The 287,583-nt window shown below is 45.2% G+C and overlaps 5 protein-coding genes across 5 annotated transcripts; 2 read left to right on the top strand and 3 right to left on the bottom strand.

Annotated features, from left to right (window-relative positions):
* Positions 1–20,230: 20,230 nt before the first annotated feature.
* Positions 20,231–21,136, bottom strand: LOC142570822 (uncharacterized). The gene has a single exon (XM_075679139.1). The coding sequence runs from the start codon at positions 21,134–21,136 to the stop codon at positions 20,231–20,233; it is 906 nt and encodes a 301-aa protein (XP_075535254.1).
* A 25,324-nt stretch (positions 21,137–46,460) lies between these two features.
* Impbeta11 (importin beta11) lies at positions 46,461–166,155 on the bottom strand. Its single transcript, XM_075680137.1, has 26 exons — positions 165,926–166,155; positions 164,539–164,639; positions 162,638–162,710; positions 151,536–151,739; positions 141,230–141,359; positions 138,282–138,389; positions 135,759–135,832; positions 135,536–135,635; positions 127,180–127,272; positions 125,834–125,989; positions 118,363–118,403; positions 116,853–116,991; positions 109,869–109,974; positions 105,610–105,773; positions 99,403–99,443; positions 98,805–98,870; positions 91,198–91,353; positions 90,405–90,606; positions 88,744–88,823; positions 86,622–86,702; positions 81,584–81,679; positions 70,715–70,828; positions 70,188–70,309; positions 56,025–56,117; positions 53,593–53,668; positions 46,461–48,336 (listed from the first exon to the last, which is right to left on the bottom strand). Exons 1-26 carry the CDS (start codon positions 166,058–166,060, stop codon positions 48,073–48,075), a joined length of 3,015 nt encoding a protein of 1,004 aa, XP_075536252.1. The 5' UTR covers positions 166,061–166,155; the 3' UTR covers positions 46,461–48,072.
* Positions 73,135–74,730, bottom strand: LOC142571630 (uncharacterized). The gene has a single exon (XM_075680139.1). The coding sequence runs from the start codon at positions 74,706–74,708 to the stop codon at positions 73,746–73,748; it is 963 nt and encodes a 320-aa protein (XP_075536254.1). The 5' UTR covers positions 74,709–74,730; the 3' UTR covers positions 73,135–73,745.
* Positions 166,156–166,212: 57 nt separating the features above from the next.
* LOC142571629 (proton-coupled zinc antiporter SLC30A5-like) lies at positions 166,213–210,708 on the top strand. The gene is made up of 16 exons (XM_075680138.1): positions 166,213–166,349; positions 166,713–166,813; positions 166,889–167,011; positions 169,705–169,771; positions 171,030–171,200; positions 179,655–179,742; positions 181,360–181,436; positions 184,095–184,268; positions 189,399–189,678; positions 191,073–191,284; positions 191,617–191,774; positions 195,552–195,681; positions 199,247–199,394; positions 203,246–203,475; positions 206,468–206,596; positions 210,405–210,708. Exons 2-16 carry the CDS (start codon positions 166,743–166,745, stop codon positions 210,588–210,590), a joined length of 2,244 nt encoding a protein of 747 aa, XP_075536253.1. The 5' UTR covers positions 166,213–166,349; positions 166,713–166,742; the 3' UTR covers positions 210,591–210,708.
* A 3,868-nt stretch (positions 210,709–214,576) lies between these two features.
* On the top strand, positions 214,577–267,658 carry LOC142570293 (uncharacterized). The gene is made up of 7 exons (XM_075678687.1): positions 214,577–214,717; positions 233,236–233,510; positions 241,692–242,031; positions 249,615–249,938; positions 262,037–262,286; positions 264,972–265,118; positions 266,782–267,658. The coding sequence occupies exons 1-7, from the start codon at positions 214,577–214,579 to the stop codon at positions 267,579–267,581; spliced, it is 2,277 nt and encodes a 758-aa protein (XP_075534802.1). The 3' UTR covers positions 267,582–267,658.
* Positions 267,659–287,583: the final 19,925 nt, after the last annotated feature.

Raw genomic sequence — 287,583 nt, 5'->3', positions numbered from 1 at the left:
GTCAGCAACGACAAATTTACACGCGCTGCTTTGAGTGTAGCCCCGAACGCGCACTCGTTCTCTCACCTGCGCATGTGCGTGGCACGGCCATCAAATTTTCGCAAGAAATAAGAAAGAACGCGCAGTTCGGTCATCATCTATCGATAGCGCGCCGCGATCGCCATCATGCCACCGCGGGCCCGCGCGAGCGGTCATTAGCTTTCATTAGGCATTCCGCCTGGCGCTGGGTGGCTTCGAGGTGCAAGGGCGTTGCTGCACGTAGTCGGGCGCCGGCGCTCGCGGAATAGAAAAGCGGCTGCGCATATAGACAAAGCGCTGGGAGCGACTCCCTACCGGAGTTACGGGAGGACACTGACTGACGTGTGCAAGAACGGGGTGGTCAGAAAAAGGGTGAGGAGAGCGCAAGGCAAAAAGCCTCAGCCAAGAAGCGCCGTTTACCAAAAAATAAAAAAAACAATGAAAAAAGTCTGCCGCGGGTTGAATTCCTAATATGTAGCGACGAGCTAGCGACATAAAAGCTCGATTAGTATGCGCCGTGGCAGTGACTGCGCTTGCAGTGCCTGAATAGAGCGACCTGCGCGAAGCCGGCGACCAGACCGGTCCATTGCATAGCTGCTGACGGCGACGGTTACAGTTCGCGCTCGCGTCCAGTCCGCCACCGTCATCGTAATGCGTCGTTCGAACAGGGTGCGCTAGCCAGCGTGGTTATGCGCACCAGCATTTGTACTCCGTCGCTGCGCCGCTGCTAAGTAGTACCGAACTTTGTGCAAGATTCAGTTACACACCCAGAAACAAAATCAACCAAATCCTGCGCATGCGAACCTGCAGCAGCCACGCCTGACGTATTGGAGGCACGTAGCGAAGCGGCTACAGGACGGGTTCTGCTCTATGCAAAAGGAAACTTACTCAACCCGGGATTGCATTTGGTGGCAACGTGGAGGTACAGATTTGTCAATAAAAATACGGATTGAATTGCCTTATGTTGCTTTCTGTTAAGTTTGGCTAGCATTCTTTGCCTACTTCAGGCATATTGAATCTATCTATCTATCTATCTATCTATCTATCTATCTATCTATCTATCTATCTATCTATCTATCTATCTATCTATCTATCTATCTAACTATCTATCTATCCATCCATCCATCCATCCATCCATCCATCCATCCATCCATCCTCTTACGCCTACCAAATTGCCTACTTTGTCTAGCAGCTTAGATCACTGAGTATGTGCTCCTGGTCGTAATGCCATTGTGGTCGTTCCGTCGTCGTCATTTTAGCTTCATCATCCGACTCTCGTCATGCCTTCGTCGCGATACACTCCTCGTCGTCCTATTGCCGCCGTGCCGTCGTTATCACGCTGTTGTCATACTACCGCTATCATTCCCGAAACGTCATCCGATTGTCGTCCTTCTGTCGTTGTCACGCCATTGTCGCCATGCAGTTGTCATACAATCATCGTCACGCCATCGTCGTCATACACTCGCCGTCAATATATTGTCCTCATGACGCTGCCTTCGTTATACCATGGCCATCATTGGTGAATCGCCATCCCACTGTCGTCATACCACCTTCGTCGTTCCACCGGCGTCATTCTTTTTGACTCAATCCGTCGTCGTCGCATCAACGTCTTTGTACAGCCGTCGTCATGCCGTCACGGTTATGACAAAACCTGGTGGGCAAGTGTCATGGCAATGTAAGCCGATTCCGGAGACAATGTATGTCGCATATAGCAGAAGCATTGACGCTTTTAGCTTGGCCACTACAGATTCTAAATATGGGTGTCTTCAGTAATATAATGTGTCGCTGCATTGCTTGATGCTTATCGCATTAACGTCGACAGTCATCATGAAATGGGCTCTGACAGAGATTTTTTTTTTCATTTGAGATTTTGATCTTAACTTTGGTACCACTTTCAGCTACTGAGTGTCTATTCCGCCCTGCAGCAATACGTGCACACATATAAAGAGCGCAAAAAAAAACAAAATCCACGGTTTAGTGCCTGTGACACCCGAACACGCGTGCGTGCCTTTGATGGCAAACTTCTGTGTAAGCTGAGATGAACTGTTACGCACTAGCTTCCACCTGCTTCCATGAGATAATTCGTTTTTATCGCTGTACTATACAATATACACTGTTGCATGTAAGTAAACAAGTTCAGATTGAAAATAGGAGAATGGATAGAAAAGAACGGAAGTTCAAACGTGACATAACTTTTTCATTTAGAATTGCTAAATTAGCCAATTCGGGCCTGCACGCTTGTGGCATCTTTTCAACGCATAATGTTCTAACGCTGCAGCATACAAACAACAAGCGAAGTTGGATGCTATAGCCACAAAACTTTAAACCGAACACCCACGGATGCTTGTTTTTTCACCTATAAGCATGCGCCTGGTAAGAAAAAATAATGAGCTACTAATATATTAAACCACAATTCATGATTAGTTCTCATCGAACAAGACTTCGGCTAGCGACACATTTGCCTATCTAGGTTAAAAACCCGAAGGACCTAGATACCGTCGTTGCGCTTTTCAGGATTGTTAGACTGTAGCCTCGCGTCTGCACTACAAAAGTTATTCGGGCCACGATGGTGGATTAGCACGAAAGAAATTGAAGTACGACAGGAAAAGCTGGCGGCAATGTCTCTGTTCGCGCCACACATCCGGATGAGAATTCAACGCACACAAACTCCTCACAAGTTCTCTGCCAAGATGCCTGCGCGTGTCACACACAGGACCAAGCGCGACCAGACCGCATGGGCATTTTTTTTTTGTTGCCCTTACCCAACCCGTTTCCAGCTATAGCCGGCTGGCTGTATCTACCGCGGCTCCTCCAATCCTTCTCGGGCTCCCCCGGACACCGAGCTTAATAATGCAGCGTGAACATAGAGTGCGACATGAGAGGGGGAGGCAGCTGCAGAACCCGCAAAGTGATTAATAAATAATCAATTGCGAACGCTGCCGTTGCCACACCTTCTCCCTATCCTCTCACCTTCCCAGACACGATTCCATCGCCTCTCGCCTTCTTGTAGACATAGCCGCAATGTGGTGGCAGTGAAGACCAATGGAAGGAAAGGCTGTGACGGGGTCGCATCGCGACGACCTCTACCGAGACTCCCGCGAGATGTGTCGCGGTAACGACCGAAGGGAAAGGCTGCTGCCCGCTGGCGCTAAGTGACTTCACTCCCATCCGCGAGCCTCGGCTGCACCGGAGACAATGACGATGCCCTTGTTACCGCGTCGTCGCGCATGCTGTGGACCTGGTCCGGTGCCTCCGCGTTCAGCAAACGAACGGGGCCGGACTACCACAACCTTGTTAGGACAAGTGTTCCCGAGTGAAGTACTGTTTTTGGGAGATGATGCCCCAGGCGGGCGTCACACCTTACATAGGCCCAACCTTTTCCGAATAGATAGCTCCGATTGTCTGCAAGTCTGAGAGATGAAGTTTTCAAACTGAGAGCCGAGCAAGAAGCAAGCGAAGATTGAGCTGACTGATTTCACTTTGCAGGATACCAAGACGAGACATGCGAATGAGTCTCTTGTATTAGGCCATATTGGGCGGATCACTCGAGCGAGATATCACCTCGTGTATAGATAAAGTATGTTTCGCTAAATTTCCAGGGTTGGCGCAGAATCCAGCTTTGCGATGTCGTTGATTTTGAGAGGGCGTAATCGTAAACTTTACTACGTTCGTGTGGATGGCTACAAAGGCGTAGTTTACGTTTTTTCACGTTACATATCCAAACTCATATAAAGGAAACTTCAGCATTTCGTCTCCACTGTGCTAACTTTTTTATATTTATCCGTACAGCACCTAACACGTTAGGCGTCGTCACTTCCTACATTGAGTAAAGTTCTCCTCGGAGAGCACAGACAGTAAAGCTGTCGCTGCGGTACTTGTGTGCATTCATTCACAAACTTTACTCGAACAAGCAAGAGTGGTTTCCAGCAGCGCTATGCAAGAGAGACACTCTGTGAGCCCGTCTAAGCTATCTGTAAACGTAGCACATCTGCTCCGTCAACGATGAAGAGCAAACTTTATCGGAGTTCATAGCTATGATCTGGCCGCAAAAAGCAGAACTCAAAGAGTTGAGAAAGCGGATGAACCTAGCTGACACGCGTATGTGATTGTCACTGTTTGCAGCACAAAATAGGCGCTCGAATCGTATTCCCTTCAAGTGCGCGGAATGTCGCAGTTTAAGGAACACGAAGAAAAGTAATATTTTATATTCAACTGAAGTTAAACTTCAGGTAACAGTCATAAAATGTAAGAAAGAAAGTACACGGTAGCACAAAAAAATACTATTCGCATTTTTAAACATTTCCGCGTTAGTCTCGACACAGCTCATCTAGTCATTCTGTTCGTCGGTTTGCGTTAGACAGCTGCAGGTTTCAGAATTACCGCGCGTAGTCCACAGGCAACGTACAAAGTGTGAAAACCTTCACGCAGATCAAGACTAAAAACTTCTTCTGTTGTCCTGTACAGTCCAATTTTCTCATCCGTCAGTCGAGAAAAAAAAACGAGTATATAGTTAGGCGAGAGCAGCGAACTTGGAAAAAAGCAACAAAAGTCGTTCCGAACAAGGCAAACGCTGTAGACGGTGAGGCAAGTTAGGAGCACAAGACGAGGTGGTCTCGGTAATAAAAAACGAAAAAAAAAACAAAATATAGAACAGCAACGAAAGTTTCGCATTCGCAACGAAGGACACGGAAAGCTCACCCGTAACCATAAATATTAAATCCGCAATCTATGACGGGCCGGAGGGATAAAGATCACAACACAACCGCAATTCTCAGAGAAAATCGTGGAACACCGCGCGGGAAAGGAAAATGCGGTGTCTCGTCTCTCTTCGCGCTCGGTGAGACGCCCAGTCGCATTATCCTACGCGGCAGGAAACAGACGCATTCGACCGGTGTCTTTCACATGCGGCAGTGGGCGGACTCTCGTGCATAAAACAGGTGCTTGCGCAAGATACAGTGTCGCGAATCTGGTGTATATCTTGATAACAATGGAAAGGTCATTCCATATAGCCACACATGTACACAGAGATGAGTTGGGTCATGCTTTAATTGAGAGCTCGAAAAAGTACATTCATTCATTCATTCATTCATTCATTCATTCATTCATTCATTCATTCATTCATTCATTCATGTCCTGATGCCCATTCATTAGAAAAGAATTTTCACAAAATTGATCGGTAACCGCAGTGGAGATATTGTAACATCCATATTTTCGTATCCGAAAAGATGGTATTGAGACCGCTGCACTACTCCCACTCTTTAGTCGACAACAGCTACTCAGTTACCGCTATCAATAGCAGTGTTCCAAACGTTGCCATAGACGGCAAAGTAGACGGCTAAGCGGACAGCAGCCATCTCGTTCCAATTCTAACGAAGACGCCAAAGTTGACAGCTTCGGGAAGACAGCACGAAGTCAAAAACGATACAGGCTACTTTCCTGTCCAAACAAGATGGCGGCTAAGCAGAACGTTTGGAAACTCGACGGGAAGGTCGCCTGCGCAAAAGAAAACGCAGACCCGCTTTCATGTGCCCTTAGTGTAAGTCACATCATGTTTTTCTAAGGTTCGCATGCGCAAAGACCTAAAATACAGAAACAATGTTTGCTTTTCTCAACTTTTTCTCGTCACCGCGAGGCGGCGTCACGTCGCAGAAGCGTCTTCTATACGTTTTCCAGACGGTTCGACACGCGTTCCTTTACTTGGCCTAGAAGCCGTCTCGGCTGTCTCCTTAGCTGTCTACGTAGACTGTCTCCGACGCTAGCCAGAATTGTAACACACCCAATGACTTTCAAGTCAACGTGTGCCCGACCTATGAGACAGACAAGTAGAGCTACAATGATATTCGGAATCGCCTATTGCAAAAGAGTGGTCACAGGAGCGGGACGCTCCTCATCGGCACGTTCGTGACCTGCGGCTCCACGTGTTATGCTATATAGCTGCTATAGCGGTCGGACGTAAGTCCTTGGCCGCAGTACTGTAACGAATATATCGCAGTTCTATTCGTGTAGCTCCTCGACAGCAGCCCTAACGTCTTCCCACCTTTGTTGTCACAAGAAGCAACCTTTCCTGAGTGGCGCATTATAAAAATAGACAAGAGAAGGAAGGATGGTAAAATTCAATTCAATTTTGGGGTATTACGCGCCAAAACCTCGACCTGATTGTGAGGCACGCTGTAGTGGGGAACTCATCAATAATTTTGACCACATGAGTTTTCTTTTTTCTCGTAATTTTTTATGCGCATCCAATGTAAACAATACACGGGCGTTTTTGCATTTCGCCCCGATCGAAATGCGGCCGCTGCGGCCACGATTTGATACCGCAATTTCGTGTTCAGCAGCGCAACGCCATAGCCACTAAGTGACCATGGTGGGTGAGGGTGATAGGGAAATGTAATCCAACAAATTTAATTGTGCTAGGAGTCGCGCAGCCATTCTCACAACAGATCTCGCTGCAGGCAGTAAGAGAAAGCAGCCTACAACTGTGATACCACTTCAAACGATTGCGGAAGTGACTGGGCAATGAAAGACTGCTACTACAACCTGGTTTCTTGTTTTAAAAAAATGTGTCGGTTTGCACGAAGGTCGAGACATTCACAGCAATAGCAAGGTTTAGCATTGCGCTTGGACTTCTTGTTTTGGGGCCTCTGGGATTGAGCCACACATCATGGCTGCCCTGCATTTCAGGAATTTCTTATGGAATTCACCAGAATGCCCTGTTAAATTTGTATATTTGATTTTTATTTCTGTGTGCTTTTTAAATAATCATTACTGGTTCTTCCTACTACTGCTGCTTTCATTTTAATTTTTAATTTCACCTTTGCCCAGTACATACTCTAGAACAGCCCTGAAATTTTATTGGTGCTTATAGAGTGGAATAATCCGCCCATTTTAGGGACGATCCCCCGTAGTGGATATGAGCCATGAGTTGGACAACAACAACGACGACTCCTCGAACGGTGTCCTAACCAAACGCGGGTGCGACATATTAGTGCGACGCGGCACGCAAGCCAACTGCTGCTGGGCCAATGGATAGGCACCACCAAGTGCCTCACAGCGCTGGCGTCATGTGGAGTTGCTGGCGTCGCACTTCGATGGTGCACAAGATGAAACTGACGGGAAACCGTCGGAGATAACCAGTGCCCAGTGTAATGTATGGGCACTGTCACCCTTCGATCGATACTTCATTTATTTTTTGCTTTAATATTGGTGTGGCTTACAATCAAGTTAGCGGGAAGTTAGGCATCGTAAGTTGCCCCCGGTAACCTTGGTCGATGCCTCCTGATAGGTACGTGCCCAAATTTAAATGGCAACAACTTTCGTATTTCTTGTGTGTATGTGTCGTCACATTTCCAACATTTCTTCTAAGATAAACCACTATACACTGTTGCGTTTCGCCTGCGACACGTGGTTTTGCCGGCGCGACTGCGGCGGGGCGGCAGACATTTTGGCCCGATCGTCGTCGCCGCAACGCTCCCCGCCAGGTGTTTCCAGGCGCGACTGCGGCGATGCGACCGCAAAGGATCACCCTCTCATTACAGTCATTGTGCCCGACCGGCAGCGCTACGACAGTGTGCTACGACATTGTGCTACGACATTGTGCTACGACAGCGCTACGACAGTGTGCTACGACATTGTGCTACGACATTGTGCTACGACAGCGCTACGACATTGTACGTTCACGTGCTCGTCTATTGAGGGGTTCCTTCTTGCCCTCAACTGCGAGAGTATAAAGACAGCTGCCCCCGGACGCCAAAAGGAGGGCTCCGATTTCTTCTGTTGAGTAAAGTGCTCTCCCGTCTCTCTTCTTCGGTCAACCTGACCGCCAACTCTTTGCGATGTTAAAATAAACAAGTTGTTTTGTTGTTACCAGTCGACTCATGCTTTGCCGGGACCTTCGGATGCTTCCAGTTGTACCCCAGGCCGCCAGGCCAACGCTACCCTTGGGGCTTGCGACCCAGGTACAACCACGGGCGTCAGCGCCGAGTTCCCAACAGATCGTACCAGCGGTGCGATCAAAACATCTGGTGGCAGCGGTGGGATCGCCTCCGACTTCAAACAACTGTCTGCCAGCGGTGAGATCGCGACAACGGAGGCCAGCAGCAAAGAGATGCAGTTGACTGTATGCTGAGCAGCTCATCGACGATCCGGGAGCAGTGCAACGAGCCCTGTGTGATGACTGGTTGCCTGCAGCGGAACGACTGCGCTGAACTCTTGGCTGCGAGGTTTGGTGAGTGCGGGACTTTCTTCTTCTGAGCTTTGCCAGGCTTTTGTTAGTGTTAGAAACAGAGCTGGTAATTGTGGTTGTCGTTGCTGCCGGGTTAGTTTGCGGCAAGACAATAGTAAGCAGTAGAGAAAGCAGCATTCAGAGCAGCCATGGATTTGAAGTCGTTGCGCAAACCGAAATTGTTGGAGCTTGCAAGAGAGTTGGGTCTGGATGTCTCGGACAAACTCAGAAAACCAGAACTGATAAAGGCTATTCTTGAGTTAGAGGCTGAGGATGACGAGCTGTCGGAATGCCTTGAGACCATTGAAGAAAGGGAGACTGCAAAAAGACAGGAGCGCGAACTTAAAGAACAAAAAGAGAAAGAAAAAGAAGAGCGCGACCGTCAACACGCTTTGGAAATGAAGCGTCTTGAGGTAGAGATGGAACGCGCTCGTAATGGAAGTCAGGCACACGGTCCAGGAGAACGCGTATTGTTCAAAATGACTGACCTGATGCGGCCGTTTAAGCTTGGAGAGGACATTGGTTTGTTCCTGGTTAACTTCGAGCGAACGTGCGAGAAGCAGGGGTTCTCTCGGGAAACGTGGCCACAGCGCTTGCTCACTTTGTTACCCGGCGAGGCGGCCGACGTAGTCGCTCGCTTGGATAGAGAGGAGGCAGAGGATTTCGACAAAGTAAAATCAAGTCTGCTAAAAAAGTACCGGCTGTCTGCGGAGGCGTTCCGTCGGAAGTTTCGGGAAAATGAGAAAGGCAAAAGTGAGTCATATACAGAGTTTGCGTATAGGCTTATGTCAAACATGCAGGAGTGGCTCAAAGAAGAGAAAGCGTTTGGTGACCACGATAAAGTTCTGCAGTGCTTCGGGCTAGAACAGTTTTATAGTCGGTTACCGGAGAACGTGCGATACTGGGTCTTGGATAGGCCAGACGTTTGTACGGTGGCTAAAGCCGCTGAGCTAGCCGAGGAGTTTGTGACGCGTCGGGCTCGCGGAGCTAAGGACGGTCAAAAGGGTGAATTTGGCTCGAAGTTTGAGAGGCCGAAATTCACGCCCATGAGATTAAAGGGGGACACGCGTAGTGAGGATGCGAGTGAAAGCAGTCCGACCAAACGTAAAGAGACGGCGGCAGCCAAACGCAGAAAGCGGTTCGAGATGAGGCGAGCGCGCGTTTGTTATACGTGCCAGAAGCCGGGTCACTTTTCGGCGCAGTGTCTGGAAACAACACCAAAAGTTGTGTTTTTTTCAATAGGCAGCACTGACGAGAACATGAAGCTTCTCGAGCCTTACATGCGAGACCTCCTCGTGAACGGGAAAGAGTGCCGAGTGCTTCGCGATTCCGCAGCTACGATGGATGTAGTTCACCCGTCTTACGTAGAACCCCATATGTTCACGGGCGAGTGCGCATGGATCAAGCAAGCCGTGGAAGCTCATAGCGTGTGTCTGCCAGTAGCAAAAGTGCTTATCGAAGGACCTTTCGGAGCACTTGAGACGGAGGCGGCAGTGTCATCTATGCTGCCACCCCAGTACCCGTACCTATTTTCAAACAGGTCCGATCACCTCCTGCGCGAGAAGGGGCTTTTGTTTGGTGAAGCTAGTGTTCAGGCCTTAACCAGATCGAAGGTTCGGGAGCTCGCTGCAAAGGCGGTAGTTGCGGGGCCGACGTTATCAAACAACGAAAAAGGGTCAGAGGCGCAGCAAGCTGATATTCAGAGCACGCCCGAACTGAATAAACTTGAGTCTGTAACGTTAAAGGCGCCAGATACTGGAGAGGAAACGCCCGACACGGGAAAGTTAGAAGAGCTATCTACTGATTTGCTCATCGCGCCTACGTCAGACGGACTTGATAGGTTGCTAAAAGTCAGCCGGTCGGCTTTGATAGCCGAGCAAAAAAAGGATGGCAGCCTGGAAAACGTGCGCTGCAATGTCAAAGAAGGTATCGCCAGGAAAACTGCGCGGTTTGTGGAAAGAGGTGGAGTCCTGTACCGGAAGTATCTAGACCGCCGAGGAGTGGAGTTCGATCAGCTGATCGTGCCTCAATGCTATCGTCAGGATCTGTTGCGCTTGTCACACGGGGGTTCGTGGTCCGGACACCTAGGAGTTAAGAAAACTAAGGACCGTCTCTTGCAAGAGTACTATTGGCCAGGGTGTTTTCGGGACGCAGACCATTTCGTGAGGACATGTGACACCTGTCAGCGGGTGGGCAAACCAGGGGACAAATCAAGGGCGCCGTTGAAATTGGTACCTATCATTACGGAGCCTTTTAGACGGCTCGTTATTGATACAGTGGGACCTCTGCCGGTAACAGCCACGGGGTACAGACACATTTTGACTGTGATCTGCCCAGCGACAAAGTTCCCTGAAGCAGTGCCGCTTAAAGAACTCAGCTCAGTTGAGATAGTTAATGCACTACTGTCCATATTTGCGCGAGTTGGTTTTCCTGCAGAAATTCAATCAGATCAGGGCACAGTGTTTACTAGCGCTTTGACGACAACTTTTCTCGAAAGGTGTGGGGTAAAGCTGTTACACAGCTCAGTGTACCACCCACAGTCGAATTCCGTTGAGAAGCTCCACTCCGTCATGAAGCGCGTGTTGAGAGCCTTGTGTTTTGAACATCGAACTGACTGGGAGCTGTGTCTGCCTGGGGTGATGTTTGCTTTAAGGACCGCGCCGCATGCGGCTACGGGGTTTTCGCCAGCTGAACTGGTGTACGGTCGCTCGCTTCGGTCTCCGCTTCGCATGCTTCGAGAATCATGGGAAGGCAGGGGCGACGACCCAGTCGTGGTGGAGTACGTACTTAAGCTCCTCGAACGCTTAAGAAGGGCACAGGAGTTGTCAGGTGAAGCAATGACAAAGGCCCAGCAGAGGGCCAAGGTTTATTATGATCGGACAGCCAGGGCTCGTCGTTTTGAGGTGGGCGATGAGGTCATGATATTGCGCCCATCGCTAAACAACAAACTAGACGTGCAGTGGGAGGGCCCAGCACGAATTGTTCAGAAACTGTCGGACGTTAACTACGTGGTAAGTCTGCCAGGAAAGCGGAAAGCACAGCAAGTTTACCACTGTAATCTGCTCAAACCTTATAGACAAAGGGAAGCAGTGGTGTGCATGATGGTAAACGTTCCTGAAGAGCTTCCGGTCGCGCTTCCGGGACTAGGCTCAGTGACGAACAGGGAAGACACCGGTCAAGTCATTAGTGACCTTATCAGTAAAGCACCGCTGTCGCCCGAGCGGAAAACCGAACTACACCAGCTCTTACAAGAGTTTCAAGGTCTGTTCTCTGAGAGGCCTGGTAGGACTTCTGTACTTACTCATGATATAGAACTTACCTCCCCAGAGCCAGTACGATCCAAGGCGTATCGGGTGTCACCCCGCCAGAGCGATATTATGGAGGCTGAGGTAAAGAAAATGCTACAGCTCGGTGTTATTGAGGCAGGTGAGAGTGATTATACCTCCCCTTTGATTTTAGTTGAGGTACCGGGCAAGGAACCTCGTCCTTGCGTCGACTACCGCAGGCTTAATTCCATCACTAAGGATCAAATTTATCCGATCCCTAACATCGAGGAGCGCCTTGAGAAAGTTAGTAGCGCTCAGTTTATTTCCACCCTAGATCTTGTCAGGGGTTATTGGCAGGTTCCACTTACAGAAGAGGCTAGTAGGTATGCGGCGTTCATTTCACCAATGGGAACATTCCGTCCTAAAGTGTTGAGTTTTGGTTTGAAGAACGCGCCATACTGTTTTTCAAGCCTCATGGATAAAGTGTTGCGGGGACAGCAAGAATTCGCTTTACCGTATCTAGACGACGTAGCGATATTCTCCGCATCCTGGTCTGAGCATATGACACACTTGCGGGCAGTGCTAACCCGCCTGCGCGAAGCGGGCTTGACAGTAAAGGCTCCTAAGTGCCAGTTAGCACAGGCCGAGGTTGTCTACCTCGGTCACGTGATTGGTCAGGGTCGTCGCCGCCCCTCTGAGATAAAAGTGGCCGCTGTGCGAGACTTTCCGCAACCGCGCACAAAGACCGATATTCGGTCGTTCTTGGGTGTCGCCGGCTACTATCAGAGGTACATCCCTAGGTACTCTGATATCGCGGCTCCCCTGACGGATGCTCTAAGAAAGACAGAGCCTCAAACAGTCGTCTGGGACGAGACAAAGGAAAGAGCTTTTTGCGCCCTAAAGAGTGCCCTAACAAGCCAGCCTGTGCTACGATCGCCAGACTATACAACAGGGTTCATTGTTCAGTGCGATGCTAGTGAGCGAGGCATGGGCGTTGTACTGTGCCAACGGGAAAATGGAGAAGTAGAACACCCCGTCCTGTATGCTAGTCGTAAGCTGACCAGTCGTGAGCAGGCGTATAGCGCCACCGAGAAAGAGTGTGCGTGTCTCGTGTGGGCCGTTCAGAAATTGTCATGCTATCTAGCCGGCTCGAGGTTTATCATTGAGACGGATCACTGCCCTCTCCAATGGCTGCAGACCATCTCTCCCAAAAATGGCCGCCTCCTGCGCTGGAGCCTCGCTTTACAACAATATTCCTTTGAGGTGCGTTACAAAAAGGGGAGTCTCAACGGTAACGCCGATGGCTTAAGTCGAAGCCCCTAACGTGGGAATCAGCCTCAAAATTGTTGGTTACTGATGTTTTTCTTCTTGAGGCAGGATTTTTTTTAACATATTGCTTTTGTTTAGTGTTTCAAAGTGATGATATGCTTTCTAGTGCAATTTTCCAATTTGTGGACGCGTTCTGAGTGATGCTAGACTACTGTAAGGAACTAGGCAGTGGTATAAAAAGGGGAAAGAGCCTGGCAGGGCTTAGTGAGGGTTGTGCCGTGCTTGCTGACTGAGCGGTTGAGTTTCAGTGTAGTTCTAACGCTTGCCGGGAACGAGAGCAAAAATGTGAACTCTCCCGAAGTCACTTTGCAGTGTCCCGTGCGAACCTGAACGAGAGAACGAGGCCTTCTCTGTGCGCTGCGCTCAAGAAACGTCGAGGGACGCCCGACTTCGGTTATGAGCATCATCGAGCGACATCCCTCCGGACAGCGGATGCAGTCCCCTGTCCATCGGGATCTCCTTTCCCCGGCGGGGCGGTCTGTTGCGTTTCGCCTGCGACACGTGGTTTTGCCGGCGCGACTGCGGCGGGGCGGCAGACATTTTGGCCCGATCGTCGTCGCCGCAACGCTCCCCGCCAGGTGTTTCCAGGCGCGACTGCGGCGATGCGACCGCAAAGGATCACCCTCTCATTACAGTCATTGTGCCCGACCGGCAGCGCTACGACAGTGTGCTACGACATTGTGCTACGACATTGTGCTGCGACAGCGCTACGACAGTGTGCTACGACATTGTGCTACGACATTGTGCTACGACAGCGCTACGACATTGTACGTTCACGTGCTCGTCTATTGAGGGGTTCCTTCTTGCCCTCAACTGCGAGAGTATAAAGACAGCTGCCCCCGGACGCCAAAAGGAGGGCTCCGATTTCTTCTGTTGAGTAAAGTGCTCTCCCGTCTCTCTTCTTCGGTCAACCTGACCGCCAACTCTTTGCGATGTTAAAATAAACAAGTTGTTTTGTTGTTACCAGTCGACTCATGCTTTGCCGGGACCTTCGGATGCTTCCAGTTGTACCCCAGGCCGCCAGACCAACGCTACCCTTGGGGCTTGCGACCCAGGTACAACCACGGGCGTCAGCGCCGAGTTCCCAACAGATCGTACCAGCGGTGCGATCAAAACAACACCAACAAGGCCAACATCAAGACCTGTCCAAGCATATTTGTCTTGCTCAATTAACTACCTCGTACTCCCTATAGCAGTGTTTTCTCAACCTGCGTGCAATGGCAGAAGTGCATTAAATGATATTCCTTCGGGGGGGGGTCTTCCTCGTTTGAGAAATTGACTTCCCACGCACGTTCCTGAAGCTACTTTATTGCCACAAAGCGTTCGCTTCAGATTGTTTTGTCATTGTTTAATCATGTCTGTTATTTGTGGAGGCGGCAAGGACACAATGGTGTCAAAATTTTCCAATTTGATCCATATCAATCAATCAATCAGACACATTTTTGTAAGAAAGCTTCAGCTTTCTAGGTTTGAAAGGGATAAAACAAGCCGTTCATCTCGCATTCCTATTGCCGTGGGCGTTATCGCAGAGATAGAACACGTTGGAAAGCACAGGAAAAAGGAGGACGACGGCTTGTTCTTGCAGTCGCTCTACTCTCGATCACAGCACTTCTCGGCAGCCGTGCAACAGTCACTACAACTTAAATCACTCTCTGAGGCACCTATCACTCCCTGCGCGCGAACGCTAGAGACTGCCTATTTTATGTGTCAGATTTCTTTCAGCCCAAGTGGTTAAGGTCACAATGTTTCGTAAATAAAAAATAAAAAAGAGAGAGATAGAAAAGCTCTAACGCCAAGGTAATATGTCAGCTTGCACGACTACAATATCCTCTTAGAGGACAGCAATGTTTCACGCTAAATCAAAATTGCCGGCGCATCCATCCTTTGTAGACTATTGGAGACGTCAAATCGATTAGCTATCTATCTTATGATGGGTGGGTATTTGGTGTAATGGTGCACTGGCTACGTATGCCATTAGCACAGGCACATAGTCAGTGGTGTATTCTCAGTGGTACATTCCCAGTGAACCAAGTTGTCGCCAGATAGATTCATTGCAGAACGGCACATAACCAGTGGCGCATACCCAGTGTCATATGCCCAAAAATCTAAGTCTGATGTTTTACATGCCAAAGCCCACGATATCATTATGAAGCACGGGTTAATTTTAACCACCTGGGGATCTTTACCGCACCCCCAGTGCACGGGACACGGGAGGTCTTGCATTTCGAACCCACCGAAATGCGGCTGCCGCGGCCGGGATTCGATCCTGCAACCTCGGCTCAGCCGCGCAACGCCATAGCGACCAAGCCACCACGGCAGGTGTCACATACCCAGTGAACCAAGTTGGCCTAATGGTTGGTTTCGATCCCGGTTTCCTTGGCACAGCAGCTTGATTAGACCATAGACTACCCAGAGACCCAAGTAGGCTTGAAAGCGCTTAACGGAGGACAAACAAACATAACGCAAACTGGGTAAGTACCCAAAGAATGCTAATCAAATTAACATATGTTTTGTCAGCCATGGCGGCAACAAGAAATCAAATTCATGTTGTTGTTGTTTTTTAATTTTTGTGCGCAAACAAACAGGGACGAAGAAGAGGAGCAACACAAGGACGAGCGCTTTCTAACAACTGGTTTTATTTTCGAAGAACCAACTTTTCTTTAGCGAATACAAATGTAGGATTCTGTGGTGAAACGTATCTACAGGCAAGAGAGAGAGAGAGATAAAACTTTATTATGTCCTTCATGGGGTTCAGGGGTGGCGGGGGTCGGGAGACTGACCCCCAATCCCCCCCTTCCTCAGACGGTGGCCAGTCCTTGCTTTCTGGCGGCGTCTTCGGCCAACCGGACGGCCCAGAACTGCTCATCTGGGTCCAAGCTGAGCAGCAATGTCTCCCACTGCTCGGCCGTAGTTATGATGCGTGTGTTAGTGCGGGAGGGTGTTGGTGGGTGAGGCTTTGGGGCATTGCCAGATAATATGATCGAGGTCAGCGCGGGCCTCGCACGCTTTGCAGAGTGGGGAGTATGCATCGGGGTACATGCGGTTGTAAAGCACGGGGTTTGGAAAAGTTCGTGTCTGAAGGAGTCGCCAAATGGTGGATTGAGACTTATTCAGTGTTTTGTGTGTTGTGGGGTAGCGTAACCGCTCTCTGCGGTAGTGCAGAATTTCTCTGAACGTGACCATTCGGTCCCACGCGTGACCGCGATGCAGAACAGAGGGCTGGTCGGGATCGGAAAACGCAGGAGAAGGATGATGAGCCCGGTATGCGAGAGCTCCGGCGTCATCGTGGGGCGGCTTCGTTTCCAGCCAGACCCTAGTGACCAGGGGCCCAGATGATCTGCACGCGGCGTTGCCTTGAGGGAGGAGTGCCAGAGAGAATCTTCTGCGCTTGGGGTGCTATCAGTCCTCTCGTGTAGTTACGAATGGCCGTTTTTGAATCGCTGGTGATGCAGTGTGCATTGATAGCCGCGTAGGCCAAAGCGATGGCCGTTTCTTCTCCTACTTCGGGTTGCGTGGTGAATATTGATGCAGCCGCGGCGAGGCAGTACTGCGAACCCGCGACTGCGACGACCACCATGGCGTTTTGTTTGGGGTATTCTGTTGTGTCCACGTAGGTTACGTCAGCGACTTGGTTGTAGCGCTTTTGTAGTTGTTTAGCTCTTTCTGCACGTCGCTCCGGATTGTGTTCAGGGTGCATATTGCGAGGTATGGGCGGGATAACTAGCTGAGCACGAATATTTGGAGGGATGGGTATTTTTGTTCCGAATTGGGTGGTGTAGGTTAAGTCTAGGGTGCCTAGAATGTGCCTGCCCGTGGTGGAATTGGCGAGTCATTCGTATTGGCTAATACGCTGCACTTCAATAAGCTCGTCTATGGTGTTATGAATGCCGAGGGCGTCCAGTTTCTCGTTAGAGATGGTGATGGGAAGATGTAGGGCTTGTTTATAGGCTCTCTTGATCATGGTATTGAGTTTGAGCTTGTCAGTTGCATTGAGGCTAATGTACGGGGCGACATAGGTGATCCTGCTCAGGGCGTAGGCGGTTACCAGGAGTATAAGGTTGCTTTCTTTCATGCCGTGATGTCGATTTCCGAAGCGTGCAATGAGGCGAGTGGTTTGGTGTACATGATTATTTAATTGCTTGAGTATCTCCGTGTTTCTGCCATTTTGTTGGATGCGTAAGCCAATGATACGAATGCTAGGTACAGTAGGTATGCGTTGCTGGTGCACATGGAGTTCTATCTCGAGTAGGTGAGGATCTGGACGTCGACCTCCCCAATTAGGCTTGTACAGAAGGAGCTCCGATTTCTGTGGGGAGCACGCCAGGCCGCGTGTTTCTACGTATGCAACGACCTTGTAGATGGCTTGCTGCAGCGTGTCTTGGATGCCCCCATCGCTGCCTCCGGTGACCCACAGGGTGATATCGTCTGCGTAGAGGCTATGCTTGAGATTGGGGATGCTAGCTAATGCAGGCGGTGTCCGAGCAAGGCTACGTTAAACAGAAAAGGGGAAAGGGAGAAAAGGCGTGCCTTTGCTGCCGAAGTGAATAATTGGCGACTGCAACCCTCCGATGGTAATGGTGGCCGTGCGACCTGTAGGAAAATTCTTCACATAGTTTTATGTTCGATGTCCAACCTGGAGTTGTGCCAGTTGGTTCAGTATGGCCTCATGCGTGATGTTATCGAAGGCCTTGGTTAGCTCTAGCCCCAAGATGGCTCTTCTGTCCAGCCTGGAGCTTTTGTCACCATCGATAATTTGGTGCTTGAGCTGAATCATGATATCTTGAGCAGAAAATTTCGGCCGGAAGCCAACCATGGTATTGGGGAAGAGGTCGTTGTCGTTCATATGTCTGTGTAAGCGTGTGGGGATTACGTGTTCAAGGACCTTTCCGACACATGAAGTGAGGGAGATAGGGCGGAGGTTTTCGAGTAGGAGGCGCTTCCCGGGTTCGGGAATCATAATAATTTTGGCTTCTTTCCATTGTGAGGGGAGGTTTCCAGTTTCCCAGTATGCGTTAAACTAAGCTTTGAGGTCTAGTATAGAATCCTCATCTAGGTTGCGAAGCGTTTTATTAGTAATGCCATCAGGTCCCGGGGCCGAGTTAGGGCGGAGTGCGAGGATGGCTTCTCGTACTTCTGCTGTTGGTATGGGCGCGTCCAGGTGGTCTATAGCGGTGCCTGTGTATGCTGGAGCGGGTGTAGTAGGTTGAGGTCCTATGTATCGGTCTATCAGCTCTTGAAGAACTTGTGCGTCCGTGCCCGGATGGGTGTGAATAATTGTTTGCAAGTTGTGCTGTTGTGTGTTCTTGCTGTTGGCCGGATCGAGGAGGCAACGGAGGATATTCCACGTTTTGGGCAGGTTTGGTTGCCGCTCCATGCTGTCGCATGTGCTGTGCCAATTTTGATGAGTAAGTTGTTGTGCATAGTCTTCTATGTGAAGGGTGAGAGTACTAATATGTTTCCTGAGCGTTCGGTCGAGCTTGTTGTGTTTGTATCCGCGTTGCAGACTGGCGAGAGCTTCCCACATGTGCAGTAACTTGCTATCTGCCTCCTGCAGATTGGCTTCCTCAGGCACCAATTTAGTGGCTTCGCTCGCGTCTTGCAGCAAGGATGGGACCCAATCTTCGAAAGGGGGTTGGGTACCCGAGAAAGAGGTGAGGGCTCTGGCCTGCCGGAAAGCGTCCCAGCTCGTTGTGCGGAGTTGACGGCCCTTAGTCTTTCGCGGGCCCACTCGAACTGTTGTTTGGATTAAATAGTGGTCATGCCCAAGTTGTCTTGTGTGTTGATCCAGTCTGCTTGTGGAATTAGTTTTGCGAATGTCAAGTCCGGAGTAGTGTCTCTGCTAACGCTGTTTCCCATACGAGTGGGACAAGTTGGATCCGTGACAAGAGTAAGACCTAGATTCTGTCCGTCAAGCCATAGTTGTCTTCCCTTTCGGTGGTCCATTGGGTATCCGCATGCCACCGCAGGGGCGTTTAGGTCCCCTGCGATGAGCAGAGGGGCTCCCCTAGCTACTTGATCTCCTTTGGTGAAAAGTCGTAGAAACCTATGTTGTTGTTTGGGGCTGCTGTACACATTGAGGATGAAGAGGCTCTGTTGTTTGCGCCTTGCAGACGAGATGATCTCCAGGAAAATGTGGGCTGCGCTATCAATGCCTGTGTGATGCTGTATAACCGGAATGTTTCGCTTAACTAGCGTGGTTACTTGGGGCCTGCGGTTGTCATCGCAAACTGCGGTGTATGCCACGTATCCCGACAGCTTAGCTGCTTCTACGGTCTCTTGTAATGCGATAACATCGGGGGAAGTATGTGGTGCGAGAGAGGTAATGTATTGCACTAAGTGTGCTCGTTCTCGCCGGAAGCCCCGGCAGTTCCACTGCCAAATGCAGTAGGTAACACGTTCTGGATTACTCGCAGCCAGCTTTGTCGGGACGCGAGTACGGCTTCTTTAGGGGACCTGCTCTGGGACGGAGTAGGGTGTTTTCCAATTCTGTCAAACGGGCGTTGTGATTTTGAGCCAGAGTCGCGACCATGTCTTGAAGCACTTTGCGTGTGTCGTCCGTGTTTTCCTGTCGCTGTTGTTCTCTTGCCACAAAGGCTTGCTCAATTCTGGGCAGTAGTAGCGTTTCTAGTTTCGCAGTAAGGAGGTTGTCCATTGCGTGTTCGAGAGCCTTTGCAATGGAGGCGTCGAGCAATGTGGCAAGCTTACAGTCTAATGCTTCGTTGAGGTTGCGTTCTATCCGCTGTTGCAGCTCAGTGAGGGCCTCACAGTTGACATTTCGTTCTGAAGTGTATGCTGGTGTTGCCGCTTTTGAGATTGGTTCGAGAGCTTTGCGTTTGTGCGGGGCTGGTTGTTGGGTGGTTTGCGGGCAATCTATTGCAGGGACAGGAAGGATGTCTGGATTTGATGGTAAGTGTTTGGTTTGTGTGTCTGCAAGTTGTGATTTGAGCTTAGCGTTTTCTGTCTTGAGGTCTTGTATCTCCGCACGTAAGGATCGGAGCTCCTGCATGAAGCTGTGCACGGTAGCGTCACTAACTGTGTTCACTGGGGTTGCTATAGGTTGTGTGGTGTTTCATGTGTGGGAGGCAATGCTGGCCCAGCTTACCTTGGGGGGTGCGTCTTGCACTTTAACTGTGGTCGTTCTAAGGCTTGCGTTTCCTTGCTGCTGCGGCGGTGTTGAATCCGGTCCACTCTTGGAGTGACTGCGTCCTTGTGACTGACTGCGACCTCGGGAGCGGCTGCGTCCACGAGACTAACTGCGTCCTCGTGAGTTGCTGCGTTCGGGAGCCTTTGGTTGTGGTGTCGACTTCGGTGTTGGAAGAGCTGAGTCTCCATTTGCAGAAGTCGATGGCCCCGTCTCCTGGTCCGCTCCTTGCTGTCCCAGTCGTAGGTGTTCCCATCATCGTTGGGGTAGGAGGTGTGGTGTCTGGAAGCGGCGATGGCAGGACTTATCACCAGTCGGGTGGTCTCTGCCGCAGAGCGCGCAGCAAGGGTGACAGGGGTGATCAGCCGGCGAATTTACTGTGTCACAGCTCTTGCATTTCTTCTGGGTTGGAGTGGGGCATACATCGGCCCTGTGGCCGACGTTCCCGCTGACGTCGCAGACCTCGATGCGCTTCTTATGTAGATAGCATTTGTATTCTGCTCCGCAGTAGTAGACATGGTACGGTACTTGCTTTCCGTCGAATACGATGAGCACTGAATTAGTATTGCCCATGCGTCGCGCCTGCAGGATCGTAGGGTTCTTCTTGTAAACGAGACTGTTGCTAATGTCTTCTTCCGTGTCATATGAAGGGATGTTATGTATGACTCCTTTGGCTGGGTTCTCCGGTGGTGTGACGTATGCTGTGGTAGCGTAGCAGTATGCTCCGATGGGGAGACTGCGGTTGCGGCAGTATTTTTCGGCGTTATACATGATTGGCGTGCTAACTACAATGACGTTATTATCCGTGCATGAGCGGTAAATGTCGTCCTCTGCTTCTTTGGTTGTAATGCCCGTAATCTGCAGTATTAAGTCGCGTATCTGTGCGTCTCCTAGTTTGAACACGTTGAAACCATCTCTTGGGCGTATGACGATCTTGATATCGTTCTTCGGAAGTCGTGGTTGCCGTGGTGCGCGTGGGCGTACTGCGGACTGCTGGGTACTCTCGGTGCGTGCGCTTGCTGTTGCACGGAGGGATCCGTGTATGAGTAGGGATGATGCCTGCGTAGTCTGTCGTTGCTTACGGTGGCTGACAAGCCACCCTGCTTCAACGGTAACTTCTTCGGGGGCTATTTCCGTGCCTTCAACCTCCACTACCTCCATAATGAGGGGAGCGGCTGCGCTTACTTGATCTCACGGGGATGCGAGTCGTTGGACGAAGTCCCCGGGAGCCGGGACTGCGACAGCGACGCCGTGCGCCTTCGTAGCTGCGGCGTACCTGTTTCTCGGCCAGATGGAGCAGCTGAAGATCTTGTTAGGGTTAGCAATCTTGTGGTCGTAGAAACCCTTGTCCTGGGTCCTTGGCGTCAGGACTGGTCTTGATCGGTAGCTGACCACTTCCGGAAACTGGTTCCGACGTTAGTTTGGGCCCAGCGGTGATTGTGATTTTACCCGATGCACACACCCCTACAGGCAAGGGGTGTGTGCATCGGGTAAAAGGTAGCTCCCATCCTTAGTAGCATTTTGGGGGGAAGCATAGACAGAGAGCTGGCAAAAGATTTAGAAGGTGCAATATATACGGTATACAGATATGTCGATGACTACTTGTTTTTAGGCTGTCATGTAGACAAGGGTGCTTTCAGGAATAGGATAGTAGAAGCCTTTAAATCTGGGGGCAAGGGCTTGGCATTTACTTCGGAAGTACCGGTAGATAATAAGCTAGTTTCTTGATGTCAAGCTAGAATTTCTACCGGAAAATGTATGTTGGTCATTCTCGCCCCGGGCTGGAAAACCGCTAATGAACTATACCTCAAACCATTCCAGGCTTGTGAAGAATGGGATAGTCATTTCGTGTTTCCTGTCAGCGTTGATGAAATCATGTCCCCCCAATGTAAACATTGCATTTCTTGAGCAAGTCGATCGGTTGAGAAAGGCTTGGAACCCACTCGCTGTGATGCTGGCGTCATGCGCTGGACTAATAAAAAAACTTAAACAGGATAAAGAACAATGCAAAAGAAATCAAAGGCAGAAGGATTTAGCTTCCAAGGTTCAGTAATTCCTTATGTTCACGGCCTTTCACACAGACTTAAAAGGGTGGCTGGGAGTTACGAAGTAAAAGTGGTGTTTTCCGCAAAAAACAAAATAGGTAGTGTGTATTCTAGGGTTAAAAATAAATTCGAAAGAAAGGATGATGCAAAGAAAGAATGTAGCGTTAAACATTCACGTAACAACCAATTTGTTGATTGCGCGAAGAACGTTGTTTATCAGATTCCTATGACGTGTGGTCATGTGTACGTAGGGCAGACTTCAATCTGCATTAACACGAGGCTAAGGGAACACTTATCTAGTCTGACTGATCGCCCTGGTACGCATTTGGCAATGCATTGTCAAGAACATGATTGCTCACCTTGTCTTGGTAGCACCGACATTTTGTATAGGCATAAGAATCAAAGCGCGAGAGAAATTGTAAAAAGCACTGGATTGAAAAACAAAAGGAAGAATGCATCAGCCATCCTTCTGTTTCATTGCTGGATAACGAAAATTCGCTCCTGTCATCATATCTTTAGCGCATTTTCATCGTAAGTGCTTGTTTCATGCGCCTTAATTGCTGTTTTTATGTTGACTGGGTGGCTTTGGTCCATGGCATTTTATCACAAGTGTTGTTATATGCACTATAGGCGTGCTCTGTAGACTAGATCGAGCAGATCTGTGGGTATTTAAGCAGGTGGTTCTTCGAAAATAAAACCAGTTGTTAGAAAGCGCTCGTCCCTGTGTTGCTCCTCTTCTTCGTCCCTGTTTGTTTGCGCACAAAAAGTTTTCTAAAAAATGAATCTGTTCTAACTAGACCGACTGGCAGTTATGTTTAAGAAAGCAAATGTGCTCCCGAAAAACAAACGGAACGCGTTTTCCAAATCCCAAGTGTGATGAACGTGTCACCGCGCTTGTCCTTGTCACTTGGCTACGTTTAACCTTCCCGCTGTACACTTAAGATTATAAATCACTAACTTGCCAAATCAGCCGCCCACTAAGTTACGTTCTCCAACCTACCAAACTAACACGAAAAGTGAACGGTCCCATATGCATAAAGATTATTTGATCACTAAAAAAAAAAGAACTGTTGCAGTAGTCACAACATACGTTTTCTGCTCTTAGTTTTCCTTATAATATTTTCTCACCCTGTACTCACTGACATGGGCAACCTAACCGGCCGCTCAGAAGAGGTGCTCATACACAGGTTCTTCCTTGTGAAAAGTTCCAGAGCGCTGAGAAAAACAAGGTTAAACAGCAATTATTTGTATTTCCTTTCTTTATGTTTGAGCTCTTTTATCCCACGAAGAAAAAAATGCTGATTAGCCCGTGATACGACGTTCCGCTAAGCAGCTCTCCGTCATCTCTCTTTGACCTCCCTTAGGCACCACAAGAGAAAAGCATAAAAAAAACACGTAAAACTGAATAATAAAGACGAATTCTCTTATAATCTACGTACAAATAGAAACACAGCCGACCGCGGGCAAACATGGAGATCTCTGTGGATTGCGGTTTATGAATATTAACCGGCTTGTTAGCTGCAAACATAGAAGCGAGGGAGGACAGGGCTCTGTTTTTTCTCTTTTTTTCTCATTAATTGAGTTATCCTTTAACCGGTCTAATGGCGGACGATCGAAGATGATCTGCATCGTGAAAGAGGGAGGGAAAAAGCAACGTTTAAAAAGAAAAAGCCATGAGGACATGCAAGGAATAAAAAACACAAAAAGTGAACCTAAATAATCTGCACATTTCTGAAAATAAATCGCGATTTCCCAGGCAGCCGCGCCTCATGTACTCGCTTAAACCGAATATTTAAAGCGTCGGCACGAGCTTGAAGCGATTGTCAGGGCATAGGATCGCGGTTGTTTACGCCTCCATTAGCAGCGACCCGTGATTTTCACTACAAATATGCGTTATGGGAGACACGAACGTATCGGCGGAGTCGTGGAGAGTCAATACATTTTCGCAGCGCCTGAGAAATGTCAGATAAGGCTGCGAAAATTACAGTTGGTTTATTCTTCTCGCAGAGCACGTTGGATGTTCCTGGACTGTCGGCAAATGCTGTGCTGCAGCTCAGCAGGTTGTTCTTTCACGACCTTCGTTCATCGACTTCCTATTCGCAAAAGGCAGGTCATCGTGTCGTTCCCAGGCCCCACAAAAGCTTTTGCAAAATCCTTTTCAGCCATCAACGGGCTCAACTCATGTCTGTAGTGATCCTCCTCTTTTTGTGCGCGAAGGGATGTGTGGTGATGTGTTTATTCCTCTCTCTCCCCTGGTTGTTGTTGTTGTGGTGGTGGTTGTGGTGACGACGACGACGACAATGATGATGATGATGATGATGACTTCTTAGCTCCGACGTGGATTTCCCCTTTCAAAGGTTTTAGCAAATGTAGTGAGAAAAACTACAGCTGTTACATGATGGGAAACAGCTTTCATGCACTCAACAATGTTAACACGAACACTGACACGCGACAGCTCTAAATGCACAGGGTTTCCCAACTATCATGCACCAATAGTTAAAAATGTGTAAATGCCACCTGGCTGGACAGAAGCAAGGCAATATTGTTTGCCGTCGCTTGAAGGTACGCAGAGTACTTTCTTTCTGCATCCCGCCTAACGACGTAATCAGTCTTAATTAATTAATCAACTTGTCAAATATAATCATTCGATGAAAATTGTCAGTGAAAAAATTGTACAGCAACATGAAAATTTCTTATATAGCTTTCTGTAGCTCAACACCTGTTACATAAAAGTGTTTTTCCGAGCGTGATCCTGGCCGATGAATAGAGGGGCTGCGGAGGAAGCACGTATTCTGCGAAGTTAATTGACTGGTGGACATAATTGTTATTTCTCTCTTCCTCTCTCTCTTTCTCTTCCGAGCGTAAAAGCATCCCGCGAATGCACTCAAGGTGCCTCGAGTGGCCACTCGCACGGCAATTTCGGCACTGGCATAGTGGTATTTGATTTCTTTGAAGCAATGACCCTCTCGTGTGTACCATTAAAGCTGTTTTTATTCAGGAGCATACATACACGTTGTCTTGCTCAATAGTGCAACGCAAATTAAACAGTAACTACACTGAAGACCATTTGCAAGATATATTGACAAAAGCGATTGCGGCGCTGGCCAGTGTGACTGACAAATTGAGCGAGAAGGCGAATTCATCGTCTTTTTTGTTGGAGTGACTCGGCTCATCTTTGAAAAGAATCACTAGAAGGCACGTTTACTCACGTACAATATTTAGTTGCAATGAATTGAAAGCTACAGGGGCGGAGCTCCTGCCCATGTGTCACTGGGCCAAATAGTTCGGCAGAGTTTGACAGGGCTTCCTGTTCCATTGCTTCTCAAGGAACTCTGAATCAAGGCATACAATACGTGGAATAGTGACAAATACAGGACAGTAAAGGGCACTTTCTTTCTTTCTTTCTTTCCTCATTCTCTGATTTATTTAAGACAATATTCATATTGTCTTACTTTGGTTTCTTTATTCTCTAAAAGCAGATACTCAATCAACACAGCTTGTTATTTGCGACGGTTTCAGATTTACCAAAACGCGGACGAGTATAATGTAAAAAAAGGAATGTAACACTGGGATACTGTATTGTCGGTCTTATTTTATTATAAATGCTGCAGTGAGTAAGAAGCAGTGGCGTAGCTATAGAGGATGGTACACCGGACACGTGCTCCTCCCGCCCTCCCGCCCTGTCCCCTTTAAACATCTGTGTTAGAATGCGGCCTTCTCAGCACCCTTACCCTCTTCCTCGCTGTTCCCGTCCCGGTACCCGTCAAGTGGTTTCCCCCCTCTAAACGACTCCTCCACCCCACCCACCTCGCCGAAGAAAAAAATTTCTGGCTAAGCCAGTGATAATATGTTTATGTTCTTTGTTATCCAACTTAAATAAATGCAACCGAAACTGCAGTCCTATATTCAGGAGCGCTCTCACATGTTTGCTGTGCTGCCATAGCTTTCCCTTCATTGCTACAGAAAGTTGTCCGTGAGTGTAGCAATATCATCTTTTTAGCTGTTGCTCAGCTGAAGTTCCTACGGATAGCAACAAGACTGTCAAACCACTAATATACACCGGCGCCTCTAAACTTCACGACTATGTACGCATCGGTTGGTGTAGAAGAACCGGGCACTAGCGACTGTCATCGCGCTTGCGTCTAGCAGTCGTTTCTCACCGTGTTTTCCGAGATTAAAAAAATGAACAAAACAATTGAAAGATGTCGAGCTTGATGGGCGAAATAAGGTACGTAAGGAGAAACATCCGTGGCGTCCATAATTTTCTGGCTGACCCAGTTCTTGTTCGGTTAAGTCCGGTAAAGCTACAGCCAAAGCAAACCCGCGAGAAAGCAGGTATAGTGTAGGCAAGGATGCGCCAGTGCGCATTGCAGTTATCGTAACTATATGCTGTATAACACTGCCTTGCGGCCGATCACGCGTCTTGGCGGAGACGAACTCCCCGGTCAGCCGGCCTGCCAACGCAGAGACGAATGCTCGCTCTCCATATTGTGCTGCAGGCGCTGCTCGAATCCGCCTGTTGGGTTGGCGGATGAACGTACTTCCAAATGCTGCTACGCGACCAGATCGCACGCACTCGTTCAAACGCCAACACCAGCGCTCGGAACGCCGTGAAAGAAGGGAGCAGGCCGCGGCGTCTGCGGCAGGGCCGAGCCGCTCGCTGGCTGGCTGCCGCCGCGCCAGCGGTGCCAGAGGGGAGTCGGGGGCCACTTGGGAAATAAGGCAAGCTCTCGACAGCCGCCCTGCCTCTCCCACGTCCTCCTTCTCTGCCTCGCCTCTCGGAAGCCAGGCGAAGGCGTTGAATACAGACTAAGTTTCCTTGACTCAGTTTTCCATCCTGCTCGGGCGGCGGCGTGTGGCCGGGAACAGCAATTGCGGAGGCAGCACAGCAGCAGGCCGTCGGCAGATCATAATACGCCGCCCGGTCTCGGCCACCGCCACCACTTCTTCGGACGAAGGCTCGCCGCGCGGCGAACAAAAGCGGTGGCGGAGGCGGCGGCAAAAATACAATCATCCGAATAACCCTCTTACTTTGACCCGCCCGCCGCGCAGTTCCCTTCGGCAGACGGAAAAAGAAAGAACAACGGAGCTATCGGCACTCTGTCTCGAGCGATGTTCGTCTGTGTACTTGCTCGCACGGGTCCACTCGGCGTTGCGGAAGATTGCGATATTTCTGCAAATGACTGCAAATTTCATTTCGCCGCGTACAAGAGAAGGATCAGAGGGCGCCTGTGCCGCGCTTGCAAGGGGCGCAGCAGGCCCGAGCAGCGCAGCTTCAGCACAGATCTTTTGCATCCCCCCCCAACCCATCTTCTCAGGGCAATTTTTTATCTTGCAGGCAAGTTGCATGAGGTGGTGCTGCTTCCTTAGTCATCACTCGCTCTAGGCAGACAAATACGCAGAGACGAATCAGGCAGGAATATGTGGAATTAGTAAAGAGCCACGCGGCACGCTAGAATGGGTTAACATATGTGGGCCTCTTCGATTTGTCGTCCCGGACCGTCCAGGAGATAGCCGAGACGGTGCATACACAACGCTCATCGGCTGAAAGTGTCCCCCTCACCGGGCAATCCGGCACTGTCAGGAACAAGCGATCGAACAGGCCCACCTGACACTGCCGACATCGCCAAAACAACGTATGTAACGGCGCCCTGCTGGAGTCGAGAGTATACTTATCCGGCATGGAAGTAAAGGAAACAATGACTTGCAACTTATGTCATTGACATGCGTTCGCAACCACACCCCCAACACATTTCTTTCATATAGATGCCAGCAGCTGCTTTACCTTTTCTGCATGGGTGATGATTACTGCTTGAGAGCCCCTTCACGACAGTCGTCGCTGCGCTCATTCCTGTATCAGCGTAGAAAGCGCACGCGACTTCGCTTCCTCTCGACAAAAAGTAACGTTGGAAGTGAAAAGGCGGTGTTTAAGAGCAGTTTCTGACCGGACGCACGGGCTGCATACATCTGCCGTTTTAACAGACCAGGCCGAAAGCGACTGCTAGAGACGGCTACCTCGTGTCCATTTGGCAGTAAAACACTGCGACGAAAAGTAAAGGTTAAGTTGCACGCTTTAATATCTCGAAACTGCGAAGTGGGTTATCAGCGTTCTGAGTTTTCTGAATAATGCGATATAATCCTAGAAATACATACCGACAAAAAAGAATATAGAAACGACTAACAAAACTGATGATTTAGATTTATCCGAAAGCTCAGAATTTCTTGGTATTAAGCCTTAATCCCGTTAACTCGCCCCAACTACATTCGAGGAAGAAAGTGTGAGAAGCTGAAGGCGATCGCCGTGGCAACAAGTTCCTCATTTAATTTGCTCATCAAGCTGGTCTTCCCAATTTGAGAAAAATTCAAATGATCCAATCTTAATAATTAAGGAACTATAGAATATGAGTGTATATTTTCAGCAAGATGCGGATAGCATATACGTCATGCGACTGCAGTTGCCGCTAAGTCGATGGAATGACGCATCCGCGACATCCTTTGAGCTGACTTCGACAGCATGCTTACTGCGAATTCCACTGCACCGTAGAAGAAAGTTCCGAAAAACTTATCGCGGAAAGTAATAATTGAGATGTACACACTCCGATTTCGCCCCAAAATAAACTCGTGAAAACCTTCATGGTGAAGCAGTGCTAGAAAAACACGGACGAGAGAAGAATACAAGGACGAGAGCTGAAGTCAACGTCAGCGCAAAGGTTGTCGCGTATGCCTCATTCTATCGAGCTGGCGTCTTTAGGCGCATGGCATAGAGGCTACGCACATCATTCTGAAGATATATACGCTCAGCTTCTATAGTTGCTTAATTATCGAGAGTGGTTCGTTTGAATGTTCTGCTCTACAGTCCGTGTTATTTTCGCGTTGTTTCCCCATGAAGGTATAGTACCATATATAGCTCGCGCTCAGTCCCTATTGAGTTCCCGAAAACACAAAAACCCATAGCTATGAGGAACACCGTAGTGGAGCACTCAGGATTAATTTTCATCACCCGCAGTGTATTTATTTAGTAGGCCTGCCCCCTCTTTGTAATACCCCGAATCAGAGGGCCTTTAGTTGTAACTTGAATAAATATATAAATAAATAAATAACAAAAACAAACAAATAAATAAACAAACACGCGATCGTTTTTGCGTTTCACCTCAACGGAAACGCTGCCGCGGCGGCAGGAAATCAAGCGCGCAACAAATTACGAAAAAGCCACTCAATATTGAATTTCGACTTCTGCTTCAACCTAATAAAATAATAAATCAAAGCATAAATGCTGTATTCTACATACGGTGTTAGCTAATGAATACCTGTGAAGTACACATGAACCTTTAAATGAAATAGCGCATGATATTCAACGCCACCATTGATCTTCTTAAGATACCTATACTTGGGCTGCCCATTCTTGACCCATTGGGTATGTGCCATCGTGTGTGTACGTGCCACTGTGACACAGATGGTAAGAGAAGAAAAAGAAAATTTATTAAGATGGTAAGAGAATGCTCAAAAGTATTTTGATATGTGTTTACATAGTACTTATCTGTACGTACATCTCTTGTCCCTACTCTTCTCTTGACAAACATCATACATCGCATTTGTCCTTCCCAGTTACCGAAGCTATACCCAGCTAACTTTAGCCAGAGTTCAAAATTATGCGAATGACACGAGCTGGACAGAACCACTGTAGTGTTTGCCGTCGCTTTTACATACTGAAATTATTTTTTCCATCCCGTCTAATTAGATAATTAGTCTTATTTATTAATCAACTTCTAAAATATCATAATTAATCTTGTCAATTAGAAAGTTGTAGAGCGACATGAAAAACTCGCGATACAGTTTTATGTTGCTCAATACGTGCTACTTAAAGTGTTTTTTCCGAGCGTGAAAGAAGCCAACAAATACACGCAAAGTGCCTCGAGCGACCAGACGCGCGCCTGGTTGCTCCGCTGATTTCATTGCCCACTGATTTCATGGCATCTGCAGAGAAACCTTCTCCTCTCAAGGCTTTCTGCATCTGAGCTGGAACACCATTTGCGCGTGTGCGCATTTTAGTGTCTCTTCACGTTGAACTTTTCACGTTGAACCTTTCACGTTGCATATTTAATGCTCCAAGATAGGTATTTTGGTTTGCTACTCTCGATAAGTAATGCAGACAAGCATACAATGTTTCCTTTGTGCTTTTGCATGTACTAATATTAAATACTGCCACTTGTGAGCAGATGCATGTCAATACGGGTAACACAGTGAAGTGGGCTCAGAAAGTAATACGCATGCATATAATCCGCTAATTTCGAAACATAACGCGCTTCCGGCACATAGCGAAGTGCCGAACTGTCGCCGCTCAGCTTTCCCTTAACTGACAACCGGGGTTAACCAAACGAAAGGTAGCCACATAAGTTTAGATTAACGTTTTCAGGTCAGCTTAGAAACAGTTGTGTTTAAACATTACTTAAAATACGAAGGGAGCATAAGGTAAATTTTGACATCCTGTTAGTCTCAAAATATGTCACGAAAACAACAACAAACCTTTGCACTTCTGCATTGTGGTACAGGCTTAAGAGGAAGCTTTAGCTCGGGCCCAACTCCGACGCGGCCTATTCAAATACATGTAAAACGCAAAAACGTTTTTATGAGATAACTCCTGGACAGATTTTGATGAAATTTGTTGCATTTGAAAGAGAAAGGTAAATTCTAGTGACTGTTGGAAGCGGAATTTTGATTTAGGGCTTGAATTCTGATAAAACTATTTTCAAATATTTGAGCGCTTGAAAAAAATAGAAGCACGAAGTTTACAAATTCATAGCTCTGCATCAAGAACTGATATCGCGGTTCTGTAAACGGCATCCATTAGATCATTCAAAGCGGACAAATTTAATATGTCATTCTACATCTTACGTGAATTTGTTACGTTGGTTACAACGGTTTTGCAAAAGTTGTATTTCCTTATGATTAAATTTTTTTATATTCATGTGTCACATATCAATTTTGTCCGCTTTAGATGTACTATTAGATGCAATTCACAGAATTGTATTATCATTTTTAATGGTTGAGTTACAGAGTTGTAAACTTGATAGTTTCGTTTTTTGAAAATTTTCGATTTTTGCCAATTTTTTATAAAAAAATGACAATCTAACTCGAAAATTCGAAACCAACAGTCACTAGATTTTAAGTTTGTCTTTTAAATGCAACAAACCTCATCAAATTTGGTGCAGTGGTTGCCGAGAAAAACGAATTCTCTTTTTACATGTACTTAGATAGGAGCACCCGAGCTAAAGCTTCCTCTTAATACGGCAGGTCAGTTCTGTAGAAGCCGATTAGTTGGAGGAAGGTTCATGAAAGGCAAAACTGTAATCCACCCTAATACAGCAGGAGACTGCCTCTGGAGCTAGACATGTGCATAGGAGTGGCGTAGCTAGAGGGTGGCACGCTGTGCACGTGCCTCCCTGCCCCGAAAAAACTTTCTGGCTACGCTACTGATGCACAGACCCGAACGCTTAAATTCGGCCCAAGGGCAGGGTTTGTCTAGGCACCATTTTTCGGGCATGAAGCATTACTAGCTAGCATTTTATGAGTGAAGCTTATATGTGAGCTACTATCAGGGCACTTGATCGATCAGACAGCGTGCCGTTTCCTCCCAGCCGTCCGCGCCTTCGAGCTTGCTTCATCTAGCTGTAAAGTACGAATATAGCAAGTAGCATAAATAACACAAGTCACAAGAGTGTTGATCAATTTTGTTACCACTGGGGGAACGCTAAGGGCTCCTCGTTTGCGCGCAAAGCATGAACTGATCATCCCTGCTCAAAAGCGCCGATCAAGCTGCACTGCCAGCGCCCGAAATGCGAGGGCGGAAATTAAAAATTGTATTCTGGAGTATCACGCATCGAAACCACAATATGATTGTGAGGCAAGCGGTAGTGGAGGGCTCCGGATTAATTTTGACCACCTGAGATTCTTTACCATGCAAGTAAATTTACGCACGCGAGCGTTCTTGCATTTCGCCCTCATCGAAATGCCGCCGCCGTGGCTGGAATTTGAACCTACGAACTCGTGTCTATAGCAACGCAACGCCACAACCACTAGGTACCCTTTCTGCTACGTATTACTACCAGAACTCCCAGGGTTAGTTCTAGCAGTAACACATAAATACCCCAAAAAGTGGATGGCAAAACGGCGCCGCGGTAGCTCAATTGGCAGAGCATCGCATGCGTAATGCGAAGACGTGCGTTTGTTCCCCAACTGCGGCAAGTTGTTTTAACGCGATAGCATTAAGGAGCTCGTGTCGCAGAAAAGCCGGTGTCGGCGGCGGCGTTGGCCGCGAGCGAAAAATGGCACAAGGCAATTCATAAATAAAAACAACTTGCAAGATGGGCTGGGTGGGAATTGAACCAGGGTCTCTGGAGTGTGAAACGGAGACGCTAACACTTAGCCATGAGTTCAACGCTTCAAAGTGGGACAAAATCGCCTCTGGTGAATGCGGTGTTACCTTAGAAACTGGCCGTAGGAAGTTATACTGCGGTGTATATCATTACATTATCATATTACAGAAGTCGCAGTTAAACGCGTAGCGAATTACTTTTCAACTACATTTTTTCTGCGCTTGGCGCGCACGCAGAGCCATCTTGCGGCAAACACAGAAGACCCCCTCGTCGCTATGTACGGCGCTGCCCCGGCAGTTGGCGCGCCACTCGCCCGCGTGACGCGGCTCCTCTTTCCGCTCACAGCGCGATTGCTAAGTGCAGCGTCCAATGCGGGACGCCTCTGACGTGATCGCTGCGCCGTAGCGCGTCTGGTGGGAAAGCGTCCCCTGCAATGTGTGCCGGGCTGCTGGCGAGGAGTCATGCGTCTGCGGGGTGCTGCCAAGCGAGATAGAGGACCATCCCATCGAGGCGTCAGCCCCATGATCGCATCTGCCTTCATGGCGCGTCGCGGCCCGTCTGTCCGTGCTGATCACGACGTTTGGCTCGTGTAGATCGTTTCTCCTTCCGAGACACCGGGTTCTTTGGTTCGTTCCGCTTGCTCAGGCGCACGTTTCGTCATTGTGTTACTCAAGAGCATGCCGAGCGAATGAGTGGGCGGTGCGAACGGGGTGCGATAACGCTATCGCGTTCCACTCTTGAAGGCGAAGCTTAAGCGTCCTCCAATTTTTTTCATCCACTTTCATTTCCACGAATCAATAATTTCTTTAATTCGATTATTAAGTCCTATCAGATTAGAATAAATTACCAAGTCTGACAAACAATATAAAAACTTCTAAAAAATCGCGCGAGCTGGCTAATCAAAATTACACTGATTCAGTTCAGTTCAGTTTTATTCCTTAAAGGCCCCCATTTCCGGGGGTGTTACATAAGGGGTGGGATTACATTTGTAGTGAGGAAAACAAAACAGCGATAGTGATTTAACATTGAAGGTGATCTGTTACGCGTTCTTGAAAAGCAGGTGTTGAAGCGATGGCGACGATGTCATGGGGTAGGCCGTTCCAGTCCGTGGCTGCTCGAAGAAATAACGAAACTGAAAACGTAGTAGTACGTGATAGTGGGCGGGCAACTTGAAGGGGATGACTGGTGCGGTGAGATATGCGTGATGCGGCGGTGATATACGGTGCTTGATTGAGAGGAGAATAAAAGAATTTGTGATAAAGGGTGAGGCTAGCAATGCGACGACGAAAAGAGAGGGGTGACAGTCCGGATGTAGCTTTCAAGGATGAAACACTGACGTCATATGAGTATGAGGAATGAATGAATCGGGCAGCACGATTCTGCACAGCTTCCAATGCGGTGATTAGATATGCTTGATGTGGGCTGCAGATGGGGGATGCATATTCTAATTTGGGTCTTATAAGTGATTTATACGCGAGCAATTTAACACGTGGTGGGGCAAGACGAAGGTGACGTTTTAGAAAACCGAGTGTTTTGTTTGATGCTGAAATGATGTTACCGATATGAACCTGCCATGATAGATTAGAAGAGAGGGTGACTCCTAGATATTTATATGATTGTACTTGCTCAATCTGTGTGTTAGAAATTAAATAATGAAAGAGGTATGGATTGTGACGACGAGTGAAGGACATGAGTTTACATTTACTAGGATTGAGGGACATTAGCCAGTTATTACACCAATTTAGTACGTTGTTAAGCTCTGTCTGAAGAGTGTATTGATCGTGACAGTTATTAATGGTGCGGTAAATAACACAATCATCTGCGAAAATTCGAATACTACAGGAAACATGCAGGGGCAAGTCGTTAATATATATTAAGAATAGGAGGGGACCGAGGACAGAACCTTGTGGGACGCCTGAAGTAACCGGGAGAGATGTAGACAGATGGCCGTTAAGATAGACTGACTGAGAACGGTTAGTTAGGAATTCTTCAATCCATTTGAGAATATTAGGGGGTAAGTTCAGCTTTGAGAGTTTTAGTAATAGCCGGCGGTGGGGAACCTTGTCAAAAGCTTTAGCGAAATCAAGAAAGATGGCGTCGGTCTGCATATTACGGTCTAGATTAGTGTGCAAGTCGTGAAGGAAAAGCGCTAGTTGGGTTTCGCAAGAGAGGTCCTTACGAAACCCATGTTGTGAAGGGTGAAAAAAATGGTTTTGGTCCAAGAAGTTTACGATTTGTGAGTAGATGACATGTTCCATGATTTTACAAGGCACACTAGTCAATGAAATGGGGCGGTAATTCAAGGGCGAGTCTCTGTTACCTGATTTGTAGACTGGAACGACCTTCCCCGTTTTCCAATCAAGAGGCAAAATTCCTGAGGAGAGTGACTGTGAGAAAATGAGACATAAATATGATGCACAAATTGATTCCACATTTTTCAATAGCTTTGAATTAATCAGGTCCATACCAGCTGATGATGAAAGTTTCATATTATGAATTATGGATGAAATGCCTTCTTCGACGAACGTGACTGCCGGCATGGGGGTTTCTAAGTTAAAGGGCGGCAATTGTGAAGGTGCGTCGAGTTCGGTAGTGAACACAGATGTGAATGCATGGTTAAATATTTCTGCGCATTCATGGTCAGTCATCGCTTCATTTGAATAATTCGTCAGTTTAATATCGGGAGGATGTGTTGGGTTTAAAACTTGCCAGAATTGCTTGGGGCTTCTTATAAGTAAGTTTGGTAAGTCATTGTGATAAAATGAGTATTCGGCGTTACGAACAGAAAGTAGGTATGATTTTTCGGCCTCGAAGTATTTTCCCCATGCGGCAGGCGTGTCGTTTCGTTTGGCGGTACGAAACAATCGTTTCTTTTTGTTTTTGAGTCGTTTTAAGTGCTGGGTAAACCATGGTTTATTGCGATTAGTATGAAAGGTAATCCTTGGTACGAACATATTAGTGAGATGATTTAATTTGTTCTTGAATATCAGCCAGTTTTCATGAATTGAGCGAGTGTGAAATGCGGATACGTATCCAGGAAAAAAGGTGTTAAGTTCTTCAGTTATTGCATTATAGTTACCCTTATCGTAGAGTTGTATCGTTTTATCGGATGTCTGTTTTTGAGTCGAGGTAAATGAGAATAAAGCATGCATGACTTTGTGATCGCTGATTTCAGGAAGGTAATTGATGGATGATGCATTCTCGGGGCTGCTGGTTAGTATCAGGTCGAGCGTGTTTGCTGATTCTCGTGAGACACGGGTTGGTTGGGAAATTAATTGAGTGAGGTTAAAATTTAAACAGACATCGATGAAGTTCTTCGCCTCTGCATGACACGTTATCGTGGAACTAGCTATGTTCTGCCAATCAATATCCGGGTAATTAAAATCACCAAAAAGAAGAATACGGGCATTTGGATATGTGAAAACAAGTTTATGAAGAATGTTGTTGAGATGACGTGGGAAGTCTGGATTAGTCTGGGGGGGCCTGTAGCAAACGCCAAGCAGAACTGTTACGGGGGGAGCGCGACAGATGAGCCATATGGCTTCAATGTCGGATGCGACGTCAACAACAGGCATGATATGCCTCGATGAATGGCAACGAGAACACCGCCCCCCCCCCCCCCCCCGTTTGCCTTTTCGATCGTTTCGATACACTTCGAAGTTGGGTAAATCGGCCAAAATTTCCGTATCCGTTACGTCACTATTTAGCCAAGTTTCTGTTAGTATTAGTATGTTGCTCCCGGATGACGACATGATGTTTGATATGAGTTCGCGCTTTGGAAGAAGACTACGGATGTTAGTGAATATTATCGAAAACGAGAGAACATTGTGCGGTGGAGCGGGTCGACGATTTGTTAAAGTTTTGTGACGGGGCAATTGCTATGCTATTTCCTTAACGACTTGGGATGATGCGTCAAATACATAGCGTTTTGAGCCGATGTGCAGGGTTTTGAAGCGCAAGGAGTACTTGTTGGAATTGGCTTTGGCAAACACTAGTAACTGTTTACGCGCGTGCCGAACGGTGCGGGAGAAGTCCTCTCCAATACTGTAGTTTGTGTCTTTCAATTTACGGCCATTTGATAACAGTGCGTTTTTGGTTTTATGAGATAGGATATTTTTATCTTCAGCATACATTTCTGTGTAATTGAAGAAAACGAAAACACTGACACTTTATTTTCTCGAGCGTACCGCTGTCGCGTTTTCATGAGCGTAAACATTAAACTAACTCAACAATATCTACCATCCCACAATAACAAGGGACCAGCGATGCCCTCTGTCTGACAAAAGCTCCTAAACCTTAAACGTTCAAAAAAATTAATATCGTGGAAGAAATGAAAGCTCATGAACGCAATCTACAAAACATGCTTCCAAAAAACTACTCCTGCCAAGTAAAAGACGACTCGTTATGAACTTCCGGAAAAGCATAACCAAAGATTCTGGCATAACTTATCCATTTCCGCAACTTGTGCGTGACCTTCCAAATTGTATGCAACACTGACCCTGTTTGTTTTACAATACACGTGTCGTCACGTGAACTTTCAACTTGAAATTAGGGATCTAAGCTGAGCCAAAAATGCTAATAACCTAACAAAATTTTGTGCTATTCCTAACGCCTCTCAAGCGTTCAATGTGCAACTAAGCTGAGTACAGAATGAATACAAAGCTATTTGTAACCAGTCTTTCTGACAACTTTTTTCTCGGGCTCCAAATGTACCCTTTCAGATGAGCTCGAGAGAGTCACGCATTCCAGGGTTTTTTCGAGGTGCCTTGAAGAAGACAAAAACCGCTAATCTATGTGACGCACCTCGTAACGGAAACTTTATGACAGCAGCCTCCAACTACTGGGAGAGGGCTACATTCACAGACCCGCGCGCGCACTGTCTCCTTATGTGCTCGGCAGTTGCCTTTCTTTGACCCCGCGAATGACCGGCTCTTGCAGCAGCCTACAGGACCTGTTGTCCTTTGTTTTCCTTTGTCCCTCTGCTTACAATGAGATGCACGCAATGCAGTTAGGCGACGGTTACTACGCCTGAATCTTCGCGAAACTCTTCTTTTCGCGAAACGCGTCACCCGGATCCCCGATCTCCGCAAATGCCTAAGCTTTCGATTTACCCTCCTTCGCTTTTTCAGTCTCCGGCTGGACCCCACCTTCATGCATTTTCACAGTTCCCTTGGCGCTTCGCACATTTGATTGTAGACGCTTCGACCACGTCTGGTTTTCTCGTTTTGGGCGTACACCTTTTCTTCACCTCTGGTCTGACCTATTCGAACAGCCATAGGTGACTAATGGCCGGCTGGTCGAACTTGCCGCCTCCGTACACAATTGGCCTAACAGACCCTGCATTTCTTGTGCTTTTTCTGGCAGGCTGGCCGAATTTACCCCGTCTGTACACACTTGGCCTAACGGGCCCTCCGCTTCTAGTGCTTTTTCCGGCAGGCTGGCCGAACTTGCCACCTCAGTACAAACTTGGCCTAACTGCCCCTCCGTTTCTCGTGCTTTTCTGGCAAGCTGCCACCTCCGTACACCCTTGGCCTAACGGGCCCTTCGTTTCTTGTGCTTTCTTTTTCTGGCAGGCTGGCCGAATTTGCCACCCCCTTACACACTTGGCCTTGTGAGCATTGGGGTATCAATTCCATCGCTCGTAACCCGTTGTCAAGATTGGAGTCGGGCATGAATTAGATGGTAGCTGGCCCATGCCGTCGTCCAACTTATCCACGCTGAGTACGTTGTTGAAGGGAAGGACTGCTTCTCATCGAGAACGAGGAATATGGGTTTATTTACAGTATCTACATAAGGACGTTGCAGTTCATCAGTCTAGCATGACTGCGAGAGAAAGTACATCAGTCTAGCATGGCTGCGAGAGAAAGTACACTGAGCAGCCGCACAACAGCGGTTTATAAACACACGGTCCCCCCTCGATCCCAAGGTGAGGAAAACGGTTGACCAGGCACCGTTGACGAGCCACCTCTCTGCGTGAGGAATTACACACACACACTTCCGCACAGGTTCACGGTCCTCAACCGAGGTCACACGGTCTTCGCAGAACTCGGGGCTGACGTCAGGAACGGTGCGTGGGAAGGGGCCTCGAACTACGTTCCCTCGGGGACTCCCTTGTTCACAGCAGACCAGATCGGCGGTGGCGGGTTCCGTCACAAAGCCTGGTTCGTCGAACTCAGCTTGGCTCCTGCGACGGAGAGTCGAGGACGCGCGTATTGTTCTCCGCACACAGTCAACTTAGTGACGCCGTGGCTAGAGGTTTGCGGTGGCGTGCCAGGAAAAGCTGACGCTGCTGTCGCAACTGGCTGGCAAAACTTGCACCTAAGCGGGCCGTTCTTAACAGCTCGAACTCATCTTGGCTCCTGCCACGGAGAGTCGAGGACGCGCGTTGTTCTCCGCACACAGTCGACTTAGTGATGCCGTGGCTAGAGGTTTGCGGTGGCGTTCCAGGAGAAGTTGACGCCGCTTTCGCAACTGGCTGGCAAAACTTGCACCCCAGCGGGCCGTTCTTAACAGCCTAACGGGTCCTCCGTTTCTTGTGCTTTCTCGGCAGGCTGGCCCAATTTGCCACCTCCGTACACACTTGGCCTAACGGGCCCTCCATTTCTTGCGCTTTTTCTGGCAGGCTGGCCCAACTTGCAACCGCAGTCCACACTTGGCCTAATGGGCCATCCGTTTCTTGTGCTTTTTCTGGCAGGCTTGCCGAACTTGCCACCGCAGTGCACACTTGGCCTAATGGGCCATCCGTTTCTTGCGCTTTTTCTGGCAGGCTTGCCGAACTTGCCACCGCAGTGCACACTTGGCCTAATGGGCCATCCGTTTCTTGTGCTTTTTCTGGCAGGCTGGCCGAACTTGCCACCTCCATGCACACTTGGCCTAACGGGCCCTCCGTTTCTTGTGCTTTTTCTGGCTAGATGGCCGAAATCGCCACCTCCGCACACACTTGGCCTAACAGGCCCTCCGTTTCTTGTGCTTTTTCTGGCAGACTGGCCGAACTTGCCCCCTCCATACACACTTGGCCTAACGGGCCCTCCGTTTCTTGTGCTTTTTCTGGTTGGATGGCCGAAATTGCCACCTCAGTACACACTTGGCCTAACGGGCCCTCCGTTTCTTGTGCTTTTTCTGGTAGGCTGGCCGAACTTGCCACCGCAGTGCACACTTGGCCTAACAGGCCCTCCGTTTCTTGTGCTTATTCTGGCAGGCTGGCCGAACTTGCCACCGCAGTGCACACTTGGCCTAACAGGCCCTCCGTTTCTCGTGCTTTTTCTGGCAGGCTGGCCGAACTTGCCACCTCCATACACACTTGGCCTAACGGGCCCTCCGTTTCTAGTGCTTTTTCTGGCAGGCTGGCCGTACTTGCCACCTCAGTACACAATTGACCTAACGAACCCTCCGTTTCTTGCGCTTTTTCTGGCAGGCTGGCCGAAGTTGCCACCGCAGTGCACACTTGGCCTAACAGGCCCTCCGTTTCTTGTGCTTTTTCTGGTTGGATGGCCGAAATTGCCACCTCAGTACACACTTGGCCTAACGGGCCCTCCGTTTCTTGTGCTTTTTCTGGTAGGCTGGCCGAACTTGCCACCGCAGTGCACACTTGGCCTAACAGGCCCTCCGTTTCTTGTGCTTATTCTGGCAGGCTGGCCGAACTTGCCACCGCAGTGCACACTTGGCCTAACAGGCCCTCCGTTTCTCGTGCTTTTTCTGGCAGGCTGGCCGAACTTGCCACCTCCATACACACTTGGCCTAACGGGCCCTCCGTTTCTTGTGCTTTTTCTGGTAGGCTGGCCGAACTTGCCACCTCAGTGCACACTTGGCCTAACAGGCCCTCCGTTTCTTGTGCTTATTCTGGCAGGCTGGCCGAACTTGCCACCGCAGTGCACACTTGGCCTAACAGGCCCTCCGTTTCTCGTGCTTTTTCTGGTTGGATGGCCGAACTTGCCACCTCCATACACACTTGGCCTAACGGGCCCTCCGTTTCTTGTGCTTTTTCTGGTAGGCTGGCCGAACTTGCCACCGCAGTGCACACTTGGCCTAACAGGCCCTCCGTTTCTCGTGCTTTTTCTGGCAGGCTGGCCGAACTTGCCACCTCCATACACACTTGGCCTAACGGGCCCTCCGTTTCTAGTGCTTTTTCTGGCAGGCTGGCCGTACTTGCCACCTCAGTACACAATTGACCTAACGAACCCTCCGTTTCTTGCGCTTTTTCTGGCAGGCTGGCCGAAGTTGCCACCGCAGTGCACACTTGGCCTAACAGGCCCTCCGTTTCTTGTGCTTTTTCTGGCAGGCTGGCCGAACTTTCCACCTCAGTACACACTTGGCCTGACGGGCCCTCCGTTTCCTGTGCTATTATTGCACAGGAATGCTATTAATTATATATTATATTAATGTATATTAAATATAATATATATAATTGTATATTATATTATTATATTAATTAATAATGCTATTACTAAATTATTTATTGTGTATATATGAATCCCTCGGTGTGTCTCGCGCTTCATGAAGCAATACGCAACGCTTGAATCGAAGAACGCATTAACGAAAATTTTCATGTCTCCACCACTTTAATCCACGTTAGCGACTCTCCCTTCAAAACAAATTTTGCTCTGCGCTTCTCTGACTTCAGAAGAGGCCGGTCCAACGCATATATTACCATGAACTGCCTAACTTATTTGCGGCTTTAGCGTGGACCCCCGATGCTACTCGGCCCACCAACCTTTGCTTTACTTCCAAACCCGATAAGATCTCTGATTTTAAGCACGAAATGGCATTTGCGAACGTTAGCGAGGGCATCATTACTCCTTTCCAAATTTCTCGCACCACCTCACGCGAACTTGTATAAAACGCTTCTACAAAGAATCTCGACTCGTGAACGTACGCTGAAGAATCAAAGGCGACAGCTGTGTGTGGCAGCTCCTTGCGGAAATAAATGAAACGAACATTTTGTGCGGGAACTTAAATGGCTCATGAGAACTTTTTATCTTAACCTACCACTACTTGCTCGCGAACGCCAGCACTTCGAGCACAGTAGGTCGTGACTTCGAGACTATTGAAGCGCCTAGAAACGCGCGAACGCGTCAGAAACCACTTGATTCTCACCAAATGCTATTCTCCGCTCGTGGCATCTAGCGCTTTGAGACGATTGAAACGTTCATTTGCGCTAAAGCAACAAAAGATTTAGCGTGAATGTGAACAATGCTTCGCTTGCATCAATTTCCACAGGGCGCGCGACCTGCGTCATTTTCCCTGCCACTTTTGCTGGAAAGGTTTGTGCCGCGATAAGACGTGTGCAGATAATTTAATGGCAAGACATTGTCTTTCCCTCGTCACAAAGGCTCCAGGTGCATGCGGTGTATATGCGGTGTATATGCGGTGCATGTGAGCGCAAATAGAACCAGAGGGGCAAAACTGTTTCGCTAAATTGTGGGGATATACCTTGTGTACAAGTAAACTGAGATCAGGAAATGAGAGATGTTCATTTTATCGCGGATTTCCCTAAATCGGCGTTTCAGGTACCAGGTTTCTCGAGTACATGCGGAAACACAACTTTCAGCTGTTTGCTGTGCACATTTCATGTCACTATTTTTTCATACCTGCAAGTGGCCCTCTCACCACCGTCCAAGTAAAATTCTTCCAATGTCATTAATGTGATAGCATTCGAGTCTTAGCGCGTAATAAAACGTTATAATCTTACGCGCAAGCGTTCATGCCCCAACTGCGAAATCGGCGAAGCAAGCGCCGGAGGAAGAGGGCGCCTGAAGGTGAGAGCAGGAGCGCACGGCGGAGGGAGGGAGAAAGGAGGTGGAGCATCGTCTGGCACTTGCTACTGTTTCTGTCTGCGCCATGGATGTAGCCAGTTCGTCTGGCGATCAAGAGGCCGAGCGCCAAGCGAGGAGGAGGGAGCAGCAACGCAAGCGGCGGCAGGCCGAGCGCGAGTCGACCGACCGCGCTCGGCCTGCCGATCGGCACAAGGCGCGGGCTAGGCATGCCCAGAGACTCCCGAACAACGTGCTAGGCGGCTTGCGACAATGCGGGTGTCAGGCAGGACGGCATAGCTAATAAACCCAGGAACAGCACCCACATGCTTGCACATAACCCGCGTTCACGAAGTGAAACATCACTAATTTTTGTTACACGATTATTGTTGTGAGCGCGGCTGACTAGATTTTCCAATGTCTTGTTGCAGAAGTCTGGCGCTCCGATGCTTTCGAGTCCATGACAATGAGTAGATGTTCTAAATTTTTAATTTTGTGCACCTCTTTTCGAATATGCGATCAATTATGCATCTCCGCTCTAGTGGTTGGTATTACGTCCGAGTCGACCATACCCCAAGGACTCTCGTGAAATGAGGGAAGCAGTAGGTTGCAGGAATTTTATTAGTGTTGAAGTCCTAGTCGCTATCATGGGAATGAAGTCATATCTCGAGCTATCATAGTACTGAAGCACTGCATTCAGAGTGCAAGTCACGGAGCTTACAGAAATGAACCCTTACATTTGATTTCAATACGTGCCACCCGGGCTTGGGCACACTGCCTTGAGCATTGTGCACTCCATTATGCTTAATGACAGTCACCATGATGGCAGTGTAACAACAGCGTCCAGGAAGTGGCTCGTTTTTTTTCACCCTGCAATCAGTTCTGCCATGGGAGCCTGCTTCCTTTTTGGAGCCACCACCCCACACATTTGCATGGGGCTGAGTATAGAGGTGAATTCTAATGGGTCCATTTTGAAGGTTATGTTAGTATAGCTCCTAGGCCGGAGGAGCATATTCAGGAGGGTCAGCAAGGATACACAAAGAAACTATTGCATTTGAAGGGACATAAAGAAATGCTAAAACAATGTGAACAGCCAAAGTATTCTTTCAAAACTGTTTTCATACATGTCATGAACGTACGTTGATTATTAGAAGAGAAAATGAAGGACAAAGTTTCAGTTCTTGAATTTCGTACCGAAATCCCAGCGCCAGTGAGCCGTATAATGCGATGGATTTCAAAGTGTTATTTCATACTTGAGCCACGTTGGCTAAGTAAACATTCCCATTACTTACCGTGTTAAACCTTTGGCTCCTTAATGACACAATGTAGTCAATTTTTACCGATAAGCAATTAGGTAGGCCCAACTCAACACCGCCAAAATCAATGACGTCATGGCAAGCAGGTGCAGGAATTTCAAGGCATCGTTGCCACCAGTATTTCTTTTTTTTTTTTTTTGTGCCTTCTTTGGCCTACCAAGCCTCTTGTGGTAAAAGCGACATTTTTTGTATTGTACAAGGGTAAATAGCTAATACAGAAGAAATAATTTTTCCATTTATTGTCCCTTTAAAAGTTGATGTGGCCTCCCACTTGCGGGCCACTGCAGTGCTGCTCTGTCAAGCTGTGAATGAACATGCTCTTTGCCTAATCCTGTGGTTGTAGATACTGATGTGCCATCTAATTCTCATGTGGCTACTAAATTGCTGCAAGGGCAAATCTTGTCCGGGTTGAGTTTATGCGATGGTGATAAACACTCTGTGATGGGTAAGTTACCAGGAACTCAGTTTTCTGCGTCAGGCAAACGCAAACAGCTGCAGTATTGTAGCAGCCATATTGAGAAATGCAACGCATCAGAATTATAGGGCCAATCAGGCACATTATATGGGAATAGCTAGTTTGTATGCAGTGGGCTTTCAAACAGGGCACTCCACCAAGCTAAAATGTATAAAATGTGAAATTTAAAGGGCATGTGTGCGGATGCATGTCTATAGAAATGCACACATGTGGACGTGTTTAAGCATGCAGTTTTGCCATGTCTACAAAAGTACCTTATTTGCATGAATATAACGCATTCTTAAAATGAATTTCAGGCCTCAGAAAGTTCCTCATATATACTGGTTTGCGAAACGAATATAATGCGGTATGTCTTTTCTTGTAATTTCACCTGCTCGCTGTCCTCTCCTTGTCCACTGCCACAATGTGTCCTGCAAGAACGTTCGAGCTGGGAGTTCCCACTGAGCATTACGCGCAGGCTTTCTCCTTCTGATTTGGAAGTTTGTTAGTGCCGCATTAATGTGGTTACAGTGTGCTAATCACAACCTTAAGATCGGCGCTGCTGTGCAGGTGCATCAAGCGAACGATCTGGGATGTCAGGCAGTGCATCACCACATAATCCATTAAAGGTTTTGCCATGTTCCATTATGTCTTAGGCATTTCTGAAAGGCTGTTTGTCCGATAACCTTAGTTAGCTTCCCAGAGGACAATGTCGTACTCGCCGACAGTGAAAAAGGCGTCGGCAATCATCCTTTCACTTTTTTTTTCGATGGCACTAACAGTGAATAAAGCCCTGCAGGCCATCCACTTTTATGCTTCGTTTCCCAGTTTTTCTGAGGCATCACTCCTCATTATAATCATAATACAGTCAAACTTTGATCATGAATTTCAGCAATCAATAGCAAAATCAGCAATTTGCTTCATTATATTGAAATTTCGTTGTACTGAAATTCGACCTTCTAAGCAAATAAGTAGAGCCGCCGATGGATTATTTTTTACACAGAAAGGGGCCGCAGAATTTTCTGAATTATCGGGCAATATAAAAAAACAAATTTGAATGAGAAAACAATTCATTTTGATAAACTTGGCAGTCATTGACGAATGATACGGTTTCGTGCCACATAAGTCGACCATACCTTCTTGGCGGTACGAATTAAGCGATGCCAGTCATGCTTTCGCGTGGATTCCGCCCCCGTGGCTGACAGCGTCAGGAAAAGTGCCGGTAGCGGGGAGCGAATGCTTTGTCTGCTTCTAGCTCCAATGGGTCACTGAAACTCGAGATTACGCAACCTCCAATACTAAATGCGCCATAAGACGGCTTACGTGGTGCCACACCGTCTTGGCACGTCCACTCGTTGCACATGCGGCAGAGTACCTCTAAAGCAGGGTGCGTGGCTGTGTGTGAGCTCAGCTGCGTTTACAGCCATGCGCTGCCACGACCGAAACTCTCACCAACTTACCCCCCAATCCGTCCTCCTCGCGCATGCTTAATCGCACTACTGTGAGCTCGCTCCCCTCCCCATCTTTCCCTTTGCTGGCACGGGAAGGTGGTACTCGCGAAGCCATCATCTTTCTTGTCTCACCCTCGCGCACTTTCAGTCGCACCTAAACACACAGTGCGCGGGTGCAATAGGATCTTGTCACACCTGTACTTTATACGGAACATTAAGCGGCTCCACTTCGGCGATCTTTTTTTTGTCGAGCAGCGTGCTATTTGAGAGGTGTGTTTGCAAGCAACAGCTTGTAATTGAATCATCTGACCGTCCGCGGAAGCTTCCATTTATTTTCTCGGCATTCCTTCGAGGCGGCAGTGAAATTTTGTTATACTGAAATCGTGCACTAACACAATTCATTATTGTTGCAACTTCATGTGCATTTTCGAAGTGCGCGCACCTTTTATCGCATCATCTGGCGATCCTTCAGAGTTCAGACTATCACTGCTAACATGTGTTCCTTCCTATCTTCCTGCCACTCGGCTACTTATAAATATGCTCTACAACTTTGAATAAACGTTCATTTTGTTCTGACTATGCTGATGCTTCACTGGTCTGGCGTTACTGCGAACACGCCATGGCTATGCTGCAGTTACATTGAGGTTCTAAATACATGTTCTATGGACAAAAGGTATTAAATGTTAAATACTTCGTTATATTGAGAATTTCATTATGTTGAAGCTCATTATATCAAGCTCTAGCTGTATATATATTGTTTTCTTTTTATGAGAGACCGAAAGTCCTCCCCCCTTTCGTGTTATAGTAATGGTCGCATTATTTATGAGAAAATACAGTATGTTACGAGCTGTCGCAAGTGAGACGTCAGATCTGGTATAATGCAACGTAAAGATTGCTTTCGCTTCCTTCTATTCCTTTTTTTATCATCCACCACTCCAACTGGATGATCCAGGTGATAAAGTAGGTGGTGTGCTACTCGGACCACTGGCAAAGTGCAAGAATATCATTGGCCTTTAATGCTGCTCTTGCAATGTAAATATGAACTTGTGCAATGCATTCATCATGTGCTATTGTCATGCAGATATATACAACGAGTGTTGGCATGGGAAACATTTATTAACAACCTCTGCTTTTATGTAACAAAAACAAGCATTTCTGTCATTGGCAATATAAACAAGAGTGCAAATAAAAAAATGCGTAGCTTTTACTCAGATGTACTGAGAACAGACAGTGTAAATCAGGATGTGGTTGCACCAACGTCAGTACAGGTCATTCCTCCAAACAAGCAAATTCATCATACAATGACTACCTTCCCAAAAAAAGAAAATATGAGCCAAATGAGGCATCAGGAGTCATTTGCCAGTGCAGTGTTGCTGCAAGAATTTTAAGTATATAGCTCCTCACACTGCATGGTACAATGCCTGTATTTTCTTTTATTCCAGCTTTGTCGTAGAATGTTGTCATGCCCTCCATGCTCCAGCTAATAGATGCTCACTCGTGTGCGAGACTTTGTCGATATTAAAGCAAAGAACTTGCAATTTATGCTATAGAAGCGCTGCACGTATTGATCATCATTTCAAACAGAAGACTATATATAAAAAAAAGTAATCACATCAATAAGCAGCACGAAGTTAAAGCAACAGAAAAATGCACATGACTTTAAGCCATATGTTCTTAAACATCTGAAGATAGTGTCTGTTTGACACAAGTTTCAATGTTTGTGCCTCTTTGAGCAGGCAGTGTAAAAGTACTATAGAAACTTCTGAAACAAGAAAGGCTATACAACTGTGATAAATTGTTTGAACAAGCAGATTAGTCATACTACTTTGGATGAATTTGGACCTAGCAAAAATAGAAAAGCACTACCTTTACTGTCTACACTATTCAAGCTAAAAGAAAGGGGAAAAGGAAACTAACTAGACAACAGACAACTTAAAATATTTTTAAACAGTGATGCATTTGTGTGCATTTCTTGTTCCCCAATGAAATAACTGCTCAAAGAGCAAAAAACATGCAAATGCAATAGCATATGTTCATTTCATTACTAGCGCAAAAAAAAAAAGTTGCCTTTGTTCAATTGATCTTACAGTGAAGAAAGAAAAGCTTAAAGAACATAAAAACCTTGCTAGTTTCTTTCACACAGCACACATTAAAGCAGCTTGAAAGCATTTCATTATCAAAAAAGTAACAACGTCTCTCAACACACATCCAATCACTTACATTTAGGTAGCATCCAGGTAATTCGCAGTGCGATAGCCTCAAACATTTGCAAGTTTACCACAAAGTAACCATGAAGCATGCCACTCAAGTGTCAACCTTGAAGGTAAGAGATGCTCTAAATTAGCCACAGAGCAAAATATAAAGCAATAAAAACGTGGGCTGAACGGCTTAAATGGACAATTAACCAAAGTCAGTAATTTTGTTAATGTCCTGCCCACACCAATCCCAACAGGAACATGTTTCTCCTCGTTCTTCCTCAGCTACAGATTGTTAAAAAAAAATGCTGCGACTTTCTTTTTCATAGCACTAACAGTGTACACAATGTCATAAACTCTAGCCAGCATTTGTCCTTCTCCACAGCGCACCACCATGCAACCAAGCACATCTTTTTACACACAACCATTCTTTCATTTCTTCTTTCATTATTAGGGGAAAGAAAAGGTTGTGGAGCAACAGTGGAAGTGGGGGCAACAGAGTGATGGCAGTCCATCAGGTCGGGTGAGTGTTAGGAGTGTGGAGGGTGGCCATGATGTTCTGGTTGCCAGAGCTAAAGAGAGCAGTGTACGCTGCGCTACCCGCGTTTGTCTGGCTGCCTCCTTCCAGGTAGGTCTTGAGCTGCTGCATGGTCTCCACATCAACCTGGCCCATGAGCTCCTCGAAGTTGCGTTCACCAAGGGACTCACGCAGGCTGCGCATCTGCGAGCATAGGTAGTCCCGCAGCGCTACTGTGTGCACTGGGTCCTGTCTGGAAAGCTGCAGAAGTGCACCAGAGAGCGTTACTAAAATAGAAACTAGTTTAGTTTTTCAGATGATTATTTCTATGCACCGCCCACACTTATTTGGGGCAACATGGTCGACTATAGACCCTTTTTGCAGAGTAGCTTCCTCTAGAGGAATGCAATGACACTTAACGGTGCCGCTGAAATGAATGACATAGTGGTTTCTATAATCTAGCAAGAGACATTCACTCTTGTGTTACACTGTCAATATTAAGCAAAGAACTTCCAACTTATGGTACGCAAGCACTGCATGAATTCATCAATCATTTCAAACTGAAGACCTTAAATTAAATTTCCACTACTTCACTGCCTTTCTGACCTTCCCATTCAATTTGTACTCGGCTGTCCCTTTATATCTCCCTCAGCAGCTCCATGATATTGTCATCTATGCCTTCATGCTTGAGAATGTCCCATAAAAATTCCCTGTCTACATTGTCGTAGGCCCTACCTTAATATCTAAAAAATACTATCCGTAAAGGTCTTTTCTGAGCTATTGAAATTTTTATGCATTGAGGTAGTACAAATATATTATCCTCTAAGTGTCTGCCTGGTCTGGACACATTCTGTAGTTCCTCCAGGATATTATTTTTCTCCACCTACTTCAATAGTTTAAATTTTATGGCCTGCATTGCCATTCTGTATATCACTGGTGTTACTTTAACTGGCCTGTAAAAGCTCATCTTACCCTTACCACCATTGCCTTTGTAGATGATGTTCATATTGCTCTCCTGTCACCTAAAAAGAATCTTGATTTTAATCACTTACTCTATGGCTTTAGTCAGCAGTGCCTCGCTCTTTGGACCCAGCTGTTTGATTAGCTGTATTTGGATTTCATTGGGTACTGTGGCTGTGTTACTAGGAAAATTTCCTTCAGTCTTTTTCCAGTAAAGGTTTTTTATGCTAAATTTTGATCTGATGCCAATAAATCATCATCTCATCATTGCACATTACCTCAAATGAAAGCGCTCGAATGTGAAACCATTACCATTTCTAGAGTGCTACTGTGCGATCAGCTGTTGGAAATACAACTGGGGGTGATCGCTAACACACTGTTTTCTATTCATACTGCAAAATAAGGAACGGCAGAGAGAAGACCTGTGCAGTAAATGACTACAATAATAGTCGCTGGCATATTAAGGAACGAAATGAATCTGTGGGACCAAGTTCAGGGGATTGCTTGTGTTGCAGGCCCTTTGTAATGCATGGCTTTCCTCGAGGATAAAAAAAATTCAATCATCCAACGGCACTGTATCCCTAACCTCCAAAGAAAGGACTTCAACCGTGTAACATCAACAAGTGTGAGTACTGCTCATTACACAGTGACAAAGGGAGTAGTGCCGCTTCCTGGCATAGCAGGTTTCTCCCACATTATCTACACACATCCACCAAAAACTCACGTGTGAATTTACACCCACTTTATTGCCCACGTATCCCAAGTAAGTGAATGGGCCCACACTTGAATCAATGTGCAAAAACATGCGTGACAGCGACTACATCGACAGCAAATGAATGATCGAAGCTGAAGGTTGTATGATGGTTCACAGAGTGAGTGAGTGACCAGCGATAATACATTATTGCTACAAGCTATTAAAAAGTACAGAACATCAACGTTCCAAGCCCTGTGTTCACCATAAGAACAAATCTATTGCAACTGAGAACACCCGCGAGCGATTAGGCAGAAAATAAACAACAGATAGCGATGACACCAAGGAACTTTACTGAGTATGGCAAGCCATTACCTTACAGTGTTTGCCAGATAAAGAACGAAGATCAAAACACACTGATATTGATTTAATTCACAAGCAGAAAGCTTGGCCAGCTCGGAATATATATGCAGCCATGCTTTTAGTACAAGCACCGTATACGCTGTTTGCACCATTTGGACAAGGTGTAACAAGCTCCAAATGGATATAGTATATGTCCTTTGAAGCTGTGGCAAAAACTTTGTGTCCTCCACCCAGTCACCGTCTATGATATCCACCGATACAGAGGTTTGCTGAGCCACACCAGCATCATGGACATTCATTGTAAATATGGGAGCAACAGAAGCAGCAGAGGCCACAGCAATGGACGCATCATCACGTGATCAAATATGGTGGCGACCACAGAAGCACCATGAAAAGGGTCTATGTTGGCTATAATTACGGCCATACTGTTAATTTTACTTACTCTGCAACTGATTCCGGCTTCTTGTCCTGCTGAGACCTACATTTGATATTGTTTGAGATTCGCTACGACCCTATAGGTGTGAAAGTGCTGTTCTTTATACCAAGATTCCACTTGCGCCGAAGTCGCGTGAAGACATCAAAGGAGACCTTGTCTTCCAACATTGCACAATTGCAGTTTTTTTTGCATGACAATAAGGAAAAATGGCGAAATAATTTTGAACTGCAGAAAGAACCATTGCAAAATGCAGCAAAGCAGCCTTGTAAAGCCAGTATGTTTCCTGACCAGAAAACATTTTGACCAAAAATATTTCTAAAAATTAGTGGGAGAGGAGGTATTAAAATTTTGTCGCCTGTGGTGGCAGCTGCATTGAAGCTACTGCAAATGATAACAGGCCACACGTGCGACGCAAGTTTTGTAGGTGTCAGACCGATGGGTAAATTCATGGACACCAACCGCATGAGCAGCACTGGATCATGCTGAATACTCAAAGCTGTGCAGTATGCAAATTTTTCATGTTTTCAATGCAAGGAAATCAGGAGATCTTGCTGCAGCTGATAAAGTTCATTTCTTGTAATAGGAGGGATAGGTGGGCTAGACGGTGCAGCATTTTCGTAAAAAACCAGTGATCGTGTTATGTGTCACCTTCTATGTGTCTCGTCTATCTGTGCTCTAGGCTCTAGGTCTTTGACAAGAAATATTTATTTTTCCCCAATATTTACAAATTTTGTGACGAGGGCGACAGACAAACATGACATTGCCAAAGTTCTTGAAATTGTGGTCAGAAAAGACATACTATGAGCTCGATGACCCAGTTTGGCACCTTTGAGTGAAGACCCACTTGTCCACATGATGTTGTGTGTTGTTCAGCTTTGATCCACATGGTGTACAAACATTAATTTAACTTGTGATAATGAGGATGGAATAAACTTAATTAAAAAGTTAGAGCCGGCGATCTTGTGTAAATTGCCCTCAGTTAGGTGGAACTTGTAGTTTGAAATTCAATACTAACGCTATACATGTCACAGCGAGTGTGCACACAAGCAGTGGCGTTATGCCGTCTGCTCCGGGACTGATAATGATGATGGTGTTTATTAGCATCTCTTTTGAAATGGCGCGATTAGGCTGCAGGCTGTGGTGGCAAGCGCATTAACCAGGTGGAATGAATGGCGCACTTTGTTCCCATCACCATTTAGCGGACAAGAAAGAATAAAGGAGGCTATGCATGTACATATAACAGGAATGAATCACATGTTTTATGCCACAGAGCAAACATTCTAATCAAAAAAAAAAAAGATAGAAAGAATGAATGGCATATGCATTACTGCAAGAAACATTGAGTGACAGACAAGCAAAAATCACAGTTCATTATGCAGGCCTCCATTACTCATTTTGTTTTTGCATTGTTTCAAAAACTTTAGTGGTTCTTTCACTTCTCATAATTTACAATAATTTCTTTACTAGGTGAAGACCAGTAATCCGACATTTAAAAGTTGCTTGTTGAGACATTTGGTTATTTGAATATTCAAAAATATCAAACAGCTCAATTTCGAATGCAAATATTCACTCCCACTTACTAAAAAAAACGCTCTTGGTACATGCTGACTGTTACCACTGCAAATGCACATTTTTATCACTCTCTATACAATTATTTTATTGCAATTGCATCACTTTGCACCTTTTTATTTATTGCACCCTTTTGACAATTGCTTTATGGTTGCTATTGTACATAAGGATGACTTCCACCTTAAACAAATGCACAATGCTTTTCGTGGGCCTTCAATTTATACATGAGAAGTGCTACATCATGGGCTCAACAGGGTTGGCGTGGCTCTACGCTTTCCATCTTCATTATTTTCTTGCCCCAATCAGAATGTGCATGTTAAAACTTCTAGCTGCTTTTGACCAAATATAATTTCAAGACTTTTCTTGCTGTAAGAACTACTTACAAGAGCCATTTTATTGCGATAAAAAGTAGGTCATTAAGGCACGTTTGTGCTGCTATAACCATGGCACTGTCATGCTGTTACAGTGTTGATGTGCTTGGGCGGCCTATGCATAGTGGGTTAGAAGGGGTATATAGAGATGTGGAGTGTGTTTAGTTGCAAAAGCATCGAAGCCAAGTCATGCCAAGTTACTCTCCCGCAGTGTATGAAACTGGGATAGCTGTTGCTCCATCTTATTCCATGCTGCGTAACAAGATAGATTATCCTGATGCTCTGCCCAATAGGCAGCGGAGCCAGAGCAGAGTTATGGCTTCCACTACTGGCATGAGCGTCATTCGCACACGCATTAGCATTTCTGTTGAGCAACTGTGTAATTACTACACTGTGGTGTGCACACTAGTCTGATTGGAAAGGGCAGTTCAGGTCAAGTTAAATCTAGCACTTACAAACTCTGATAGCTTTCTCAGTTTTCCGTCGGTCTCATCTCATGCACCGCCAAGGTGCAACAGCAGTAACATTGTTGTCAACATTCTTCATCGTGTCAGCCTTATGACACACCTCGTACATGCTAGCACGTTATACCTGCGGTGCAGCAGCAGTTGTCTCACGTGCCATGTTACACCAGGTCGACTCTGCGTAGTGTTACAACTATGCGAGAGACGCTTGAGCACAACACTAAACCTTGTTATTGCTGTCAATACTTTGCCTTCGCGGAACTGATACTTTTTTTAGAATGCATAATTTATTGTCAACATAAAGTGTATACAAAAGTTTTAAACAAGGTGCCTTGCCAGTTTAACTTAGCCTTTACTTCTGCTTTTGTTAGCTGTACGCTTACTATGTCAGAAAAAGTACTTTTGCAATGTTTTATTGTCACTGCTGTCAACTAAGCAATGATATTTTCAAGGCACGTACATAAAGGTCTATGGTGGGCAAGGGTCGAGCACGGACTTCGAAATGAGGCCCGTGCACTGCTTCGATCCTCCTGCCAAGGAAACCTGCCACTGGCAATAAGACTAGCCAGCTAAAAAGACCATGAAAGTTAACTGTTGAAAAAACAAAAGTGATGTCCATAATTTCCACAGAACTTGCGCTTTAAATGTCCAAATTATTGTTACCTCTATCTTACGGCGATCATGTTCACTTTCTTCTTCATTCGGTGGAATGGGTTCATTGTCCATAATAACCAGTGAACTGCACACATGAAAAAGATGGCAATGAAGAACACACTTGTGAGCTATATCTTTGACAAATATACAACAGAGATGTGAAATTTGCATCCACTAAAAACATTTAAAAATTGGCAAATTAAAAGGTATGTGTGTGTGGGGGGGGAGGGGAGGGGGGGAGATACATTTCAGACTTTCTTAATACTAAGACCTTTATCTCATGATGAAATATTGGTAAGAAATATGCAGCATAACTTGAGAAATTGCATTTTATTAGTGTGTTGCCTCTGAAATCACAAAGAAAATCAGGCTTCGGGAAGTGTTACATTGACATATCGCCAGCTATCTAAGTATCTCCATAACAGTGATTGGAGATTCATATAGCAGCAGCTCTATATGCCTCTATGCAGAAATAAATGAAACAAGAACGAGTGCGGCAAGGGAAAACTAGTGCTGCAATTTGTTAGTACAGTCACGTGGCACATAGGGAGCACTCCTATTGGCTGACATAAATTTGAATTTTAACCAGCGGCATGCTTGTTTTGTGAACATTTTGGCTGCAGTGAGCTGCATACCTAACAAGTTCCGATACAATTTCAAGATGTGGGGACCTATTCTTGGACAGTCACTTTCAGCTATATAGCCTTCAGTGTGCACTTATTGGCTGGTTGAGCAAAACCAGATGAACTGAATGGCTGGTTGAGCCCTATGTCACGCAAAAGCAATAGTACTGCCCGAGAATACGTCTGCAGCCTGGTTATTTAAAATTTCTTTTGTTGCTGCGTCCAAGCTGCTGCCTTATGGGGATGAGGTCATGATTTGTGCAAGATAAAGGAATCTGTCGTGTTTCTTTGCAGTGGTGAAGCTACACTCAGAAAGTTTGCAACCCTTTGGGGCTTGTATTGTCCCACAACTATAATCCTCACTTATATTACACCTTTCCTTTCTTTAACATTGTGTGCCAATACTTCTAGGTCCCAACAGCATGCGCGTTAACAATGTGAGATTGCATTCTTGACAGAAAGGTAGCGAGTGCAGAGTTTTCTAGAAAGGAAATGCAAGCATGGGAGATGACAGTTACTGTTGTGGAACAAGATAAGTCGTAAACATGATTTAAGTGTACTTCATATCACTCAATCTGATGGGCATAAAGCTAGAAAACCTTTGAATTGTCATGGGGCATCAAAGACAACAGAAGATGTGGAATACAGAGATAAGGATAACCATTGAAGCGAATACTGCCAATCTTGTGATGCGGCAAAACTGGGTCGAGTGCAATTGCTGGCTCTTGATAAGCAAGGTGTTTGAAAATGGCTGAAAAGTTGCCCGATACTGCACAAAGCAAATGCTTTGCTTTGAGTGGGGGGCAAACAGATTGGCAACATTTAAAATTTAGGATGTTGTAAGCTAATTGACTAGGTCCGGGACTCCCGAAAAATTTGTATCATCCAGAAATTCATATAGGCATGATAGTATTACTGAGATTCTACTGCACACACTGTACACTGAGATTCTACTGTACTATTGTCAGTAAGCACTTGTGTTATCGTATATTCTTTGGGTCTCTCTTCCGTCACATTCCATTTTTATTACAAAAGCAATAGGGATGTGTGAACAGTGATTTTTGATAACAAATCAAACACGAATCAAATAGTGCTAGAAGTAAATTGAATTGAATATTGATTAGCTTTTGAATAATGAACAGACATTATCACAATTAATACAGAATGATGTTCACATCCTAGTATTTTTAAAGTTAGCAAGTTTCTGTAACTACAGAGTACATCATGAAGCACTGTTTATTAAAAGCACAAATGGAGCATTAGGAGGAAACAAGTAGTTCCTCTGCATGCACAAGACTTTTCAGAGAGTGCGAATGATTGCTGTATAGCCTGTAAAGTATGGTTACATTAGCGACGGAGCTTGCTCCACTACATAAGTTCTCATGTTTTATGTCTATACTACGCTCATGGGGTGAAAATTTACCCAACTTTTGCTCTAATTTCAGGTTTCATTGGGCGCAGTTGACGTTTTGAAATGGTCTAAAAGTATTTGAAAAATATTCACACTTACGAATGACTACTTGATTTGAAGACTGAATAGGACACTATTTGATTTGTTATTCTAAAGTTTCGAATATTCACACACCCCTAAAAAGCATTGAACAGCCTTAAAAAAAAAAAAATTACTGTGACCAGGAGATGCACTAGGCTTTCATAAGAACACTGAATGATGAAATACTAGATTTACATTATTTATTCTTTTATTCTTGCATTACAATCACTCTCTCCTTGCCTACTAAGTAGCCCACATGCAGCCCTATCACAGCATCTTGCACATAGCTGTGATCATGTAAAGCATTAATGTAAGTGCATACTCACTCTACTTGGGCTCCCAGATTGTCACACTTTGTGACATCATTCAACACTTCCACAACGGCCAGAAGAATTCCACATATTCGTTCATACACAGCACTGGAGAAAGAAAAAGCACAAGGAAGAAAGCACACCGGTAAAAAGAGGTATAACAGACTCATAGACTCATAGACTGCACCCCATGAAGCATGAGTGGCACAGAAGCATGAGTAGGAGCACATAATTTGTCCTCAAGCAACAATGTCCCATAACATGTGGCTATGAACATCTTATGTCAGTACGTAACAGCCAGCTTTATGTCTGAACATCTCATATTGTGGAATAGTTGTACGTTCAGTGGTACCTACTACATATAGGTATTGAGCCAATACGAACAGGCCTACTGAACGGAAATTTGGCTGTTCCCTATAAATCACTTATAACGGTACATACAACTGTACAATCGCAATAACTAGGTGCGCCTCTGGAGACCTTCTAAAACTCCGTGTGTGAGCCACACACGTGTCTTTAGATACCAACGGTAGCAATTTCTTTGCTTACTGCCTGGAATACTATTGAAAAGCTTTCTCCACTGTAGGTGCCAAGTGAACTGAGGCTGTCACATAGAATTTCGTGGATGGGTATACTAAGCACAGTGCAGATGAATGGGTAACAGCAAGAGTTAGGGTTCATCACATACAATGACTTATGATTAGAAGTTTATAAAAAAAAAAAATGAGATCCATTAGTCACAGTAAAATCTCATCACAACATTTTGAAAAAAAAAAAATGCAAGAAAAACATACTAACTGGGAAAACATATGATCCGAAGTCACAGAAAATTTAACACACTCAATTGCAGGTGACATCTACACAATGTGAAGTGTTGCACGAATTGTTGCAGCATGGGACGACAATATGTGCCAAGCAGGGTGGGGCCCGAGAGACTCGAGATGTGCACTGTTGCCTTTGCCGCATCCACAATCAGCTTCTTCGGGTGGAGCATTCTGGCAGGAAGTTTTGATGAGCACACTCGAAGAGAATCGCTGTGGCATGAGATGCCAATGCCTATTGAGCTGATAGGGCCCCAGTGGCCCAAGATGCGTTTTGTTGTTTTTGATTGCATAATGTATTAAGACAGCGATGGTAAACCGAAAAAAAATTGAGCTGTTGTGCAATACTGGAACATGGTGCCGCCGGCACGAAACATGACACTTCCATCGTGCTGCCTGTAGCAGAGAAAGGCGGCATATTTGAATTATCACCCATTAAAAGCATGCAGTACGCTTCTAATGGCACTATGCCACATGCGCTGTGAAACAGATAGGTGAAGATGCTTATGAATATGGCTGGCAGTGATAGCTGTGAATGCAAAGTGGGATGACCCATGAGGAGATGTACTGGTACCGAAAGATGAAACTTAGTCCATGCCGACATTTTCATGCAACACGAGCAGGCGAGTACTACAAGGAAGCTGCAGTAGCAGGCACCCACTACTCTTGATTGGGCATGTCTCATACCTTCTCTTGTTCACATGGCATCTAACGACCAGAAAACATATGATATAATTGCCATCTGGTGATGCAATGAAGGTTAGTGCCGAAAGATAGCATTTTCAGGGAATATAATGGTAAAAAAGAAGCATAAATGTATTAGGTTACTTTTTGTGTTCTTGACTGTGAAAGTTCGCACCGGGAAATCATATGAAATGGGACTTCAATACTGAGGCTTGTGGGAATCTTTGGGTGACGGGTCTCATGTCTGTCGCATGCACGACGAACGTCGCATCAGGTGCCAGCAGGTTGGGGAAAGGGGAAACCTTCTGTTCATGAGCAGTGCACGGGAATAGCAAGCATTTTCAATTCCCTGGTGCGCGAGATCCCTCTGGCATCGCTCGAGCCTCTTTGGTCACCAGTAAGTGGCAAGTGTGAAGGTCTTTACCGCTGCTCCCATTTTCCTGCACGTGGTTAATCAACCATGCATTTGCTGTGGCAATCACCGTAGCCTCCTGTATCTCCAGCTGGTAATTCCGAAGCCCTTCTTTATCCAACGTATTATTCTTTTCGAGGGAACCCTCAGTGTTGTCAACTATAGCTAGCTGGGCTGCTCAAGATGTTAGTTGCAACTGAATATAAATGCGTTCCGAGTGTACACGTGGTTGTCATCTATGGTTTCCTCGAGCTTATATCAAACCACTGTTGATGGGCAGGCGTGTGCCAACGACGTGGCTCAGTGTGCCGAGTCATTGACATCTGCCCCTTTACACAGACATCTGGCACCCAACTTGGGGCAAGCTCTTGGAAAACAGGATGACAATCTCTTCGGGGCAAGGAAAGGTTCATCCAGAGCAGCTTTAGGCCTCACCCAAAGGCATGATTGCTAGCTATGTTGGGCATGTACTTTCTTGAGTGCGAGTTAACGCTGCACCAATGTCACCGAGCACGTGTAGAGTGAGTGTCAATGCTTCACGCACCAGCTTGCTCTGATGTCACCAATTTTGACAGCATTTGCTCAGGCCTAGTTAACTTCTACAGTAGAATCCCGGCAATTCAACTTTGGTTAATTGGGTTTTCCCATTAATTTCTCAATCCTGACCGCAGGTCCTGGCTGGCACCCCTGCATTTCTATGGGCCAGAACTTGTTATTTATATGCTAAAATTAGCCTTCGCAGAATCATTCGAACTTGACCAGTCAGGATGCATGCACCTGACCCCTATCGTGACCCTAATAGTGACTCTCTTACTGACATCTGTCTTGACAGCTTAGGCACAGTGAATCTGGACACGTCATCTCCAGTCGACAACGCCTATCTCCTGCCGGCCCTAGAATTATTTTAAAGCAATAACGGTATATCACAATATCTGATTACGGTTTTTACCAGATTTTCACGCATGGCTCCTTTTTCTTTCTAAGAAAATTAACCAAAAAATGCGTTCACGGCGTTTGTATGCTTTGCCGCACAACGAGGCTGCATTGCAGCGAAGCTGATTTTAAGAAACCAGCCGTCGCTGCACATTTTTCTTGCTAAAAATCAGGTGCACATTAAATTTCGACTTTTTTTGGGGAGGAGCCTTAATGTTACCAATACATTAGTTTTATGTTTTGGACACATAGAAAGCAGGTGCGCATTTGGTTCGGGGACATGTTAGAATTGGGCAAATACTACCTAATGAATGAGCAGTTCGTTTTGACTTTTTTTTCAGCATCTTCTTTAATTCGATCTGCCGGATAATTCCATCAGTTTTCCATCAGATCCATAATTCCATCAGGTCCTGTCAGGGTCGAACTAATGGACGTCGACTGTATCAGTTAAAACTGACTGCAGTAAAGCCTCTCTGACAAATTTTCAATAGAAATGTGAGGAAAAAACTATTAGTGCAATACCAGGAAAACATATTATGCGAACATGCTGAAAAATCATGCCAGCATGCTGTTAAATATTATTACAATATCATCGAGCGATGCTCAAGAAACGAGCCGCCGCGAGAACGACGATGAAGTTGGTCGGTGCGCTTGGCGCGAGCGAGTGTTGGTCTGGCTGCCTGGCTCCAGTGTAAATAGCCTGTAAATAGCCTCTTCTGTCTGCGTCTTTCCACACACAACATTCTTCTCATCTCAAAACTGCTGGCTTTTCCCCGTTTTACCTCTTGTATGGCCGCGAACCAATGCTACCACTGGACACTGTGCTTCCGTCTGCCACAGCTTCAACTAGCGATTATGCCCTTGATGCAATCGCCCATGCTGACCACGCTCGCCAACTTGCGTGCGCTCGTCTACAAGTGTCTCAAGACAAGCAGAAGCAACGCTACGACCTCCGTCACCGTGATGTCCATTTTGTGCCCGGTACCCATATGTTGCTTTGGTCACCTTCGCATAAAGTTGGCCTATGTGAAAAACTCCTTTTTTGTTACACAGGTCCATATCACGTGCTCCGCAAAGTGACCGATGTCACCTATGAAATCGTTCTAGCCACGCCCACTACATCCTCCGCTGTGACAACCAGTGACATTGTCCATGTTGCCCGACTCAATCTCTACAACTTTCCACGCGCCTTCGATATTTAACAGCACTGTGACGGTGCTTTTGCTGCCGGGGGGGGGGGGGGGGGGGGTAGTATTACGACATCATTGAGCGATGCTCAAGAAACGAGTCGCCGCGAGAACGACGATGAAGTTGGTCGGTGCACTTGGCGCGAGCAAGTGTCAGTCTGGCTGCCTGGCTCCAGTGTAAATAGCCTGTGAATAGCCTCTTCTGTCTGTGTCTTTCCACACGCGACAATATTAAGATAAAGACACTAAAGCACGGATGAGCCTCCAAAGGATTTTCAGTCACCGATAGCTAACTCTGCTCTGATGAGGACTACCTAAAAGTTCAAAAATTCAGGAGTGTAAAGTATCCGATTCAACAGAGAATGAGTGACTTATTCCACAAGTGGCCAAAAAAGGTGTATCACAATTTTGGATGACCACTTTCGGGCCAGATGCATTGGTGCCTATGAGCAATGCCATTCTTGGCACATTGCCAAACATGCTGTCTTATCCCAGTGCCAGGATTGCTGTCCCCTCGTCAACGTGTCTACGAAACTGAAAGTATGCATCTTGGAAAGTGATTGAGTATACGGCCCAAGTTTGTTAATGCAGAGCTGTACACACATACACTTGCCTGAGACCTGGTCAATCCGTATGTTGAAAATTGTCATGCTGTCACTACAGATGGACTAAAATACAGCCAATGAATGCACTGAAACTTCAACCCCTGGCAACATAACTGAAGTCGACCGAGCTGCAATAGCTGAATTATCGCAGGTTTCTTCGCAACAATCATTTTCCGGTGCTTCTGTCATTTAATTATCGCCCTCCTTTGTCTAGACATTGAGGGTTGAGTTGGCGCCATTTGAAACTGCTTGAAGAAGTTACCCGGGATTATGCTGCTATTTAACATGTAAATGAAAAACGTTGGACGTGCTGCAAACGTTGACCACTTAAGGAGGAACCACATGGTGCGATTTCAGGCGCGACTGGCACTCGGATGGTGGGATGTGCGCATCATTTTGACACTTGCCCAGCATAATCCGTCACGAAATCGCGCCCCCACGTGCTGCTGCTCAGAGTAGAAAAAAACGCCTCGCGCGGCACGTCCACCAATCAGAGTTGAAGTAAGTCACGTGGCATTTGGTCACATGATATTTTGGTTCTTTTGGTTTTGCCACCAGATAGCCCTGCTCTCTGCGCATCTCGACAGAACCTCCTTGGCGAAATTTTTTTTTCCGGCAGAACTGGCGCGTGCGTCAAAGAAAACACGTGCTACCGTGATTTCGTTCGCGCATCGTGTTGGTTCGTGCATCGTGTTCACCTAAAATGGGCAAAGCAACCTTCAACAAGGCCCTAATAACTGAAGTGGAGAAGTGTCGTGTCCTGTGGGACGTACACAACCGCATTTGTTCTTGCTTCAGTATCAGCAACCCCCTTAATAGTAGCAATCGCCTCTTCTGCTCGGTAGTAAGTGGCCGACACTCCATTTTCTATGTGAACTAGTAAACAGCGGCCTCTCAGCATGCGGAAGGTACATAGTCGCAGTTTCGCACACAATCTTACTGCTTGAAATGAAGCTTGATAAATAAACTTCGGAAAAAAATGTCGCTGTCTAATTACACTGTAGTGTTCTGTACGTTTAAAGGCATATTATATATGCAGTAACAGAGACAATTCATGTTGTTGGGAGTTATGTTGTCTGGCAACCCGGAAAACACGACACGAAAGCGGCGCTCCCTTTTATCGTGCGGGTGCTTGCACGATGATGGTAACGCGGGCATTCGCCGTGCGTCACGTTTTTCGCTCGCGGAAAACGTGCCATGCGGTTCCAGCTTTAGCGGTTTGGCTTGTCCTGCCATTTGAGCATGGTCAGCGCCTACTGGATCCGCTAGGCTTTGGTAGTTTCGGTGTTGAGGAGGAGCCACAGACATGATCAATGAACCTGCCAGGTGACATAATATCGCTATTTTGCTTGATTCTGTGGCCAAAGTGACATGCAGTTGTGAATGTGGAGTTTGAATTTCGAATGGCACCCTATAAGGTGTCCAAAATTTTGGAAAGTTCTGCAGACACAACTTTGATGTAGCACAGACACAACGCTTTTGATGTAGCACATCAAAAATAAATGTTGGTGGTGGTCACAAGTACAGAGCTAAGGTGTCTACTGCAGTTGATACTTTTCTTTTAGGTTTTTTACCTTATAGATGGTAAACTTGATATCCTTATTGTAATTATAAACCAAAGTCAAAACGAAATGTGCAGGAACGATGACTTATCAAAAGGAATTCCAATTCACAGGTGTCTATGAGCCCTTTGCTGAACACGGGCATTAGCGACATTAAACCAAGGAAGATGCATGAACGAAGAACGTATGAACAGGGTTTATTACAAAGGAGTCAAACATTAAACTTAGCAAGTTTCGAGAACTTCTAGCATGTTACAGTGGATCAAATACAATAAGGTAGTTTGAAATCTGTGACATCACAATTACCGTTTGGCATCCATTTCCTCTTCTATTAGCCAACCACTAACCACAATATAAAGAAAAAGAGTTTGGTGGAATCAGTTTATTTGCTTATCAGTTTAAAACAGTTTAGTGCTTCTCTTAAAGTGTCTCATTACCATGTGCAGTCAAATGCACTTATAACAATAGTCAAGTGCCGAGGAAATTTCACTGTTACCGGATTGCATGAAAAAAAAAAAACAAGGATGTGCCAGACAAAAAAACATGTTAAAGCGACCCTGAAACAATTTTGACGATTTTGTACAAATGTACTGAGTTGTTAGAGTAGGTCTTTCTCATCATTAATTGACGCAGCTAAGGGCTTTACTATAAGTGCTTAGTACTTATAAGTACTTTACTTACAAGTACTTATAGTACTTTACTTAGTACTTATAAGTACTTTACATCTAGGTACTTTACTATAAGGTTTTAAAAATGTACATCGCTGCAGATCGCAGCACACTGCTCGGCAGAATATTCAGCCGCCCCTACCCGTATGACGTAAATCACCCAATTGACGTCAGTAGGGCGAGCTATCTGATTGGCTGCCCAGGGTGTGTCATCGATAATTTTGCTACCATTATGGTGAACAAATGATGTTCTTAATACAGTCGCCGACCGTTTATTCGGACCTCACGGGGACTGCGAAAAATGTCCGAATAACCAGGTGTCCAAAAAAGCAGATTAAGGGGGAAAAAAATGAAATCCTTTATTTCCACGCACTTATTCCGGCTCGGCAGTAAGCTTGACGAAATTGTGAATGCGCCGCTGCACGCTGTTCCGTTTACGTGCAATCTGATAAGCCTGAATCTCGGAGAGGGTCGTGCGGTCACTATAGGCGGCTGAAAGCACAGTCACTGCTTGTACACGCTCCGCATGCGACAGCAGCGTAGCACATGGTGCGTCATCTTCCGGCTTGGTCATCGTCCAGCGGTGCAGCAGAAACCTGACGAATGATCTCGCCATCGTCGAGTGCTGTGCATGTCAGTACAGCAGTGTCAGCACCTGTGAAACTGTCAAATCAGACGGTGTCCGGAATCGCAATGCAACCATTGCGCAAGTCTCAGCAGAACATTTTCCGCGTCGGTAGGGAGCACATCGGAAGGCATCAAATCTTAGGCCTCCCGGCACCGCTTGCCGGAATTCCCCAGCGCAGTCTGCGCGGGCACTGTCGACGCCATTGAACACTTGACGCGATGTTTCCGTATCCCGCGTTGGATCACCGGAACCTCGACACAGCACACAAAGAAAACACCACCAGTCTCACAAACGAAAAATGCGGCTTACTCGCAGCGTCGTGCACGAAGAAAGAAATCAGCCGCTGGATTGTCTTGACATGGCTTACTAAGCTGAAACCAGAACTGCTGTAGAACCACTCTATCGAACCAGGCAGAAACAATTATGATGAGCGGGGATTTGCAGTAGCGCCACTTCGTGGGGCAGCAAGGAGGCTCCGTTCAAAACAAAAATGGCGTTCAGCAAGTCGAACCATATACCGGTCAGAGTCGGTGCATGGTGCTCTCGATCGAGTTGGCTCGAGGAGTGTCCGAAAAATCAGACGAGAGGTTGCAAGGCGTCCGAACTTTCGGCAGTTGTTATACATTATGGTCTATGGGGAGAATGGCGGTGCCGTGAAGCAGACCGAATAATCGAGCATGTCCAAATTTTTGGAGTCTGGAAAATCAGTCGGCGACTGTAGTTGGAATGTTAGTTCATTTGTTTATATAAAAAGAAAGTAACAGAAAGAGAATGCACAAGAACAATTTCTCATTACACTTATTAAGCACTTTCGGCACACAACAAGCGTCGTCTGCTTGTGTTCCAACGTGCTCCATTTTGATGAGAGCTCCGCACTCAGAGTCTGTCTCAGTCTTTTTGCGAGCACTATGATTGGACTTTCTTGCATTGTGTACTGCAAATTTAGTGACTGGCATTATGTCAAGCTGCGACATCGTGTCCCTCTGTAAGGCAGCAGATGAGCAGACTGGCTGCAGCGCATCAGACTGTCGCTATCCGATCGGCACCAGGATTTGCGCGTTTGCGGCCATCACTGTGCACCGAAAGATTACTAATGCAATAGCGTTTCGCGAGTCCGGTATAAACGCAAGCACAAGGGGACAGGGCCTGGCCGTTTGACCGAGTCGTTTCACGGGATGAGCAGAAGTGCAAATGTGAATGGTTGGCACGGTGCAGCCACCTGGTGGTACAAAGCTCAACCGCACACAGTAGCAGTAACGAAATGTATTGTTCTTTGATGCTGGCGCAAATTTTTCGCAGGAGTGTAATCGGTAACATGTTGTTTTTGTAAATGTGTAAAATGTCTTACACTTGGTTACAGCAACTTTAGCGCTTTGTTTGGCTGGTTAAGCTCTGCGCCAGCAGGTGGCTGGACCGTAGAGACTAATCAGGCCGCTCATGTACGTCTACGCTAAGTTCCTTCATCAGCTTGAGTTTATGCCTGCAGCCATCCGTCAAAATGCCTAGCTCGCCTGTGGTTACAGGAATACCAGACACATTCGGCGCTGTGACAGAATGCTCGCAACGCACGCTGCTTCGATAGCTCTCGCTTGGGTTCGAATGCCAAGCAGCTGGCGGAGAGTTTGCAGAGGCTTCGCTTTCTCCTAGAGAACTGGGAGTCGATGACACGACATGCCATCATGACGCAGAGCAACATGACGCAACTCGTTCGCCGATCACTCGGCGAACGAGTTGAGAAAATGCATGACTATGGAGGAGGGTAACTTGCAATCGTCCATAGCTCTCTTAATATGAGACGTTTCACACAAATTATGGTGCGAATCATTAACTTTAGCTGCACCCTACGCGTCTAGAAAATTTGTCCGAACCATGTCAGGGTCTTTTTAAGGGGGGGAATCGGGTCTTTGGGAACGAAAATCTACCCAAAATTTGAATTTTCCATTTTTATTTTCCACATTCCTAACGCGTTTCAGCACCTACCTCCAAAATTTGGTTACAGAATACCGAATAGTTCTTCTGTTCTAGTGATCTAAGAATGCGAATCTGTAAGCGTTGCCCTTTAAATTGGGGACAAATCACACCTGATTTTTGTAGCACATAACTCTATAACTACGCGTTCTGCCTGCCAGTGTCATTTTAGTATCATTTAAAAGCTCACGTCTCTGGCTTTCTTTATTCGTTGGTCGGCAACATTGCTGGTGCTGCAGTCACGAAAAAATAAACAGGAAATGAAATTTGCAGCGCACGCTATTATTGGCCAGCTTGAGGATGTGGCCAAGATGGCGAGTCATGACTGGCTCCAAGGACCACGAGCGCTCAAACGACGAAAACAGCTGCCATTTTGTTTTAGTCTCGAGACTACGACGCTGGATATGCTGCAGGTCCGACAAAGTTTCGTTCTGTGAATCGTTACGGGCAGAAATGTACGAGATGCAATAAACTTCCGAAAGCAATTTCGTAATCGCAGTCAGCACGGGATACCCGGCAGCTCGCCATTGAAGTCGTACTGCTGCCGAACGTCGACACCTCAGCTGCTTTGCTGGACCATACATATCCACACGCTGGTTACACTCGCACAAGAATTGAACACGGCTGTCGTAAGTGAAGAGGAAGTGGATAAGATGAGAGCACATGAGGAAGCTAAGCTTGACAAGAGTGCATCTACGACGGCCACGGAGCGAAAGATTCAGCTTTTTGTTGAACATCCGACCGCCGATAGTGCAACAGCTTCAGTTGCGAAGCCCACTACTCCGTACGTTGTCATCAGACATGCAACAGTGAACAATGTTCTTGCGGTTTGTCGTGTAATACTTGCGGTGGTTCTGCGTAGCTGGTGCGGAGCGATCAGGATTACGGTCTCGCTACTAAACTGACTGTTGTTTGCGAGATCTGCAGTGAAGTTGTGTTTGGATAGAGCTCGCGGGGAATGGAGGGCCCGAAAATGTCCAATCCTTTTGGAGTGAACATACTCTCAGTATATGTTATGTCGTCGACTGGCAATGGCCAAACAGCCATGAATTATACCTAGAGCCTACAGATGGCCTTTGGTGTCGTTTTTTTAAACTTTCTTTCAATATACAGTCAACGACTGAATTTTTGGACGGCCAAATTTTCGGACATGTCTGATATTTAGGACGTCTTCACGGCACTGCCACGAGCCCCATAGAATCAATGTATAAGGACATCTGAAGTTTCGGACGCTCGAACCCCCCACCGTCCAATTTTCTGGACTTTCTGACGCGACGGAAGGTCCTTTGGCTCCTCGCGCAGCACCCTTGCGAAGGAAATCGACTTGCAGCCGAAGCATATCACCACTTTGAACCACAACTAGTCGAATCCAGCTGTCACACACCGATTTGGTCTGGCCACGCTGGCTATGTTCATCGCCACACTTCCACCCCCGGCGGCGTTTCTGGAGCGGCGCCATTTCGTTTGTTTGCGCAGGCCACGTTTTGGCTAGTGTGGTGTGTGGTTGTGCTGTTGTGCTCTGCGACGCTAAGCCTAGGTGCTTCGACGCTCGTCAGCGAACTCCACTGTTTGCAACTTGAGGATTTTGCTTGACTTCGATGGCCCCTACTCCGTCTTCGTCGTCCTCGCCGATGGCATCGAAGCGCGGAAAGCAGTACCGTTGGTCAACGATGAAGAAGAAAGCCGCCATTATTAAGCAAGTTGTGAGCAGCCGATCACAGGCTGACGTGAGCAAGGAGTTCGGCATTTCTAAGGAAACCGTTTCGGATTTCCTCAAGAACAAGGGCAAGATCTTGGAAGCGGCCGAAAAACCATCTGGTGCCCAAAAGAAAGAATGCAAGCCAAGGTGTTCATCCAATGCTTGAGGAAGCTCTTGTCGTGTGGCTTAATTCGATGATACCAAAGCGGTTGCCAGTCTCGGGCTGCATCTTGAAAGAAAAAGCGGAAACTCTCGCGGTTCAAATGGACATTGAGGATTTTAAATTTAGTGATGGATGGTTGAGGAACTTCAAACATCAGAATGACCTCAAGTTCAAGAAGATGTGCGGTGAGAGTGGCGTCATCGACAGTGCAGTTATTGAGCAGTACCGCAACGGAAAACTTCAGTCTTTGTTGCAGCAGTTCTCTACTGACAACGTTTTCAACTGCGACGAAACTAGTTTGTTTTATAAGATGTTGCCAGAAAGAACGCTCACTTTTGCTGGTGACCCATGCCATGGTGGCAAGCACAGTAAAGAATGGCCGACCGTTCTCGTCGGCAGCAACATGTCTGGCAGCGAGAAGCTTCCCTTGTTAGTAATCGGGAAGTCAAAGAACCTGAGATGCTTTAAAGGGGCAACACTACCAGTGTTGTACGAAGCCAACAAAAAGGCATGGGTGACTCAGCAGTTGTTCGAAAGTTACGTTTGCAGGTTGGACAGGAAGTTTGAGCTTCAGAACAGACGTGTCGTGCTCTTCATTGACAACTGCACCGCTCATGGTCACATCAAGAATTTGAAGGCTGTCCAGCTGGAATTCATGCCACCCAACACGACTGCAGTCCTCCAACCAATGGACCAAGGCGTAATCCACAATCTGAAACTTTTGTACCGTTCGCGGGTACTAAACCGCATGGTGCTGTGTGCGGAAAACGGCAAAGGCTACAACGTTGATCTTCGGTCTGCTGTTGGAATGCTTGCGGACGCATGAAAGGCAGTGAGGCAAGACACGATTTGCAACTGTTTTTGCCATGCGGACTTCGTACTCGCCACAGAGGAACCGGACTTGCCTGAAAGCAGCAACACGATTGACGTGTGCTCGCCCATGGACGACGTGATCAACGACCTCCGCTCTGCTGGGGTTTCCATACCCACGGAAATAACTTTTGAACAGTTTGTTGACGCTGAAAACGAGCTCAACTTCTGCACAGAACTGACTGACGAGAAAATAGTCCGTCAGGTTGTGGGGGATTCGGAAGACTCCGATGTTGAAAATGAGGAGCCAATGCTTGTGCCGCCTTAGCGCCGAGTTGGCGAGAGCACTGTTGACTCTTTCATCGGTGTACAGTGCTGATTGACCCTTTCATCGGTGTACAGTGCTGACATGACCCTTGCTCAGATCGAGGTGAATATGATCGCATGCAACTGGAACGCCGTCCAAACAACAATTGGCAAGTTCTTCAAACCACTGCAGCAATAACACAGGCTGCCCGACGATGCATATGTATATAATAAACCGGCAGTCGGCTGCATACAGAGTTCTTGAACGCCTCTTTTTATAGCCACTTCACTGATGCTTTGGCAGGGTTTCGGAAGCCTGGTACTTCGCCCTTTACCTCTAGATCCGAGAAAAAAAGAAAAAAGGTGCGTTTTTTTGCATGCATTCATTTTTTCGGACTGCCTGAATTTTCGGATGTTTTTACGTTCCCTAGAGGGTCCGAAAAATCGCCTGTTGACTGTATCAGTTGTGAAATCTTTTTTGCTTTCTCAAAACCACAATTTTAACGATGATGCCATATTGCAGGTGCATTACCTCTGCTTCTGCTTGTGCTATCACTAATTCTTTCTTTTTCCAGAAAAGCAAAGCTGTGTAGAGTGCAAATAACGAAATAATGTTGCATTTTTAGAAAATTTTTTTAAAATGTTTCTTTCTTTAGCAGTTAGATGAATTTCCCTCACTGAAGTTTGCAATGTTCTCATTTGATATAAAATTGGGTTAGAACACCATACTTGCTTATCTGCACTCTTTGTTAGTTCTACATGATTTTTGTATGTTGATATTTATTATGCCATGTATAGTTTGGAGGATAGCTCACCTCCAAGCAAATTACGCAATAAAGCTGAATTTCTTCAATTTCTGGAAAGTTATTTACTCTGCAAGAATACTGAATATATATATTTAAAGCTAGCCACATTGAAATACATAACCTCAGTAAGCTTCATCTAAATCGACCAAGAATTAAAAAAAAAGTTTTCAGGCGCAGGGTCCCCCCTTAATTAGACAGAAAAAAGTACAGTCAGGCCCACTTATAACAATTTGGTTTTAACGGTACTCAGATGTAACAATGAGCAGATACGGCTTACTGCTGCTTACTAAATGTTCGCATGCTGCATTATTGGTTATAACAACTAAACCTAGCATGCTGCGCAATTAAACCTAGCTAGTGTCTGCGTTGAAAGCAAAAGGTGTAGGAAATCCTGGAAAAGAAAAGAAAAGCAAGCTGACACGCCCAACGACGTTGGCGTGCCCCTTCGTCGCATTGCTAGCCTTGCAATCCTCTCTCCCGTCTCCCTTTGATCCCTTCAAAACATGAGCAGACTCTGCTGACAGGTGTTAGCATAGTTGACTGGTGTTTAAGAGGGCTGGAAGGAAGACTGGAGACAGGCACATGAAGCTGGTGATGCGGTGAAGGTGCACAGCTGGCGCAACATGCAGGCAGATGCAGTGGCTTGCAATATTTTTTCAAGAATCTTGTGTTCCTTTTTCTTTTGGCGTAGACACCCAGTACCCAGATTTAATTGTTATAACCAATAACGCAGCATGGGAACATTACAATAAGTGGTTTATTTCACAAGAGTTCACAGTGCTGCGGCTGCTGATTGTTATTTTCAACATATTGTTAAAACAGGTATTGTTCTAAGTGGGTTTGATTGTATTGTGGTAAATAGCACAGGCAGGTGACTGCTATCCTTCAAGCAAAAAAAATAAATAAAAAGAGGACCAGTCACTTACTTAGAATTAGACGTCAGTATAGAAGTGAGGGTAAGGGCCAGAAGCTTCTCCCTCTCAACTGGGTTAACAAGAGGCATCTTTTCAATCCACTTGTCCAGCAGGTTCCCAAAGACTTCCTCTGCCTGCATGTATGGCATGGGCTTTTATTGCAAGCAAACACTGTGAGTTCTAGAATAACTACATTTTCGCCACACAACTGTGTCACATAAGAGTGTGCACCAATTAGACAAATCAGTGAAGAAGCACATGTTGAAACAAACTTTTGAGTGTTTCCCATCGGTGTTTATATTGATGCTGAGCCATTGTTAATGCATCAAATGGACAAACAGCAGAAGAACCTCCTTTGCTGCAGTGAACTATAGAACTGCATGTTACCTCAGTGAGTAGTTGATAAAAATGTTAGTGAGCAAGGGACGCCAATGCCTAAGAAGCAGTGAAAATTATAGTGACGCTTTAAGACTATGGCTTAAAAAGCAGATCTATATTATCAGCAAAAAAAAGTAAAGAATACTGCTGCAAGAACTCACATCACAACCCTTGCCTTGTGCTTCTTCTTGAAGAAGTTTTGTAAAGCAGGACTTGCAATGTAAGATGACTCGAGAAATGATGGACAGGCAGACTGACGTCAGCATGGAAGCTTTCTAAAAAAGAAAATCAGGGCATCCACACGAGTTAGCGTAAACAGAGCAAGCAGCAAACAAAAAGAAACACTACAAACAAAAACAAAAAAGAAAGAACAGTAGCGATTTAATGGTAAATGGGAGAGGAATGTGTTGGCATTACATCGCACCTCTTTGAGCTCTCGGATCCATGATTTAACCAACCATGTTCACCACATTGCAAAGTATTGTTCAGGAGCTCACTCAACACACCTGCTGCCTCTTCTAGCAAAGTGCAACTGATGGTGGTTTGGAGCACTATATATATATATATATATATATATATATATATATATATATATATATATATATATATACAGTAAAACCTCGTTAAACCGTACCCGCTTAAACAGTAGTTTCGCTTCAAAAGTAGTAAAGTCAAATCCCCGACTCAGCGGCCATTGAACATAATGTGTTTCGTATCCGCATAAACCGTACCAGCTTACTGCGTACGCATCGGTTAAAACGTAGCGTTTAAACTTTTCGTCGCGCAAACACGGCGCTGCGCCGTCTCCATCGGGCGGCCCGGCAGAACAACACGCCTCTGAGATCGGAACAACGGCCTCCAAGCGCCCTGTGCGTTTGCGCGTGAAGCCACATCAACATCAACATCATTTCGACGCGGTGCCAGAGAGCGTTATGGCGTTGTGCAAGCGAGGACTCGCGCCGTTCCGAAGCTTGGATAAAAAAGACGCCGGGTGCTCAGCATAGAAGAAAAATTAGACATCGTCCGTAGTATCGAACGTGACACGAAGACGTCGGCGCTGACACGCAACAGGGATCTGCTGTTGACTACAGTGTGTGGCATTTGGAATGCGAAGAAGTTGCTCGGCAGCGCTGCTGCGACCGCGAAGATATGTCGGCTACGAGGTTCGACTTTTCGCCATCGTTGCCTCTGTTGTTGCTGAAGTGTCGACTAGCGACAGTGACGAGGACGACACGGAAAGCGATAGCACGGGCGATTCAGGCCCGACAGTGGCATAAGCTGCGCGTTGCGTCAGCCTCATGAATGCAATCGTAGCGACGACAATAGGGACGCGATAACGTAACTCTATTCCAAATGAAAATTATTCCAAACTCCGGCACCCGTAATGAAAAAGGCGCCCCCAGGACTTCTGCAGCACTACTGCGCACGTGCACGGTGAATACGTAACGCCAACGAGGAATCTGCCATGCGAGTGTTTGCCGAGAAGAGGGGGCTGGCTGAAAAGCTGGCACGCAGCTTCAGTAAGTTTGAGGCCGCTGTCGTCGGCGTGCTAGGCCGCCGCGGCATCAAACGAAAATAACGCTTTTGTCGCGCGAAGTGAATAAATACTGCATGTTTTTTCCCCTTTCATCGCACTCTCTCTCAGTTCCGTTTTCGACAGGTAAGTGGGCGATCTCATTCTATTCGGTTAAACAGTACTACCGTTTAGTACGTACCTTTCCCGAGCTCCGGCCAACTACGGTTTAACGAGGTTTCACTGTATATATATATATATATATATATATATATATATATATATATATATATATATATATATATATATATATATATATATATATATATGTATGTATATATATATACACATATGGGCATGTTCAGATAAGAACGGTAATCGAGGTCCCATGACCATTTTTTGTTTTCAATGAAATTTTTATATCTGATGGGCAAATGTGTCCACACAAAGGAATGAACGTTAGTTTTGCAAGAAACTTCGTAGTTTTCTCGGAAAAAAATCGTATGTCACAAGAGGTGGAGAACGTCGTTTTTGCCACTTCGCAAAGTTGCAAGTTTGGAGCCTCACTGCATGCACAATAAATTTTTTCCGCACATAAGTATTTTTTCGTGACCTCTTTGCAACATGTACTATACGAACAAATCAAAAAACATTTTCTCGCTGCGTCAATCTTCTAAATAAAAAAGCCCAAACTTCGCTTCCGGAGCTATTCGGTGCAAAAAAGGCACTTTTCAGGGCAGCCTCAGGGCAAGATGTGTAAAGATCTCTACACTGAATCTCTTTCTCAGTATTTTCCAGCTACTTTTACTCACTTTAGGCAAGTTTTGTAGTTTTACACTTGATAGATATTTTTCAATATGGCCTCAAATTCGGCCGAAGATCAAAAACGTCAAAAAAGTGACAACTTTGACTTCGATTAAAAAAAAGACATCTTCGTCGAATTTCATTAAAATTTGCCTGAATAATCCGCAATACTCGATAATATTAGGGTACCAAAAAAGTGTTGCATTATATTGTTTTAAAGTATGAAAATGAATACAAAACTGAGTTCATGATTCTGTTATCTAGAGTTGCTTATTACTGCCTCTTAGAAATAGTAACTCTCCGAAATTTGTTCTAGCACTCACTGAACTTGGTTACATTTTATTTACCACAATATCCGAACCATCCTCAATGTTTGTAGAGCTTCTACTCGCTTGTTAGCGGCGTTCTTGATGCGTCAAAATGGGAATAAATTCGCTATTTCACCTGATGTCTCAAGAACTGGCTGGCGGCGGTCAAACGTTTTTTGTATTGCCTAATTTATCATCGTAAGTTACATTGGTATGTAATCGATTCTTTAAAAATATTAGATCATTTATCGGCGCTTAGAAAAGTTTTTATATATAAAAATGAATATTAATGTGTTTCTGAAGCCGACGTGTCCGCACCTGCATCTGTTTACCTCTGTGTTCAATGGTTCGACAGGGCACTGTCAGGAGACAAAACGTCGTCTTCTGAGGGGGACAATTGATATGCAAGGTTTTTAATCAGCAGGAGTTTTAATAGGGACACAATTTACAAATGGAATGCTGCTTTATGTGCAGATTGCAATTCAGAAAATCGTAACAAGAAATAAACGGCAGCAGTTGACTTCGGTATGCGCACATTATATTGTCGTGCCCGAAGCACAAACCAGATCACAGTCTCTTCCATTCCGAAGCAGCGGTGGATGCCACGTAGGATGCACTGCCTTCATTTGATTGAACGTACTTCCACATGTGGAGTGTCTGAACTCCAGGCACTTTCTTTGCCGTTTTCCATTCTTCCTTCTTCATTTCGCGAAAGTCTGCAAGCTCCCTCTGTGGGAGCTCCAGAATGGTGATATTCTTTAGCGTTCCTTGAATTGCGTCCACGAAGCCGCTGGCTGTTTGTATGGCCTCACTTGCAGGCTTCCGCAAGTTGTGGTGTGATGCTCGATGTTTCACAAGGCCACCAACGCCGTCGCAAGCATTTTTGCCGTGTCCAGTGGCCGAAAACATCCATTTCATCTCTTGACATTCACTGCGTTGTAGCTCATGAAACTGATATTTATTCTTGAAGTGAGCGGGAGCCCCGTCGCTCACATGTGTTATCTTGGTGTAGATTGGCACGTTGTCTTCGAGGTGTGCTTTGATTTTTGACAGAGCCAAACATGCATGAGCTGAATCATGGGACATATCGTCGGAAATAACGGCGTAGTTCTGAGTCGATTTTCTTGACGTGACAACGCAGGTAAACACGGTGACCTGCTTTTTCTGCCAATGGTACGCTTGTACTGCGTCTGGAAGCACAACTGTCCAGTTTTCGGCGAAATCAAAATGCAAAACAATTGCACCTCTCTCGCAGCTCTGTTTTTCTTCATGTATTGCTTTTGCTTGCACAGATCTGATATAGTTGTGGGGAATCCATTTCATGGTCATTCTTAGAAATTCTCTCATAAATGATGAAGCGGTCAGAGTTTTTTTAACTAGCTCACCGTATTCCCATGAAGCAATCAACACCTCGTCCTCGCTGCTCATGTCAAAATTTTCCAAAGTGAAAATGCCATCTTGTGGACAGTGCTCACAATTCCTGAGGAAACATGACGCAGTAGGTTCCTGGCATACGCAGAGACTCTGCATATCGTCGGGAGAAAGCGACCTTCCAGAGGCGTTCTGCAGTGCCACGAGGCACAACTGAAAGTTTGCACAGCACACGCAGACACACACTTGCCACTGTGGCGAGCATTTCACCCACTCAGGACGCAAGGATATGAATTTTGTGAGGCCAACCTGGGAGGCAGGGTGAGCTTGCTTGTAGAGGCGGAATGCTTCTCGCAAGGACCGTGTCATGAATTGTTTAGGTACCCATTCCTTCTCTCCCTCCTTTTCGATTCTCACAACATCCTTTTTGTTCGGTGTCTGTCTAGAGCAATCGAGTTCATCCATGGTGTAATATTCTAAAACGGTGGTAATGTCTTCGTGTTGTAGCTTACATCTTGTATATCGCTCCTGTGTTGACCATACGCCGTCTTCATCCACCATCTTCTTCGATTTTTGAATAACGTACCTCGTTGCCTCTGGAATAACTTCCTGCACATATTTCACAGTTAGGTTGCGTGGTAGCAGTGTCAGCAGCTGGCAACGCTCTTGAAAGGACTTACACCTATTGTAGGCAGAATGTAGGTTGTCTTCCCAGCTGCTGCATTGCGCACACTTTTCTTGCGACGCACGCGAAGTCTCTGGGATATTATATGCTGCCTGTATCCCTGATTGTATTTTCGTCACCATAGCTCTGGCCACCTCTTCCTGCTTTCGCTTTGCATAGGAAAGTCTGAGGCGTTTTTTTAGAGCGCTCGGTGGCTTTAGGGGCGAGATTTCGGAGGTAAGGCTGACACTGGAGTTTAAATTTTCTACGATTTCTTCTCCAGGGCGGAATTCTTCGAATGTTTCGGTCGACTCTGCCTGCATATTATCTATGTCTTCTTTGAACCGACGGTAACAATTCTGACAGATGAAGTCACTTTCTCGTACTCGGAGAGCTTCTTCGGGAAGTAGGACTTTTTTGAGAGCAGCGACATTGAGTGTCTTTACACTGCGAAAATTACGTCCTTTTTCAATTCTCTGTTTGTGCCTTTTTGAGTAGTCGGCACAAAACGTTCGCCGCGGAAATCTCTTCATGAATGCAAAAGCTCACCGCTTCCGAAGATTATTGTGGGAGAGAAGAGCAGGCGACGGATGCAGGGCCCAGGGCTGCTTTTCCAAAAAAAGGAGATGGACAGATGGATGGATTTTTAACACAGGCTGCCCGCCATCGACACTGACGCTGGTTCGGTCTGGCGTACGAGCTGAGACTGAGATACCAAGAATGCTTGTCGTGGGAGCCCTCGAGCGCAGAGAAACCATGTGAGTACAGAAAACGACCCCACCCTCTACCAGAGAACACCACGCGCGCTCGTCGAGGTCAGACGTGCCTAAACACTGCTCCACAGCACGTACGTCGGCCCGAACCGCCGCCCCCAGCCGGGGGTCCCCGAGGCACCGCGAGCGGGACGGCTCGCCCCGAGACCCCGACGACCCCGGCTCCCCAGCTCCGGAGAGACGCTCAGCCGTCGAGCTATGCGTCACTCGGACTCCGCCACTCCGCCGGCGACGTCAGCCGTTAACATGAAAGTAACGGTTGAAGGACACACCGTAACCGCACTCTACCAGGCCTGCAAAACGACACGCGAAACTCGAGATTCGAACAACGTCCGCTCATCGGGCCTGTCTCGGTCGAAGGTCCAAGGCTGAGGTATAACTGCCAGGCGTTCGGTGCGTTGCGGTGGAAAGATGATAGCGGCGGCTAAAGCCTTGGTTCGGTGGCGGCACACATGGTACTATGAAATTCAGGGCCGCGCCGGGCGTTATATAGCTATAGGAGCGGCTGCCAAGCGCGGTTCATCCATGGAGCGGCGGCAGCTCGTTAAAGGCATCTTGAGAGTAGCGACGGGTGCATTAAATGTTTGCATAAACGACCACTAACCACACGTCACTCCAAGATAACGTTCTCAACTATGCTTACAGTAAGTTAAGTCCCACTGTTAGAAGAGTACGAAAGCGAATAGGAGCTTTAGACCTTTGATTGTAAGAAAAAAAAAACACTTAAAAATTACACTTATGAACTCGGCAACTGTAGCGTTTAAAAGTTACCCACAAAAAGACAATACTAAATCCAGCTTCTCACGATAGCGCATCCTAAGAGAAAATACTGAGCAATCGTAGGGATTGAAATCATGAACTCAGTTTTGTATTCATTTTCATACTTTAAAACAATATAATGCAACACTTTTTTGGTACCCTAATATTATAGAGTATTGCGGATTATTCAGGCAAATTTTAATGAAATTCGACGAAGATGTCCTTTTTTTAATCGAAGTCAAAGTTGTCACTTTTTTGACGTTTTTGATCTTCGGCCGAATTTGAGGCCATATTGAAAAATATCTATCAAGTGTAAAACTACAAAACTTGCCTAAAGTGAGTAAAAGTAGCTGGAAAATACTGAGAAAGAGATTCAGTGTGGAGATATTTACTCATCTTGCCCTGAGGCTGCCCTGAAAAGTGCCTTTTTTGCACCGAATAGCTCCGGAAGCGAAGTTTGGGCTTTTTTATTTAGAAGATTGACGCAGCGAGAAAATGTTTTTTTATTTGTTCGTATAGTACATGTTGCAAAGAGGTCACGAAAAAATACTTATGTGCGGAAAAAATTTATTGTGCATGCAGTGAGGCTCCAAACTTGCAACTTTGCGAAGTGGCAAAAACGATGTTCTCCACCTCTTGTGACATACAATTTTTTTCCGAGAAAACTAAAAAATTTCTTGCAAAACTAACGTTCATTCCTTTGTGTGGACACATTTGCCCATCAGATATAAAAATTTCATTGAAAACAAAAAATGGTCATGGGACCTCGATTACCGTTCTTATCTGAACATGCCCATATATATATATATATATATAGGGGTTTCTTAAAAGTTCAGCACACAGGACCCGATGTAACATGTGCAGGGAAGAGACGACAAACTTTTTGGAAGACTTATTTACGTAACGTTTTTGGCTCGTGGAGGCTGATGAAGGCTGGTCCACCAGCCGAAAACGTTAAGTAAATAAGTCTTTCAAAATGTTTGTCGTCTCTTTCCTGCGTATATACATATATACTGTCAACTATCGATTTTCCAGCCACCATTACAGCATTGCCATATACAGAAAAACCTCGTTAAACCATACCCGCTTAAACAGTAGTTTCATTTTAAAAGTAGTAAAGTCAAATCCCCGACTCAGCGGCCATTGAACATAATGTGTTTTGTATCCGCATAAACCGTACCAGCTTATTGCGTATGCATCGTTTAAAACGTAGCGTTTCAACTTTTCGTTGTGCAAACACGGCGGTGCATCATCTCCATCGGGCGGCCCGGCAGAACAACAAGCCTCAGAGATCGGCACAACGGCCTCCAAGCGCCCCGTGCGTTTGCGCGTGAAGCCACATGAACATCAGCATCATTTCGACGCCGTGCCAGAGAGCGTTATGGCGTCGTGCAAGCGAGGACTCGCGTCATTCGGGAGCTCGGATAAAAAAGACGCTGGGTGCTCAGCATAGAAGAAAAATTAGACATCGTCCGTGCTATCGAACGTGACACGAAAAAGTCGGCACTGGCATGCGACAAGGATCTGCTGTTGACTACGGTGTATCACATTTGGAATGCGAAGAAGTTGCTCGGCAGCGCTGCTGCGATCATGAAGACATGTCGGCTACGAGGTTCGACTTTTCGCCATCGTTGCCTCTGTTGTTACCGAAGTGTCGCCTAGCGACAGTGATAAGGACGACACGGAAAGCGACAGCACGGGTGATTCAGGCCCGACAGTGGCAGAAGCTACGCGTTACGACAGCCTAATGAATGCAATCGTCACGACGAGAACAGGGGCGCGATAACATAACTCTATTCCAAACAAAAAGTATTCCAAACTCCGGCACCCAGCAATGAAAATGCGCCCATGGGACTTCTGCAGCAATACTGTGCGCGTGCACGGAGAATACGTAACGCCAATGAGGAATCTGACATGCGAATGTTCGCCGAGAAGAGGGGACTGGCTCAAAAGCTGGCACGCAGCTTCAGTAAGTTTGAAGCCGCTGTCGTTGTGCTAGGCCGCTGCGGCATCAAACGAAAACAACACTTTTGTTGTGCGAAGTGCATAAATACTGCATGTTTTTTTCCCCTTTCATTGCACTCTCACTGAGTTCCGTTTTCGACAGGTAAGTGGGCGATCTCATGCAATTTCAGTTAAACAGTACTACCGTTTAGTACATAGTTATTCCGAGCTCCGGCCAACTACGGTTTAACGAGGTTTCACTGTACTCCATAAAGTCAATGTATAAGAACGCCTGAAAGTTTGGACGCAAGGACCCTTTGCCGTCCAATTTTCCAGACTTGTTGCTGTGACTACAGGTCCGAAACGGCATTATTTGAAGCAACCACCACCGCCATGTTGATTATCTTGTCGCCTTGTACCGGCTCTCTCGCACGCAGATCCACAGGCAGCCATAGCCACCACCACGGCAACGCTAGGCCTAGGTACTTTGACATTCACTACCAAGCTTCTTGCTGTTAGGTGCCGTGTTTTTTCATTGAAACAATTTGCTGCTGTCAGCAATGGCATCGACTAAGCCTCTCTAATCTTCTCCAATGGCTGCGAAGCTCGAAAAGCACACCGCGTTGCATAACGCTGGTTTCTGAAAGTCCGCTTCACCTTAATACAGAAATGCTACGCAGGGAAGCGTACCAAAAGTGGGAACGGCAATTGTCACTGGGCATGGTATGTATTTTTTAATTATACATGCGTGCACCCGCAGTCTCCTGTCACAGCACTTGCTCCGATACACTCAATAAGTGCCAGGCAGGCCTGTAGAGCTATTTCGGACGTGTCTGACGATTTGAGCCTTTGAGGCAGTAAAAGGCATGCATTCATTTTTTTAGGACTGCCTGACTTTTCGGATGTTTTCGCGGCCCCTTGGGAGTAAAAAAAATCGGGCGTTGACTGTATGTGTATACAGTCACCAAGCGATAACATAATCCAGACTCGATGGAGACTACCAAAACGTCCAAATTATTGGAAGTCTGAAATACCAAATTCGCCCCAAAATAAGTTACTTTATTCCAAAAGTGGGCAAAAGAAAAGTGTGCCACATTCTCGTATTGTCACTTTTGGAGGAACGACAGGATCTTTTGTGTGACTAGTGTAAGATGCGTCGGCATCTACAAGCGACGTCATTCTTGGCACAGCAACAAGCGTGCTATCCAAGTGCGGAAATGCTGCTGCCTGTCCGTATGTCCAGCATTAGTCACACGAAATATAGCGAAAATGAAAATATCCTTTGAAATTGATCATCTATGATAAGGGCCAAGTTCACCAATGTGTGTTGCTACGCGAACAAACGCTTGCCCTTGGCCTAGACATTCCATGGCCACAATTTTTATGCTACTTTTCACGCTTGGACGGTGGCCAGAGCTATGCTCTGCATTGGTTATGGAGGCCATCAGTCGGTCATGAACAGTACATAACAAGCATGGCCTACAATTTAGCGGAAATCATCACTACAACATCGTGGCCTGTATGTGGTTCGATATCGTGGCTTTGAGGCCTCGATATCTCAACACGAAGAACAGATAGAACAGATAGATTTTTTTTTTTTTTTGCAGAACAAAATTTTGTTCTATCTGTTCGTGTTGAGATACAACATAGTGGCTTGCGCTTCGCTTTTCATGGACGTGTTCGATTTCAAACTTTTTTTTTAAGAGGGTTGATTCGCCGCTTACGTTCGCAATACGATGAACAAAGAAACGGCGGGCTAGCGCTTGTCGAAGCTACCCACTGCCAGGCCTAGCAGACGAGCTCGTCTGATTTTTTGGCTGGCCGGCCAGCTGGCCAAAAACAAGCCCTGGAGAGACCGAAGCCTAAAACGAAGCCCTGGAGGGACCGAATCATCTGCCGGGCCTCCTGTGAGGACAATGTTGAGGCAGCCTGCCCTACCGCGTATATTACACAATACACAATAGCTGTATTCACAGCTATTGCCACCATACCTATTGCGACAAGCATCTTCACATATTTGTTTTGCAGTGCGTGGTGCATAGTGCCATTGGTAGCGTACTGCATGCTTTTAGTAGGCGATAATCCAAATGCACCGCCGTTCCCTGCTGCAGGAGGAGCGATGTAGGATAGTATTTGAGAAGTTGATTATTTAATTCAGACTAATTAGTTTTTCTTTACTAGTATATTAATTAATTATTATTTATTTAATAATTAATTAATTATGAAAAAATAAAGGGGATCATGTTTTGCTTCGGCAGCGTCCAGCGTCGCCCACTAGCTCGATACTATTTCATTAGGAAATAGGAAATAGGAAAAATAGGCAATAGGAAAACAACAAAACATGTCTCTGGCTGCCGGAGCAAGCCAGCTTGACACACGTCGGTGTCTCGTGCCGCAACAATCCACGCGACGCTTCACATTACGTTGATGTCAACAATAATTGAGTCTGTCAAATTTTTTAAACTACTTCAGATCGTACATTTTCCTGGTTAGTAAGTCTTTTCTTGCATTTTTTTCCAAAATGTATGAATGAGGTTCTAATGTACTTGGCACTACATTACTATTAACTTCAAATTTGCTTCAAACCAAAAAATTTATGTTTGCACAAGTGCATGCATTCTTTTGTGACATTTAAACAACTTCATCAAAAGGTGAGCTGAATTTACTGATGCTGAATTACCAGAAGGTCACCATACTATCACATAATGGTAGCACTTATGTTTTCCCCAAAACAGATGTTTTATAAAATAGGAAGAGGTTTAAGATATCTCTCACAACACCTTCATACAACACCTTTACTGTTGTTTTATCACATATCTCAACTACTATCACAGCATCTGAACTCGTTTGCTCAATGGTACCTGATAACATTCATAATAAACACAAATGCTCACCTCCCCTTCCAGGCACTCCTCCAATGCATGAACCAGAAGTGGGTAGAAAAGCTGTGGGCCCTGTTCTGGAAATACCCGAATTACGAGTTCCACCATCTAGAAAAAAAAAAAATAATATTAGAGCCCATTATGCAGCGTTTTGACCATTACAGAGATTACGTGTGATGAAAGGAGCTCTGCATCCAGCACAGTGTATTTGGCAAAAAGTGTCTCAATGAAATCACTTCAGAAACACTCCAAGCATATTATGTAGTACTTTAGCAAACAAGTTTGCAGTGTTTTGCTAGATGTCGTATACTAAACAAACCACGGGCATCTGATACATAGTGCTCATTTTTTGCTTCTTTGTAGAAGCATTTTCATTACCCAGCATTATCAGTAATAAGCAAGCCTTCACACTTTCTTTGTCAATTCCCACTACCTCTGGTGAAAATTGCAGTCAATCATTCACTTGAGGCCTGAGGCACATGAGAGAAGGCAAGTGTGGAGGCAAACGTCATTGAAAATCTTGACTCCTTCCCTTCAGGCAATCAACTGCCCCTTCCAACTTTACCAGTGGCCTTCTTACTACACAAAATTCCAACTGGAACTTCATGGCAGAAGTCCCAACTGGAATTCAGGATGCCATGGTGATGTGTCAAGACACAAACAGTGAGGCAATATGTGCATCCATGTGCTATGTATGAGATCTGGCAGCAGAAACAACATTTATAAGAACTTGGGTGAACAGCCTTTACATGGTAATGTTATTGCAAAACACTTGCTCAGCCATCAAATTAACACTAAAGAGTCTCACTAGTAGCTTCAAGGGTCATGGTCAGTGTTCAAAGGAAGGCCAATAAATATGCATAGTACTAACATGTGTATATGCAACATCATGTTCTGATTTCTTATTTGTGCGGTGGTGAGGCAGCATGAGAGTGAAATTGACAGAAACTGGTGCCCATACCTTCAGCAATGTACAACCAGATAGATTATTTCCATTCATGCTCAGTGGAGCTAGGAAATGTGCCAATCATATATGTTATTGCATTCAATCATTCACTAATTCATTCATTAATTCATTTATCAGACTGGTTGACACATGGAATGTGACCTAACAATGTATCTGACTGAGATCAAACCAAGTCATACATTTACAAGCTGAGCATTCTAACCACTACGCCATGGCCACTGTGCGCAAGCAGCCACAAGTTTCTATTAACAACAAGTTTCCAGCTGTGCCCAGCCAGGCACTGTACATTTACTGAGATGAAGTGATCCAATTTCTCCTCTAAGACCTGCACACACCACTACAGTAAACCCTTGTTAGCTCAAACAATGATATCTCGAAAAATCTCTTACCATATTACCATTACTGGTTACCTGCACAAAAAAATTATAAAATTATAAAACTAAAGTAAGGGTGCAGGTTTTACACGAATTTGACTTTAAGGTTTCACAGCAGCACATGCTGCACTGTTGTGAAACCACATCTTAAGGCAAGGTTTCCCGGTCTTAAATGTTTCGTTATCTCCTAGGGAACCCCAACCTCTCCTCACCCCTGCTTGTTGAAGCTCCATTCTCCCCTCCATGGTTACCCATTCTCCTCCTCTCTACAGGTCGCCATCTTGCATTTAGTAGCTAGTGAACAGTGCACAAGGTGCCAGCAGAACTTGGATCACAATGAGCTGTGCTCAACAGCCGTTCTTTAAAGGGGTCCTCACCAGGTTTGGCCATTTTGTGCCAACAAGCACCGTGCATACAATGCACACTAATGATTGTGCCTGCTAAGTATTACATCGCTACGTGCTGGCAGTGCTGTACAGTGATTTACAGTGCCATGTACATCGCTATGTACATGGCAGTGCTGTGACGTCGCTCATTGTGGCATGTAATTTCAAAAATTATTCAAGGCAGAATCTGTTATTTATGTAATTTATTGCTTCAATAGATGAATTAATGTTTAGAAAAATAATAAAACACATAAACCAAATGTCTGCACATTTTTGTTTTACTCTGCACCACAGCAAGTAAGATGTACATTGGACTCTCTTTAAACGGAACCCCAAGGGACCAGGGAAGTTGTTTCCATTTATCAGGAGTTCCATTTACTGAGAGACAAAGCTGAATACAAATGCATGAATACAAAACCAACCAACCGACAATACAACATATCAGTGTGGCAAGTTCGGGGTGCAATCATTACACAGGAAAAGAAAAAAATCAAATTTTGATGACAAAATTCAAGGGGGCAATTATTACGCGAGTGCGACTATTATGCAAGTAAATATGGTATTATAAAGTTGAACCTCGCAATAACAAAATCAGCGGGGAACGCAAAAAAATTCGCTTTCGTGAGAATTTCGTTGTTGCAAAAAGAGACAACATAGATAGGTAATGCATCGCAGAACAAAATTTTATAGTGAGAATTCCGTTAGCCTACTTTGCAAGCTTTGCTCGAGGGTATAGAACCACACTGCCGACAGTAGAAAATGCACCGCATGAGTCGACCAGCAGTGCCATCGCGCAGTATTCTTGGTCAATTGCTTTCGGAGATGCGATCACTTTTGCGAGATTTCGCGTAACCCAGCACCGGACATAGAGCAACAAATGGCACATGCAGAAGCATTTCTCCAGCGCACGCTGTTGCGCGTAGATGCCAACGCGTCCGGTGCCGAGCACAAAAGTGATCGTATCTCGTGTACCCGAACGCAAACAATCGAGATAACAGCCTTTTCGCGCAGATCTACGGCCGGCGCCGAATCCACACGCGATGCCTGTCGGGTGGCACCAAAACCAGCGTTCTTGAAGCAAGGGATGCGTATTCCCGGACGGTCGCTAAATCATGGCATGATGCGTGACATTCCATATGCTGCGACCACCATCTCAAGCGCCATAAACAATTTCATGTCGGCGGATGTCGATTTCCTTGTTTTTGCTACATTTTTCTCACTGAGGCGCACATTATGCAGTGCACTGCCGTGATCGGCGATTGTTTTTCGAAACGCGCATTCATTTTGAGCTCAGTTTCGCCTCACGAGATTGACCTAGGCCTCATCGAATCGTCAGCAATGGGGAACGCAAATTGAACGTGCGTTTCGAACAACGATCTACGATCTCGCCTAGTAGGCATGCAAAAACAGTCATCACATGTTGGTAGCAACATGCGTGCAGCTTCAAACGGCTGATCAAGAAACAAGATGGCGGCCATGACATGTTTTCAGCACACTGACTGCTTCTGGCGCTTGGTTGTTTTTGTCAACAAAAATGGCGGTGCCTACACAAGTGTAATGTGGTGGTATTTTACGCAATTTTAGTGCAAAACAATCGCATTTGGGCACATTTTAGAGCCTGCTAGCCTAGGCGAGTAGGTAATATGCAGAGTTACATTCCGGCAAATTTCATTGATGCGGGATTGCAGTGCAGCAACATTTCGTTGCCGAGAGGTACAAAATGCATTGAATCCTATGGCTGTTCGCTGGGGATACGAGAATGTTTCATTGTCGCGAGAATTCCGTTATTGCGGGATTTTGTTATCGCAGGTTTCGACTGTACTGTTCTCGATCGCACGCGCCTCACGCATTTCCTTATTTACATGAGATTTAGAGGCCAGAAAACATATTACCATATTTACTCGCATAATGATCGCACTTTCCTGTAAAAAAAAATTTACGCAAATTCAGAAGTGTAATCATTACGCGGGTTAAATTGCCCGCCACAAGAACAACATTTTTTTTTCATCTCGCGTTTGCTGCGGGATGACAACAGGTCAACAAATAGGCGGCTGCCGTTGTGTGTAGTGCCGGACACCAAAACAAAAATGGCGGCCGGCAAAGCAAGCCAAACGCATCAAACAAGATTTTTTTTTTTCTCGTGAGTACATTACGTGCATTGAAATAGTTTCTTCCGTATCAGCAATGAATGATATCATTAATATCGGCAAGTTTGCAGCAATAATGTAGCCATGTGGACAGAAACAGATGGGTGCGCTTAGCTGCCAGTGGCATAGAAACACATGGCTGGCATGCTGCGGAAATTGCGGCATCTGTCTTCACTACTATCTTAATACGGCACGTTTCCGCTAAGGGTGGGCGAATATCTTAGGTGTGTTACAAGCGTCGGCGTGTGAATAGGGTACACTTCTAACATATCAATGTAAACGTGGCTACTATCATTGTTGCTCGCGATTTGTTGCGTGCCCACGAGTGCAGATAAGAAGAATCGAAAGGCGCCTTTTTTGTTGTTGTTGACTGCAACCATTATAAAGTCTACACATAATAAACGCAATTTTGGTTGTACTTCTTTTTGTCATGGAAGTGCGGAAAGTGATGAAAGTAATGAAATGGGGCATCTACTTAAGAATGTTTGGTGCGTGCAGACCGTTGGGTTGTCTTGAAGAGTTGTTCACGTAGCATTCGACAGATGGTAAGTGCGATCATTATTAGCTAGACTTGGCACACAACATATCACTGCGGCAAGTTCGAGGTGCAATCATTACACGGGAAATAAAAAAAAATCGAATTTTGACGCCAAAACTCAGGGGTGCGACCATTATGCGAGTAAATACGGTATATGATCGAAGTTTGTCGATGTACTGAACATTGGTGCCGGAAAATCATGTTTCCCAGGAATGCATGAACCGGTAAAAAAGCAGCACAATTCTATTAAGTCATTTTTTTTGTTGTCAATTGCGAACGTTGGAGCCAGGAGAACATACGTAATGGGAACTTATCAACGAGGCTCTACTGTACTGAGCAGAGGTGACCTCATGGAGGGCTCACTACTGGGTGCGTCTTACATGTCCTACTTGCACTGTGATGGCATTGCCAACAGTATGCCTCTGCTGCTACAAACGTCTTCCACGTGCAGGGAGCCTTTTAAGTACTACTGTACAGAAGTTATTTTTTTGTGGGTGCTCAATATATTCCAGGAATATGAAGATTGGGCCTTGTAACTGCTGTTCACAGTAATTGAGTTAAGCAAATGAAGGAGTTGCTGGAGTCTGGCAATCATTTACTTCCGGTATTAAAAATAAAGTTAAAATAGTCATGCTCACCCTCATGACAAACAGCATGCCTTCACGGTTCAGATCATTCACGAGATCTGTGGTTGCCTTCAGCAGCCGGTCACCATATGTCTAAAGATAAGCAGAAGTGAAAAGGTGATGAGAATACACAAATTCACTTAAGATAACATGTTAAGTTCCCAAATCAGTGTAATGCAAGCAACATACATAATAAAAGACTAAATACAGACATCATTATACTTATCCTGAACACACCTTAAGCAACCTTCTGCTTCTCCTGTGGAGGGTGCTGTAAATTCCTAGTTGGGGTGCCTTGAATGTGCTAGCTTAATACCGCATTTATTCGAATCTAGGCCAATAGTCTTTTTCAAATAATCACATACCAAACTCTAGGGTCGGCTTAGATTCAAGGATATTAATAAACGTGCCAGTTTGTAATTGAAGATTATAAACATGGTCCATAGCTAGCGCCATGTAGAAAAGTCAATATCGCAGCCACTATTAGTCGCGCCAGTACCCAAATGAAGTACATGAGCAACGTCACTATTTTGACCTGTGTCGTATTGCCGTGGGGCGTAGCGCATAGCGTGGCGTTATCGCAATGGCACCAAACAGGCGATGCCACTATAGTGCCACCATAGACAAGGGATTGCGCTGCTTTCAAACGAAGAGTTGTGCTATCCGCAGAGGCATCGTCAAATGTTTAAGCCGGACGGGACTTCAGCATCTATGAGAAAAATGTCCGTTATTGGAGGGAGCAAAGAGGACGCTTTTTGCATGTGCTGCAAAGAGGAGATGACGGCGATAAGGAAAATAAGTGCGCGATAACAGAGAGGAGCTGTTCACCGAGATTGCGCCGCATTTCGATGTGTGCAAGCTGTGCTGCACTGTCTGCGCATGCACGGGCATGCGGAGGCGAGATTGCGCACACCTGCAATCGTGCATGTGGTCTGGGCTATAGCGACGAGGTAGCAGCGGTGATAATGTAAAGTGAGCTCAGCATGTTCATATTAAATAAATGGCATTTTCATTTTGTGAAAGGTGTCCTCACTTTTTTGTTCGGCCTACATTTGAGATAGGTTGTTTTATTTTTTCTGGCTTCGGACATTAGGGGGTTGGCTTAGAAACAGGGCCGGCCTAGACTTGAGTAAACACAGTTCTTCCTCCTTCCACAGCATTTGATGTTTGCTTTTCGCAGCTCATCTTTGTTAAAATTAAGTCGCTATAGGTGCATTTTCATTGTTCGGGTTCAGTCTAACGGCGGCTCTACCTCACTACTACCAGGAATTCTTTGGCAAGGAAATTCAGCGACAGTCCTTCATTGTAATTATGTTTGACGTGTCAGCACATATAATTATTTTATATGCTAAGCTAACAGCGACAGAGTTGCATTAAATGTTTTCGGTGTTCAGGAGAATTACATGCTTTGCAGGATGAACTGGCAAAATGATTCAGACTAGACGTGGCTCACCATCATGCTTGTGGTTGCAGTGAAGTGGCTCGAAAAATGATGAAGACTATCAAGTGAAATAAACTACAATGAGGGCCACATGTCATCCGCGGACAACAATAAAAAGCTGAGATTAACGACAATGAGCATAAGTGTTAACAGATTTCTATTCTGTGAGGTAAACTTTAAAGTTCTGATTTTATTTGCAACAGCCAGAGTCAGAGGCATGCCAACATACAATATTTGGGCTATAGAGTCATTTAACTGTTAGATTTGGGTGCTTATTGTTGTATACATGAATTTATATAAACTTGCTGTGTTCGGCGGTGAAATAGAATTGAGTAAGTACTACCAAGTGAAGGCAGCAGTGTGTTCAGACATTTTCTTTTGCCTCTTTTAATTCTATCTGTTGGATACATAGAGCCATTCTGTTGGTCCCACGAAGGTCGAATTAACAGAAGTTGACTGTATAACAGTTTCTCAAAGATCATGCTGCTTCCTGCACACTTTGGACTTGGATCCACAAGCATGTTGGTGTCATATTATATACACATACAGAGTTTGATCTCAACCCAGTGCAACACAGCACTAAATCTTTTTTTAAATGCACCACATTTGAAGGTCATAGTGGTTTGACACAAAGGCACAATTCAGCAAGAGATTGACCCTGTATGGGTAACGGCTATTGTTGACATAACTTACTTGTAGGAACTCTTTAGGAAAAAGAAGGATGTAGGCTTGTACCACTTGCAGGCACATCTTCATGTTTTCAGAGCCAAGCTCTGTGAACAAACATCAGAAGTTTTAGCTGTTACCATTTGAAGAGGGGCACAGTGAAGCAGCACAGTGCTAGCATGGTACAATAGTGGCTTGTTCACTGCTTTCAAGTGCTCCCTGGCACCAATCAAAAGAAGACAGCTTTACTGAATTTGCTTAGCAAATCCTTTTCCTGAGCAGATGAAGTGAGCGCACAATGATGCGCGAGCCCCATTACACAAAGCACGCACTGTCGTTACCTGGACATGCAGAGAGCAAACAAGTCAGCCTGTTTGCATATCTGAAATGGTGCCATGCCATATTTCCCTCGCATTTGTCTGTTCAACTTTTTGCACACAACCAATACAATATACAAAGCAATCGCATTTCCTTATATGCAATGAGACTGGATGGAAGTAGTGTTTCAGTGCAGTGACACCCCAAAGGTGACACCACAAAGTCTATGTGCTGTTGTTTTCTTTTTGAACACCACTGTGGTAACACGACCACTGATGGTGAAGGTTTCTGGCACATTAACGAAACACTATAGCACAGGTCTAAACAAAAGTTCATCAGTTACATGTGATGAACAGTAAGTGAACAAACGAATAATCAGCCCAGATCCTTTGCTGCCAGGGACTAGTCTTTATCAAGGCTGTTGACATAGAGAAATAAAAATTCCCCCTTCGAAACAGTTCTGGGGTGATGCTTCGTTTGTTCACCCCTTAGAGATCAGTTTACCGTATTTGTTCAAATCTAGACTGATAGTTTTCTTTAAATAATCATATACCAAACTCTAGGGTCGGCTTAGATTCGAGAATTTTAAAAAACGACCTAGTTTGTAATTGAACATGATAAATATGGTGCATAGCTAGCACCATCTACAAAAGTCAGTATCGCAGCCGCTACTAGCTGGGCCAGTAACCAACCGAAGTACACAAGCGACGTCGCCATTTTGGCCTGCGTCGTATCGGTATAGTGGCTAAGTATTGGCGTGCGGCGTGGCGTTATCGTAATGGCACCAAACAGGCGATTCCACAAACGAAAAGTTTTGCTAGCCACAGAGGCATCGTGAAACGTTCAAGCCAGACGGGACTTCAGCATCGATGAGGAAAACGTCTGTCATTGGAGGGGGCAAAGGGATGCGCCTTTTGCTTGTGCCTCAACGAGAAGATGATAGGGATAAGAAAGATAAGCGCGCGATAACAAGAGAGGAGCTGTTCACCGAGATCGTTCCGCGTTTCGATGCGTATGAGCCGTGCCACACTGTCTGCACATTCGTGGGCGCATGGACGCGAGCTTGCACACATTCATAACCGTACGAGGCTAGCAGGGATGATGCCATAAAGTGAACTAGGCATGTTCATATTAAATAAATACTGTTTTCATTTTGTGAGCACTGTCCTCACTTTTTTGTTCGATTTACAGTTGAGGTAAGTTTTTAAAATTTTTTCTGGCTTTGAACATGCGGGAGTCGGCTTAGAATCGGGGCTGGCCTAGATTCGAGTAAATACGGTAGTTTCCATCTTTCACTGATTCCTCTGTTTTGTTTCAGCCAATGAGAAGTGTCATTCTGTTAGGTGAACGAGGCACAATGAAGAACTTACCAAAGAGAGGAAAGAGATACTGGGCCAGTTGCAGCAGCTCAACTGAAGTGGAGCGTGTATTTGCCAAAAGTGCCCACCACAAGTCGAGACAATCCTCGTGCAGGTAGACGTGTGGGGACTGGCGCACATCTACCCCGAACGCCACCACTGGCAGCAGGAATGGATGCAATCGCTCAGACTGTGCGCCGAGGCCATTCACCACCTGTCAGGAATGTGCTTCTTGTGAATACCTACATTTTGGGAAAAAAAACTCTACAGTTCACATGCAACACTTGACTTTTCCCGCCACTTAAGAGATTTCTTACAAGCGACATCTATCTGGCCCTTCACCTCAAACTGTCTATGGCATGTTATGGTAGGGCACAGCATCACTGCGCACAAGCAAATGAATTCTACAGAGATCTTTCAGGCAGCGGAAGTTTCATAAATGGGTAGGCATTCATTCACCTGAACATAGCTAAAAGCTAGAAGGGAAAACCGTGCAAGTTCCTCAGAAAGAAGGTGTCATAGTTGAAAAAATTTAGTCTTGCAGGATTGCACCCTGCATCAAATGGCTTTCAGAAGCATTTGTTTTACCAGGTGAGCTAACCAGGGGTCTAGTAGGTGGTAGAAAAAGAGCAAACTGACTGACAACTCAAAGTGCAAGAATAGTGATTAAAGGTGAGTTAGTTCTGCACTAATCTGCAAGGTGGAGTAAGTACCAAGACAAGGATAGTTAGCACCATTTGGCCAATTTTTTGCAAGAAGAGCCGACACTCATGCAGACGGTACATTGCAAGGAGAGCAACCAAACCTGGACAAGCGTAGTGACAATGGCACAACGTAGCATGTGATGCTCGCCACACGTTTCCCAGAGGAGGGGCAGGTACTGAACCAGGTCGCCCGCAAACGGCATTATCTGGCTTCCCACTCGTTCTATGATGAACGATGTCACGTGCAGAATACTAATCTGCACCACACACAGAGAAACGCAAAACGTAAGCGAAATGAGCAAAGCACAACACTGAAGCAACAAAATCCTTATAGTAACAAGCTAAAAATAAAGTATTCCAGTTACGGTTATAGTGTAGGCAAACGAAGATAGTACTTCCATTTGCTCTAAAGACGACAGCTTAAAACAGTGCACTGTCACGCATTATTTAAGTTGTAGACAAACTACAAAACACTTCTTATATGTAAATGAATGACGCTTAGCAACCGTATTTGGGAAACACCAATATCAACTTTAATTTGATACGAAGGCTGGTCTTGAAATGGTGGACATGGTGTCATCAACATCATTGAGACGTTATGACACAGAGCAAAATTTGCCGATTTCATGCAGCAAAAAGGCTAGGCATAATATTTCTCATAAATAAATAAACAAGAGCACTGCACGGATTTCTTCTGGCTGCACTTGCACATGGGAGCTACAGCATTGGCAGGAACAAAGGGAGCCAATGCCGTATCACAATGTCATGATGTAAACACCTCCTGGCTACTGAATCCGAAACTGGTTCATAGAAACAAGTACTGAAATAAATTATTAAGGAGCTGCATTTACATGAATGCGACAGAAGTCTATTGTATCAACTTTCAAGTGTATTGCATCTCGTGTAATCAAGGTAATTTACTAGGAAGGCATACCCACATGAGCTATTGTTGTGAAATATGGGGCCTAACATATAAAACTTACTTAAAACCTATACTGCAGTTGCAAAAACGCACCTTAAGAATAATAAAATTTTTTTCAGTTCATCACCCTAGTAGCATTCTGTTTATTGACCTTCGTATTCTTTCTTTCACGGCGTTAAGAAATTATAAGATCACTTGTTTAGTTTACAAAATACTCAACACCAACTTTCCCTTACCCAACACCATATTTAACTTCCCGCGTGCAAACATCAGGCAAGCAACTAACTTGTAACTTAAACCTTCCTTATTGCAGCAATGTCTACTGTGAGCGATTGTTAGAGTTCTTTGGCACTATAACTTGGAACACTGTGCCTGTGGAAATAAACGTAACCAGTAATTTTGATGTTGAATAAAGGGAAAATGAGACATCCACCCGTTCGTAGCAATTGCTACAAAGGAAACCCATACGGGTTCCTCGAAAGAAAAGCCTCATAGTTGAAGAAAAATTCGTCCTGGTCCGGGACCAGGACGAATTGACGTAGTAGTTCTGCAGAAACCCTTGCGGGTTTCCGCAGAACTACTACGTCAATTTTGATCTTGTATGTAAACACTTCTTCTTGTCTAGCCAAACGTAATAACTCTTTCTTAAAAAAAAAAGTACTTGTTCATGTAAATAATGTTCTTACTCCTTGAGCAGATATGTACTTGGTTGACCTGTATACATATATTTGTGTATTGGACCAGCTGCTAGCCACATAGGATATTAGTCCAACTATTTTTGTACGTCCCCATTCCTTGAATTGTTTAAATAAAGCTCACGTTTTGAAAAAAAAAAAAAGCACTATACAGGACTAGACTGAGATGGAAAATGCAAAGTTTGATACAATCCGCCTTTTGTGATGCCGAACTGTGCATGTGCAGCACCCTTGCGGCTGAGGATCAAAGTGATTTGGCAGGCGCATGGCCAAACTTGACTTTCTCTTCCGAGTGAGTCGAGTCCGGTCATGGCAGGTGCTGCACTTGTCAGTTGAATAGGACGCAAGATGGTTCTCTTAGACTCTTACAGACAGGCACATATCCATGTCTGGCCGTTCTACATGAAGTTTACCCTAACATATATCGCAACAATGCCTGCCCGTACTGCGGCAGACCTCCACTGTAGCAAACATGTTCTGGCAGTGCGGGTCGAGACACCCCAAGTTCAGCAAGGAGGAGTGGGACTCGCTTCTGCGTAGCCCCGCTCTAGACAAGCAAATCCTGGCTGTCCAGCGTGCCCCCGACTGGACTGGGCCGGTGGGCTAGACCTGCCAGTCCCGAGTAACCGGGTGCACCGGGGACTAGCCGGGTGCGCGATGAGTTCACGTCCTCGCCGGACCTCCAATAAAGTTCTTTCACTAACTTGTCAGCCTCGCCATTCTCGCTGCCATGTGCACGAAAAGCCTTTCGAACATTATTGCCATCGAAACTTGGCACGACGCCAATGTCGTATGTCGCTTACGGCTGAACCTCCCCTGACTATCCTAGCAGGACAGTGCGGTCTTTCCGATTTCCGTCAGTAAAACGCGATCGACAGTGCCATGAAGCTTGAATTAAGGCTGTGAAGTGGCAAGATGAGCAGCAGGGTGTCTACCAAATTGACATTTCCAAATTCCCTGAGTTTTCCAGGTTTTCCCTGAGTGCCTTTGCAAAATTTCCTGGGTGGTGCAGAATTTTGTTTTTTGTCAAGACGAGCTGAAACCATATCGCCCGATGCTGTCTCTCTAGAAAGCATATGAAAAAAATTTTTAAAACCCGGCTTAATACAATTTGAATACTAAGGAGTAGTGTTCATGTTACTCAAGAAAGAGAATAGAAGGGAGGGGGCTAGTAAAAATGCACAGCAAATAAAATGTCATCGAAAAAAATTGCAAATCGAGTTGGACATTCTCAAATATGAATAAAAAAGGAGTGCATACAAAAGCAAATATTTTCGAATATGAGCTATTTCTATCAACTGATGGCAAGCTCAGTGGTATGAGGCCCGAACTTTGTCACAATTGAGATTTTCTCTCAACAGCTCGTAAGTCAACCTCAACTGTCCTGACTTACTCTCAGCCCGTGCATGACGCCTCAGTGTTGTGTTTCACTGCTTTAAAGAGTTTATTTTGGTTTGGATGAGGGACACTTGCATCCCAGCACCAGCCAACACTTTGTTTTTTGAGCTCAACCTCCTTCGAAATGGCGGCAGCACGCTTCCTTTCCCATTCATTCCTCAATGCATTGGTCCTTTCTGTTCTTGTACTCCTTCCGCCTCTCGTTTGCACCACGGACCATTTGAAGCATTGTCTTGGTCAGCTGCACAGTCCACGTCCGAGTTTTTGAACTTCTTAGGGGCCGCGAAAAGTCCGAAAAATTGGCCACTTGGAAAAAAAGAAATGCATGTCATTTACTGCCCTTAAGGGCTCAAACCGCCAAAGGCACATTCAAAAACACTTTGAAGGCCTGTCGGTACACGTATTAGGCATATCGGTGCTCGTACTGTGACAGGAAATACCGGGTGCACGCGTCTATAATTAAAGGGACACTGAAGTGAAAAATGATTTCTTCGGCATCAGTAAATTACCATTCTACAACACCAAAAACACCACTCTTACAACGATAAGATGTTTGGTAAGCCAGAAAAAGCGCAAGAACGAAATACGGGTGGCGACGCCTACTTAAGTTCCTGCACCTGGGGGCTGTGATGTCTTGGATTTTGATGGCATCTTCTAGGGCCTACTAATTATATATAGTGGTACAGATTGACTACATTGTGTTCTAAAGGAACCAAATATTAAACCTGGCAAGTTTCGGGAACTTTTATTCAGCCAACGTGGCCCAAATGCAAAAGCATACTTTGGAATTCCTGACGTCATGCTGATCTACTGGTGCTGGGGTTTCGGTGCGAAATTCAAATACTAATACTTGGACCTTCATTTTCTCATCTAATAATCAATTTTTTTAAATGACTGCCTGCAGGGTTCTCAAACAATGCTTCATTAGTCTAAACTGATTTATTGTTTCGCTTTAGTGTCCTTTTAAGGAATACATACTGTGTCCCGTGGCAATAGCCCCTTCCTATGCTTGTTATGCTTCACTGCAATACTTTTGCGTATGCTTCACAAAATAACATATCTGTATGGAGGCGAAGCTGACTTTCGGGAACTGGCATCATGCAACGCACCGTGCTTTCCAAGCTTCTAAGCCAATCGCGAGGACGGCAAAGGCGGAGTCCGTGCCATTGCTGGCAGCAGAACACGGCACCCAACGGCAAGAAGCTTCATAGCGAACGCCGAAGCAGCTAGGCCTAACGTTGCCGCAATAGTGGCTACGGCTTCCAGCGGATCTGCGTGCGAGAGCGCCGATTTGAGGTGGCGAGGTGATAAAAATGGCAGCAGTGGTGGCGTTAATTCCGTTTCAGACCTGGGGTCACGGCAAAACATCTGAAAAATCGGACGGCGAAGAGTTCTTGCATCCGAAATTTCAGACGTTCTGATACATTGACTCTATGGGGCCCGTGGTGGTGTCGCGAAGCCGTCCAAATTATCGGGAATCCGGAAAGTCGGACATCGACTGTACACTGGCAATTTCTCCAGCCGACGACAGGACGTCAAAGACGATTCATTACGATTCCTGTTTGTTACTCGAGCCAGAATTACCGCGACTTTCAACCCTTTCAATAAATTTACAGCTAATTTTCCCTGATAGAGGCACAAATTTTCTGAGTTTCCCCTGAGTTTTTCCAGACTACTCAATATCCCTGAGAATTCCCGGTTTTCCCGGTTGGTAGACACCCTGAATTCACGCTACTGCTATCGTAGCTACTGCTATCGTATCAAGAGAAGGGAAGTGAAGTAGAGCACGGCAGAAGACTAGATGGAGTGACGAAATTAGGAAATTTGCGGGTGCTATTTGGAATCGGTTGGCGCAGAACAGGGGTATTGGAGAAAGCAGGGAGAGGCCTTCGTCCTGCAGTGGACATGAATAGGCTGATGATGATGATGATGAGAGAGAGAGAGAGGGGAGAGAGAGAGGTCAGACCATCTGCGGTTTCCCCCCCCCCTCCACACACACACACACTAGAATTAATTGGTACGCCACTGCATGTCTTTTACTGCCGCAGCACATCAGAAAAAGCTCTGAAAGGCCTGCCAGTACACTTATTAGGCACATCGGTGCTCATCGGTGACAGGAGGCAGCAGGTGCACGCGCATTTAATTAAGGAATACATACTGTGTCCCGTGACAATTGCCCCTTCCTACGCTTGTTGAGCTTCACCGCAATTATATGCGCACGCTTCACCGCGTTATATTGCTGTAGTGAGGCGAAGCTGACTTTCGGCAACCGGCATTATGCAACGCGTCGAGCTTTCCGAGCTTCGAAGCCAATCGCGAGGACCACAAAGGCGGAGTCGGTGCCAATGCTGACAGCGGCGAATTCTTTCAATGAAAAACACGGCACAGAACGGCAAGAAGCTTAATAGCGAACGCAGAAGCAGCTAGGCCTAACGTTGCTGCGGTGATGGCCACGGCTGCCAGCGGATCTGCGTGCGACAGCGCCGGTTCGAGGGAGCGACGAGGTAATCAAAACGGCGGCGGTGGTGGTGGTTTTATTAATGCCGTTTCGGACCTGCCATGACGGCAAAAAGTCCGGAAAATAAATCGGATGGCGAAAGGTTCTTGCATCCGAAATTTCAGACGTTATTATACATAGGCTCTATGGGGTACGTGGTGGTGGTGCCGCGAAGCCGTCCGAATTATCGGGCGTCCGGAAAGTCGGTCGCTGACTAAACACTGGCAACTCTTCCTACTCGAGCCAGCTTTACCGCGACTTTCTTTCCCTTTCAATGAAATTACAGCTAATTTTCCCTGATAGAAGCGCAAATTCCCTGAGTTTTTTCAGACTATTGAAAATCCCCGAGAATTCCCGGTTTTCCCAGTTGGTAGACACCCTGCACCTATAAGAGGGGCTTAGGGCTGAATTCATGACAGATCACTTCAGGCAACATATCACGTTTAGTGTAAACTGACTGGCTATACCATTGACAGCAGGCCAGTCGTCCCAGTGAGACACTGCACTGGGCATGATGTGACACAAAAGGGAAGGTATTCACAAAAGTGAACAGCCAAAAATATGGACCATGATCAGCATAAGTGAATTTGGGCTTTGGTTGCTTTGTTGTATACTCCTAAAGGTTTTTTTTTAATTAGTGATACCCATGCCAGTTTGTTTCAAAAACAGGTCATTTGATGTACATTATCGTATTTATGAGCCATCTTACACAGCCAAATTTTGACATAGTCCAAACTAGTACAATCACTGACTCATAATTCGGACATGCTTGATTATTCGGACAGCTTCGTGGCACCCCCACTGGCGCCATAATGTGTAAGGACAACCAAAATTCCAGAAACCTTACAGCGCATCATGCGATCATTCAGACTGACTGCATGACCAAGTGCTAATTCGACCACCAAGTCGAGCAGAAATGGAAATAATTTCGTTTTGACACAATGGCACACATGGTCATCAGCCATGTCACTGATACCTCCTTAACACTGAAACCCGCGAAGCCTAGTCAATCTAGTAGTCGCTGACTGTGTTGAGACCACAGGACAAGTCAAGACACAAAGCTGTAAAAACTGCATTTGCTATTTGTAATGTGACTTCTATTATGCTCTTATCATCCACTGTTCATGGCCAGCTGATCTCGATAATGCAAGTGCAGCATCACTCTGACCACTGACAAAGTATGAAAAGCATGAAAAGGAATATCATAAAAGTAGCTGCCAGAAAATTGCAGCCACAGACTGTGTAAGTCAAAGGCAATCCTGCTTGTGCACACACAGCAACGCACTGACAATTGATATTCTCAGGCACATCTCACATGGCTAGTGCCGGACGTGTCAATGGAGGCAGTGTTACCACACTGTGCTAAGATAGTGTACTTGGCACTGTGCCAAGAATTCCATCGCTCGTAGATGACATGCGCCTTGCACTAGTGATGGGAAATTGAAGGAATTTCCAAAAGTGACAATCCGAAAATATGGCAAACCTTTTTTTGGCCACTTGCAGAATAAGGTCACTTATTTTTCTGGTGAATCAGGTATTTCAGACTCCCACTTATTCAGACATTTTGGTGGTACTCGTTGAGTCCTAATTATTGGTCAATGACTGTATTTAGTTAAATGTGCAACAAATACCAGTAATAAGAAAAGCAACCTAAAGGCCTTAAACATCCATTGCCAAATGCAACATGACAGCCACCATAGTGGCACTGTAATTAATCATTGAAGCAAGCCAAGGCAATAAATGATAGCGAAAAGTTCCTGTTTTTTCATTACGTTTTTACCTTAAACAAACATGGAAATATATGGATGATGTTGCCATTTATTTCAGATGAGCCACACTTTAATAGTCTTCCATTGACTGAACTACCTAATCCATTTGCCTTGCACAAGGTTGGATAAGGGGCGCAGCTTGTTCCCAAAAGGGAACAAGCTGCGCCCCTTATTTGGGCTTGTTTGAGGGGGTCATTCACTCTACAGCCTGCATTCACGTGATTACAGCAGTTACGATATTGTCATGCAAAACAATATTTCCAGTGAGAAACCCTCCATTTGTGCACACTAAAAAAACCATATTGTAAATAACAGGCTCTACACTACTCAAAATGGACATCCCCTTAGGACTCAATGTCACTTATGTTATCGAAGGGTACAATGAAATTAGATGCCACTTACTACATGCTTCTGACAGTTGCCTTACCTTTGTATCGCACTCTGTCACTTGCTGCAACAACTTGTATAGGAGTGACACATAGGATTCTAGGTACTGAAAAAGCAAGGAAGCAGTACTGTTACGCCACTTGAAATAAACAAAGGAGCCAAAAATTAATTTTGGAAAATTAGCACTTTCAGCGACCATTAGTGTGCTAGAAGAAACAGGATCTGTACTCATAAAGCTTCTATTCTGTAAGTGCCTTATGCTATGGGCAACTGCCAGGGTGATAGTATGGGTATCGCACTGATTGATACCATAAGGGATGGGTACCAAAACAGTGGCTCTATGCAAGCGAAGTTTTATGTATACAGGTCCCGAGGGTTCCATTTCAGCTAAGAATTTCTCTAATTTCAGTGGTTTGATTGATCTTTATGCCTAAATGCTGCAGGTCTCAAAGGTGCACTTCAGTTATGACAGAAAAAAAGCAGAGGGCATTCAACCAATTTGAGTCACACTCTTGAATGCACACTGGCAGCATATGAGAATTTTTTAGCTGCTATTAGTATTGTTGTTACAGGCAAAACTGTGACCAGAATGAAATGAGTAAATTTAAAGTAATAACTAAACAGCAAACAATACTTACAGGAAGAAACTGTTCTGTGTTGAACTCAAAATCATCAACAGGTGGATGTTGAAGTCAAGGACGAGTCAACAAAGACGTCAGTAAATTTCCAGCTATCAGGTGTGCATGGCCATGGGTAATTTCAACAATGAATATGAGCTCTAACATAAAATAACAATGACACTATCGTGTGTTATTTTGCCTGCGCTACACAAATAAAAATTTCAGATAGTAAAGTGGGAATCACAAGAGCTGCACATTGTCGATTAAGCTCAGGAATAGAAGTGCAAGTGCTGCAACGGTGAAAATTTTCAAGGAATAGCTGAGCAAAGGTAAAATACCAACATTACATTTTGAAAACAGCACAATACAAAGGCAATGACATATAACAGAGAAAATAAATGCTCCTTTGTTTGCACGTAATTTTCCCACAATTTTCTTGGGTATGAGATGATAACTAGGCCATGCCATTATTTTTGTCGTATTTCCGCTGATCACTAAGCAGGAGAAACAGGTTGCACTTTGTTGCAAGCAGCTATATTAAGAGTTTTGAGTAAATTTAATTTCTCAGTAAATTGCCAAAGAAGAATGTTAAATCTTTAAAACCTTACTCCTAAGGTAGGAGCATCAACTCAAGAAGGACAAATCTCATACTGTGTTGAGAACTGCTGGGATTGCATCCTTATACAAAAAAGAAAAGAAAGAAAGAATGAAAAGCAATGCTTCCAGAAAAACTACACTTTATTGAGCTTTTGTTCTGCTAAATGCTGCAGTAGCTTGGATTTGAAAACATGTCATTTCAGGCACAGAAAGCACAAGAGCTTTTTGCTTGGCCGTCCAAAACAAGGGCAGTTTATAAACGATTGCCAACATTTTTAGATGTATTAGTGAGAACACAAGTCCGTCCTTTCCTGAACATACTGGCTGATTGCAAAGTGGCAGGGCAGATGTCGCCCATAATAAGTCATCAATTTCCAAGGCCAAAGAGGAGACTTTTCTGGTATTACTAACTGTTTGTTAAAAATGACACCATGCTCTAATGTCATCGTCACTGGCAACCGTATGATCCCCACAGTAAGACAAAGGCAAATTCGAACTTTCAGCAACCAACCTCTCCCTTCTTGTCCTTTCATAGTGTAGTCAACTTCCATTAACTCAACCTTAACGGGACTGACAAAATTCATCAAATTATCCAGTGGGTCAAATTAAACAAGGTGCAGAAAAAAATACAAAACTCACCACTGATTCATTTGGCAGTATTTGCCTAATCCTAACAAATCCCCAAATCAAATGCATGCCTGCTTCATAAGTGTCCAAAGCAGAAAATTAATGTAGACCTGAATGACCAGAAGGTTTGCATTTGCAAACAAATATGTAGCCTTAGAACAGAGGGATGAAGATGACATAGAGGCAATTAATGAAACTGCAACTAGGCTGGCTTCAGAAGCAGCAATTAAAGTGGGAGGTAAGGCACCAAGGCAACCAGTAGGTAAGCTCCCCCATGTAACAAAGTACCTAATAAAGAAATGACAAAGAATGAAAGTGTCCAACTCAAGAGATCAGATGGAATTCGCGGAACTGTCAAAACTAATCAACAAGAAAATGAGGGATATTCGAAATTATAGCGTGAGAAAGACTGAGGAAGCAGTAAAAAATGGACACAGATTGAAATCAGTGAGAAGGAAACTTGGCATAGGAAAAACCAAGATGTATTGACTGAAAGATAAGCAAGGCAATATCATCAGCAATCTCAAAGATATAGTAAAAGCAGAGGAAGAATTCTACACTGACCTGTACAGTACCCAAAGCAGCCACGAAACCTCAATTCAAAGTAGCAATGAACAGGTTACAGAGGTTCCTTCTATAACTAGCGATGAAGTTAGAAGGGTCTTGCAAGACATGAAACGGGAAAAGCGGCAGGAGTAGATGGACTACCAGTCAATTCAATCAAAGATGGAGACACAATGCTTGAAAAACTAGCGGCCCTTTATAGAAACTGCCTATTGACTTCAAGGGTCCCAGAGAACTGGAAGAATACCAACATTACACTAATCTACGAAAAGGGAGACGTTGCAGAATTGACCAGGTAATCAAGAAATCTGCAGAGTACAATCAGCTTCTCTATATGGCTTTCATAGATTATGAAAAAGATTTGATTCAGTAGAGATACCATCAGTCATAGAGGCATTACGTAATCAAGAAGTACAGGATGCTTACTTAAATATTTTGGAAAGTATCTACAAAGATTCCACAGCTACCTTAATTCTCCACAAGAAATGTGGGAAGATGCCTATAAAGAAAAGGGTCAGACAAGGAGACACAACCTCTTTAATGCTATTCACTGCGTGCTTGGAAGAAGTATTCAAGCTATTAAACTGGGAAGGCTTAGGAGTAAGGATCAATGGCAAATATCTCAGCAAACTTTGACTTGCAGATGGTGTCCTGTTCAGCAACACTGGAGACGAGTTACAAGAAATGATTACAACAAACAGAGAGAGTGTAAGAGTGGGGTTGAAAATTATTATGCAGAAGACCAAGATAATGATCAATAGCCGGGCAAGGGAACAAGTGTTCAGCATTGCCAGTCAGCCTCTAGAGTCTGCGAAAGAGTACATTTACCTTGGTTAATTACTCACAGGGGACCCTAATCATGAGAAGGAAATTTACAGAAGAATAAAAATGGGTTGGAGCGCATTCTGGAGACATTGTCAGATCCTGACTGGAAGCTTATTATTATGATTAAAACTAAAGGTCTACAATCAATTTATTTTACCGGGGTTGATATATGGGGCAGAAACTTTGAGACTGACAAAGAAGCACCAAAAGAAGTCAAGGACCACGCAAAGAGCGATGGAACGAAGGATGTTAGGCATAAAGTTAAGAGTCAAGAAGAAAGCGATGTGGATCAGAGAGCAAACAGGGATAGCCAATATTTTAATTGACATTTAGAGGAAGAAATGGAGCTTTGCAGGTCATGTAATGTGTATGTTAGATAACCGGTGGACCATTAGAGTTATACAGTAAAAGCTCATTAATGCGACTCTCGCTAATTCAGAAATTTGGATAATTCGGACGGCTTTATTGGTCCCGGCCAAATGCATGTTAGTCTATGGGACCAAACCTTCGTTAATTCGTCAGAATTTGGCCCCGCACCACTTAATTTGGACAAATGCTGACGGCTGCCGCTGCACGAAAGTGTGGTAAAGCAGCGCAGGCACCACAGGAGTGAAACCGAAACCTGAGAGGCATCGTCATCATCATCAATTAGTGGGGGCGATCGCAGCATCACCGAATGCCGGTGTCTTCTTTCTTCGCTCCACTGTGCCTACGATGCCATTTTCCTGTGTGTTGTTGAGTCGGTATCATCTCTTCTTGCGCAGTTTTTTTTTGTTTGTTTGGACCGTGTTTTGCATGCCACCACCATCGTGCGCTACAGTGATGGCAAAGCCGGCAAAGCGGCAGAAGTACTAAGCCACGAACTTGGCGACTAAGGTGGAAATTTTGCAGGCTTTGAAGAACGGCGAATTGCGACAGCATGTTATGACCAAGTACAACGTGAAGCAGAGCACGTTTGGAATGTACGCAAAAATGAACAGATTCTTCAAGCCTTCGAAAGCGAGGAGTTTCATGCATCAAGCAAGCAGTTGTGAACCACAGCTCACCCAGATCAAAGAAGCTTTGCTCCAGTGGGTTACTGACTGTCGCAATGCGCATCTGCCTTTGAGCGGACTTCTTATCATGGCACAACGTGAGAAGTATGCTGCAATGATGAACATTGACTCGTTTAGAGCTTCAGAAGAGTGTGTGGTGAAAAGGCCAGCGTTGATGAAAGCGTGACCTCCCAGTGGAAAAATGCGAAGCTGCTTGAGCACATCGCTGCATATGGACCATGTGACGTGTTCAATGCAGACGAAACTGTTCTATCATCGCCCACGTGTGGAAAAATACACCTCCGCAAGTCATCACTAACTGTTTTTGGCACAGCAGTTTTGTGAGGCCCGAGCATGCGGCAGTAGCCGACGAGGTGTCAGTAGAGTCTACTTATCATGACTCCCCGAACTTCGATGCTGTCCTTCCCACAGATGTGACCCTTCAGGATTACATCGCGATTGATGATTGCGTCGCCACGACTGGTCTCCTATCCAATGAAGAAATGATTAATGATGCCACGGGCGCACGGGAAGACCGTGATTCAGACGAAGAGTCATGTGACGAGGTGCAGCCACGACCTCATCGCACCTTACGAGAAGTCACGGAGGCACTTTTGATATTGGAGGACATTTGCCAGAGCACTTCAGACAGTTCACGGGCTGTTGGCCACTTGATAGAGTTAAGAAAAAGTTTGATGTCAGCCGGAATCTGCACGGAGAAGCAGACAACTATTGCAAAATACTTCAGTAAATAAAGTTATGCTTCTCCAACTTGATTTCAATGTTGTTTTTCCTGTTCATTTGTCAATTCGGCATTTGGATAATTCGGCCATTTTTTCCGGTCCCGTGAGATCCGAATTACCAAGTTTTTACTGTAGTATGGGTTCCAAGAGGACAAAAGCACATTGAGGACCACAAAAGACTCCGTGGGGTGATGAAATTAAGAAATTCGCAGGCGCTAGTTGGAATCTGTTGGCGCAGGACAGGGGTAATTGGACATCGCAGTGAGAGGCCTTCGTCCTGCAGTGGGCATAAAGTAAGCTGATGATGATGATTATGCCATTAGAGCTCTTAAGGTATAAAATCTAACACACATCTGATTTTTCAGCAATAAAGGTGGGCAAGGGTCCAAGGGCGGTCGATTTCCTAAAGTCAGCCATGTTCTGCGGTAAAGCATACGAATGCCCCGAACGCAGTTTGGTTTCACATCCGACTGCACAGTGCAGGCAATTTTCGGTTGTTTATTTAAAAAAAAAAAAAGCAAGTGCACATTAGAATCGAGTAAATACCACAATCACATTGTGAGCTACTATTAATGTTTAAATATCTTCTAGAGCAGGCCGAAATGAGGCGTTTTCGATGGGTAGTGATGTGCTCAATGCACTCACTGTCCCCTGAACTCAGCCAAGACATGCTGCTATTATAAAGGGGTTGCTATTTGGGTCACCATAGGGTCATGCTCATGTATGCTGTCTGGTCACGTTCTAATTATCCAGCAAAGGCCAATATTAAGATCAAAGTAACGAAAGTTCGGGCCTATAGAAATGCTTAAGTCCTAGCCAGGACCTTCGTTTGGGATCGAATTAAACAAAAAATCTAATTGCCCAAGTCGAAGTAAAGGAAGTTTACTGTATTCACTCCATGAGTGATTTCATGCACCCTTTGTCAGTTCTGCAAGTCGACAGCCCGAATTTTGCTCGGACGTTAGAAAAAAGCACGAAGTAGCAGGGACAAGGAAGGTCATAGGGCCGTTATTTTGTTATTCACCCAGGTTATCTTCATGCTCATTTCTGGCCGCAATACACAGGGCGTCCCACGTAACATTACCGATAGTTGAAAATATGAAAATGTCACTTAGCTTGACAGAACTAAGGTAATGTTGTTTGCCGTCACTTGGAGATACACATATTTTTTTTTCATTCTGCTTAACTACATAATTAATCTTAACTAATTAATCAACTTATCAAATATTATATATAGAAGAGAAGTGTCAATGAGAAAATCGAGCAACATGAAAACTCCCGATATAGCTTTCTATTGCTGAATACATGCTACATAAAATGTTTTTCCAAGCATAAAAGAAGCCCGCAAATGCATGCAAAGTGCCTCGAGCGGCTAGTCGCACAGCAAGTCGTGCAGGCTTCTTTCGCGCTCGAAAAAACACTTTTATATAGCACGTAATGAGCTACAGAAAACTGTACCAAGAGTTTTTCATTGAATTGTCACAATTTTCTCATTGACACTTTTCATATTGTTATATTATTTGAGAAGTTGATTAATTAATTAAGACCAATTAGGTAATTAGGCAGAATGAAAAAAATTATAATCTGAGCTTCTCCAAGCGACTGCAAACAACACTACCATGGTTCTGTCCAGCTAAATGGCATTTGCATATTTTTAAAGTTTGGCTAAATTTACGTGAGACACCCTATATATACAATATGCCTTAACAACACACTTTGCTAAGATACATCTTTTTCTTCTTGAGTTGAGCTACAGAACCCTCAAGAGAAACCTACTCGTTTATGAAATCTACTTATATGTGTTTCAGAATAGGGAACGCAAATGCAAAGGATATCAGCTTTGACAGCTCCGGCTGCTGTGAGACGAACAACAAGATCTTCAGATGGTTCAAGGGACTCAATCAGAGTCTTGTACAGGACAGGCCTCAGCTCAGGTGACATTTTTACACCAACCCACTGGCCAATTAGCCAGGCTACACGACGACGCACAATGCGGTACCTGCAAGCAAATGCATGAGAAAATGACTACTGCACCTTTTCAACACTACCACCGTACAATAAAAATTACGGATGACTGACTCATTCACTTTCCACATTCTCAACCAATTTTAACTGACAAGATGAAACAGACAACACATATAAAACACTCAACTTCTGCTAATTCAACCCGCTGCGCTAGAGAAACTTAAGTAATACCTTCAAAATTTCTGTCAAACTGCACCTTTAAGTTAATTCACTAACGATGCGTCTGCGTCCTGCGTCTGCACTTGCATCAGTGCACTGTTGCTTCTTGGAAGATTAAGTAACCACAGGCGAGACGACTTACTCATTTAAGTGGTGTGGATCAGTCAACTGCTGTGATACTGCACAACTAAAAAATTTGCCTTCTATGCTAAGGGATGGGATGTTACTGTGCTTTTTTCACTTAGGAGGTTCCAAATGAGGCTCAGTGCTAGTGCACTTGGGGGAGCCAGTGTGTTTAAAGAAGTAGCCACCAGATTCTTATTTGGAAGAATTAATATTTTGCAGTTGCAGCCAATATCAATGGCTGATTCAGTGCAGTTCTGAAGCATTAGTTTTTCCTCTTCTTGGAAAGCAGCAAAGAGGGCAGGAACACGGGGACTACACAGCAAGAATTCTTCAGGAAGAGACAGTGCTCCCTCCAACGTCCCAATAAAGTCACAGCGGAGGGGACAGTGCTGACATGCCCTCTGTCGCTTAAAGGGACACTAAAGGGAAACAATAAATAAGTTTAGACTAATGAAGCATTGTTTGAGAACCCTGCAGGCAGTCATTTAAAAAAAATTGTTTGATTATTAGATGAGAAAATGAAGGTCCAAGTATCAGTATTTGAATTTCGCGCCGAAACCCCAGCGCCAGTACATCAGCGTGAGGTCAGGGATCCCAAAGTATGTTTTTGCATTTGGGCCACGTTGGCTGAATAAAAGTTCCCGAAACTTGCCAGGTTTAATATTTGGTTCCTTTAGAACACAATGTAGTCAATCTGTACCGTTATATATAATTAGTAGGCCCTAGAAGATGCCATCAAAATCCAAGACGTCACAGCTCCCAGGTGCGGGAACTTAAGTAGGTGTCGCCACCCGTATTTCGTTCTTGCGCTTTTTCTGGCATACCAAATGTCTTATCGTTGTAAGAGTGGTGTTTTTGGTATTGTAGAATGGTAATTTACTGATGCAGAAGAAATCATCTTTCTCTTTAGTGTCGATTTAAGTCTGCAAGTGGAGAATGGCAGGACGCATGCAGCGCACTTGCCGCAGAAGCTCATTAGTTCAAGGCCACCAAAGACCATCCACCGCTAGCTGCTTCTATGTGTAAATGGATGCGCTTGTTTCTAATACGTACTTCCCCAAATTTTGAAAGAGTGGCAGAAATTTTAGGCTTGTCTGCAGGCGCAGTCTCTGGACTCATGGCAAATATGGGAGGAAGCAAGATGTCCTATCTCATCTTGCTCACCATCGCAAGCCCTGTGCATCCTTGTACCTGGACCCACCAGTCTCCGTCTTAGCATGCTTCATATAATTAATGTCACAGTTGGCTGTCTTTATTTTGCAAACGAATGACAAGCAGACGGGATAGTCCGGAATTACTGTTGGCATGGCTCCCGGCAACAAAATAGGCTGTTTTCACTTGTCTAGAAAGACTTCACCCCCTGGTTTGCCATAACAAGACCTCCTCTTTATGTCATTTACTGAACAGTGCTTCTCGCACGCATAGTCACAAGACATCAGCTCTAAATCTTTCCTTGGGATTGCACGAACCCACGTTTGCAACCATACCAAGTTACTCAGAACCTTGAAGGTAATTACCTTTTCCTTGCAGGACGCGTAGCCACTGCTGCAGTTCAGTATAACACATTTCCGCACCATTCTCAAATGGCCCGAATGGAAATCTTTGCAGCAATGTCAAAAGCGTACACGCATGCCTGAGTAACCCGCGCCGCTGGCGCAATGCGGAAGTCCGCGAGAACAAGAGAGACACAAAGCCTGCAAACCGCAAAGAAGACCACTACAGTTTACTTGTCGGAGCACATCGCACCCTCACTAATTCAAGCTTTGTCTGCCAAGGTCACCTGCACACACATGCATGCAGGGTGGCAGATGTCATCTGCTCAGGAATATTGTTGGGTAGCTTGTTTCAGGGGCAGCGTAGTATGTAAACTGAGCAATTACTGTTGCTAAAATGACTGTCGCTTCTGTTTCTTGGCATTATTGATTGAAATTCGCGAACATTTACAAAATATGGGATGATGTCGCAATTCTTGTGAGTCACGCCCACAGCAGAGCAGGTAAACGACGGGAATGCGCCTGCAGCATCATCTGTCATGCTGCGAAGGAAGCTGCATTTAATCCTTGCCAAACTGTGATGCTATGGCACCACACAGCAGAGTCCCTTCCTAAAGTATGTACTTCTTCCTCCATGACCGGGACATTGAACAACTGTACAAGGATGGCAAATCGTGTAGGTTGGAATGGCACGCTGTTGCCCTGAATGACTTTGTAGGGGTAGGCGAATATTCGAAATTTTTGAATAATGAATCGAATAGTGCCCTATTCAATTTGGTTTTTGAGTTGAATTGTCAGAATTCGTAAATGCGAATATTTTTTTGAATACCATATTTACTTCCATAATGATCGCACTTTTTTGTCAAAAAGATTGACACAAATTCAGAGGTGCGATCATTACGCGGGTTAAATTTCCCGCGAGAAGAAAAAAATTTTTTTTCATCCCGCGTTTGCTGCAGCAGGATGACAACAGGTCAACAAATAGGCGGCTGCCGCTGTGTGTAGTGAGGGACACCAAAACAAAAATGGCGGCCAGCGGAGCTAGCCGAACGCGCTGAACGCAATTTTTTTTCTTCTCGTGAGTACATTACTTGCATTGAAACAGTTTCTTCCGTATCAGTAATGAATAATATCGTTAATATCGGCAAGTTTGTGGCAATAATGTAGCCATGCCCTCTTTGAAGGGACAGAAACAGATGGGTGCGCTTAGCTACCAGTGACATAGAAACACATGGCCGGCATGCTGCGGAAACTGCGGCATCTGTCTTTACTACTATCCTAATACGGCATGTTTCCGCTAAGTGTGTGCGAATATCTTAGGTGTATTACAAGCGTCGGCGTATGACTAGGGTACACTTCTAACGTATCATTGTAAACGTGGCTACTATCGTTGCCGCTCGCGATTTGTTGCGTGCCCACGAGTGCAGATAAGAAGAATCGAAAGGCACCTTTTTTGTTGGTGTTTGCTCCTAATGCTCCATATGGGCTTCTAATTAACAGCTCTTCATAACATACTATGCAATGAAAGAAACTTGCTAACTTTAACAATATTGGGATGTGAATATTGATTCATATTAATTGTGATAATGGCTGTTCATTATTCAAAATCTACTAGAAAAGTATTCAATATTCGATTCGTATTCAAATCAGTCTCAGAAATCACTATTTGCACGCCCCTATAACTTTGACAGTGGATTAGCATATGCATTACTCAACTCCTTGCTTTGGCACAGGAGCCTGTGTGGAAATAACGGGTTTAAGAGCATTGTATTACACTGAAAAGGAATGCTCGCACTCCGAATCTGCAAGTGAAGTTCTGCAAGTGAAATCTAAAATTTGAAATCAAACTAACTAAACTTTCCCATCACAGTAAAACATAAACACATGGACACACTTGAACAATGCTGAATCAAATGAGGAAGATTTCATAATTGTCATCAGTGTTGGCCTAAAATAGGCTGCTGCATTTATAAGTCCACCACAGACCAGAGGCCTCTTGCATTACCCACATTCTTTCTCAAGTGAACCCACCCTACATGTGTGAATTTCAAATCTTCAACCCTGCATCTAATCCACAGCCTAAGTCAACTGAGTTTGCATTTCCTTGGCATCCCTTCTGCTACTCTAACAGAACACTCACTTATCTGTTTTACCTATTATGCGACCTGTGCAACACAATTTCTGATTTCGTTCCTGCAATATTAACAGAACTGCAGAGTAAATTGACTCCTCCAACTTGCAACCACCAAAGTCACAGAATTTCAGAATGAAGCAACACTGCTGAGCATTACCTCTGCTCAGAAACCTTCAATTCCGGAATAAGGACGTGAAGAAACCAATTGTCAAAGTCCAATTCATCATGTAAGTCAAAGGCGGCGAGTCCAACAGCTGTGTACACTGCAATAAGAAGGCAAGCGCAAAGGTGCAATATATGATGCATAACATCTAAAACAATGACACTAACACATACCAGGTGTTTCTGCAAGAACCTAAAGCAATTAAAAAAAAGGGAAAGGCCTGTGGCAGATAGCAGAATTATAGTCCTTGAGCTGATCTCCTTGAAGAGATGAACATTACTTGCACAAGAAATTGAAATTCGTAATTGACTAAAAGAAATTCGCTCATTCATTTTAGAACTAATTCCTTTACGACACATCACAATTTACAAACTGTAGCCAGTGAAACTGCAAGGCATATCCACTTGAATGAATTCTGTGGATGACACCATTTTCGAAATTTGTGCCACCAACTTGCCATAAGATGCACAGTTGTTTCATTTACTTGTTAAACAAAACGTCATTTTATACACTGAAGTACAAAAGTAACTGGACCACCAATGCATTTCTTGAAAAAGTCTGAGTATTCATATATCGTAACTGGAGTCATCCTGAGAATTAATTCCAAGTAGATCCACCTTACGAACTCCCGGGCTACAATTTGTAAATTGCAATATGTGCCATAAGGTAATTCGTTAAAAAGTTCATTAGTTATTTTTTTAGAAGTTAACCAGTTAGACATTTCGGTTTTTGTGTGAATAACGTCTCAACTTAAGGATTAGAACTGTGCTATCTGCTACAGGTGATTTTTAAAAAACTAATTAATGTTTTCACAGAAACACCCGGTGTATGGCACATCCAAGTAAGTTTTAAACTCTGTTCACTAAAATAAGCAATAAGGGGAACAAGAATGGTTTGCCTAAAACCTCAAGTTGAACTTTGATATAACGAACACAGATATAACGAAGCAAATGGAAAATTAAGTTGACCATGCTTTAATTGAGTGCAGTATACTCTTGCTATAACAAAATCGAAGACATAGGACCTTACATGGTATTGCTTATAGTGAAACAAATTTTTCTTTGCGTATGCCTCAAAATACATACAGTAAAACCTAATTAATTCAAACCCGGTTAATTTGAAATCCAGGATAATTCGAAGGTTTTCTGCGGTCCTGTATTTTCCAATGTAAATCTGACCGGATAATTCAAACCAGTGGCCTAGGCCAACCCAGTTAATTCGAAAATTTGGGGTGCTATGCGGCAATTCCTGATCCCCATTTCACTGCAAACCCAATGAAACGACGACCATTCGGAGCCACGAGGTGATGCCACCATAGCAATCACGATTATTTATTGGCGAAGCACCCGACCCGTAGTACTGCTAGCACAAAATTCAATCTACGATATGCCTCGCGCATTGCCGAAACGCGCCCCTGTAGAGAAGACGTGCTTCACTGCAACGCAGCAGGCATACCGGTTTTTGTCATGTGATCTCTTCCCCCACTTCATACACTCCTCACAATCACAGCGGTCGCAGCATCAGCGCGTGTTCCGTGCCGCTGCCACTGGCTGCCATTCGCCCATTCTCTCTCCGCGCCTGCGGCGACGTGTGTGTGCGCAACGCCGGTTTGTGCTGTTTATGTGCTGTGGTTAGGGGTGTTGCAGCTAGCATGGTGTTATTTTCTTTTTTCTGAACTGTGCAGAAATGCCAGTGAGCGAAGATGCCAAAGTATAAGACTTTAAAGCTGCAGTAGAAGTCCTGCTTCATCCAAGAAGTGGGTAAGAACATGTGTTCCAAGACTGAGTTGGCTGAAAGGCACAGCATGCCCCTCTCGACGTTGTCCACAATATTGAAAAACAAGTCCAAGGTACTGGAGGCCTACAGCAAGAGATATTTTTTGATGTGGTCGCAAGTACGGGCTCCCACGTACCAAGATGTGGAATCAGCTTTACTTCGCTGGCTGCAGAAATCAAACGCAGCCCACGTTCCCGTCAATGGAACGATACTGCGGGAGAAGGCTAACAACTTGGCTCTGCAACTTGGGCACGAAGAGTTCAAGTGTAGCAATGGATGGTTCAGCCGTTTTAAAGAGCGCAATAATTTGACTTTCGTAGCAGTCTGTGGCGAGAGCGGCAGCGCAAACGAGAGCTTCGTTGACGACTGGAAGAAACACACGTTGACTCCGTTACTTAGCGAGTACGGTGCAGACGATGTGTACTACCTTGACGAGGTAGCCCTTTTTTACAAGATGCTGCCCACAAAAACTTTCGCAGCGAAGGTCACTGCGATCAAGTGTCGAAAGCAGGGCAAGGAAAGAATTACCATTCTGTTCGCTGTGAACATGTGCGGTAAACACAAGCTGCTGTTACTCGTAGTTGGAAAGAATGGGAAGCTTTGCTTCTTTAATAATGCACAGCTGCCACCAAGGGATGAGCTTATCTACCGGCACAACAAGAAAACCTGGTTCGCAGGCGCAATATTTGAAGATTACATTCAGCAGCTTTACCGCAAGTTCGTGGCCACGGACAGGAATGTACACTTCGTTGTTGATAATTGCTCTGCGCAAGGTGACATCCCACACCTGAAAGCTATGAGGATGGTATTTCTTGCTCCGAACACCACGTCGATCTCGCAGCCAATGGACCAAGGCATCATTCACCACACGAGGAAGATTCACCACCACCACCACCAGCTCAAGGGCATGCTCCTGTGCTACGACAACGGCAAGGAGTACTCCATCAACCTCCTCGGGGCCTTATGTCTTATTGTGTATGCACAGAAGCAAGTGGAACCCACTTTGATCATTTGGTGTTTTGAACATGCTGGCTTCTCAAAGGAAAGTACTGTCAATGCTGATGCTGACTATTCACGTGCGCTTGATAAAGAAGAAGCCGAGTATTGCGACTGCATCAATGCACTCTGTGCAGAGGATAGCGAATCCGGTGCAGGCAGCTTCGCCAAGTATCTGAACTTTGAAAATGATCAACAAACAGGCTACTCAGACTTGGAGGGTGAAGCTACCGCTCATGCGACCATGTGCGATGACAGCGACGACGACGATGATGCTAACGAGCCCTCCTGAGCACCCGTTCTCGGGGAAGTTATCAGATCGCTGAACGTTATCCGCAGTTTTGTTGAGTGCCACGGTGGAAATTCTCAAATGGTGCCTGTAGTTGGCCAACTAGAAAACATGACCCTTGGAGCCTCGAACTACAGGACGCGGCAAACCAGCATCACTGTTTTCTTTAAGTAATCCAAAGATCGCCAAATAAAGGTAGCGCATTCCTGTAGCGAAATTTTTTGCATGGGTTGCATTTTTTTGTGTTCGGTTAATTCGAAAACCCGCTTAATTCGAAGATTTTTTGCGGTCCCGATGACTTCGAATTAACGAGGTTTTACTGTATATTCTGGTAGCAAAAATTTCAAACACAAGTCACCGACTAATTTTTCAGATGACTAATTTTTTAGACCTGTACAACGATATTAGAAATTTTGGGTGCCACACGGTGTTTCAGGCATAAACCGTGTGTGCACTGCCATAAACACAGCAGCCATGAACAATATAGATGGTTCCATTTGCATGATAACTGCAGCGACAGTGCGCCCCCAAGAAGGTTCTGGTCACGGGCCTTATCAGTCTACTGTGCCAGAACACAAAGCGCATTTTTAAATTGTTTTACTGGCAGAAAGCCTATTTTTAAGTTTTCAGATAGAAGAAATCCACATTAAGCCTCAAGACAAATGTGTAACTTCGGGCAACATTCACTTGTAAAATCGTTCTATGTACAGAGAAAAAATGTTGAAAATCTGCGGGCATAGATTTTAATGCACTCTTGCTAGTCAATATTGCAGCCAATGCCTTTCTTGCTCGCCAAATTTAGCGGGCTATGTCAAGGAGCGAAACCGGAAACCGTCCAGGGCTTATGTTTATAAAGAGTGAAAGGGTCTATACAGACTCTTTATGAAGCAGCACAAGTTAAGCCTAGTGGCCTAAACAGTGTAGCTGGTGGAGTGGCTGGCAACAATAAAAGCCGTCATTATGCTTGCTGTTATGGACATTATTCGAAATCGAGCCTGGGATCAGATGCACTGCATGCTATTGTAGTGATCAGGTGCCTATATAACAGAGTAAAAATCTATGAGTGGTCCCCTCCGTGCCAAAAAAGCCTGTCTGCAGCAGTGACTTGGTCCAGTTGAACGACAGTTGGCAAGTCAACGAACTGATACCATGCAATAACACCGATGGCATGGTTATGTCTTCATGGCGGTGCAGATCACACATATTTAATAATGTATTGTTGTTCCTGTGCCTCGTACTGGTACGGTAAGGTGATGACAGACCATCAAAATCTGCAGGAGACCTTTTGCTGGCCTTTTGGAAGCACCCTGCTTGCATTCCTATTGCATAGACCTGATCGCACTTGCTTTTGTGAACATCTGTGCTTGTTTATAAGTTATAACAAATACCACATTTAACAAAAGTATTTATGCGGCTATGTGATTTCACTGTAACGAAGTTTGACTGTAAGTGGAAATAGGTCTGAATATTCACATGAAAGTTGCTTGAGTAATTATTTTGTTGCGAGACATTTCACAGTCAGAATCCAGTGGCAGTGAGGAAATAAGCCAGAAAGAGTACAAGGTCACTTTTCATTATTGTTTAGTATGTTCTGAGCACATAAGAAGCAGAAATGTACAAGACAGTGGTGCATGTACAACCTACGCCAGTAGAATGCACTATTAAGGTAGTTGTGAATGTAGCATAAGTCATTTACTGCTCATACAGTATAAAAAGATTAGTAGCAATAGAATTCCCAAGATGCCTATAATGTATATATATATATATATAGGAAGCCCAACATTGTAAAAATGTCACGCCCATAAACCCTGTTATTTCCTACCGATTTTTCAGGCATGTAGGATAACATTATTCAAATTAAATAAAGGAAAAATGAGACATCCACCTAAACGTAGCTAACTGCTACAAAGGAAACCCATATGGGTTCCTCAAAAGAAAAGCCTCGCAGTTGAAGGAAAATTCATCCTGGTCTGGGACTCACACCCGGGACCACCGCCTTTCTGGGGCAGCCGCTCTACCATCTGAGCTAACCAGGATAACATTATTGTGTCTGAAAAAACAAAACAAGAGATAGGCCACTGGTATTTTACTGTGCAACACTCTGTTAGCGACTTTAAAGCTCTTTAGTATGAGGATGCTATTTGATCCTATAACTTGGCATACACTCCTTTTGTAGCATTTTGTCTCTGGAATCTATCTCAACAGCATCTTGCCACCCCTTCAAAAGCCAACCCTGTTTCTTCTCACTGTAAAAATTGATCGTAATTGCTTTAACTGCTACTCCAAGCTAGCCACTGTCATTTCTCATCCCAAGTTAGAACCATTTTGGCAACGCACTTCCATCAGCAGCTGATTTTTTGACACAGTGGAAGGCAACAAACCAATACATGGAAAATTAATCATTGGAATGGAGGGAGAGAAAATATGTGTCATGATCCAGCTGAACTGCTAGGCTGCTTAGATAAATTCAGTTCAATTGTTATATCTGCCTTTCATACATGAGAAATACAGGGAACAGGGACAAAAAATCTTGTTGGTCAGCAGCTTGACAGGATCCCTGTGCCTTTAATGATAGTTACTAGCAGGGTGAGAGTGGCTGCTAACACTAGTTAAGCTTTTAACAAAGCAGAAAAATCTAAGACACTAACACAAAGGCAGAAAGATCACTTACAGAATACAGGAATGTGCGAATGTAAGGAATATGCATTGTAAGGTAAACATTCACAAAAGAAAGAAAGTCCACATTTCACGAGCACAATACAGATTAGCTGGAGTGGAGTAGTACATGACAATGTACCATAATATACAAAATTGCTTAGGAAATAGGCTTTGAAGTGAGTTTGGCTTATGCCATGTCACTACAAAAGTCGTAGCAGTTCCTGCAGAAAAAAAGTTTTAGATTTTTATTGACTTCCAAGGGCCCAACAATGTCATACAAGGTCTATGCCAATGCTATGTGAACAGCCCAAAAACAAGAGATTGTCTTTAACAACTAGCAAATATTTTAACTGCATGCAAGCATAAAACATGCATGAAAAATCTTTAGCGACCAAAATGCCACCAACATCCACAAACATGGCAACTACAACAAAGTATATTAGCCAGATTAGATCAGTTTGAATTTGGGTTACGGAACTGAGTTTGGGACTAGGTGTGTGATGAAATTCTGCTAAAGCTAGCCAAAAGTAAAATTAAAGGTTTCTTTGACTCTTTCCACTCATGCACGTTTACCCACTTTGTGTTTGTTCTAGTCAGGAGCTATTTCACTTGTTTTGTAATCCAAGCCAAAAGAGATCTTGTGTAAACAAAAGCATAGAAAGTTAATTATGTTAAAAAGTTCCTTCTACGCCCGGGGCTCTCGTACAGTATGCAGTCTCTAACCAGCATCATTTTTCTAGGGTTCTTATTTGTTGCTTTCTTCTGTAGTGCTCTAATTTGAAGAGCTTTGCTAGCCACCTCAAGGCGGAATACATTCCTCCTCAGAATTAAAATCACCTTCAGACTCGCTAAACTATGTGAGTCTCTTTTCGTAAATGGCAAACAAAGAAAATGCTGCCATTTGCAGCACTGCACGCCACGAAAAGCATGTATGAATTCCGCTGAGTGTGCTGCTAAAGAAGGCACTGCCCTTGGATACAGATGCTACAAAGTGCAAGTATGAACAGTTGAAGAAGTTTCAGAAAAGCGCAGTAACAAACACTGGCACACACAAGTGTTTATGCGTGTCAAGTGCTTCACGCCATCTGACCGGAAGCAATGTTTTTGCATGTTGGGACGGACCCGAGACACGACCGCAAAGGGCTAAGCACCTCACCAAATTTAAGGGTTCTCAAGGACTAGCTTGAATATGGCAGTTGTTCTCAAGGATTGTTACGAACCCTGGCATTAGCACACATATAATAGTAGTGCCCTCCTACCTGCATCCCTGTTGAGCATAGCCTGAAAGCTGATGGAGCCATCAGCTGGCTGGATCCCTTGGATCATCTCAAGAAGCAGTGGAGCCAAAGTCTCCCGAAACTCATGAAAAATCGTCAGGAACAGGACTTCACTGCATTGCTGCAGATGGAATACATAACAAAGATCCCATTGGTTGACCTACCCCCACTCTGCACATAACACTAAAGACTAACAGTCAAACCTTTAAAGGGGACACCTAAGAACATAACAAATTTGCTAACAGTGATCAAGTTTTTTTTTTTTTTTTTCAGAACAGTAGCGACTTTTACTGTCAAGAATCAAGTAACAGCAGAAGAAAATGAAAGCCAAACTTCCTGCCTTGAAGCCTAAACTGCAATCCACGTGCAGTCAACTTCTGTTAAATCAAACCTGATGGAACTAACAAAATTGATCAATTTACCTAGCAAGTCAAAATTAAACAAGAGGCAAAAAAAAGAATGCAAGAACACACCACTAATTCATTTGGCAGTATTTGCCCCCATTCTAAGCCGCCTCAAATCAAATGGGTACCTGCTTTTAAATGTGTCCAAGGTAGAAAAACAATGCTGCAATTTCATTAAAGCTCCTAAACAAAAGAGCAATCTAATTCACAACCGATCTTCTTCAGTGAGAAAAATGGGCCCATGAGTTTCTTAAAAGTCAGCTTCATTACAATACAGCCATATTATGTGGTAAAGCATATGAGCACCACGAACACGGTTTTGGTTTCCTATCCGACTGCATTGTTCACGCGACTTACAGCCTAATTTCCTTTAAAAAAGAAAGCGTGCATTAGAATCGCAAAAATACCATAATCAAACATCATGAGCTACCGTAATTACTTGAAGATATTCCTAGGGCAAGCTTAAAATATGAATTTTCAATGGGAGATTATCACGTGTGTCCCAACGAATTCACTATTTCCTAAGCTCTGTTGAGACGTGCTGGCACTAAAATAGTCACTATTGGTTTTGCCATAAGGGTCACGTGCGTGCGTGCTGAGTAGTAAAGTTCAAATTATCCAGCAAAGACCAATTTTAAGATCAAATTAACAAAAGTCTGGCCCATAGAAATGCACAGGCCCTGGCCGGGACCTTCGATTGGAATCAACTTAGCTGAAAGATCAACTGGGGTCGAATTAACAGAAGTTCAATGTATGTCAAATGTGAGAGCATGAATTTCTAGGACTTCAAAAAAGAAAGAAAAGAAAGAAAAAGACCTCACACATGTACAATGGATAACTTAATACAAAATTAAGATAACTGATTTAGGCGCCTCCTACCATACCGGCCAAAAAGGACATGGACAGTAGTTTTAAAGTAGAATGAGCAGGTTTGACTCATTACTGCTATTTAAAATAAGAGGTGTAACATGCAGACGCAACACCATATATTATCTGGTGCTAAGGCACTTGTTCAAGCACTGCAAGTGTCAAGACACAAATAAAAGAAAGCTGACAGTTAATATATGCAGAGATATGAGTATACCTACCCTTAGGCAAAATTTCCATGCTTCTCCACCTCCATCTGAGGCTGCAAGCGAACAAATGACAGTCAACTCAGGTCTGAAGCAACTTCACAAGAGAAAACATGGGGGTACGCCATTCCAATCAAATTAGGTTATTTTCTTTGTTGGAGGGAGTTGCCACCAAAAACTGAAGATCTCAGCAGCTCAACAAGGTGGTAGCAACAGACGTGGCACCAACAGATACATACGACACTTATAAAGCAATACGACAAAGCATGCTGATAACAAATAAGTAATGGTGTGCGAATACCCAAATATCATCGAATCGAATAGTGAACATGAGAGGCTCATGCTCGATGTCACACAAATGAGCGTTACCCTTCATTGTTTTCAGCATAAAAAGAATGCGGAGGGCATGCTGCTCTGGCTGACATAGCTGTGGACTTAGCCTCAGCAAGTTCTTCTGCTTTACTGCATGCACTTCCCAATGTCAGCCCAATGTGGGGATTGCACGGTGCAATCATCATGCGGGAATGCCTTTGTCCATACATACAAGACTGATCGAAATGATAACACAACGCAAACAGAGGCAACAGAAAAAAAGAGAGAGGAAAAAGCACGCATATTTCAGAAACTGTGAAAGAATTGCCATTACTCTCCCGATTTCAGAACCTTTGACAGATGGGAAATCACGCCGAACCTAACAATGAAAAGGCGCCAGCTCTTTACTGTCAATGTCAACTGCAGTCGACCCACACAGCTCCAGTGATGGCTATGCATGGGAACGATGATAAAATCACATGATGCAAGGACTGTGCTTTTGTCTGTCACGCAAATTGGCCTTACGATAACCCACCTGTCATAAAGATGGCAAAGCGCTTATGTATTTTAGCGGAAAGCTGGAAAGCAAAACTTTCCATTCATTAAAAGATTGCCATGAAACACAGGTCTGCTATTAAACCGAGAACCGAATTAGTAGTCAGCACAAGACAACGTAACTAATTCTTGTTTTAGTGGAAAAACAGTACTTGATTCTATTTACCAGCCTTTCTATTAATAAAAAACTATTTTCCAGATTTCATAAACAGTTATCGACCGATTTTTCTGACCCCCTAGGGACCGTGAAAAGGTCAGAAAAATCAGGCAGTCTGAAAAAATGAATGCATGCCTTAACAGCCCTGAAGGGCTAACACTGGCACAAGCACATCCTGAATAGCTTTCAAGACCTTTCACTACAATTACTAGGTGCCTCGGTGCTCATACTGTGACAGGAGACGGTGGGTGCACACGCGTATATTTAAGGAACACATTTTATGTACCGTGACACTGGCCCCTTTGAACTTTTGGTGTGCTTCGCCGCAATACATTGCATAGTTCAACATAGTGCTTTTGTCATTATTTCAAAAGTACGCCCACCACACTAACATACGATCCCCACACTTAGAAACGTCATCGCTCCCGTCACACAGATTGCACAATCATCTTAGCTTCATGTGCATCTAAGGTAAAAGTGAACCAGTTAACTCGCCTGCAATTCCATGTGCCATTCGTCTCTGGAACAACCTCCTCGATAAAGTTGCGGACACTGACCATGAAAAATTCAGGCACTCATTCAACTCGCTTAATCCTCGTTAACCATTGCTGTCATACTCCCTGGTTGGTTTGAATTTTCCAACGTTTTCCTTGCACTGTAATACGTTTATTATAAATTTATCAAGTTCTTTTTTATAGTACTGATACACAGCTGTATGTCACTAAAATGCTTCTCTAATATTTAGGCTGTCATCATCATCATCATCATCATCATCATCAGCCTGTTTTATGTCCACTGCAGGATGAAGGCCTCTCCCTGCGATCTCCAATTACCCCTGTTTTGCGCCAACCGATTCCAACTAGAGCCCGAGAATTTCCTAATTTCATCGCTCCACCTAGTCTTCTGTCGTCCTCGAGTGCGTTTCCCTTCTCTTGATAACCATTCTGCAAACCCTAATGGTCCAACAGTTATCTAACCTGCGCATTACATGGCCTGCCCAGCTCCGTTTTTTTCTCTTGATGTCAATTAGAATATCGTCTATACCCATTTGCTCTCTGATCCAAACTGCTCCCTTTCTCTCTCTTAACGTTGTGCCTAGCAATCTTCGTTCCATCGCTTTTTGCACGGTCCCTAACTTGTTCTCAAGCTTCTTTGTCAGTTTCCAAGTCTCTGCCCCATATGTTAGCACTGGTAAAACGGACTGATTGTACACCTTCCTTTTCAATGATAAGGGTAAGCTTCCAGTCAGTAACTGGCAATGCCTGCCATATGTGATCCAACCCATTTTTATTCTTCTGTGAATTTCCTTCTGATGATCAGGGTTCCCTGTGATTAATTGACCTAGGTAAACATACTCCTTCACAGACTCTAGAGGCCGACTGGCGATCCTGAATTCTTGTTCTTTTGCCCGGCTATTTATCATTATCTTTGTCTTCTGCCTATTAATCTTTAATCCCACTCTTACACTCTCTCTGTTAAGGTCCTCAATCATTTGTTACAACTTGTCTTGATTGTTGCTGAATAGAACAATGTCATCGGCAAACCGAAGGTTGCTGAGGCATTCGCCGTCGATCTTTACTCCTAAGCCTTCCCAGTTTAATAGCTTGAATACTTCTTCCAAACACGCAGTGAATAGTATTTTAGAGATTGTCTCGCCTGTCTGACCCCTTTCTTTATAAGTGTCTTCCTGCTTTTCTTGTGTAGAATTAAGGTAACTGTAGAACCTCTGTAGATATTTTCCAAGGTATTTACGTAAGCGTTCCGTATTCCTTGATTACGTAATGCCTCTATGACAGCTGGTATCTCTACTGAATCAAATGCCTTTTTGTAATCTATGAAAGCCATAACAGAGGCTGATTGTACTCTGTGGATTTCTCGATTACCTGATTGGTGACATGGATGTGATCCATTGTAGAGTATCCCTTCCTGAAGCCAGCCTGTTCCCTTGGTTGAATAAAGTGCAGTGCTTCCCTTATTCTATTGGAGATTATTTTGGTAAATATTTTATATAATACTGAGAGTAAGCCAATGGGCCTATGATTTTTCAATTCTTTAACATCTCCCTTTTTGTGGATTAGTACAATGTTTGCATTATTCCAGTTCTCTGGGACCCTTGAAGTCAACAGACACTTCATATAAAGAGCCGCCAGATTTCCAAGCATTATGACTCCTCCATCTCTGGTTAAATCAACTGTTATTCCATCTTCTCCAGCCGCTCTTCCTCGTTTCATGTCTTGCAAGGCCCTTCTGAAATCATCACTAGTTACAGGAGGAGTTTCTGTATCCTGTTCATTACTGTTTCTAACTGAGGTAGCCTGACTCCTCTGGGTACCGTCCAGGTCAGTATACAATTCTTCCACTGCTTTTACTATATCTTCGAGATTACTGATGATATTACCCTGCTTATCATTTAGTGCATACATCTTAGTTTGCCCTATGCCAAGTTTCTTTCTCACTGAATTCCGCTGCGTCCATTTTTTACAGCTTCTTCAGTCTTTCTGAAGTTGTAGTTTCGAATATAACTTATTTTCGCCTAGCTGATCAGTTTTGACAGTTCCGTGAATTCTATCTTATCTCTTGAGTTGGACACTTTCATTCTTTGTCGTTTCTTTATTAGGTTCTTTGTTACTTGGGAGAGCTTGCCTACTGGTTGCCTTGGTGCCTTGCCTTCCACTTCAATTGCTCCCTCTGAAGCCAACGTGGTTACGGTACCATTCATTAGCTCTATGTCATCATCATCTCTCTGTTCTACAGCTGCATATTTGTTGGCAAGTACCAGCCTGAATTTGTCTGCTTTTACACTTACTGCCTCTAGGTTGGCCTGTTTCTTCTTGACATATTTTGCTCTTTCTCTCTTCAAATTGAGGTGAATCCTAGCCCTCACTAACCTATGATCACTGCTCTTTATCCTACCTATCACTTCTACATCCTGCACTATGCTGGGAACAGCAGAAAGAATGAAGTCAATTCCATTCCTTGTTTCACCATTAGGGCTTTTCCAGGTCCACTTTCTGTTGCTACGATTCTTGAAAAAGGTGTTCATTATTCTCAGCTTTTTCCTTTCTGTGAATTCTACCAGCATCTCTCCTCTAGCATTCCTAGAATTGATGCCGTAGTTGCCAATTGCTTGTTCACCAGCCTGCTTTTACCCCATTTTTGCATTGAAGTCGCCCACTACTACAGTATACTGAGTTTGCACCTTTCTCATCACTAATTCAGCATCTTCATAAAACTTATCTACTTCTTCATCATTGTGACTGGATGTTGGAGCGTAGGCTTGTACCTACCTTTAATCTATACCTCTTATTAAGTTTGATTATGACTACAGCTACCCTCTCATTAATGCTGTAGAATTCGTCAATGTTGCCTGCTATGTCCTTATGGATTAGGAATCCTACCCCACATTGCTTCTTATCTAGGAGACCTCTATAGCACAGGACATGTCCATTATTCAGCAATGTATAAGCCTCACCAGTTCTAATCTCACTAAGGCCGATAATATCCCAAACAATGTCTGATAGTTCCTCAAAGAGTCCTGCTAAGCTAGCCTCACTCAAGAAGGTTCGGGTGTTAAACATTGCAAGGGTCAGTTTCCATTGGCAGCCTGTCCGAACTCAGAGATTCTTAGCACCCTCTGCTGCGTTACAGGTCTGACCGCTGCCTTGGTCAGGTGCTCTGCAGCTGCTGGGGACTGAGGGCCATTGGGTAATTAAGTGAGCCATGTGGGAGGCTGTGCACTTGGCTGATGTTCTTTTTTCTCCTCTGTCATCATATTGTCCCGAGATTGTATGTGCTTATTTGATTCTATGAGCCCCTTACTCAATGGCCGATGTAGGGGCCTTGCCAAGTATTTTACAAATAATTAAATAAAGTATGCTTGGCCACGTAACACGACTGTATTGCGGCGAAGCTGGCTTTCGGGAACTGGCATTGTGCAACACTTCAGGCGTTTCGGTGCTTGTACTGTGACAGGAGACACAGGTGCAAGCGTGAATAATTAAGGAACACATTTTACAGCGAAGCTGATAGCCTCCAGTTGGTCGACATTTTTCGCAGTGCATCCTCACAGAAAAAACAAAAAAACCTTTAGTGATTAAAAGAAAACCTTCAGCAATTGAAGTGAAAAGTGCATACATTCATTGGTATCACGCGTACAACATACAGCACAGCATTCGTTTCGATAAAGAACAAGCAGAAAAGAAGCCTCCAAACCAATGATAAGGCGCTCCTGATAACAACCTGAAACACGTAGCGCTCCCCACCATACGTTTCCCAGTAAAAATTACTGTTGCACAAGCTGCGGTGGCGACGGCAGCTTGCGACATCTAAACCGGCAAGACAATCAGCAATAAACCATCAGCAAAAATCGGATGGCAAAGGTTTTCAGTGTCCGAAATTTCTGACATCTTTATACACTCACTCTATGGGCTATTCAGACGTCTTTGTGGCGGTGCCGCAAAGGCGTCCGAACTATCAGGCATGTCCAAAAAATCCGCTGTTGACTGTACTAGAACTGAGCTGCTGTCAATGCTGGCGTACTAATTTGGAGTTCCCTTTATTAAGAGTACACTGTACTATACAGCTTGATTTCTAGGTACCTAAGTTGCTGATAGCTTCCTACATTTTTGTTCCATAGTTCCCTTTATTAAGAGTACACTGTATACTATACAGCTTGATTTCTAGGTACCTAAGTTGCTGATAGCTTCCTACATTTTTGTTCCATAATGTTACGGGACCCCTGATACAGTCAAACCTCGATATAGCGAACACGGATATATCGAATTATTGCGTATATCGAACACTTTCTATATCACCTGAAAAATCGCATGTATATTTAATTTTTTATTGCGAACGGGGTCGGACGTAAAATGGATATATCGAACTCCACCACCCTAGGCCATGTGCACTCTGTTGACAGGCGCTGAACTTTCCCGCAACACCTTCAAATGATAACGAGGGCGCGATGGGCGTTCCCGACTGCTGCGCACTATAGCTGCACACATCGATCGCGCCGAGGGTGCTATTTGAACATAGCGGCATACACACGAGACGTCAACCATCGCTACTAGTAACGTTGATGTCAACGACATTTGTCAACAAGTTTGTCAACGACGCATTGCACTTGTCGCACCGACTTATTCGTGCTGCGCTTTGCGCCTGCCGCGCTTCGCGAGGAATAACGGTTTGCAACCACAAAAGCGTGCGACAGCGTGTGCTCAATGGGCTTCCTCACAGACGCCTGGGCAGACGGCCACTTCATACTTCACGCTAAAAAACATTCGCATCCTTTGGAGTGTATATTTGCCACACAACAATAATCGTCACCTGTCTTGCCCGCATTTCCTTTCTATAACGCTGCGAGCCCGGTACCTCCAAGTCACGAACGGCATGCGCGTTATCAGCATGACAGATCATTTTCAAAAGGAAAGTATCAAGCGCAGTGTTTTCAAGAAAGAAAACGCAAGCAAGACAGATGACGATTATGGTTGCGTGGCAGACATACACGCCAAAAGGTGTGTTATTGACAGTGTTTCAAAATGCTTAGATTGACAGATGTGGAAATTGCAGCAGAAGTAGCGGCCAAACGAAGACGCTGCCGAAGTTGATTCTGCAAGCGCTGATGTTGCCCCACTGCCGACTTCAACTGAGGCTGCAGTTGCTTTGGCTCATCTACGCCGCTACCGGCCTATTGCTTGCGGATCTTTTAGACTATGTTGAGGCTCTCCGTGTTTAAGCATGCGGCTGCCAATAAGAAGCTGCTACAGTACTTTCAGTCAAATAAATACTTTGTGTGAAGCTTCAAGTGAGTATTTACTGCGCCACGATCGGGGCGCGATCAGGGATCATTGTTCAGAGCGCGCGTTCGGTTGCGCCGCGCGTGATTGGCCTAGACCGCGTTGACTTCGTGTGGCTGATGAGATAGGCGCGGCCTACGATAATTGCGTGCGGCGCAATCGAACGCGCGCTCCCGGCTGATCCCCAATCGCGCCTGTGGTTCTGTGATTGATATGTACAAGTTTTCTTACATGATTTTATATATCGAATTTTGGCTATATCGAACTATTTCGCGATCACCGCGCTGTTCGGTATATCAAGGTTCGACTGTAATATGCAGCATCGTCATTTCTTGCACAAAATTTGTGTACATTTTTGGGATAAGTATTCTAATTTTCTACATTCTATTCTATATTTGGCCTTTTTTTCTGCATTCAATATTCAATTCGAAATCTACTATTTGGTATTCATACACCGCTACAAATAAGTGAAATCTTTTTGCAAAATTTGAGTATTAATAAAGGTACAACTCATTTAAAGTGTTGTCAGACTAAAAACCCAAGTAAGTGTAGTTAAATCAATGGTCAGTCGATACCAAGCATCATGGCTAGCTTCTCCCAGATGCAGTTCAGTTGTCAGTTCAGCATTTACTCCAGAAGAAAAATGCTTTGCTTCAGCTGTTCTCACCAAATCCCTCAGGATCGTTATCCCATGTAGACAATTCTTCCTCCGTGAGCAAAAAATAGTGCAGCACTAGCCGTCGGCACATTTCCGTAATCGTAGAGTATGTGAAGAAGGTCATTTTTATCTGAGCAGCTTCCATTGTGGCAGGATCTTGTACGTCTGTAGAAAACATTCAAAAAGCAAGGCAAGAGACTAGAACAACTGTGGAATTCACATGACACAAGCAAATTAAACTTCTACGTTTTAAGGTTGCTTAAATGTTTTTTGCCTGGAAGAAACGCTGGAAATGTCTAACTTAGTGCACAATGAACAGCTTGCAATATGCAGTGTAGACGCTCTCTACAGAACCACAGAACCTTTCTCTCTCCTATCCTTTTTTGTTCATGCAACAGCAGTAGAAAAAAAAGTATGAGGAGGTGCGTGCAACTTACTGCACGCCAGCTCCCATGAAGGAACATTACCAGGATTCCCAAGATGTTGCTAAAATCACTAATTCAAAGCGAATAGTACTAACATTTTAGCAAATATATGACATATTCCTTGGTACCAGGGCTATTAATGAGTACTTCTTTCTGTACTATAGAGCCCAAAGCTAGTATTCTTTGGGAAATGACAACATCACATCAGAATTAAGATGAAACCGATTTTGCTAATATCAAAAGTTAGAACCATCAATTTGGGGCCACCCGCATTGTTATAACATCTAATAGCAATAAAGCAGAAGCAACATATACAACTATGACAGAGCACATCTTTGGTACTTGGTACTGCATGAGCAACTGCACAACTTACAATGAGATTCTAAAGGTATGAAAAATGTTTTACTCTTAACATGTTACATCATTTAGAGTGCAATTTTGTTACATAACCACGGTCGTCATCAATATTTCGTGCGTTTCCTGTCTTTAATGCTGTGCAGATGGTACTTTCCCTAAAGAACACAATGCATGTCTGAATGTCTCATAGCATTCCTAATAGAACAATAACAGGTACACAGCATAAAAAAAAAATGAGCAAAAAAAAAACTGATGACAGTCATGTGATAAAATTACACTACAAATTTGTAAGTTTGTTGAAGACAAGCAGTAACATTCATATTGAAGCAGCGCACTTACATCTTACACGTACACATAGAAAAGACATACACAGGTGCTGGACTGCAACTACTAGTTGCAGTCCAGCGCGTGTGTATGTACATATGTACTTGTGTACTTATGTACTTGTGTATGTACTGTGTATGTATGTGTATGTGTAAGTGCACTGCTTCAATATCATGACTTACCAACTAGCCCATCAGTATCTTTTAAGCAGTAACACTGGACAGTTATGGACAAAAATCACCTACTAACCGTCAGGAATTTTTGAAGGAGAGTACTCTGCGCACAAAACAATGGCCTTGATCAAGTTGAGGGACTGGACAATGAACCTTTCAAAAAGAAGACCTGTGACAACAAAGAGATGCTAGAATGTGTAAAAGCAACAGTAACAAGAACGACTGCTATGATACACGAAAGTAAGGTTCCTAGGTAAAATAAACTGCAATGCATAAACTAGAATACACGTTTCTTTAGGTACACTGCACTTGCTGCACCACCAACGTTGTACTTTTCTGGTTCTCCTATACAGTTGAACCCACTTATAATGACACCGGTTTTAAGAATATACATATTAGATATACAATAAAACCTCATTTAAACATACCTGCTTAAACAGTAGTTTTGTTTTAAAAGCAGTAAAGTCAAGCTCTGACTTTGCAGCCATTGAACATTATACATTTTTTATTTGCATAGACTGTAGCAGCTTACTGCATACATATTGGTTAACCCATAATGTTTTCACCTTTTCATCAATCACGACGGTACTTCGGCCTGGCAGAACAACGAGCCTCAGAGAAAGGAAAGGCCTCCAAGCGCAAATGCAGAGGGAGCTTGAAAAGGTGAAGCCACATCAACATCAACATAATTTCAGCACCGACCAGAGCAATGTGTCCTTTAAAGGATGCCTGCCACGTGTGAGCCGAGAAGCTGGTTCCAGCACCTCTCCTTTTCCCTCCTCTCCAACAGGGTCGGCTGCGAGTGCTAGTTGCAGCGGCTGCTCTAAACTTGAATCACATTCCTCTTCCACCAATATTATAGTGGCATCTGTTGCGATCCCGGAGGCAGGACCCATGGTCCCCTGTCAAGCCATTGGTCAAGCGTGTGCCAGTCTCATTATCGTCACTTCCTCCTCAACAGGAAGTAGGGTCGGCAGTGAGCGTCATCTCTCCGCGACTAGCCTGAACCATGGGAATATCCGCTCCAATGGGGAAATGAGCAATGCAGCAGGCATGTTGTAGAAGAGGCATTGGCCAGAGTCAGAGAGCATTGTGGCCTGCGTTCATCGTGCAAGCTAGGACTCACATCATGCCGAAGCTCGGATGAAAACCGGGTGCTCAGCATAAAATAAAGATTGGACATAGTTCGTGCTATCGAAAGTGGCACAAAAAAGTCAGTGCTGGCACGTGAGAGAGAACTACCGTTGACTACGGTGTGTGGCACTTGGAATGTGAAAGAGAAGTAGCTCAGCAGTGATGCTACGATCGCGAAAACACGTCGGCTACGAGGTTTGATATTTCTAGGTTCGGCTTTTTGCCATCGCTGCCTGTCATTGCCAAAGTGTTGCCTAACGACAGTGATGAGGACAACACGGAAAGCAACAGCACGGGCGATTAAGGCCCGACAGTGGCAGAAGCTGTGTGTTATATCAGCCTCATGTGGGTGCTTGCCAAGAAGAGGGCGCTGGCAGAAAAGCTGGCTCACAGCTTAAAAGTATGTTTGAGGGCGCCGCTGTCGCTGCTAGGCCACTGCAGCATCAAAGGAAAATAACCCTTTTCTCGCGTGAAGTGAGTAAATACTGCATGTTTTTTGCCCTTTCATAGCATTCTCTCCGAGTTCTGTTTTTGGCAGTTAGGTGGATGATCTCACGCTATTTTGGTTAAGCAGTACTACCGTTTAATACATCGTTTTTCTGAGCTTCAGCCAACTACGGCTTAATGAGCTTTCACTGCAACAATAAACAGCCGATGCTCTATCAACATTTGTATGAGTTATATGGCAACATAAACTGTTCACTGCAGTACTCATATGCAGCGCTATCTGCTTGGTGTGTGTGCCGAAAGAAAAAGAACTCATGCATTTTTCAAAATGACGCAGTTTTGCACAAAAGGAGAAGCATCGATGGCGACGCAGTAAGGTCAGTACTTTTACATCACTAACTAAATCAACAGGCACAGTGTCATGCACGCACAAGAAAACATGAACACATCTCAGTTGATGACCGCGGACACTCGCTATCAGAACGCTGGCATGATGAAGAGTGGCCCAGCAGCTGCGAGCGAATTCTCCTTTATGTTGCTTCTGGATTCAATGCAAACCAGGGCCAGATGAAGCCACCAGCTATCTTGGGTCAGTGGGCCTTTGAGTTCCCCACAGAGTACATCCAGAATAGGTGTGCAAGGCTACAGTCAAAGCGAAGACGCACGCTACCGCGCTCCCCCTCCTAGCCCCCACACCTCCCTGCTCCCTTTGTTTTCGCGAAAGGTCGACGTGCACTCTTTCTCCATTCTCCCTTGCACATGCGTCAAGAAGCCGCCACACCAAGTCACCATCCTTCTCATCTCACCTTTGCATGCTTTCCCTCGCACCTACAGCATACAGCAGGTGGTCACAATCAAATCGCACTTTCACTTTATACGGAACCTCACCACAACAGTGGAAGTTTGCACAGCGTGTCCATACAAAATCGAAAAAAAAAGAAGATAATTATGCAGTTTTACATGCCAGAACCACTTTCTGATTATGAGGCATGCCGTAGTGGGGGACTCCGGAAATCTGGACCCCCTGCGGTTTTTTAACGTTCACCTGAATCTAAGTACATAAGCATTTTCGCATTTCAGTCCGATCGAAATGCAGCCACCGTGACCGGGATTTGAACCATACACAATCGACTTCTGTTAATTGGACCTTGACGGCACCAACGAGATTGATCTAATTATTCGGCATGTAGTATTAAACAAGATAAAAGAAAGGGTCAGAACACACCACCGGTTCATTTGTCAGTATTTGGCTAATTCAAACATGCCCCCAGAGCAAATGTGCACGAACTTTCTATGTGTCCACAGTAGATAAATAATGCAGAAATGACATTAAAGCTCTTAAACAAACTATAAATCTAACATGCACCCAATGTTTAGCAAGAAAAATAGGCAAGGGCGTAATACGTGCTGCATCACGCAAGCTGGTTATGCAGTAAACTACACAAACACCATAAAGGCAGTTTTGGTTTTGTGTCCGATTGCCCCGTGCAGGCAATCTTCAGTCCAATTAAAAAAAAAAAAAGTGGCATGTGTTAGAATACGTTAAATACCGTGATCAGACATTGTGAGCTACAGTTTTATTGCTTGAAAATCTTCCTAGGGTAGGTTAAAAATGAGCATTTTCGATGGGAGGTGACGTAAGTTCAACTCATTCCCTGTCCCTAAGCTTTTCCGAGACAGACGCTGCCACCAAAGGGGTCACCATAAGCATCAGGCGCAAGTGTGCTGGCTTGTCGAGTTCAAGTTATCCGGCAAAGGCAAATTTTAGGATCGAAATAACGAAAGTTCAGGTCCTAGAAATTTATGGGCACTGGCCAGAACCTACAGTCAAGAATGAATTAAAGGGCCCTTGAAACGGTTCGGACAAATTTTGTAGACGCATAGGGTACAGCTAAAGTTAATCATTCGCACCACAAGTTATGTGAAGCATCTCATATTAAGAAAGCTATGGACGATTACAAGTTACCCGTCTCCATAGTCATGCATTTCCTCCTCAACTCGTTCACCGAGTGATCGGGGCTAAGCTCCGCATTCATTAGCTCTGCGTCATGATGGCACGTCATGTCGTCTACTTCCGGTTCTCTAGGAGCGAGCACATGAAGCCTCTCCAACTTCTCTGGCAGCTGCTTGGCAGTTGACCCCAAGCGAGAGCTATGAAAGCAGCGTGCGTTGTGAGAATTCTGTCGCAGCGCTGAATGTGTCTGGTATTCTGGTAACCACAGGCTAGCTGGATGTTTTAACGGATGGGCGGAGGCATAAACTCAAGCTGATGAAGCAACTTTAGCATAGACGTATGTGAGCAGCCTGATCAGTCTGCATGGTCCAACCACTTGTTGGCGCAGAGCTTAACCAACCAAACAAAGAGCAAATATTGCTCAAACCAAGTGTAAAACATGTTAAACATTTACAAAAACACCATGTTAATGATTACACTCCTGCGACAGATTTACACCAGTAGCAAAGAATACACTTCGTTACTGCTACTGTGTTTGCTTGAGCTTTGTGCAACCAGGTGGCTGCACCGTGCTGATCATTCACGTTTGTGCTTTTTTCATTCTGCTCATCCCGTGAAACAACACGGTCAAGAGGGGACCTGTCGCCTCGCTTGCGTTTACCCAAATACTGGACTCGCGAAACGCTCTTGTGGTAGTAATCCTCCGGTGTAAAGTGGCGGCTGCAAACACGCACATCATGGCACAGATCAGATACCGATAGTCCGATGGGCTGCATGCAGACACTCCGCTCGTCTGCTGCCTTGCAGAGGGACACGATGTCGCAGCTTGACATATTGCCAGTCGCTACGTTTGCAGCCCACAATGCAACAAAGGCGATTCATGGTGCTCATGAAAAGACAGACCGACACCGACCGCGGAGCTCTTGTCAAAACGGTGCACATTGTAACACAAGCAGATGACACTTGCTGTGTGCCGGAAGTGCTTAAGTGTACTGAGAAATTGTTCTTCTGCATTCTCTTTCTGTTACTTTCTTTCATTAGAAACAAATCAACTAACATTACAACTAATACGAATAAAATTTGTTCACCATTAAATTGAAAAAAGTATCGATGATGCGCCCTGGGCAGCCAATCGGATAGCTCACCCTACTGACGTCATAGGTAAATGTAAGTCAAATGGGCAGGGGCGGCTGAAAATTCAGCTGAGCAGTGTGCTGTGATCGACAGTGATGTACATTTTTAATACCTTATACTAAGTTACATGCTTTACGTGGAGCACTTAGATGTGTCAATTAATGATCAGAAGGACCTACTCTAACGACTCAGTATGTTTGTACAAAATCTTCAAAATCGTTTCAGGGTCCCTTTAACCAGATATCAAATTAACCAGAGCCAAAATTTCGGAAGTCTACTGTAACTGCTACTTCAATAAAATAAAAGTGCCAACTGTCACATCTGCCTGCATGCCCTACACCTTTGCCCCATCTGCTTTGTGCCATGCACCCCATGCAGCATTCCTTCATTATGTCGCCCTACGTATCGCTTGCCTCGCTCACCTCTCTCCTGACTCCCTTTCATGTTGGAGGGGTGGAAGGACTATTGCTATTGCTATCAATGCTTCGCCTGTGAGATTCTTATTCTGGGTTTCATGCTTCTTTTCTTTTCAGCGAAGACACCCGGTAGTCAGGTTTCATTGTTATAGCCAGTAATGCACCATCGGGATATTGTAGTAAGCTGCTTGTTGTTACATCCGCGTACTGATAAATTCGATAATGCTATATAGTCGCCGACAAACTTTTCAGACTCCAACAATTCAGACTTGATGGATATTCCGGGCTTTATAAATGCACCGTCAGGGTTCCCATAGAGCTAATGCATTTTTGCGGCCGATTTTTTGTATAAATTTAGGCTCCAAAGTTGGATTTTCTTGACTAAATCGCTCGTTCCGAGCCATGCAACAAGATCTTGGGGGCTGCCATGTTGTACTTTCCGCTGGCTTGACTTCCAGTGGCCCACTCTAAAGCCTCCAAGTTCGGGACATGCACGCTTTCAATAGAGTGCACGACATACTCCAGTCTTGGAGGCCATGCCCGCTCTTCCTTGGCTGACAAAACACTCTAGGGGACGGCATTTTTTCTTGTTTATTTTTTTTTTTCAGTCAGCCCTGTCATCACCATCACTTAATGCGGGATCCATTTTTATTCATTTATTTTTGAAGTATCAGTTGCTATTTGCACGTGGTGCATCCGTACAGCAGGAGTGTCTTGAAGGCGACGTTGCATATTTGTGTGTTTGTGCGGCTTCACGTTTGTGTGTGACGCCACCTCATGTGCCTTCGCGAGAGCCAAGGGGTGCAAAAGAAATGCGGCTCATTTCTTCAATCTAACGGAGATCGCAGATCACTAATGCGGTGACGTTCTTGTCAGACTGCATATGGAGAAGGCGCTGCTCTTGCACAAATCCAAGCAAATCTGATTGCCTCCAAGCGTAGTATGAGGCAGGGCATTACTATAGATTTGTTTAAAGCCGTTCGAAGCCTAATAAATTTTATTTTATTGGCTGAACAAGTTTTTCGAATGCTTATATTTTTCAGACTATTTTTCGGTCCCAGCGAGGTCCAGAAAATCGGTCGGTGACTGTAGGTGGGTTCGACTACTTCTACTTAAAATGTTTGGTTGTTTGTCCTATCTGCTTTTTTCGTGCACCCTAGTTATAACAGTTATCGGTTATAACAATGGGATTTTCCTGGCACTTGATTAATGTTGTAAGTGGGTTCAACTGTATGAGTATGCAAAGAAGTAAATTTTAGTACTAATACACTCAAACCTTCATGCAACGAAGTTGAAGGGGAAGCCAAAATGACTTCGTTATATCAACTATTGCCCTTTACTGCCATATATGCCCAATGGTGCGCACAAGTGCAAACGTGCAAAGAAGACTATGGCTCCGCAGCCTGCCATCATCGATATGTGGCACAGCACAGCTATGCATGACCTCCAAGATTGCAATCTTAGAGGCTAGTGGCATAGCTTCGGCAGCTACACGATGCAGCAAGAGAGAGGAGCAATAAGATAAGAAGTGCTGCTTGTGCACGGCCATCATGCGTGCAGTGGTAAAAAAGAACAGTCTACGGAGTATTCGATGTGGGAATCTTGAACTGCCACGCCGAATGAGTGTGGAACCCTGCAGAAAGCAATATGCTCGGTGGGCAATGGTTGGTATTTTTGGTATCGGAGATTAATCTAGTTCATTATATATTCTTTAGCAGAACAATTTTACTTCGTTAGAACAAGGTGTTAAATACAAGGATACATATATAGTGCTTTCAAGGGTCATCGCATTTACTTCGTTATATCTATTATTTCATTATATCCCATCTCGTTATAACAAAGTCAGTGTACAGTCAACGACTGATTTTTCAGACGCCCTATTTCTCAGACATGCCCGATAATTTGTACACCTTCTCTGCAGTGCCACATACCCCATAGCGCCAATGTATAAGAACATCTGAAATTTTGAACGCTAAAATTCTTTGCCATCCGATTTTATGCAATTTTTGCCACGACCACAGCTCTGAAATAGCCTTAATCAAAGCCACCACCGTTGCCATTTTTATCATCTCACAGTCTAGAACCAGTGCTCTTGCATGCCGGTCCGCTCTCAGCTGTAGCCACCCCTGTGGCAACGCTGTGCCTAGCTGCTTTGACGCTTGCGACCAACTGCTCTCGCATATCGACCTACAGGCAGCTGTAGCCACGACAGCAACGTTAGACCTAGCTGCTTTAAGGTTGGCTACTATACTCCATTACATACATAGCAGTCAATACTGTGGAGGCTAGAGAGGCTTTTTTCAGTGGCTTTGTTTGCACTTGGATATAGTTCAATCTTCTTTTACTGCAATTGTGCGCAACTGTATTTTTATGTAGGCTCAGTATTGAATGAAACAAGTTTTTATCCTTAGAAACAAATACACTGTGGCATACGGCTGCTAATGTGTTGTTGTAGATAATTTTTATTTCTGTTGTTGTTTTCCGGTTTTTTATTTGTAACCTGTCGCAAGGAGCCTCCCGTACACGCTTACGCGGGTAAACGCTGTTGGCGCACAGCGAAGCGTGGACGGAACATACGGAGTGATTACTTTTCTTGACCGAAATTCTTGCGTAGCTTCCACAGCGTTGACTGCTATATATGGAATGGAGTATAGGTGCTTGCACACGCCGATCTACTGGCAGCCGCAGCTACCACCGCAGCAATGCTAGGCCTAGCTGCTTCGGCGTTTGCTACTTTCTGCTGTTCAGTAACATGACTCTCATTGAAAGAATTTTTCACTGTCAGCAATGGCACCGACTCTACCTTTGTCACTTGCACTGATGGCTTCTAAGCAGTAAAAGCCCAGCAAGGATAAAGTGCGGCAAAATGACAGTTCTTGATTGTCAGCTTAGCCGCAATACAGCAGAGTTACACAGTGAAGCATACGCAATATATTATGGTGAAGTATATTAAGATTGGAAAGGGGCCACCCTAATGAAACACAATATATATTCCTCAATTATACATGCGTACACCCACTGTCTCCTGTCCCAGTACGAGGAACAATGCCTCTAATAAGTGTACTGGTAGGCCTTCAAAGCTGTTTCTCAATGTGCCTGTGGCAACCGGAGCCCTTGGGGGCAATAAAAGACATGCATTCCTTTTTTTGAACTGCTCAATTTTTTTAACATTTTTGCAGCCTCTAGGGAGTCTGAAAAATTGGACATTAACTGTACACACAGCAACTACGAGAAGTAGTGATAGGAGTCACACACGCACACAAAACTAAAAAGCCATGTTTGCTGTAAAAAGTGCCCCAGCGGATTCCTTTCAAGCATGCCACTTCAAGTACTGCAAAAATACCAACCTTCTCCAGCTTCTGTGAAGCACAAGGAAACTGCAGTCTCCAATGAAGGCTTGATGAAAGGGATGTATGAGAATGGATGCAGCTCCAAAACATCATGCAGCTGAGTGAGATAATGTGCAAGGAGAGCACAATGTAAATACAGCTTACTCTACTGACCCTCACAACATGGTCAAACATGTATTGCACCACTTATACTCATTTAAATGACAGCACTGAAACTTACCACTTTGGTAAAGAGCACTACATACTTCTCACAAATTAGCCGAAGATTTGGGTTGATACACTTCAAGGTCTTACCTGCAATGCAAGGAAAGTTTTGATTGTAATAAACACATGTGCATGTAATGTGTTCCTGCTTAACATTGTACAACTTGCCGCACTTGTACAAAGAAATGTTTCTAGATTAATCTGCCATGAGATGTGGTCCATTAGGGATACCTTTGCTTTCCGATTTATTATTTTCTTTGCGTCAATGCTTACATAGTAAATATTACTGTCATATACTTCCAGAGCATCTGATTGTTTGGACTGTGTTGTCATTCACATCATGATCAGTTGAATTCGCTCGAGATGTTTTCATTTCTTAATAATTCCACCTTTCTTGCTAACACATATTGTATTAGTGAGGACCCTGACATGATGACAATTGCATGAGTAGTTTAGTGCTGCATAAAGACATACCGCATTTTTCTGCTTATAACCCGCCATCGCATATATTGAGCACCCGCAATTACAACAGCTCGGGGAAAAAAAAAAAAGAATATCTGTGCATATAACTTGTGAAAGTAACTGCCTGAAGCCAGACTTAAACGCAAAATTCTCATCTCAGGCAACCAAAAAGCCCCACTTCAAGGTGAATTTCGCATTTGACCCACATTCTGACTTTACTGTTAAAATTTTTTTGCATTTTTGTTGCGAGTTGTACGAGCAAAACTAAAGCACACAACTTTCAATTGGTGTACCTACCATCAAAGTTTAAAGAGTGCAGAAATACTTTTTTTTTTCAGAACCTACCATGTTAGCATACATGTAAACTATTCTGAGCACCCCACTCTCTTCAGATGATTGTATTTCAGACAAATAATATGTGACTCAATGTGTGGATGGTTTGACTTTAGGTACACACTTCTAGTTTTAGCGCTTGAGATTCTGAACAGAAAACAGGGAGTTAATAGATTGATTAAAAATTTATTTACTTCTGCATCACAAATAAAATACAAAATTTTTGTGAGAAAATCATCTGTTGCAAATTTCACAAAGCAAGTCTTTCACCCACTTTACATAGAACTGTAAAACTTCATTAAACAGTAACCACTTAAACAGTAGTTTCATTTTAAAAGTAGTAAAGTCAAATCACTGACTCAGCGGCCATTGAACATAATGCGTTTTGTATCTACGGAAACTGCACTAGCTTATTGCGTACATATGGGTTAACGCATAGTATTTGCACTTTTAATAGCGCAATCATGGCGGTAAGTCAACTAGGCAGAAGAACGAGCCTCATAGATCAGAATGGCCTCTAAGTGCAAACGCAGAGGGTGCTTGGAAGGGTGAAGCCACATTAACATGAGCATCATTTCAGCACCTAGCCAGAAAGCGTGAGGGTGGCCTGTGTTGTGGCGTCGTGCAAGTTAGGACTCGCGTGCTCAGCATAAAAGAAAAATTGGACATTATTCATGCTATGGAACGTGGCCCGAAGTCGGCGCTGGCACGGGAGAGGGATCTACCATTGACTACGGCGTGTATTATTTGGAATGCAAAGGAGAAGATGCTCGGCAGTGCTGCTGGGACCGCAAAAATATGTCGGCTACGAGGTTAACTTTTCACCATCATTGCCTCTTTTATTGCCGAAGTGTCGCCTAACGACAGTGATGAGGAAACATGAAAAGCGACAGCATGGGCGATTCAAGCAAGACAGTGGCAGAATCTGCGTGTTACGTCAGCCTCATGCGAGTGTTTACTGAGAAGAGGGGCTGGCGGAAAAGCTGACTGGCAACTTAAGGGAGTTTGAGGCCACTGTCGTCACTGCTAGGCTGCTGTGGCATCAAACGAAATAAACAGACTTTTGTGGCGCGAGATGAATAAATACTGCATCTTTTTTGCCCTTTCATCGCACTCTCTCCAAGTTCCATTTTTGACAGGTAAGTGGGCGAGGTCACGCTATTTCGGTTAAGCAGTACTACCGTTTAGTGCATAATTTTTCTCAGCTCCAGCCAACTTTACTTTAACGCAGTTTCACTGTAAGGACCTCACAGGAATTCTGTGGTTCCTTTATGTTCACACTGAGAAATGGCAACTACAATTGAGAAGAATAAATGATAAAATTAACCCACTCATTTTAACTGTCCAAAAGCAACACAGTGGTTATGACATGCTGTAGTGTCGGGCTACACATTAATTTTGGCTTCCTAAACTTCTTTATGACACACTAGAAGCTTAGTACATAATGTTTTTCATTCCATCCCCATCCAAACATGGCCCGGGCACGGTGTTGCGTAAACTGAACCCAAGGCATCATGCTCAGGAGCAGATCCACATAGCCCATTATTGCAATGGATAACGCAAAGAAGTTTCGTTAACAAAAGTTGAGAAACAAGGGAAGGGTCATTGACAGACAATGCTGAATTCATTACAGTTATATTTTTAAAGTAGATTATTCAAACAGCTTGCACACACATTTAATAACAAAAAAAGGGAAGTTTCTTGTTATGTCATCATAACAGATGAAAGAATAAGGGAGACTCACGGCATTCCAGCATAGGCTTCATCCATTGGAATACAAGTGTGAGGAACATTGTTGCTTCGGGTACTCGTGCTGGCTCCTTGAACCCATGCACCACCAACTTCCGAAGCACTGGCAAGGAAGGTTATAACAAGATGATATTACCTGCCAACATTTGTAATCACAAGCTTCCCGTCGAAAAGCTGCAGGAGGGCATTAGTGACAGGATAAAAAAAAATCCTCATGAAAAATTGACATTTCTTTGTTTGGGTTTCATTCTACATTGAGTGGAACCAGACAGGTAGATTATACTTGTGAAATTGCTAATAGGTCAGTCTGACAATACAGGAAGAATACAATAACAAAAAAAAATTCGCAACAATGCCTGGCTATGAGAATAGTGTACAGGTCAAATTTAGTATCAATGGCAATATGCCTATGCCAATAAAATTTATGTTACACATGCATGCCTGTCAACCTGTGAACATAAAAACCCCATGGACATAATGGTGGAAGGGTGCATACTTAATAAGCATTCCCTGAGTACACACCTTTCATTGGATACATTTGCACTTTACCAATGATGATTTACTTTTAGATGCAGAGAACTTGGAACAAGAGACTGACATGCAACACATTGTTTTTAGATCAGAGCTTTTTTAGCAACTTTGTTGTTGCTAGTTTTGCCTGCAGGAACTTCCCCAAATAAACCTGCTTGAAGTGGGTATCGTTCTGGTGTCTCTTCACTGCCAGAAGACTTTTAAGGGTGTGGTTGGAGACTAGTCAACAAACATTTTTTTCTAACTGCATAATATTTTGCAATATTGCTGCTGCAGCAGCCTATTTTATGTCCACTGCAGGACGAAGGCCCCTCCCTGCGATCTCCAATTACCCCTGTCCTGCACCATCCGATTCCAACTAGCGCCTGCGAATTTCTTACTTTCATCCCCCCACCTAGTCTTCTCCCGTCCTCGACTGCACTTCCCCTCTTTGTACCCATTCTGTAACTCTAATGGTCCAACAGCTATCTAACCATGACCTGCCCAGCTTCATTCTTTCTCTTAATGTCAATTAGAATATCAGCTATACCCATTTGCTCTCCGATCCAAACCGCTCTCTTCCTGTCTCTTAACGTTATACCTAGCATTCTTCGTTCCATTGCTCTTCGCGCGATCCTTAACTTGTTTTCGAGCTTCTCTGTCAGCCTCCAAGTTTCTGCCCCATATATCAGCACCGGTAGAATGCATTTATTGCAGACCTTTATTTTTAATAATAATGGTAAGCTTCCTGTCCGGATCTGACAATGTCTCCCAAATGCGCTCCAACCCATTTTTATTCTTCTGTAAATTTTCTTCTCATGATCAGGGTCCCCTGTGAGAAATTAACCTAGGTAAACATACTCCTTCGTAGACTCTAGAGGCTGACTGGCAACCCTGAACTCTTGTTCCCTTGCCCAGCTATTGATCATTATCTTTATCTTCTGCATGTTAATCTTCAACCCCACTGTTACACTCTCTGTTAAGGCCCTCAATCATTTGTTGTAACTCATCCCCAGTGTTGCTGAATAAGACAATGTCATCCGCAAATCTAAGGTTGCCGATATATTCGCTGTTGTCCTTACTCCTAAGCTATCCCATTTTAATAGAGAGATTGTGTCTCCCTGCCTGACCCCTTTTTTCCCCTTTTTTCACTTTTACCCTTTTTTTATAAGTAACTTCCTGCTTTCCTTGCGTAGAATTAAGATAGCTGTGCAATCTCTGTAAATATTTTCCAAGGTATTTACGCAATCGGTCTGTACTCCTTGACTACGTTATGCCTCTATAACTGCTGGTATCTCGACTGAATCAAATACCTTTTCATAATCTATGAAAGCCATACAGAGAGGCTGATTGTACTCAGCAGATTTCTTGATTACCTGATTGATGACATGGATGTGATCCATCTGCCATCCGTATAAATCTGTCTCTGCCACAGGGGTGAGCACGCTGTCAATTATAGTTTCGAGCCGACCATGTAAATCCAAAGCTAGTCTTGTAACGGGTTGCTCGAAGCTACGAAAAGAGACCTTTGTGCGCCTATGAATGGCATTTGGAACGGGGGACCACTGCACAATATTTCGCAAGGATGGCGGCAGTGAAGATGCAACGATCATCCCGTGCACTTGCTTTTGTTAGTGAGATGGTTTGCCGGCTTTCTGAGGGTCGTGCGACCGCTTTGAGTAGATCTGTGTTAATTCAGTAAACGTAGCTTTAGTTGCCAACAACTGATGATGAAGCTCCAATCAGGCCTAATGGGCTAGACATGTGGCCAACTGTGTGGCCATGACAAAAATTTCCCACTGGTCGATGTGATAATGGGCCACAAAGCATCACATAAAGCTTGTTGCTAAAAATCCTATGGATGGCTCATCAGTAATCGGTTGTGAGATCATGCATACAGATTAGATTGATGGCCACTGAAGCAGTGTTTAGGTCTACAGTCAACCAGCTGGCAACTACTGCAAGCACATGTGCCAAGTTGGTCTGCGTGCGCGTGTGTGGATAGAAAGCTATGAATTTGGGTGCATGAACACTGCAATCAGCATGCCTTCTGGTGGCTAATTGGCCCAATCTTCAGAGATCTTTTTGTGCGTTCCACATGCACTGATTTTGTTGTTCCCTATGTTCGTGTAGCGCTAGTCATTTAGATCAAACCGGCAAACTTAGTCGAACCTTGTACGGATAAAGCTCACACGCTGTGGGAAAGCTGCGCACATCAAGGGACCGAACGCAGCCGCGTCATTCACCTAAGGGACCGATATTAGAAAAATAGAATAGTATTAGACATTCAATTCACGAATTGAATGATTAAAATGCTTTGTTATCCAATTCGAAATTGAGTATACAACTATTCGCACCACCCCTAAATATAATCAATGAATGAAAGATGACGGTACAGGAAAAATAAGTATAAAGGTAATAAAGAGTCGTTACCTTTGAGGCAGAGATATGACTTTTCAAGCATAATGCCCACACTGTTCGGGTTGTTTGCCATTTGGTTAAGGAAGGCTTCTGTTTGGTTTGTCCACAGTTGCAATATAAATCCAAAGATATTGCTGGCAAGCTGCAAAAATAAATTGTGTCATTTTGTGATAAAGATGCCAGCAACTTTCACTATTAACACTTGGCTGGAGATACCTACATATACAGATGAATTGAACACAAACAACCCAAATTTGAAATACTGTGTCAATCACCCCTTTAAGATGCTGGACATTGTTATATGCTGCATGTCTTATACATTAAGAATAGAGTACAGAATAACTACAAGTCTTGTAGCTCAGTGGTTCTTTGAAGAAATAATTGTTTGATTTTCCAAGTGAATGAGCATATCAAACATAAAAGCCCAGCACCTCTAATCAAGTAGCTCAGTGAACTCAAAGAAAAGAAAGAGAATTATGTGCTAACTCAATAAAGCTAAAGATATGCAGCAGCAGCCATCTTGTGAATTTTGGAAAGAACCTTTACTGCTACACTTGAAATGTCCCTTTTATGTATGACCACATAACCGTGATTACATGTTATTTGTGGAAAGACGTCTGTGAAGAAACGATTCTATTCTAGCCAACTAGTGCAGCCTAAATACGAAAGACATGGTGCATACTCCTCCGACCACCTCCACACTACACCCCTGAACTGCTGGCTCAGTGAGGAAGCCATGTGAAGTTATCTACGGTGGTCGAACAAGGAATGTGGGGCAGAATACATAAATATTTACATATGCACGTATATATATATATATATATATATATATATATATATATATATACACACACACACACACACACACACACACACACACACACACACACACACACACACACACACACACACACACACACATGAAAAGAAAATACAAAAGCAATGCAACATATGTAAATATCAGAAGAAAACAAAAATGAAAGTGATGACCAATAAGATTAAGAGAAGGTACACTGAAGGAAGACAACTTGGCAAACATTAGAACAGTATCACGCGCATATATGAGCACTTGCAACCACTATCGAGAGAGGGAAAAAAAAGAACAAGCACGAGATGTTGAACGAGCAACCATTGCAATATACTGAAAATAATAGAATAAGGAAGATGTGGAAAGTATCAAACTCAAACAAAATTCATGTGTAAAAAAAAAGGAAAAAGAAAACAGTAACAAGGCTGCCGACATTGCAATACCCCTAGTATTAAAGACACATGCGTTCAATAGAATCAGTGTTTATCGATTGTGATAATGGCAGGCTGTTCCAATCTGTTACGGTGCGCGGGAAGAAGGAAAACTTAAAGAGGTCAGTTTGGGTGTTATAAGGAGTTAAAGATTCAGCGTGACGATGCCGTGTTCGGCACGATGTAAGTGGTTTAACATAAGCCTGTGGGTGGGGGGGACAAACAGTTGTTTTTAAGCAAGAGAAGAAATTTCAGTCGTATTTTCCTGTGTAGTTGTAGCGTTTGAATATTATGTTGATTCACTAGGCTAGTAAGAGAGTCACTCAGTCTATACTTGGAAAAAATAAGCCTTACAGCTTTACGTTGGACCATCTCTAAAGCGTTAATGTTAATTTTCTTATAGGGATCCCACAGAATGCATACACATTCTATTTTCGGTCGGATGAGTGAAGTAATCTAGTACCAGAGGGCGCATGCTTTAGTTTGCGCCTGACGAGACAAAGCTTCCTGAAAGACGAGTTACATACGTTAGAAATGTGGCTATTCCAGCTTTTCAGCTATTCCAGCTTTCCAGCTATTCCAGATATTTTTCATTTCGCCTATTCTGTACCTTCAAAGCACGGCAGATCATGCGATCACCCATAATGGGTGCATGGGAAGACAGTGCGCATTAAGGCACCAGCCTTCCCAAGTTAAATGCTTGTCCTCACTGTCGCACTCATATGCTCACTCCCTCTCACACCCAAAGCAGATTACGTGACTTCCCACACTTGGTAAATGGGCTGTAAATTTTCAGTCAAACCCAGGTCATGGCAGTGTTGCCATCTCTGTGAAGTAGAAGTCAGTAGACTCTTTATCCGGCAAAAGAGCCATATTAAATGCGGCTTTTGCAGGCTAGAATCCAGTGCTTATTGTTATTTCTACAATGTGCTACCTGAGAAGCAGCGACATAATACAGTGACTTCCAAAATTCTTGGTGCAGTGCATGGTTTGAATAATCACATGACATACAGTGACTCCTGAATACAATAACTATTTAAGGAGGGTCACGGCGCTCGAAAACCGAAAAATCGTGAAAAAGTCGATTTTTGAGAAACAATATTTTTGGGTTGTATGTCTCATAAACGACCTGTTCTGTAATTATCAGCACCTAATTCAACCACAAAGTAAAATAAGAAAACTCTTCTTTTGAGGCCACCGCGGCCCACAACACACATGCAAATGCCAAAATGAAGTCAAACTAGGCGCGTGCGCCATTCCTGGCCCATGTGGCCTGCCTGCGCCATCTTGGTGTGATTTTGACCGTGAATTCTTTGTCTCTGTTTTGCCGCCTTGCAAAATGGCAACATCGGTGCGGTTGAGGCGCTATTAGAGAGCTTTAGTTTAGGAGACGCAAGGCGTTGGGGCCCCTAGTGTTTGGGTGCATTTGAGTACGCAAGCAGAAACACGTTATATGTTAGCGGCCCCAAACGCAAGCCGCAGTGAGGTCGCATGCGCTTGCAGCGCCATCAACGTCTGATCTTCGCTGCGCTATAATTTTTTAAGATATAATATCAAGCATATGAATTAAAGCACATAAAACTATTCTTATTAAAAGCAGTTAATAGTGAGGTTTAGCATGTCCGGTATTCAAGTAAACGCAGACAAACGACCCGTTCACCTGCGTTGGCACTTTGGGACGGAGCCATAAACGGGAGCAGCCTAGGGTGCCTTGATGCCAGCGCTGCCATTCAGGGTGGCGCCATCCTTTGACCACCCCCACGCCGCCTCTTTCTCGCTGCGACGCCATATTGAATCACGGCGGGTAGTCAGAGTGGTCGCAGTTGATCGGTGCTAACAGCTGAGCTTGCGTTGTTCGAGGCACTCGCTGGTGGTTCAACTTGTTTAACAGTGTTCGACTGTATGACTGACAAGCTTGTCAAGTCCACTGAATCATCATGACGGGCTGTTGTGTGCCAATGTGCTCCGGGTCAACACGTAAAGGCCTGCGTTGTTTTCGCTTCCCCCGGGACTCGGAGCGAAGAAAGAAATGGGAAGCTCAAGTAAAGCGGCATCGGTGGAACGCAACTGACAACTCATATATCTGCGAGGTGAGTTGCAAAACAGTTAAGTCTTATCGATCCGTATTTTGCAATTAAAGAAAACTCGTGTACGCCACTGATGTATAGGCAGCGTATAGGTACGCGCATACGTACGGGCGCTAGCGTGTTTTTTGTTTTGAACTTAGCTTTTCTATGCGAATAGTGCCCTGATTATAGAGTCGGACGAGGGTGATTTTTATTCGCGGAATATTTAACACTAGCAAAAAATCGTAACGTCGCACACCTGTTTTATATTTTCACAGAAAGCGCTGGCGTCTCTTTTGCAAAGTTCGCGTCTCTGTTATTTAGACAGCAGAGTTACTTTTACGTTGAGCAAAAATAGACGAACCAAAAGTTAAGCGCTCGTTATTTGCTACTGAAGGCACACACTGCTTCGTCTGGAAAGTGCGGTTGTTGTGCTGGTGCCACTCAAAGCCCTGTGGTTTTCTTTGAGATCTCAGTAGATAATTGCGGCTCTCATGTCAAAGTGCATAGAGGATTTCTTTTTTATTGGTATATAATTGCATCGTGCTATTCGAAAGCGACGCAGCCGATGTTATGATCGCGGGCATACTTGCACTACGCTGTTCGTAAGCAGACCTTATCGCTGCATGTTCATTCCCGATCGTGGTTGTTATTCCGTGACGGAGCTAAATACCTAAGCAGGATGTACTCATGTAAACGTGCAGCTAACGCACATTATGGGTCAAATTTTTCCTGAGCTTTCTGGCTCGGCATCCGTCGTAGCCTGCGCGTTGTTTGGAAACGTGCGAGGTTCAATAATACAGCAACATTTTTTATGAACATTTTCTGTTAAGCACCTTAAATAACTGGTTATTTATTTTTTTAGCTCCACTTTGAAGAGGACCAGTTTGAGAAAAATTGGCAGGATGGACGTCGCCTGTTAAAGTCTACAGCTCTGCCCACACTGTTCGACTTTAGACATGAGTAATAATTGTAGTGGAGCGCATTATTTCCGCGATTTGCAGTTATTTCAATAAGCACTGAGACATGTCTTTTGTTATTTTTATTATTAATTCAGCTCAATTTAAGCGAAGGAAACTCCCTATGAGACGGAATGCCGAATGTGGACCTGCTGGCGAGGAAGGCACCAACTCCTCTTCAACACTTGCTACAGACGCTGACCAAGAAGACTCCGCAGAACTGAGTCGAGATAGTACCTCTTCTTTCGAAGAAAATGCAGTCGAGCATGAGAGCAATGAAGATATTTCCTCGCTCGCTGCATGTGAGCTACGAAAGGCTCTGCAAGATGCGAAAAAGAAAAACACTGATTTGCAAGAAAATTTGTCGACATCAAAAAAGAAGTTGAAGACTGCTGCCAGGAAAACAAAGCGGTTAGAAAAAGACCTCTCAGCGCTGACCAAAAATCTGGACTTCTTGAACGAGGACCAGAAGGCTGCCTTGAAGAGAAAGAGCCGGAAAGGTAGTGCCTGGAGTGCAGAAACCATAAATAAAGCGCTGCAACTCAAATTTGCTTGTGGCTCTGCAGGCTACGACGAACTTTTAGAACAGGGCAATCCTCTTCCCTCACAAAGAACACTTTGCAGACGACTGCAGCACCTGTCGTTTAAGCCCGGCATTTCGATTGATATAGTAAATATGATGAAAGTGAAAGTGGCCGCAATGTCAAACATTGAAAAAGACTGCGTCATATTTCTCGATGAAATGGAGATTCGCAAGGGTGTCGAGCTAGACCGCAGTGGTGACGGCTTCCTTGGCAAGGTGACGCTCCCTGAAACCGACCGAGCAGTAAACCATGAACTCGTCTTTATGGTTGGGGGCCTAAACACCCGCTGGAAGCAGGTGATTGCTTATCACTACACAAGTGCTTTTGTCAATGGAGAGAAGCTGAGAGACTTTGTCGTCCATTTAATCAACCTTTGTGCAGACATTTCTTTGCGTGTGCTGTGCGTGACATGCGACATGGGGAGCTCCAACCGTGCGATGTGGCGGAGCTTAAACCTGTCAAGCTCCCGCTACTCTGTCAGTAGATGCACTGTTCCCTACCCATATGACAATTCTATGTCATTGTTTTTTATGCCGGATCCTTCACATGTACTCAAAAATATTAGAGGGCACCTTGTGCGAAAAGATCCCATGAAACTTAGTTAAGAAATAGCGGCAAAGTACAATTTACGTAGCAGTGACGTGTCAATTGAGTACATAGAAGCAGTCCTAAAGATGGACTCAGAACAAATGAAGGTAGCACCTAACCTGAGTACCGTGCACATTTCCAACGGCCACGTCACAAAGATGAAGGTAGGGGTAGCAGTTCAGTTATTCCGGGAAGCACCTGCAGCTATAAGGTACTTTGTAGAGCATATGAAGCTGCCGCCCGAGGTTGAAACAACAGCCTGGTTTTGTGAAGTAATTTTCAAGTGGTACACAATCATGACTGCAAGGCACCCTGTTGTTGCTCTGAGCTTATCAAATGAAAGCAAATATGAAGAGGCTATTGCAACACTGAAACTCACTGTTGAAGTCATTGAGAGCTTAGGCATTGGCATCAAAAAGGTCTGGAAGCCATGCCAGGCAGGGGTGCTAATGTCCCCTGCTGTAGTGCTTCAACTGCATGAATTTCTGCTAAAGAAATGTGGCTACGCATTCTTCTTGACAGGACGATTGGCCCAAGATTGCCTGGAGAACTTGTTTTCAGTCATCTGGATGATTTCTCCTGTGCCCAGTGCATATGATGTCAAAAATGCGCTCAGAATTGTGTCAATTAGCTAGTTCCTCAAGGTACCTAAGAACTCTGGTTATGAAGCTGACGACAGCAACTACTTAGTGGATTTCTTCTCTGCAGAGATTCAAGAAGTGCAGAAAGAATTTCAAGAACCCTCGTACGATGATGAATGCACAGAGGGCGAGCCATTGTCTCTTGTAGAAAATGACATCATTGCTCACTTGGCAGGGTATTTGGTGAAGTCTTTTATATCTACTAACAAACCATGCTCCACCTGTACTGAGACCCTGATTGCTGATGAGGCTTCCGATGAGCATGCTCTTGTGCAGCTCAAGGAGAACAATCAAGGTTCTAGAAATTTGGTGTATGTAAGCCATACGGTACTGCGCTTTGTTTCTTCCTGTGAATGTGTCTTTAAGAAATTTTCACAAGAAAATGATATTTGTCATTTGGATCTCCCAATCAATACATTGACGAGCCTTATTGAGCGATCAGTTTCTCTGCCACCTAGTGAATGCGCTGACCACCCAAGCGTTATGAGAAAACTGATGTGCCGTTTTGTTGCCATGCAACTGCGTATCTACCTCCGCTGGCTGAACGAGCCTGATGATTCAGACGACGGTTATGGCAGCAAGACTGTGGCTGGCATGAACTTGCCGTAGAGTACCTTGCTTTAAATCTTACACCACTCCGTAAATAGCTGCTTTTTTACCACTGACTTGCTGGCTTATCTCGTAGTTTGCATTTTTCTTCATGCTTTGTTTTTATGTTTGTTGCAAAGGTAACACCACAGTGCACGTAGCAACTTTTTGCCCCTATGTCTTGCTCGCTTATTTGAAGATTTGCATCTTTTTCCATGCTTTGCTTTTATGCTTTCCTTTTAAGGTTAAACCCCCCTGTACATACCCCACTTATCTGTCCCTCTGTCTTGCTTACTTGTATTGTAGTTTGCATTTTTTCATGGTCGACTGCACTTGACATTAAATAAATAATTTGCACTATTTTTTTTTGTTGCCTTTGCTGTCTTTAAGGGGTGAGGTTGACAAGCTAGGTTACATATTGTTCTGCAGCACTAGAAGCTCAACCTCTAGGGAGCAGTTATTTTCAACATCCTAGCCCATCACCACCCAATTTTGCAGGCAAAATAGGAATTGCATGCACGGGCATCGTCAAAACTACAGCTTTTTACTAAACCTTTTCTGGTCGATTCTTTTTCACAAAGCATAAATTTTCAGTCAGTTACTTTTATTTCGGATTTAAAATTGTTAGAAAAGAATTACTGCAGTTATTTAATGACCTCAAATTCACCCTTTTTTGTGTAGGTGTACAAGCATGGTTTATATATACGAGTACAGATGGGCATGAATAAAATAAATACAATGAAAAATATATGCAGAAATGCGTTTCACAAACGGAGGAATCGTAGCAGAACAACCGGTGTGCATGTCCAGAGCGCAAGCGAAGCCTGCATATGAGCGCACGCAAGAACGCTTGGTGGTTGTGTGCCTGTCAGAAAAATGAAACGAGTGGAAAACTTGCAGTAGTGGTTTATCCTACCGCCAATGAGGTGCAATCAGTTTTCATGGGCCTCGTGAAAGAAAACGCAGGTGCAGTGGCAACGTTGGTATACGCGGCATTGTTTGTATGTACCAGCGCCAACCTGTAAACAGATGTGATTGCACCCCTGTGGGCAATAAACAGGCGAGGAACTCGCAGTTACACTTTGAAAGATTAAAAAGCAGACAGCTTGTCTTTGCGAGCAAAACAAACGGAAATAGCTCGCGCGACAGAAGCGAAACCAACCGCCGCGCGCGAGCAGCTGATGACACGTGGCTGTTATCAAAGCGCAGGAAGTGAAAAACCAAAAACCATGTAGAAAAAAAAAAAACAATTTCTTCCACTCACACGGAGCAGTAGCACCTGCTGGGCAACGGATGTTTAAAATGATAGCCTGTTTAAAATGATAGCCAACTGACGGCACACTAATTGTTCAACCTCGACCACTCGGGGCCCTAAAATTAATTAGTACAATTACGTATTCGACCCTCGGATGTTAAAATGGCTATTTTGAGTAAAAAGATGCGCAGTGCAATATTGATAAAAAGATTGTTAAAATCAAAGCACTCAAAGCGCGCTGAGAGCATGAACGGCGCCGTTACGAATGCTAGCGCAGCCGATCCCGTGTGCTTCAATATGGCGGCGCCGTTGAGGTTGTCTCCACCCTGAACGGCGGCGCTGGCATCGAGGCACCCTAGAGCAGCCTGCATGGTGCAGCCACCTGGTGGCGCAAAGCTCAAACGGACAAAGACAGCTAATATTGCAGCAAGTGTATTTTACTTTGCTGCAGGTGTAAATTTTTGGCAGCAACATGATTACGCCATTGCTGAAAATTTACACTAGCAGCGAAGTCAAATAGACTTGGTTACAGCAATATTAGCTGTTTTTGTCCGTTTGAGCTTTGTGCCACCAGGTGGATGCACCATGCCGGCCGATCCCGTTTACACCCCCGCCCCAACGCCCCGTCCTCCTGCGTTTACCCGAATACAGGACACGCTAAACCTCTCTAATATATATCAAAACGATGTCTGTAGACACTTGGCGAAAGACATAAGATTATCTACCCGCTAGCTACTCGTAAGTTCTCATACACCACGAGAGTCACGTGGGTAATGTGACGCTTAGTGACGTGACTTAATGTGACCGCCCCAAGGACGCAAGTAGACGTGGCGGTCTGCGCATGCGCAGTACCGTCGTCCCTAGTTCTTGCGTATGCAAGCCGCTTGTGTCCCCTAAACTAAAACTCTCTACTGGCGTTTTCCCGCGATACGGAGCGCTGACTGGCCGGAGCAGCACGTTCAAATCCAGTGCGCTAAAGCGCACTTGCCATTGGCTGCTGTGCGGGTGACGGCGGCGGCTGCTCCCTTTGATGCCGCGCCCGCCGCCCTTGCGTCATTGTTGCCCCTTGCTCCGACCGCCTCAACAGACGCCTGCTTGCGAGCTGCTCATCGCCTTGCGCTATCTTTTAGATTATTGTCTCAGCTTTTTTTTTTGCTAGTTCATTGCTGCATGCGATGCCGGCAACGAAACCCACGGCAGTGCAGATGTCGGGTGAGTGGAAGCGCGATCTGCGACTTGTGCGAGCATTGAACTTCCAATCTTCCGCAGTGAGTGCCGACCGCGTAGATGCTTTCAGCGGCGGAACTGTGCTGTCGGCTGTCACCAGTAAAAAATTGGACATATTGAGTGTGTCTGGAGCTGCAAGAGCTAATTAGAAGCTCCGCAGGAGCTTTCTAATAAAAAACATGTGTTCAACTTTAGGGCCCGTTTTCTCAGTATGAATTTTTTTGCTAGTAGTGGTGCTGGGGAAGGTGATATCTCAAAAATCGCTCTTCAGATTTGTGTGCCACTTTTTTATTCTGTTCCTGAATTACTTTGCCAGGGGATAACAAGCTTCTTTATTTTGAAAGGTGGTGCAGTTAAATTATAATAAGCAATTAATATTTATGAATGTGGTCATTAGTGGCTACATCAAATTCAAAGTTGTGTTAAAATTTTTTGGAGGGGAAACTAAAAAAAAAAGGGCTTTGTAGCCCCCTGGGATGTATATCAAGGGATCATCACAGTGAATTTCCACTTCCTACGATGTCCTGGCATTTTTCCGGGCCCTTCCTCAGGAATATACATGAACCACCTAGTTAGACCTTAGACCTCAATAACTCTGGAACTAATATACACATCTTCATGAAACTTTGTAGTTCCTCATAGTTCGGTGGTATGAACATACCCTGAAAGTTTCATCTGGATATCTTAAAGAATAAAGAAGTTCGGTCTCCAGGGTAGCTTCCCCCCTTAAGAGTACGCCTTCTTCCAACCTTCAACATAGTTTTGGAAGGGTCTCAGATGTCATTTGGTACCTTGAAGTCTGAAGTGTTGTGTGTGTTTTGAACTATGTTTAAGCTAAAAAAAATGAAGAAGCACATATTGCTCATTGCTCATGCGCAGTAAAAGCTGACCATGCTTTAACAGTTATCTATTAAAGATGTCGTAGATTTCGTAGAAAATAGTAGAAAAAGTAGAATTTTCTTTAAGTAGTAGATTTCGCTAGCTTTTCTGGAAGTCACCAAAAATCAGTAGATTCTGAATATTTATCCTTGAATCCATAAAAATTTGAAAAAAATTCACTAGACCTACTGATTATCACTATCTGTGGAAACAACGGGCTATGACACAAATGTGCATGGCGAGACCCTGCTATTGTTGACACAATAACAAGGTGACATAGTTTAGAACTGACCTCTTGAAACACCCTTCGGTCCCCAGCAAGGCGCTTCGATGCCAGCGATTTTGTGACATGATGAAGCACGAGCAGGCTCCTCTGTTGTGGAAGATCATCCGGGTTTCGGACAACTTGTAGCAAGGTTGGCACAAGCTCGGGCCACTCAGCTGGGCAGTCAAAACGGGCGACTTTTGACACCAATACGGCAAGTTGTAAGGCAAGCTGCAAGAAAGCCACAGTTGCAGTATGTTAAATTTTGCTCAAACATTGAGTGCGTCAACCAATTTAACAAGTCCCTCTTATTTTGCAATATCTTTTCTGAATAAAATCACAAAGCCTGAGTGCTAGCATATTGCTTGAACTGTGAGGCGAGTCCCCTAAGTGACAATGCTGTACTACTTGATCAACAGCGGGTGAATAAGAGAAGCTCCGCACTAGAGTCAACATTTCATCAAGAGGACTTGTCCTTCTAGTGGCATGGGTAGCCTTTGTCGAAACATTGATTGGCTCCAGCATGAGGCTACCCCTGTTGCCCAATCTGAGCTTCTGAGTCCCCACCTTCTACGAACTCATCTTGTTTCCACATTGGGACTGTCAGGCAGTGTGACCATTGTTACGATTGACCAGCAGGGGTATTTATTTTCTAGCCTCTCCCACCCCACTGCGACGAATCCCTTTGGGAAGCTAACAATGCGTCATCCTTGGACAGGCCGGTGGCACACACAAAGCAAGACACGTTTGGCAGACTAAGTACTGTTTGTCTGTTCACTGTCGCCTTCACAGACCAATGGGAGCAAGGAAACTCCTGGAAAAGGGCGTTCAAAGGCATTCCCTCACGGACTCCAGTAACCACCATGATCGTTTGACAGATGCTCCAGCTAACTGCAGGGTCATACCAGGAACCAAAATACACTAGCTTGAGTCAAGCATCGCAATCCCCATCTACAAATCTCCCCTCCTTTCTGTATTATAATCATCAACCTGTTTTATATCCACTGCAGGACGAAGGCCTCTCCCTGCGATCTCCAATTATACCCCGGTCCTGTGCCAACTGATTCCAACTAGTGGCCGTGAATTTCCTAATTTGATCACTCCACCTAGTCTTCTGTCATCCTCGATTGCGTTTCCCTTCTCTCGGTAATTCTGTAACCCTAGTGGTCCAACGGTTATCTAACCGGCGCATTACATGACCTGCTCAGCTCCATTCTTTCTCTCTTGATGTCAATTAGAATATTGTCTATACCTGTTTGCTTTTTGATCCAAACAACCCTCTTTCTGCCTCTTAACGTTATGCCTAGCAATCTACGCTCCATGGCTCTTTGCGCGGTTCTTAACTTTTTCCTAAGCTTCTTTGTCAGTCTCCAAGTTTCTGCCCCATATGTCAGCACTGGTAAAAGGCACTGATTGTAAACCTTCCATTTCAATGATAATGGTAAGCTTCCAGTCAGGAGATGGCAATGTCTCTGGTATGTGATTCAACCAATTTTTATTCTTGTGTGAATTTCCTTCTGATGATCAGGGTTCCCTGTGATTAATTGACCTAGGTAAACATACTCCTTCACAGACTCTAGAGGCCGACTGGCGATCCTGAATTCTTGTTCTTTTGCCCGGCTATTTATCATTATCTTTGTCTTCTGCCTATTAATCTTTAATCCCACTCTTACACTCTCTCTGTTAAGGTCCTTAATCATTTGTTGCAACTTGTCTTGATTGTTGCTGAATAGAACAATGTCATCGGCAAACCGAAGGTTGCCGAGGCATTCGCCGTCGATCTTTACTCCTAAGCCTTCCCAGTTTAATAGCTTGAATACTTCTTCCAAGCACGCAGTGAATAGTATTTTAGAGATTGTCTCGCCTGTCTGACCCCTTTCTTTATAAGTGTCTTCCTGCTTTTCTTGTGTAGAATTAAGGTAACTGTAGAACCTCTGTAGATATTTTTCAAGGTATTTACGTAAGCGTTTCGTACTCCTTGATTACGTAATGCCTCTATGACAGCTGGTATCTCTACTGAATCAAATGCATTTTCGTAATCTATGAAAGCCATAACAGAGGCTGATTGTACTCTGCAGATTTCTCGATTAACTTATTGGTGACATGGATGTGATCCATTGTAGAGTATCCCTTCCTGAAGCCAGCCTGTTCCCTTGGTTGATTAAAGTCCAGTGTTTCCCTTATTCTATTGGAGATTATTTTGGTAAATATTTTATATAATACTGGGAGTAAGCTAATGGGCCTATAATTTTTCAATTCTTTAATGTCTCCCTTTTTGTGGATTAGTATAATGTCTGGGACCCTTGCAGTCGATAGACACTTCGTATAAAGAGCGGCCAGTTTTCCAAGCATTATGTCTTATTTATTTATTTATTTAGAAATACTGTCAACCCTCAGTTGAGGGTCACAACAGGGAGGGATGTTACATATACGTTCGTACAAGACAGCCAGATACAAAAGAAATATGCACATGCACTACAGTGTCCTAGGGATACAAGATACGACGTACAGACTATAAGACATGTATTCAAATGTTCAACCAGCTGCCGCAGGCACACAAACAGAAAAAAAGGAAAAAGAGAAAAAAGGAAAAAAAAACACTTTACAATATCCACGTGGTACAGTTTTAGTAAAGAACCTTGATTGCATTTGTAAACAATGCAGTATCAGAATTGCGAACAATTTCTGCAGGCAACTTGTTCCACAGCTCTATTGACTGTGGGAAGAACGAACAACGAAAGGCATTGGTTCGGGACAAGTACGGTTGAATAGCTGCACTATGATTTAAGCGGGAGCTCAGTCTGCCTGGAGGTTTTAAATACAAATCTTTATTAATTTTTAGTTCGCCGTGAATTATTTGAAATAACGTTATTACTCTCTGCTTCTTGCACCTATCTTCCAATAATTCAAGACCGCAAGACTTTAACATCGCCGCAACTGAGTCTGTCCTTCTATATTTCTAACAAATATAGCGCGCCGCCCGGCGTTCCTTCTCTATTTTGGCCCACAATACCTTTTGATATCTTCGAATAAATTGGCTGTTATTCCATCTTCTCCTGCCAATCTTCCTTGTTTCATGTCTTGCAAGGCCCTTTTGAACTCATCACTAGTTATAGGAGGAGTTTCTGTATCCTGTTCCTTACTGCTTCTAATTGAGATATCCTGACTCCACTGGGCACTGTACAGGTCAGTATTGTGGGGATACACGACTCTCGCGCGTCCCCTGATGTTTTTCCCGCATGGCGCGTCTCCTGTAATCCGGCTTCGCCGCGTGGCCTGCGTGATGCCCGTAGCGGTTGATGTGGTTGGGGCGCACTGCGAGAGATGGCGCGAGTGTTGCGTTTCTAACGCCGCCTCACGGCAGGGTTACTTGGGGGCGCAGGGGAGGACGGGCTGTCTCTTTCCCGGCGGATCGGCTAACAGCGAGGACGTCCCGCGCGCGCACGCCGACCCATGCTTCTGCGAGACCGCCTCGCGTGGCCTGCCTTCGAACGCGCCACCGTTGGCGTGGCCGTACACGCGAACGACCAGGCGTTGGTATCCAGCATGGGGCGAACATATTCGCTCGTTTTTCGGTCGCGGTGAGTCGGACTTCTAGATTTGTCGCGCGCCCATCGGCATGTGTTGTGGATAGCAACTCGGCTAGCAGGCATTGATCTATGAAAGGTGCAATAAATGCCCTTGTGATTGTTTTCACTACTGTGTTGTCGTTCTTTTGTCCCAAGAGCACGGGTGTAGGAGGACCCCACATCTGGCGCCCAACGTGGGGCTCTTGGGGCATCGGACGATAGTTTTAACAGTTTTGTTTCGTTCGAGACCTTTGTTTGAACCGAAGCATAGGCCTAGCGTGAATTTTGATCGCTAGCGTCGGCGGCGTGCTTTCTTGAGCGAGGTGATGGTGGCTGTAGTGTGTTTGAACATGTCAACATGCTAAGCCTTTTCGCAAGTGTTTTTTTAATGACAGTCGTCAGTACGAGAGCCACGTGGTCTGCATCCTGGGAGAGCGAGGCTTAGCGCCCGCGGAGCAGTGGCATGCCTGAAGCGAGTGAGTACGGAAGCCTCGTGGGTGGTCCGAATTTCTTATGTAAATAGCTTCTTCTATCTCTTTGACTCGGATGAAGTCGCGGCTCTGGGAGCCGGGTGGCCGCGGGCCACGGGTGCCACTACGGGCTGACTGGTATTGCGGCCTGGCACCGGGCGCTCCGGCACCGTCTAGGACGGTGGGCGCCGTCAACTCGGATGCTGTGTGCACCGAGCGGAGTAGGACCACCTAACAGAGCTGACGTCTCCTCGCGGCTGCCTGTTTTGCGCACATTTTGGATGTTGTTTTTGGATGCCGGTTGTTGTCAGGGTAGCGACGCTTTAGGCCTAAGGCTTTACGAAGCTGCCTGTCGCACGTGGAGGGACACAACCTGGTGGACCGTGGCGTTGAGGTGTTGCAATTTGCTTCCCTCATTCTATTTCGCCTCGCACGAATTGAAATTACTCGTTCGACTCAAGGAAGCGAGCTTCGTTCACATGAACTTAGCATCTGAGTAGCTGCCCGATCTTTTGCTAGCCGAGTTGAACATCGTACCACGTGGGCGATGCGCATGCAGAATTCCTCTCCCTTGCACTACTTTAGTGTTTGCCGAGTGTGTTGAGTGTACGCAGCGTGATTGGAGTCACCCCTGGCATGCTGTCACCGGCACATCGTCTGCGCTGCTGCTCCGGACTACGATCGAGCCACCCCGGGCGATGGTGATGCTGTGGCCAGTTCGGCGCAGCGACTTCGGCGGCCTCTTGTATCCAGCTCACAACCCTCGGCGGCGGACAAAAGAGCCGGCGGTCACCGACAGCTACGGCGGCTCTTGCCAGCAGGGCGCGTCGGCGCGAGCGACGCTTGCTCGTACCGACTACTGCGTCGTCGTCTCCGGAGTCCTGGCCTGGGATCGTGCCGTCGAGTCCGCAAAGCTACCGCTGTGACCGGCGGACGCCAGCGGTATACCCAGGGACAATGTCGGCTCGCATGTTATGGACAGCGTGTAGACATTTCTTCGGCGCGACCACTGTTGCATGTACTATCTTGTTCGCGGAGCACGGGTTAATGTTAGACCGTGTCACATGTCTCGCCGGAATATGTAGTGATTTAAGGTTGGGGGGATGTGGGGATGCGCGACTCTCGCGCGTCCCCTGATGTTTTTCCCGCATGGCGCGTCTCCTGTAATCCGGCTTCGCCGCGTGGCCTGCGTGATGCCCGTGGCGGTCGATGTGGTTGGGGCGCAGTGCGAGAGATGGCGCGAGTGTTGCGTTGCTAACGCCGCCTCACGGCAGGGTTACTTGGGGGCGCAGGGGAGGACGGGCTGTCTCTTTCCCGGCGGATCGGCTAACAGCGAGGACGTCCCGCGCGCACACGCCGACCCATGCTTCTGCGAGACCGCCTCGCGTGGCCTGCCTTCGAACGCGCCACCGTTGGCGTGACCGTACACGCGAACGACTTGGCGTTGGGATCCAGCATGGGGCGAACATATTTGCTCGTTTTCCGGTCGCGGTGAGTCGGACTTCTAGATTTGTCACGCGCCCATCGGCATGTGTTGTGGATAGCAACTCGGCTAGCAGGCATTGATCTATGAAAGGTGCAATAAATGCCCTTGTGATTGTTTGCACTACTGTGTTGTCGTTCCTTTGTCCCAAGAGCACGGGTGTAGGAGGACCTCACCGTATAGCATTCTTCCGCTTCACTTACTAAGTCTTCTAGATTGCTCATGATATTACCCTGCTTATCTTTCAATGCATACATGTTGGTTTGTCCTGTGCCAAGTTTCTTTCTCACTGATTTCAGGCTGCGTCCATTTTTTACGGCTTCTTCAGTCCTTCTCACATTATATTTTCGAATATCAGTTATTTTCGCCTAGTTGATCAGTTTTGACAATTCCGCAAATTCTATCTTATCTCTTGAGTTGGACACTTTCATTTTTTTCATTTTTTTATTAGGTCCTTTGTTACTTGGGAGAGCTTGCCTACTGGTTGCCTTGCCTCCCACTTCAATTGCTGCCTCTGAAGCCAACCTAGTTAGGGTTTCATTCATTAGCTCTGTGTCAACATCATCACTCTGTTGTAAAGCTGCATATTAGTTTGCAAGTACCAGCCTCATGTTGAATGTAAGAAGGTGGGGGAGTGATTATGTGAACCCTCGCCCTCAACATGGGTCCTTCGATGACTTTGCATACTCCAATCGGATGAAGGATGGCAGAAGTTTTCCCTGGCCTAGGGATCTAGTGAGGACAGAGGGGTTTTTAAGTGAACTTTTTTGGCTCCTCAAAGGGTTTCAATTCAGTCATGCTAGACTGTTCAGACGTAACGTTCTCCACTCCTCATATAGATATTGTAAATAAGCCCAGTACTCCTCATTCTCAATGAGAATAAGTTCCTCGTTTCAATAGCGTCCTTAGCATGGATGAATCGGACAATGGTGTGGGGCCAGCTACCCATCTTGACATGCCCAGCCCCAACTCTTACGCCACTTAATGCTCCCTTAGACACCGTGGGCCATTTGGCATGGCAGGGATTACTAGCAGAGCCACTGAATCTCATGAGAAAACATCATAATAATCTTTCCCCTAACCAGTTTGATAAGTCCCAGGGGACACAATGCTCTGAGGTATCCTCGAATCTATGAGGACAAGTACTTACACAGTGTTATTATTCTTCACTACCAGATACAGCAACTGCCATACCAGTGTTGAATACGCAGTGTCGAAATCTACGCTCCAGTGGTGGTGCCCTCTGGGTTAAAAATGCAGCTCTTAAAGGCTATGCTTTTGCTGGGTGCATCTGGTAAAAGTGATTGTGAGAGCCAGAAACACGTCATAGACGTCGAGTTGTGGACATCACCTATTGCTCTGGTTTTCCTGCTGCTGGAGGAGCTGTCCAGTTCTGAAGTTAAAAGAAATTCAGCCAATAGCTATTCTGTTTACAGGTACAAAACAACAAGAAAGTGACAGTAATTTCAAGATGTTAAAGAAAGGCCAAACAGCCTTAGCAAAACTGTAGGCTCCCTGCTGCATGTGCAAGAGTGACATCTGGCTTGGCTCAGATGTTCCGGACAACACTACCTGGTGACTAAGCCAATTTATGCACCACACGTGGAAAGTGTTATGAGGCTAGTTTATGGGGGCACTAAAATATGCGCTGTCAGTGAGAAAATTTTAAACATAAAAAGCCTCGACACAGATATTAAAGGGCCTCTGAAATGGTTCGGACAAACTTTGTAGACCCGTAGGGTACAGCTAAAGCTAATCATTTGTACCACAATTTGTGTGAAGCATCTCATATTAAGAGAGCCACAGACAATTACAAGTTACCCTCCATAGCTATGCATTTTCTCCTCAACTTGTTTGCCGAGAGATCGGGGCTAAGCTCCATTTTCACTGACTCTGCGTCATGATGGCACATTGTGTCGTCTACTTCTGGTTTCCCAGAAGCAACTACGAGAAGCCTCTCCAACCTTTCTGCCAGCTGCTTGGTAATGGACCCCAAGCAAGAGCTATCGAAGCAGCATGTGTTGTGAGCATTCCGGTAACCACAGACAAGCTGGGCGTTTCGACAGATGGGTGCAGGCATAAACTCAAGCTGATCAAGAAACTTCAGCGTAGACATGCGTGAGCAGCCTGATCGGTCTGCCCGGTCCAGTTACCTAGTGGCGCAGAGCTTAACTAGCCAAACAAAGAACTAATATTGCTCTTTGTAAAATCAATGTGTTAGCGTTTACGGTTCTGCGAAAAATTTACACCAGCAGCAAAGAATATACTTCGTTACTGCTACTGTGTTTGGTTGAGCTCTGTGCCACCAGATGGCTGCACCGTGCAGACCATTCTAGGGTGCCTCGATGCGCGCGCTCCCTTCCGCCGCCGTGAAGGGTGAAGACAATCGCGTCATCTGCTACGGCGTCCGCCATTATGATGCCCGCTCCGTAGGCAGTCAACGGGTGTCGTGCAGCTGCATGTACAGTTCACTTTGATAGCGTGTGCTGCTTTAATGACATGTCGAGAACACGAAATTTTCCCATCAGCTGTGTCAAGGTATCAATTTAATATTCTGTCATTTTTATTTTTAAAGCGGAATTTCCAACTGGACTTGCCGGCAGCAGAAAACTGCCGTCCACGCCAGCCGCGCAGAGCTTAAAAGAACGTCTTGTTGGGCTAGCTGGTGACTGTTCACCTTGGATAAAGGCACAAAACATACACAGACATGAGTCCCGCCGTCGTTCACTGTGTCTGTGTGTGAGTTTCATGCCTTTAACCAAAGCGTAAAGACCGTTTGGCTGCCAGCTGAAACCCGAATATGGTTAACAAACCGCTTGCCGCCACGGGACAAAAGAATAATTGTCATCGCACACCCTACTTCCAAATCTTGTTTTCGAATCAGTCATCAGTTAGCCCATTTACGGGCGGAATGCTGCAACGCTGAGTAGAAAGCAATGACCGTAACAGTCAAATAACCACTCTGCTGTTGAAACGAGGCCGTGTGTAAGTGATGTTCTACCAATGTTGAATGGTTGTTTCGGGGCCACAGAAACTGCAGTGAATGTGGCAGCTTTTAATTTGTGTCTGTGTTACCTGTGCTGACATTTGCGAATTTTTTAACATCGCATATTTCAACCAATATCACATCAACGGCCTTTCTTTGTGATTTCGTAGCATCGGGTGTGATAGATCCGCCGTGGTAGAGGGCATCGGAAATTTCGACCACCTGAGGTTTTATTAACATGCACCGATACCAAACATTTAATCTCCATAGAAACTCGGCCGCCGTGGCTCGGCGGCTCCCACGTCCTCAGGATCAGCAGTCGGGTGCGATAACTACGGAGCCTATACATCCGGGCCGCTTTTATTGCTTCACTGTAGTCCGAAACGTAATTTATATTTGTTCTGTGGGATATTACACACTAATACTACGAAATGAACCATTTCTGGTGCATTTTTTGTTTAGCTTGACTATATAGCATGCGCTTTCATTGAACATTTTATTTTGTAGCCATATTGTGTTTAGCAGTGTTTCCATAGTTATTCTTAATTTTGTTTTGAATTCTTTTACCTTACTGTAGATATGCAGATGAGGGTAAACAAAATATTGAATGCATACTAGATTATTTGGTGCCTTACATGTGGCTTATATAGCACTAAATCATGACTCTCACGTAGTAATTGACTATAAAGCCCTGTTTAGCATATTTTCTGCACGAATATATTGCCAATTGGTAATTGCTATAAACCGGTCATCGATGCTGCTAAAATAAAGTGGCCATACAGCTTCTCAATAATGAGAAAAAGTGCATTCAATAGACAGCAATTCCCGATGTGATAGCTTGTTTATTTGGTCGGGAACTTCAATGATTTCAAAAACAACAAGCACTACAACTCACTGCAAATTAACTGCAGCGCATGTCTTGCTTCCATGCCCACTAGTTCTCGCAGCTTCGAGCTGGCGCAGGTGAATGCGTAGTCTTACTCTTGCATAACTTGATATCAGCATGTGTTCCAGAGAATCCTTGTGCCGCTGGCATGCCTCCAGACTGCACTGAGCCCTTTTGATTAAATATTCTGTCACAGCCTTTAGAGGAGACTTTAGGGTTACATTAGGGGGTTTTACGGGCCAAAACCACTTTCTGATTATGAGGCCACGCCGTAGTGTAGGATTCCGGAAATTTTGACCAACTGGGATTCGTTAACGTGCACTTAAATCTAAGTACACGGGCGTTTTCGCATTTCGCCTCCATCGAAATGCAGCCGCCGTGGCCGGTATTCGATCCCGCAACCTCATGTTCAGCAGCCCAACAGCACAGCCACTGAGCAACGATGGCGGGTAGACTTCAGGTTGAACAGGTTGTCAGTCCAGGATGTGGTTCCTTTAAAGCGCTCTTCGCAAGATGCGAGCAAGCTCATAACTTCGCCGCTCCGATAACATAAGTTCTTACCATCATCAACGTACTCTTTTAGTGCAGTTAAATAAGCATGCTCATGGCTCATCGAGCCCAGCATTGCAGCCCTGCACTGCTCGCAGTTTTTTTTTTTTTTTGAAATTCCTTTTAGAAGAAAGCCACCAATATGGTGTAAAATGCTGCACTCAACTGAAGTCAGTGCTTCTTCAAGTCATTCCGTGAGTGGTTCGTGCACTGGGGCACACAACACCCGGGCACTTCGGACCAGAAAACGCCGTGCACATGTCTCTCTCGACCGACCAGAACGAAATGTGGGGAGCGCAATGGCGGTCGGCGGTCGGAAGGCGGCACTAACCCCTTCACAGAATGACACCACCCTTCGAGAAAGCACATTGAGGCACGCTAGACCATTCACGTTTGCGCTTCTGCTCATCCTGTGAAACGGCACAATCAAACAGCCAGGCCCAGACTGCTTGCGCTTGCGTTTACCCAGATACCGGACTCACAAAACGCTAGCCATGGGTGTAAAGTGACGGCCACAAACGCGCAAATCCTGGCGCCAATCAGTTAGTGACAGTCAGATGCTCTTACGCCACTCCGCTTGTCTGCTACCTTGCAGAGAGACACGATGTAGCAGCTTGATATATTGCCAGTCGCAACGTTTGCAGTCCAGAATGCAACAAAGCCGAATAATGGTGCTCATGAAAAGACTGAGAGCTCTCGTCAAAACGGAGCACGTTGTAACACAAGCACACGACACCTACTGTGTGCCAGAAGTGTTTAAGTGTAGTGAGAAATTGTTCCTGTGCATTCTTTTTCTAATTTCTTTTTATAGAAATAAATCAACTAAGATTCCAACTATTACAAACAACATTTGTTCACCTTATAGTTGGAAAAGTTATCAATTACCCTGGGCAGCCAATCGGACAGCTTGCCCTACTAACGTCATTAGGGCAATTTACATTTTATGGGTAAGAGGGGATGAAAATTTACCTGAGCAGTGTGCTGCGATCGGCAGCGATGCACATTTTTAAGACTGTATAATAAATTACAAGCTTTACGTGGAGCACTTAGATGCATCAATTCATGATCAGAAGGACCTACTCTAACGACTCAGTAAGTTTGTACAATATCGTCAAAGTTGGTTCAGGGTACCTTTACCAGTTCATAGACATGCCTGTCCTTGGTTTAAGTATAATGTGCAACTTGCCTGGTTGACTGGCTCATGGAAATTCGATATCATCTTCTGCCTCAGAACTTTTTTCTCATCTTCAGATATTGCACTGCAAGAAAGGGATAAAGTGTGGTATTAGAAAAGTGTCAGCATGACACTGTGGAAGCGACACAAAGTTGAAGGTCAATATTTGGCCATTCAATTAGTGTAAACATTCTGAGTTGATGCATTTTAGTTTTTTCAGCCAAGATGCCTCCATGTGAGGATGAAATCTGTTTTGGGCAATGGTGGCGGCACACAAACAAGTGTAAAGTGTTGTAGCATCTGACATTAAGCAGCAGAAGTCAACATAAAAAACTGCTAAAGGCCACTTAACAGGAGAGGGAGTTCGATAAAACTAAATTGTTAGACAAAACTAAATACAATACTTATCTCATGCGTGTATTTACTGCAAACTAAACTATGTCGAGTATATTGAGGAGATTCATATTAGACTGATTACACTGTTTGTTTTGCATACTGTCCACTAAGCACTTATCCTTCTTAAAGGCCACTGCTGATACTGCTAAGCCAGGGTTCTCTCGATGGTGGGTATTGGTGGAACTGCCGCCCCGCTGCTCCAGCTTACCACCCACCACTTCGATTGACCAGTCTGAATTTCCAATCCTTTCTTTTTTTTTTGTGATCCTCGGGTGTTCATTCATCACATGGAGAAATATTAGAAAAGTGAAATAGCAATTGAGAAAATCGCACTTTTCTAGTGCGCTGTCGAAAAAAATCTGGTAGCAGATGGGTTGTCAAGAAGTGCGGTCACAGTGCTGAGCGCGACTTTCAGTCCATGCAAAGCCGCCATTTTGGAACAATCTTAATGAGATCGGACCTTCAAATGGCCATAGTGCTGCATTTCGCCATGCAGAAATACAGTAAAAGAAGCAAACGAAAAATAAAAAAGCTAGCGTCGCGATTTGTTACTGCTGCCACATGGACACAGGAAGCGCTCCTATTGGCTGATACAGATTTGTGTTGCCAGCGTGCATTTCAGACATATTTTGACAGCGGTGAGCTGTGCATTTTTGTGTCCTGATGATGTTTGACGATGGAGGATATGTCACTGGCTCACGTGTTCATTAATGCTTCCAAAGTGCAAAATTGGTGAACTAATTTACAATTTCAAATGCCAGAATGGTCATATAGAAAAAGATAGGAGAGAGAGACATGCAGCCGGAAATTGTTTATTCCTGCCAAAAAGAGTTAGGAGCTGTGGCAGTGAGTTCCTGCCCCAGTGGGCTGAGGCTGACCAGACTTTGTTCAGCTATGGAAGAGATGCAAGGTTGGTACTCTTTAGTGAGCCATCAAGGAGACAAGTGCAATTCACTCTGGCAACCCTTCTCTGATGGTAAGGGTTGCCATCTGAGGCACTTCAGCCAAGTGCTATAGAGAAATATTGGCGAGCAAATAAAATTCAAATAGCATGCCACTGAACATTTTCAGGCTGTCAATTAAGTGGCTCTGGTACGGTCTCGATATTGCATAGCAACACTCAAGGTGTGGGAGCATGAGTGCAGTGTATAAAGTGCAGAAAATGGTAAGACCGCCTATTTTGACACCTTTGACACAAATCCCAGGAGACATCTGGCCTCCGTGACTGCATTGGCAAAATGCACGGAGGACAGGTCAGAGGTAAAAGTGACAATGAGGGTAGGCAGTGATGTAGCGCATTTAAGAGGGATGTCAGAGACTGTGTATGCGGGAGTTCCTGGAGTGCAAGTATGACTGGCCAACACAAATGACACGCTTAGCATAGCACACTTTAAAAAACTGTGACCAACATACATCAAATACTCAACTGCAACTGTGAACAATATATACGATGAACATTTTTGTGAAAACATTTTTACAATGAATTACTACAAAAGTAGTTAATGCCATATACTTACTTAGTTGCTGTTTTCCTCCAGTACCGCTCAATGCCATTCTTTATGTACAGGACTGCCAACCACCGCACATTAACTTCTACAGTGTGGTCTGAAAAGATGGACTGGAAGGAGCAAATAAAATGGAATTAGATGTCGACTATGAAAAGAACAAAAACCAACATAAGCCAAGTAGTGCATCCAGGGAAATTATGTAATGTAAGTGACCAGCAGTAGTTCCATCACACAACCATGGCTGCTCGATCAAAAGACTGTGCATGTAGGATCGAGTGGATGTGACACTACAGTGGTTCATTATAGGGACTGACAGAACACACACTTAGTTGACCTGCACATAAAATGGTCTGTCATGTATAATCGTCTAAAAACTGCTGTATGTACAGCTGCATCATGACTCGCTAACTGTAATATGTTGTTGCACCAAGCTTGCGTAGTCAACAACTAAATGTTTAGTGAACACTGCGGGGTCTTAGGGTCAGAACAGGAGAATGCCTGCACAATTATGCCGGCGCATTCCTCAATCCCCACAACACTCACTGCAGAAACTGACATCTCATAATTTTTTTGTGGAAAAATATGTCCTACATTTAATAGAGTTAAGCTGCAGATGTCTTCAAAAGATGCGTAAAGAGGTTATCCATCATACACTCCTCAAAAGAATGAGTATTTACTACACGACTAAGTATAGTCTGAGCACAAGAAACCTTTTTAATACTGGAGAGGATGTGTAAAAAAATCATATATCATACACTTCGCAAAAGAATGGGTAGTTAATACACGACCAACTATGGCCTGGGCAAAAGAAACCTTTTTGATGCTGCACGTTTAATTCTTGTACGTTAATCAATGATAGTGAACTCTGCAATAAGACTTCGTCTGTGCTGCCTTGCTTACACTCAGATACACATCTAAAGATCACATACAAGGTTCAGAGTAAACTTCGTTTATCGTAATAGGAATTCCATGGGTACAGCTTGTATTATCTACAATTGCTTATCAGAAGATTGAGCGCCTAGAACAACAAGGGCGCTTTCGCAGTGTCACTTCCAGCTGGTAAGCAGCAGTGAATTTTGGTTGAACATTATGAAGAGGTAGTAAATGTGCTATGTGATCAATCACTACATAGCCTTGTGTGCGACCTTTTTATATAGCATGCCTGGACCTCTTTAACATGACAATACGAAGAAAATGAACGCCGCAGTGCGTATACTGATCATGAACCTCCCGCAATTTGCCCAACCATGGCAGTGCCCGCGCTTCAAAACTTACGACGTTAACCGTCGGCTCCCGATACTGTTACATCACTGAGAACTTTAAACTTAATCGCGATATAGGAAATCTTCGCGTGCACACTGGCCAGGAAAACTTACGACAGACAACAACGGCTTACCAACAAAGCCGAGTAAAACCACTTTTCGGTTTCCCAACGCTTGAGCTGCTGTTCGGCAGGCTTTAGCTGTTCGGCGTCCTGACTGGCCGCTTTGCGAAGTGTTTCTAAAACAACGCCACAGTTCTCCTGGTTCATCTTGTCACTATCACTTGGCAATTTCGTTCACTATTTACAAGAGGTCCGCATTCACGTCACTCGTGGAGGCCGCCATTACAACTACAACCCATCAAAACGAGATGCGGATACAGAAACAAACGAAACGTTGTGGCATTTCCGGTTCCGTTTTCACTAATGGCGACGGCCACGGCGTCTGCCTATTTCTGAAGGTTCATAAGGGAGTTTCAGGCATGACTGCAAGGTTTTTACCTTTGCAACAAGCCCTCAGTTAGACATTTCGCCGAATGAATTCGAGAAGCATACTCAGGCAAGTGTTCTTACGTAACGATAAAATGAACTATCAACTGTTGGCGACGTTGTCGTCACGGAAACGGTATCCATCTGTCGAGTGCCTTACGATTAGCCGGCTTTGATCAGTGTAAAACAGCTGCTATAAGGCTAGCATGATGTATTAACCTTGCGTTCTGCCTTCCAGCCTTCTTACTGAATTTGAATCTAATATTAAACACAAGTGATCGGCCCTTTTATCGAACGCAATGAGCGTACTATGACTCCGTCATCGTGTGAGGTGTTGGGTGGGCCTGGCACACGCAATGATGTTTCCCAAAACGCCTTTTAAGACGGCTAAATGGAAAGAGCACAAGGGGCCATTACGCACCCTTATGTACAGGTGCCATGTGCCCAGCTGTATAGATTAACCATGGACGGACTACCAACCCACTACGGCCGTCAGGGACAGCAACGATCCCAAGTAATATATCACTCGCCGAGGTAAGCAAGTGTCATTTTGTCGTGCTGCTGTCGCACCCCTTTTCCCTTTTGACCGTGACCATTGCCTGTACGCAGGTTCAAAGGATACGTCGCCAGCCTTGTTCTCTGTAAATGCATCCTGGCATACGCATACTTCCTCTCGTATAATATCTTAAATTATCTCCACGTTGTACAGTTCCTCTTCATCGCTCGCCTTGTGTAAGTACATTTTATGATGTTGGTTAATCTTCATCTAGAATGATTCATGTTTATTTGTATGCATTGATGGTCTTCATCAGTTTTCGTTAGAGTATGTTAAGTTGTAGCCACGTTTCCCAGTGCGGTGCGTAATCAGCTTTATTCGCAGTAGGTGAAAAGCTGAAGCAAACAAAATAACTCAGATTGAATTGCACGCATTTATTTGGACAGGCACAGCCTCAGTGAACTTGGCGCTCATGACTTTTGCTTACGATTAAGTTCAAGAAATCACACTAAACTAACTGAACCAAGGCATCAGAATGACTGCCAAGGAAAACGTAATGGACTCTGCTTAAAGGGAAGCTGAAACGGTTTTCAATTTCCATGAATTGCTGGGATTGGGAAGAACAGACCTAATAATTTACGGTTCCGAAATTTTTTTCTTCGTTTTGTTAATATAAGGGGCGGAAATCGCTTTCTAAATCAACCCCGCGGACACGCCCCCATCGCTTCCCGGAGCGCCGGGTGAGGTGGTTGCCAGAGGAGAGAACCGGCGAGAGTGACGTCATTCGCGTGGCCCAAGCTGCCACATCGGCGTGCTGGCATGTGCTGGCATGCCTCTTTCCGTCCTGCGCTTTACTGAACGACGCTACGAGAGATCTGCCGCCGCCGCTCACGTTTGCATTCTTTTGCGATTTTCGTAAACTGTTCTTTCCTTCTTTGCTGCATGAGTGCCTACAGCCAAGGGAGCCCAACATGGCCTCGTTCTGTGCAGCATTCGGCTGCGCGAACACAGGCGGGCGAGACGATGTGGTGTTTCATAGGTTCCCGAAGAAGAAGAAGCTTGCAGCGCAGTGGGTCCATGCGGTGAGGAGAGATAAGTCCATGCCGATGAAATCAACTGTGCTGTGCTCGAACCATTTCTGCGATAGCCGGATAGCCTTACGACAAATGCGGAAACGCGTTGTTGCTAGCGTTGCTACACTCCGTTTCATACATCAGGTGCGACGCTGTGGAGGCTTGAGATACTTCTTGCAGTGGCTGCGTTCGCACTTAGAAAAAGTCCGGTGTTTCTTGACCCAATTTTTGAGAAAATTTTCCATATATAAGCTCAGTTCTGAATGAAAAGAAAAGAATTTACCCATAGAAACAATCCGTGTACTTATACGGCTGCTAACACGTTCTTTTAAATCAATTTTCTTTTCAACATTATTTAATTGCAGCCGGTCGCGGCAGCTTCACGTGCATGCTCGCGCGAGCAAACGCCGCTGGCACGCTGCGAAGCATAGACGGAAACGCGCGCAGTAATAAATTTTGGTGACCGGACTTCGTGCGCAGCTTTCACAGTGTTGCACGAGAGGTATGAAATGGAGTATAGGCTTGCGTAGTGACATTCGACGTACGGTTGCAGTTATCGTGTTTACCACACGGCAGTGATAAAACTGCCTAATATCTTTATGTCAACACTAGCATGGAGCACGCATACTGATTCTTGATCGAGCCACAATCGCAAAGTCGTCGAACCATAGCATGAATATTGCACATATAATACCTCTGGCCATCTCTGGATGTGTATGATAAGCAACTTCCATGACTGTACCTCGAAGCACTGCATGTGCGCGCTTTGAAACGCGGCACTTATGTTCGCGATCGTGTATCAACGCTAAAAAAACCACGGTACTTTAGACAAGCAGCGGCAAGGTGCTTGACATCGTGGGATTGCACCCGTGTTTACAATCTAATGAGAAGTTAGTGCTTCGGCATTCTTCCAGCAGCAAGTTCCCAGTGACACTTTAGCGCATTTTTTCCTGCCGTCATTGGAACGTGCAGCAACACGAAAAAAAAAAAGAACATACGTACCAGCTAAGATTTCCAACGCGCGAGAAGGTGCACACATCGCTCTCGCTGTTGGCACACTCAACATCGTCGTTGCCGCCATCTTTTTCCGTATCGGCTGTCGGCTCGAACATGTATGGCGAAAATACAAGCTGTCCGAGACAGCGAGAACGTTCCATAATGCTTACAACTCAGCTATGAAGCCAGAACAGAACAGCGTGCTACGCTCTGAAACGGCGGCGCCGACCGGAGACTGCTGCGAATGACGTCACAGCGGCCTGACCAATCACGGGCAACAGCGGCGTTCGCGCGGTACCCTGAGGCGCTGGTGCGCATTTTCTTGAAAAAACAGCCGCTTGCGTTTGTTTCCGCCCTTTTTGAACCAGATATTCGTGTTCAGGGGACTCAAAACTGTAGAATGCCGCAGAGAACTCATTTTTTTCGAAAAGTGTTTCAGCTTCCCTTTAAATAGAGTGGGAGGGTGTGTTTAGTTACATGTAAGAGAACTTTCATTTAGGCTAAGCTCACAGTGTTGCCAAAACGCAAATGCCAAGTGCTGTTAACATCAGTAAAGAAATAAAAGCAAATGGCATTGCATCCAGCATTTCACAATACTTTGTCCAAAGAACGTGTGCACAAGTGGAAGGCTGCTGAGGAATTCTTATTCAACCTAGCTGACTTCTCCATACTTCATAATATGCAATTACTTTCTGATTAGAAATGCGGGCAGAATTTGATTCGAATGCATCCCATCTTGAATGTTCCTCAGTTCTTTAACCATAGTTAACTGCTTTCTTTAATAAGCTTTCCAGGAAACCACGTTACGTCTGAATCAGTATTATTCAGACTTGGTTTGAATGCTTCCTTCTCTGTTACAGTGCCTCAACTGCACTTGTAATTATACAAAAGCCCTTCTCCAGTGGGTCAAAACTAACACGCTCACAAGTAAGTGCTTGTTCATTGCAGTGCATATTTAGGGGCATGTTTTATTACCATTCAAACCAAATGACCCCCAAACAATTGTCATTCATTTCTTTGCCTGAAGGCTGATTTTGTTGTCTTTCATAATCCACTGTGCTGCTAAGGTTGCTGTTCATTTGCTGAACAGCGACAAATGGGCAGTGCTCACTCACCCTGCTAAAAATCTGGCTCACAAAAATTTAAGGCAAAGCGTTGGTGACCAAAGTGAGATCCCAGTGGGAACATTTTTTTTTGTGTGTTAGTGTGCTGACTGCATTTTTACCACAATATAGTTTACAGATTTATGTTGCTGAAAAGAACCAGAAGTAGGCATTCATGTTGCAGCAGAAGGAGAAAAAAAATGCAAACCCTCATATAACAGTAGCTGGCAGCTTACTAGCTCCCTGGTTGCATTATGAAACTGCTGTAACTGATTCACAGTGGTCTATTGTATTTTTTATTCAACATATCTGTTGATTCAATTTGATTATTTGAGTTTTATGTATACAAAGCATTTTCATTTTTTTTTGTTTTTGTTAATGCACACAAGTTATCAATGATTTTCATAACCGTACTGCTGCTGCAGAAATCCTGCAATCAAATAGTTGTGATTCAGTGATGACTGTCTCTAAGTGTTAAAAATAGGAAATTCAAGAGGAAATTATAATCTTTACTGGCCAGGTTACATAGCAGTGGCATACAGCAAATTTTGCATTGTATGCCACTGTTTAACTACTGAACAAGGAAGAGAGGAAGTGAGGGGGGCTGTTTTTGTTAGTCACAACCATATAAAGCCAAGGAATGCTCAGGGGAAAGTAACTATGGTTTTAGTGAAAATGTAGAAACAGCAAGAAACAGGGAAATGAAAATGGACAAAAAGACAACTTGCTGCCAATGGGAGTCGAACCCACATGCTGTACCAATTGAACTATGGCTTAGTTGTAAAGTCATAACTCAACTGAATATCACTTATTGATCTTTTAATTAATAAGTTTAGTGCACGAGATGTAATTGTGAGAGGGAAACCTGTCAGATCACCGCATCTCAAAGCCGTGTGGGACTACATAAAGCACCAACTATATGGAGCCCCAACTTATCTGGTGATTTAGGAAAGGAATATCTGGAAACGTGCTAGTTACAGGGTTCCTATTGAGCGGACGTGTTTGAGCACTGACCAGCTTTCTTGTGTGTCTTTCCCATCACGCTTGTGTGTGCATGTGTTTTTTTTTCCCCCTATCTGTAGTGGCTGCGGGTTCTTCGTCACGCTGTGATCAATTCTTCTCTCACACTTTTGGAGCTCTTTGGTCTCACGCTGTGTGGGCCTTTACGGACAATTCTGCTCACCCAACACAAAGACCTTGTGGTCATAGTTGGCGTAAAGGCGCTCTTCACAAGTGCTGGTGGTCACTCCAAGGTGAGTCAGATTATGAACAGTGAAAATTTAGTAGGGTGGGAGGCTTGAAGGAGCAAGAGTAGATCATATTGGCTTTGCAGCCTTCGTCCCTTGAAACTGTGTAAACAAATAATCCATTCAGGTGGTATTTCGGATGCTGGTGTGACACTAATGTTAGTGCAGTGAAGCCCAGAGTGCTTATAGGCAGCACTGTTTACAGATCCAAATTTTTATCATAAGTTCTGTGGATGCAAAACAATGCGAAACTGTCATTACCCTGTGATGTGTAAAATTGTGGATATGAATAGGGTTCCTTTTTATGCAACTTACACAAGGCTTGTCCAGAAAGTGTGCAGACTTCTTAAACTTCATTGTAATTGATTATCTAACTCTAGGAGCACTGTCCTATTTATCAAAGTGTCAATGAGGTATTTGTAGGCACCCACAAATGACACCTAACTCGGGTGTTTTAAGCAACAAACTAATGCGTACTAGTTTCTTCCGACTGGAAAAGAAGCCTCACCAAATATGAAAAATGCCATGTGACTGCACTCCCACCCACATCATAAAGGGCCCCTCACCAGGTTTGGCCATTTTGAGCTGACAAGTGAAAAGCACACATTGTGCGATAACAATTGTGTCTGCAAGGTATTACACCACTATGCGCCGTGGAAAGATCTGAAATTTCAATCCAAACGCTGTTTCCCTCTTCACTCGCGGCCGCCACGCTCCAAGCCAGATGGTGATGTAATTGTGCCTCTGCGCCTACGTAATCGTGTCCGCAGTGTGACGTCGCTCGCGGCAACACGTCACTTCGAGAATTATTCAAGACAACATCTGTTGTCTGTGCGATCTGTTTCTTGAATTGACAAATTGAAGCTTAAAGAAACAATAAAACACACAAACGGAATGTCTGCATGTTTTTTTGTTTTACTTCACACAGAAGCAAAAAAGATGTACTTCCGCTTCGTCTGCTTGTTCCCACGGTCGTACGGTCAAGTGCGCAGGTACCGAAACTATGCCATTTTCTACCGTGTCCCAGCACGTGATCGCGCTCTACAATCTGCTTGTTCTGCCTCAGTATTCGTGTAGCACTGAATTTTACCGCTAGTCATGTTTCGTTGTGCACAGCACACAAAATCATGTGCTGTGCAAACAAGACAACAACTCGCATGTGGTCAGCGGAAATGCGTAGCGCAGAAGAAAAAAAAATGCGAGGAGAAAAAAAATGAAGGTGGGGCCTTTGACACATACGTCACGCAATCCTCGAGATCTGGTTTGGAAGAACGCAAGGAAGGAATTTCGCTTCCGAAGGCTAAACGGGGCGAGTGGGGAGAGCGGCTTGCTTGGCAGTGGAGCCCGCCTGCTGAAATAATGGGTTCGCGGCACTGAAATACGTCTCTCTCGGCTATTAATGAGCTGATTTGACAAACTTTTGCAGCAGAACGCTCCCTGGAGGACACGTACCAACTTCCAGCATATAACCAAAATTTGCTATGGGGCCTGGTGAGGGACCCTTAGAAGCAGCGCCCTCAAATAAGCTGATTGAAAGCAACTGTTTTGCCTGTCTCAAACCCGAAGAGACAGCACATCACTCAGTTGATAATAGCACGGAAGGAGCACCAACAGCACGTTTCGTGGCTTCACAGCTATTCCTTCCTCTCATTTCTATGTCACAGTTATTGTCCGTCTCTCAAGGCTGATTGATCGCATTGATAACAAAATCCCCTTGATAGCGCGGCCAAAGTGCCGCTCTGACCACGCATGAAATGCGAAAAGCAATTGAATAGGCATAGAATGTTTCAAAATCCCGGCTTTGCTCGCACTGCATTGAAACAGTGCACGTGCAGCTATATTTTGCGCCTGAAACTTGGTTTGGACCAAAGCCAAATTAGAGGGACGGTTTAATTTTTCATGAAAGTGTATACCTGCTGCAAAAGCAAGCTTGTGGCTAAAAAGAAAAACGAAATAAAGAGACTTATAAGCAACCCTCGTGTAGAGAAAAGGCAAGACCGATGTGTTCAAGAAAGTAAATGTGCCACTTCTAAATAAGCCGAATTGTCAATCAGGATGTCTCCACAAAAAACAACAGAAAAAGAAAACCATCAGATTTCAGTCTGCCCTTATTATCTGTGAACTTGTAAGCGCCGTTGAACACCAGCTGCTGCCTAGAGGACGTGTTCGAATAGGTGTCCTTCTGTAGCTACACAGTAGTGAGTCTGCTTTATTACATCTTCAGTAGCGTTCTTGATAACTGACGCTGGAATTCTATGGCAGACATCCATTATCCTTGCCTTGAGCTCAACTGATGTCATTGTCTTGATAAAGTAAACACAATGTTTCACACAACGCCAAAGAAAGAAATTGAGTGGAGAGAGATCAGGTGATCTAGCCGGCCAATTTATAGGCTGGTGCCTTCTACTCTGTTGCGCATAATAAGTACCGTCCAGCCAGTTTCGTGCTTGGCTGCTGCTGTGGGCTGGTGTTTCATCTTGCTTATACCACAGACGTGGAAGATGTGACAGCGGAACTTCGCTGAGAAACTCATCCACCATTCCAAGGATTTCGTCCACGCAACGTTTGTGATCAAAAAAGTTGGGATGGATTATCGCACTGACATAAATTCTGCACCACACATTGAACAACCACTGGTACCGGTGCTGAGCGCTCGGCATGACTCCAGTCCTAGTGTGGATTGGAGTCACTTCAATAGTCTGCATTATGCAGATTTACCTGGGTGCTTCTGCAAAGATTGGCTTCATCTGTGTACATGATGTTGCTCAAAAAGTCCAGTGACTCATTGGCTTTTGTGAGGACCCAATTCACGAAATCTAGACAATTCTGCAGGTCCCTATCTTCCAAGCATTGGTGCTCTTAAGGTGGTACGAATGAAAGGCCGAGCGATTTGAAATCCTCCAAACTGATGACTTGGAAAGTGGTACCTGGGTGGCCACGTCCCGCATGCTAGCATGAGGGTTTGAGGGCATAAATGCTAGAACATCTGTGCGTAGTCTAGGACTCAAAGACAGAGTCCTCCATCGCTGTTTCTGGAAGCTGCCGGTTTGCCTAAGATTTTCATATTTTTTTATGATAGTCGATGCGTTTGGTCTACCGCAACACTTCCATGACTGATATATATTTGGGGCCTTCCTCTTGTTGCCATTTGCAGCTCCCAAGTCAAGGATTATGTTTTCCTTCTGCTCATTAGAGAAAGATATGACGACTGGGACAAAACAAAATGCATCTTTAAACCTTTGCACATACGTTGTCAATTCACTTTTGTAGTGATTGGTTTCGTGGCAAAAAAACAAGAACCCCTCGTACACTTTATCTATGCTAAGGCAACAGGTATTACATCCTGTTTCCAACTAGCACCAAACGCGACATGTTACTTCGGGCGAGGCGGGGCAGATGAGGCACTAGCTCAATCACGACGTTATCCTTTATTCCTTTTATTTCATTCAGGCTAACTAAGAGGGAGCCTGTTCAAGGGCGCTTGCTTTATGATATGGGTGGGAGCGCAGTCTAGTGGTATTCTTCATATTTCACAGGGCAAATTTATCAGTGGGAAAAAATTTGTATGCAATTAGCACATCACTGAATATGCTGCTGTTAGATGTCCCTTGGCTGTGCGTACACGTGCCTTAGTGACACTTTGATAATTAGGATAGCACGTTTCAAGTTATACAATCAACTACAATTACTAAAATAAATCTCACTAACAAAAAAGTTACTGGCAGCTGCTCCACTGTGCTAGAAACAATATGCACTAGGTTTTCTTCGAGTAATGCGATTGCACTTTTTTAAAATCTTGGTGCATCATAGTTAATTGGGAGACCTTGTATATATTTATGACCTCTGCATGCAAGTTACGATGTTTCCATCCCTAATAAGTGTTGCAACTTATTGGAAGAATTTCTCTCTCTCATTTTTTTTCCGTGAGTCGTTTGCATTGCTTACTGTAAAGAGAAGCAATACTGAAACACATATTACTCAAGTGTATTTCACACACCGTTGATAAAAGATTCTGCTGAGAGGGTCACTGAAGTCTGCAGGTTTTTTTCATTCTCGAAAAAGCATGCAAAGCAGTTTGAAGCGAGGTGAACATACTGCAACGTAATCATTTGCTAGGCATAGGCTATCCTTACTTACCTTTAGAAATGCTAATTGGCCACCTCCTTGTGTTTCAAAAATATCATGAACTTTGTCCTGTGTATATATTCAAATATATTGTGTGTGTACATGGTGTTTACAGTGAAAATTTAAAACAATGTTAAGGTGAGAAAATGTGGATAAGGCAGCCGTCACTGATGCTTCTAATGCACTTGTCATCCTATTGTCAGGATTTGAAGAAATGAAGCGAAATTATGGGGCCGTTTTCTGAAACGCTCGCCTTCCGCTATAGTTTCGCCACTGTGATAGTTACATTCAATAAATCAAGCCGCTGCTTACCCGTGACATCAGAACGCACTACCAACACGTGCTCTCGAACACTTCACGTCACATGAGAGAGCACAACATGCGAGTGCAGAGCGGCTCGGGTGTGTTGTTTTCGAGTGTTGCGGCCGCAGTACGGGCTCTGCGCACTGACTACAGTTGGCTATGGCTGCTTTAGGTAAAATAAATTGAAAAAGGAAGTGTGAAATGTTTTATTTTAAATGAATCAACCAATATCATCGCAAAACAATGCGTGTAAGATCCCACCAAGAAAACTACTATACACTACCACCTCTCATATCTACTACACTCCACCACCAACCAAACACCAAAAGACATGTTCGTCTATTCAATACATGTTGAGAGCACTCATCGACCCGACATTAAAATGACGTAGGTGGGAACTACTAGATGGCGTTGTTTATTTTCTGGTTTTGCTGAAACAGCCAATCCGTACATGCCGTTGGTGGAGGCGTGGCCAAGGCGATAGTTTCGCTGGAGGCAAACGTTTCAGAATATGGGCCATGAATTAAAAGCTGTGCACGTCCGTGCCAACAATGATGCAGTAAGCTATTAGCCCCAATCAAATTTTAAGTGAAAGGGTAGAGGCAAGTTAAAAGAAACCTCAAATGATGTGGGTGACAAAACTCTGGTAATGACACTTTAGGTGCGTGGTGGGGTGGGGGGAGGGCGCTAAGCTTTGGCATCGCCGGGGGAAGGCTCTTCCTTCCCCCCTCCCTTGGAAAATTCCAGAAGGGGCTCGAGCACCGGAGCCCCCTCCCCCCCGAGTCAGCGCCTATAGAAGGGCAAATACTCAGATTTGTAGTCATAATTTTGCCATCGTTGAAGTATCTTATTCCTTTTCTTTTAGGATATACAGTCGACTCTCATTACAACGAACCCTGATAATCCAACAAAAACATCCGTTTTTTTCCAAAGTCCGTGATATCCGAAACACTTCACTTCTGAAACTTTTGTCGCGATGTCTAACAACTTTATTGCAAAGAGTGATTGACGAAAGCCTAAAGTAAAAAACAAACAAAAAATCGCAGTTTTGCCTAAATGGTGAATCATCGATTGCGATAGTAAATTATGCAAGATAAGTGCGGCAGCAGCAGCCACCGAATTGACCTTCATGCTCTCTCGCTTCAATGCAAACTAAACGTTGAAAGCACAGCACGTATAAAGTTGCCAGCTCTGGGCCCACTTTGTCTACATCGCAGATCACTTTCATAATACGGCGGACGCGTACTTTGTCTATGTCGCAGATCGCTCTCAAGATACAGCGGCTGCACCATTAACAGCAGCCACCGGAGTAGAACCGCCCTTCTTTTCCTCGCCTGCCCGCAACATGTCTCACACGTGAAAGACGGTGTGCTTCCACCCCACTTTCCTCCCTCCCTCGCGCACAAGATATTGTGCCGCAATCGTCAGCTGACCCTCGCAAGTCAGTTGCCAGCCCGCGTTGACACAGCAAAGTCCGTTTTATACGCCCAATTTTGACAAAATTGCCACAAATATTGTCCGCTGTAGCCAATAGTCTGTTGTAGCGCTGTCCATTAAAAGTGAACTTCGTTGCAATAATAAAATAGGTAGAACAAACTAAGGCTGAAATATGGTCCATTATGTCCGAAAGTCTATTGTACGTAGGTACATTGTAACAAGCGTAGACTATTTCCTTCCTTGCACTTACCTATTATGGTTGTGTCTCGTGCACAACCCTGTTTGCTGCGCATCGACGGCAAATGCAAGCACAACAAGGTGTTCACGCTTGCTGTAAACGCTGGCCTTACATGTGCGCCGACCACAACCGATGGTTCTCATAGCACTAAGCTGTGTGAAATAGACTAAGCCTGAACATTAGGCTAGTTTATAAGACATTAAGATTGACAAAGCAGCACAATAACAAAAAGAATTACAAAGGACGGAGAACGGAAACTTCCTGACACAAGCACAATCAGTGAAGCAGCACAAGAAACAGAAAAGAGAGGCATACGTCTCCCTTTTTTGTCCGCAATTCTTGTGCTGCATCGCCAATATACATAATTAAATATGCAACAATAGAAATGTTTACAGCAAAATAATATCTGGAAAATAACTGCTGGAGTTTCACATCTTAGCTTGCCTCGGTGAGCACTCTTTGCAGGGCGTATTTGCATCACAGTTTGCATTCGGCTTCCGATTTATATACTACCAGATACTGTGAATGTGACCAACCTCGTACAAGCGGTGACCTTTCTCAAGAGCAGACAAACAAAAATTCATTTTCTGGCACATCAGGCCTTAAAAATCACAGTGCAAAACGACTGGAAGCACCGTGTGTACCTTCGCCCCTTCGTCTGCTTCACATGCCAGTGCTCTTGCTGCTGCCATTTCCAGGGCTGTTAGTCAGTGCCATTGGTACCTTACGACGACCGCTCGGTGCCTATAGTCCGCCTTGCACTGTGTTTTCCTGGCTTAGCTCACATTGGTACGAGAGGCAGCACGAAGGTCAGTTTGCTCGCTGCTGCTGCCACGCTTCCTCATGCCAGCGGTCTAACAGCGAGTGTCCGTGGTCAAGTGATATGTGTTTATGTTTCCTTGTGCATCTGTGACACCAGACACCATGCTTGTTAAGGGGCAACTCCAGCGATTTTTCTATGTCCTAATGTTAATATGAATATACATTCTCTTTTGCACTCTGTTAGTGCAATCACTATTAGACCACACATGTCAGCGAACTCACCACTAATTTCCTTCTTTCCTTCCCTCCTCTCTCTCTCCCTTTCATATTTGTTTCCCCTTTCCCATTCCCCCGGTGTAGGGTAGCCAACTGGACGTTGTTCTGGTTAACCTCCCTGCCTTCTGCTTTTCTCTTTCCTTCCTTCCTTCCTTCCTTCCTTCCTGATTATCTGTGCCAAATAATGTGGTTGCAAGTCATTTAATTTTCCTGAAAATGAATTTTAAAAAATGGTTGTATTTCAGACCCGTGACTTTTTACTGGCCACCCTATGTTTGTGGCGTCAGAGACTACATTGCCACTGTCGCTGAACATTGTCGCTGAAATCGCTGCTGTCTAGTTTCGAAAATCTGTAAATGCTCCCTGTATCGTCAGGAGACATTGTCAGCTTCGCTTCTTTAGTGTTAGCACCATGTGTACTGTGTCTTCAGCATGCATTCTGCATGTTTACATTATAGTAGTGTAGGATCTGACGTCATCGACCCATCGTGACGTCACACAAAGCAGCTACTTGTTTCGGTTTTGGTATCTCATATACTGGTTATTTAAAATTATTGATGAATTTGTAAGCAAATTGAACCACCCTGCAGGTGACAGGATTGTCAATGCCATTTGAAAATGACAGTATCCTAATATGGTTAAAAAAATTCTGGAGTTGCTCTTTAATGTGGTTGCTATGCCTATGTTTAAAAGTTTGTATGGCCGACAAAACTACCATCCTTAATTCCTATAGCTGTTGACTAATTTGCCATCGCAATTGGTCCTTCACCTTTCAGGTGAAACTGCAACTTTCTTTAATCCTCCTATGTAAATGTCAGTGCTCACGCTAGCGGCATCTGCCTACACATGGGAGAAATGCACATAGTGTGAAGTTACGGCCTCTGAGATTCAAGTGCAAAAGCTTAGATGTACTGCCCCTTTTCGGAGGCTGGGTGGCTACAACTTGCTGGCGAATTTATTGCGCAGTTGGTGCGTTTCTGAAACACATTGTGATGTGCTTTTTGACACTCAGGCTTGGGTAATCGAGGTTCTTTGAATCGAGCGCACTTCGTGTTCACCGTCTTAGCCACTTGGCAAACGCGGAACCAGGGAAAATTTATCAGTGGCTCACAGAACCCTGAGGAAGGACCTGCAGAATACAGGGGTTCTGCAGAACCCACTTTGAGAACTCATGGCTTAGAGAATGCCGCATCTAATTTCAGGAGGTTACAATAATTTTCTTCATGAGGGCCTTTCTAAATATAAAAGCCAGCATTTTCAAATGCTTGCTTTTATGCTACAGTTGTTTGTCATTTTGCCTTCTCTTTCTCTCATTACAGTTTAGAGGAGCAGTGTGTTTTATATTGGCAGTGTTGTCGCTGCTGTTTCTTGACTTCGACGACAAGGAGGCTTTGCCGACGGAGCACCGTATCCTTACCTTATATACGTTTGATTGAAGGTAGCAGCACTGATCTTGATTGTACGACTAAATAACAATGAATGTAGGATTGGCAATGCAGGTTTACTCATAATTTTACATGATTTTAATTGTAGCATGCTAGTGGAGTTTCTCGTACCCTTCTCGCTGACAGCCCACATCCAGAGATTCTCATTGCCTTTAGGATCAACCCAGTGCACTGTATGCGTACATGACACACCACATTATAGTAAATATTAGTAGTCAAATGAGTCATACGAGACTGTGGTGTCATGAATTTTTTGTGTGACTAAATGTTTTATGTGTGTCGCTTTTTTATGTCACTAGATGTTTTATGTGCGACATAGACAGAGTAATTAATATTTTATTAAACAAGATGTGAAAACATAATAGCCTAGCTGTTACCAGCACATTCAGTTAACGAGCAGTTAGTTTCAGCTTGAATTGCATTTATGTAGTTGCGTCCACTCATATATGGTAAAGGGAGGTGTGCTGTACTCAGATCACCTGTAAACCCACCCACTAAAATCGACAAGATTCTTTAGTGTTGGTGAAACAAAGAGTAACTTTCCACATATTGTTATCCCATATTGACTAATGTTAGTCTCCTACATTCGTGGCAACAAAATGAAGATTGGTGTGATTTGATGGGTACTAAATTCCTGGTTCCATAAAGGTGTTATAATGATGAATCTGCCCTAATATGTTTCTAGTGTTGGAAAAAGCATTGGGTTTCTAAAAATTAGTAGTGCTAGAATAAAAATGTAAACATACCTGTGGCATAGCAGTGTAGACATGACACACAATATGCTGCTTTGTGTTCAACTGGAGCATTTGTGCCAGGAAAGACCAAAGGTATTCACCCGTCCAGTTTGTATCGCTATCTGGTAACATTTCTTCTGAGGGTCATAGCACATGCAGTGACTTATCATGCGCAAATTACCATCTGTGATTGGCAAAGGGCATCCACAGTATCCTATAAAATTACTTTAGTTTACTCATATGTTCACCATGGAACTGTGTTAGCATTTTGTTGTATTTTGACCTACGAGTACAATCTGAATCATACTTGTCTAGAGGGGTCTAGTGGCCAGCTGTGGACTGCACCAGCATCTACAGCTGCTACCTTGCGATAGCTGCTAGGTTTTACTATGTTTGTCCTTTAGTGCATGAACCTAACATGTGGCCAGACCATGCATGGTGTCAATGCGACATCATCCTGTGCTTTTTTTTTTTTTTTTTTTGCAAAAGACAATGGTCAAATTGACTGGGTGGCTACACTTGACCACTCTAGACAAGTGTTATTCAGAATGTACAAGGCACAGCCCATGCATTTATGTTAAAATTAACCTATGATGAGATGGGCACATTCTCAGGATCTCTTTATGTTGGTCTTAAAGGGACTCTGCAGCAGTATCTAACAGGATATTCCCTAGTGACTGCAGGAGCTCAAATATGGCATGTAAAAACATGAATGCTGCTTTCTTTTGCTGGCATCCTAAAACAAGCAGGAATACATCATACAACATGAGAATTAGATGCATCAGTGGGAGTACCGCCTAGCATGAACAAAAGAAAATATTTGTCACTCCTTGACAAAAACTCAGCCGAGGGCTATCAACACCATGGGTTGAGCCACATCTTTTATTACCTGGTTTCACTTCTTGGTCTTCCAGATCACAAGGTAAGATGATTTTGTTTGTCATCAAGAAGTGGGTTCTAATTATCCATTTGTAACCAAGAAATTCTGAAAACATCCTCCAGTAAAACCTTGCCAAATCATAATAATGTGCAACACCAAAACTATGAAAAAGGAAGCATAGACACACATCACGGACGCACATCAGCTCGTGTGATGTGTATCTATGTTTCCTTTGGTGTGGTTATGTCATTGTGCTATATTATGTGCATCAGCAAGCATCAACTAACCCAGCCGCATGTCCTAATTGCCAGATCAATTAAAGCTGAATAACTCAGATTGTTGGACCGCTCTGGCTGTTGGGGATTTCATAGGTGTAGTTGGTAGCCATGCAATCCTGTCGTTGCAGCCGCCATGGATCTCGATTCAGAAACTGTATACTTGAAACTGGTTATTTAAATGAGCGCGACCGAGTTTTATGTATTGAATGACTGTTGGGAACTGTGTGATGTCCAAGAGTTATTGCATCTACATTATTTGTGTGGCTTCACTTTCTTCTTAACTTCAAAACTCACTTCTCTACTTAGTGTAGCCTTGATAATCACAGCAGTATGTGTGCCCACCTCATATTTAGCTTAATGTCAGTTATACGAACAACTGTATAACTGACATTAAGCCAATTTTTCAGATTGTAGTGAACATGGTCACCAATGTGCATGTGTGCGATGACCTACAAAACTGTGAGGTTTTTGAATTTTCCAAGGAGTCCCTAAATTCTTAAATGTACCTGTACCATTTTTCCCTATTGAGTCGAGAAGTATACTTGTAATGGTACTGCCAGCACTTCATTTGTGGCCAAAACTGTTGGAGATGCTAGTCTTGAGCAAACACTTTTTAAAATCAAGTCACTGAAACCAAGTCATTGAAACCAAGTCATTGAAAACTAGCTGTTTTCAATGTGCCTGCTTGTGGATGCTCTCTCTCTGTGTTGTGTGTGTGTCACGTGCTTGGCTTATGGCCGGGCAGAACGCATCGTTAATAAATTCACAATCTCCCTCTCATTACCAAAATTTTAATGGTATCCCTTCCTCAAAAATGTGATAGCACATCATTAAAAGGACACTAAAGGCTAATACTAAGTTGACATAGACTGTTTAAGTACCATTCCAGAAACCTCGCAATGCTTGTTTCATGCCTAGAAAAGACTTAGTTTACGACAAAATTGCATCTGTATAGTCCAAATATTCTTTTTGAAATTAAAATCTCCCGCCACCCAACCGGGTGAGTGAGACGTTGCATACGCCATCACCACCCTATGCTGCTGTCGGTGAGTAAAACGGCGCCCAACAGACGGCGGTGCCAAGCCAACACAGAGCGATGGATTCGCCGCTGCAGCTGCTTTTTGGTCAATTGGCATAGACCGTTAGGCCATTCTGCGACATCACATGGAAGTTGAATTCTCTGCTACTTGCAATTTGTGCAAGTTTTGCAAGCCAGCACAGCACTACGCGATAATGAAACTACTGAAATGCGAAAGTGGAGGCGGCGCAGAGTCAAGCAAAAACGAAGCCTTTCAACTGCCTGCATCATTGTCAAGGGTAATTTGAATGAGTACCTTTTTCGAGAAATCAAATAGAACTGGGTAAGTAGCAGTTTATTTCGTCTTATAGTACAATATGAGAATGTTTTTTGCACCGAGTGGTTGAGTACTAGTGACATAATTTAACTGAGGTGTGCTATCGTCATTGGGCAAGTACTTTAGTGTCCCGGGGGAGTCTCTAATCAAGTCCTGCATTTACCTCAATTTCTCTATTATTAAGGCTCTGTTCGCAATAATGTTGATGCCTTAGAGATTCTCGAGCACTAATCTATCACTTTAGCTTGACTTAATATTTGCCTTTAGTGTCCCTTTAATGCATTTGTTTAATTGCCAACAGAAAAAAAGAATCTGGACTCTTTCAAAAGGGATTCATAAGTAGGCAGAATGACCATCTCGGAGGAGTTTGCAATTCCAGTTTTTAAGTAAACTAGCAGAAAACAGGAAGAATAAAGTGGGAACTGTCATTAGCTATCTTCTTTATGCTAGGAGTACATGTGCTGCAGTTATGTTGTGCTTGCTATGCTTTACTTAGTGGCCATGCAGTTTACTAACTGCATTAGTCCAGAGGGCACTTAAACAGTATTACATTTTTGTTGTGCGCATTTATGCCTATCTCGGACACTACAGAAGCTTGCTGATAATAAACAGGATGTTGCTTGTACAATGAGAATGCTCAACCATACCTGGCCATTAACTTCCTTGCACATAATAAATAGCTGGTCTGCTCCACTAACCATGTGTATATTTGCACATTTGGTTGCAGAACTATTGCATTTTCAAACGGTTCTGACAGCCCAATTCACATCATCTTGTGTTTATATTATTTAGAGTGAGTTGTTTATTTATTTGATTTTCAATTTTTTTTGTTGTCATCAACAATTGGTTGCTTTTCTGCATTTTTTTTCCAGGTCAAAGCACTTTCACAGACAAAGCACTAGTTTTAGAAGGCTATTGAACTCTTTAAAGAAGCATCTTATATTTTGCTAAATATACTAAATGCTTGAAAGTCAAAAGCCTAATGAGGAGATTGGGCAAGAGTATGGAGCACGTTTAGGTAAAAGCTTGTCAACAAGCAGACTTATGATTTTGCTTTTGCTTTTCAGGGTGGTGTGCTACTTCTTGCCCTTACCTTGTGCCTCCAGACGGGTTTTCGAACTATCTCTCGCACACTAGCTGTCGACGTTGGTGGAGCCAAGCGATTAAACGCACTGTCGAGTGTTCTGTCCACCTTGCTTTTAGCGCCTCTCCTGCTGTTTGTTAAAGTACCGGCTTCCATGGTGAGCACTCCTTTTCTGACTGATGCCTTTGGTCCTTCTGTGTAATTTTTTTTTTTTATATGAAATGCAGTACACCAGTTACAACAACAGTTATACAACAAGATGGTGCTTATAATGATAACCCGTCATTCATGCATGTCATGACATGCATGACATGCCATGCATGTCAAATTCGATGTGGCACCCTACCCCCTTCCTTCAATTGAAACAGCATATTATGATGCTACTTTATCTATCACGCATGAGATACAGCAGTGAAATCATAGCCTTCTTAACAATCTCTATTTTAAGGTTGCACAGCAAATCTCGCTAAAATGGCCATGCTTATTTGTAAATGTGGCTGTTAAGAGTTTTAGGAGTTTTATGGTGTTTTATCACAATGGGTGTGACTGTCACCCGAGGCAGGTATTTACGTCACTTTAACCGCCCAGACACAGGTTCCTGACGGTGAATATGTGCTTCGCCCCATCATCGACGCTATCTTGAACTGGAACGTTGCTGTTCCGCATACATTGGTCATGGTTACTAATAACGACGTCGTTCCACCGCTTCTGAATTTCAGCCTGTGCCCTCAAGTGATTCCGGCCAGCATGTTCTTGGCCAGCGTTTCTAGTGGTTCCGAATTTGACATTGAGAGTCTAAATGCTGAGAGGGGCTTAGTAGCGCCAATTGCAGCTCACAGCTCTGGTTCCTTAACAGATGACTTCGCAAAAATGATTGCACCTGACCTCACCTCTGCACAGGCCATGGACATATGTCACCTGCTTGAATCGTACAGTGACACCTTTGATTTCAGCGACAGGCCTTTAGGCCAAACATCTGTTGTTCACCACGGTATAAACACTGGAGACACGAATCCTATTCATCGGCGTCCCTATCGGGTATCGCATGCTGAACATAGTCACCCTATCAGAAATGGACAAAATGCTCCACAAAGGGGTCATCAAGCCATCAGCCAACCCTTGGGCTTGGCCTGTCATCCTTGGGGAAAAGAAAGATGGTACCTGGCGTTTTTGTGCCAATTATCACCACTTAAACAAGATCATGCGAAAAGACATGTACAGTGCTCATGGAATGAAATGCGACAGGAAGCATTTAGTAGAACCCTGCATATGTGCAAAGTACTCAAGAGTACCATGTCATGTCGCTAGGAATCTGGTCACCAAAGGCGACGTGGACTCCAATCTAAGTGTATGCACCGAAATTACATCAATGTGTCACGAACTGCAGCCAGTGGAAATGAAAGTATGTGCATTAGTTAGGTCTAAATTGATGCATTTCATTCCGTGAGCACTGTACCCACTACCACGCATCAATGATGCCTTGGCTGCTTGCACGGAGCTAAGTACTTCTCGTCCATCGATCTTTTATGCGGCTACTGGCAGATGTCAGTTGATGAAATGGATCACGAGAAGACAGCATTCACCACGCCGGGTGGCTTATATCAGTTCAAAGTCATGCCCTTTGGCCTATGCAATGCTCGTGCGACATTTGAATGTATGATGGACTGTCTTCTGCGAGGCTACAAATGGACCACCTGTCTTTGTTACCTTGACGATGTTATTGTTTTTTCGCCCACGTTCGGCAGCCACCTTACCCAACTTGCTGCAATTCTTGCGGTCTTCCGAAAAGCCGGCCTTCAACTGAACTCCACAAAGTGTCAATTCGGGCGCCTTCAGATTACCGTGTTAGGACACCTCGTTGACGCATCCGGTGTCCTACCAGATCCGAAAAAAGTTCGTGTCGTACGCAGTTTCCCTGTGCCTCGTTCTGCTTCTGACGTGCACTGCTTCGTCGGCATGTGTTCTTACTTTCGCCATTTCGTAAAAAGCTCTGCCAATGTTGCTCGGCCTTTGACAGATCTTCTAAAGAAGAACACGCCATTCTCATGGGGCCCGATGCAGGCTCACGCTTTCACCACTCATCAGGTTTCTGACCACCCCTCCCATACTTGCGCACTTTGATCCATCTGCACCGACCGAAGTCCACACTGACGCTAGCGGCCATGGCATTGTCACTGTTCTTGCCCAACAACAGGATGGTACCGAGTGCGTGATAGCTTATGCCAGCCACCTGCTGTCACCTGCCGAGAGAAATTACTCCATCACCAAGCGGGAGTGCTCGGCTTTAGTTTGGGCTGTGGCCAAGTTCCGGCCATATTTGTACGGTCGCACGTTTTTGGTCGTAACAGACCACCACGCACTCTGCTGGCTGTCTTCCCTCTGGGACCCGACTGGATGGCTTGGTCGCTGGGCTTTGCGGCTCCAGCAATTTTCATTGAATGTCCATTACAAGACAATTTAGTGTCCATTCCTCAGCCTCCACAAGGACGCTGACTACCTCTCGCATCACCCCGTGGATCCTCCCGATCTTGTTGCGCATAATCCGGTGACCTGCGTGATGGCTTTGACTGACATGACCGACATGCGCGCTGAACAAGACCGCGACACATCCTTACAGCTAATCATCACTGGAGTGCAATCTGGCTGCACCGACGGCACATGCCGCATGTTCGGGCTGCATGACGGCATCCTCTACAGCCACAATATCAACCCTGACGGCCGTGAGTTACTCCTTGTTCTTCCTCATCATCTGTGATCCGTCTTTCTTGAACAACTTCACGATGCACCGACGGCGGGACACCTTGGAGTTTTGCGTACATATGACCGCGTACGACGCCACTTCTGGCCGGGTCTCTACCGCTCTGTGTGTCATTATGTCGCAACTTGTTAATTGTGTCAGCACCGGAAGAAACCTCCCCTGGCACCTGGCACAAGTTCATCCAATTGAAGTTCCCTCTGAACCATTCATTCGCGTAGGCCTTGACCTGCTTGGCCCTTTTCTGACGATGACTAGAGGGAATAAGTGGGTCGCCGTCGCTACTGATTACGCGACACGCTACGCGATAACAAAGGCATTGCCGACTAGTTGCGCAACAGACGTCGGCGATTCTCTCCTCCACGACATCATTCTCCACCACGGTGCACCTTGACAGTTACTTACAGACCGTGGCCGTTCGTTCTTGTCTCGAGTTGTCGACGACCTCCTCCACTCTTGTGCCACTGAGCACAAGTTGTCCACTGTGTACCACCCACAAACAAACGGTCTTACGGAATGTCTCAATCGAACAATCACAGAAATGCTGTCGATGTACGTCTTCAACGATCACTGCAACTGGGACGCCGCGCTAGCTTACTAGACGTTCATGTATAACACGTCCCGACTTGACACCGCAGGATATTCGCCCTTTTATCTCTTGTATGGTCGCGACCCAGCATTGCCGTTTGACACCATCCTTCCTTCTGTGCTGCGTGTTGCAACTGAATATGCTCGTGAAGTCATCGATTGCTCTCACATGGCACGTCAAGTCGCCCGATCTCATTTATTAGCCTCACAGCATATACAAAAAGAGCATTACGAATGCTGCCATTACGATGTTAAGTTCGCACCAGGTGCTTGGGTGCTCCTCTGCTCACCTTGTCGTCGGGCTGACCTCTCCCAGAAGCTTCTCTCTCGCTACACAGGGCCTTATGAAGTCCTACGCCAAGTTAACAACGTAAATTATGAGATTTCGCCGCTACACTTTGATACATTCTCAAGTCAGACACCTGTTGGCGTCGTGCACATTTAACGGCTGAAGCCATACTTCGCTCTCAATTCTTCGCCTACCATGCGCCGAGACGGCGCTTGGCCACCCGGGGGTCCTGTTACGGAAGGATGAAAGAAGAGAGAGGACGTAGAAGGATCAGAGACGCTGGCTGCTGCGTGTTGTTGGTGGTCAGCCGTCTTAACTACTCTGACTCAGCCTCTATATATATTGTAAATATAGTCTTTCTGCACTCACAACGTCCTCGTAACAGTATTATTTATTGCAGTATTATCTATTACATCAATGCCTCCATTGTATCAGCAGGTAATTCATTCAATAAATATATTCTTGCAGCCAGCATAGGATGCATGTTAAAGGAGTTTTTAACATACTTCACAAGGTGGAATTTTTTTCACCTTCATTAAGGATGAATACCTGCAGAAAGAGACAATTTCAGAAGCAGTTTCTCAAACTCTCAAAATTCACAATATTACACATATTTTTATATTCAGTCACTACAGTTGGCAGATGTCACCATCCGCGCTTTTGGAAGCTGCCCTGATAGAGCAACTCAAAACGCGGCAGTATCACAAGAGGCCAGAACTTCTCTACCTGTTATACAATGACATGTTACAAATTGACCAAAACACGTTCATTTAACGTGGAACCTGTCGCACTACTCGTTCTTACCAACCCGAAAAAATGGCAGAGTACTCGTGCAAAACAAAAACCTTTAAAAACTCATTCCTCCCTCGCACTATCTCCAACTGGAATGCACTGCCTGCAGATGTAGTCACGAGTCCAACAGTTGATGTATTTTTGAATGCACTTAGAAGTGTTGGTCTTTGAACTTTCTGCTAATACTTTTTCACATGGCATCAAGTAAAATCTTTTGCTACACATCTTCGTATTCTTCCAAATGTTCTTGCGTTACTTCAGTTGATCATTCCTATATGTGGTACTCATGTTGTTCATACCTGTACTTTCATTTTACCTACATAATCCAGTCAGTATTATTACAGCAATTAGCATTTTTCAGGTTTTGTGTTGTAAAACTTTTAATCAAATGTATGGTCATCGTTCTTCAAAGATTGTATTTTAAAGCTTGTGCTGCTCTTTCTTGTATACAACATGTATATTGTATGTATAACATGACGGCAAATTCTTGTATTCTTATGCTTGTATTGGATTTTCACACTTGTTCTGTTACATAGTTCTGAGCATGTTTTGAACCACTACTGCGAGTTGTATTTAATACCCACTCCTGCCTAAGGTCTGAGCCACAGGCTGGCAATGCTTAAATAAATAAATATGGCAGCGCTTTTCTAGTGCGTGTGATTATTGTTAGGATGAGCAAAATAAATGCCTAATCTTTCCAATTTTAAGAGTTTTCTATTGAAAAATTTAATTGGTACAATGTTGTAGGAAGTTAAGTTATATGATTTCAAATGTAATATTACTAAGACTGCACGGTCAAAATGCATATTTTGAGCCTGTGTCTCTTTTTCTTTTTGACATTGTTTTCTCATGCCTGTTTGCAGAATGAGGAGGTTTTGCAGGTGCCCTTTTTTGTGCTGCCACTTGTCTTCTCTGGCCTGGCCGTCTTTGTGCTGGACTACTACGTGGAATCTGTGTGCACGCTTCGTCTTGACTCGTACATCACTGCTAGGCTGGGTTCGCTGACTGTGTTTACGGCTGCCTTGCTTCTGGCCTCCTCGTGGGGCACAAATAGCCACACAAGCCACTCGTGGACAGGTTTGACCTCAGGGCAGCACTCGCTCTCTGGTGGTCTCATCTTTGCCTGGATCATGTTTGTGCTTGGTGAGTGCCATGAAGCTAACAATGGCTGTCTTATGAAATCTGTTGAAGCAGTGGGAGAATGTCTGCATCATTCTGTGCAGAGAGTACTCTTGTGCAGCCTGCACAATTATGCCTTTTTACACTAATGATATTTGTTATAAACCACTTGTGAAAGATGGCATAATTCAGCCTTTTAAGGTGGTTTACTCGAAAAGACACACTGCTTGCATGACTAATCACAGTCTGTGGATAGCCAAGTCACAAGGTTCCAGTAAATAACTTTTATTAATTATATTAGGTACCTTTTGAATTGAGGCTGATTTAGAGTGATCTCGTATCTATGTGGCATAAATCACAAGACTAGCCAAAGTTTCTAGATGTCCTTTGCCTAATTGTGCCGTAGAATCAACATTGCGTTAATTGTTGCAGATTTGGCACTTTCAGGTGTTGCTGTGAAATTTATTATGCTTGACTGGGGGACTCACGAGATAGTGAACTGAAATCTGCAGTTAGCTGTGAGAGGTTTATAGTTTCTCGGTGAGTGGAATCTAACTTTGCATTCATGCCACAGTGGCTGGTATTTAGTATGCCTCATACCTACTGGGCTGGGTCAGTGGCCAGACTGTTTTGCTATGAGCATGAGATTATGGGTACAATTCTTGGTGGCAGTAGCTGCATTCTGAAGGGGACTGAATGTGCAAGAACAAGATTAGCTCTATGCATAAGCTGCAAAGGAAAAATTAACTAATTAAGTTCTGAGATTTTAATGCCCAAAATGGTTTGATTACGAGGCACCCCATAGTGGTAGTCTCTGGATTAATTTTGACCATGTGGGTTTCTTCGACGTGCACCTAAATCTAAGTGCGCACGCATTCTTGCTCTTCACCCCCGTCAAAATGCAGCTGCTGCGGCCAGGATTGGACCCACGGCCTCAAGCTCAGCAGTGCAACGCTATAGCCACTGATCTAGCGTGGCGGGTAAGATGCGAAGTAAGGAAACAACTAACAAGCATCTTTAGAAACTCGCAATGATGCAGTGGCCTTGCTAGGAGAGCAGAAGATGTAGCAAATAACCAAAACTCACAAATGAGGAAATGGGTTGCACAGGGCACTCTCTCATAGGCTCAGGACCATTCTCAAACAGCACCTACCAGGCATAGCAGTTTGCTCCTCATGGCAGCCAGAAAAATGTAAAAAGGTTGCTTTTATTAAAAGTGTCATTGTTTTAGTTACTTCCCATATGACCTAGGAAATCCAACTGTTCAGTTCATTGAAATAGCTGTTGTACTGACATATCTGTTTGCTCAGCATGATATGTTTCAAGCCTTTGTAATCTCTCACCTTGACTGGCATCTACTTCTTTCAATTGCTCTGCAACTGTTAATTAACTTTTTACAATTCTTTCTTTCCTGACAGCCACACTGATTCTGAGTTCACCCGACCTGAAGGGCACCAAGGGTACCTTGGTAGGCTACTCCAGTGATGGCGACCCCCTCTACCATTTCAATGGGGATGCATTTCACATGGGGCCAGGCTACTCCATGCTATCTGTGCTCCGGTCTGGATTAATGCAGATCATGAAGGAGTCGGATTCAAGGCGGATATTCTACTTCCTCTGCATCAATCTAGTAACTTCACCTTTTTCTTGAAATCATCATAGATAAGGGGGCTCATGTTACACATGTTTCCTTGCAATTGCAGTATAATTTATTCATGTAAATTAAGATTAGGCAGAGTTAAACTCCTTTTTTATTCTTTGAGCCAAAGTCCCAGATCAAAGAGCATGCGGTGGAGTTATGTTAACTTGGAATCCACAAATTGAATCTGTAACAAACTTCCCTGCCCAATTATTTCTGGTCTCATGGTTAGCAGTTACCTTACCTGTTTACACTTGTCTTGCATGCATGCGTGTTTCTGTTCTTCTTGATTACCCCTTGTACGCCCCCATGTTTCATTCCAGATGTTCACGGGTGTGGAGCTGTTGTATGGCATGTGGACAAACTCCCTCGGCCTCATCTCGGACGGCTTCCACATGCTTTTTGACTGTTCTGCACTGGTTATGGGCCTTGCAGCTGCCTTGCTGGCAAGACGCAGCGCCACACGAACATTCCCATTTGGGTGAGAAGCTTTAGAAATGACTTTGTCTTTAAGTCATTAGGTGGGGTCTCCCAATGGAAAAAACTTTACACAGAAAACTTGTGGTCACCTGGAAGCCCCATAGGCAGCACTGAATGATGCTAGATAATAGTTAAAACGCAAAACCTAAGAAATAGCGTGCCAGTAAACACCTTAAAACAGTGTGGACATGACGCAATGCAGAGAAAAAAAGCTTATAAAACCGCAGCAGGTACAACATTTACTTTTAAAGGGTCAACCACCCCTTGGCTTTAGTGAAGAAACCCAATCCATGAATAACATACACAGCTCCAAACCTCCCAGCCAAATTTTGTATTCATGTGCAGTGTGTGGAGCTCACAAGCAGAGCACAAAGTCAACTTTTTCTAAAACGCTATCCTTTCAAACGAGGCCTTCTCTTCACCCATTCTGAAGCTGCCAGCAGCTTGCATATATCGTAGAATGCAAGATTCCCTTAGATGACTGCTGTTGGTTGATACTGATATCAATCAAGAAGGGTGTTTAGATCAGTGTGGTTCTTCCTATTGTCACTGTATATTTATTGATGCAGTTTACTAAACAGGCTGAAGTAAGCAAAAATCTGCATTTCAAATTTCAATAAGAATTATGTACATACTTCCGGAGGAAACCTACCACCATCTGCTCACTCACGCTCAGCTGTGCCCGCCCGCGTAGTAATGAAACTTTGACCACATTGCTTATCGGTGTCCTAGCTGTTGGTTCTCGCTAATTTCGATTAGTTTTGAACTCAACTACCCTTGAACCACAGGGAACTTAAGGTCAGACCTCACGTATTCTTGCCAACATGCACTTCGAATATTTATAGCACTTCAAAATGCACTATCAATAGCTTATCAATATCAAAATGTCAGACTTGGGAGACTTTAATTTCACAATGCAGACATGTCAAGGATAGAAATTATACATGCTGTACAGGAGCCATTTAGTTCAATCATAAAAGGAGGTCGGTCATGTAACAAGTTCACTTTTCAAATTTAGATGCATATCAAATGGAAGTGCTAAAGTTAATGTGAGTTTTTGCAGGATAGTAGTGCAGGTACTTTCCTATGCGAGTGTAGACCGTCCTGAATTGACACATTTTCTTGGCAAAAGCATTTGCTTACTATGTACGGCATAAAGTGGTGTTGCTCTGGGGGTAGTTAATCATTTATATTAACAGCAGCAGTTTGTATAATTATAAAACTTGCTCATCTTGAGCCAGTTATGTGTAATGAACAAAGGATGAATTCATACAACAGTAGGTTTTCGTTAATTTGTATCCGTTTAATTCCATCTTTTGTTTAATTTCGTCCTGACGAAGTCTGGGCCAACACCATTATATACATTTCTATGGGCCCAAAATTTCGTTATTTTGATCCCCAAATGGGCTTTTACCAAATAATTCAAACTTTACTGGTCAGCACACGCATGCCTGAACCCACACCCCAATGGTGGTCACTTCTGTCTTGGCAGTGCTTAAGGCACATCAAACACACATTGTCTTCCTCTGAGAACGGCTATTTTTGACCCGCCCTACGAAAATGTTTCAGCAAAAACGATATCAATGAATGATTACAGTATTTAATGGATTCCAATGAGCAAGAAAATTGTTCCCAAAATTACCTGTGTAGTGCAGTGGCATGCAAAACAAAGCCCATGTTCGCAGTATTTACAACAGCATGCAGTCAGGGCCAGCCTAGCCAGCTTCATCGCTATTGCCATCACAAAGCAAGTTCTTGTGTAGCATCACGACGGCCGTAGAGTTTCTCACAATATTACTTAGAGAGAAATCTGGCACCGCAGTCTGTGAGAGTTTCCTAACTGCTGCTGTGCCATCATGGGAATGACGATACATGGGTGTGCGAGGCTTGTGTTGGCTAGTGTTGAGCACGGCTTCGTCTAAAACGTTGATATGGATGCACAGATAATGCATTCTTCAAATAAAATCTTCATAGAAGGTTTTCATTTTCCCATATTAAATCTTTCAATGCAGTTTACTCTCCTTTAATGTATAATCAAGCAAAGAGAAGCAAGAGCAGACAACAAACTGTTGCAAATGCAAGTGTGGATCTTGTCGTGTGTCCTCCAATATTTCCAGCCTGCCAATACTTTTTAAGTTTCATATTAATTGTACATCCAAGCACAGGTCCCTCTGAATAAACAAATTATTGTGTAACAATAAAGTTAGAACAGCTTTTTCTATGCTGTTTTAGTACAAAATGAACTATTGTGGCATATGGATAAGTGCTAGCCGGACGCGCCTTCAAAGTGTACTGGCTCTCCGAGAATGATGCCAATCCGAAGCCACCACATCCTGGCATTCCCATGCATGCAAAAGTGCAGCAGCGCCAGATTTCCCTCTGCTTTGTATTGTGAGAAACGCTATGATGATGATGACATGCTGCTTTCAGTCTGATTGCAAAAACTAATTCAAAAGATAACTTATTTTACATGATAAGCTGCTGGCAACAAGTTGCATCCCGTGTTTTTGGCGTTCCCGTGAATTGCATGCATTGGAGGACAAATTGGCGAAGGGTTAGTCTAGGTGTGGGCTACCATCCTATTTACATTTGTTGCAGAGTCGTTTGATAAATGCAGCTTATCAAGTGTGCAATGTACGGCATCAAGGATGACATGTTGTAGTTGATGACAGCAATAGAGTGCTTTCTGAGAGTCGTGATGATTAAGGGTAAATAAATTTCCATTTTGTGAAGTTAAGGTTTGCTTGCTTTCTATTTTTCTTATTTCCATAATCAGAGACATGCTAGATTTCTTTCGCTAAAAAGAAAAAAACATAAATGTACGTTATATTTCTGCTTTGCTTAGGAGCTCTAGCATAATTTCTTACATAACTTGCATCAGTTTTATTTATTTGAGCTCGTAAAAAGTAAGCATGTGTTCGAGTTGAAGGTGATTTAAAATCGGGAAATATACTGCAAAAATAAGCTAGGGATGTTTTGCCATTTTTTCTACTTCTTGTTTAATTCAGTTCGACAGATAATTAGATAAACTTTGTCAGTCCTGTCAGAGTCCTAATACTGGAAAATTCGGAACTTGATCATGCTAGTTAATTGTCTGTCGAGCCAATTTTTTGTGGATGATGGGAAAGAGCGTTCATCATGCCTGCATCTGGAATCCCTGCACGTCCAGAGCATGATGCACACATTGTACAGAAATGAAAGAAACATGCTGAAATATACTTAAACACTCTGTCTGTATCCCTGGTTTTGTTGTTACCAAAGCTCCCGTATGGGAGCCAATACATCATTAAATTTTCTACTCTTTCAGTCAATGCTACTCTTGATGTCTTTGTGCAGCATATATTTTCCCGCCAAATGCGTCGCCATCAAGCTTCGAATTCAATTTTTTAAAATGTATTAGACCTTCATTTTCCATTCTAATTAGACTTGGCCTATTGCCACAATATGAATGAAGATAGGGGGTCGAGAATTTACCTTATTAATGCAAACTAATTTGGTGATTGTCCTCACTGTCTTACATGTGTTATCATGATATATATTTTTATGCACTGAAATTAACTTTTGCATAAGTTTCTTTGTGGCCTCTGTATTTGTATGAATGTAATTCTTTTTTCACGTCTTGCTTTTATTTTCTGACCTGATAAGCAATCTTTTATTCACTAAACAAATAGAAGTGCCTGTATCAATATCTCCATTTATTTCTATGCTCTGGACTTGGCAGTCATATTATACCGTTTGGCTGAAACTGACTTACATTGGTTTAATTTTATGCTTTCAGGTACGGCCGTGTGGAGGTCCTGTCAGGTTTTATGAATGGCCTGTTTCTTGTTGTCATTGCTTTTATGGTGTTCAGCGAAGCCATAACAAGGCTTTTTGACCCTCCACAAATCAAGACTGAACGTCTCCTGGTATGTTGTTCTATTGACTATATTAACCTGTGTTAATGTTACTCTGGGCACCTATTTCACAAATTTTAGAATGCTTCTTTGGAAATGTTTCATACTTTTTAAAGCAAACCTTGCTTGGCTTCTTCCCATGGGTTTTGCGTGTAGCTGGTGTGTCATCCCACTTAGGTTGTGTATATGGGACCGATAATGTAGTGCCAGTAAGCATATCTCTGCGTTGAGCAATGAAACCATAAATCATGACATAACATTTGTACGTATAATGTAAGCTCATAGGTATCTGTCTCTGTAGCCTGCATGTCTAATAATACAGTAGCGCATGATAATAAATAGCTTCTTTGATTTTCCTGATTTTCTTATTTGGACCACCCCACCCCGTTCTTGGACCACTGGGTATGGGCCACTGTAATGCAAGGGGTACAGAATTATTAAAGGGGCCCTGAAACACTTTTCTAATTAATCATTAGGGGTTTGTGAATACCAAATAGTAGATTTCAAATCGAATATTGAATCTAATCAAGAAAAAAAGCCAAATATTGAACATCAGAAAAATTTATCACGAACTATAATGCTGACAAACTTTGGGCAAAAAAACATAATGGTCTCCTGGCATTACATAAAAGGAATGTAGCAAGCTATCAGTAATTTGGGTACATAAATGTAAAATAATATACCAGCACTGATTACAGCTCAGTTCTAGAATAAAGGCCTCGGAAATATTTTTTTATCAATACTAGAATGTCAGTTGAATAGAATGAAGTGATGTTCTTTTTTTTTTTACCTCTGAAACTAAAGAAGTAGTGATGTAATGTTGTACTGAATACCAGTCAAGCTTTTAGCTCAACAGTGAACCTGCATATTACGGCAATCTTTTATTACATAGAAAGTTTTTCTTTCCACTTGTCCTTCAAAATACAGAAGGGCTTTGCAATCTTTATGGCAGGTGGTTTATCATAAGGCGATCTTCACGACAGACGAAAACGCAGACCGCACATCACCTGACTCAACCACCGCTTCGCATGTAGCTATCATTGGTACTGTGCAGGTTGACCACAGTTGGAGCCGGCGGTAGAGCAGGGGCCTTTTAATTGTCAGGTTCAGCGTGATTTGCCACCTGTCAAATATTTTAACATTGAGAGGGTCACAGGAAGCTTGTGTGATGCCCTTTCATCACTAGTCCACCGTCCACGCATATGAACGAACGCAGCCGGGCAGTCAGCAATCTTGTCACATGACACTTTCGCACCCACCGTGTAAATCAAAAGCTAGTCTTGTGACGGGTTGCACGAAGCAGCCAAAAGGGACCGATGTGTATCTGTGAATGGTGTCAGGAATGCGATGCTGCCGTATGGGTTGTCACAAATATGGTGGCTGTGAACAACATTGTTGCCATGTTGTACCCTCGCTTTCATTTGTGAGTCAGTTTGTCGGCTTTCCAAGTGTTGCATGGCTGTTGCAAGTAGATCTACGCCGATTCGACACCAAACTACAATTGTAGTTGCCGACACCTGACAAAGCAGTGCCAATCGCGCACCGATTAGGCCTAATGACCAAGGCAGTGTGTATGGTGGGGCCGTGACGAAAATTTGCCCCAGGCTGATGTAGTAATGGGCCACAAGCCATTGTGGAATGCTTCCTGTTAATGTGGTTGTACAGGTCACACGTACTAGTTAGGGTGATGGCTATACGTGTTGAAGCTGCATTGAAGTTCATCGCGCCTCATATCCAACACGATTCGTTTGCCTTTCTTTCTTTCAGGGCCCCTTAAATGTATTTATCTACATGTCGTACTTCTCCATACATACACCACTCATCACCATTCTTTCCTCAACAAGCATTATATATTGCCTTCGACTTCATGACATCGCTATGTCGACATCTCAAAGTGACCCCCTGAATTGGTGTTTGCATTTTGGCATAGCTTGTGAATGGTGTAGTGAGTAAACAAAAACTTTGCATGATAATAAAGTTCTGACCTGTGCAGTCTACAAACTTAGACATTGCGTGAGATTACACATTAGTGCATACAATGAAAATAAATAGAATTTTGCTTATTGCATTTAAATATATAGTATTTAATTAACGGTTTCACTAAAGCATCGCTTCACATAGATTTCAATATATACATTGCATCTGCATGATTTCCGAACTTTTTAATCATAGACTCATTTGAAGAAAGCTCAGAAATGCAGAAGCCCAATTTCAATTCATGTCCTCACATGAAAATTGATCTGAAAGCTCCTGAAAACGTGCTGCCCTTCCTTGGTGGAGAGTGCTACCCTGTGAGGCTGTGCACCTAGTAGCATCAGTAATGAGTTAATCTAACGCCTTTTCTCCTTTTTGGATAGAAGTTGCATTTTCAGGGGAATTGCTGATTGAATGTTACGTGAGAATTGTGATGTCATCTTGTGTATCGATAGGCCAGTGAGTATGAACACTTGCACTCTGGTCGATGAATAGAAAATTTTTTTTAGGGGCTGCTGACATGGCATGGCTTGATGCTCAGCTGCTGTGCTGGAAATTTGGGCTATGTGCATATCGTCATAGAAAGAAGAAGTTTCTTTGCTTTTGCCTCTGTGGTTGGCGTGGTAAATGGTATCAGTGCAGGGAAGCCAACTTACAAACGTTTTTGGCAGTGTAAGGAGTTTAATACAGTGTGTACGGGTACTATATTCGTTCGATGTAGCTGCAGGGCTCGTACACCTCCTTGAAATCCTTCAAAACCCTTGAATCTGGAAAAATAGATTCAACGGCTTTTAAAACTCCTTCAAAATAAATATGTTCCTTGAATTCCTTGAAAACGAGTGTTGGGCTCAACATTTGAACATTCAAAATAACAAACTTCACATAGCGCTATATCAGGGAATGCTGTCTATGTGGAAACAATCCTAGATATTTTCTTTTGAGAGTGTTGCTAAACGATTGAAATGTCGCACGCCAACAAGCGGCAATGGTTGCCTTGTTTAAATCACCGTTGCCATCGTGGAGCTAGACAAAGCCAGATCAAGTAAGCAAGTCGTGCCACCATTTTGTTGTATTGCTACTTGGTTCACATTGCAGCTGTCAAGGCTCAGTTTTCGAGTTACAGTCTCCATAAATGCCTGGTGGAAAGTACGTTTGAGCCATTCGGCTTTAACATGAGTGTCTTTGGCCGAAGTCTGACACTACTGACCATCTTGCGAGAAGGCGATTCATATCATTACAATGGAAAAGTCAACTTAGGAATGCCACCAATCAACTTAGAACTGCCAGCTGCTTAGATGCAATAAATTGCAGCTAAAAAGGAGATTCCACTATTTTCAGTGTCTCCTCCTCCTTTGTTTATACTGCCTTCTGCATCCTTGAAATGCTTAGATTGTCCTTGAATATTAAGTCATATGCTCTGTACAAACCCAGTAACTGTGTGTTTTATGTATTCTTGTTGCAACCTCTCCGCATTTAGTGTTCTATATATAAGTTAGAACTTAGATGTAATTGAGTGTGTCTGTACGTTCCCTGTGTTTTAGTAGTAGATGTATACTGCTATTAAGAGTATCCCCCCCCCCCCCACACCCTTACTTTTTTTCAGACTGTTTCCATTGCTGGTCTCATTGTGAACCTCATAGGAATCATTGTCTTTCGTCACACTCACTCACACAGCCATGGTGCTAGCCACAGCCATAGTCATGCTCAGAGTCATGGACATAGTCATATGGGTGCCAATACAAATTTGCAAGGTAAGCTGCATCACTTTGTTCATTTCATCTTTGCATTGAATGAGACTAAGCTTAAAATGCAGTAACTTATTGCTACACTTATACATGTACTGCTTAAATCTCTTAGCAACAGGCACAAGTTCTTAGACAGTGATGTAGCTCGACATTGATACTGCACAGATGGGGGATTCATGTGGAACTTCAAAGAAGCAAGCTGTATAATTAGTTGGGCATGTGTTTCATGAGGTGGCGAAAATATTCAATGGTGGTGGAAGGCACATTCATGATTGGTGGTGGTAGAATCGAAAGCGTTGATTTGAAGCTGGCCTCAATTTACAATTGTCATTGTGCAAATTACTGCAATTTTTTATTTTATCCTGAGAGTCATTTAGGAAAAATTATTCCTTCGAGCTTACTTGTTCAGATGCAGTGTTCAGGAGCATAGTGTAGTGCTTGAGTGTTATACATGAAAATGCTGACTAGACCTTTCAGTACCATAATATGCGATTCAAAGCCACTGCTGTGGATGTGTTTATCTTTCTTTTTTTAATGCTGCCTTTGTAAAGTACCACATGTCTTGCCAGTACTAGTGTGTAGTTGCTGGAAGGTTAATTTGATGACACAGTCAAACTTGAGGCATACTTTTCTAGAATTTAGTAAACAACCTGTACAACACGTAAAGAAGATGACATTGTTGTATATAGTACAAAAAAAAACTTTTAAAAAGCTGGAAGTACTACTATCTACAGAAGATTTTGGAGCACTGACTGCAAAAAAATAGCATATTATTTCAGCAGAACTAATGCATACATACCAAGGTGAAAAGGCACACTGTGTGCTTCATCAAGCGAAACTCACTTTGCGCCAATCAAATCCAGCATGAATGCTGAAGCTGCGAGGATATGACACTTTTTCATACCTTCTGTGCTCCAAAGCTTTGTGGTCGGGTGTATATATGCAGAGATGTCAAAAATACAGAAGCAATGATGAAAACGATAAATCTTTGCAACATTATTGCACTAGGCCGCCTATAAAGATGCACGGGTATCACATTTATTGTCTCTATTTCTTCGCAATTTTGCACATGCACATGCTTCAAATTTCTCATTAAAACTCATTTCGTGGTTTGGCAATGTGTCATGACTTAAAGGGTCAGTGAAGGCAAATATTAAGTCAAGTCAAAGTGGTAGATTAAAGGGCCCCTGAAGCAGCTCGGACAAGTTTTGTAGATGTATAGGGTACAGCTAAAGTTAATCATTCACACCACAATTTGTGTGAAGCGTCTCATATTAAGAGAGCTGCGGACGATTACAAGTTACCCGCCTCCATAGTACCATAATGCATTTCCTCCTCAACTTGTTCGCCGAGTGATCGGGGCTAAGCTCTGCCTTCACTGGCTCTGCGTGATGATGGCACATCGTATCGTCGACTTCTGGTTCTCTAGGAGCGACACGCAAAGCCTCTCCAAACTCTCCGTCAGCTGCTTGGCAGTCGACCCCAATCGAGAGCTATCAAAGCAGTGTGCGTTGTGAGCATTCTGTCGCAGTGCTGAACGCGTCTGGTATTCCGATAACCACAGGCAAGCTGGGCGTTTCGACAGATGGCTGGAGTCACAAACTCAAGCTGATGAAGGAACTTAGCGTAAATGTACACCTGGCCACAAAATATTACGGACCATGAAATTTGAGAAAAAGCTGAATACCTCTGCAACCTTACATCGCAGCCTGGTATTTGCATTTCAGGCCTCGACTATACTATGCTAACAACATTATCGTATACAGTTTCACTAGCTACTGCTACAGACAGACTGCCTTGGAATTAAATGTTTTCTGAGATCTCATGGTCATTAAACTTTGTGGCCGGGTGTATGTGAGCGGCCTGATCAGTCTGCACGGTCCAGCCACTTGTTGGTGCAGAGCTTAACCAGCCAAACAAAGCGCCAATATTGCTCTAACCAAGCGTAAAACATTTTAAACATTACAAAAACAATGTGTTGATGATTACACTCCTGCGAAAAATTTACACCAGCATCAAAGAAGAATACATTTCGTTACTGCTACTGTGTGCGGTTGAGCTCTGTGCCACCAGGTGGCTGCACTGTGCAGACCATTCACATTTGCGCTTCTGCTCAACCTGTTAAACAGCACGGTCAAACGGCCAGGCCCTGTCCCCTTGCGCTTGTGTTTACTCAAATACCGGATTCACGAAACGCTTTTCAGGTAGTAATCCTCCCGTGCAAAGTGACGGCCACAATCGCTCAAATCCTGGTGCCGATCGGATAGCAGCAGTCCAATGCGCTGCAGCCAGTCCGCTCGTCTGCTGCCTTGCAGAGGGACACAATGTCGCAGCTTGACATAATGCCAGTCACTACGTTTGCAGTACACAATGCAACAAAGTCAAATCATGATGCTCGCGAAAACACTGAGACCCACTCTGACCACGGAGCTCTCGTCAAAATGGAGCATGTTGTAACACAAGCAGATGACACTTGCTGTGCGCTGGAAGTGCTTAACTGTAGTGAGAAATTGTTCTTGTGCACTCTCTTTCTGTTACTTTCTTTTTATAGAAACAAATTAACTAACATTCCAACTATTACGAACATCATTTGTTCACCATAAAGGTGGAAAATTTATCGATGACGCACCCTGGGCAGCCAATCAGATAGCTCGCCCTACTGACGTCAATTGGGTGATTTATGTCATATGGGTAGGGGCGGCTGAAAATTCCGCCGAGCGGTGTGCTGTGATCGGCAACAGTGTACATATTTAAAACCGTATAATAAATTACGCGCTTTACGCAGAGCACTTAGATGCATCAATTAATGATCAGAAGGACCTACTCTAACGACTCAGTACGTTTGTACAATATCTTCAAAATTGTTTCAAGGTCCCTTTGATGCTTGAGAACATCTAAGGCATCAATATTATCCAGAACAGAGCTTTAGAAATTGATAAATTGATGTAAATGCAGGACACGATTTGAAATTCCACCGGGACATTTAGGTACTAGCCTGATGATGTAGCGACTCCTCATTATAATTCTGTCACTATTACTCAATCACTCATAACAAAATATTGTTCCATTGCATTATAAAATCAAAGAAAATGCTACTTGCCTACTTCTATTCGATCCTAGAAAAAATTAACGTTACCTTTGACAGTGATGCGGCCAATCAACAGGTTTTGTTTTCACTCAACCCTGTGCCACCTGCACTTTCACATCTCAGCGGTTTGTTATCACGTAGTTCTGCACTGGTTTTGCTGGCTCATGAAACTTACACAAACTGCAAGTAGCAGAGAACGAGGCCCATGACAGTGATCATTGTAGATAGCGTTTATGGTTTGGCACGTGCTTTCCCTTCTTTTTTTGCACTTTCAGCCCTGTCAGCCCTGTCAGCCCAGTCTTAGCTCGGTTTCTGGCCTTGCTTTTGCGTTTTGTGCAAGAAACCATAGCGCCATCTCTCAGGCACCGTTTTACTTACCGACAGCAGTAAAGGGCAGTGAAGGCATATGCAATGTTACGACTTCCCATTCGGGGAAGAGGATTTGAATTGCACTAGAGGTATGCGGACCCTTCAGATTCAATTTTATCTTAATCTAAGTCTTTTCCTGGCATGAAACAAGCACTGCAAGATTTCTGGAATGCTATCTTAACAGTCCACTTGTACTTAATATTTGCCTTTAGTGTCACTATAAGAACTGGTCCAAATTGTCAGTTATTTGGCAGACCAATGCTGGCCCTTTGCTTTCTCTGCCAGTGCGACATTACGAGTACTCATGCCCATGCAGAATATATGCAGGTTTTTGGAGCTCGTAAACGTTGCACCGAGTCATCAGTCACCATATCTTATGTTCGTATTTGTCTGTTTGCAGGCGTTTTCCTCCACATTCTAGCCGACACTTTAGGCAGTGTTGGTGTGATTGTATCATCTCTGCTTATTGACCAGTTTGGACTGCTCGTGGCGGACCCCTTGTGTTCTGTGTTTATCGCCGTGCTCATCTTTGTCAGCGTGCTGCCTCTTCTCAAGCATTCCTCCATGATCTTAGTGCTGAGGACGCCCTGTCAGCTTGAAGGCAAAAAGCTGCCGTCCGTGCTAAGCAAAGTAAGACGCAGTCACCATTGTTTTGTTGTGTGTAGTCTTCAGTGTAAACTGCTTGTTCTTAGACAGTACTCCTCGGGTCGCAATAGTTCACTGTTAAAAGGGCTTTTCAAATGAAAGTGAGTATGTACAGAGTGTGCATTCATTCATTGTGCAGTCTAGCACTGACTTGGGTGCATTGTAGTTTAGTGTTAGGCAATGTAGTGTACAAATGCCAGTGGCTTCAGTCAAGGTGTTGTTTGCGTGAAACAGCATTGGCATGAGTGCCGTGGCCATTGTACAAATGTAGATTCTAATGAGTTTAACCCCTAACGACCATTAAATATTCCTAAAAATTAATTACAAGTACATATATTTCTAAAGGTCATTATTCGTGGTTTTCATTTCTAAAAAATATGATACCAGGAATTACTATATAGCACTCTTACTGTTCTTGTTGAAAAAAGCAGCAAACTATATTATGTATTACAGTGGAACTTTGTTAAACTGTACTTAATGGGGACACAAAGAAAGTATGTGCTATGCAGTACTACGGCTTACCAGAATGCCAGAAATACGCACTTACCTGCCTGGGAGATGACTTGAAACATGTTTTGCAAGAAAACAACGAAAAGTTTTTTTGTGGGAAGAGGCTTCAAGAAAGCTGTCACAAAATATCCACTGGAATCCAGCCCGATATTCTGCACTGTTTTTGTCCACCGCTGCACCTTCTTCGGAAACAACCTTTGTGGTTAAGTTGTATTGCATCTTATATCTTGAAACCCAGCCACTGCTGCAAACAAAAGTTATTGTGACACAGCTGTATGGCAAAGCACTGCGCTTTTTCAGTAAGGAGGGATCTGGGTACAGGCAAGGTTTAGAGCACAGCTCTTCGGCACCCGTTGCTACGGCAAGTGTCAGCATTGGTGTAACCGAGTGAACGAGCATCGCAACAGATGAAAGCAAGCGTAGAGTGCAGCAGGGGATGAAAGACACGAGGAGGAAATCAGAGGATGAGGGTGCAGTGTAACCGTGACGCGAAAACTGGAGGAGGAGGGTGTGTCGAAAGAGCGAGAAGAAAGCCACAGTCTCGAGCTCCTGCAACCAACTGCGGAGGTGTGATGAAGTCTAGCATTAGCAGGCCATATTTCGATAGGGGCCAAATGCAAAAACGTCCGTGTGTGGTGCATTGGGTACACATTAAACTTGCATCATCAAAATTAATCCAGACTCCCCTACTATGGCGTACCTCATGATCATATCAAGGTTATGGCAACTTAAACTCCAGAATTTGACATATTGACTAGTTTTTCTATTGCAAGTAAGTGTCCCACCAGCGCTTCGCATGAGCATGATATCGAGAAATTATTTTATGGCCAGGTTAGCTCACTTTAGGTAGGTGAAGATCAGGAAACAGGAGAGTATATATAGGGCCAAATGTCCGTGCGCCCATCCTAGTGCACATGCTGCAAAACTGCTTTGTCATGACGAATGTGTACACGCCTCAACTCGCACTTGAGCTTACCTTGCTGGTGCGCGGTGACATGCACTCATGTATTCCCATTGCATTTTTGGCAACTTTTCATTGCAACAGGATCCTGTTACTCAGGCAAATTTCTGCCGTCGCCGTGGGATTTCGTATAAAATCCAAGTACAAGATCCTGTCATGTCCTGTGCGCCATGTGCTGTGGATTCGAAGGAAAGCATACTAAGATGAACCAAGAAGGATGGTGGCTTGATGCACGCCGTCTTTCCGCACACCTAGTTTGGAGGTTACGTGAACAAGCGGGTGCAAAGGGGCAGCGGGGGTCGTCTCCTTCTTTAGCCTGGTGGTAACAGTAAATGGCTGTCAAATCATGCCATCGGGCAGTTTTAATAATGTTTCTTTAATTATTTATTGCACAGTACTTTATAGAAAATTATGAGTTTACAAAGTTACGAAGCCGTTTGAAGCCAGAAGGACGAAGTTTAGGCAAATCCATGTACTTCCCATAATTCCCATGCTGGCTGAACCACCCCAACTGCAGCTCTCGCAAACACTAGCACCAGAGTTCCCTCTAGAATTTATTGTGTGAAACTGTATTGATGTCCCTTGGCATTACCAAGTAAACAAGCACAGTGAAGGATGAAAGAGCGTATGCGGAGCGCTGCGGGGGATGAAAGGTGGTGAATTGAGGACGAAAGAGGAAGAAGAGGGTGCAGTGGAAGCATGAGGAGGAAAGTGGAGGAGGATAGTATTGTAAAAGGATGAGTAGGAAAGCAGAGTGTCACCTGAGACGTGCTTCACGGCAGCAACCAGACATGCGGCGAGTGCATCCCACTGCGTAGCCCACTGCGTATGTGCTACTTCACATGTGCCATCGCTGCTAGAGAATGCACTTTGTGTGTTCACGCTTTTTTTCTGAACAATGAGCGATGCAACTGGTGGAAATGCTTCGTCTGCTGCTGCCGCTAAACGAGCTGCCCGAGCAGAGACTCAGCCCTACCGCCGAGAGAAACCAGACGTTCAGAATCTAATTCTTTGCCACAATATATTGCAAATTCTAAACACCTAATCAGCTGCACCAAAATTCACTTTAGAGAGTATCGTGATCATTGGTGAATTTTTTTATATACTTTCTTTTTTATCAGCCAGCCAATTGGTGTTTTCCTTCTATGTGTATTCACTCTATTATTCCAGCCTTAAATTATGTTCTTTGAGGAGACAGTGCCTACGTGTTTTAGGTCCTCCTTTCATACATGTCTTTCATGTTGCTTTACTGTTTAGCTCAAGCACCCATCCTGAAGCACGCGCATCATAACAGAGTGCTCTTTAACCTTTCCCTCATGTCTTCTCCCTTCTCGCTAACCTTGGTTGATCAAGTCTTTCTCCAAAGGTTTCTGTTAGGGACAGCATTTACACTTTTATCTCATAGAGCTGGGCTACCAGTATCTTGAAGCACTGTTAGCTGTCGAACGTGCGTAAAAGTGGTTTCTTCTTAATCACATATTTGTGACTATATATATTTTTTTCCAGGTCTTGAAGATTGAAGGTGTCTTGTCATATCGCAACGAGCACTTCTGGTACCACACCGGTGACGTGCTGGCTGGCTCCCTGCACGTACAAATTGCCAAGGATGCCAGCTCCCAGAAAGTGCTCAGTCAGGTAGCCACATCTGTTTTGTATGTGTCAGTCCTGTATATCTACTATTCATTGTATATAACAACCTTAAGTCATATCATTGTTAAAGAAGTAATCTCTCTCTCTCTTTGGCTCGGGTGTTGGGCTGCTAAGAACGAAGTCATTGAATCAAATCCCGGCCACAGCAGCTGCATTTCAGTGGAGGCAAAATGTGAAAACACCCGTGTACTCAGATTTAGGTGCATGTTAAGGAACCCCTGGTGGTCCAAATTATTTCGGAGTCCCCCGCTACGGTGTGCCTCATAATCAAATCGTGGTTTTGGCATGTAAAACCCCATAATTCAATTTTTTTTGCTCTCGCTCTCTCTTTCTCGCTATAAAAACAACGCATAAAGTACAATCAGAGATTGTTGTTCAGAGTGCACATTGCGTTTCACCGCTTAGGGTTGGTCTATGCTGCACCAACTTTGTCCACCGCACAAAGTCGGCATGGCCTAGGCCAATCATGCGTGCAGCGAAACTGAACCCATGCTCCGAACAGCGATCTCTCGATCGCGACCATGGTGTCACTTTCCTGTGCTGTTTTGAAAAGCCTGACTGTAACTTTGCGGGGTACTGGTTCTGGCGAGTTTGTAGCATTCCATGATGGTAGGCTTTTGTGAGAACGAAGACTTGTGTGGAAAAGCCTACCGTCATATAACTCTGTCATAATGCACTGAGCTCTTTTTACCGGGGCTGTGGGAATACTAGAACATACAAGTGCAAATTGAATAACTCTTAGAGCAGTTAGGTTTGAGGTTCAAATATTCAAGTAAGTCACATTTTTTATAAGTACGAATTAGTTTATCAGACATTTGGTGAACATTAGGTTAAAGACCCACGGTCAGGGCACGCCTACGTGCTGCTTTTCGTCGACTCACCGCTCTTGTCATTACACAAGGACTACTTGCATTGCCGTGGCTGGTGGAAACAACTTATACACGAGGCCAGTGGAGAGAACGGTGACAGAAGCAGCTTGTGTGATGTCGGTGCATATGGGAATGATGGTGGAAGTAAAAGTTATTTGCTTCAGAGTCTGAAATGTGGCAGGCTGTGAGAAGTTTGGATTGAAGAGTTACCGGAAGACACGCAAACATTACGAGATCTTTAGCTATCAGATTGCAACCAAGGCCTTTTTAGAGCGCAGCTCTTTGGCGTCCGTTCCTGGGTTTCGCGTCGGCGTCGGCGTCGGCGTCGTCGTCGGCCTCGTAACCAGCTCCGCCCCCCTTTCATCCCCCCAGCGCTAGCAGCGACCGACTGATACCGCTGGATGCCGCTGACGCCGCTAGAGAGTCAAGATAACGTGACTGCATAGAACACCGTCGCCGCCATGCAAAAAGAGGAGGAAAGGGTCCCCCCCCCCCCTGTTCTTGTGTGGCGGATAGCTGGGGTTGACTCACTATCGCCGTCAGCGGCATCAGTCAGTCGCTGCTATCTCTTCCCTCCTCCCTTTATCGTGTTGTCCGCTTGCTGCGCGCGCTTCTGCCCCCATCGTTTGCCGCTGGGTGTACACGCCGCCCCCCTCCGCTTCCGCTTACTGCTGGTTGCTCTCGACGGCGGCGATGAGCCTCCGCTTCGGCGGCGCGAACTGCAGGGTCTTCTCGGCGGCGGCGATGAGCTTCTGCTTCAGCCTCACTTACTGCTGGTTGCTCTCGACGGCGGCGATGAGCCTCCACTTCGGCGGCGCGAACGGCAGGGTCTTCTCGGCGGCGGCGCTTAGCCTCTGCTTCCCCCACGGCTGTGACAACCTCGCGAGGCACTTGTATAGATCTCGTCTTTGAGAATCAAGCATTGGTGTACCAAGTCGAACATATATCAGTCTATTTCTCCGACCACAAAGCTTCCTTCATGACTGTCAAGAACTGTTAGTGGAGTCTTTGTTAAAGGAATACGTGTGAAAAATAAAAAAAAAATTATGTGGTAGCGCATACATGTGTTGCTCGATTTCTTTGCCTCAATCTATCCAAAAGGTGAAACAGCTTATTTGCTGCGCTCACATTTCGCATTAGGAAGTAACGTAATCGTCGGTAATTTTTTTTGTTTGTTTGTTTCCCGCCTTTTTAATATTTCTTCAAGTCAGTGTAATGAATGCCTCACAGAGACAGATTGGCAGTCCCAACACCTTACGGAAGCATCCTTACATAATATATTATTGTTTCAACTTGTTGTTAACATATTACCATTTGATAGTCACCGGGTTACCGAAAACTGCACTGGTAGCAATATCTCAAGGGCACAGAGTTTAACCAGAGAGCAAGCAAAGCTAATAGTACCGTGACCTACCATATTCTGCATAAGTGCTGGTGCAAAGCGTCGGTAGCAACATACAGTAAAACCTCATTAAACCGTACCCGCTTAAACAGTAGTTTCGTTTTAAAAGTAGTAAAGTCAAATCCCCGACTCAGTGACCACTGAACATAATGTGTTTTGTATCCGCATAAACCATACCAGGTAAATGCGTAGATTCTGGTTAACAAGTAGTGTTTCCACTTTTCGTCGCGCAAGAATGGCGGTGCGTCGTCTCCATCGGGCAGCCCGGCAGAACAACAAGCCTCAGGGATCTGAACAACAGCCTTCAATGGTTGATGTGGTGTGAAGCCACATCAACATCATTTCAGCGCCGTCCCAGAGAGTGTTGTGACGTCGTGCAAGTGAGGACTCGCGTCGTGCTGAAGTTTGGATAAAAAAGGCGCCGGGTGCTCAGCATAGAAGAAAAATGACACATCGTTCGTGCTGCCGAACACGACACGAAGTCGGCGGTGGCACGCGACGTCGGTCTACTGTTAACTACAGTGTGTGGCATTTCGGATGTGAAGAAGTTTCTCGGCAGCGCTGCTGTGACCGCGAAGAGATGTTGGCTGCGAGGTTCGACTTTTCGCCATCATTGCCTCTGTTTTGCCGAAGTGTCGCCTAGTGACAGTGATAAGGATGACACGGAAAGCGACAGCGCGGGCAATTCAGGCCTAACAGTGGCAGAAGCTGCACCAATGCAATCGTCGCAATGAGAACAGCACCCCACAATGAAAAAGTGCCCTGCAACTTTCTCAACGCTACCACGCTCGCACACGGAGAATATGCAATGCCAACAAGGAATTTGCAATGCGAGTGTTTGCCGAGAAGAGGGGGCTGGTTGAAAAGCTGGCTCGCAGCTTCAGTAAGTTTGAATCCGCTGTCGTCACTGTTAGGCCGCCACAGCATCAAACGAAAATACCATTTTTGTCGCGCAAAGTAAATAAATACTGCATGTTTTTTCCCCTTTCATCACACTCTCTCTGAGTTCCGTTTTTGACAAGTAAGTGGGCGATCTCATGCTATTTTGGTTAAGCAGTACTACTGTTTAGTACATACTTTTTCCGAGCTCCGGCCAACTACGGTTTAACGAGGTTTCGCTGTAATCGTTAATGTGCAGTCATTTTATGATGTTTATTTGACAAGGGCATTCTTGCAACACGAGAGCATTTCGAATGCATTGTAGTTTGACAAAGCATTAGGAGATGTCACTGCCAGCATTGCTACTGCCTTCCACAGCTGCGGTAATCTGTTAACACTAATAACTTTATGGACAATCTAAAGCTTTATATTGTGGGAACACCGCGCTCTGAAACACTATATACTACAGAGCTAGAGGAATGCACATGACTTGCACTGTCATGGGAGCTCCTTTGACTATATGCTACTCTCTTTGTGTCATGCCATTGCCTTGCAAATGGAAAAAAGGCAAGTGAATGTGCCTGAAGAAAAGAGTGAAATTAATTGTTTCCCCTGTGGCGACCTTATCTCGCTCTTTACACAGGTGACGTCGCTGTTCAAGGAACTGGGTATGCAGCACTTCACAGTTCAAGTGGAAAAGGAAGAATTCTTCCAGCATATGTCCGGCCTTCGCGCTAGTACAAACTACTACAGCAATGCGCTCCTTAGGTCAGCGGCGCATCAGGCCTCCAATGGTGCCTTGTCTCTGTGTATTGTGAAGTCGATATAATTCCATGCAGGGGACCCACATCGCAGTTTAAGCAGCGTGTGCCTAATGGACCCTATTGTTTTGTACAGTGGAACTGGTGCATAGTGTACGCCTAATAAAATTATGTTGTAATACTGTAGCTGAGCTTTAATTTGCATTTTAGCGAACTACGTTTGCACAGTTTGTGAAATTATGTGTTTAAGAGCTACGATGTGGCGCTGGCTGTGTGCCTGTTGGTGCAGTGCATGGGAATTGTGGGGCATATTTAAATTCCATACTTCTAATTTGTGCTTTAGAGAAGCATGTAAAAATACAGACATTCTGTGTATGTGACAAAGCGAGCGTTGCGTGCACACAGGCACTACATGAGCACTGTAGTGCCCAGAGTGTTGTGCAGGGAAATAACACAGAGCAGAGCCAGGCTTGTTGCACGGCTCTGCTCTGCTCTGAAAAGAAACACATGTGGGCATGCTTGTACACAGAAATCTTAGATGTAGCAAATTTGCATCGTGAAAGACCATGTCGCACGTCTCGTTGGCATTACATCTACAATAGTAGCTCGAACAGGCCCGTATGCTTATTTGCCATGTTTGTTATAAAGTCTGGTTATTGGGCCTCTGTTGGGAAGGGATGATGGGACTGGGATGAGTTGCATTTTCCGGTATGACACTTGTCGCTCGAGCGTGTGACCGGAGTGATCTGTAAAAGGCCGCTATACATAACAGCAGGCGGCGCAGTTGAAAGGGGCTGCATTTCCACTTTTGGATCCCGAGTCAGTATTACTGTGACATTCTTTTAATGCAAAACAAATTCTTTATAGTATCAGGTGCATTGCAATAGGTAGATAGGTTCCTGTCTCACAAACATATTCTGTATACCAGGTACATTGCGGTAGGTAGATTCCCATCTTGCCTCGTTTACGGTCTTTTCAAAAAATTTTAACATGCGTGTTCTGTGGTGGAATCGAACCATTGTTCCACAGTATAGAAGCCTGGTGCACTACCCATTAGGCAGCAGAGGCCTTTTTTTCCTTAATTTGTTAAGCCATAGATGCATGCATTGCTCTCGACTGTAATTCTCATGGACATTCATGACCTTCACTATATATTTTTTCCGTTAGTTTACTTTCTCTCTCCACTGTTCTTTCTGTCTTTCATTTCCCCCTACCCTTCTCCCAGTGCAGGGCATCAAACCAGAATCTTACCTTCCTGCCTTTCTCATCCCGTCTCTCTCCCTCTCTCTCATGCCAACATTAACTATAGCCTTGAGACGTTGGCATGTGCGTCACGTCGCACAACACCAACTTTCCTAAAAACCACCAACAGCCTCCTACCACATCAGCATGGAGGAAGAAAAAACTAAGTAGAGACCCTAATGTCACACTTTGTGAAGCTCAGTGACGCTGGAAGTTGGCGTTACTCCGCCATCTTCTCGGGGCAGATTCTCTTCTCTTCTTTACATTTCTCACCTTTGGTGTGCGATCACGTCGAGCTACACGGATGTGCCCTCACTGTAGATTAGATCCAACCAACGAATCTAATAGCGGTGTATACAATTGCGATACCATTTCCTAAATCATTTTGTTAGAGTATTGTGCTCAAGCATTGAAAGGAGTTCATAATGAACTCCGCAAGTTAGACTGTGAGGCCAGTGCCCCGCTACTTTAGCTAGATTTTCTGAAAATAAAGTGGCCTTCTCACTGCACTGCAGAAATGCAGAAGTGATGACCGGCAGCTTATGAGAACAAACACGTATGCTGGTCGTGCCTTTATAGAAATCGTTTTACTTTATTGAACGAGATTGGGGTGGCTGTGCTTCGTGAATATGTTGCAAGCCGCAGTGCATCGACTAAGAGGCCAGCAGAGGAGAACGTTGTGAGACGTTTAAATACACTGACTGCAGCCTGAGGCATATTATTATCATGGTAAGTAAAGCTTAACGGCAACAAAGTTCTGTGGTATGGTCTGCACAGTGCCAAACAGCGAGCACTTATGCGTGCGTATAGCGCATTACCGGGCCTACGTGCGACCATCAGCCGTTTGATGCACGCGCAGGCCTATGTTCTTCTGTCAAGCCTTGTTCACTCTTGCACCGCATAAGCCAGCCTTCACTTCCCTGCTAGACCTAGCCGAACGAGCCGCTCGCACCAGTGGAACCCTGGACTAGGACCTCAAATTTTGTTTTCTATAAAATTTATTTTTCTCTCTCACTTCTCTGCACTCCTCGATCACACAATATATCTCTGCGATAAGGAGGGTTTGTCCCTTAATTGCAGCAGCCAATTCTTTCTAATCCTTCCATATGGCTGTTTTATGTGCCACAAATCTATCGTCCGCTCCCAAAAGCAGGAACACTGCACAGCTTTCACTGACCTGCAAGGCATTTATCATACATATGCTGAAGCACAGCGGTTTCAGTATGTGATGACACGTTAGCATGAATCCACCGAAGACTGCTAATTCCCAGATTGTCCTTTGTCCGTGGTGTAGTATGTGGTGTACAGCATTGCATGCTGTTATGATCGGCCTTTCAATTGTGGGAAACATTCCAGTGCACTTCCTTGTGTCAAGGTAATTGCCCTCATTTCTGAGAGGCTGTTATGGTGGGCTTTGAATTCAACTTCTCAAGTGTGGGAAACATTCCAGCATGCTTCCCCATGTCGAGGTAATTGCCCTCAACTCGAAAAAAGCATCGCCCCTCTACGCCCTCAGCAGACACAAAGGAGTGGACCCAAGGAGAAGACACGAAGGGAAGTTGTCGATTCCACAACTTGACAAAGACTCTGACACTTCCACAAGTTTCCCAAGGAGACATCGACTACCACAAAACCTCGAGGGGTTATTTACCGTCCTGGCCTGCGTGTTAGGCAGAACCACTTGAGACTCGGTGACAACCACGTACTAATGAAGTGAATACATTTTTTTTTTATCACGCTTCCCGCCTTCGTCATCTAATTCTTGAAGGGAAGACCCAGCTCAACCAGTCGAGATCATATCAGTGCGCACTGGTGTCACGCTAGCTTTTACAGCGAAGCTGTCTGTGGCTAGACTCCTGGGAATTGTACGTTGCGTAACGTCGATAGAAAACTATCATAATTTATGGCTCATACCCCCAAATGTAATGGCTGATACCCTCATAAGGCAGAGGCTACAAGCAATCAATGAAGCGAACAGTGCATGCATTGTTTGGAACCACGCACGCATACAACATACAGAATAGCACACGTTTCAATAAAGAACAAGCTCAAAACAAGCATCGAAACCACATAGTTGATGATAAGGCGCTCCTGCACCTACATGCAATGTGAAGCTCGCAGCGCTCCCCGCATACGTTTCCCGGTAAAGATTCACAAGCTGCCAAGGTGGCGTTAGTTTGACTGTAACATATGAACAGGAGTGACGTAACTGCACTTTCGTACGTAAAAGAAGAACACACCTAGCAAGTGATTTGTGCTGCGACAGTCCTATATATGGGAAGGCCACGTATAGTGAGGACTCCTGAAGAGCAGCGTGCATATGAGGCACGGCAAATTCCCCTTCTTACTGGTCCACTCTTTGTAGGTGCACGAAGCAATGGTGCAAGCCAAGTCGCAGGCCGTCCAAACGTCTTGGGCTAATAACTAGATAAAGTACAATTGTGGAGGTTGCCACATGAATAATTTCAACCTACATCGCAATGGGTACTCATTCTATAGTTGTCGTCTACAGCTTCGCTATGCAACCACCTTCACAGCATTGATTGGAGACTATTTTTACTTCCAGTCTTATCTGGCCCGCTACCTAGCCACAGCAACTGCCGGGAAAGCACACAAGATGGTCATTTCAGGAATAGCCCGATGTTTGTGCCAAGGCTCGAGTAAAAGCTAGTGCGAGAGAGCAGATCTGGCGAGCTTTTGCTTCCTGTATACCCGAGTTTGCCTAGGTACTACGGAGAAGACGTTTCTTTGCTCGTTTTCTATGCATTAGTCCCTGCGTGCCAGCGTTGTGGAGTGAGGTCACGCGCTGGCCATGCCCATGCTCGAGTTTGTTTACACTCCGGCAATGGCTGCTGGTGCAGTGAACCAGGTGAAGCAATGGGCACTGATGCCTCGTTTAGTGATCGTAGTGTCTGAAGGTACATCGGATGTACGCGAATCCCAGAAGCTAAAGGTAGGTCGGACAGACTTTCTCGCGCATGCAGTGTCCGTGTTGAGTCGCTCATGCTGGGATTATACCTTTCCCGTGCCTTACGGCGCTCTACCTTCAAAATAACATCACTGAATTTCCAGGGGGAGCAGAGCAGTAGGGGCCGTAGTATAGAGATTGGGCCTGTGCTCCTGGAGCAGTATCTTCGCTCATGCCAGGCTAAACATACGTCGGATGTACCTGCTTTGCTTCCATTTAGCTAGCTCCATGGCTCTCACCTTACTAATTTGGGCACGTTTTTGCAGAACGACGTTTGTTTAACTTAGAGAGGGCCATTAAATTTTTTTTCATGTCACGGTGAGCAGCATACAAAAAGCCTGGCGCAAGAGAAGTTGCTCGGTGGCGTACCAACTATTTATGGAGTGTGTGTGTGGGGCGGACAATGCCAAACTGCAAACCATCTGTCTACCTCCCCCCCCCCTCTCTCTCTCTCACATGCACACTCTTTGTGGTGAGAAGCACAATTTCGTGGTTGTCTGCAGTTTATATGCCCATCAGGTTCGGTTGGTGGACCGACCTATATATACATATATGTATATATATAGTGAGTCTGTCAATAATTTTTACAATTAAACAAACATAGACCTCATTATCACCTAGGCATGGTGATCTATGGGAAGCCAGACAATTGTTTGAATTTGAATTTATTGCATTAAATTATATAAAATCTCAAGATGATAAAGGGACAAAAGGCGATGAGTGCCGGACAGAGGTCCTTGATGCCCCACAATAAACAAGTAGTATAGCACATCTAAAGATACACATTTGCTACAAAATTTTGATAATTAAACAAGGAATAGCACAAGTGTATCGCTAGTTACGGCAATAGTATACTGCCAAGGTTATACACAACGTACTACAGTCGATGTAAAATACTTTTAATATTCAAAAGAAAGAACGACCACAGACGTGCGCGACCTCACAGAATTTCAACCCATTTCCAGTGAAGCTGTTTCATCCACGCAGCTGCAATAAGTTTCAGTTTCCTGTAATTATATTGCATCCTTTCATAAGTTGCCCATATTTGATTGCTGTGTTTGAAACCTTGCCCGCATGTAATGCTTTCAACCACTTGTTAGGAAGTGGCCGCATTTCGATGGGGGCGAAATGCGAAAACACCCGTGTGCTTAGATTTAGGTGCACGTTAAAGAACCCCAGGTGGTCAAAATTTCCGGAGTCCTCCACTACGGCGTGCCTCATAATCAGGAAGTGGTTTTGGCACGTAAAACCCCAAATATTATTATTATTATTATTACTTGTTAGGAATTTCTAAAAAGCCAGCAATACATTCACAAACATCTTGCTTTGCGCTAATGGCATTCCATCGATTTTCGCTAAATTTGATCTCTGTGACATATAGCTTTGCCAGGGCAGCTCAATAAATTCTGCACCTCTTGTCATACGTACGCATAACGATTTAAGGCACTTTTATACTCAATGTGTTGCAAAGCTCCATTTACCCACCCACCCGGTTAACTTTCCAACACATATGTCACCCATTATCTGGTCTTTCCTGTCACCAAATATAAAGATGCTGCCAAGTTCATTGAGGACACCAGGCGAACCCAAGATATCACATAAAAAAAAAAGCCAGGTTTCAGAATTTACTTGTAACACTTCTAACTAAACCATAAACGTTAGATCTTCGCGACACATTGCATTTAAGATGCAGCCATTTCTCCCAAGTATAAGGTTTCTGAAATGCCGAGTTCTCTTAGGAATTCTTGAAACGTAGCTGATAACAGAAACGCGACCCTCTACAATACTTGCTCAAGTTTTTTTTTTTTTTTAAGAAGTTGTATGTGATCAATGCATATTTAGTGTCGCACACAAGATTAGCGTAGCATTCCCCTTATTTTCGCAAAATTTGACCTTGCCCTAGCAAAATTCTAATACAAGAACTAATTGCCTATGAGGTTATTGACACTAATACAATCTATTATGTCTATTAGTGTATTAGTCTAATAGATCTATTGGTGTATTGGCCTATTAGTCTGATAGGTCTATTGGCGTATTAGTCTAATAGGTCTATTGGTGTGAAAGAAAAGGTTTTAATGCACCAGTTACAGAATGAAAAACAGGCATAATTGCTAGGAGCATTTATTAGCACACAAATATTTTTACAGATTTCTCTTTCGAGATCTTCGTCAGGCCAGCAAACTTGATTGCCAGAGCTTTTACTCCACCACTTCGACCAGAGAACGTCCTTTTGGAGTCATCAAAAAAAACCTGGGTAGAAACATACACACATATAGAAACATTTAAAAGCAGGGCTGCTAGTTCTACCACTAAATGTTTAAGCAGGCAATATTTGCTTCTAAATTGGAATAATATGGCCCCGTAATTTCCAAACTAATTTTAGGACAAAGTGTGATATGCTTAGTTCCACATGTTTATCATAAAGAAAAATGACACCATCTGATATGACAGAACAATTAGACAGCACATGAAATGCACCAAAGATGTTCTGTGTGTTACATCGAAAGTGTAGGCAGATAAGGAACAACTCTAGACAGAAATCTTGCACAATCTTGCACAAACATGCATGTCACTGCTGCTATGCGCACAACAATCGGCCCAATCACACTGTACTGAAGTGCATCCACCATTGGGATAAAAAGATACAGACTTAATTTTTCATAAACTTTCACCCTCGCATTAAACAAGCAGCAAAAAGGGGCAACAGAATTCAACAATGCATGTTGCATAACAGACCAGCAACAATCTGTATAAAGTCAATAGGACGTATCAGTCTAATAACGAAACTAGCAGACATGCAACACTGTTTGTATAAGACTAATACGCCTAATACATAGGCTCTATTGGTCTTATAGGTCAATCAGTACAACTAATAGAAATTTCTATTGGTCTAATACAAAACTTATACAACTAATACAAAACTGCATTAGACTAATACAAAGTTCTATTAGAATTTTTGCTAGGGTGATTGTCATTGTAATTATGCCAGGACCACCGTCTAAGCTTTACGTCACGCAAAACAGTAATAATAAAGTCCAAATGGCCCCCATTTTCTAAATATGGGCATATTTAGAAAATGGGGCCATTTTCGGGTTGATGCATACCAAACGTTAGAACTGTGCAGCTTACTTATGTGCTTTGAAAATAATTACTAAATACTCGCTCTCTCCCAGTTTTCATGTGTTAGCCAAAGTATTTGGTCGCTCTTCCAGATTTTTCCCGGTTTTTTTCAGTAAACTATATGCGAGGCATGCACAGTGTTGAATTCGAAAGCAAGTTCTGTGTCTCTGCTGTTCTTGCTTTTGCCAGGAAACCTGTGCTAGTGTTACTTTTTATGTAGAAACAGCCTGAAAATGAAATTTACAGACGTCGCAAGTTACACATGCCAATAGAAAAAATTGAAGTCAGTGCTGTTATGGTATTACAATGGCTCTGCACATTCGACCATGCAGGTCATTTTACCAACATATCTAGGATATATAACTCATGATTACACAATGAAATTCGACAGTCAGACCTATCATATGCTTTTCTCTTATGGTGAAAAGAGACTGAGACTGCGATGCTATGTGAACAATCTCTGGACAGAGATTAAATAGTTCCAGTAATTGATAATTCAACAATTTAATTCCGTATAAGGCATGCAATTGTTCGACACGGCTGATTATAATATACTTTAACCGGATTCCTCCACTCGCCCTTATGTTAAATTTAGCGATCTGATTTTGTGTTTTCAGATATGAATAGGCAGTGCGAAAAAACTGGGCATGATACGACAAACGCAAGTTGAAACTTCTCGTATGGGGCATTCCGCATCGTCCGCTACATATTGTGCCGAGGCACGAAAGACAACTTTTCCTGCCAAAGCAGGGAATACATAATAAAGAAAAGCTTCACTTACGTTGGCAATATATTCAGAAAAAAACTTTGCCCTCAGCCGTTGTTTTGTTGAATTTTCCAGCGTGCAGCCGATAGTGCCCTCTTTCAAGAGTGTGTCGGGGGAGGGGGGGGGGCGGCACTTGCTGATTTGATGAGAGCCGCTAGTGGCTATACGGACGTCACAACTCTACGTGCATCACCGATGCACGTACGACGTGAGATTGGTGACAAGAAACCGTCAGTGTTGTTGGTCTGCGCCCAGTGAAATATTAGCCAATCCCGTTCCGCTCCAACCAGTGCATCCACATAGCAGCTCAGCAGAGACGCTAGCGAGTAGCGCGCACAATGCTGACAAAAGGAAGGAGGGAATTAGGAAACTTTATTTTACAAAAAGTAGGCGAGTGTGGTTGGGCCCTTAGTCCAGGGCTCCACTGGCTCGAGCGGCTCGCTGGGCTTGGTCAAGAAGAGCCACTTGACTCTCCTTTCCCTCGTCCGCAAGCCATGCCTCCCACTGCCTATTTAACATAAGTGGATATGTGCAGTTATATGTATGGGCTAGTAATATGTGAAGGCCTTTCCAGGCATTCCCATGTGATATGTTGTAGTGTGGGTTTGTTAGAACACCATGGACAGACGTCCAGAAATACAGTTCGGTTTATTTTACTGAGTTGATGCAGGTTGATGAAGCTGTTTGTTTGAATGCGTCACCAGTCCCTACTCTGCTGTCTGTTAAGGGCTTTGTGTGGATGACCGTACTCTATGCGTTCCTCCCGCTGTTGTAGAAGAATGTCACGAGTGCTTGGAAGAAGCTCACGAGAGCAGCGGAATTCAGAACGCTGTCCAGTGTCCACCACCAAGGCAATTTAGCGGAGCGCTGACGATACGTCCACTTCGTTTCGTCGCTTTTGCAGCCAAACGCGCTCCGTGTCTCAGGAGACCCTCTAGCCCTCGGTGTGCGAGCGGCGCATGCGTAATCAATAGCAGGACAGCGCGACAACATTAACGCGATGGCGCAAACGTGCTTCGAGCGCCGGTATAATCGATATCGCTATAAAATCAAGAGCGTGTGAGCGCGCGTCACAGACGCAGCAAATAATTGTCAGCCACCACTGTCCTTTGAGCGCGTAATATCGCATAGCAGCAAAATTCTGTAAAAAACGAGAGAGCGCCAGTTCCTCCCACACTGCACCGCCTTCGGATTCGGCCCAAGTCGTACGTAACGAGACAGGCTGTGTGGTTTCTTCGCTGGAGTATAATAAATCAGTGGTCATGCATTAATCCATCGCCCTCTCACTGCTGCGGTCGCAACGAAGACTTCGCAATTTTTGCGCAACAATGTTAAGTGGTTGAGACATCGAATCTCTTACCCTCCAAGTTCTGGCTGCGATTCTGTGATCGCTACTACAGTTTCCTTTTATGTTTAATTCAGGTTTCGCAACATTTTGAATGACAGCTCACAACGTCCAGAAAGTCCAGCAATCAACCATATCCCACCAATTGAAATGACAATAGTTTTGAAATTGTACTCTAGCTGTTTAATGCCATTTAGTGTTGCCATTAATTAATGTCCCTCTAAGAACCGTCGTCAATATGCCCTCAGCAGTCAGTGCGGTGATTTGTTTGATTCGTCTGCGATGATTCGTCCGCGAGCACAATCCTCCGTCGCGAGGTTTTACCCTAATGCTCAGCAGAGTGCGCTAGAAAACAGCGTATACACTGATCTATAAGTATTCCTGTGATACTGCGCAATATCTCAGTAGGTAATTATTTTCTGGTTATCAGAATTTAACTTTGTATATGATCATTTCCTGAATAGTGATTAAATGTGCAAATCCAACTATGTAGACAAATGTCTATTACCGCTTCCCAAAATTGCTTTAATAGCCTGAAGAATATATGTATTAAAAAAAAGAAAAAAATAGGTGACTAAGCTTATCGAACGGTCCTGATATTTCCTGCGCGTTCCAATTTAAAACTTTAAATGTCTGCTAGACTTAGAACGGTTTGTGACTAATGTAAATGCGTACAAAAAAATTTGGTAGAACCCACATCATGACGACTATCGACAGTAATGCACTTAGCATTGGATCAGTATAGCGACATCACGTATTACCACCGTCGAAACGAGTTCTGTATGAAGCGGGTACTGCAGCGGACTCCTCTTTCGCACCATTTAGCCTTGCATCCGCGAAGCCTGTGCGTGGCCTCCAATATGCATAGCGCGCCGGCCCGTGTAAACGCGTCATGCAGCAACCATGCTCCTGTTTCGTCCTTCGGATGGATGGATGGATGGATGTTATGAGCGTCCCCTTTGGAACGGGACGGTGGGTTGCGCCACCAAGCTCTTGCTATTATACTGCCTAATGTCCTACCTTCTTGCTGTGCACGCAGCGCTATCTAGTGGCGCTGCCGAGAAGTCCGCACATGGCCTCCGAGACAACAAGCGGGACGCGCCGGTGGGGCACATACACAGTGCATTTATGGCGCAGTCTGCTAAAGCGTCGGGTTGCTGTCCTTGAGGAATTCTTGCGACGTTGGTTCCATTCCGCTCACCATGGGATAAATTTAAATGATCTTATTTGTCATTGTAGAGCGGCGCATTTGCAGTGGCACATACCAAGCTGCCATCAAAGAGGCTCATTGAAGACCACCACAGACCGAGTGGCCCATATCCAGTGCTCCAAGTCGGCGTAAGAGATGTTCGTTGAAGAGCGGCATATATGTATACTGTGCCACATAGTCAGTGACCCAAAGTGGACCTATGGTTGGTTTCGAACTCTGTTCCCTCAACAGCGGCATATATCTATACAGTGCCACATAGTCAGTGACCCAAAGTGGACCTATGGTTGGTTTCGAACTCTGTTCCCTCAACAGCAACTCCATTCGACGCCAGGCCTCCCAGCGACCCAGTTAGGCGGAAAAATAGTTTGATACATACATACATAGCTCCCGGAAAGTGCGTGAAGTACCTTAAGAATGCAAACAGCTGCCGCGAGTGAGTGACTGTACTAATTAAGCTAGCAGCTTCACTGTACCCCCCTAGTAATACTACCCAATGAATGCTTACATAAGCAACGCTCAAGATTTACCACCACTTGAACGCCACTGTCTGCGCTGTCACATTGTGCTCCTGCAAGAGGGCAAATTCACACTAAGCTTTATTTTCGTTTCCGGAGCTTTGAGTGTGATGTTAGAAGAAACCGTGATGCTACAATGAGCCGTGATGTTACAATCGACCGTTATGTTACCACGAACCGTGAGAGAGCAAGAGAGAGAGAGAGAAACGGGAGGAGAAAGGCAGGAAGGCTAACGGATCAGATTCTGGTTTCCTACCCTGCATTGAAGGAAAGGTAAGGGAAATGAAAGATGAAAGAACATCGGAGAGAAAAAGCGAACAAACGAAAGAAAAGAAAATGCTTAGTGCCCTTCCACTCTGTGAAGAAGGATGACCAGCGAAGCTGTGTATTTGGGCCCCTTAATCCCGAACTGCACCTCCGCCGCGGGTCGGCCCGGTATTGCACTATCTTCGGGATTTTGTGTCAGCCCGGCATTACACTGTCTTTGGGATTTTGTGTCTATAGACGGGCACGATCCTGGGTGAACTAGCCCTTAACAGTGGCCCGGCATTGCACAATCTTCGGGATCGGCCCACGTATGGGGAGTGCTTAACGCCCGCTTCACCTCCGCCGCGGGTCGGCCCGGCATTGCACTATCTTCGGGATTTTGGGTCGGCCCGGCATTATACTATCTTTGCGATTTTCTTTCTACAGACGGGCACGATCCTGGGTGAACTAGCCCTTAATAGCGGCCCGGCATTCCACTATCTTCGGGATCAGCCCGCGTATGGGAAGTGCTTAACGCCTGCTTCACCTCCACCGCGGGTTGGCCCGCATTACATTATCTTTGGGATTTTGTGTCGGGCCATCATTGCACTATCTTTGGGATTTTGTGTCTACACACGAGGCGATCCTGGGGGAATTAGCCCTTAACAACTTCGCTGCAAAAATAAAAATGTAGAGAAGGTCGTGAACGTCCATGAGAATGACAGTCTCTCCAATAGGCCACTCGAAAGAACCGTGATATTGCAGGCATATCACCTAGCTCATAACTGCTTAGCACAGTAATACAGTATTACCGTAATTCCAACATATTGCAAGCATATCAAATATAGTGTGATTCCGCTGCTCTGGAAAGGAATGTTAGTTACGAGTAAATTGAATGAGTTTTGCATCCAAAAGGCAGCGGCGTGGCTATATTGTGTGTCGTGTTGAGAAGGCTGCGACCTAATTTTATTCGCCTGGATTCTTCGACATGCACCCACGAGCGTATTTCTTTTCCACCCTCATTGAAATACGGACGTCGCGACCTGTAAACCGAACCCACGACTTCGTTTTCAGCAGCAAAACATTCTCACCGGTGTATGTAGTACTCGCTAGAATTGTACCTATATGTTGGTCCCCATTGCTATTCCCACGGCAAAAAAGCGCTTGAAAGCAGCTCGAAAGAATAAAATTTCCCGACGGGGCAACGTTGAACAAATAAAAGCGCAATAAAGAAATAAAAATTCCTTCTTCTACCTGTTGCTCCATTGTTGAATCTGCATCGCTCCCGAGTCTGTCGGCTCTGAAATCACTTGCGCAAACAATAAGCTCCTCTTATCAGCGAAGAAAAGCGGAGAGGCAAATATGCCGCTGGGACTAAGGCGGTCGTCATTGAAGGTGAGAGGGAGAACGGGAAAAATCTGATTTATCGAGCAGGAAACGCGTTAATTGGAACTCCCAGATAGAATTTGCATACTGTGCCAATAATATATATATATATATATATATATATATATATATATATATATATATATATATATATATATATATATATATATATATATATATATAATAAACGGAACCCGTTAGCTTTGGGACTCTTCGAACAAGTAGCACGAAGACCCCCCCCCCCCCCCCCCACACACACACGTGTACAGAACTGTTTAATGTAAAAAACGGGTGCGCCTTTTTTTTTTTTCTATGGCTACATAGATCTGGGAGTAATTGCTCGTGAGAAACAGAGCAATTCCATCACTTTAGCTCTATTACGGGAAAGGGCGCAAATGTACAATAAGTCGCAACGCAGAATTGACTAACGAAATTTCACTTACTAGATTTGCTTATTTTATTCATGGCTGCGATTTGGAAGTACAGACAGAGTTAAGGCCGGACAGCGCTTAAGTCTTGTCTATTTAGGAGAATTCTTAGTGCTTTCGAGATATCCGTTCCCCCAAAAATGTGATGAAATGCATTTTTCCCGCAGCTGAAGTACAGTTGTTCTTAGCGACACCTTTAAATGTTTGCTATACATTTAGCAAGGAATCGAGTGAAGGCTAATTAGGGATCTATATATATCTTTTGTAAGGTTATATAGCACGTTTGTTGGACACGCGCTGTACAGTACACAGATCTCAGAGTTCTCTTTCCAAAAAAAAAAAAAAAGAAAGTTCGGTGCGCACCGCCGTACGTAGTGAGAGCGCATTCTCTGCTTGACATTAGTGTGAGCACGAGCTGCCTACAGGTTACGAGCACGTAGAACTTCTGCAACGCGATTTTTTTTTTTTTTTTTGATGCGTGCCATGACGGTGCAATATGCGCGTGTCTTGGGTTCTTGATGTAGGGAGTGAAAAAGCGCGCAGTTGCGCCACCGTTTCCGTATTCCGCCGCGACAAATTGGCATAAATTGATTTCGTTGCGCAATTTATCCTGAGCAGAACTTCAGCCATATGAATAGTCAAGAGTCAAACTTCATCGTTTTACGGGCAAGTGGTTACGCGTGCGATACAGGTCCGGGCTGTGCCTCGTCTTATCAGGCTGTTTCAAAACAGCAGGGCATCGCGCTTTGAATGGACGCTGCTTTATCGAGAGGGCTAGGTTGCGTTATTAGTGGGCGAGCAAAGGAACGCAGTGTTCCATAGAAAGATGATATAGAGGGCAACGCAGCACGATATTGACGACAATAATAACGGCACACGAGCATGACGGCAACATCGAATGGAAAAGAAAGAAAACGGTGAGTCTCCGGAGCTGTCGCCGGTAAAAGAAAAAAAAAAATGAAGGTCTGCATGCTGCATGCAAAAGCACATGCTCTAATCCACATAAAATCGAAGCGTTCGTTAAGTGGTATGCGATGAATGAGCGGTCGCTGGTATCGTCGTTGCGATTATTTTTGTAGTGCCCTGTGGCTGTCGCTATGATTGCAGTTCGACTGTTTTATGAATTTCATTAGACTGTATTTCGATTAAATGTAATGGTTATCGCTGTGATAGTCGTTATGATTTTAGTTGCGATTGTCATGTTGTTTTCGCTACATTTAGCATTTGTAGTGCTTTTCGTGAAGGTTGAATTAGTCTCTAGCGTGCTATATAAGCTGGTTTGTTGTGTCGTCATTCTGCGCCGCCAAATACCGAACTACAGAGTTCAGAAGTCACGCCCAAACGCAAATTGCATTTCAGGTGATGTGCACTGCTTCGCTCTGTCGCTCTATGACGATGAGCGGGAGAAAACTGCCAGCTCTGCCACAGCCGGATCCTGTAATCCTCGCGCGCCGAGTGTTCAGTACGGCTCCTGTCTCTGTAGAATTACCGTCGGGGAATTCACAGCTATAGAAACGCTGCCTGTTGTGCGATGTTTTGGCACAGGTGAAAATTTCCGTTTTTTGTCTTGGCATGCAGCTTTGTCTCCCACCTTGTAAGACAACCGTGCTTATAGGCCGCCGTTACAGCCGCAGACCGCGCACAAAGAACTCTATACGGCAGTAGCACCTCGAGCAGGTGGAGAAAAGGGTAGGTTGCTAGTCTCGTCGCGTGGAAGCTGCCTGGGAGACAAATCGACGGCGTGCAGTTTAGTTCGGCCCACTGAGCCACCCCCGTTCTTTCCCGGCGAGGCGAGCGCGGCTTTGACGTTTGTTTGTGTGCGTGTGTGCGTGCGTGTGTGCAGAGAAACAATCGCCACCGGGCCGTGCTTCGGGAGCCCAATGAAGGGCAGCCTGCGGGGTGGAAGAGGGAGGGGGAAGGGTTCATGAAGCAGTTGTGGGTTCTCCTCCGCCCGACCAACATACGGCACGGCCGCGTTTCGGCACAATCACTTGTTCCTGCCGACAAGCGTGGTAGGCTCCCGCCTCGTGCCGAATAAAGAACCCGACGTGCTAAGTAAGTGCTCCGGTCTTCTAGAACAGAAGAAAAGCCAATGCAGCTAGAAGCCATGAATGAGAGAGGATGGAGAGGAGCAAACAATTCTCCACACGAGTCGAGGTGGCGCGGGATCGGGTATACCCCAGACTCTGTTTGAGCAAAACCGTGCAACCTTAAGGAAGCCACGGATCTGGCTAAAGGCACATATCGATGCGTAGAAGAAAGCATTGTCGTGTTTCTACAACTTTGTGAAGTGGAAATTTCCAGAAGCATATGGTGTTATTGCTTTCTGCGCACTTGTGTTCGCCTTAACGCGCTCCGCGGCGCAGTTTCCGTGCACGGTCTTGTGGCTCTTCGAGGCGCACGCACTGGTAGAAACACTCCAGTATCTCGTCGTGCGCCTTGTGCCATTGACAATTTTTGAGAGCAGATGACACAGCCGCGGGTAAGCGAATGTACGCTGCGTAAGAGCACGGAACACCGGTAAGATCGCTATCTTGGATTGCCGGAGCAAGCCCTCGTTTCCGCAGCGCTGCACGCTGTAAGCGACACGGCGTTACGGAGCCCATAGGGCGTCGTGCAGTGGTTTTTGTGTGCAGTAGCGCACCAACCAAGGGCGCGGAAAATTATCAGCTGACACCATATGCCCATGGCGGGCGTGGGTTCATGTGTGTTGGGAAAAGGCTCCTTCTCTGGCTATCTCGTTTAGGAGAGGAGGACACAGGCACAACGGCGTCAGTACGGAGGGCCTCTATTCGCGGCCGCCTTTGGCGTGGCAGAACGTGCGCGTGGGAGGGAGAGGAGGCGCGGGCGCCATCGACACACGGCGTCCTGGTCATTTATCAAGTTGCTATGGTGGGTGTACATAAAAGAAAATCCGGGGTATATGAGATGCCAGCTTGACTCTCTCTCTCTCTCTCTTTCTCTCTCTCTCTCTCTCTCTATTTATTTGACGTTGTGTTCTGCACCACATCGCCAGCCTCCATCCATATAGACGTGCCTCCTTATTTTTGTCCTCCTTTCTCTCTCTCCATGACTTCATCTGTCTAACTTGCCTTTGTTGCTCCGGTTTCTAAAGTTCCTCTCTTGCTTCGCGAGAACAAGGCAAAGAAGTGAGGACAGACAGATATCAGTGGGGTTCTCCTCGGGGTAACAAAGCGTGGGGGATTTCGCCAAAGATCAGGAGATTGCAATTTTGGGAATCCCTTAGTGGTACACAGTACGGTCACGGGCGTTGCGTGGATTGACGGGAGCGTCTACGTTTCTGTATTACGCGCGCTAGCCCGAATGCGTCAGTCGCAGTGGTGCCTGCTCGCGTTACCATAGGTTCCATAAAAGTGAGCACCGGAAGCCGGCTACGGTTGCCGATAAGAATGCGCTCGTGAGAAGCTACAGCGCCTTATAGAAGGCAGGTTGGAGGGTTAGCGCCAAATATGCGCGCTGCAGGTAAGAACGACCTGCCTGCAAAAACGACAGGTGCCCGTTGGTTACACTCTAAGAACAGTTTACACCCTTTGGCGTGCCCCTTCTGCCACACAGCAATAATCTTCATCTGCCTTGATGCGTTTCCTTTCTTTAACGCTGCGAGCCCGGAACTTTCTAGTAACGAACGGCTCGCGCGTTATCAGCATAGAACAGTTTACACCCTTTGGAGTGCCCCTTCTGATAACGCGCGTGCCGTTCGTGTTCTTCGTGTTTTTTCTATCCGAGCCTCAGCTTTGTGAGAGGCTCCTCGCTACGTCCACTCGGCCAGAAACTGACGCCAAGCACAGAGAATAGGCAACTAATTCTACACACGATTGCCTTTAATACAATATCCTTATCAGGATCGGCCCACTCGCACCTTTGCACTATACCTGCAGGATTGTGTTGCGTTACAAACTGTATTAAACCTCGCGCGTGGGCACATATCATACACTGGTCCCACTGGTTTCAAGACACAGTCTCCGGGATCGGACCAATTTTGATTGCACCTTCTCGAAGATTGGCTCACTTTATTCAGCGAGACGCACGGTAGACAACACGCCATACTCCGAGGAGGGGGGCAACAGAGCTTCGATTTAAACAAGACGAATTAGCACATGTTGCGCTGGGAGCCCACAGTGTGGTCAGCGTTACGAGAAGGCACAGGCGCTGCGCTGCGCGGCTGCTGTTAGTGTTCTTATGTTCCTATACAGAAGCTTATACCGTAACTATAGGCAGTAGTAAATTGCAAGGTCACCTATGTGCTGCCCCACAATTTTGAATGAATAGCAAACTAGTTAGATGACCTTAATTGGCGAGCCCGACCTCCTTACTCCGTCGTAGGGGCTGATAAAACACCAATCGAACGTAGTAAAAAGAAAAGAACCCAATGACGGGCAAATAAATTTGAAGCTGATAGGCTTTACGGTTTATTACTCGACGATGTCACTGAAGGCGCGCGATCGAGTAACAGGGGCGCGTTCACGCAAGAGCGGTGCTTGACAGCTGAGAAAGAAGACGCACGTCTCACGCGCGGGGGCATTCGGTGGATGTTTCAATATCGTACAGCCGGCGCAGGCTTGGATATCGGAGCGGGTACACGCTGTAAGCTTCGAAAAGGTGAAATATTGCGTACGCCCGTTTTCAGCGCATTCGACGTGGAAGATGCGAAAGCTCACCGATTCGGAGATAATGCAGGTAAGCAATCTGCGCCCGCCGCATGTGGCACAGTTCTCCTTCGTAGATAATGCGGCTGAGCCACGTTACTCCAGGGCATCTAACAGAGTCTCGCCAATGCTTTGCTGGCTCAACGTAACGACGTCAAGATTTCTTCACCTCTTAGCTTTGCCAGACACCCTGTGTATATATTCAGGCGGTTATTTTACTCATCGACCGCGAGACCGTCTTGCAAAAGTGAAAAGCTCTCTTGACCCCACGTTATACCGCAACTTTCGTAACTTGTCCGTCCAATGTGCCGTGCCGCTTTACCTCCTTTGCCTCGCAGGATGTCGAAATAGACTGGATCGCTATTGCTCGCAAGGTTTGCTTATCGCTTCTCAGGTTTTTTGCGCAACTCCTACTAGCCTATCGAGTCGCGTATACCTCGCCTGCTGTTGCCTTGGGAGAACCACAAACTTCATTTCTCTGACCTTTTTTTTTTTTTCGATCACGAGGGCACTGCGCAAGGAGGGTGCGAGATCGTGCGCGGGTAACTATTGCGACACAAGAAGCCGGATAACGTATTCGACCGTCTGTGCACGTGTGCTCGTGATGTGCGAAGTGTGCACCTGGCATAAGAACTTCTTTTAATATATTTTCTTATTACATCAGTATGCAAAGATTTTTCGCGGAACGTAGAGATTTCGAGAGCAGCTCGTTCCTCCTTAGGGAATCTTCTTCACTGCTGCACTGCTGCAAAAGCAAACGACAACCACAGACTAAACGACAAAGAAACCCAATTACAAATGCATGCGCGACCGAGTTACTAAACGATGGGATAACGATCGCCGATGCAAGTGCATGGCGACCGTCTTTCGGTATCGAATTCTGTTTGACGTTATCTTCGTTTTTCGACACCCCACGGTTCTCAAGAGCTACAACATTGGCCCTTGCTATGGTCGATTAACATACGTAGGGGCAACTCCTCGCAGAGCCACTCTTCGCAGAATTGCGCCAGTATTTGCACTAAGTCTTCTTGAATTCTCTAGCTTCATTTTTTTTATACCCCTCTTATTTCATTCTCTCACTGTGAAGCGTCATTGATTAGAAGGCGAATTTTAAGGAGGTTGCGTCCAAGGTATACCATTCTGCGGCCTCTGTACACTACCACCTTGCAAATGAGGGGTGTACGAAAAGAAGGGATTTTTCGTTAGACTTAATCTTGAAATTTTTGCCTATCATACAGTTGCCATTAGTTGCTAATAGCCTGAGTGAGTGCTTCTCATGTAGCAATGCTGCAATTACAGCCACGGAATTTCACCACCTGCTTTCTTTTCTTTTGGTTGTTCAATTTGAATTAAATAGTTACGCAAAAATAGTTACGCAACATTTGGAAGTCTACTTTTTCCTGTGGCGGACGACGTTCCTGTTAATGAACGCGTGAAACAGTAGAGAAGGACACTTCTGTATATTGGAAAATCTATATTTAGTACATGGTCGGAGGAGCAGAGAAATTTTATGTCGACAGACCCGCTTATCTTTCGCAATGCACATAGTGGAACCCCTTCATCGAATAGTTTGGAGGATGAGTAAACTAAGCAGCCTGTGAAATTATGAAACTGCGTAGACGAAGTTGGGTCTTAGGCATAATAATGCATACGCAATATTGTCACGTGGTGGTGACGTTGAAGAACACAGTAGCAATACTGTGAAAGACAAAACTAAGTTTTATTGGGCGAATCTGTGCCCACAAAAACAGTCTACACTTACAGCACAACGATAGCGGCGAACACGGTCGGCGATCGTCGAAAATCTGATCAACGGGTCAAGCGCGTCGGCTTTTATACAGCAATCGTCGAATGTTCCAGACTAATCGCTGGGACCCGCGCGCCTTCCACAAAGTTCTACATTATTCGCGTCGCGCACACATGCAATCAGATTACGCAAGGTTCGGTCACAGACACTGGATGGAACCATCGATAACATTCCAGAAACTTCCGACACATGCAAGCGCGTCTTGCGCAGTGCGATAACATTTGTTAGGCGGTGAAACGTGTCGCCCGATGAAGACAAGTACACGTGTCAATATCCCCCTCTTAAAAAAAAGCATCAACCCGATGCTGCAAATAAACGAAAGTAATAAAGAAAAGCACTCGTAGCAACGAAAACAAAATAGGGAAGTTCGTCAGCGTCCGTAAAAGGGTTTAAGACGCACCAGGTTGACCACTTCAGATCGTGCGCGGCGCCGTTGTGAATGCGAAATGCCGTCTGGCACAACCTCATAGTCCAGTGCGCCAATACGTCGGCTGACCTTGTAGGGTTCGAAATAGCGTCGCAGTAGTTTCTCACTGAGTCCTCGTCGGCGTATCGGGGTCCATACCTAAACACGGTCGCCGGGCTGGTACTCGACGAAGCGTCGTCGGAGGTTGTAGTGTCGGCTGTCGGTCCTCTGCTAGTTCTTGATCCGCAGGCGGGCGAGCTGTCGGGCTTCTTCAGCGCGCTGGAGTGACGTCAAGATTCTCCTCGTCAGTGACGTGCGGCAGCATGGCGTCGAGCATCTTTGTCGGGTTCCTGCAGTAAACCAGCGTGAACGGCGTGATCTGTGTTGTTTCTTGCACCGCCGTGTTGTAAGCGAATGTTAGGTACGGCAGGACGGCATCCCAGGTCTTGTGTTCGACGTCGACGTACATTGCTAGCATGTCGGCGAGGGCCTTATTCAGCCGCTCCGTAAGACCATTCGTCTGTGGGTGGTAGGCCGTTGTCCTCCTGTGCTTTGTCTGACTGTATTGCAGAATGACTTGGGTGAGCTCCGCAGTAAAGGCCGTTCCTCTGTCGGTGATGAGGACTTCTGGGGCGCCATGTCGCAGCAGGATGTTTTCGACAAAGAATTTCGCCACTTCGGCTGCGCTACCTTTCGGCAGTGCTAGTGCTTTAGTTTCAGCGAAGCGGGTGAGGTAGTCCGTCGCCACGACGATCCACTTATTCCGGTTGTTGACGTCGGAAAGGGTCGCAACAAGTCCATCCCGATCTGCTGGAATTGTCGGCAAGGAGGCTCGATTGGCTGTAGTAATCCGGCTGGCCTTGCCGGTGGAACTATACGTTGGTGTTCTCTTTGCGGTGCGGGCTTGGATCACGGCTTGTCGGGGGTGTCCAGTACATGAACAAAAAGCATCTGGTCGTTACGTTGAAGAACACAGTAGCAATACTGTGAAACATTTCAGGAACTTCCGACACATGCAAGCGCGTCCTGCGCTGTGCGATAACATTTGTTAGGCGGTGAAACGCGTCGCCCGATGAAGACAAGTACACGTGTCAATATTCGACGTTGTGCTGCCAAAAATTTCGTAACCATATGGTACACCGGCTATAAAAACTATTATATAATAAAGTTCTATGTTCTGGCAACGAGAACGCATAGCTATGTGTGAAATAGCACAAGCGGGGTACGCAATACGATAGAGAAGACGAAGACACAGCGCTACTCAACAATACTACCGCGAAAGGTGCAGGATTTTTTTCCCACGCAAATGAGCAGCTCATGCGATTTTCGCGTTGCCGTTTACCTCAACTACCTCTATGATCTCCCTAGTCAGCTGATTCGTGTCCTCGAATAGCGCTCTCGCCCTATCTAACCAACGCTTACAGCCACGGCGCACGCAGGGGGCTAAATGACCGCTCGTTGCCAGTTCGTTAACATTGTTGCACTGTTCCCGTAATCCGATCATTGAGGCATGTGTCTGTCTACCCAATATATTTTTCTCTCGCATAGTAAAGCATTGCAGTAAACTACTCCTTTCATGTATGACACAAACTGGTCGTGTGCTTCTTGTTGCAGCCACGTAGTTTATTAGCCAAATAATGTGCAATATTTAATTTCGTGCACAAGCTATAAGATTTCAGAGGGGTGCAGGACAAGACCAACGCCAACTTGTTTTCATTTTTCTTTTTATTGGGGCTAGTTTGGTGGAAATATCGCCCAGCGACTAGTTCTTTATCTCTGATGGCAACGACACCAGCTAAAACGGCCTTCCGTCCTCTTTATCATCGGTGTCGCGGCCAGCCATGACCCGTAGATGATAAGAAAGAAACATAATCAAGGGAAAGGAATTAAAAGTAAATTATGAGGTTTTACGTGCCAAAACCACAATCTGGTTATGAGATACGCCGTAGTGGGGGACTTTGGAAATTTGGACCACCCGGGGTTGTTTAACGTGTACCTAAATTTAAGTACACAAGCGTTTTAGCATTTCGCCCCCATCGAAATGCGGCTGCCGTGTCCAGGATTCGATCCCGCGACATGGTGCTTAGCAGCCCAGCACCATAGCCACTGAGTAACTATGGCGGGCGCGATAAGAATTGTGAAAGGAAGTGAAAGCTTACGCTAACGTGTGCTTGACGGTGCCGTTCTCTCGGCCTGGGGTTCAATCGCGGACATTGTCAAATTCGTCCATATTGTCAAATTCATCAACTTGTCAGCCCTGATATCGTCCAGATTCCACCCACGGCCTCTTTGATTGGAACAAAATGCCATCATTACAGAATACAGACATATGGCTGAATTCGACAATGTCAAGAATAGCAGCCCTGCTTATGACCACCGGTGGAGTCTGCAAAGGCGCAAGCTCGCGCTTCAAAAACCTAAGTGCCATCTTCAGGCTGCGTCCCTATCGTAGAGGACATGAGCGACTTTCCCGTGCGAGGCTAGATTCCGGAGTGGGTACATTCACCGATGACGCAGCTAAGAAGATGGCTGTGTCGATAGAAAATGTTTCGTCGTTTGCACTCAGCACTTCTCTGCCTAAGCGAATAACTGGCCCCTTTTATGCAGATCCAGGACGGTATGGCCGTCATGTCTCCGCTTGTCGGCGACTATTCTGGTGACCGACACCAGCTGTACAAGCTTGTCACACTGTCTCTGGCTTCGGCGGGCTCCTTCGTGCTGCTGCTGGCCATCTTCCCGCTGCTGGTGCGTACCACAGGTCGCCAGTCGGAAGAGTCCTGGTACGCGTCCGTTGACGCCGGCGACACGAACTCCTCGTTCGGCAATGGCCTGCGTCGCTCACTCGACTACGCGGCCGCCAAGCCTTGCGACGACTTTTACGCGTACGTATAGCTGAGCGTGTAACGGACGCCGAGAGGTTGAGAATCGCATTTTTGAAGATTTCTAAGCGTCCACTGTAAGCGATTGAGTACAAGTTTGAGTGAGTGAAAGAGTGAGTGAGTGAGTGAGTGAGTGAGCGAGCGAGCGTTGCCCTCACCAGCGAGAGCTGGTGATGGCAACTTGTGACACAGCATTTTACCGAAGCTCAGAGAGGCTTTATTGCAAGGTTCAACTGTATTCCACTTATCTGCTGACGCAAACATGTTGGGAACGGCGTCGTGATCATAAATGCTATCCTTGTGTCTTCTTCGCGCAGCACAAGAACATACTTACATACAACATTATGGTGGATCACAACGGCGCAAGGCGCCTACACTGGAGCTACTGCCTTCCATGTACACTTTTCGTATACATTACAGTACGCCTCCACTTTTATGAAGTTCTTCATTGTCATGGGCGTGTTCGCGACCATCCATAATGTGATACAGATCTATTACTGAGCTGCAAGGATCTGCCTTTACGTCAACGACATGATATTTTCAAGGGGGACCTTATCCCACGATCGTTTACTGCAATACGCACTGAGCAGCAAAGTAATCATTTTTGTTGCGGTATTCCTCTGGAAATGCCGCAGGATTTGCCTTTTCTTTAGCTTTAATTAGAAAAAAATTCGAAAAAAGAGAAAGCACACCACTGAGCGTAAAAGTTTATTTATTTTGGGGTTTTTCGTTTCCACCCATCTGTAGAATACTTTGCGAACACACACAATCGCTGCTAATAACGGCTCAACCTGTCGAGGTGTCCAAATTGAAAGGCGCCCAGCGTCTAAGATGCTGGTTTGCCCGCAAGAAATTCATAAGGGCGTTCTACGCCGCTTGTCGATGCAGGCCTCTGTGGCGCAGCATTTTGTTTCTGGACGCCGTGGAGACTTCAGGACACAGAATGGAGGACTCCCTGAGAGCTGCGATAGTGCCCTATGTTGGCCGTGGTGACCCGTGCTCTGAGTTGCCCAAGGGTTACCGTCTCATCTTTCCTCCGTTACCAACAAGTGAAGGACAAAGGCACGCAGTTGTATTGCACTGCGACTTCACTGGACGCCCGTATAGAATCGGCGATTTCCCAAAGCCCTTGAACGAATTCAGCAGGTAGGGAACATTGGTGGATACGAAATGTCTCTCGCGTGGCTGCTGAACATAGGACAAATGAGGCAAAGCAGACGTTGCTAGACGCCGAACTGCTATTGGTGAAGAACCGGCCCTGCCTCATTATTGACCCGGCGCGGAAAGGGCTCAGAGGAATAAGCTACAGTGGGTCGTGTTCGACGTCACTTCTGAGACCATACGACGAGCCTTTCGATAGTATGGCGAGGTAAAGGAGGTCATCAGCGATCGGTGGAAGGCCGAGGACTTCTACGGCGCCGAGTCACCGACACGTCTCGTACGTCTTTTTCTGCGTTAGTGTGTCACACCAGACCGCGTCCCACATCAGATGCGTCTTGGTAGCGGCGCTGTGCTCGTGGTTGTGACTGGCCGTGCTCCGTTATGCCTTAGTTCCCACAATACTGGACACATCCGACGTGAATGCCGAGTGCCCAGGTGCGCAGCTTACCGAGCGTTCGGGAACGAGCAGGCTAACTGCACTCGCTCGTACGCCAGAGTTCCAAGCACAGGCGGAGACGCGGACTGGACCGAGATGCTCATTGTCGAGGACGAAACGAAGAGCGTGGCTGCAATGGTGGCGACCATTAGCGACGCGGGCACAGGGGTGGCGTCCACTATAGCGATGCAGCCTCGCAAGAGAACACGGCTACAGACGTTCGGGGGCAGGAGGTGCCATGGTGGCAGACGCTTCGACAGGCTAGCACGAAGAGGAAGAAGCTTGGCCAGAACCACCGGTGGACGGCACGCACTTCTGAAACACACTTTTCAAAGCAAAAACTGCCAACAAGCGTGTTCGGGACTGATGAGAAAATGGATGCACTCAAGACCGCAGTAAGCGAAGCCGTCGCGCCGCTGGAAGACGGTGATTCGACGGACGACACTGCAATGGGCGCCGAGGCAACACCTTCGAAGCATCGACTCAACGATAGGGATAGTGATCTAAAGAAAGGAAGGACGCTTGATTCTGCAACCCGTGAGGGAGCACGGCGAAGCGTCGTCAGGGGAGAGGGAGTGGGAAGTGAAAGATGATAGAGAAAGAGGGAGGATGTGGCCTAATATACTCCACTATGCGCGACAGGTGGCAGTTCTCAGTAAAGTTGCCAGCGTTGTAGCGGGCGCTTATAGGGTGTCTATTCCCATGGAACTTATGAACTCCAGCAGGCTTCTTAGCGCAGGGAGCTGGGGACCCACCGGGAACAACAGATCAGTTTCTGTGGCCGCTGGAAGGCCGTGACGTCTGTAGGTGTTGACCACTGTGGAGCGTTCCTGCGCCAAGGATGGGCAGGCACAGAGAAGGTGCTCCAGAGACTCGGGGTCACCGCACCTCTTGCAGGCAGGTGACGTGGCGCGGCCCTTGGCGTACAGCCGGGCCGCAGTCCATGTGCAGCCAGTCCACAAGAGCAGGAGTGTGGAACGGTCTCTTCTGGAGAGGCCGTCACGGCGTCTCAAGACACGAGGCTTCGAGCAATGGAGAGGCGCGGGAACGTGCCTGGGACCAAGAAACCTCGTGTGGCCAGCCAATAGCAGTCGGCGCTTTGTGCGTCGACTGGACTGTGGGATGCTATACGGCAAGGTTTACGAGGGGAACGCCGTAGGCTTGGTCTGGTATCACTCACCAGTATGGAGTCCTTAGAGAGGGCGATAGAAATGGCAATACTGAACGTCCGGGGGCTTAGTGCCAAGAGGCGGCAAAACCAACTTTACCACCTCGTAATAGAGTACAACATCGATATTGCAGCCATTCAGGAGACCAAAGTGGAGAGAGAAGACCAGACAGAGCGTATGGTGCGACCTTTCACGAGACGTTATGACGTGTATGGGGGTGTCTTCGTGGTGCATTTTGTTAATTTGGCAGAGCCTCGGTGCTGTAGTGCACTTGGTGACTACTTGTTAGTCAGGCCGTTTCATTGTATGTGACTTTTCACTTATTAGAATATTGGCAAGTAATTTGTCTGCATGCACCAACTAACGCTCAAGAGCGAAGGGAATTTTTCGAAGAAATGTAGACGTACTTGAAACGTGAGCGTAGACTAATCTTAGTGGGAAATTTCAATTGTGTCTGTGCGGGGTGTGACAGAACTAGTGGGAAACAACATAATGATGCGATTACTGCTGTTTTAAAAGATATGATCGCTGAATTTCATCTAGAAGATGTGGGTGAATGTCGTTGTGGCGGAAAAGCAGTCATCTTTACCCACTTTCAAGGTACAAGCCGTGATAGACTTCACAGAGTGAACATATCGGCTGAGCTAATTCCTTCGTGTCGGGATTACAGTCACACCTGTTGCGGTTAGCGATCATTGTTTGGTTTCTTTCTGTGTTGGAAAACAAAGAAGGAATAACAAAAAAACATTTCTAGGGATCTCTGGAAATTTACTGCAAACTTGCTGGAAGATGACGAGTTCTGTAAGTGGTTTTTCAAGACTGTAGATATAAGAATAATTCAAAACTTAGGTAGATGGGGACGTAAATGGGAAGCCTGTAAGCAACCAACTAAATTGAAAGCACTTGAAGGGCCAGTGTTTTGAGACACGAAAAAAAAAAAAAAAAAACTCGAGTCCCGTCTTAAATGGGATCTGAAGGAATTATTGAAAATGAAAAGTACACAACCCGGCTACTTCTTAGAAGACGTATAAAACAAAATCATGAGTTGATAGACCAAGAGCGATACAAAGGAGCATTGATCAGAGCCAAAGCTGAAAACTTGTGCACAGGAGAAATACCAACAGAACGTGCTTTAGAGTAAAAAAAGAGTATGCTTCCCGAACTCAAATAACAGATATATAACGTAATGGTCATTGTCTACCAACAAAGCAACGATATCAAGTTCTTTATTTTTTCAAATATTGCAAAGTATTGTTTTCTCATAGTTAAGTTGACACTGATCGATTCAAATATGACTTCATTTCATTGATGCCAACATTAGACAATGAAACCAAGGAAACATTAGAAGTGCCCATAACAGTAGAGGAGGTTAAGAGGGCGATTGATCATTTAAATAATGGCAAGTCACTGGGGCCGGATGGCTTCATCGCTGCATTGCACAAAGCGTTTAAGGGTTCTGTCGCACCTGTTTTGACAAGCATACAACGAGGCTTGCGAGAAAAAACATCTTCCACCGTCCTTTTTGTCAGCACACACGTTCTTAAACCAAAAACTGAAGACCCAATCAAATCACGTAATGTTACATTGTATAGACCGATTAGTCTGACAAGCATAGACTATGAAATATTAATGAAACTATTGGCTGACAGGTTGCAGTCGGTTCACATCAAACGCGCGGAATAAAAGGAAGGGCAATTTTGACAAATATACACATAGCACGCTCAATCCTTGAATGCTGTGACGCAATGCAACTCGATGTCGTCATGTGGCAAGTTGATCTCGAGAAGGTATTCGACCGCGTGCCGCACGATTTACTTCTCTCTATAGTTGAATTTGTCAATGTAGGCAATGTGATCAGCGAAGGTGTGTGGATGGCTTACGCCGGATGTACGACGATACTGATAATAAACAAACCAGGTGAATGCATACTAGTGCAGCGCTCAGTCAGAAATGGGTGCCCGTTATCACCGATTCTTTGTGTATATGCTGTACTTTTTGTCTACTTGTAATTAGGAACAACGTGATACGAGGATTTAAATTATATCAAGCCGAGGTCAGCCTTCTTGCTTACGCTGATGACATTGCACTTTTATGTGTTAATCACGAAAGTGTAATGCATACTGTCAATACTGTCAAAAGCTTTTGTTAGGCAAGTGGCAGTGCAGTAAACTGGGACAAGTGTCTTGGGTTTTGGCATCGGGAATGGGACGTCGCACCAAGAGCGTTTATGAACATGAAATGGCAAGAAACACCAACAAAATGCGTTGGAGTGTCCCTGCAATACGGTGAAAACGAGCCTTATTAAAAAAAAAAAAAAAAAACTGGCGTTACGTGAAAAGACTCAAAAATGGAAAGGCTGGGATAAGCCAGTTTGCACGCGGGCCACGACTTGCAACTTATTTCTCGTAAGCAAGCTATAGTATGTAATGCAGGTTTTGCAGCAGGAGAAACGTATAAAGAAATGCACTGAGTGGTCGTGGTTTTTATTTGGAGCTCTGCATGGGAAAAAATAACCGCCCAAGCACTGCGTACAGATGGTTAACCAGCGAAGCTGAAACGTGCTGCCGCGGTGTTCATCATTAGGTTAATCCCGACGGTTCATTAAACGACGGCCTGGTAGGCTGTCGGATCATCGGTTCGCAGTTGCTGCTTACGCTTGGCTGCACGAGCCTGTTCGTGGGCTCGGGCTGCAGCATCGGCACGGCTTAGACGAACTCTTTCCCAGTTCTGCTCACGGCGTTGCTGATCGAAAGCTGCTTGCTCTTCAGGAGCACGTATGACGCGTGGCCTACCCATTTCAGAGCCGGAGCGCGCGCGCTCGGCTGCAACGGATATCAACGACGGCACTACTGGTGCAGCCAATCGCGTGCCTCTCTTTCTTTTTTTTTTCCACGCATACGCATGGGGTTGCGCTAGAGGAGTTTTCGGCGTACAGGTGACAGACAGGTGGACGGACAAATCGGCTAGCCATATACAGTTGGGTAAAGTGCTACCGGAATTTGTTGTGTCTGCGGTGTGTTAGCGAGGACCAGTGCGCGGATATCTAAAGGAAGTGGTTTCATCTTTCCGTTTCTTATCAGTGCGTTTTTCTTTACAATACTTGACCGAGCTATCACGTAAAAACTGTACAAGGACCTCGTTGATATGCTATTTCCTGTGCCATTGTACAGCAAATTATACTGAGTAGGCCAAACAAAATATGTTTTGCAACGAGTTATGAGAATGCTCGTCACACCAGGGATGAAAACTTTTTTTTAAAAGCTGCACGCAGGAACCTTATCCGTTAAAACATAGAAGATGGGTGTTTATGTGCTCCGTGGGTTACTCGTGGTGTATTATGAAAAAAATGCACCGGCGATTGCGATACTCCCTAATGCGAAATTTGAGCGCAGCTCTATACATGTTTTCATTTCGTGCGCCAATATTTTGTATTATGTTTATATAGGTTTATATTAGGAAGAGAACACTGTGAGTAGCGCGCTTTGTTTCCGTAAAGACGACGCCTGCTATTCTGGCGCCATATCGTAGCCATCGTCTCTGCACAGCCCGTCTTGCGCAGCACTACGCTTTTCTTCTCACGCTTTCGTCCCACCAACGACGAGAGCGGCCCTTCGTCGCTGAGAAATCGTGCCATCATTATCAGCGGCGACAACACGCAAGGGAGCGTCACATCGAGCCTTACTCGTAGCCGCTCGCCATCGCCCCTTGCAGGAGCAGTGATACACGTCACACGCGCTGGTACCGCGTACGGACCTTAGAAGCTGAGGCTGCAGATATCGCCTCTATATTTTCAATGCCAGCTCAATCGCTCACTCCCCAATGGGAGCCGTTGGTGCGCCCTAGCTCAGCGAGTTGCCACGATGCGATGCTACCCAGATGGTACGACTGCTTGCGTCACGCATGCGTCTGAGCGCGCGCCGCTGCCGTTCCGGCAGAGAAGCGGTAGGGGCTCCGTTCCTGCATCTGTCAGGTTATCATGGTATCACGCGTATGTCAGTCTTCCTCCGACTTCCGTCCTGAGGCGTCACGCAGATGTTACTCTCGCCCGCGACGATTAAGCAGGCGCTAACGCTAGCCGACGGGGGAGAGTATAAAGAACCAATGACGTTGAACGGTTGGATCGACCGCATCTGGCTGGCTTTGAAAAAAGAGGAGGCGCATGGAGGCGCTGCCGCGACTTGCGTAGCCCCCCCCTCCCCCCTTCCCCCTCGGAAGCGCCCTCGCGGCGGCGGATGGCGCGGCCGCGAGCAGTTCAGCACATGCGCAGGCCGTTTCCCCTCCGCTCCTCTTCCACTTTTTGGCTCATGCTTTCCCTGTAGCCTCTTCCTCCACTTTCCTCCTTGCGAGCTCTTCTTTCGTTATTTCCTCCGCGTTCGCTTTCAACTTGCACCTGTGCTGGTTCGCTCGGTTACGAGGTATAATGCCACCGACGAGGCACGACGCTCAACGCAGGAACGGGCGCTTAAGAGCTGCGCTCTAAAACCAGAGACCATTGGGCGTGTTTTTAGATTGCTGGAAGTGGGTGTTTTTCTGGGACATCTAACAAAGAATTCTGAAAACAGAGTTGCCATTAGGTCCACATGGAATCCGTTATATCTCACGGTTGAAAACGGCGATGGCGTGCCTTTTGTTCTTGTTATGCTCCTGGGACTGAGCAGCATATGGCGAACTCGGACAGCTTACACAACGCAGATATTGATGTTGGACCCATTCGCGAACACTTTTGCGAATCTGTGTCCCATTTTGTCGAAGTGCAGAAGGTGCAGACGTATGCACCGGAGTGTGTTCGAAGATTGGAAATTTTGTTGCACATGAGAAATACTGACTGGTAGCCAGCAAACAGCTGACGGCTCTCCGTACTACGATCTTGTTATTCTGTTCTTCTGGGCTCATAAGCTCTGTGCCATGCGAGGCAATTAAAGAAAAAGCATCCGTGGCGTAATGGTTTCAATGGCGGGCTTCTGTGCTAGAAGTCCCTTGTTCGAATCCTGCCGGCGGATGATTTTACTAATGTTTATTAATTCGTTATTACACGTTACTTTGTTGAATATGACGAATTTACAAAGTTTAAAGCCAGCAGGACGAAGTTTAGGCAAATGCATGCACTTCCCATAACTCCCATGGCAGCTGAACCGTACTTGCTGCAGCTCCCGTAGGAACTACTAGCGCCAGAGCTCCCTATATTAATTATTGTATAAAACAATGTATTGGCTGGTTTCTTACCTTTCCTCTTGCTACGCAAGGTATCAGCGCATGCCTTATTGGTTTGCTTTGCCTCCTCATAGAGGGTGCGGGAGCTTCGAGCCACGGATATGGAAAAATGTATGGGATGGCAGACACGCAGCTCCACACTGCAAAGAAATGTTAGACTTTTACCCTTTATATTGACAAACGCGCGGCTGCTCACTGGGCGTGCAGGTTCGTATGCGGCCACTGGCCCCGTGCGTTCCCGAGGCTGGCGCACCAGTTCCACCTGCTCGACAACCGCGTCAGGGTGGCGGCGCTGAGGCGCGTCGCGGCGCTCGCTTGGGGCGCCGTCAACATGACGGTGACCGAGAAGGTGGGCCGCGCTCTAGTCACCTGCCTGGGCGAGCACGAGTCCGAGCACGACCACAGCAACGTGGTGGCGCAGCTGCTGCACTCGCTGGGCGTCGACTGGCCTTCGCTGAGGGTGGTTGCCGACCGGACGCGCACCTTCAACTTCCTTCAGGTTTTCTTCACGCTGTCGCAGAACATGGGTCTGCCCCTCTTCTTCCAGGTGGGAGTGCTCTGCTCGTCGCAGCCTCGCAGGTGCTGCCATCCGTTCTGGGCACAATTTTAAAGTGAAATCTTTACTGGCCGCGAACTTGCGATTTCGCCGTGGCGGTGCTCCGAGGAGGCACACGACGTCACAACGCGTGCCTCGCCGCGGATATTCCTCTCTCTCTCGCTCCCTAGTCACTACTGCGCATGCGCCACTAGTAGCACCGAGCAATGCCTTTTTTACTAGATGCCTGCCGCGTGCATAGAGTTTTATACAATAATTACTAGAGGGAACTCTGGCGTTAGTGTCTACGGGAGCTGCAATGAGAGCGGTTGTACCAGCATGAGAATTATAGGAAGTACATGGATTTGCCTAAACTTCCTCCTTTTGGAGCAAGTTTGAACCCCACCGCAAGTCAAACTGTAGTCTAGTCAGTGGAGGCGCTGTTAGAGTGATGAAATTCATCTGTTTAGAAGATGCTCAAGGAGAAAGCAGTTGAATGTTACCGCCGTTGTTGATTGCGCCTCTTCCTTGAATTTGCAGAGAGTGTAATAGGATCCCATATGGAGGAATGTTCCGGCTTACGTTTTCCAAGAGCGCGCGATCAGTTTCAGAAGTAGCTGTAACTTTAGCGGGCATATTGGCCCTGCTCACTGCAAGACCTAAGCAGAGTTTGGCCCTGCGCATTCGCAAAGTGGCTAGTTCCAACCTTGGGGGCACTAATACGCATGTGTCTGCTGCATGTAACGTCTTCTAAAACATATGCAGCTGTCACTTGAGATTAAATGGAAGTGATTTAGGTTATTCAGTGAGCTCTCAAAGTTCCTCCTAAAACTGGGGCAAAAGAAGCCCACAGCGAAAGGGTTCTCATGTTTGACTGAACACAAACTGCATCATAAGGTTGAGTGTCACTCATTATGCATGCATATCTACAATATATCCGTCTTCGACTCTGAAGGAGTATATACATCGTGCACGCCTAATCATTTTGTCAACAGCCCTAGCTTGTTTTTGTTAGAACTCAGCATCGTTTCTTTTTTCTCTCCCCAGATACCTTGGCAGATATGCGATGAAGTTTCAAATTACAACTAATCGAAGACAAAAATATTTAAAATAAATTTTACGTGCCGTTTAGATTAGAATAATAACTGTTGGTGATAATTACTTCACGTCCTTAGAGCTTCTTTAAATGGTAAAACCGAACTCGGATAAATTGCGGCAGGTATCAGACTAAAAATTGTCGGCAAACAAGCCCACACGAGTCCAAAAATAAATTGGATGACGAAATTCACTGCTAACAGACGTTGAGCGTCGTATGAGAACAGAATCAAGGAGAGAAAAGGGTGAATATTAATGCTGAATCTTCCAATTTTTTGTATCTCGCTTGCTCTTGAGAAGCGTTCATGCGTAAAGCGCAGGCGCCAAGCTTGAAATTAATATTTTATGCTAATCAGTTATTAACCGCGGTAGTGTGCTTCTGCGGCGAAAGCTGTGCGTACTTCACCTCTTTCTTCATTTGCCCCCCAACCATGATGACGCATCCAAGCTTAAAACTTTAATGGAAATGAAGTGCCGCGTCTGATTATTCGCGCGTGTTGCACTCGGCCATTGCGAAATTAGGAACGTTCACCCAGCACACCTTGAATTCGTTCTTGCTTTTCTTATTCTCTTTTGAATGCTCGTTTTCATTGTTACGGTCCAAAAGTAAAAAAAAAAATAGCTTTTTCTCAATTTCTGGAGGGTCTAGTGCGGCAAGGTATAAGAAAAAGGAACTTCTGAAGTGGATCCTTGTGCCGTTAAGTGGGGACATTATGCAAGCGAAGATGCACTAAAGTTTTGTTTCCGCGCTGGGAATTCTCTCGCGGCATACGCTCTTGGCTGGCACGGTTGAAGCCATCCTCGCCCCTCGTGAGATAAATTTGTCTGAAGTCATGCGTGCGCTGTCAGATGCGCGAAACGCTGCTGGTTGTTTCGTATTTATCCAAGTAGCGTAAGTATGAAAGAGATTTTACAGCGAAGCTGTATTTGGCTAGTGTTCCACGGATTGTTCGTATGTGTGTGTCAATAATAAAAAAAAAAAATGTGAACGGGGGCCAAACCCGGAGATAGTGCAATACCGGGCCGGTCCGCGGCGGTAGTGAAGCATGCTTGAAGCAGTCAGCCAATAATAATAATAATAATAATAATAATAATAATAATAATAATAATAATAATAATAATAATAATAATAATAATATGAATAAATCGCAATGCATTGTTTCAAGTTGATGGTTATACTGGAATCGTTCGTGAAGAGCACGTGGACTCAAGAGCAGGAGGCGTTGCCATATACGCAAAGGACAAAATGCATGTACCGCCATGCACCCTCGACTCGCAAGAGGACAGTGCCACCGACTGTGGGAATGTCTGTGCCGTACAAACGAAAGATGGAATTGTGATACCCATTGTGTATATATCTCCAGGCACACCCAAGTGTAACGTCGAGAAGTTCATGACCACGCACTTTGCACGGGTTAGCCGAATTGACACTGCCCCTGTGATCATCGTTGGAGACCTAATGTGGGCATTTCAAATCCAAACAAGAAATGGTTCACTAAGTTTGTGCTAGAAGAGTGGTTTGGAGTGCCACACCGATCGAAGTCAATTAACTACCCAACAACGGCCGTGCATAGAACTTCTGGCCAAGAATTTGTGTAAGGTTGTAACTTAACCAGTTACTGCATTTCACAGTAATTACAAAGCTATCGTCACTACCATTAGCAAATTATAAAAATTAATGCATGCACCCTTGTCTAACCCTTTGTGATGTGCTACAGCTTCACTGGTCATCCACCTTCAAAGAGTGGAACGATTCATCACCTTTTTCTACGCTTTTTTTTCTACTAATCTAATCTAAGATAGTGTTTCATAAAAGCAGTGCTTTTTAACTGAGACACGTCTTTTGTTCCGTTCCTGTCTGTCATATTAAAGGAGCCCTGAAACGCCTTTACTTAAATCAAAGCAACACGCTGGAATAAGAGCGATGCCTTTCGAGAAATATATTCCCGTGTGAATTTTGGAAAAGGACTTAATAGGGAGGAAGATATTAGAAGTGCGATGTGTATGTAATATCGAATAGCCTCTCAACATATCAGTCTTTTTCAGCTGAGGCGGCGTCGATGCATGTTGATACTAAGTATTGAGCCTTATCCAGATAAAAATCGAGCTAGGAAGCTTTAACTGCCGCACTATTCTACATCTTTCCCCAGGAAGTCATTTCGCTTGAGGCATCTGTCCTGCAGCTTCTTAAGTCTCTGCAAGTAAAATTTTTCCAGCTACTGGTAAAACCATTAGCCACAGGTCAACAAATACTGCAGGACCAACGTCTGTAAAGAACACAATACGCTCCCCCACACAAAGCTCTCATTAAACTCCAGGCTAGGGACTGGTGCCGCCTGCAAACAAGCACATACCCACACTTGTCCCGCCTACACGCCATCTCCCCAGACAGATATACGTTTAATGCATCGGCACTTGGGCTTTCGCCTTCAAGTCGTCTTAGAGATAACATAAGATACCCTTTGAATTTTACTTTTGCTCGAATGTTAAATGTTTTGGGATCCGCTCAGCCGCAACCTCTCTCATTTCTATGTCGTCAGGAATAATGGCACAAACTCCCTCACGTGATTTTCCCAGATATGTAGCAGTAATTTTGGTTCATATTGAGCGGCCCGCCCTGATTAGAAACATGCCTAATACTGGGTTTAGTACTTTCAATAATGAGATCTGCTGTAAAATTGAGAATCCAACAATTAATGGTAGCCTATTTAGGGCCACGGTTGCTCAAAGTTTGTGACACTTGATTCGGAATCTGCTTTGCACCTTTCTCTTGGCGAAGCAGGAGCTAAAATATGCCTCTATGTTCTTCCACACTGAACTTTTATGGAGCTGACGTCATGTTCACTTTGGCCCTAAAAAAAAAGAAAGCTGAGATTTTGGGTAGCTTAGTTTCGCACCGTCGAATGCAGCCAAATTGGTCATTACAGCATGCCATTTACAGCTACTTAGGTGAAGCTTTTCAGGTTAAGGCTCAATACTTATTGGCACCATCTTGTAGCAGTGTCATGTCTACCGCTGCTTTCTTTTGTTTTTCTTGCTTTATCGGTGTAACTCGTGTAGGTTCGTGTCTCACAAAAATGCTCGGGTGCGACAAAGGAGCGACGGGCACACGGGCGAGACGCGTTAGAAGCTGCCGCTTCCCCGTCAACATTGAACATTTGGAAAGGTGGGCATGCGTGGGCTCAGTAGCTAGCGTCTATGCACCATGGCGCTCCGTGTACCGTCATCGCTGACGTTGTATTAGGCGGGAAGGAAGGGGGTGGGGGCTTTTTTAGAGCCGCAAGAGAGATCAAGCGATAAATTATGCGAATGTATCGGTTCCTTTGTGCAAAAAAATTAAAGTTAAAAATTGGGCATTACGTGCCAAAACCACAATATGGTTATGATGCACGCCGTAGCGTGGGACTACGGAATAATTCTGACCATTTAATGTTATTTAACGTGCACCTAACTCTAAGTACTCGAGCGTTTTTGTTGCCACCGTGATGCAGCTGCCGCGGCCGCACCCGCGACCTCGAGCTCTGCAGTGCAACGCTGTAACCACTGTGGGCGGGAACCCTGCTGCAAACAGGGGACCAATATTTGGCTCGCGTGTTCCCGGCAGCATTGTCAGGAGATGACAACGTTTTTTAGTTGCCATTTAATAACAAACGCACAGGTCGGAAATTCCCTACAATAATTTGTGTGCTTGCCATAGTGTCTCGGTATAGCTATGTTTTCTGCTAAAATTTGTGATTGCGGGGTTTATTCCCACTGGCGTTTATATGCAAATTGAATGATGCGAAACGGCCTCGACTGTGTTGGTACTTGCTGCGCGTTAAGAAAACCGAGTTGGTCAAAATTAACCTATTCTATACACAGGCCGTCTCTCGCTGCTAAGGTTCTGAGACGTTGTACTCTGTGGATCGACTATCAGCGTAATACTTTCCTCGGTTTTGATTTCTTGCTTTTATTTCTGGGAAGGGCACTTTGTGCTCCGGCGCGGCACTTGCGAATCCTTTGAGGAGTGGTCAACGAACGCATAACTTTAATACCAATTGGTTTTCTCAAAATTGGGATGGAGATTTCACATGATGAACCTGTACTGCGCACAAAGAAAGCGCCGTGCTGGCTTGTGCATTCCGCTACTACGTCTAAACCTGCCAGCCGCAAATGCAAATTTAAGCATTACGAAATGCAAAACCTCAGCTTTGCAGACGCGAAGGTATATCTTTTTCTTCATTTCCTTTATTATTATTTTTGGCGCCCCTGTGGCTTATGCAAATGAACACAAGGTGCGATGTGAATATTTTGCACTCCATGCCATACAGTTCTTCTGTTCCAGCCAACCCCACTCTGTAGCGTCAGGGAGGAGTTGGAATCCTTCTTTTCAAGTTGCATGGGCCGGTCTATAACCCTGAGACGCCCGTATTAGCTTGCCGTACAAGCATGCAAAAAAACAAAAACAAAATACCATTGTGCGTTTATAGTCCGCATGCAGAAATGATGACTAAAGTAGCGTTCTGTAAAGAAATAAGCAGTAAGGCGACTACATCGAATTGATTACGCTAAAGAACGTTCACAAAATGTCTTGGAAAGCTTTACATTACCCGAAACACCGCAGCTCTTCCTAAAGGCGAGTTCATTATTAACTGACACGATACACTTTTGAAGGCTGTTTAGAAATCGGTTCGGGGGGCAAATAATAGTAGGCATTGACTATGGTAATGCTGAATGAAGGCCATGAAGCCACCAAGGAGGGTGTTTCATGTGCATCATGTGCATTACGCCGACACGCTATTCAACTTCAAAAGAACGGTTTTGGTTGCTGTTGCAGAGAGAACCTGTGCAACATTTTACAACTATGAGTACAGTAGCGCAAGACAAGGACAAGGGAGGAAACAGGACGAGCGCTAGTCCTGCTTGCATCCTTGCCCTCGCCTTGTCTTGGACTACCATACATTAAATGATTCAATACTAACAAGCCCGATTGTCAGTTATATTGCCCGCTTTTTCTGGCTTAATTTTTGTTTTGTGCGTCACAATGTGCAGCTTGCGATTAACGGGAATGCCACAAGGTCAGACGACCTGTCAGAGTTCGCAGTCACGCATACAATGGTAGATCTGCAAGCCATAGATTGGCAAACACGCCAATCAGGCTTGGCAAGCATGCAAAGTAAGTTATGTCCAGAGCGACGAGTGAAAGCGACTACATCCCCTCGTTACCTTTTGCATTCAGTTCCTTCCCGAGCAAAATTTTTGGCACTGCTGTAAACACACTGAAAATAACGAAAATCTAACATTTTCTGACTCCGTTCCTGCAGCGAAACATAGCCCGTCGTTCTTACAGCAATCGCCCTCGCTTAATCTCCTCTTGAACTGGATCTTGGACATCCCAACCGTTGTCATGAACACAATGACAGCTCTAATCAGTATTCCTTTCGTAGAACAACTTTAGGTCCCCTATAACATCCAGCTTATTGTGGGCTTGTATACCCGTTACAACTGTAGCGACTTTCAGGTTGTTTGGTGGGTTATATCGTGTATACCATACGGTGCGAAATAAAACAAAGGCATGAGCCGTGCTCTCCGTGTTCTTTTGCTTTTGCACTTGTTCCCTTTATTTTTTGCGCTAAGCTCAGTATTAACCACTACTTATTAATGAGTAGTGGGAGTGGTTATTAAAGTAGTGGTTATTACTAGATTATTAGTAAGTTATTTTTCTAGCAGCCATCTGCTTGGCGATAGCTGCATCTTCGGCTTCCACACCAACGTCCTGAACATAAAACTTAACAATTGCACATCTTTAGACATTTCTTAGATATATTCTTGCTACTGTAGAATTACCTTGTTTAAGGTACGCTCCAGAGCGATCAGTTCTACTTATTGTGAGCGGATTTCGACTCCTTACGTAATTATATACATTATTCAGCCACTTGCCGTGGTTTTTCGTGCTATTTAGCGTTAGTTCTTTCTCGATTAAAAGAAATCAACGGATAAAAAATAATTTGATCTAAATTTTCGCACTTACAAGTGGCTTAGCAGACCAAATCTTTACGTGGCCTGAAGTGGAGTATTTGAACTTGTATATTTCGTCAGAAGTGAGAGCCGCACTCTCAAACAGATCCCCGTAGTTGCTTAGCGCAAGGTAGCGCTATACTGGTATTACGGCAACCAGATTAGGATCGTATTTTCCCCCCAAAGCTTTAGTCAATTCATCCTCCGCTCAATATGGGTATAATAATGATATCTAGTACGACATGTACTTTGCTAGAACGAGCCGTGCTTTCAAACATATTGTTAGGATATAATATTCCGACTGTCACAGAATTATCCTTTTATTTTTTTCTTAAGGAAACGTAAGAGCAACGCAAGTCGTGTCGCCTACTTGGGTGGCCTGGTCACTTGCCAGGCTGGATTTATTTGGTAGCCCTGTTGCGGTCTGGTTATAGGGATGCATGCCCTGTGCACTTCACCCGTTTCCGACTAAACGCGTCTTTCTTGGTTACGCGCACATGCAGTTTCTTCCCGAGCTGGACCTTCGACATCCCAACCGTACGGTGCTGACGCTGTCGCCGGGCTGGCTGCAGGCGTCGCTGGCCGACGAACGGAGCGTCTCCAGTGCGTTGTTCCTCGCCGCCGTATACGGCCGCGACGACCTGTCTCAGCGGCTCCAGCGCGTATACCGGCGCGTGGCGCTCGCCGCGGCAGCCCTCCACCAGAGCGCGCAGCACCAGGCGCCTTTTTACACCACGGTGGAAGGCGTGGGCAGCTTCAGCAGGTACCTGCCGTCTGCCGAAGTTCTGCTGGCCATGATCAATCTGAACTTCCGCAAAAAGAACCAGGTAACGATTGCAGCACTCCCGGGACGAGGTTCCGTGGAGGCATGCAAGTTGACGCTATACGGTGCCCCGTCCTGCAGTAGAAAGTGTCAAATTATGTATGCCAACATCGGCAAGAATTACCGTCATTTGGAGCTGTAAGAGCAGCGCAAGTGCAGCGACTTTTTATTGTGAAGTCACTCTAACAGGCGCATGGCGAGCTCAAGTCGGGGCGTGCAAATTCTGGACACTCAAATTCCGCCATGTAGGCGTTTTCAGCCAATCCGTTGCAGCACCGTGAGCCAATCAAAACTGACAAGATGGCGGGTCAAACAATATGGTGAAAGTTTATAGTGCCCATAATAGCACACTGGGATGTAAGCGAACGGTGATGGCACAGCAGACGCTAGCGGCTCGCACCGTTATATGCGTCATGGGTGCCTGCCCGTACTATCGTGGTTACAAGGGGAGGTAGGAGTATCGCGAGAGGGGGGGGGGGAGAGGGGCGAGCGCGCGCGGCGCTGAATGTGCCAGTGATTCGGGATCACAACAGAGCCCGGTTGAGAACATAAAATTTAAAGCTTAAACATAAAGACGGAATGGGAGCATTGGTTATACAGGAACTCAGGAGGCAGTGCACTTCTTTTTGAGGCTATAGGTCGAGCTGTCTGAGAACTCGAAGTTACAATGTGAGATTTACCCAAGAAAATGACGTATGTGGCATGCGGAAAAACTTCGGAAACCATTACACATATCTTACTGGAATTTAACGGTAAATAGTAGTAGTAAATCTTGTAGTAAATATAAATGGGGTCAATCTTCAGGAAGCTCTGGGGTTTAAAGACGGTATACTGAAGCGATAAACATCGCCTCTTACCTACATCTCTCAGAAATGTAGGTAAGAGACGATCGAAGGATTGGTGGTGCATAAATAGAGTGACGTGGAATAGAAATATATATGTAATCGCTGAATAGATCGAGCCATTATATCCAGAAAAAAGTGCAAATAATAAACATTTGATATTAAAATAAGAATTTAAACAGAAGACTTGAGTTTGATGGCACAAGACACCGCCCCATTTCAAAGCGGATTACACTCCTAACCATCAACAGATGCCTCTTTTGGGTGGCACCGCAGTAGCTGGCTGTTGCGACGTGGAGTCTGCTACTTTCTTAGCGTTGTAGCTCCGGAGACATCGACGCGATCGCCCTAAGAAAGAAGACGAGTTCGGGCGATACTACGAGCGGCGCGGGAGCTTAGTTGGCTGGGAACCGAGGAAATAAAATATTGAGTTTGAGCTCCGGTGCTGGAACAACGTCTCGTTGCCACACACTCATGTGCCCCATAGCTTCTTCCGTCGTGTCAGTTTGTTTTGAACAACCTCGATGCACATTCAAGACAGAAGCGGTAATGGATAAATTATTAAAACGCCAAAAACATTGTTTTGGAGCTAGGCGTAAGCTCGTGCAAGCCATTGTTCAGGTCTGTTAAGGTGCTCAGAAAAACTAATGACGCACACGGGCTGCGAGATGTTTACTTTATTCGTCAGGATGGTTATGTGTGTCAGTGACACCTCTGTTTGAACGCATTTAGGGTCTGCAATATGCGCATGCCTGATAACCTAGGAAAAGTTTCTTTTTGACTTGCTGGAATAGTTTAATAATTCTAAGTTACTAATTAATAATTAGTAATTTTGTAATTGTTATGTGGTAAGTATTGAATAATTATTTATTACGTAACAGGCTATGAACCCGAGGAATGACCAGCAGACCCAAACGTGACGAGTGCTCGAGAGCACTCATTTTCAGAGAGCACTCACTTTTTTGACGAGAACTCGAGAGTACTGTTTTTAGAATACCTGCAGATGCCTGCTTAAAGGGTCTCTCGCCTGGGCACCCAGCTGGTTATAAGCTGGAAGTTGTCACGTGTGCTCTAGGGAGCGTTATGCTGCAAACATTTTCATATCAGCTCATTAAAAGACGAGATAGGAATATTTCATTGCCGCGAAGCCATGATTTCAGGAGGCGAGCTCCACTGCCAAGCGATACGCTATCTCCACTTGCCCCGTCTAGCCTCCACAAGTGAAATTCCTTCCCTACCTTCTCCCAGACCGGACCTCGAGGATCGCGTGACGCATACCTCACTCGCTTTTTTACCTCACTCGCATACCTCGCTTTTTTGCGGCGTGGCGCAGTTCCGTGACAGGGGCGTTTGCGAGCTGTTGTGATCGTTTTGCGCAGCGCACGATTTTGCACGCTGTGCACGAGGACACTTCACTGGTGGTATCAGTCTGTGCTACACGAATACTGAGGCAGACACAAGCGGATCACAGGCCATGATCCCGCGCTGGAACACGGTAGAAAATGACATAGTTTCGGTGTCTGCGTGCGCGACTGCTCGACGTGGGAACAAGCAGACCAAACGGAAGTACATCTCTCTTGCTGCGGTGCGAAGTAAAACAAGAACATGCAGACATTCGGTTTGTGTGTTTTATTATTTCCCTAAGCTTTAGTTCGTCTATTCCAGCAACATATTACACAAATAACATAGGTTGCCTTGAATAATTCTCGAAGTCACATGTCGCCACGAGCGACTTCACAGCGCGAACACGTGCACGTAGGCGCACTAGCACGTGTACGTCATCCTCCGGCTTGGAGCGCGGCGGCCGCGAGGAGAAGGAAAAACGGCGTTCGGTTTGAAATTTCAGAACTTTCCGGGGTGCGTAGCGTTGTAATACTTCGCAGACACGATCGCTATCGCGCAATGTAGGCTCTGCGCTTGTCAGCTCAATATGGCCAGACCTGGTGAGGGCCCCTTTAATCAAGTAGACAGGGTAGGAGCACTTTACCCATCTGATGAACTGCAGACATATATCGCAAGCGTGAGGCTCGTTTACGTACAACTTCAGCTTCAACAAATTCGCCTACTAGCATATTGGAGTTGATCTCTGTGCTGACAAGAAATTGATTCAATCCAGTTGGTTGCGCACGACAATCGTAAGAAATCACTAACACCGTTCTATACAATGCCAAGGCTGCATTCTCTCGCAATAGTAGAAAACAAGGCAAGTGAATGCACACGGTAGTGAATGCGCTTTTTGAAGCTTTATCACGTTACGTGAATGTGCCGGCACATGTGGATTCTTGTGATTGCCGTTTTGAACTGCTTTGTTGCTTGACGTTCATACTATATCAACATAAACATCCAGTCTTTCAAATTTCTGTACACTGCGTTTGTATGTATGTGCCTCAAGATGGTAGCAACTAAGGATACCTTTACTTACCAGTCCCCGAACTTTCATTAGTTAGCAGGAAAGTAAATGGCCGCCTCTTGAAAAAAGCAAAAAAAAAGAAAAAGCTATCCTTAAAAGCTGTGTACGCTTCAAAACGATCAAAGAAGGCGCCAGCCTTTTGTAAAAGTAAGCATTTACTCGGCAGCTTAGGAAATGTCGCCCGCCTCAGATCGGAGTGTCTGGCATCTCAGCGGTAGCTTTCTAGTCATCTTTTTTTTTTGGCAGAGTTCAATTTATTATTCGCATCTGTTCGTTAAACACTGCTTCCTGTTGTTAGAGACAAGCGCCTAACCAACACAATAAGCGGAATGGTGACGTCGAATATGCATGCAACATCTGTCAGAGCGCCAAATCCCCAGATTATTTGTGAAGCGCTCACCCTGAACGCCGCGCGAGTACGGTGATCAACCAAGACAGCGACCCGATGCTTCAGCAGCCTGCGCCACATGCACTGGGCATGTGCCCCTCTTCAACGAACCTCTCGCCAACTTGGGCCGCTGAAACCCGCCGTGGTTGCTCAGTGGCTATGGTGTTGGGCTGCTGAGCACAAGGTCGCGGGATCGAATCCCGGCCACGGCGGCCGCATATCGATGGGGGCGAAATGCGAAAACACCCGTATACTTAGATTTAGGTGCACGTTAAAGAGCCCCAGGTGGTCGTAATTTCCGGAGTCCTCCACTACGGCGTGCCTCATAATCAGAAAGTGGTTTTGGCACGTAAAACCCGATAATTTAATTTTTAACTTGGGCCGCTAAGTATGTGCCCCTGAGTGGGTGGCAAGAGAGGCAACAATTACCAGCATCCACAGGCACCGGGGCGCCACGATTTCTTCGTCTCGGAGGACTCGCGCGGACTCTTGGCAGTGCCAGTAGATAGCGCAGCATATCCAGAAAGAAGCGCGAGAGAGGAGCCCGGTTGCCGCATGACGCGTTTCTTAGCATTCGAACGCGCCGGCGCACCATGCATTTCGGAGGCCACGCGCAGGCTTGGCGGGGGCGGCTCTAGATGGCGCCGATTCTTATTAGGGAAGCACGAAAGAGAAGTCCCGCTGCAACTCGTTTCAGTGGTGGCGACAAGTTGTATCTATATACTGGATCAATGCTAACGCATTACCGTTGACAGTCATCGTGAGATAGGTTCTGCCACAGTTTTTCTTTACTAGGACATCTCCTGGAGTTAGTCGGTACATCTTTGGTGAAGGAAGCTCGGATCTATAAATAGCAGTAGGTAAAGAAATTCGGCGCGCAAGTAACGCCGCAGGTAGATTCATACAAAGGATTACGAACGGCTTTATCCGCCCTTATTCGCAGATCTGAGCTCCTTTGAAGCGTCATCAAGTACCAGGCATATACTGGCTTAATGAGGGTTTTCAGATGCCTAGAACTCATGCTCTCGCTCCGAATGAGGGACTTTCTAAATTTTAAGTGTGCGTGAAGCCTGCGACAAAGGCTACAGTATCTATAAGGAAGCATATATACGAGCTTAGCACCGAACACTGCCGAACGAAGTACAGAACGCTGGCTGATTTGGATTCGTTCTACATTAAAAGTTTTGTGAATCAGCAAATATTTGTGTATTCTTACCAATGTATGGCCGTTAGACGAAGAGCAATGACAATATGAGTCTCGCTGCAAAGGAAATGGCTGCAGAACTAGCGAGAAAAATACGTGGCGTTAGCAGGACTGGCTTGTTTTTTGCCGGCGTACAGCAAAAAAGAAAATAACAACAACATTTGAGGTAACATCTAAATGTGGTGTGCCCTTTTGTTTACTTCCACATATGTACATGCCTCAAATGAACAAGCAGTTTTTGGCACTATGATAACAAAAAACATATAAAAAGCAAAACGCAAGCACCTTTTGTTTAGGCGCCTACACATGTATCTATCTTGTTATATAATCATGCGTACGCTTCTTCACACCTGATTTGACAGTGCTGGACAAATGTTCTTAAACTGTGTTCCTGCCGTCGCTGCCGTAATTATAATATTATGACATCGTAGACATTGTATGACATGAAAAGGATGGGATAAAACGGTTCCGTTCCATCATATAGTTAGCTAGTCTTCTGCCCACCGTTGTACTGAGATGATAAAGAACTTATGCTGCCGAACACGGCATAGATGTTTCAGCTCTGAAACACGGTTGTTTATTTTAAATTATGGGGTTTTACGTGCCAAAACCACTTTCTGATTATGAGGCACGCCGTAGTGGAGGACTCCGGAAATTTCGACCAACTGGGGTTCATTAACGTGCACCTAAATCTAAGTACACGGGTGTTTTCGCATTTCGCCCCCATCGAAATGTGGCCGCCGTGGCCGGGATTCGATCCCGCGACCTCGTGCTCAGCAGCCCAACACCATAGCGACTAAGCAACCACGGCGGGTCCGGTCGTTTATCTCCGTATGGATAACCAAAACGTGAAAGCCACAGACTTAAAGTTTTCTAACATGCTTAAAGAACGTTGCACGGTTTAAGTGCTTCGGAGTTATTATAGTGCCGCGTTCCTTATCCGTGATCCTGAATTTTTAGTCGGCGTGGAAAACTGAACATTTCAGTTTTGTCATGAGTGAAAAATTATACGGTCTCTGGACTGTTCAGTGTTATGGACGATGACGCCTTCACGTTGTTTGATTGCCTTCCCCGGTTCTGCACTCAGCTAAATGCACTTGCATAGTGAGAATTTTGCATGGCTAAATTTAGAGCGCGAACTGCTGGGACACACGCTAAGGAACAAGAAAAGACTGCACACGGCGCTTGTCTTTTCTTGTTCCTTAGCTTGTGTCCCAGTAGTTCGCGCTCTGAATTTAGCCATACTTCCAAACCAACTCGCCAATTTTTCACTTTTGACCAGTAAAAATTTGTGCGAATAAAACGCGCTTCAGTGGTAGCAATGTGCGCAGCTCATGAGTGTGTTGTTTTTAACGAGACAAACTTTCTGTTAGGCTGAACCTGTGCTACTGCCGTCTTTGATCTTGCGGAAGACAGGCGCTTCGCATCACACCCCATAGTTGCTATGTTGTTTGTGTACTCCACGTTTTGTGCAATGATGTGCTCCACACCTGTGCTTAATCAGCTAGTGTGCAGGATCCCACATTTATTACTCTCTATTATGTACACGGCCAACTAACACAGAAGAAAACTACTGATTTACTTTAGAGAGCACTACATGTACCGTATCTTTGCAAATAATCGAAAAAGCAATACGTGGTCCATATTCTCAAGCGAGACTGCCACGTACATTTATCAGTGAACGATATGCGTCGCGCAGTTGAACACTGACCGGTTTTTCTTGCATTATCTGCAGAAGAATAAATAAATCATGAAAAGAAAAAAGACATGGACTATGATTTACAACTAAACAGATTTTTAAAGCATGCTCGGCACCTTTTTACGCCTTTTTTATACTCTTCTTATGAAACGTCGTGTATTTTGACAATATATTTGGTAACCCTACCTTAAGCAATCGCTACGAAGCGATGACTCAATGCGGGCTCGTTTTCCTTTGGCATCTACTTTAATGGCGGCTACTTACAGCACGTTTCTGGCGAAAAATAAGCACACGAGGCCATGAATATGAGCCTAGTAATACCACTGCGCTTTCTGTAGCGCTTCTTGCACGCATATATATTCATGCAGGAATGTGTGCGTTGGTAGAGACATACCTTTTAGATCTGAATGACTTTCCTGATACATTTCCTTCGAACTGTTTTGTGACGAACTTTAGGTTTAGTTCTTTAACACTGAATTCTAACTCGCACCTTTACTGAAGACGGCAGTACAAGGAACATCGTGCAGACCATTCCATTTGCATACCATTGTCTTGTTTGATGAAAAGTAAATGTAGCTTTGCCGCATACGTTTAAAGCTTGCCAAGGTGCACGCTCTACAGGCGTACAAACTGGGTGGCAATGCTTATTGCGGATAGCTCGAACAATATTTCCCAAAGTGAGTTAGAGAACGTTTGATGGTCGGATCAGGCGAGTTTTCGAATTGCCTAAATAAGACAATTTCGAAAACAGCGATTCAGCTAGCTGGTTTGTGTGCGGCCAGTCTTTACTACACATTGCTTTGTGTATTACTGACTACTTTGGTACATCTGGTTTCCGTGCCTCTCTTGGATAACTACGATAGCTCATGTCTATGAAATCGCCGAATTATGCAGGTCAACACCAGAACACCACGTACCTTTCGTGTACATCCCGTTGTTCGATGTGAAACGTATAATAATGGCGTTTTCTAAAGTTTGTTTTGTTGCATGATATACGTTATTGAGGCAGAGCACTCTTTACATGAATTCAAGGTTTCGGAGTAGGTCAAAATAATCACAACATGCAAGTACAGCGAGCTATTTTTTAGAATGTGTGCCATGGCCAATAGTTAGGATGTAAATTACCGTCATTAACGCTAGCTAAGTGCAACTCGTTTTGTCCATGCTTTGGTGCAATGTAACTGGTGCTTCACGTCTGCTTGATCTAGCTTTTCGCTCCTCTGGTCAAATCTACGCTGACTTATGATGCCTACGGGAACTGTAATCGTTCGAAAATATTCCAAAATTGAGGAAGCAGCGCCTTAATTTTCTGCTGTGGTATCTCACATGCTTCACGTTTGCCATGCGCTATTCAAAAACGTGCGATCTTTTTTGTAAGCACACTGGTTGTTTGCTTTCCTAAAAAAAGATATTATCACATGTTGAAATGGATTTCTTTTGGTACATAGCACCATTTAGTCTTCGCGGTTGATCAATGCGGGAAGACAAACAAAACTTGTCAATGAATATGTAATGAGTAATTGGTTCATTAACTAAACTTCAGTTATCGGTTAGCCATTGGTTATAACTTATTAGTTATCGGGCCGTGTTCAATGTTGCCCGTCTAGAACGATAATCATTTGTGTACTTGGAGGTAACAAGCAATTACCTCGTAAGAATTCCTTATTTAATTATCTACCATAATTAATTCCTCATTTAATTATCTAATCACCACTTTTGTCTATGGCACCGCCCGCCGCCCATTTCTTGCACACTCTAAAGGTCACGGAACACTCCGAGAGATCACCTACTCTCGTGAAAACTGAGGAATGCACACGATACCACAAATTTCTGGGGTTAATTAGCGAAATATTTCGGTGGCCGTAAGCGGTAGTTTATTTTCAGCTTATCAGTATTCTTCGCGACATTACGCACCTACCAGATACATACGCCGAAAGTACACGCCCATGGTAAACGTTTGCAGAGCGTTGTTTTTTGATCGCTATTAGTAGCACTTCGTTGTGAGCTTTCCCCTCTTAGATGAACTTTCCCGCACTTTTTCTGTAGTTCACATTTCGCTCTTCACAGGAACTGAGCTATGATAATCAGATATATGCATTTAGTGATGAAGACTTTTGGAGGTAGTTCAACAAGCAACGCAAACAAAGTGCAGCAAAAAGCAGGGAGTATCGTACTCGTAATATTTTTAACTCAAGAAGAGCCTGCATCGGGCACAGTGCCCCGCAGTGCTTGGTAATTTCTCAAAGTGGAGCTCTTTTCGCTTTTTCCCCGGGATTCGCGTGGCTACCTGGGTGCTGTTAGATCGGTCGCAGTCTCAATGGATATATTTGTAAATATATATGCAAAGGTTATTTGTAACTACCCGCGAAGTGGCTTATACAAACTTTGTATGCTGTCCAAGTACTGGTACCTCTGTTCTGCGTAACAAAGAAATAACTTCGAACATAAAGCCTGAACATGCAATGTCGGTGCACTGGCATCTCTAAATGGCACTCATCTGTTAATGAATTGGTGAATTATATTTAACGGATTCTTTGATTTACTTTATTTTCTTTCATTTAGCCTCTCAGTAAGTGCCCTTTCTCGACCAATTCCCTCGGATGGGCATCTCCCAATACAATTCATGCATACTCGCTGATATCTGAGTCAGCTGAGTCAGCTCACTGATATCTTTAAAGCACACCGATTGGAATTCATTCACAGAATGGTATTCATTATAAGAAGTACTTGAAAAGCAAAACTTCAGAAATGCCGTTGCCAACGTTGTATAATTGTTTTGCATACTCTGCCTGTCTGCTGTTAGCGATCGTTCCTGTATCTTATTTACTTGCACTACAGTTTCTTGGCGTTCCGAATAATGTACGTTTTAGTTTTGCCCTTCTTGCTTGGTCTACATGAGGTCTGCAGTATCGTGTAAATAAAAAAAATTGCTAATAGAATGGTGATAATATAGAAGTTTTTTATTTTTTGCCTTTCGGTATGTGCAAGTGGGGGGAATGTCCGTCCTTTGCCAATCCTCTATAACGTATATGTACCACTGTGACACAGGATGTGCAGAATCCTTAGATGTTGCTTGAGACGTGTCGTACTTTCCTGTGCACACACCTATCATTACCATTCTTTATTCTCAGCTAGCACTATACGTCGCTTTCGTTCTTGTGATATTGCAGTGTATACGTCTCACGCTGAGCATCCGTCTTAACTGGAGTTGCGTTTCAGGATATCTTATGAACGATGGAGTGCATAAACGTAAAAATTGCATGCCAGTAAAGTTGTGACATTTGTGGCGGATGTATTTAAACATTACATGCGATTACACTTTGCGGAGGATGAAAGTAAACAAAAATTTACGCATTTCCGTTAGTTGCAAAACATTTATTTAACCGTTTTACTAATGTTGACCAGACTAGTAATGTGGGCTTGTTGGCATGGCTACTTGATCTGAGTTAAGAATGGACACAAGAAGACACACAGGTCTTGTCAGATCGAGCTTTACTAAAAAAATCAGATCGAGCTTTACTAAAGCTTCGCTTCACCCGCCGCGGTGGCTTGGGGGCTATGATGTTGCGCTGCCAAGCACGATGTCGCAGGATCAAATCCAAGCCGCGGCGACCGCATTTCGGTGGGGGCGAAATGCAAAAACGCCAGTGTCCCGTGCATTGGGGGCACGTTAAAGATCTCCTGGTGGTCAAAATTAGTCCCCATTATGGCGTGCCTCATAATCAAATTGTGGTTTTGGCACGGGAAACCACAGAATTCAATCCAATTCAAAGCTTCACTTCAGATAGATGGCAACATGAGCACTGACTATGCATATTTTGAAGACGACATAGTCTTTGCTGACTTCACAAGGGTTTGGCTTAATTGGAATCTGGCTATCTTGCAACAACTTCAAGAAAATAAAAAGGAAGAAAGGAGGATCAACTAAGGGTGGTCGCTAAAGAAGACAAGATCGACGCAATTACGCGTGAAATACAATACGAATAAGAACTGAGGGAATAATTCAGATGAAAAAGAGGCAGAAAGAGAAAGAATAGAGGGATCTCATGAGCATTTAATTATCGAATTATTTGAAGCACCATGTACTACGTTGACCTTGTCTTCTTTAGCGTCGACACTTGGTGGACCCCCTTCTAACGCATTGACGCTTCGGCAACTTTCTGATCGTCATACTCATTTGCATTTTGACAATACACCCCTTGTGCGCATGACGGAAACATTCAGTTTTACATCACGCCATCCTTACATAAAAAAAAAAATCAGTTCTATGGTTCTACGTGCTAAAGCAACGATCTAGTTTGAGGCATGCTGTAGTGAGGAAATTAAGATTAATTTTGGGCACCTGGGATATTTAAGGAGGCCCTGAATACATTTCTTTGAAACCTCAAACACATCTTTGAACGAGTATGGTATCTCCTAGAAATATATTAACGAAATAAAGTTGAAGAAAGAAAAAAAAAAGAACGAGTGCCAGCGTAGATACTTCAAGTGCTGTAGGTAACTTCGATGGCCACTCTCGAAGTATACCTCGCCTACGGCGTTAGGGTGAGTGGGCTCGTCGCGGCAACCCGTGGCGGCCGTGGTATTTACGTTACGCAGCAGACGCAGCTACGTGTGGCTATGCACAAACTTTAATAGAACAGGATTATGCACTTGCAGGGCTGGATTGTGCGTTCTCGTGCGCCAGCCTGGCCGTGCTACGTGTTGCGGACCGGCTTTGCCCTGCACGGATAGTAGGCAAATAGTGCACTTTGTAGTGCCCAATACCGAGTTCGATATGAAGCACATCTAGCCAGCAGCTGCCTGGAGTGAGAGCGCAGTGGCGGCGGCGGCGTCTTATGTAGATGCCAACGTCATTCATCGCGAGGCGCCGTGAGCGTAGCGTACGTGTGGTCTGGGCTTAAGTTTCGCGTAGACCGAAACTAGCTGAGTATTTCGGACTTACCGAAATTAGATAGATCTGATGGCTACGACAGTCGCATAAGCATTGCGACCAAAGTTTCATTCATACGAGGGCGGGCGCGGCCGAGCGCGAGAAAACGACAGTAGGCTTACGCTTCTTGGTCGATGTCAGCAATTGGCCAATAGCAGCCGTGTATGAGAATTTGCTATATGGCGAAATATGGCAGCCCCGAAGCGTGTGCGGTGCAGGATTCAGTTGAAAAGAGAGTGTTTCAGAAAACTTCGAGCTCTGGTTGTGCACGAGCCACTACGAGTGCGAAACTTGGCTGATACGCTTACAGCAGCGTACGCTATCGACGGAATATGCTTTTTCACCTAGCTCTAGGGGCGGTTGAAGTCCCCTTTGACATGCGTCTAATTCTAAGTACGCGAGCGTTATCGCATTTCGCCGCAATCGAAATGAAGCCGCCGGGGCCGGGATCTAACGCGCGACCTTGAGCTCAGCAGCGCAACGCCGTAGCATCTGGGCTACCACGACAGGTCATTTTTACCTGCATGGAAAATGCTATCAGTGGTGGCCGCGTTTACTTATTTCGCTATGCACGTATGGTGCAGGTTGAAGTTTCAGCGGTACTGTTCCTCGCTTAACTGCGACAGGTTACCCTGACGGATGACGTCTACGTTACTGGCGGTGGTAAGTCGGCATTCCGGTTGGCAGCCATGTTTGCAGCCGAAGTGGCCTTCGATGACGCCGAGGCCGCTGGCGCCTTCGTGAGCACAATGCTTCTGCGACATCTGGCCGTGCCTTCCTCCGCCAAGCTGTCTTCCATGCTGCAAATGTCGAAGTACAGGTGTTTCGAGCTGGTCCAAGACGTGGCTCCGCACGCTATGTCTCTGTTTCTGGCAGGTGGGTAACCTTTGAAGACAATGTCTTCCTTAGGTAGTTACGCCTACTTTTCCGTATCGGTGATTTGGTGTTTCTTGCCTTTGTTTTGGGCCGATTCCGAAGATAGTGCAGTTTAAAAATTTGCGCCAATCCTGAAGGTGGTCTAGTTAATGATGCGGGCCGTTTTCGCGGATACGTGTAGTCTCAAAATGTGGGCCGATCCCAAAGCTAGTACAGACTAAACATGTGGACTGTTCCTGTGGGTGTATGTGTTGTCAAAAACGTTGGATGGTCTCGTAGGCAGCGCAGTCAGAAAATCTAAGCCAACCGATGTTCCTCACCCTACACTCACGCGTGGGATGTGGCGATAGAGTGCCGTGTGCCGTGACTCCACCAGATTCTCACCACCAAGCTGCTCAGGAATACATCTTTTTTATCGGATTGAACAAGAGGTTTGAATCGCATTTCATACTTTTCGTTCTTATTGTTCTTTCGATTCTTTGTTTACAAGGATATACAGAGCCCCACGTTATTTGCTACGCATTAGTATTTCCTTCGCTTTAGCTCTAACTTCTGCGAGCCTTCAGTGTATACACTGCGCGTGCCTTTTTAGTAGAATGTTTTTCCGCGGCTTGCGCGCAATTTTTTTGTACACAACAAGCTTGTAGGCCTACCGCGCGCATACGCATATAGCATTCTGCACATGTACGCATTGTGTGCCCCTGGCCTGTCACGTTTGAAGCCCTTTGCGTACGCTAGGGTGAAAGTGGTAACATTTGTGCTCGGCGTGATGGAGGGCCTCATTTAAATCCGCGAGGGCTGGTGCTCACACGAAGGCACGGAGCTCGCCCATCATGTGCGAGATTGTTATTTTGACCACTCGGAAGTCTCTACTATAGCCATATCGGCCATTATTCAGAGCAGCAAAGCCGGCACGGATATACTACCGTTCGCGACAGGCAAAGACTGTGCAACAAACATTACGGGTTGCAGCTAGGAATTCACTTTTGTCCCACTCTCCTGGTATTTCCAGGGCACAAACATCGTGTGCGTATGGGCACCCGGCACTGTTCAGAGGGCACCACGAAGTTTTCATTTTTCACCCGAACGTCGCCGACACCGGCCGCTAGATAGGGGATGCAAATCATACGCCATTCCAAACGATAGCGGCCACTTTTCGCCTCTCGTCTGAATGCTATGCCCGGCGCTTCGACGAGATCAAGCTCACGATTTTTTATGCTTCTCACATCGATCGCAAACATGTGCAATCATATGCACAGCATGCGCACTTCGACGTTTTTCACAACTAGGATAGTCCTGTCTCGCGATAAGTGATCGAAAGTGTCATGACAAATGTACCCAGCGTCTCTCCCGTTTTGCGTCCACCACTCATTAGGCCGTGTGTTTTGGCGCTGCTGTCTACTCTGAAAAGCGTCAGCGCAAGGTGCTTATAGGCGTGATCGATATAGTGCCCTTGACAGAAAGGTGGAGAGCGCAGAGCGTTCAAGAGAGGAAGTGCGCGCAATATTAGTGACGATTGTTCCTCGGGGGCTACATAAGCCGCAAAGGATGATTTTTGTTTTTATTTTTTAAATGCGGGGAAACGCTTTCGATGTCGAGTCTCGCAGATGATCGCGGCGATGTTGGTTTACGTATATGTACACATTTACTCTCACCGACTTCACCGCAACGCACTTCCATATGGCCGGCTGGTAAATGTTCGTGATGTACTCTAGCAAGGGTGCACTGGGTTGTATAACAATGAAAGCTTAATTTAAGAGAAACTGCGGGGTTTATAGTAGAGTGCTTGGAACTCCTTTCTACTAAACAGCAAGATAGCTGTTTGAATTCCCGGTCTCACTGGACGCGTTTAAAGGGGGGAAGGCGGAAGCGCTTGGGGACTTATGTGCCTGTGAATAGAGACGCCTGGGGGTCTTCAGGAGGCCAGCCGGGATGTTCTTGTCCGCGAAAACGAATTTAACTTCTTACCCTCGGTGCTATAGTACACTCATTTTATCCTGTATTTTCACTGACACTGGCAGTCACTGAAACTGATGAGGAAAAGCGTCTGTGTTTGGGAAATAAAGTTTTAGCCAATGTGCTAGCGCACTTAAGAAGACTGACGCAGCAGTTAAGCACGTGTTTAGGAAAGCGTAGGTTTTAAGACACCAGTTTGTGTTCTTCTTCGAATACATGGTTCAGTGTGAATGCAAAAAACAAAACAAAACAAAGAAACAAAAGAAAATAAAGAAAGAAACGTTCTCTAGGCAAATAACATAGGTCATATATTTTTTATTGCATATCTTCTCACGTTAGCTTGTAATTATTTAGTCAGCTCCGTTGTATTTTCCCTTGTTTTAGGTCAGTCGCCACTCCCGAATTATTCGTGTAATGTAACCTGCCAGGTGGCCAATCTTACCTGATCTTGGCTTCGGAGCTGTTTTAATGTAAAAAATTGCTAAGAACGAAAAAATCCCATGTTCAAAAATATGTAACCAGTCCTCGGAGCCATTCAATGAATCTATTACCACCTCAAGCTTACTAAAAAGGACACATTATTCCAAGCTCACTAGTTTACTACTAACACGATTACTAGCTTAATCCTACAACGATTTCATTTATTTCCGTCCAGTCTTTTCAGGCAATTTTCTCACGAAGGTAATAATTTCCCTGTTATTAATTTTTCTTTCCTTCCTTCACTTACAGAAGGGATCGTTCCGATGTCGAATATAGATATAGTTCATTCCGTTATTGGCAACATACGCAAGGTGTTGGAAGCAAGCCTTGCTATACTTCCAGAAGCAGAAAGAAAGAATACTTCGGCAAAACTCCATGGGATTGAAGACGTTGTTCGTAAGTGTTCTCAACAACAATTTCACGTGGATGCTTCAACATTTTGTGTGTGTAAAATAGTGAAGCGTCAACTGGTTAGAGGGTGCGCATAGCTTCACTCTGTCTCACTAACCCAAGCGTGAGCTTTTTCTTCTAATGATGATATTAAGGGGGAAAGAAGCGCCAATTTTTGTGACGTAGTTGCATCATATCAAGAATGAAGTCATCGTGAACGGACTTCATTAGCTTTTCTTGCTAAATGTGATTATACACTGCAGTTCAATTTTCTTTGTGCCCCGCTTTCTATTGTGAATTAAAGGCAATCGATTAAAGTTGCCTAATTCAGTCCTAGTTCGCACAGCAGCGGCTTAATAGCGTATTTAGACATTCACTTGCTACGTGTTTAAGCAGAAAGGAAACCGTATCAGGCTCCAAATAATCCTTTCTTTTAAGCAGAGCTGTCTCTATTCGATGACAAAAAAAAAAAAAAACCGTCCGTAGTGCATGTGCAGAAGAACTGCAACTTTTGCTCAGCACTTTCTCTATTGACCTTCCTAATTGTTTGCTAGTCGGGAAAGTTGTTTCGTAATCCTAATCAAAGCGTCGCGTTTTCGTCTTTTGTGCTGTGCAACGAGAGAAAATAGCTGCGGTGAAGAAAAAATTCATTTTGGTATGTCCACGTGCAATAGTAGGAACAAATGAAAACTCCCTTTTATGTGAAGGAGGTATAGCGTACGTGCGTAAAGCTGCGTAAAGGACAAACCGAAGGAATGGGGAACTGCGGGTATGTGTCGCCAAGCTACTCAGTTATGTCTGCAAGGTACCCGTGCACCTTAAGTCTGATTTTTGAAACTCCAACGCTAAAGTACGAATGCCTCGGTATTGAGCTGCGAACCTATCGCTATCTGAACGGACATCTTAAGCAACAAAACCTGTAAGAGACGATGTTAGTGGAAAAGCGAAGGTGTGGAAAGAGGGCACTGCGAACTCTAAATTTTACGCTGGCTTTTTTTTTACTGACTTCCATGGAAGTCGAAGGGAATCGAACTGTCATCTAGTGCTCATCAGCATTCGTGCGTTCAGGGCTTGCAGTGAAGGACATGTGCATGTGTGGTCGCGCGACAGAGAGAGATTTCAAAAGCTGATTAGAGTCGCGCTGGTTTTCCTGTCTCCGCTTCGCGCGCGGGCCAGAAGCATGTGCAGCAACGTAACTAGAGAGACAAAGCAGCATATTGTCATGTCGCATGCTGTCATCAGTGATACTAGTGCCTATGTACGGACGTCGTCGGCGTAACAAGATGTAATGCAGCTAGCGAGGTGAAAAGTTGCGCGGCATCACCGTGTGCATATCTCCAGCGGCACTATTGGTAATTTGAGTAGTGCAGAAGTATGGTGAGCGTGTCAGCAAGTGAAAATGTTTTGTATAAGTACCTCCAATCGACGACAAACAACGTTGTCCAGCTACGTGGCATTTGCATATTTTCAAATCTGGGTGCATGGTAGTTGGGACACCCTGTGTAGTCTGGCAGCAAACATTGTCCTTCCAGCCGTATTATATATGTACGTGCTAGCCGCTGACTAGGAGAGATGCCGTTAATTCACGTGATACACTCAGTTCGATTGAAAAGATGAGGAAGATGTCGCAGCGATGATCATGCAATTATCGACGTTCGTGCACTTTCAGTGGTGCCCGACGACTTATACGACGAGGCTCTCCTGGAGCGGCACTACGCGTCGCTACCCGTCTTCCGGTCGCCCTTCGTGCGCTCGTACCTGTCCGCGCTCAGGGGGCGCGCCGACCGGGCCAAGGCGTCGCTGCACCGTCGGGTATCGACGGCGCGCCGCATGTCACATCGGCTGCCCATGCTGGCAGCGAAACCACTGCTGCTTCCTTTCTACAGCCTGATGTTCGTGCCCGTCGCGTCAATGTTGCCACCTATCTTGGTGCGCGAATCACCGGAAGCGACATACGCGGCCCTGGGTCACCTCGTGGCTCGCGAGCTCGTCTCGGCGTTGCATCTATCGGCTTCGGACGCGGATCGCAATGGCCTTTTAGTCAACCGACGTTTCGCTGCGGCGGTATCGAACACCATCACTTGCCTCCACCGGTCGTCGTCGCCGTCGTCGTCCCCTACGCGCCGTCAAGCAGGAGCAGTAGTGTACCAACGAATTGAAGAGGTGTACGCGGACGTTGTGGGTCTGCAAACGGCGATGCGCGCGCTCCGCGCGGGGACTCCGAGCTACAGGCCGCTGGAGAAGGCAGCGGTGTTTCAGAACTGGACAAGAGCGCAGCTTTTCTACCTGAGCGCCTGTTTCAAGTGGTGCGCTTTCGATACCAACGAGGTGGAAGACACCGTGGGCTCGCACCGCGAGCGCTGCAATCTGCCCGTCGCCGAGGAGCCCGGTTTTCTGGCGGCCTTCAACTGCAGCGCCAATTCGAAGATGGCTCGCCAGCGCAAGGGATGCTTCCGGCACGCCCTGTAGACCGCCATTTCTAAACCCCGACTGACCCAAGGTTCACTCATTATTAACCGTAATAACGAGAAATAAATGCACAGATACATGCCCACAGGTGCGTCCCAAAATATGAGTCTGTGCTGACGACGAATTCTTGCCGTCAGAATCAGAAAGCGTAAAATCGCTCTCCGGAACGTCAGGGGGCGCTCCAAAGAGATCGATCGCGGGTAACAGCAAAATTAACCCATTCAATAATCATGGATAGTGCCCACAGTTTTAGTGTGTGGCAGTGGAATTGTCGCGGATTCCACAACAAAAAGGCATCGCTGCGCCAATTAATTAGATCGATGGGGGTCAAACCAAAAGTAATTATGCTGCAGGAAACTTTAGCGGACGAAGTAAAGCTAACCGGGTACAAATCGGTATGTAGAGAAAAAGATTCCGGAAGGGGATTGGCCACCCTCGTCGACAAAAAGCTACCCTTTATCGAACACGATATCCATCTCGGATTGAGTAAAATCGAGTATATCCTCGTAGAAGTCGTACTCAAAAGGCACAAGGGCAGGGCGCAGAGTATCTTCTGCCTGAACATTTATAGCAGTCCCACCTACAAGAAACAAAGCTTTAGGGCACTTTTCAACAAGGCACTCGCAGTCGCAAAGAGCTCCCCTCTCATCATCGGAGGGGACTTTAATGCCCCCTACCAAGCGTGGGGATACGCTTGGAATACAAAGAAAGGTGAGGGGTTATGGAACCTTGCCACGGACCTGGGACTGTGCCTGATCACCGATCCGGCTTTCCCCACCCGCTGTGGCGAAAGAGAAATTAGGAACGAATGTAACGTGTGCGATGGCATTATTGACATCAGACACATGCTGGCGGGCTGTCCCGCGACTCTCGCTGACCCCGAAGAAAAATGGCTTTACTGGCACAAGTTGATAACAAGCTCTTCATATCAAGATCAGCTACGGGCTGTCCAGAGGGTCCATGATGACGCCATAAGGCTCGGCCTGGAGGTGCCGACGTGGACGCGGCCCGCCTCGGTCTGAAAATACCGGGCTTCAGGACACTAATAAAGTTTTGTGAATGTGAATGAATGAATGGCCACGGAATGATGGCAACGCGATAAAGGCCAAAACTGAGAACAGACTATAAACCCTACACGCAATGAATGCATGATACTGCTGAGCACAACTTACAAAAAAAAAATAAATCTGGACGTTACGTAAAAGCTAGCGTATTTTGATTTATTTAAAATTTGTTATGAAGGTGCTGGCCTTTTTCATCGCTAGTGGTTCGTAAGCAGCAGTTTGCGTTAGTATAGCATCATTGGCGCTACGCTAAGTCATGGTCTTTCAGCTGCGGCGGTGTGGCCTAAGCCAAAAGGAAACTAATATCAAGCCTCTTTCTCTCTCTCTCACGCACGCGCGCGCGCACGCACGCAAAACGGGCAGCTCATTAGAACCGTGAAACTAAGTACCTTATGCGATAACATTAACGTACTCCATAACCCCTTTCCATTTGGCTAGTGGTCATCCGAGACATTTTCTGGCACATTTAGCACGATGTACGATATTTTTAACGTATAACAAGAAGACATTTCTGGTTTAGCGGCAAATTATTGTTTCAAGTAGCAAAGAAAGACTTCAACATCTGTACACATCTGTTCATTAGTTATTGCTTGAGCTACAAGCCATTGCTCCGTCCCCATCAGCTCGGCAATACTTTAACAAGCAAACGTTTCTACTTTGGCCAACGGCAACGCTGATCATGTCTCAGGTCCACGGTTCCTGCATGTTTATACAGAAGCTCATCTTCGTGCCTCATAGTTCAGCGCGCGCTGTCAGAAACCGGACTGTGTGACATGGAACGCCAATGCGTCTGCTCTGTACATTCCGTATTGGAAGAGAAGGTTCATGTTCTTGAAATCTGGTTTTCCGAGTATATTTTTTAGTGTTGCGCGAGGGACGCCAAGATAGGTAAACGGAACCTGCCAAGAATTGACTCTTGCTACCGAAAGTAAGGTGAAATTAGATCCGCAAGGCAAAACTGTGCGCAAGCCGCTCAGCTAACGACGAAGTGGGATAAGGTGTTTTTTTGCCCGTTCAATGCTCCAGGACGTGCGTGAACTCTCGCGATTACCAGTACCCGCGCTCGGAGCAAGGCCATCGAGACAAGCCCCCTTCTGAGGCAGTGGCGCATTAGAACATTTTAGCTGCTCGCTGCCATGACGCGTACGCGCCTTCTCCCCCTTGCTCCGAAGCTTTCAGCTTACCTCAGCCCCATCCCCGACGGGGGTTGCACGGGGGACTCGGAAGGAAGCAAAGGAAGGATGCGAGCAGCCGAAGTTGCGGCGAGCTCCGCGCGGCGCCTTGGGCGCTCCTTTTCCCGCGGGTCTATTTTCTGGGCATCTCGCGACGTGGGCCAGAAGAGAGGCCTGCAGGCGCGGCAACGGTGCAGCGGGAAACCCGGGAGACTTCCATCCAAATTGCGGCAGCACTAACGTGATCAATTTAGCCCTTTCCATCTGCCTCGGCCCTGAGCATGACGGAATTTGCTATCTGTTTCCTTTGGTTTCTTTCATTTCCGGCGCGGTGCTTCATCTGAGATGCCGCTCCTCGGCCGAGAGAAGCGCCGGCGCTTGCCTAGCCTGCGGGCTATAGCCTCGTTCGCTCCCGACCCTCTACTCCCCTCACCCTTGTCGCTGCGCTTTCCCTTGCTATCGCCCGACGACTGACTGCGGTACTCATTTAATGTTGTGTGCACACGTTATGAAGAAGCTTAGGTGCCGTTCTCTTGTTTCATGGTCAATTGTTGTATATTTTGCGTTTATTTTAATTTATCGTGCTATGGTTTCCTTTGCGTGCAAGGAGCGAATGCTTTCAATTACATCATTTCTCTTGTTTTGTAATTCATTTTTTTTTGCGTGCACACGACGACGGGAAAATGTGTGAACAGCTGTAGTGAAACTAGACCGCGCGTGGCTTCAACAGTTGCGGCCACACATGCCCTCACCGCATTTGGTCTAATGTCAGGATTGCCAAGGAGGCCTCCATGCAGTATACTTTAGCGTACTGCTGGGTGCGATTTCACTCTGCTTTTTATAGATTGCGACGGCGTAGCGTGCGCGAGTCCTGTTCTTGCATAATGTTTTGTTGCGGTTGATTTAGTGTTTTGATATCTGCCTTTCTCTTACCGTTGCACCTTTACACTGCTTCCCCCTTCTCTCAGTGTAGTGTCTCAGCTGGAAGCTATACAGATTTACTTCCTGGCCTTCTACATTCAAAACGAAGCTTTTTCTGTGAACTCTCCCGGACATCGCTGATTGTGATTGATGCTGCTGGCTGCTCTCTTGCGTGGTAGGTCACACACAGTACAACACTCATAACGTGCCGGTGGCCGGCTCTATTCTCCACACAGTTACGCAACGAAAGAGCAAAGGTGTCTGCATATTATCGCTGAAGCAAATAACCGCTTTCAATCACAAAATTGGTTAACGAACGCGAAGCTTTCTATGTTTTCTTACCCGGGATTACACGTATGCTGGCTATGGTCCTCGTCGAGTGTAGCGGTCGTAATGAAAAAAATTGCCGGTGCACCCAACCTTTAGAGATCATTGGCGACGGTAATGCAATGAGCAAACTTTCTTACGATGGGTGTGTAATTTGTGATATATTTTATATTGTTACGATTATTATTGTGATCGTTCATCGTCCGTATTGCCGGCGCGGCATTGGCGATAGGTCACCCGCATTTGCTCTAAGTGGCGAGCAGCTTCAGCGCGGCGGTAAACTTGCGTTCTTCCTACTGCTGAGTGTGGTAAGCATGCTTTTTTGGGTGGTGCACAGGGATGGTAAAAGGACTCGCCGAACGAGGCACGTGGAGTGGTGTCATGTATGAAGCGTTTACTCCAGCTGGGCTCCTCTCTGGCGCTACCTTCCCAAGCCGCCGTGGTTGCTCAGTGGCTATGGTGTTAGGCTGCTGAGCACGAGGTCGTGGGATCGAATCCCAGCCACGGCGGCCGCATTTCGATGGGGGCGAAATGTGAAAACACCCGCGTACTTAGATTTAGGTGCACGTTAAAGAAACTCAGGTGGTCGAAATTTCCGGAGTCCTCCCCTACGGCGTGCCTCATAATCGGAAAGTTGTTTTGGCACGTAAAACCCCATATTTTAATTTCTCGCGCTTCCCTTTGGACACGTTGAGGCACCAAACACCCGCGCTGAAAGCGATTTAATTATAAGCTGCAGAGCATGTCTGGTCCTTGGAACAAGTTTGTCCACACGTTGTGGGTTTCAAAGGAGTCTCGAATGTTTATTGGGAATAATGTCCTCAGCCAGGCGCCTGAGTTTCGCTTCGAAACTCAGGCGCCTAACACAAGATTCGAACCTGCTTGTTCGAATCTTGTGTTAAAGGGACACTAAAGGCAAAACACTAAAGCAGTTCAGACGCATAAAGCGTTCTTTGAAAAGTCTGTTGTCGTTAATTTTGAAGTAATAGGTTGATTATAACGATAGAAAATAAAATTGAAAGTTTCAGTTTTTTTTTGTTTCGTGGCAGATCCCCATCGCCGGTGCGTCACTGTGATATCACGAATTTTGAAGTAGTTCTCCGTATTTATGCCGCGTTGGATCAGTAAATGTACTCGTAGCTCGCCATATTCACTCCTTGGCTATATTAGAACACAGTGTAGTTCATCTTTACCGCTAAGGAATTACCTAAGCCTTAGAAGACGCTGTCAAAATCCATGACGTCACAACGAACTGGTACGGGAACTTCAAGGAGGCATCGCCACCCGTCTTTTGTTATTGCGCTTTTTTTCTGGCTTACCAAGCGTCTCATAGTGGTAAGAGTGGTGTTTCTGATAATGTAGAAGGGTAGTTTACTAATATAGAAAAAAAGACATTTTTCTCTTTAGTGTCCCTTTAAGTACTACGTACGTGTCACTCGTAACACTTATGGTGGTACTCCACCGTCTGCGCGCCAGCAAGGCTGTCACGCCCACATGCAGAGCTATTTACCTCAAAAATTTACTCGACCCAACCTTTGGCATTTGCGACACGGGTGAGCTGCAGCCATAGCGCACCGCTTGCTTTGGACGTGTCCTTGCCTGTCCGCACTATAAAACATCTGCCTTGCTGGGCTGCAGAGCGCAGTCGCTACAATAAATGATTGGGTCTTTCTAAAAGGGAACCCCTATCCACTCGATAGTTATATACGCTATAGCTTGCTGTTCTATCTGCTGAGAACGAAAACAGACTTCATGCGGCGACCTCTCCGGAAGCACCACAGAGGGTGCACATTGTTTGGTTTAGGAACTGCAATATTTCACGAAACTTACCGACAATTATATATATATATATATATATATATATATATATATATATATATGGAAGCACGAAGTTTACAAATCTGTGACTCTGGATCGAAACCAGACATCGCAGTTTTGTAACCTGCATTCATTAAAGAATATCGAGCGGACCAATTTTATACAATAATTTACAGCTCACATGAATTTATTACAACGTATACAAAGGCTTTGCAAAAGTTATACTCATGTAATAATCATACAATTCTGAGCAGTGTACAATTTGGCCACTTATGATGTTTTATAGAGTTTACAGAAGTGTTATATGATTTTTCATTGCTGGTTTACACAGTTGTAAACTTAAAAGCAACGTCTTTTTTTGAAATTGTGAGATTTTCAACAATTTTTATAAAAATGTTGACAGCAGAAATCTGAAATCCGCTTCTACAGTTTCTAGATCTCAACTTTTTCTTTTAAATAAAGCAAATTTCATGAAATTCGGCGCCGTGGTTGCCTAGAAAAACATTTCTTCCTTTCCCATGCATTTAAAATAGGAGTTGCCGAGTTAAAGCTCCCTCTTGAGGCGATCGAGAACCGTCTGGCCCGCGAAGTCGGCCAGACGATTCTATTCGATGTGATTGAAATCCTACAAATTTCAGATCCTTGTGAATGCTTTCGTCTGTTTCTCTGGGACTGTGGATTGCTCTTGCGGAGCCACTCACATCGAGGCCATCAACCATTTCCTCTTGTTGCTAATAGTTGCTAGAGTATAGGAAGTATGGAGACTGAAGAGCCCACTGTACCAAACATTGTGCATAAGGAAATAAATAAATGGGAGATTCACGTATAAGTGTATGCATATAGTACATGCCACGAATGATGATTCAGAGTCTGCGTGTTACCTGCGATAATCCTAGGTATCCTCTACTCATGTTGAAACAGTTCAGTTCGGGGCATCGCGTCTAAAATAAGACACTCATCTTTTGACGCTAGGCGCTGAGCTATGCGATGTTGGGACGCTAATTTACGGTGCTGACGGTGTGGCAAAGTTGCCGCAGCTGCGCTCATTTAACTGGGTGAGCTCATATATGTCGTGCTAAGTGTAGACGAAAAAGCAAAATAAGCTCCCCCAGCGACACCCTGAAAGATTTTCTGCTCGCCCAGCTGACGACTGTAAATTATGTACGTGCGTTTACTGGAACCAATCACTGGTTGTGGGACAGTGTTAAATGATAATTTACAAGCTTAACACTGATATCTTGACGCCTTGGTCACATTATTCGCCTCAAGACTACACTAACGACTATCTTCTCGAGCTCATTGTTTATTCCAAGCAGCATTAGAGTCGAACGCAATTCCCCGTCGTGGGGCTGAAAGTGTGCGTCATTCTGCACATTTGAATGGTGTATTTCATTATTGTTTTTTATTATTCACTGTTGTTGTGCGCTTCGAAAATGTTTATTCTTGCTGTCATAACTTTGTTACTGTAATTTAATCGTGTGTTTAACTGCAATCTTTAACTGAGAACTTGCGAACATCACAATAAATTGAAATTTTAAAAAATTCGTCCGAGACACTTAAGACTGCATACGTGTGTGAATGCAAAATCGTTATAGTCCCTTCGGTGAACTGTCTTTATTTTATGCGCTCATTTTATTCGCTCATGAGGAGGCGTGGCCTCCTCCCCATTAGCTGCATCGTCACGTGTCTGCACCGTCGCTAAGGCACACTCTTAGTCAGCCAGAAGCGTGGAGCCACCGTGCTGTCGGGGAAGCTTGCTGTTCTCGCACTCCGGAGGCCCGGGTTTGTTCCCACCCAGAACCGAAATGTACCAAATTTTCTTTTCAAAGCCATTAATTTACTTTGTTTACAGCAACCTCCCTGAGAAATTTTACGTCTATCATAGCATTCTTTACATTGTGGAAACGTCAATAGCAATAGCCTCGAAACCACTACGAAAGTGGAGATACACGGATTGGGATGCATTTAGACAGGTAAGAAAAGAACGTACCGACAAGACCGCTACGCTAGAACAGTGGACGCAAGAACTCGAGGACTCCCGCAACGCGACGAAAGAAATAGAAACGGATGTTCAGACAATCGGGATGGATGCTAAGCTCGCTCACATGCTGGAAGCGAAAAGATCCATACTGCAGCGATGGCGTACCCAGAGACTCAATAGAAGACTTAGGAAAAAGATCGCACGACTGAACAAGGACATTGAGCACCACTGTGCGGTCTTCAACCTTAACGAGGCGGCACAAGAGGCTGCGCTTACGCTTACAGACCTCGCGGCTTCACCCGACCACTCGGAGAACACGGACGCCCCCAATACATACAATGAAATCACTAAACACTACTACCTACAACGTAAAGAGTACAACACGCCACACCGCACGCTCACTCGAGCTCAAGCGGTTACACTCAGAATGCTACAAGACACGTAGCCCACGCAAAACAGACTACACCACTCTACGACAAGTCTTATTGCACCAATTTCAACATATCCGTTAACGTCTATCATTTACTCTGGCCGTGCTAGCAAGCTCACATAAACTCCGAACTGGACAAGCGCAAGTTTGAAAAAGCAATCCGGAGCGAAGAACTTGCTCCCCAACTCTGGGCCATCCAGCAGGTCCACGACGCCGCCAGGAAACTAAACCTCCCGGTTCCGTCATGGGAGACGCCCACTACATGAGAGCCCCAAAGCTCTCGTGGCCTGCAGGACCTTGAATAAAGTTGACTTCCTTCTTTCCTTGACGTGCTTTTACTCTTTGCGCCGTCTGCCATTTTTGGAATCATCGCCTAGTCATGCTGCCGCCGACGCCGAATATTCGCGTGATAGGGAATGTAATGCTTCCGCATTAAAAGAAAACATTTTGTTTCTCAGTCTACCTTAAAATTCTAACAGTGGCATAAAATAAAGTCCAGTACAACAATCTCACTGCTTAAAATAGAAAAGTTGAGTGATACCACATTTAAGACGCCAATTTGCAGTACTGATGGCACGAATGACAAATGTTAACGCAGCTCTGAGTGAGCCTAACATCCCACTTCTTGTGTAATAATCCCCGGAAGGGGTATTTAGGGAAACAGAACTGAAATGAACTGAACATGGCTGGGTTAAAATGAGGCAGAGGACAGCGGGAGTGAAATGTGCTTCAGTCTTGCGCCAAAGTCTCATTGGTTCTCCATTGATTCCTTTAAGGCAATCCCCTCTCTTCTGTCAACTGTATGTGTATGTGACCTTTCACACATCCCTTGTAGTACCATGGCCTTTGAGGTGAGCATCGACACCGCGTAATTTTGCAGGCAATGGTGGAATTCTCACAAGAGCCTGATCACGTAGCAGGCCTCACTGCCCATACCAAAATCAGAGCCTTCATTTTTATAGTCTTCGACGTCACCTACCTGAGTGCCCTCATCTTGTGAATCCCGAGACGACGATAATCTTGGTTCTACCGGCACTTTCGCGCTTTTGTCGTGAGTCTTCCCCATTTAGATTCCAATGGGTTACTTTAGCGAGCAATGAATGCGTCACGTTTGTCAACAAGCATTTTTACCTATGTCATGAGATCTCGAAGACAGGTTGCACTTATCATTCTTCGGAAACATAAAACACAAACGAAGCAGAATAGCTGCCATGCTTTTAAAAGATTGATTAGTTTCGTAAGGTTATTTCAAACATATATAGTAAAACACTAACGCTATCAGCATAGGCATGAAAAAAGTTACTGGAGATAGCCCCTCCCACTTCCACCTTTTTCTTTCTTACAGAGTGGTAAAACAAGCAGACAAACAGAAAAAAAAGAACCATATGTATTCATGTGCAAGATCCGTGCTTATTCTGTTTTGTAAGCAGCATGCAGTGGTGCAAGGTTATACGTCTTGCAGCATACTCCATTACGCACACAGTACGACGAATGCTTGCCAACAGCATGTTACTACCCTGTCTCCCGAGCCCGGGTGAGATTCAGTTCCGAAATAAACATTCTTCAGTGCTCGGGATTCCTTGTGCAGTGCCTGCGCCTGCTGTCTCGACGTTGATAGCATTACTCAGGGAAGGACGGGACTTATATAATATAGCAAAGCATATACTGGCGGCTTCTGCTTGCTACTCTTTTACGACTGAGAAAGTCGGTTTCCAATCAAAGAAAGCCGCGTGATTTTACCAAGGGAGAAAATAAAAGAAGACCAAGAGGAAAAGAAAGTTACAAGGATAGAGCCTTGCTGATGCAACGTTATGTCTTGGCCAGTGGTATATCGGCCACGTGTGGACTCCGCAGACGGTAGTAATATTGCAAGAGAACAAAAATATATATCGAAGAACCGAGATATAGAAAAATCGGCGCAGAGAGGAGCTGGCTACTACAGGCCATTTCGGTCTGGTCCGCACACGCACGAACCAGCAAAAAGAAAGAAAGGAAGAAAGAAAGAAAGAAAGAAAGAAAGAAAGAAAGAAAGAAAGAAAGAATGAAAGAGATAGATAGAGATAGATAGATAGATAGATAGATAAATAGAGAGAGAGAGAGAGCGAACATTGCGTAACAACCTGGCCCCTGGCCATCGATGGCGACGGAGCTGTTGCGAACGGGACAACAAGCAACGAATGACGAAATTTCAGTTGCGAAATGGGCATCGGGAAAGAGAGTAAGATAGGGATCTGGAGCTTAATGAAAAAAGTGAGCACAGGGGAAGACAAGAGCGGTAGCCTCAGAAGACAACGCGTTGATTGGCCGACCTCTATATCGTCGACGATAGCGGCCTCGAGTAATGAAATTCGGTCGTTTGGCCCGTACGGGGTGTCAGAATGCCGCGTCCCTGACCTTTCGCCGATGGAATCGGCGTCGCTGGCCGGATGCAATGGTGCCGGTCGCTTCCTGCCCGGACGTTGCCGGAGGAACGAGAAGGCGAGTGGGAAAGGCTAGAAAAGAGTGGAAGGGAATGAAAACTTGTTAGGGCGATACACGAGCGCAGCGATGAAGCGAGAGACGCAAAAGTGAGAGAAAGTTCTCGCACGTGGGAGAGTAAAGGGGCAAGGTAGGTCACCACTTTTTGGCGCCGAGGCCTCTGAAGATCGCAGCAGCGCACCTGCTTACCTGAGATCGTGTAACACGGACAGACTTGTGTACATATACAATGCAAGAAGTTTGCACAACACGACATAGTCTGAAAAAAAAATGTTAGAGGGTCGCACAACAGAGAGCTTTAAATGCGACCCAGAACAGCAATCGCTGGCCCTACTAAAATGATTAGAATGAACACGGCAATGAAGGCAATGACGAGAGTGCTGTAGCTCTTATCCTATCAAAGTCGAGCCTCGAAGGTTTAGCCGAGGACTATGCATATGAAGCCTGGTTCTCGTTCTTCGTTAGCGAATACGTCACCGGTAGCTGTCGCTCCGCTGCGCGCATTTTGTTACCGGGAGTGTACCCTGCTACTCACTGTTGTTTTCCTACAAATATACGGGTTTACACGCTTCTTCAACCTAAGGTGTACGTAGAATAAATAACCTGCAGGCCAAATTCTGGTACATACGCACACGAGGCGTGCGTACTCTGACATGACATTTTCCAGCTATTTCCGGCAGAACGGAAGTATTCCGTACAAAACACGAGAAAAGTGTTTTCAAACATACAAACGTACTCTATTCCGGCTGTAACCTACCCGTCCGTGTTTGGGCGGGTGGTAGTTCTAGAAAGCAGACATTTCTTTGGCAACCTTATGATTAGTGGTTGTTCTTTTTATCGCCCTTCTGAAGGAGAACCAGAACTATTGTCAAAGTATCACAAAAGTATAAGAGAGAGGTCAGGATGAATGAAGAGAGGGGCGGACACGCTGTAGTGCAGATAGGGTGCGGAAGCTGCGGGGCTGGCCCGAGAACCCGAAGATAGCAATTGTCTTTCGGAGCTGCACTTGCACCTAAAGTGGCTGCGTTGCTACACTTGTTTGTTTTGGAACCTTATTTAAGAATCAAGTGAGCCGTTTTCGTGGGAGATCATGGCCACGTCATTGTGCTGGAAAACACTGCCACGTGAATTTGTCATGAGAACCGTACTAAACGACCAGAGATCATTCTTTTGCGTTCACGGGACGCCCAGTGAACTGCATTCATCTTTGTAACGTGAGACAGCAAATAGCAGTTTAGGTGAATAACAATAAAATAATAGAATAACGTGCCGTGGTAATTCAACTGCGTGGGTTTTGCTTTCGAACGATCCCAGCACGTGCGCCGACTTTTGCCGAGTTTGTCCGCCAACCCAGGCCAGCACATGCCTTCGCATCAGGAGCTTCGCCCAAGCGCTCTTTGCGTTCGCACAGACACAGGCACTACCTCCACCCCTGGCCCCCCATTAAAAAGAAAGAAAACAAAAAAAGAAGAGGCTGATTATGACATTAAAAAAAGTATGAGAGAAAAGGCGCTATAGCAGTACTGTCACTGGCTGCGCAAATTCAGTTCATTCAGAGGAGACGCTTCTCGCTTTTGCTTTCTGATATGTGTGCCCGAATTTGAAGGGAAAATGCTCCGCGATACGGGTGTGATCGCTTCGTGCCCCGTCGCCAGGATTCAAAAATGAGAGAAAGTACAAACTAGGCGCAAAGTTATGGAAAAAAAAGAAGAAGAAGCAGGGAGGGAAGCGGGGGGGGGGGGGGAGTGGCTGCGAACAACGTAAGTGTCGTGAAGGGGAGGAGGAGAGAATCGAAATACTTCTCCGCTCCTATCGGCTGTTTGTACATCGTCAAGGCAGCCGAGGAGGCAGCAGAGCGCCGCGACAAGGAGTCAACACAGCGAAACGCGCGCGTAGAGCGAAAGGCGGAAGAGACGAGTAACAAGCCCTGTTGTTACCCGGCGGCAGCGGTGCCAGAGCCGAGAGTCGGAAAAGATTCGGAACAAGAGGATGCTCGCGCAAAAGCGGACGTGCCATGCACGTCGAACCCTGCTGCGTTTTCGAGGGCCCGCTGGTGTAGCGCGGACCGGTGCAAGCCCGACAACGGGACACACGCGTGTCTGCTGGGCCTTGTCGTCTTTTCTTTTGGTCAATTTCTGGTGGTACTGCTCTCGATCCACCGAAAACTATCGCCCGGGTACAATACGTTGAGCACGTCATCTTGCTCGTCGTTGCTCTAGCGCAGGAGCACTCCGCTGGTGTCTGTAGGCGCGCCTTTTGCTAAACGGCTGCTGCGACCTCTCATGTGCCCACTCGGGCATGAAAAGGGTGGGGGGGAAGAGGGGAGGAAAGCGAAACGACAAGGAGAGAACCCGACGAAATAGGAAACGAACTGTACAGAAAGAAGGCTACGTAGCCTGAGCCGCTGAACTGAGTGCTTGGTTCATAGGCGTGTGCGTGTGTCTCAGTAAAGGTTAGTTTCTTTTTTTTTCTTTTTCTATTTGTGCGAATACTTCGAAAACATAATCTTTGGCTACAGCCTGTTGGTGAGCGCACATTGAAGAAACGTGCGCCCTTGGCTGCTTCATGGCAAGATGACCTGACGCAATTTTTGTCAAGAAGCAGTGCTTGAGAAACATATAACCGCTGGCGTTCAATCGTGTAACGAGCGCCACAGGTAGACGCAGACGCAATTATATTATCGAAGGTGTAGAGACATGATATCGCTTTAGACAGCGGGTCTACGGTTGTCACCAGCGGCGCTTCAATTTCCCTGGCTTTACATGCTGCTACGCTCCGTAATTGTCCGACGACCTCCTGGCGTCATAATGAGTGACAATGGACGCCACTTCACCGCTAATGTTGTCGAAAAGACCCTTCGCCTGCGTTCGTGAAGCTTCAGGCATTGTACGGCGCACTACCCACATGAACCAATGGCCTGGTCGGGCGTGCGAACAGGACCCTTGCCAACATCATTTATAATATACGTACGCGTATGTCACTTGTGGGCATAAGAATAGGGAGGGTGTTCTGCACTTCATCGCTAATCCCTTCAACACTGCGAGACACGATATTTCTGGCTAATCCCTTCAACACTGCGAGACACGATATTTCTGGCTACTGTTTGTTCTACCTTTTTTCATGCTCGTCCGCCTTGTTTCATGCTCGACACCATACTTTCATGCTTCGTTCGTGAAGATTACTATATTGCCAGGATTCTGCATAGAGCAAGGGTAGTGCAAAGTCTCCTTTGGCTGCACAAGCTGGCTTTGCCAGACGGGTCGAACATCTGCTTCGCTCGGCGGTCGCCTGCATCCGCAATCCTGGTGAGCTCCTGTAGTTTTCTACGCCTTACACAAGCGCGGCTTGTGCTAGAAGTTCCTGGCTCACTATCTTAGACCCTACGTTATTCTGGTACGCCTCGACGCGGTAAACTACTGCATAGCGCGCGTGACAGGGCGAAGCTCTGCTAACACCAATGGGAGGCAAGTCGCCCTCCTACCAACTGGCTTATTCACCCGGTAGCTTCGCCTGCCAAGAAGGAAATATCGCGAGCTCTGATGCAGAACATAGACAAAGCATGAATGGCCGTCTGGAAGCAGAGCAGAGGAAGAAGACGATGTTCAGCTTGCTGCATCTGCACGCGTCCCGCACCCAGTTGTTTCATTTTCCTTTTGTAATTCAAATTTTGTATTAGGTAATAAGTAGATTCAATAGAATTTATATGCATATCACATAAATTTTAATTCTCACAAGTTCAAATTACCAGTTTCTGTTGAAATTGTATTCCTCACAATTGCACATATTTTTAATCTTTGCACGGCTCTAATCATGGCCGATCCCCCAAAGCCGGATATATACGCCAGGTCATTGAGTAACAACTACAGGTATGATAACTTCAACCATCCCGAACCGTTTGCTTCGTGACCTAGAGATTCAACATCTGGCACGTAATAATAGTAACACTTCCAATTTAAAAAAAATGATAACCTTGATCTCCTCCCTTATTTCTTTTATAATGAATGCTTCAAGAACCCTGGTACATGATTTTAAAGGAGGAGTAATGTCATACTGAAACATAGTTTTCCTCTCTGCAAATTATTGGGGGCAAGCTCCAACACTGGAAAAGCTGGCGCCGCCATCGACGTGACGTAGTATGACACAGCGGCCACGTCGCCTGCTTTGGAAGCGCCGAGGCAAGCTGAAAACGAAAGTTTAAAGTCTCACCTGCGCTGTGGTTCTGATTAGGTGGGAAGCTCTTTCCGCTTCCGGTATCTGCTTGGAGACACTTGAGAGAGAGAGAGAGAGTGAGAGAGAGAGATATGAAGAGGAAAGGCAGGGGGGTTAACCAGATATCAGTCTCCGGTTTGCTACCCTACACTGGGGATGGGAGATAGGGGTTAGAAAGATGACAGAGAAGAAAACGCTAAAAATAACAAAAAAATACGCACACATGAAGACACGCACACACAAGGCGTTCCAGTTAAAGACGTTCGCAAAAAGCGCAATAGCGCTTGCACGGCCTTCTTCTGTGACGTTAGGTCCCTTCGGTGGCGTAAAATTCTTTTTTAAGATAGCGGTTGGTCGTCCAGTTGGTCAAGCTCGTGGCGAAGGCATTCCCTCTGTGAACTGTACTGCGGGCAAGCGCGCAAGATACGGTCAATTGATTCGTCATGGCCGCAGTGGTCACAGGTTGCGGTGTCGGTCATCCCTACGCGGAATGCATAGGCTTTGGTGAAGGCAACGCCCAACCAGAGCCGGTACAAGAGCGTGGCGTCTCCACGGCGAAGCTGTGATGGCGCTGGGAGACTTAATGTTAAATCAAGGGAGTACAGTCGAGTATTTCTTAACTGTGGCTCATTCCATTGTGACGTGGTGCACTGCCGAGCAAGCCGGCGGAACTTGCGTGCTGCGTCAGTTCTAGAAAGTGGAATTGGTAAGTGGTGCTCCTCACTATGGGCTGAGTGGGCAGCTTGATCGGCCCGTTCATTGCCGATAATCCCGCAGTGACTCGGAAGCCATTGGAAGGTTATTTCATGGCCTGCATCACTTATATGGTGTAACGTCTCTGCAATGTGAAATATTAACTGCTAGGGTGGTCCGCATCGTAAAAGTGACAGTAGAGACTGCAGTGCCGCTTCGAATCGCAGAATACCGTCCACTTGTGTGGCTGTTCATTACAAATGTAATGAAGGGCAGTAAAGAGCGCTGCGAGCTGTGCTACCGTTGACGTTGTCGCGTGAGTCTTAAATTTGGCTGTTGTGGCTGTCGCTGGTATTACGATCGCCGCCGCGGAGCTGCTTGGCAAGACGGATTCATCAATGCAGATATGTGTAGAGTCACGGTAGCTCTCGTACAAAATAGTAGTGTTAGCTGTTTAAGGGCTGGTGATGATAGATCAGCTTTTTTCGTGATTCCAGTTATTGTAAGCTTGATTTTTGGCTGAGTGAGGCACCATGGAGGAATCGAAGGTCTCGCAGCCGGAGTGACACAAGATGGCAGTGATTCATCATGTTCGGTAATCGTTTGGCTGAAAGATGTGCGAGGTCTGTCCGCTTGTATGGAGGTTAAGTGGTGACGAGGAGTCCTGGTTAGATGCCTTGTTTGGGTCCTGAGCACTTCAATCCCAATGTGAGTCTTGACAAGGTGGTCTCCAGCGATTGCTATCGTAGCCACTGTTGATGCACTCCGAGGCAGGCCTAGACAGATCCGGAGGGCTTGGGCCTGAACACTTTCTTTGTGCGTAGATTCGTTTAACCTGCGTTGGTTATTGCTGGCAAGCTGTATCGCAGAAAGCCTAGAAAAAGCACTCTGTTCACTTGTAACATGGCACTTGTCCGCATTCCCCAAGTCTTGCCAGTGAAAAACTTGGACAGATGGCAGATTCCTAGCAACCGCTTTTTCACGTATGATACGTGAGGGCTCCATGACAAGTCCTTGTCGATTATGACGCCTAAAAACTTGTGCGATCGAACATGTGGTGTTATTTGGCCATTTATCATTACGCTGTAGTTTGTCATGGGTTTGCGCGTAAATGGCACTAGTGTGCATTTCTCGGAGGAAATGCACACGATTACGAAGGTAGATAGCAGTTTGGGTGGCGGCTCTCTGAATTCTCGCTCGCAACTGTAGGTGTGTTACTGCAGACGTCCATATGCAGATGTCATCCGCGTACATTGATAACCTGACTGTGCTTGGCACGTGCTCAAGGAGAGCAATTAGAGCTATCTTAAATAGCACAGGGCTAAGTACACCGCACTGGGGGATGCCGTGGCAGCTATAATCTAGAGAAGTATGGCCTTCCTCGGTGCTTACAAAAAAGGATCGCATGGAGAGATAGCTCCGTATCTATTGAAACATGCGATCACCCACTCCTACGTCTGCGAGAGCAGAGAGGATGGCTTCATGCGTAACGTTGTCATACGCCCCTTTGACGTCGAGGAACAAAGAAGCGCAGAGACGCTTACGGCATTTCTCATGCTAAATGTAGGTGACCAGGTTGACGACGTTATCGATCGATGATCGATCACGTTGAAAGCCCGCCATGGCATCCGGGTAGGTGTTGCGGTACTCCAAGTACCACTCCAGGCGTCCTAGGACCATCCTCTCTATTACTTTGCCCACACAGCTTGCCAAAGCGATCGGGCGATATGACAAGAGTTCCAACGGCGACTTGCCAGGCTTCAGCAGTGGAACAAGGCGACTTGTCTTCCAGCTTGTTGGTAGCGCACCATCTCTCCAAGATTCATTGTACAGCTCAAGGAGAGCACCTCTCGCTCGCTCACCCAGATGACACAGAGCTCGGTAGGAAATTCCATGAGGTCCTGGCGCTGATGCACGGCCACACAAAGCTAATGCTGCCTTAAGTTTGTTGATTGAGAATTGTAAATCCATGCGGTGATCACGTAGTGGCGGACAACTACTCGAAGGCGTTGGAATGTTGGGAGCTGTGAGTTGGCGGGATAATCTGGCGCAGAAACCCTCTGCCACGTCAATCTCCGGTCTCTTTTGAGAGAGGGCAAGACCCTTGAATGGGAACCGCTGTACGGGGAGTGTCCAGAGAACGCACACCGTTCTTCATAGTTGCAATAAAGGCTTGCGTTGATCTAGCGACTCACAGAATGCAGTCCAACGTTACGATTCGAGCTTGTCTAACCGGCACTGGATCTTCTATGCGTGCGTCTGGCGGTCCGTATATCGTTCACTGTCTTCGTACGTCGGTATCTTCGTTCAGCACGTCGTCGGATTGCTCGAAGTCGTCCCTAGTTCCAAATCAAATTGCGTCAGTTTCAAAGAGCACGTGAGAGTGCGCATAGTGTCTTGCACCGCGCTCTTGATTGCCTCTTCCAAGTCGTAAGATGAATTGGCGTCGCAGTGTTCTTCCATCACGGACTTAAATTTAGACCAGTCCACTCTTTGGATCGTATCTCGTATTTTGGAATGGGACAATCCTCTTATCATGACGTACGTCGGGATATGGTCACTTCCGTGCGTCTCTATATCCGCAAACCACCCAGCACGTCTGACAGGGCTTCGTGAGACAAAAGCCAAGTCAAGACAGCTGCTGTATGTGGGACCACGTAAAAACGTAGGGCTTTCATCATTCAGAAGCCAAAGTTCATTACTGGAGGCGAAAGATACCAGAGCTGTGCCTCTCGCGTTGACCTTCGAATTTCCCCAGAGTGTAGTATGATGGGCGTTGAAATCTCCAATGATGACCCAGGGATCAGGAGTTGAGGATAAGATGTCTCGCAGTCTTTTGTGATCAAATGGATTTGACGGACATAAGTAGGCGCCCACAAAGGTAAAGGTAAAGTTCTTTTTCCTTATTGTTAGGCATATATATTGATTATCGTCGCTTGGTGGCACAGGCTGATGAATGTAAGTGAAGTCACGGTGGATAAACACCGGCACCATACTATTTTCACCAACTGTTGGCGATATAAACGATTCATATCCAGATAGCCTGATCTGGTTAGATAAGTTCGGCTCGCAAATGGCGATAATCGGAAACATATTGGCATACACGAAGCGACCGAAATCCGAAATGCGCCCTCTGAGTCCGCGGGCATTTCACTGAAAAATAGCTGCTTGTTCGACCTCATCCCTGAAAGACAGTGGCTGGGGAGCCATGGTCTACTCAAGGGTTGCCAGCACCGGACTCAGTGCGTCCAGTACTTGAAGTGCACTTCTGGCAGACGGTGTGTGCATGTTGTTTAGCAACACGCGAATGGCATTCATTAAAGGCCTAATAAGAGCTATCACTTGCTCATTTGTTTTCCGCGACTCCTCGGATGCAGCACCTTGCTGTACTGGGGGCGGCTTCTTCTGCGGCTCTTCTGCCGGTCATATACGCGGAAGTGGCGGCCATTCCTTCGTAGAGAAAGATCTGGCAACTTTCTCCCTTCCGACATCGGTGTTTGGGGTGCTGGAGACTTCCGCTGATGGTGCTGCATGACGAGTTGACTTTTCTTCAAAAGTTGATATTCTCTGTCGTGAAGGAAGGAAGGAAATCAACTTTATTTAAGGTCCTGCAAGCCACCAGAGCTTTGGGCTCTCATGGAGTGGGCGTCTCCCACGACGGCACCGGGAGGTTGAGTTTCCTGGCGGCGTCGTGGACCTGCTGGACGGCCCAGAGTTGGGGAGTGAGCTCTTCGCTCCGGATTGCTTCTTCAAACTTGCGCTTGTGCGGTTCGGAGTTTATGTGAGCTTGCGAGCACGGCCAGAGTAAATGATATACGTTAAGGGATGTATTGCAGTTGGTACAATAAGACTTGTCGTAGAGCTGAGGCACGTAATGGTATATTCTGTTTTGCGTGGGGTATGTGTCTGTTTGTAGCATTCTGAGTGTAACCGCTTGAGCTCGAGTGAGCGTGCGGTGTAGCGTGCTATACTTTCTACGTTGTAGGTAGTAGTGTTTAGTGATTTCATTGTATGTAGTGGGGGCGTCCTTGTTCTCCGAGTGGTCGGGTGAAGCCGCGCGGTCTGTAAGCGCACGCGTAGCCTCGCGTGTCGCCTCGTTAAGGTTGGGGACGTCGCCGATCTTTGGTCCTAAATGTGCCGGGAACCAGTATATGACGTGGTTCTTAATCTCTTTCTTCGTAACAATTCTGAGAGCCTGTGCGCAGACCACGCCCTTTTTGAAAGCTCTGATAGCGTCTATGGAGTCGCTGTAGATATGGGAAAGATTTTCGTCGGTGAGCGCAACAGCGATCGCAACCTGTTCGGCCTGTTCAGGCTTCCTTGCAATTACCGTGGCTGCATATCTTGTGGATCCGCGGCCGCGGCGAAAGCTTTGTTTCCTGCGTATGCCGCCGCGTCCACAAAAGCTGAGCGTTCGCAGTTCGCCAAGGCTTGGTTAAGGAGGAATTGTCCTCTTGCTTGTCGTCAGCCCCTGTTGTTTCCGGGGTGTACGTTTCTGGGTATAGGTCGGACCGTGATCTTGGCGCGGATGTCCCGTGGAAGGTTCGCAAAGTCTTGTTCTATGTCTCTTTGAGCAAAGCCTAGTTTCCCTAGGATCGTGCGCCCTGGAGGCGTCGTCGAAAGCCTAGCAAGTTGGGCGCGCTGCTGGGCTTCGGCAATTTCTTCCAGGGTGTTGTGCATGCCCAGGTGGCCCCATCTTCTCGTTGCTGGTGCTGGTTGGAATGCCGAGGTCTTGCTTGGTGACCTTTCTGATATGGGCATTGAGTCGGTTTCTTTCAGATCGTGACCAATTGAACATTGCCGCAACGTATGCGAAGTGACAGGTGACGAACGCGTGTATGAGCTTGATCAGATTATTTTCCTTGAGGCCCCTGTGTCTATTGGCAATTCTTCTGATGAGCCCGATAGC

This window comes from Dermacentor variabilis, chromosome 2, assembly GCF_050947875.1.
Source record: "Dermacentor variabilis isolate Ectoservices chromosome 2, ASM5094787v1, whole genome shotgun sequence".
Taxonomy (NCBI): domain Eukaryota; kingdom Metazoa; phylum Arthropoda; class Arachnida; order Ixodida; family Ixodidae; genus Dermacentor; species Dermacentor variabilis.
This window is presented reverse-complemented; position numbering and strand designations above follow the sequence as displayed.

What these genes read in the sequence shown, in the direction of transcription:
- LOC142570822 (XM_075679139.1), bottom strand. Translation starts at nt 21,136, where the DNA reads ATGGAGGTAGTGGAGGTTGAAGGCACGGAAATAGCCCCCGAAGAAGTT.
- LOC142571630 (XM_075680139.1), bottom strand. Translation starts at nt 74,708, where the DNA reads ATGCAGAGTCTCTGCGTATGCCAGGAACCTACTGCGTCATGTTTCCTC.
- Impbeta11 (XM_075680137.1), bottom strand. Translation starts at nt 166,060, where the DNA reads ATGAACCAGGAGAACTGTGGCGTTGTTTTAGAAACACTTCGCAAAGCG. An exon ending in TTCCTAAAGAGTTCCTACAA is followed by an intron (nt 86,703 to 88,743) that starts GTAAGTTATGTC and finishes GCTTATCTTTAG; the next exon opens with ACATATGGTGACCGGCTGCT. An exon ending in GCATGCTGTTTGTCATGAGG is followed by an intron (nt 81,680 to 86,621) that starts GTGAGCATGACT and finishes TTTTTTTTCTAG; the next exon opens with ATGGTGGAACTCGTAATTCG.
- LOC142571629 (XM_075680138.1), top strand. Translation starts at nt 166,743, where the DNA reads ATGGACGGACTACCAACCCACTACGGCCGTCAGGGACAGCAACGATCC. An exon ending in GTAATATATCACTCGCCGAG is followed by an intron (nt 166,814 to 166,888) that starts GTAAGCAAGTGT and finishes GCCTGTACGCAG; the next exon opens with GTTCAAAGGATACGTCGCCA. An exon ending in TTAAAGTACCGGCTTCCATG is followed by an intron (nt 184,269 to 189,398) that starts GTGAGCACTCCT and finishes GCCTGTTTGCAG; the next exon opens with AATGAGGAGGTTTTGCAGGT.
- LOC142570293 (XM_075678687.1), top strand. Translation starts at nt 214,577, where the DNA reads ATGCCCATGCTCGAGTTTGTTTACACTCCGGCAATGGCTGCTGGTGCA. An exon ending in TATGTCTCTGTTTCTGGCAG is followed by an intron (nt 262,287 to 264,971) that starts GTGGGTAACCTT and finishes CTTCACTTACAG; the next exon opens with AAGGGATCGTTCCGATGTCG. An exon ending in TGGGATTGAAGACGTTGTTC is followed by an intron (nt 265,119 to 266,781) that starts GTAAGTGTTCTC and finishes GTGCACTTTCAG; the next exon opens with TGGTGCCCGACGACTTATAC.